This window comes from Siphateles boraxobius, unplaced genomic scaffold (assembly GCF_051911475.1).
Source record: "Siphateles boraxobius isolate OS27281-9 unplaced genomic scaffold, OSU_SipBor_1 12, whole genome shotgun sequence".
Classification (NCBI taxonomy): Eukaryota; Metazoa; Chordata; class Actinopteri; order Cypriniformes; family Leuciscidae; genus Siphateles; species Siphateles boraxobius.
In genome coordinates, this window is record NW_027508722.1 from 26,585,069 (window position 1) to 26,873,426 (window position 288,358).

A 288,358-nucleotide genomic window follows, 5' to 3' on the forward strand; every position below is an offset into this window, starting at 1 on the left:
CGCCAGCCGCGCAACTGAATGACACTTCACATTCAAATCAAAAGCAGTTACTCCAGCTCTCTTTGGCATGATAGTCTTTTGAACAGGAGCAAGAGTAGGGGGAGGAACCTGTGGCTATAACAACATTATCTGAATTAGAATGGCTTTGATCAGTAACAATGGACGGCGAAACACTTGAAATAAAGAGCTTTTGTAAATCCAGTGCCTCAAAACTGGGTATGACTCAACGTAGCGCAATGGCTTTCCTTTGAGTTATACTAACATGTAGCGCTAACAAATGTGTGAACACGAACATTTTAACTTCCGAGCATACGAGCACATATGAATTATTCATTTTTAACACTTTCTGTTTTTTGATCCCTCTTGTCCAAATAATACACACCTGTTTTGTTTTTTTAATCCCTAGTGGCATTCAAAAGGCATATTTGTAAAAAAAAGTTCCCATTGCTTTTTCATGAAGATCCTACCTGCTGCTAATTGTAACTGTAAACACTGCTCATAATTATTCACATTTCATATCCATATTCCCCTTATCGAAATTATATTTGATTACACATATCTTGCAATTGACGAAAGGTCGACTATTTGCACAGGCCAGGGAGTGATTTAAATGGTTCATGATGATTACCAAAGTTATTCGCCTTTTGTCTAAATGACAGAATCTGCAAATATAATTAGCACTGGTGGAAATGCAAGGAGATAGTGGTGTTGGCTGTCATCACGTTCTCCTATTGTTACGGCACTGTGTCCTCCAGCTGAACTTCACTACACAGAGTTTAATTGGTTTCAGGAACTCTGCTTGAGGAAGTCATAACCTTGATCTTCCCCCGGATAAGAGATTTCTCTTTTTTCGCCATCAAATACATGCAAATTTCAGGCTCAGCCTGGGAGAATTGTAAACAGACAAACATTATTTTATTCCATTGTGATTCTGATTAAAGAGAAATAATTAATCACAGTGTTTGAGTGGCCCAGAGACAAGAGTGGCCCAGAGACACTGATCTAGTGGCAGAGACTGACACAATTGTGTCGATCTACTGTAGCTCCTCCATCTGTAATAATCAGAAACGGTTACATAGTGCTAGTAAATAAATACTTTTTATGGCTGTAAGTGGCAATGTTTCATGCTATAGAGATTGAGGGGGCATTTTCACGACACCAATTACACTAAAAACGGAAAACTTTTTATGCGTTTTGGCCGTTCATTTACTAGCAATAGCATTTTGGGGGCCTGAAAAAGTAAACTTTTTGAAAATGATACTATTGTTGATTTGTGTCATGTGCATGCATACATTTTCAGTCTATAGATGCGTAGTGTTTCTTTACAAAGTGACATTGCTAACTACTGGTCTGGCAGGCATAATACAGCGTTTTTAGTCATTTTTTTGGATCCGTGTCAACAGGGATACGTGAAACTTTTCCATTTTTAATACAACGTTATTGTGTGAACGTACCCTAAATTTCATATTATTCAGCAGTGTTACTTTCATTCAACCCAAATAAAACCACTATAAAACCACAATCACCATAAAAGCACAGGTGGTAAAGAGATGACTCAAAGTTCATCAGAAGTTTCCCCCCGACCTAGCAAATTTATGTTTTTTTTTTATTGTAAATTATAAGATTACTTGTTTTTTATCACTTGGGAAAAAATTCTATACATTTAACAGAATTTTACTGTAAAATTACATGTCCGGTTAGATCTTTTAAAGAGTTACTGTTAACCAATTACAGATTTCATTGTAGCATATTACGTATTAATTACAATAAAAAAAAAATTAAAGTGCGGTATCATTTTAAAGTTACATTTTTACAACCACCACTAACACATCACAACCTATTTTTAAAGTTATGTGGTATTATGTACAGTATTTTCATTTGTATTTTATAGATCCAAAAAACAAACAAGGATACAAAAATTTGTTTGCAATAAGTGTAAGTGAATAAACAGTGGACAGGTTACCCAGACACTGAATAGCTATTTCATTCTGCAATCTTGGCACGTCAAACCATTTCTGAGAGCACTTATCTCACTATTCCTCAAAGGTACAGAGATCAAATCCCTGCGTCCTTCACACCTGCCTCTCTTTTCTTTTCTAGTCAATACGAACTGGAAGTCACTCTTGAGAAAAGCTTTAAAAGTTTACATTTCCAAAAAGAGCAATCCAGGAGCAAGACCAATATAAAAGTGTAGAAATAATGGACACTTGCGAAAAAAACATACTCGTTTTCCCACTTTCTCTGAGAAAAACAATCTTTAACAAAAACAGAAAAATCAATAGAAGACAATGGAATTAAAAATGGCAATAAATTATATTTTTGTAATGCCTGTGAAGCTTAAAAATGAAAGCTAAAGAGAGCTAATGAAATCTAAAGGGTTTTGTTGTTGTATATAATTATGATAATAATTGAATGCTGTATTAAAAGCATCAACTCTACAGTAATAAATGCTTTCATTTCATTACAATGCTGTAAAAACGTTGTCAAAATCACTGACATTAATGCACTTCCATTCAACATTTTGGGATCATTATAGTTTTTTACTGTACATTTATTTGATGTACAAGGCTGCATTTATTTGATCAAAAATACAGTAAAAACAGTAATATTGCTAAATATTTGTTACAATTCAAAATAACTATTTTTCATATATTTTAAAATGCCATTACTCCAGTCTCCAATGTCAAGTGATCCTTCAGAAATCATTCTCATTTGACATTTCCAATTATTATCAATGCTGCTAAATATTTTTCTAGAAACCATAATAGCCTACCTTTTTTTTCAGGATCATTTGATAAAATTCAAAAGAACAGCATTTATTTGAAATAGAACATTTTGATTAACTTACCGTTATTCTGAGAGTAAAAATCAACAAACTCTGGGTGAATATACAAATTTATAGTTATAGTTAGTAACGTTTCAATTAATGAACACTTCTTTGTTTTTTTCTGTGAAAACTATTAAAATGAACACAGGAGTCCAAAAAATAACTGCTATCGGCCCCTTGCAGCGTTGCATCCCAGACACTCAAGGTCATTTAAAAGTAATTTTAGTCATTATTGTTGATATCTATTCATGATCTATCTATCCATTCATATTTACTGTGCATATACACGTATTTTTAATTGAAGTTTATACAATGCTATAAAATCCCATTTCATCCAGTAGACGACCCTTTTCCTTTCCTCCCCACAACTGCCAAGCATCTCCCTCTGCGAGTGTGACACACTCCCATGGAATGTATTCAAATATTTTGACATTTTGCCTTTCCTTACTTCCAGAGCAGAAATGATTTGTGACAGATGGAGAATGGTTCTGTCTGATGAGCTCCTCCAACACCACGGGCACCTCTCTCCTCCTCAGTGTGCTCTCCTCCGTTCATTCCTTCTCTATCTCTCTCTCTCGCCTGTCATGTGTGGTGGCCTGTCTCTTTCCACAGCTGCCCCAGGTGCATCCTCCCTCAGTGATAAACACACAAAAGGGAGACTCAATCAAAAAGTTGAGACAAGAACATGTTGCTGTTACCTCGAGTCGTTCTGGTCTGATGGTCCGAGAACACTTACACAGCCTGTGCCAATGGCTTGTGACGGAGGCAGCATGAACACAAAGCTAAATGATGTAAAGTTTGACAGCGGTTTCCACAGTGGTGTTACCTGTCTTACTAAGTGTCCAATTACTATCAGTAAAGGAAACTGATCAAAAAGACGAACGGATGCCACAATGACATGTCTACATGACAGTTGGTACCGTTTTGAGCCTAATTTAGCAATGTTATTTAGATGTGTCTTTCACTAGTAAAAATGAAGCATGGAGGAATAGCTTTAATTGTCACAGTCACTGGGCTGCTTGTCTGTACTAATGCAGAGGCACTGAGAGACGCAGGACATGCGATGTTGACACCAGAGCAGGAGTTTGAATAATGCCTCTCATTAGCCACTGAAGCGGTACTTCTGCCTGTGTCTGTCCCCGGTCATTTTGCGCCAGCGTGATAAAAAAACAAGCCCATCGCATCTGAAAGCTGTCATCAATCAAAGGAGGATGCAGTTTACTGCTATGAAAAGGCGTTAATCTCGGTGTTAGTTTCTTAGGTGCAAACACCATCACTGCTCTGTTCCAAAACCTAGTAAGCTGCCTATGTAGACAGCACTTTGAGTCATCATACACATGAAGGGTGCCTCCTTAAATGGTTTGTTTTGGCCAAATTATACGGCAGCAATGTACTTTCACAGAGAAAGATGGAAAATGAGTCAAAAGAAGAGTTGATAATTAATGATTAATTCAACAACATAGGGTAAGATGGGGGAAGAAGAATGTGGATTTACTTTTAAACTCTAACATAGATATATTTTTAGCATTTGCATGATGATGATGATGCATCAGCCAATGTGTGAAATAAATAGAAACATCTGCTAATATGTTGTTATAGCAAAAAATGTCAAATATTAAAAGAGGGGTAAGTTGGCCTCTACTGGGGTAAGAATCATCTTACCCCCTATATATTTTTGGTAACACTTCATAAGAAGGTTTCATTTTTTTAACATTAGTTTACTAGATTACTATGTACAATTGTCTAACAAAGGTTAATAAATGCTGTAAAAATATACTGCTCAAAGTTAGATAATGTTAATAAATAAGGGTCTTATAGTAAAGTATAACCATTTCATTTCATTAAACACTGAAAAGTATAACAATAATAGTTTTGTATAATTAGAATTTATTAATTTACTCAATATTTGTGTGTACTATGTCTTTTTTGCCTATTAGAGCATTGCGTATTTACTTTATCAACATGCTAACACAAACCTTGCAAAAATCAATTAATAGGCTATATGTATGTAATGTAACAGTAATGAATGAAATATTGTGAAATATTACTACTTTTGAAAAAAGTCTTTTTGAATATATTTTAAAGTGTCTTTAATCCTGTGATGGCAAAGCTGCATTTTCAGCATCATTACTTCTGTCTTCAGTGTCACATGATCCTTCAGAAAACATTTAAATATGTTAATTTGTTGCTCAAGTAACACTTCGGTTCAAAGAATTTATTTGAAACTGAAATCTAGATACTGACTTTTGAACGATAATGTATAGACAGCTAAATAGGTTTTGGAACGATTCTAAAACTCTACAGCCAGGAACAGGAACAGTCAGGATCAGTTTTCTATACAGACACTGTTTCTTGTATAGTGCAAAAATATTTTTAGCAATCAGTCACATTTGGAAAACAAGAACTGTGAATATAATAATTTATGAAGCAATTTCCTTCCAAAAAAGACAGATAAGACAAGCAAAAACTGAGAGAGGGAATCTTGTATGGCAGCATTCATCTGTGCTTTGAGCCGTTGATTGAGTGTATGTCTGGACATACATACTCTCAAGAGCCAATAGGGCAAACCAAACCGCAGCTACACAGCACATCAATCAATAATACACACAGAGTAGAAGACTGAGAGGGAGGCGCAGTCTGAGCACATATGATAACAGGAGATTTCCAGCAAATGAGAACCCGGCAAAGAGCTCTTCATCATCACACAATCTGCACAATCTCCCTCCTCTGCCATCCCTCAACTCTCTCACAACATTTTCGGTGTGTTTGTTCGTGAGGGCTCAGTGGTTTGAACTGAAGCAGATAGACTGAATGTTTTTGACTGAAAGTTCCACTGACACATTTTGTTTTCATTAGGTGTGGGATGTTTTACCCAGGTTGTGCCATCTTAGATGTGGAGGCTGTTTTGGTGGAAATGCTCCATTATTTTATGTTTTATGTCCAGAGAAAATGGGGAAAAAACTGAATACAGACAATGAGTACTTGCCAATGAAGGAGACAAAAGATCCAGCACTAATCTTAATCTAGTTGTAGACTTCATAGACTTTTTCCTTTGACAGACGTCAAGCGAGTAGCTGAAGTTCTGGACTATAATCTTCTAGAGTCATTATCACTGTCTGGGATGACCGAACGCAGCACAGCGCCACAGGATGAAAGAGCTTGTTTACTGAGACAGAATCAGAATAAAGAGCATTAATCACCTTAATGAAGAGCAAATCAAACCATCACAGATGATCCCATGTAACAGAATGTACTGTTCAATTCAAATGGGCAATGTTTCAAAATGACAAATCAGTGAGAGTTGGTGATGTTGATTGATTTCCTCTATGAAACGCTAATAGATTTAGTCCTCACTGGGCAATTGCCACTCATTAACCTTCAAGTAGTTTAATTTGAGAATGTATTGCTGCCATTTTGCAGCACCACACAAAGGCAATTCAGCAGATGATAAATATCCTGACTCTTCAGTGGCAGGTCACATATCAAATGAGCACTTTGGCACTGCAAACTCTGGCTAATAGATAAACACATACAGCCCAACATACACTAATAAAGAGATAAAAGTCTGAACATTCTGGCGTATAGAATTTTGGACGTCTCACAAGGAGGTTTGGGTCCACTCTTATTTTCTTGAGTTCACACTTACATACAGGGCTTGCCATGAACTTTTTTACTCACCAGTCACCGTTTAAAGTGGTTTTCCAAAGTTACTAGTCACATTAATATTATCTCATAATTTGTCAGCAGGTATATTAGGTTGCTGTCACTTTAAGACCTGAGGCACGAATCCATTATACTGTTACACATGCATTTTCTTTCTCAAATGTTTACACTCACTTAAAACATAACTGACTGTGTTTATGTGAATACTCGCCAAGACCGGCATTTTGACATTTTTTAATGTGTATTTGACTGTTTTACTTTTAAGTGCAATAAGCAGCGTAAAAGAACTCAATTTAGTACTGTGAGGGGAGGCTTTATGTGCGTGCACATTGGGTGTGAGCACAAAATATGCGGGAACGAGTAAAATTATGTATGTGCAATGCCACGCCAAAATTCAAGCTATGTAACACCGACAATACTCATCTGGAGGAAATGAAATGGGTAAGTGACAGGATGCAGGTTTGTGTGTAACTTGAAGAGATGAGAGAGTGAGTAATAGCAGCTGGTAGCGTGTATCTGCGGAAAATGAGTATTGGAAGCATTTCAGATATCTCAGTATTGATATGTATCGAAAAATCTATATTTTTGACAACACTACATTGCATTTAAAAGACTACAATTGGAAATGTATATATTATATATAAAACTCAACTTGCTATAGTAATGACGTTACATGCCACTGCTGAAATCCACTCGAATGGGGCGGGTTGTCGGGTGTTAATGTCAAGCCCGGCTTAAAATCAGATATATAGTATAAAATATGCATATTTGGCGTGATGTCTGAGGAGAGGACTCCAAGCTCGAAATTTGGCCCGAACCCCACCCCCATCCCTGGCTAGGATAGGAATAAACTAGTGTGAGCAGTTGGGGTGGAGGAGGGATGCTGGAAAAACTGTTGTGGAACAGTGGAAAGTCGGCTCTATATATATGACTCATCTGGCACTGATTGTGTAGTGCTCTCTTCCTGAACTTTGGTTGATAAAACATAAATTCTATTTTTATTACCAATTTTATTATTGAAAATGTTAATATAATTATGAATGCACATGTTCCCTGCAGCATCACGAAAATCAGCAGAGGTCAGAAAGAATTTAAAGTTTGCATGAAATGAAAATTCCTCGTCTATATGTGCTATAGATCTCACTGTTAGCAATTCAGTATATGTTTTTTTAACCTTGTAATAGCCTATTAATCAAAATTGTCATATCTACATGTTTTCTTTTTCAACAGTGTTAAACACAGATGCATGTCATAATACAGAAAAGATTCGTCACTACTTCCGTTTCATTATGACTTTAAGTGTTGGGTTACAAACTATGATTGAATGGCTGGAACTAATTGAATTTATTGAATTATTGCTTTATTTTTGTCTTACTATGCATTGTAATTTTTTTAACTTGGTATGTTTATGTGGACCTCAGGAAGATTTAACTTTTTCAACATTTAAGGATATTTCTGACCACACTTGTGTCACACTTTGGCTAAAGTTCACCACATTTGCTTTGGTTGGGTTCTAAGTACCAAAGTTTACAAGGACCTCAGGAGAGAGAGAGAGGAATGTTGCCATGGAGACCCTAAAGGTGAGTTCTAGGGGTTTGATCCAGGGCGAAAGAGCGTAACTGAAGCTGCCTGCGCGTTCTCGACTGAGCACTCATGAGCACTCATCTCTGACTCACACCGAAATAGCGTCTTTGAGCCAAGAATTCAATTAGTCACTCAAAACCCAGCAATAGCCCCAGGGGGAGTCAAATCTTCATCATTTAAAATTATGATTACAAATAAACCAATAACATTTTGACTCTCCGGGAATGGACCAGTAGATTAGAAAATTCAGATTAGATCTAAGTGCCTGTAGATTCTCATTAAAACAGCACAAACTACTGAGAAACAATAGGTAATTAGGAGCCTAATGAAGCACAGCACCGTTAGCGCGACTTGACTGTGTGCCTCTCTGCTGGGACCCAGTTTTACTCTACACTTATCCTACAGCAAAGCTTCCAGCCTTTCATTTGGGCAATAAGACATATTTAATTAGATTAATGAACGTTATAAGCTCTCTGAGGAATGGCTTAGTACACAGTGACAATGCAGCAGCTTATATGTGGGGAGGAACACTTGCTGCTTCAGGGCAGACCTTTTAGGTCTCTCAGGACGGAAGTGAGAGAATTGACAGCTACGGTGCAATCTGTCTCTGCGTAACGCCAAGAATAAAGGGCGATGTACAAATCGTTTATTGCAAACTCGTGTTTGGGAATTACAGGAGAGAGTTAGGAGTCTCGAGACACGAAACAGAACAGAAGTGGACTGAGAGAGCTGAGAGGGGTGATTAAAACAGGTTTTTCTTGAGATTTCATAAAATCGGAGTCTGGTAGTTTGTTTGAGAGCTTATTAGTTGTTATTAGTCCTTGAGGAGAAACGAGAAATTGGATTGTGGAATAATGACAGAAAATTCTGACTTGAAGTGCAAAAAGGGCAGCGATTCTAGTTCATAGGCCAAACATCACCACTTTCAAGGAATCAAAACTGATCCTATTTCCTATTTACTTTTTTTTAATGAATAATATAATGTTTCGCTTGGTATACGTCACAGGCTGGAAGTAAAATTAGTTGTAAATGGCAATTCATATGGACTTTTATTACAAAAGGGTATTCACAAAGGCGGAAGACCTCTGAAAATGACACTTGTCATATGCACTATACTGTTATATGTGTATATATATATATATATATATATAGATATATATAATGCATCTTTTTTTTTATTGTATGTATAATGACCTTATTAACATTAACAGGAATTTATACACTGTGACTGACACACAAAACAGTCACTGCTGGAAATGAAATAGTTGGACTTTTGATTATTCAGCTTGTCTAATGTTATAGTGCCCTCTATAGGCTGTAGTGAGAATGTGTTCTGTGGGTCTTACTCTGGAGTGTCAGCTATAGCGGCCCATAGGCCCCGGATAGGTCACCACCACCAATAGCAATAAGAAGCAATAAATCTGTAGTCAGGCACAACAGTATCGTAACTGGAACCAGAAGAAGATATAAAACTGAACCATAAGCTATTTTTTTCCCTGTTTAAGTGAAGCTATTGACTTGTATCCATAAACAGCTGTCCACTTAAGCTCATAAGCAGAACACATATTGTGGCACGTCTGCTGTCGTTGCAGCAGGTCGCCGCTTGAGTACCTGCAACTGCAAAATAAATCTCTTACACTGCACCGCCTTTGGGAAAACTTTCAGTATCAGTGCCCCCCAAAAAAGGCCCACGCCTAACTGATCCAACTGTTCTGTTTGCGCTCGTGTTTGTAAACAGATGAATAATTGAGCCAAGTTCAAATCCGCTGTGGCAGAGGGGTGAGAGAAGAGGAGGGGGATAGACAGATGGCCTAGAGCAGATAGTCTAAAGCGCAGCGCTCCGAGCGCACACACCAAAGAACGCAGGCCGGCATTGTTCCGCCCGCCAGGGCCGTGCTGTCATGCGGCGTACAAGCCATCCCCCCAGAGCCAAGGTCTTAGCGTGTCAGTGTCCCGGGCCCATTGTCTCTGCGTTTTTTAATTTCTGGGACGCAATCGAGTGTGACGCCAAAATGTTTACCTAGCGTGTCTGCCTTAGCCATAAAGTGAGGAAAATAATAAAAGACAGAGAAAGGGAAAAAACATGTCCAAGGGTCTCAGCACAAAATAATCCACCGTAATGCTAGAGAGTTTAAAGAGGCTTTGCCAATATCCCTCTGTTTTCAGGCGGAGAAAAAAGAGGAGGGAGAGATAAAGAGCCAGGAGAAACCATCAGGAGAGAGAGAGAAAGCTACTAAAAAAAACCTCAGCCTCAATGGGATTGCTAATGATTGTTTTTAGAGAACAACAATTGTGGTATTAGGGCATAAGCAGCTGAAGATAACATCCAGGGGAAGAGAAACAGCAGCTTGGGGAAGGAGATAATGAGGGAAAAGTAAAGGATTCTGGGATGGGTCCCCGCTCTGTTGCTCCGATGCCCCTCTCAGTCATGGGGTATCAAAGTGACTCGCCCTTTCTCTTTCTCTCTTTTGAGAAAGTACCTGCTCTAATCCACCAGGATGACGGGGGTTGAAGACGTCCTTGCAGAGCAGATCTTGAAAAGCTGTAGGTCAGAGAACAAGCACCCTTGGAAGCATCAAAAGTGAGAGTGGCTTCTCTGTCCTCATCTATTTGTGAGACAAATGGTCAGACATATGTGGGTCTTTGCAAAGAATATAATCAAGAACATGGCACATTCGCATTCGATTCAAAACAGGAGCTTATCATTTCTGGCTCTGTCCGAGGATGCTTTGAGAAGCGATGTCGGTGGAAAGACCAGCCCACACACATACAAACTACCCCTGGCTCTTGTCCAGCGGGCGAGGGGACTTGTCCAAAACAAACTGCATGCCAAAGAGCAAACAAAGGCATAATTGGTGGAGTAAACAGCGCCACCTGTTGGCTTTGCTGCCCGTTCTTTATGAACCACACCTAAGCCTGGCTGCCAAGACTGAGGGGAGTGAGGTCTTCGGGAGGGCCTAGGGAGTCACCTGGCACATGCAGAGCTGCACTCTGGGCTCATCTGGGCCGTTTATTCCCATCTCTCTGGATCCACAAAACACACACACAAACAGGAAGACAGCGGGGGGCAGATGGAAGGGTCACTATCTCTGCCAGGTGGCCAGGGGGCCTGAGAATGGAGCCAGATATGATTTTTTCTCACATAACACACACACACACACACACACACACACACACACACAGATTGAGAAACAGAAATGTTATACACACTTCAAAGAAATGGGCATAGATTGAAGACATTCTTCAAATTTATGGTTATGGTCTTTGTGCATTTAACTTTATAGGACAGATTGGATGTACAGGGAAATAGAATGGGATCAAGACAGCACAGGCTGGATTCCAGATATCTTGATTCACAGCCTTACAATTCCCTGTTCATTCCAGACGGTGCGAAGGAAGTATGTTCCATATGGATTGTGGAATATGTTTTGACTTTCAGCTGTGTTGGTGACTTTTCCTAGAGTCAGTGTGCAAACAAGTGAGCAGATGACTGAATGAATAAATGAAAGTGTATAGCAGAGAGAGTCTCTGCCATTTTCCTGCATGCTGATTACCCATAAGGCTGTTTGTTATTCTAAACCACTAAACACACGCACGCACGCACGGACACACAGACACACTCTCTCTCTTTTGAAAACAAACTCAGTATCTATCTATCAACCATTTTTAACAACTCAGTAGTTCATAATTCAAATCCAGTATGCCTTCTAATATATTTTGCTGACCAGCCACTGTGGCTAGTGGTTTTCCAAAGTTTCTAGCCACATTTTCACTGGCCACAATTCTGACATCGATACCAATGGGCAATAACTGCTAGATAGATATTTTTAATATTATCTCATAATTTGGCAGCAGGTATATTAGGCTGCTGTCCCTTTAAGACCTGACGCAACTGTTTCACATGCGTTTTTTTCTCAACTACGTTCACTTGTGTTATGTTTTAAGTGCATGTTTACGTTCACTTAAAACATAACTGACTGTGTTTACGTGAATACTCACCAAGACCGACATTAAGTGTGTATTTGACAGTTTAAGCACAATAAGCAGCGAAAACAAACTCAATTTAGTACTGAGATGAGGCTTTATGTGCGCGCACTTTGGGTGTGAGCACAAAATCTGCGAAAATTAGTCAAATTATGTGCAATATGCGCAATCCCATGCCGAAATCCAAGCCATGTAACACCAACTATATTCATCTGGAGGAAATGAAATTAGCAAATGAGGGGGGGGTGGGTTTGTGTGTAATTTGCTGTCGGAGAGATGAGAGAGCGAGCTGGTATCATGTATCTAAAATAATTATTGGAAGCGTTTCAGATATTTCAGTGTCATATGTTTAGAAAAATCTACATTTTTGACAACACTACATTGAAATTTATTATTTGTTTATTATTTCAGACGCCTTTTTAAAAGACTACAATTGAAAAGTATATAGGCTATTATATATAAAATTCAACCCACCAAAGTGGCTAGTGGCTTGCAGGTTGGTGGGTGTTAATGTCAGGCCCTGTATGTAAATTTCTAAAGGATTATGAGACGCTGAAAACTGTACTGAAAATTTAGCTTTGCCATCTCAGGAATTAAATTAGGCCTACATTTAAAACATAAAATATAAAAATATTACATAGGCCTACATAAAAATTTTATATTTTATATGTGATATATCACATATAAAAATATCAATACGTTATTTAGAATTTTAACACTGTTTTTACTGTATTTGTGATTAAAAAAATGCTACCTTGGTGAGCAGATTTTTTTTTTTTTTTACTTCAGACTTTTTTATGTATTTATACGACCCTAGATATTTTATCATAGAGATATTGCTATAGCGTTTATATCGTGGTACTAAATATATTCGCGTCAGATAAAAAGCGGGAATTGCATGATGTTAAAAAAGGTGAATGTGAAAAAAGACACACTCCCTGAACGCGCTGCGCACCAGAAACCACAAGCAATACTGCCCTTGAGAAGTTATATACACACACAATTTCGTCTAATGCGATAGCGTCAACATTCAAATCAACACAATTGGTTATGTCTTAAAATAACGTAAACAGGTTGGCGCTGATAGCTTGTTGTTAGCGCACTGACATTTGCCGCAACTGTGCCTCTGGCTGACCCGGGTTCGAAATTCAAATCCGACTCGAGGTCCTTTGCCGATCCCATTCCTCTCTCTCCACCCAAAATCTTTCCTGTCAATCTCCACTATCCTGTCTGCAAAAAAAATAAATAAATAAATAAATAAATAAATAAATAAAAAAAACCTGATGTGTGTATACACAATCTATGTCTGTTGGTCCATGCATTCGGTCTTAAAGTGACAGCAGCCTAATATACTGCTATCAACAAAAGACTGCTCTTGACTGAATAACTTTTGTATCTTTAAAAATAATCAATTTGTATTTAATTCATAACAGAGAAAAGACATTTAATTATTCAGTTTCTGTACTTCTTAGCCTACTAGCTAAATAAACCTACTGTACACTACCTGAACGTTTATTTAATTTGCATCTTTGATATATTGTATTTTTCCAATTGTTTGTATTATTTGCTTATTTGTTCTTTTTAATAACTAAAATAAAATAACAAAAATAGGTATATCGTGAAATGATTTTTGCTCCAGCGTTCAATTTTTTACTTAATCGTTAAAAATAAAATGTTTTTGGCTCAAAAATTGGAGGGGGCACATTTATATGAGCATGACACTTTGGCTATTAGCAGAAACAAACAGGAGCTTTAAAAGGGATCCGCTCCACGGTTTGAAAGTGGAATGACCTAGTCTCCCTGTCTTGGTGCAGAGTGTGTGCAGGCTGTGCCTCTGCCATCCTCAGTCCAAAGCCACAGATGCTGCAGTGTTTGTGTGTTGACTCGGTGTAATTTGTTTGCACTAATTTGTTTTAGGGTATCTGGGGAGTTCCCTTTTTAATTTGCCTCTCTCTGTTTACCCCTCTTTGTGGAGCACTGATCTGTTAAGCAGCAGTAAGAGCAAGAAAGAGAGAGAGAGAGAGAGAGAGAGAGAGAGAGAGAGAGAGAGAGAGAGAGAGAGAGAGAGAGAGAGAGAGAGAGAGAGAGAGAGAGAGATGGGGTGTAGAAGAGCCTAAATTAATAGTAGGTACTATGCAGATTGTTTTAAGCTCTGGCAGCTCTGTCGGGCCCAAAGGCCTTGCTCGCAGACTGCACCTGCTCCATCCCGCGGGAACCTGGTTCCTGATCCGTGGCCCCTCTCCCTCTCCTGTCTCTCTTCTTTTCTCTATATCTCCCTCTCTCTCTCTCCCCTGCTGTTTCCTCTGCACGCCTCCAGTGCCTGGAAACGCCTTAATCAGCCCTCCTCTGCGCATGAATGGCTGCCACTCATTAGCCTGATTGAAAAGATGGTAGCTCATGCTAAACACACGCATACACACATGCACACACAGGTTGGAAAACATTCACACACTGACTTTTTGAATATTAAAACCTATATTTAAGCAATTTAATGCAAGAGTGTTGTTGTTCCGAATATCAGCATGACAGGTCAAAAACAAAAGTTTAATACTGAGTAACTTACTAACAGTTCAACAAATAAAACATTAATATTATGTAACTTAAATTTTAGGCAGAGTATTGCCAGGTACTTGGTCTATTTTTGCTTCAGCAATGAAAATACTGTTGTCAAAGTAAAATCAAATATCCAAGCAACACACAGTGGTGGTGTTTTGTTTGAGAATGAAGCAGAGTTTTGAATGAATCAATGACTTACTCGTAAAAACAGTGGCTGTATCCTAAATCGCAGTATATGAAAAATAATATATGAATATATATATATACAGGTGCTGGTCATATGTTGTTACGATGTGGTAGAAATGAAGCGGAGAGAGAATCCAAATGCAAGCACTTTAATAAAACAAACAGGTAATCCAATGGACTCAGGACAGGAACACGTAACAGCTACAAGCAACATCAAAACAACGACCGACAAAACACAACAGACAACACACACACGGGCTCGGGAACAGACAACACACACTCGGGCTCGGGAACAGAATACACACACACTGGCTCGGGAACAGACAACACACACACTGGCTCGGGAACAGACAACACACAGAATGGCTCGGGAACAGACAACACACACACTGGCTCAGGAACAGACAACACACACACTGGCTCTGGCTCGGGAACAGACAACACACACACGGGCTCGGGAACAGACAACACACCCTCGGGCTCGGGAACAGACCACACACACACTGGCTCGGGAACAGACAACACACACACTGGCTCGGGAACAGACAACACACACACTGGCTCGGGAACAGACAACACACACACTGGCTCGGGAACAGACAACACACACACTGGCTCAGGAACAGACAACACACACACTGGCTCTGGCTCGGGAACAGACAACACACACACGGGCTCGGGAACAGACAACACACACTCGGGCTCGGGAACAGACCACACACACACTGGCTCGGGAACAGACAACACACACACTGGCTCGGGAACAGACAACACACAGAATGGCTCGGGAACAGACACTGGCTCCGGTTCTGGAACAGACACCAGAACAGAAACAGCCACAAGGACAGACGTAAACACAGAAACAAACATAGAGCGATCAGGTTCAGGCGTGACTTGAACAGTCTCTGAATCGGCAGACGTGACTTGAACAGTCTCTGGATCGGCAGCCGTGACTTGAACAGTCTCTGGATCGGCAGCCGTGACTTGAACAGTCTCTGGATCGGCAGCCGTGACTTGAACAGTCTCTGGATCGGCAGCCGTGACTTGAACAGTCTCTGGATCGGCAGACGTGACTTGAACAGTCTCTGGATCGGCAGACGTGACTTGAACAGTCTCTGGATCGGCAGACGTGACTTGAACAGTCTCTGGATCGGCAGACGTGACTTGAACAGTCTCTGGATCGGCAGACGTGACTTGAACAGTCTCTGGATCGGCAGACGTGACTTGGATCGGCAGACGTGACTTGAACAGTCTCTGGATCGGCAGACGTGACTTGAACAGTCTCTGGATCGGCAGACGTGACTTGAACAGTCTCTGGATCGGAAGGGAGCAGCGGCGAGGACTCTGGGCTGACAGGAAGTACAAGGAGGACTTCCAGGCATTGCTGGACGCGGGAAGTCCTCTTCCTCTTCCGTCTCCGAGAGCGAGAGGGCGCTGGGCTGGACGGAACCAGCGGTGAGGGCGCTGTCCTGGACGGGACCAGCGGTGAGGGCGCTGTGCTGGACGGGACCAGCGGTGAGGGCGCTGTGCTGGACGGGACCAGCGGTGAGGGCGCTGTGCTGGACGGGACCAGCGGTGAGGGCGCTGTGCTGGACGGGACCAGCGGTGAGGGCGCTGTGCTGGACGGGACCAGCGGTGAGGGCGCTGTGCTGGACGGGACCAGCGGTGAGGCCGCTGTGCTGGACGGGACCAGCGGTGAAGGCTCTGTGCTGGACGGGACCAGCGGTGAAGGCTCTGTGCTGGACGGGACCAGCGGTGAAGGCTCTGTGCTGGACGGGACCAGCGGTGAAGGCTCTGTGCTGGACGGGACCAGCGGTGAAGGCTCTGTGCTGGACGGGACCAGCGGTGAAGGCTCTGTGCTGGACGGGACCAGCGGTGAAGGCTCTGGCTGGAAGTGGCTGACGTGAAGCTCTGGCTGGACGTGGCTGACGTGATGCTCTGGCTGGACGTGGCTGACGTGAAGCTCTGGCTGGACGTGGCTGACGTGAAGCTCTGGCCCGACGTGGCTGACGTGAAGCTCTGGCCCGACGTGGCTGACGTGAAGCTCTGGCCGGACGTGGCTGACGTGAAGCTCAGGCATGTCGTGGTGAAGCTCAGGCCGGTAACACATCTTAATCGCCTCATCACCCAGAGAGCAGGAGGCAGCGAGGGGAACAAACCTCCCGGTGTACTGGAACAGATCAAGGCTTTCCAGGGCCAAGGCCGCGATCTGTCCAGCGAACTCCCGGTCTAGCCTGTGTAGATCAGGCGAGATCCGTGCTGCTGGATTCATATTTGTGGTCGGTCGTTTTGTTACGATGTGGTAGAAATGAAGCGGAGAGAGAATCCAAATGCAAGCACTTTAATAAAACAAACAGGTAATCCAATGGACTCAGGACAGGAACACGGAACAGCTACAAGCAACAATCAAAACAACGACCGACAAAACACAACTGAAGCACAGGGGTTTAAATACACAGGCAAACAAGATAACAAGGGGGCGGGGCTAATTAGAAACACCTGGAGAGACTAATAAACAAGAAAAACTACAAAGGACTACAAAACATGGCACAGGACAGGAAATAACAAAAGTCAACACAAGACAAGGAAAACATAAGACAGGAATCGTGACATATGTACTGGTCATATTAGAATATCATCAAAAAGTTGATTTATTTCAGTAATTCCATTCAAAAAGTGAAATTTGGATATTATATTCATTCATTACACACAGACTGATATATTTCAAGTGTTCATTCCTTTTAATTTTGATGATTATAACTGACAACTAATGAAAACCCCAAAATCAGTATCTCAGAAAATTTGAGTATTGTGAAAAGGTTCAATATTGAAGACACCTGGTGCCACACTCTATTCAGCTAATTAACTCAAAACACCTGCAAAGGCCTTTAAATTGTCTCTCAGTCTAGTTATGTTGGCTACACAATCATGGGGAAGACTGCTGACTTGACAGCTGTCCAAAAGACGACCATTGACATCTTGCACAAGGAGGGCAAGACAAAAAAGGTCATTGCTAAAGAGGCTGGCTGTTCACAGAACTCTGTGTCCAAGCACATTAATAGAGAGGCGAAGGGAAGGAAAATATGTGGTAGAAAAAAGTGTACAAGCAATAGGGATAACCGCACCCTGGAGAAGATTGTGAAACAAAACCCATTCAAAAATGTGGGGGAGATTCACAAAGAGTGGACTGCAGCTGGAGTCAGTGCTTCAAGAACCATGACGCACAGACGTATGCAAGACATAGGTTTCAGCTGTCGCATTCCTTGTGTCAAGCCACTCTTGAACAAGACACAGCGTCAGAAGCGTCTCGCCTGGGCTAAAGACAAAAAGGACTGGTCTGCTGCTGAGTGGTCCAACGTTATGTTCTCTGATGAAAGCAAATTTTGCATTTCCTTTGGAAATCAAGGTCCCAGAGTCTGGAGGAAGAGAGGAGAGGCACAGAATCCACGTTGCTTGAAGTCCAGTGTAAAGTTTCCACAGTCAGTGATGGTTTGGGGTGCCATGTCATCTGCTGGTGTTGGTCCACTGTGTTTTCTGAGGTCCAAGGTCAACACAGCCGTCTACCAGGAAGTTTTAGAGCACTTCATGCTTCCTGCTGCAGACCAACTTTATGGAGATGCATGTTTCATTTTCCGACAGGACTTGTCACCTGCACACAGTGCCAAAGCTACCAGTACCTGGTTTAAGGACCATAGTATCCCTGTTCTTAATTGGCCAGCAAACTCGCCTTACCTTAACCCTATAGAAAATCTATGGGGTATTGTGAAGAGGAAGATGCGATACAGCAGACCCAAAAATGCAGAAGAGCTTAAGGCCACTATCAGAGCAACCTGGGCTCTCATAACACCTGAGCAGTGCCACAGACTGATCGACTCCATGCCACGCCCCATTGCTGCAGTAATTCAGGCAAAAGGAGCCCCAACTAAGTATTGAGTGCTGTACATGCTCATACTTTTCATGTTCATACTTTTCAGTTGGCCAATATTTCTAAAAATCCTTTTTTTGTATTGGTCTTAAGTAATATTCAAATTTTCGGAGATACTGAATTTCGGATTTTCATTAGTTGTCAGTTTTAATCATCACAATGAAATGAAATAAACATTTGAAATATATCAGTCTGTGTAATGAATGAATATAATATACAAATTTCACTTTTTGAATGGAATTACTGCAATAAATCAGCTTTTTGATGATATTCTAATTATATGACCGGCACCTGTATATGTCCAAATTCACAGTATTCATAAAACAGTATAGGCAAAAAGTATCTGGATGACTTACTACTTCTGGTGAAATTCTAAAGTGTGCATCTGAAGGACACTACACTACTATACCATGCCATGAGGCCAAGGGAGATGATTTGTGAATGGGTACAGCGAATGATTCAATTTCTCAAAGGGCTCCATTCCGAAATCGCATACCTACTTTATAGTAGGTGAAATACAGTGTGTGACAAAAGAAGTGTTCGAATTCAAAGTACTCCTAAAAGAGAAACAAAAAAAAATCCGAGATGACCGACTTCCGGTGAGATTCTGAAGTGTGCATACGATGGACACTTTACTATCCAATGAGGCCAGAGGAGAGGACTTGTGAATGTCAGTGAAGCGACGCAACTAACCCTGGTAGGTCACATGTAAATGACAGCATGGCGAATTTTGTACGTCCGGATTACATTCATTCTACACACATTTATACAAAACATACTTTTTGCGGTCGTGAAGTTAGAACTTACCTACTCAAATACCTACTCAAGAGAGTATGCAATTTCAGACATAGCCAGAAATTTGTTTTGTTCCTGAATGAATCAGTGTTTTGAATTAACCATTTGAGTAAATGATTCAATGACTCGCTCATAAAAGTCACTCGTTTAATAGCCTACCTGAATGAATCAGTGTTTTTGAATGAATCGCTAAAGTGAATGATTCAATAACTCAATCTTAAAAACAGTCACTTTTTTGTTCCTGAAAGAATCTGTTTTGAACTAATCGGTTAAAACAAACAATGTGACCTGAAGAAAGGACAGAGACAAATGGAGTGATACAAACTAGGGCTGTAGCCTTTTTCCACCTTAGAAACATTACAAAGCTACGTAACATGCTATCTGTTTCTGATGCAGAAAAGTTAGTTCATGCATTCATGACCTCGAGACTAGATTATTGTAATGCTATATTAGCTGGCTGTCCTGCATCCTCAATAAACAAGCTACAGTTAGTGCAAAATGCAGCCGCTAGAGTTCTTACTAGGTCAAGAAAATATGATCATATAACACCAATTTTATCATCTCTACACTGGTTACCTATCAAATTCCGTATCAATTACAAAGTACTATTACTGACCTATAAAGCCCTAAATGGTTTAGCTCCTGTGTATTTAATGGACCTTCTATCGCCCTACAATCCATCGCGTTCTTTAAGATCACTAAATTCGAGGCTTCTGGTCATTCCTAGGATATCTAAGTCCACTAAAGGAGGAAGGGCGTTCTCACATTTAGCTCCAAAACTCTGGAATAGCCTTCCTGATATTGTTCGAGGCTCTGACTCGCTGTCCCAGTTTAAAACTAGATTAAAGACGCATCTCTTTAGCCAAGCATTTACATAATGCTTACCTTTTATACCACTGCTGAATCAGATCAAATGCATTTAATATTATAAAACTTGAAGAGTCTGTAGGTTATTTGTATAGGTTGCATAGTATTTACAGTCATTACGTTCCTGTGTATATTGCGTGAATTGCGTGGTTGGGTAGATATTGTGTTTTGCGGTAGGTGGTAGGCCTATGCCATACGGAACCGTTGCCACTGAACCTGCTTTAACGACGACAGTGGGGCTCGACAGCCTTAGTCAAACGGGTCGGCGCGTATGGTTGGGCTGCAGAGAGATTGTGAGATTGTGGTTGGGTCTCAGCAGCAGGAGGGATGTAGAGGTCAGTAAGCAGGGCTGAGTTGAGTGGGGGACGGAGGGGGGTGACTCTGGGATGCAAGAATCACTGTCTTCATGTTTTTTATCATTTACGCCCGTGTTATGGAAATCATTCTGAACAGCAGCTACGCTAATTATTTTCCCTTTTTGCTTTTCTGCTGTTATCTCGGGACGCGAGTCCCGAGAAAAACGGCGTTCGTCAGCTCCAGTTTGTATCCAGCCTTTCACGGAGACTTCAGATACCCCAATCACAAAGCCTGTGAAGAGACGACTCAACACCAGCGATATGGACCCTCTATGGTGGACGGCACTGATCCTCAACAACTCGTCTCAACACCGGCGTGATTACTTGGACTTCCAAAAGATGGAAATGGAATATTCTAAATGTTCCGATCCAATCTGCCTTGTAATGCTGCCCGAATCATTAATCATGCACTGTTCCTTCATTGGCCAGAGGAGAACTGGCCCTCCGACTGAGTCTGGTTTCTCCCAAGGTTTTTTTCTCCATCCTGTCACCTGATGGAGTTTCTGTTCCTTGCCACTGTTGCCTTGGCTTTTGGCTTGCTTAGTTGGGGACATTTGATATTCAATAATATTATTGATCTGCCTTACTTAAGGTGGACGTTGACTCAATTTTCTTTTAGAAACAAACTCTGTTATATTATTTTCATGTTATCACTGTGAAGCTGCTTTGATACAATCTGTATTGTAAAAAGCGCTATATAAATAAAGGTGACTTCACTTGACTTGACTAGTAGGCCTACTCGAGAAGGTTTTTTATGGTCTCGGATTTGTCTCGGACTCGCTGGAATTCGGACTCGGACTTGTCTCGGACTCGGCCACTGGTCTTGCCAAATATGGCTTTTGGTCTCAACCGAGTCCAGGTGTCTTTATTATGTTCGCAGTAAGCACACATAAAAGCCGCCTATTTGCTCTGGTGTGAGCCGCAATTGCGCCAGAACCAGCCAGTCGTCGAGATAATTCAGCACGCGCACTCCACGGAGTCTCAGGGGCGAAAGCGCCGCGAACATGCACTTCAGAACCTCGTGTAGACGCGCAATATATTTTTAAGCGTAGATGGCGTGACCGCGCTTTTCTGAAGCACAGTACGGGTGCTAGGGACAGACCGAACGGCAGAACGGTGTATTGATAAGCCTGCCCCTCGAGGGCGAGTCTCAAGAATGGCCTGTGATGAGGGGCTATCTGGATCCGTCTTTCAGATCATCATGTCATCATTCTGTTTTCTTTAGATTAGAAGATTATACGATATCAAGGGGAATGTCTATACTTAAAAATCCTGGGTGTTTTGACACTGTTTTTGCTTTTAGATCAACAAATAATAACCCAAAATGATTGATAATGTCTTGATAATGTCATGCATAAGACTTTTTTTTCCTGTCCTGGACTTGATCTTGACTCGAACTCAAACCTTTTTGGGACTCGGTCTTGTCTTGGACTCGAACCTCTTTGTACTTGGTCTTGACTTGGACTCGACTAGTCCTGGTCTTGGACTTTCCTTGGACTCGACAAAGGTGGTCTTGACTACAGCCCTAATACAAACAGTAAAAAGTGCGTGCCACTTGACCTGTCAAATCAAAGACCTGAACTGTTGCATTATAAATAGTGGAAATGTGGAAAACAAAAGTAAAGCGTCAAACCACCAAACAACAACCAGCAACTAATTGCATTCACTGGCTTAAATGGTTTGGAAGAGAAAAACATGGCTCACACACTTTGAAATCACCACAGCTATTTTAATTGATGTTTTGGAGCAATCATTGTCAAACAACCACTCAGTTCAGGATAACTAAGCACTCATGGGAGGATCTCAGTTATGCACATTTTAAATAGTAGAATCTTTGTATACATAGCCTATATTTATAACCATCATTTTGCTTCGATCGACAGAAAATTAACTCTGTAATATGGCTTCAAGATCTAGTAACAGATCTATAGCAAAATGGACTTTATGAGAGCATAATCCAGCTATGTTCTCAACACACAGACACATCTCTAAAAGTCTATTAATAAACATATATCACAGGGTAGAATTAAAATGCATTGGTTAATGAACATTTTTGAATGTGAATTTGGCTCCAACTGTTATAAATCAAAATGACAATTTTTTGTTGTGCATCTCCTTTTGTCAATGAAAAAGCTTAATTTTTTTAGGCTACTTTATATCCAAAAATAATCTGCAAAATCAAGTAATATTAACAAAAAATTAATATGAGACTTGAGTTTACTTTGGATTTATGCAGGGAATAAAGATTTCCACTGGTGCACTTTACACCAGCTCACACAAACACATGCAGGTAAATGATGTATTACATTTAGCTACTGTATATCATACACACACATACAACACATCCCACTGATTGTATATGGACCTTGTTTTAAGTCCTCTCATATTTCCTTCCATACATTGTCCAATAATCTAAAAAGTGCAAAACAACAATATGGAAAGTAAAAAACAGAATTCGGCATAAAAGATCGAACCTTCCAGGGATTTAAATAATTTCATTTAGTACAGGCTTGGGTTTCAAGTAAATTCAACAGAAAGAGGGTGATCTCATCATGCCGCTGTTGATCACAACAATTTCCCCTCAACTAAGGCAAATCTGCACCCATTACACTTTGACACTTGGATAAAGAATCAGAAATCAGACACTTGGATAAAGAAAATGTATAATCCGACTCCACCAAAGCTGACAGCTTAGTTTTCACTAGAGGTTTACTGTTGTTATTAATATTTAGAAATATTCTTTTAAGGCAGAAACTTGGCGATGCCTGCAAAGGCAATACAAGTGGCTGCATAGGACCACCTCAATATGTGAATGGTCACAGTGCCCTCTGGTGGTGACATGCAAGCAGGTCTGTTTAACAGAACTAAAACGGAAAGAGACACATCGGGATGAAGAGAAAAGACTGTCACACACGTACAAATGGTTGCAGTCAGGCACACAGGTATTAAGCACCATTCAGACTGATCAAGAGTCAGCTGACACTGATGACACACACTGGAGCTATAACCAAAACAAATGATTGGAAATTATTCTGTTCTATTGTAGCCTAAATATTTGTGAAGATTGCATTCTCATTTTTTTATTTTGTGTTTAAGCTTTATAAATCTTCATCTGTCCTATTTTTAAGTACTTTAGCTGACCTGGGAGCAGGTGTTATTAGGTTTAAAGACAAATCTTAAATGGAATATTGCAGTATTTATAATAAATCAATAAATTCATGTGCCCTCATAATCTAAATAACTTGCCCTCACTCTTGTAACTTCATCTCTTCTCTGATGACGTTTGCTGCCGCAACGGTGGGACGACCTGTCACTCACATGAGGTCGACCAATAGCAAACCACAACGATCCAGTCAATTCTGACATTTTTACTTGTTTGAGAAGCCGTTTCACTCGGATATACATCACAATAGGGAAGAAAAGACTATCTCAACTTCCGTTTCATGCCGACTTTAAACAGAAGAGAGGCATTCACACAGAAAAAAATTAACTCTCAACCTCACACAAACATCCTAGAATCAAGCAAGCTAATGTTTTTCTACATGATTCTGTTCTGGAGCAAATGTTTGATCAACATTTGAGAGAAATGCCTTGACTGGTCTTACAAATTCAATGAGTGGAATTTCAATTCAGTTGTTTCCTAGAAATGAAAGCCAATTCAAAACCATACTGAAACTGTGGACAAATTAACTGTTGTAATTTAAAACATCTGAGAAAGATGGATGAGATATAATGTTTTTACAAATGTAACTGTCCAAAATGTACAACTGAGAACGGATGGTCTTTTACATGTCTCACAACAGGAACTAAAGCGAGCATCCGACTTTTACTTGTCCATGACTGATGTCAAGTTGTATACACATGTTTTGTTTTTACTTCAGGTCCATCAAAGTATGATTTATCCAGGCATGAATTTCAATATCAGTTTTGTGTGCCAGCGAATAACAACAACCACCTCTATTAGATTTAATCCTTGACCTGCTCCACATCTGAGCCATCTACTTCAATGTCAGAGTCTGAGAGCGAGCATCCAGAGTGGTCTGAGTCTTGAGAGTTTGAGTTACTGTGTGAAGGCAGGCTTAGATCGCTCTCCTCTAAAGTGTCGGTCCTGGAAAAGAGACCAAGGTCCAGCAGGCAGGAGGGCGTCCCGCTGGTGTCATTGTCGCTGTCATAACAGAAGTCCTCTAAGTCCACAAACCATTCGGGCCAGAACTTCCTCCGTATGCGCTCACAGTACATGGCGAGGTTGATCAGTTCTCCTGTGCACAGACAGACATAATTGTTTGTGTAGTTTTCTTGAAATATGTCAGAAAGGGTTAGATGAATGGCGATTAACAACAAAAAAATAAATAACCCGTCAAGCATGAAAGTACTATGCAATCATTTAAGACATTTCTCCTTATATAGAAGCTTTTTGGCATAAATGATTCTTTAAATCTGAGTCAGGAACTCTAGGGTTCTATATAGAAACCCATTGAACTTTTTATCTAAGAGTGTAATTTTATTAAGAATACAGCAAAATATTTCTATACTGCTGAGGTGAATTGGCATTCTGTGTATGTGACTGAACTGGAATGCAAAGCACAAATAAATGCTTATAACGCCATCTAGTGGAAAAAGTGAATAATTACATTCAACCAACTGCCATGCAAGGTGTTTAAAACAGTTTTAAATACCAGTAGATTATCCAAAAAATTAACATTCCAAAACCTTACTCACTTTTCCCAAAACCCGTTTAATTTTCTTTCTTCCGTGGAACACAAAGGATGTTATTCAGAATGTTCATGCTGCTCTTTTTTTGAAACAATTAAAGCTCCAAAAATAACAAATGTACCCCAAAGTACCATAACCAAAACCCAAAAGACTTGTGCACTTTATGTTAAATATATTCTAAAGCCATATGATCACAAACAGACCTTCATTTATGCAATTAGTTGAAAATCTTACTTTTTTTGTCCTCCTTAAAGAACCCATCCCCATTCACTAACATTGTATAGAATAGAACAATTTGAATATTCTGTCTAACATCTCCTTTCTTGTTTCATGGAAGAAAGAAATCCATGCATGTTTGGAGCATCATGAGGTTGAGAAAATGGATAAACTGTTGGACATTATTGGATAAACTGTCCCTTTAAAAACCACAACATCCAAAACACAAGACATGCATGAATCTCCCTTTTGTCCTCCAAATATTACTAATGTTTTAATCGGCCAGGCAATAATTTCTGTGACTGAAGCTAAGCGTTACGTTTCTATTAGGAGTGCAAAACTGCAGTTGTGAGGTCTTGGTCACCTTTAATGAGCTGCTCGGGCCGTGTTCCAGGCAGCGTCCACATGGCTTGTGCAAGGTGACCGAACACTGTGGCATCCACACTGGACAGTTTAGGACCCATGATGTACTTCTTATCCCCTGGAAGTCCAGAAAATAAATATTAACCCCCACCCATAATGTAAGACAAACAACAGACTTCTTTAATATTGTTTCAGAAACACATTACCTTAAAACAGCCATTACAAGAAAATATTTATAACCTTTGGTTTATTCAGTTGGATCAGATGGATATGGATTATATGAAACTACAACTCCATGTGGTGACAAGTATGTAAAATATTGTGTCTTCGTGTTTTGACAAGTGTAGTTTCACACTTTGACACTTGAACTGTATGATATAAACATGCAAAAAAAAAGGCTTATATATTTTTTTTAAACAATTAAAATTACAGTGTTATGGCCAGGAATAAACAATGTTAGACTACCGTTCAAAAGTTTGGGCAAAGTAAGAATTTTTAAAATGTTTTTGAAGTCTCTTATGCTCACCAAGGCTGCATTTATTTTTTCAAAAAATATATATAAACAGTAAGACTGGGAACTATTACAACCAAACAAGTTAAAATAACTTTTCTTGAATATATTTTAAAATATAATTAGTCAGTGTCACGTGATCCTTCTGAAATCATTATAATATGCTAATTTGGTCTTTAGGAAACATTTCTTGTCGATGTTGAAAACTATTGAGGTGTTTAATATTTTTGTTGAATCTGTGATTTTTATATTTTTTCAGGAGTATTTTATGAATATAAAGTAAAAAAAAACAGCATTAATAAAAATGTAGCATTTATTGACGTAGTTGTGTACATACGTCACTCGCCCATGTGTGTCTCATCATATTGGTAAATATAGACATTTATATTTGCTCCGGCTACTTTGATGCATGTATGCTGTGGGAATGGCATACATTAGTTGTCACAATGAGCAGAGGAGAGTCTGTTTGCAAAAAGAGACTGCAACAGGCAGAGCTCGTAATAAAACGATAATCAGCATTGGCTTGGCTTTTCGGGAGATGCCGAGAACTGAGAGGTTTGAAATGAAGTAAAATTGACACGGAGATGGTGTAAATTTGCCATATGTAGCTCTTTAACAGAGTTCATTATAAAGAATTATTATAGGGAAGGGTCATGTCATTATGGGTTGTTCTAGTGCTGTGCTGGAATTTATTTTCAATGAAGTACCATGTCTATCAATGAGTATAGCTACAGAAACATCTTCAGCTGGTCAGCAAGAGATCCTTTCCATCTAAACTAGTTATATCCCTTAAGCCTAGTAGTGAATGTTTTATGAGCAGTAGGAAAATGCCTCTATCTTTTTTTTAGTTCACGGTTCACATCCGCACAGTCATGCAGAGCCGGAGCACAACCAAAACAATGTTCTTCTGCAAAATGCATACAGTTTTGTTTTTTAAATTCACATAGTGTACCTTTAAATATTGTCATCATATCAGAAAAACATGCTACTTTAAAGCTCTATTTCTTGTTCTCCTCACCTAGCAGTGTGGCCAGTGTGCGCATGTCCTTCTCCATGAGGGCGTAAACCTCCTCTTTAGTGAAGCAGCCAATGCCATGACAGTACATCTCCCTCTTTACAATCCCACCAGTCAGCTGACACAGGGTCCATTTGAGCAGGTCACTGAGGGGTCCGGGAAGGTCCAGCATCCTCTGAGTCTCCTGAACATTATCCACCCACTGACAGTATGCAATGGTCCTGTGAGGACAAGAGAGAGAAGAGTGAATTAGAGGTGATTCCCTTCATAAATATGTATAGTAATTTGTACTGTGGGTAAAAAAGTTCATATAATGAAGACAACCTGTTTAATAATAATAATTGGCTTTTATATTGTCATTTTTCTATGAAAATGTATTTGATGAGACTTCACAAAACCATTCGTTTTGATTAAAGATAAAAACCTGAAAGATTTTTTTTTATGGATTTCAATGCAGATTTGACATAGTAAGTGCATTATAACATGAAGTATAACCATAGAATAGAGTGTACGGTAGTTTAGACCAACATATTTTAAAACTTTACTGTATGTAAATATATATATATATATGATGTACTTTATATTTAAATCCATAATACATTTATTTAGCAGCTGCTTCATCCAAAACAACTTACAAATGAGGAAATCTACAAAAAAGAATTGATACAAGCGATTCATCATAACATGGCCTTATTTATAATTCTGAGTTTATTATAACTGAGTGCAGCTTCAATATCACACAGAAAACAAACTCAGTTTGGCCTTTGAGATTAAACTTTGAATTAATTCTCTGCTCTGTGATTATCTGAATCAAATTAATTAAAGCTGTCTTCTAATTAACTTATTTGCACACTAGGCAAAGCGTTAATAAAAGTCATTCATCCAAAATGTCTTCAAGCGCTTTTTGGGTTCATGGCTTTGAACTCACCACTTGGAATTTACAATCAGCCTTTCATCAGGTTTTAATCACATTCAAAGCTTCAGTGTGCAAGTTCTGTGCCAACATAACAATTTTATTCATACATGTTGCATTGACTAACATGGCATTTTAATTTGTAATGACAAATCATCAATTCAATGAAAAATTACTGTATGCTACACACCATTTCTTAATATGATATTACTAGGTATTTTTATTTAAATGGGTCAAGTGTGTTAGGAGGTTAATTTCTTGACCAAAACAAACTAGTGTTATAATCCATTTTTTATGTCAATATCCCAGCATGACATCCATAACTCTTATTCATAGCTCAATAAATGTCCCTGCTCAGAATGCTTTTCAGCTGACATACACAACACCACTCTGAAGTGGACAGATATTTAAACCCATGAATTATTCAATCAATAGCCATGTGGGAGCCTATATATAGCACAGCGTAAAGCGTTTCTGACGATGTGAAGACAGAATGCACAAGAAAAAAAGAAAAGCAAAAAAATAATAATTTCAAGGAAGCTAATAATGCAAAAGCAATGAACAGGAGTAGATTAGGTTGTAAGAAAAGAATGTCTATACCATTGCTCTTCCCCAACCTTGATTTTTCCCCTCAGTATAATGCCTACTCTAATATACCCAATGTTTCAGCACAAGTCATTAATTTGATAAATCTGATGCTTGCACTGAAAATCTTGCCAGCTGTACACTACAGGCTTAACATGCATATTTTTTATTTTAATGGTTTACTATTATGGACTCATACTACTGTTCATTGATTTTATTGTGCAAACAGAAATGGCTATTTTTTAAGGATTGAAATCTTACAAATTGAAATATTCCAATAATTTGGAATAGAACATTTTAAATATTTTTAATTAAAAGAACATTCCCTTTGATTAAGTATTACAAAAATGATGACGATTACTAATCTACTAAGGTCTAGTTAAAATCAGTAATGTGTATGCAAGCTTTATACTTCTGGACAAGTCGTACTAAATAAAATAAGTACCAAGTCTAAAGTTCAGACAAAAAATCATTACTATTTGATAGAATGATATATACACATTTTTAAAGTTAAAAATTAGGGCTGGGAAAAGATTAATCGCATCCAAAATAAAAGTTTGTGTTTACATAATATATGTGTGTGCACTGTGTATTATCATTTTGTATATATAAATACACACACATGCATGTATACATATAAGATTTTTTATTTATTTATATATAAAATATTTATATATAATTTAAATTATAAATAAATATATACAGTATATACATGAAAATATTTCTTAAATATATACATGCATATGTGTATATTTATATATATACAAAATAATTATACACAGTGCACACACATATATTATGTAAACACAAACTTTCATTTTGGATGCGATTAATCGCGATTAATCTTTTCCCAGCCCTATTAAAAATAAATTATATGTATTTCATTTATTTAATTAATTTAAAAAAAAAATTGAAAAATAATTGTATTATTATAAATGTAAATATATTCACCAACCTAAAGGATGAATTTTGCTTTTGGGTAATAATTATTTTTGTATACCATATTTAAGCCCTTGCATCAAAAATACAATTGCATTTTTCTTCAAAGGTTCATTTCCTGACCACAACCCTGCAGTGTTATAATCCAGATTTTCTGTCTATATCCCAGCATGACATCCATATAAACCCCTGCACTAGTCAATAATCAGTAAGTGCATATTTGTAACTCACATTCCAGCAAAGGCTCAGTAGCAGGAGAGTGACTCATTCTGAATGCAAGCACATGACTCACCAGTACAAGTGTTCCTCCACCATGGTGGTGATGGCCCGCGCCACCGCCTGCTCCTGAGTGCTCAGACTCTTGTTCAAGCTCATACCAAGTTTCTCCTCCAGAAAGTCAATTATAAATTCAGTTCCACATACCTGCTCGTAGTTATACTCAACCCAAGGCATCTTGCCCTGGGAAGAGAGGCTTCCGTCAAAGTAATTCTGCAATGAAAGAAACATAATGAGGGTGAAAAGATGTGAATAATAATAATAATGATAATAATAGTCTTTATTCTGGAGCATCTGGATGTGAATAAAATAAAAACAATCCTATTTTCTAAGGGCTTTTATGAATATCATTGACATTTCAACAGCAGATGGTGCCACTTCCAATAACTGCATGTAACCACTGATCAAAAGAAATCCATAATCCATACTGCTCCTTCATGCATACTTGATAGGGCAGATCGACCATGCGCAGATATGTCTCCATTTTCAAGCAGAAAGGTGACAGGCTTGGCACCCCATTTTTTGGCCTGGAGAACTGGTGAAGGATGATGGCGTCTTTAGAATCCAATTCTTGCTCTTTCCTGTAAGGAGGTGATCAAACATAGATTGTAAAATCAGACCAATCTATTCGAGATTTTGATATGAACAAATGTATAGTAAGTCAAAATACTGATGGTTAAATATCAGAGTCAGACATATGCAACAGAACTTCACATGTATTCATTTGCCATTCATTTTTATCTAAAAATGACTTACAGCTTATTTACGGTACGCATTTTATCATTATATCATATTTGTTCCCTGGGAGAATCCATCACCCTGGCATTGCAAAGCGTCATGCTTTACCAGTTGAAGTACAGAGAGAAAATGGTTTTACAGGAACACAATATAGCCTTAAAAGCAGCCATTTAGCCCCCAAAAATCTTGTGGAGTGCAGTGGAAAACAACTTATACTGTAATTATGAGGAAACGGCAGGATGTGTGGGAGGACACACACAGGCAGGTCTTATTTTACAAGCAGCAAATACAAGTCCAAGCCTGAGCTTTCAAAACAACACAACCTAGTCCTATTCTCAAACAACTTTAGAAAAAACAGGCTGCAAAATTCAAATTCTTTAATCTCAATAAATAATGTAAAACAGGACAGGTCTGTCCACATGTAACCATCATTAATAAAAGGCAATCATGATTTCTACACTCTACAAATAATATACAAAAACTGTTTGGAGATTAATTTGCATAATGATTGCATAACATGAGTAGTTACAGCGGATTACACATGTGGGTCTGTAATTAAGCATAATGGTAACAAAAGTTTACCTTATTCATTGCTTTATGGTATGTAATTCTTAGAGTTAAAGGGAAAGTTCACCCAAAAATGAATATTATGTCATTAATTACTCAACCTCATGTCATTCCAAACCTGTAAGACTTTCTTTCATCTTCGGAACACAAATTAAGATCTTTTTGATTAAATCTGAGAGCTTTCTGACCCTCCATTAACAGCTACGCAACTACCACTTTGATTGCACTTTTTCAAAAAGTTCATAAAGAGATTGTAAAACTAATCCATATGAATCAAGCGGTCCAAATTTTCTGAAGAGAAACTATCGCTTTATATAATGAACAGGTTGAATTTCGAATTTTACTCACAAATAAGTTAATCAACTGACACATCAGTTATGATAAACAGGAGGTTTGCATGTTTGCTTGACGTGCAAGTGAGATTCATTCTTGTGTGTTACGCAGCACGTTTGAACGTCCGCAACAAACAATGAGGTTTGTTCTCGCGCATCAAGCAGGTTCAGTAGAGCTTTTTTTTTATGTTCGCTGATCATGAGGGTGAGTAGCCAGAATTAATGACAGAATTTACATTTTTGGGTGAACTATCCCTTTAGCAAACTGCCAGATGTCTTTAACCAGGCCAAAACAACACACTCCAGGACTTATTTTACAAATTAGTCTAAAAAGGCCATTCAGTTTTGTAAGGACTCCACTCACCCTCTAAGCTTTACATTTCAGATGCTTCCATGTGACTAAAATGAACATTCTGATGTACTAACAATGTCTATTTATGTCTAATGTTTGTTTATTGCACACATTAATCTTTTTACGTCAATATCAAAGCCTAATTTCCATTCTGTTGTCAACTGAATAGATAATAAAGCATAAAGCATCAGAATGAATTGAATGCTGCAGAGCTGAGGGCTCCAACATGACGCTGTCCACTGCTTAAGGTGCTGAAATCCCCCAGTGAGGTGTTTAATGAGGATGAGAACGTCTCTTGTCACATTAAAACAGCTGTAAGTCTCTAAGTTAAGACTTCCAACAGCATAGCAGCTCATCTGAATTTATTAGGTAATGGCCGGCAATAAAGGTCGCTTGTACAATACAACTCAAGGACATCGCGATCCAGTGAAGTAAACAGTCACGATCACGTGCCGCATAATATGGCGCGTCATTTTCACAAGAAACGAATTTATTAAGGTGCTGCTGTTGTTCTATGCCAATGTAAACAAGATAAATTCCAGCTGAATACTGATGACAGGGCAGTTTCAAAAGCTCCAGTGCGGCCGAAAACCGTTAGTGCATTTAATCTAGAAAACGTGACTTGACGCGAGCTCAAGCAAAACACTGTAGCCTACACAAAACACAAAACACAGGAACTGGCACTACCATGCGTACGAATATTTACATTTTCCAGGTTCAAATGTATAAAGCATTTATGATGGGATATTATTAACAATAACAGATGGTAATTTCATACATCATGTGACATGACATTCACTGTAGGCCAAATCACTGACCTGATGGAGAGCAGCTCGTGCAGTAGATACGCAGCCGCAGCCAGCAGGGCACCTCCGGTGATGTAAAGCGTCTTCCTCCACCAGGAATCCGATACCAATCCCGACATGATCCCACCGTAATCCTGCACAGGGACGGCAACTATGTCCCCATAAAATAGGTGACGCTCATCAGAGCCACACAACCCGAACGACGGGCACTGTGTCCGGCCGAGATCAACTACGAACGACCGGGAGGAGGCGAAACCAGCAACCCAGTACATTCTCTCTCTCCCCCCGCTTCCTCCAACGAATCCTACGCCACTTCATTTATCCATATACATATGACCAGTTGTTACATGGTTGTGTGCTATGTCGGCCTCATAAGGCAAAAGAAAAGCATTTTAACGGGATTTGGCTCCCGCACGGTGCTCCGCATCCTCCTTTGTTGCTGTGCTGGAGCTGAGTGACGTCACGGCGCATCACACATGGAAACTAAGCAAACAAAACACATTCAGGCTTTTTATAAAACTAAATACGCAGGCCTAAGCATAATGTGAGGGACACAGAGTTACTAATATATATATATATATATATATATATATATATATGTATATATATATATTCAAATTTTAGATGTTTACTAAGATCCTTCTAGAATCCCACAATAATATTTTAAATAAAGAAGCAAGCTTAATATATATAAAATCATCATTTATTGGGTACTTTCAATTGGGAGGTGGCTGTCCCGAACCCTAAACTTCAACTTGTGAAAATGATATTGAAATTTTTTTTTTCAATTTTTTTCCATTGTTGTTTTTAAAAATATCTTTCTGATTTCTTATAAAAAGTAAAGTTAAATAAAACGTTTTGTTTTATATTTTATTTTTAAATCATGAAACTTCATGTAAAAAAATGCGTCCTATGTTCCTCTCTCTCATAGCCTCTCTTTCATTGTAGATAGGTACCATCATTTTGAGGGAAATGTGTTCAAAAGTCTGAAATTCTGTGTATAACTTTAAGGGACGTCACTACCAAACACCTTTTTTCTGCAATTAAGCAAACTATTTTGGGTGCTATTCCATACAATTTATTTTTTATGTGTGTACAACTGTTCAGAACTGTCCTAGGAAACCATGTGCTGGCTATATTCATTGTTGAACTAGGCTCAAAAGTATCTTACATTGTCACTACCAAAATATGTGGTGAAGTTTTGGTTGTGACATCATGTTTTTTTTAGTGTTATTCAATAAAATTTAGTTTTTGTGTACAACTGTTCAGAACTGTGCAAGTTAATCATGTGCTGATCAGCATCTTTGAACTTGGCTCAAAAGTATCTTAAATTGTCACTGCCGAAACGGTCATGGCCGAAACATTTCAGCATTGTTTTGATAGTGACAAAAGGGAACCATTTGGGGGAACTAAACAATTTTAGTACAGTTATGCAAATCATTAGTCTTAGTATGTTTTAGTAGTGTTTAAGTATGCGAGTTAAAATTCTGTAACGAGATGTGGTCACTACCAAAACATTACTGTCAGTACAGAAAATGTGCCTTCACGACCTAAACATGGATGTTTTGTCTAAAATAAAGTAGACTGAATTATCAACTAAGATCGATGTTATTATAGTGTTTGGTTCAATGTATATTCAAACCAATGAACCTTAACTTTGAAATCAGTATGATTAACTTTATGCCTTTTACAAAGAAAGATTGGGTTCAAAATACAACAAATCTTATAAATTACACTTGAAATATTGTTAAAATTGTTATTGATTTACCTGTGAAAACTTTTTTTTAAAAATAGCTAAATATATTTACAAGGTAGATGTAAACAAAATATGAATAGGTCAAAATAAGCCTTCTTATTAAATGATATTATAAATTATAAAATATATATATAATATAAATTAATATTGTGTTTCGGAGTGCCAAATTTGGGGAGAGGAAAAATATTCCAAAACTTTCTGAAAATACAATATGATAATTAACTGCACAATTACTAGAAATGTGTACCTTGGATATTATACAATTTGCATACATAAAAAATGTGTGGAAAAATTAAAAAAAAATTCCCAAGACATTTACAACTCTTTGAACCAATTTTGTAGAATGGCCCATATATATATATATATATATATATATATATATATATATATATATAAAATATGTTGAATTTTTAATCCTTTTACCTTTCAGTTACGTTACGCATTTTGACTTCTTTTTAAATAATATATTATATATTATGTGTGTATGTATACAGTAAATATTTAAATAATATAAATAAAATGATTTATATTATATATGTTAATGCTCTGATAAATCTGATAAATTGTAATAATATATTTTTGTGAATGCTCTGATAAATTAAACAGCTGTTTTCTAGTCTTATATCTAAACATGAAGCTGATCTAGAAGACTTCTTGCTGTTGTATTTCCTGTTTACGAAATATATACAAAATTATCATGATTGTTTGCGACTTAAAGTAAATGTACACAAAATAGAGAATTGATTAGGCTGAATATAACACTCTCTCAATCACACAACTCATCAGATCTATTCTTCATTTTGTTTTCATTTTATTAAGTACTTACACTGAGTGCCATCAAAAATATCATTATATAATTCTCACTGTTTATTTGACCTCTGACATGAACCAGAGATCATCACCACAAAACAAGTCAATTATGGTTAATAATATACATCAAAAAATGAATATTGTGGGGTTGAAAAGGTCAACCTCAAATTCTCATCTTAACAAGAGCTTTAAAGCTTAATAAAAGATGTTTTATGAATCATGCACCTGATAAAATAAGTTTTTTCAAGGAACACAAGGAAAAGAGTTATTACTGGTTCAGCAATGCACAATGCAATATTTTGGAATCACACTCTATACTGGAGCAGGTGATAGGATTTGTTTGATAGCAGTTCCAACATTAAAAATAGCTCAACTGTGACTTGTGGCTCGACCTGGCTCATCCAGATTCTCACTCTCAGCCCAGACCCGGTCAGGCTGGGGCTCTTCTTTGGGTTTGACTGCATGTAAAGCATAGTTGATAGCAGTGCTCTGCTGCCAGCTCCAGGCTCCTGTGAGAGGATTGTACATCATGCCTCTGATAGCCTCCACGTAGAAACCAACTGGGATACAGTAAAAACAGAAAGATAGTAAAAGCAAGTAACAAATGCAACTGTACAATAATCACTTTAGCAGTGGAACATTAGATCATATTGGGCAGTTATGTAATACATACCAGGTTTTTCCAACAAGCTGTTATTAAAACAGCAAAGGAGATCCATGAAAGAAAAGTGGAGGAGTAATACCAAGACACTGATCAATGAATGATAGTGAGAGAGAAATGGAAGTTAGAGATGGCACTCACAAGACTCCAGCAGTCGTTCCAGATCCTCTGGGCTGATGAATTTATCCCAGTCATGAGTGCCACTCGGAACAATCCTTAACAGCTGCTCTGCTGCCACAATCCCAAAAATGTAGGACAAGTTGGTTTTGTTAATAGTGGTGATGAAAAGAGAGCCGCCAGGCTGAAAGACAACACCAGCTCACATTAGTTTTACAAATATAATTGATCTCAGATTTCAATAAAGATTTATTTGAAATTCAATTTTGCTGCCCTTTAGTCATTCATTCCCTATAAACAAATAAGTTTAGGGCATATAAACTGTAAAGGGATATTGACTTAACTTTTGTGTGTGTGTGTGTGTGTGTGTACTATATTTAACTACATTATATATTTCAATATATTAACTGAAAGGTAAAGAAAGCATAACAGAAACAGGCTGACAAAAGTGCCTCTTATTTTAACTGGATGCCACAGCATTAGGGAAGATTATGGGGATTTGGACTAACTCTTTAGGAAGACCGTTTGTCCTCTGACACACTGACCCAGAAGATTAAATCCATCCATTCAGTTCTCCTGGCTGAGAATCTGTTGCTTTGTGCTACTGTCATTGTTTGAGATGTCATTGATGCTGTGACACACCTTCAACACCTGCTGGCAGCAGCTGGCAAAGGCGTCCAGGTCAGCCAGATGTTCCACCACCTCAGATGCAACTACGGCATGAAATCCCTCTATTTTCTCCTCAGCGAGGTCTTCCAGGGTGCAGGCCTTATAGCGAACTCTCTCCCGCAATTCGGGATCGTAGGAGGAGTGCAGCTCTGCGGTCCGCACACTGTCCTCCACTGGGTCAATTCCCAGGACATCTGCTCCAAGCCTTCCTAGTGGCTGAGAAGGGTTAAGGTTACTCGGGGGTTAAAAAAAAAGAAGAGAAAAAAGCCAATTCAAAATATCAATAATGACTATATTACTACTTTAACCGTATATAAATAATGATAAAACAATACATCCATAGGACTGAAACTAAAAATTTTCAATACTGATTTTGGATTAGTATTAATTTTGTATGGAAAACAATTTAAATGGAAAAGAACATTAGGATGTTAGTAAGAAATATATGTTCAGTTTCAATGAAAAAAAAATCATTGTTTACTATTGTACAGCAGAGCAAAAAAAAAATGCACCTTTTTATTTTTCACTGGTCAATATAATAATTATTTACAATAATTTGAACAAGCAGTGAATAAAACAATCAGCAGCACACAAAAAACAAACATCTGCACATTTCCCCCTGCTGGTCATACAGGGCAACTGTCAGTACCTCTGATGTGCCTCAAAGGAGATCTTCCGACATAAGCTTTTGCATGACAGGACACTCAAAAAACATCACACTCACCAAAACACAACAATGACACATCAGGCAGAGAAACGGCCTAGAGAAAGTGTTTATCTCAATGGAGGAAACCACTGGGCGTGAAGCTGTCTGTTTAAATCATGTAGTTCAACTGGCAGGTTTTCAGTTATCATTTGCAGCCAGCTAAAAATAATCATTCATGTTATTGAAACTAACAAAAATGAGACCAGCTTTATTTTTGCCATCGAACCCAGATCTGATCTATCAAGTAAGAAATTATCATACAGTAAACAGTAAAACTGTACTTTCACTAACTAATACAACTGACTACATTTTTATCTGTCTATTCAAGTCATTGTAGTATAATTTTCACAATTAACACTAGTTACCTCACTTAGAACGCCTCCACCACAGCCAACGTCCAGTATTCTGAGCCCAGTCAGAGGTTTGCCCAGCTGCCGGACACCGTGCACATTCAACAAATTATCCCTGAAAATAAGGTCAAAGGTCACAAAATGCGGTTAAGAAGGCATTAGGCTAGAGGACAAGTCAGGCAGAATTTTGAAGTGATGTACATCAGACTGACGCAAAACAGAAAATCTGAAGCTAATCACAACATGCAATTCCACAATGTGCTTCTTGAGTCACAAACACATCTTACTGCTAGTCCCTCTGGCTAGAAACATGCTCAGCAGCCTGAGGTACTCACTGCCAATCCTGTTGACTCAGCCCATCACTGCCAGAAAAAAACCCCGATTCTTTGAAGGAATTCCCTGCCAGATCTCTAGAAAACACACACTCCTCAAGTACAACATAATAACCAGCAACAGCACTGAGGTACCTCATTTAAACAAGCCCCCAGGGCACCGCCATACCCATACACGCTGCATATCCGCTGTATACTCATCACCGAAATAACTGATGCCGTGTTCAGGGAAGGGGAAGAAATTGTGCACTGTATGATTCCAGGAGACGAAGGGAAAACCTTACAATGACAATCGCAGTATATATCCTGACTCTCACGGAAACAGCTGCAAACAGAACCACAGACATGCTGCATAATCTGCATAATCTCCAGCTGCTGTCCTCACCTGTTCACCCTACTCACGAGTCACCATTACCTGGACATGAGACAGACACTTCTGTTTTATATCTGTGGACATTCTACAAGAAATGAATAGATGCTAGAACTGTTGAAATAACAGCCTGACTCTGATTAATAGAGACGATTCAGTTCAGATGATTAATATGAAGAAAACATTTGAAAGAAATTCATATTTTTATTCAGTAAGGATGTATTAAAAAGATCAAAAGTGACGGTAATTAATTTTACATCATTACAAAAGATTACTATTTCAAGTAATTGCTGTTCTATAGAGCGCTTCATTCATCAAAGAATGAAAAAACTAATGTTTCACAGTTTCTGAAATATTAAGCAGCACAAAACAAAACTGTTTTTAACACTGATATTAGTAAGAAATGTTTCTTGAGCAGCAAATCAGCACATTGGAATGATTTCTGAAGGATCGTGTGACACTGAAGACTGAAGTAATGATGCTGAAAATTTAGCTTTTCATCAGAGTAATAAATTCCACTTTAAAATATATTAAAACAGAAACAAATTAAAGTGTAATAAAATTTCACAATTTACTGTTTTTACTGTATTTTCAATTAAATAAATGCTTTTACAAAAAAACATTACAAATCTTACCGACCACAAACTTTTGAACAGTAGTATAGGAAAATATGAAACACTTTTGGGAAGTTGTAGGTGTGGTATTCTATAGTTCATATAAAACTATTTTAAGCTAAGGATGCATATTAAAAAAATCTAGTCACTAAAATTATTTATAGTCATGTTATAACCAAAATAGATGATATTAAAATAAATGTTTTTTTTGCAAATAAATTTACAATGAAGCACTAAAAGTTATTACAGTTATAACATTTTTAGTGTTTTTAGAGATAGTGTTTTCAGATTATATGTCACCTGAATGTAATTGTGGAGGAAAATGAGAATGCACAAATGCATATCTAATAAGACCAATTTTGATCAATTAAAATATTTTTATTTTATTATTGTGCAACTCTATTTAAAACAGTATTTTGTTAATTCATAATTTTTTTAATTAAAAGCTGTAATGCATTCAATTTTTTTTGACCGTCATTTATTAGTACCAAGATAATTTAATGGAGAGCAGATCTTAGGTTAAAATGTTCTTTGTATAATGTATAAGGGAAGTATACATTTTTAAATAATTATCTAAAATCTTGCTGATGGTAAAGAAAAATACTATAGTGATGTCATGGCACTTTTAATAGTAGAAACTACACACCGTATGAAAGGCACTCTCAGGTCATTCATGGAGTGCAAGGCTGCAAATTCTCCCTGCAAGTCCCACCACTTGCTCGCCATGGCCTGAAACTTGCGCACCTCGGTGGGGTCGACGGTACTCTGGGTAACCGTGCGGACATTTAAACGGGTCAATCTGCAGAAGAAAACTAATGTTAAAATCCTCTAAATAAAATGTCGTTATGATTCGCAAGTAAACAAAAACACAACGAACGGGTAAAATAGAAAACCGTCCAATTAAGAAAAAAATGCATACCCAATGCAAAAAATTAAAAAAATGTTTTTCTAAATGCATAAAGTGCATTTAACTGCATACCCGCTTAAGTCGATTAAATCAGTCTCACCCATTTGACAGCTGATTCTTCAGTCGGTGATGCTGACACACCTTCCAGCTGCACAGAGAACGCAATGGTTTCCCTTTAGAGGACACGTTTCGGGTTAGCCGGCATTTGATCTTAGATTCTGCTAAAAGGCCGAAAGCTAATCGTGCAAATTTACTGGAGTACATGACTGCATCTTATTGCGTCTCACATGTATCTTAAATGAGCACTTCAGTCATTAAATCCAATGTGACCGTGGCGTGTTCGCAAAACTTCTGACCGAGCAGAAACTCAAAATGGAATTAAACGTTCCTATCCCACATTGGGATAAACATATGTAGTATCGACTGATTCCCTTACAACTCAATTTATTCACCTGAAAAGGCGGAATACGTTTTAATACTTTATGGTTAATACTACATGTTTTAAATTAAATCAATAACGTTACTGCATAAATCATTCAAGTTTGCTTGACCGCAAAACAACTTGCCATTCCCAATGACAAATATGAAAAATGTGGCTCAAACGAGTCTTAAAATATAATTCAGGAAACGAATGTGGAAGTTCACGTAAAAATAGGAATTCATCATTCTCATGTCAATTCAAACATGTACGACTTTATTTCTATGTAATTTTTTTTTTGAAGGATGTATGTAGTTCACAAAATCAGTCTGAACGATGTGAGTTCACGAATCAGACTGATACAGTTCTCGAGTTCAACTCACTGCCACTGGTTCGTCCGCAATGCTTAACGGTTATCAGTGAAGAACTTAAAAATATGTTTGTTACATAAACGCAGTGAATACTAGTAATGCACGAGATGTCTTTATAGTGCTTTTGGAGGTTGAGATCCCAATCCCCACTTACTTTCTTTTTTATTGAAAATAATGGCAGAACACTTTCACTTTTTGTTAAATAGAGGGAAACAAAGAACACTGAATATGGTTTATAGACAATGCTAACTCATGAAATGAAGATTTTATTGTAAATATGCTCATAATAATTCTACATTGTTGATAATCTGTCTCCACCCAGAACAAGGCATTTCAAACAGCACACAAAATGAGGCAGGCCATGTCAGAAAGAATCATTCTTGTTTTATTGAACAATTTACATTAAATGCGAATTTATTTCCTCTGGTGTTAGGTTCTTAAAATGTTACAGTTTCAAGGTTTTATTGACTACTTGAATGCTTACTCTTGCATAATACAAGGCAAAAAAGAAACTATCATTCAAAATCATCTATTTTGAAGACAACACTTAAAAATACCATATATTTACAAAATGAGGGGAGTGAGGGGATTTGGAGTGGAGAGTTCACCTACAACGTTGCCTCGATAATGAGACAAGCCTGTTAACTCATGGAATTTTAAAAGAAGTGCACAGATAAGAGGCAGAACACCCCTCAACGCTTGCGACGGCTGGGAGATGTGGACCTGCAAGAGAAATCGGAGACAGACCATTAGTGCAATCACTAGAACAGATCACATCCAGAGCTTCATACACACACCTTAAACAGCTGTTGGATCAACACTGAATGAGAAAAAGGGGGAAATTATATCAATCTCAGTAGCACTTGAGAAGCACAGCCCAACCATTTATGGATAACTCAGCTATTATACATTCAACATTATGTGACTGCAAATTTAAATGTACCATGTTAATTTAAAATGAACTTAACCCTAATTTGAATTGCAAGTGTTGACATTCTAAATACTATTTATCATTCACACACAAACAATTAAAGCATTTCAACAATAAAAATAAAAAAAAAAGTAGAAAGAAAATGGATACTACCTTGATCGTGACTTAGACTTGTGTTTGCGGCTTGCCTTCTTACCAGACTTGTGAGATTTTTCCGTTGACCTTGATCGACTACGTTTTGATTTCTTAGACTTTTTTTCTTTGCTAACCTCAGGGGAAGGGGACCTGCTCCTGCTGGACTCTGAATCAGAATACTTCTTGCTAGCTTTGGCGGAGCCTTTCTTGCTAGATTTACTGTCTTGCCGGGAAAACCTCTCATTGTGAGAGTCAGTCCTCTCACTCTCTTTTTTCCGCCTTGATTTGCCATCATTTTCCTCGTCCCTTACTGAACTGCCCTCGCCCTCTTTCTCCTTGCCCTTCTGTTTGTCTTTCCTTTTATCTAATTCCTTCTCTTTTTTCTTCTTCTCCTTGTCGTGGCTCCGGCTTCTCTCTTTCCTCCTGTCTCTGTCCCTGTCCTTGCTGGAGGCTTTCTGTTTCCGCCTGTTGCGGCTCGTACTGCGACTCCGGCTGCGCCTGTGGTCCCTGCTGCGCCTCCTCTCTCTGCTGCGGCTGCGACTGGCTTTGGACCTGCTCCTGCGGCCCCTGCTGGATCTGCGCTGCCGCGATTGGCTGCGCTTCCTGTGACGAGAGGAACGTTCGGTGCTCCTCCTCCTGTCTCTGCCCTTGTCGCGCTCTGAGTGATGCCTGCGAGAGCTGCGACTTCGGCTGCGCCTGCGAGTCCCACGAGAGGCGGAGCGGCTGCGTCGTCTTTTCCTTCTAGGAGAGGAGGAGCGGGAGGAGCTACGAGAGGAGGATGAGGAGGATGAAGAGGACCGGCTGCTGAAAGAGCTAGAGCTGGAAGTGCGGCTACGTCGCTCACTTGGCGAGGGGCTGGCACTTCCTCCGTTACGTCCTGTGTGCTCTTTGCTCGCACGCTTGACCTCACTGACCTCAGGCTCACTACGCGACCTCCGTCGCTCTACTGTTGGCTCTGCCTCCCTTTCCCTAACTTCCTGTTTGTGTTTGGAATCTGTCTGCTCCTCATAACCTGCTCTCTCTCTGCTCACTCTTTCCGATGCCAAATCTTCTGAAAACACAAAGACAACTATTATTCACCCTTGTAAAATGTGTATACAATAACTTTATGTTCTAATAACACAACCAATAACACAAAATAAGCAATTATAAATAAAATAAAAATACAAACACACACTACCGTTAAAAATTTGGGGGCTTTAAAAAATAATATATATATATATATAGCAAAGATGTATTTAATTGACCAAATGTATCAACATTGATAAATGTTTCTTATGCACCTAATCCGCCTACTGGAATGATTTCTCATGGACCATGTGTAGACTGGAGTAATGATGCTGAAAATTCAGCTTTGCAATCACAGGAATACATAAAATTTTAAAATAGAAAACTTATTTTATAATAAAACAATATATATTACAAAATATACTTTATAACATTAAATAATATAGTGTATATATTTTTTACACATACATATACACACTCTGGATGTACCTACCTTTTATAGTCTGTACCTCCAGTGCCAGCCTCTCCTGCAGCTGCTGCTCCTCCCTCTCTTTACGACGGAAGGCATCCTGTTTCTGGCGAATGCGGTGCTGCAGCTCTTCGTCGTCTGTATCAGATGAATCCGACCCTTTCATACTCCGCTCCTCATCCTCACTCTCGTCCGAGCCGTACTCACCCAGCCCTCCTGCGGCAACAAAGCCCCCCTCTTATAACGGACTGCAGGAGAATAGCATTCATAGTCGCAAGCTAACAGTCCCTCCTTTCTCACCTACTCGACTACATAATACTTCACTAAAGCCCACCTTAATAATAGAAGCATGCGTTTTATAATCTTCTATAAAGTGTTGCTGGAAGCTAACCATATTGAGAAGATCTGCTGCTTGAGCTCTTGAGCTTGTAACAAAGTTCATTAGAGAGCTGAGAACCCCCACAACCCCCGTTTACCCCCCCCCCCACCCGCCCCGGAGGACCTAAATGTAAAAGACACTTACCAAGGCCTGTCAGAGAAGCCAGTGCATTTGACTGTGCCAGCTGTTTTGCAGGAGCTTTGATTCACATCAACAACAGGAACAACATGTTAAAACACATACAGCCACCACTTTCGAATAGGCAAGAGTCTCTAGAGATGAGGGTACACATATGCACTATTCACAAGAGCTGCCTTCGGCAAAAAAAAAAAAAAAAAAAGAAAAAAAAAGGATGGAGAGAAGAAAAAGGTTATCACACAAAATCTGTCAAACAGGCAAACAGTGGAGGAGAAAACCAGTCTCTACTAATGCAGTGTCACTTTCAAAATGAGAAGCCATCTGGCAAACACAGAAGTGAGGAAGTACTTGTTTTAAATCTAGGAACGGATTTGACTGGGAACCCTTTGAAAGATTGCATTTAACTGCATCTGTGACCATATCCACCCTCCCTCTGCAGTTTGTTTTCATCTTCTGTTGCATTAGCATAGAATGGCCGATGAAGAAATATACTTTTGCTTATCAAAATATTACCAAGGTGCATCAGTCAGATAAAAAGTCTTCATATATATGTATACATATATATATATATATCAGTCAAAACATAACCATGTCTAATTTCTGTGAAAATGTGGCTCTTCCTCAGAATTAAACGTGAAGGCACAGTTGCACGGACAGAAGAGAACAGGAGCAGACCTTTAGTGGCTCTGCGATGAGTCTCTTTAGCCAGTAGGAAGATCTCTTCATTTGTGACTTCAAGGAGGACTTCGGTGAGAAGAGTTTTAGTCATCACCATCTATAAGAAGCAAATAGAAACGGTGAGGAGCACAAGTCACGAGTGTGGACTGGCGAATGCAAAGACAGAGGATTGTGTGAACTGACCAGCTGAAACTCTTTCTCCTCTTCTGTCATTTCTGGTTCACTTTGGTCTTCTTGAACAGGAGAAGTTCTACCACCAAACTCCAGCCTCCTCCCGGATTCGCCATCCTCGGCGGCACCATCTTCACCATCCTCATCATCACTGTCCTGAATTAAAGAGGAGTAGATGATTGGACCAGAGACCACATGCTTGCGGATGACATTAGCGCCGAGAGGTATTTTTATTGTTAGGGTGCAACAGCTAACAAGCCATGTAACAACCTAAGACTCCATGAAATTTATTGGAAGTGTTGTGGCTCAGTCCTTGTCAGATAGTTTTACGGTCATATATGTGCTAGTTTATGCCTATAAGTTGTAGCAGATATACTCTACTGTTCAAAAGTTTGGGAATGGAAAGTTTTCATTTTTTGAAAGAAAGTCTCTTATGCTCACCATGACTGCAATTATTTGTTCGAAAATATATTAAAATAAGTAATATTCTGAAATATTTTTGGAAATTTATGTAACAGTTTTCAAAATATAGTTTATTTTTGTGGTGCCAAAGCTGAATTTTCATCATCATTACATCATTCTTCAGTGTCACATGATCCTTCAGAACTGAAGTCATTCTAATATGCTGATTTAGTGCTCAAGAAATATTTATTTTGCTATGCTTCTAAATATATTTTTTAGAGACTGTAATACATTTTTTCAGAATTCTTTAATGAATAGGAAGTTCAGAATATTATTTGAAATAGAATTTTCTGGTAACAACGTAAATGTTTTTACTTCCAGTTGATTAATTTAATGCAGCCCTTTCTGAATAAAAGTAGCAATTTCTTTATAACATCTACTAACCTCATACTTTTGAAAAGTAGTGTAAAAACTCAATGTTTCAATGGAAAATACATCAACAAGAGAAATAAAATTGTGCTTGTCGAGCCATTTCATGGGATCTTTGAATTACTAAAATTAATGATCATGTCAATGAACATTTGTGCATGTCAGTGAACCCTGGGACAACAGTTGCCAAAGTAACCTCAGCAGGTTCCTTCGCTGTAAACAGATTCTGAAAAAGATGCTTACAAATTTGCTCTTGCGTGGCAACCGAGGCCCATCACCTTCCTCCTCTACTATATCGCTATCCCTTTCATTAATTGCCATTTCAGCACGCTCTTTCTCCATCCTCTCCTTCTCCAACTTTTTCTGCTTCTCACGGTCCATCTTTTCCAGGCCTTCTCGAATCCATGCCGGCAAGGTCCTCCGTTTAACAGCATCTAGAACAAAGACAGTATTACCATGTGCATCCCTCTATAACAGCAGTTTTTAGGCCGTGACACACCAATTCGACGTCAGAGAACTAACGGCGATGGAAGGTGAAGGTGTTGTTGCCTCATGCCGGCTGCGTCTTAGCCAAAAAGCTGCACTTGAACACACCGCAAAGACTACTGGCGACTGTCAACTATTGTAGCATTTCCCAACAGGGGTGCCGTGTAAAAACTCCAACCATTTAAAATTGCTAAAATGTGTAAAAAAAAAAGTATTATGTACCATTAATCTCCGATGTCTATAATAACAAATAACCCACACATATAATAAAAATGCAAATTGTAATTTTTCGGCATTGAATTGTGGGGGTTGCGCATGATTTCATTCCTGTGCTTCATTCCCAGTGCACATGAAGCGGCCTCTTTTCCATGGCTTGTTGCGCTTACGGTCAAATCACACGAAAATACTGTCACCATGTCCGTCTTGCCGTGTATACACATAAACATATCGGTTATGTCTGTGCTGTCAAATCTAAGAACACAGGTAACTTAAAATTACTCACTGAAAAAAACCCAAAAAACATTGAAGACAGTAGCAGTATTGGTATCGGTGATATCGGCCTTTATTCATAAAAAGATGCCATTAAACAATAATTTAAAATATACTGTCTTTATGTTGTTCCTACATTCATTTGGAGATTAACTGTGAAATTCCTACATTATAAAATATATTTAAAACAAGTTATCTTGTGCAATTATAACCAAATTATCCCAATAATATAAAAACACAAATACACTGAGTGAGCAAACATTTAGATGAGATTTCCAATAGTAATTGAGCAATGTTTATATATGAATAAAAACCTTAATTAAATATGTAATCATAAAAAGTGATCTCTTCAGAAGAAATGACTGATTCCTAGACTTTCAATGGATGGACAATTTTTTTTTAGATAATATTAAAAATATCTATATGACAGTAGGCGGTTCTTCCCTGTGGTATTGAAAATCGATACATTTCAAGGTATGTATCAAAGTAGTATCGTGACAACACTAGTGTAGGGTGCCACAATTTTTTTTACATTTTCAAAGGCTGCCGTGACTGAAAAAAAAGTTGGGAAACACTGAACTAGTGCATGCGTGTAAGGAAATCCATGTCTATAACAGCAACACTTGTTTGCCAATTTGAAGATCAATCATGATGAGGCTCATGTTATGTAAATATGCGAGCACTAGAATGCTCAGGTAAGATTATGTAAATTGTACGGTTAATGTTCATTCCAAGTGATTATCCAAATGGCTCAAACTCCTGGGCATGCTGAAAATCAGTCGTTATTACAAAAATTCATAAATAAATTAGTTACGGCTATTATTTATTGGTAAATTAGCCAAATGATCAATCGACTAATCAGTAAAAGGAAAAAATATTTAGGTGTAAAATTAAAACACTAGATTATTCGATTAATCGGAAAAAAATAATGGATAAAATAGATAAATCAATAGATTAATCGATTGAAAAAATGATTGTTAGTTCCAGCCCGACAGATGATCACCGACGGCCGACCATCGAGTTGGTGTGTTACGGCCCTTATGCATCTACATTAATCAATATTTATATTCACCAAGAGTAGGCATCTCTGGTTTTATTCCCATCTGGTTGGGGGATCTGGGCCGTTCTGGTCTGAAGGTAGGAAGACGGTCTCTTCTGTTCTGCGGTCCATCAGGCCAATAAGGTGCGTGAAACCCGGTGGAGGGTGGTCCATATGCTGCCCCCGTTGGAGCTGCTCCATGCTAAAGTGATGGACAAAAATGTAACTAAAACAGAAGTTAGGAAATAACTTTTGATAAACCCAGACCTAAGCAAGCGTACCTGATAATCAAACTGATTGACACCAACTGGGCCAATAGGGTAAGGCTCAGGCTGACCCCCAAACCCGTGACTGTTTTGAGGAAAGCTCCCATGGTGTGGGTCTCCAGGAAATTCCAAACTATCTTGACTGTTACTGTCTTCTGACGGGTTGACGACATCCATCGGTCCTTGGCCAGGAGGAATCCATGCTTGTTCTGGAGGGGGATGAGGAGGCTGGCTATGCATTGCCCACTCTATAAACAATCCGCAAGTAAGATCATATTTTAAACACTTTTAACATATCAGCGGTGGACTTATGATCAGCACTGGCATGTTTAAGTAGAAAAAGTGTTTAAGTGGGTATTTGAACACGGTATGCCGTTCAGGGTGTTGTGTTATCAGGTGATGAATTAAATCAGTTGTAATAAAGTCTCGATATTTCAGCTGAACAAATTTTCCATATTGCAACACTAGCAGCCTTTTTGGTGACGGTAAAATGCATCTACATTGCTAAAAACGCTTATACAAGTGGTGCGAATGTGACACACTAAAAGGCATCAGAAAAGTGCTAATTAAGCATTACCATTTCAGTAAATGATTTTGGACGAAACTAAAAAATTTCTTTGATGTTTTGGCCGAATATCTTCGGTTTTTGAAATTCCGATGCATCACCATAGTTTATCCTTTTGCAACCCTTTAGCTGCAGCCAATAGGAAAGGGCTACTTCTGCTTTCAATAAAATGATACGCTGGAACGCCAGTGTCTCGTGAACGCACGTACGACAGTTGGCGGAAGTTAGATATTACAGTTTGTAAAGTTTAAATATAAATATTTTTCTTAAACACATCGCTTCAGAAGGCCTTTATTAACCCCCCGGAGCCGTGTGGAGCACTTATACGATGAATAGACTTTTATGGACAGAAACAGCCATTCACTGCCATTATCAAGTTCGGAAGAGCCAGGACATTTAACTCCGATTGTATTAGTCTGAAAGAAGAATGTCATATTCACTTAGGATGACTTGAGGGTGAGTAAGTCATGGGCTAATTTTCATTTTTGGGTGAACTATCCCTTTTAATTACATATGAGCAAACTGAATTATCAAACAATAAAAAAGTAGGAAGGAGACTTGGTTCTATCCATTGGTTGTTGACTGGATGAAAGCAGATCTGAATGAGAACTTATAGTCGATTGTAAGAAATGGGCGGGGTTTATGCAGCCATACAACACCACAGAGAAGTCTGTCGTTTCAAAAGAAAAAGGTCATTTAATTAAACGTATATAAAAACTAAACGTGCTTGAATTTACTATTTACAATAAGATGACAAGATGCATTTATAAAATGTCCATTTCATGGCATGACACAAACAATGCAGTAAGCAATGAGTCTTAAACTGGTCGCATGATTTACTCAATTTTTTTTTTATTTCAAACGCCCATAGTCAAACTGAAGCATTTTTCTCACCTGGTTGCCAACCCCTGCCAAAATTGTGATCGCCTGGAAAGGCACCATGGTTATTATGGGCCGGAGGTTCCATGTTCTGCATCTCCTGGCCATTGGGCTGAATCACTGCTGGCTGGTCGGCAACCGCTCCGGTGGACTCTTTCTGTGCTATCCATGCTTGTGCTAGAGCAGCCCAGTCCACTTGACCTGCAAAACAACCTAGCAGTTTAAACAACTAGAGTACAGGAACATGATCAGTGTATGTTATCTCAGTCAAATAAGAACAACGGCCTAACCTGGATCCTGCTGATGCTGAAACGACTGCATCCACTGCTGCTGTGAGCCCAGAGGCCACTGAGGCCAGGGTTGTCCTCCCTGGTCCCACATCTCTCACTTTGCGATTCCTGTGCCACAAGCCTCTTTGTCAGATATGCAGCAATAATGTTTTAAAACATTTTGTGCAATACACACGTAGATGTGCATGAAACAAACACTTTATTTGCACATAATTAAGAGGGAACAAAGGGTGACAGCAAACAGAGCATTTAAGACTTGTTTTGACTTGCAGTTTCCTTATAAGGACATGAAAAACAAACCCTCCTTTTACATTGCGGATCATTATATTTGTAATGTAACCCGCACAGCTGCAGTTCCGAAGACACACAGCAGAGAAAACACAATCGCGATCAGACTACTGCAAAACCAGACTAGGATGGTACATGCACACGGGCTTTACAAAGTCTTTCTGCGCATTTACCTTTCTGTATTTCCCTGAATATAATTATGACAAGAGTAAAAGTAACACAAGCGTCATCGTCAATCTGGCTATGGCTATGCAAGCATTAGGCCGCGCGTCTACAACATCAACACTCATTAAAAAATATTCAAGGTCTTTTAAATGCACAAAATGTACTAGTTCCCTAATCTCCGCAACTGATCCAAATGAGAAGCGCAGGACTCTGAAGTAGTTCGCTGAAGAATTACAGACACGTTGCGATCCCTTACCTCTCCACTTCTCAACAGTAAAATGGCGATGAAATGATGACCCGGAAACAATGCCAACAACAGTGACCTCACCCCACAGGCCCTCTAGTGGATATACGTAAAGATCATATCAATACAAATAAATCAATAAACACTATTTCTATTCACATTTTTTCATTATTATAATTTTTTAAAATAACAATAATTATCCTCTAAAATCAAATAAGATCTTACTGTATAAACTAAAAAGAATAACTGAAATTGTCTAAACCAAGCAAGGAAAAATGCTTAATAAATTAACCTACCCTTATAAAAATATATAAAGTGTAATGCTTGTTTTATACATACACATTTTTTGCACATTATCAAGTCTATGGATTAATCTAAGTCAGCAGTTCTCAACCTTTTTGACTCAAATGTCCCCAGCTGCCCAAGATATTTTTAGATACTTCAGTAATGACAAAGCTGCTTGTAAAAAAAAATGCTGTAAAATGTTTTAAATTACTTTTTTTAATCAATTTCAATATGCTTAGAGTTGAAATTGTTTTATTTTATGACTAAGACAGGTTTAAAACTCATATTGTTTAACATTTTAAGGCAGTAAGATCTTGATCTTTACTGGGGACACAAAAGGCACCAAATCACAGGAATGACCCAATTATACTTTTAAAATTCCCTCATATACTACGTTTTTTCAGAACTATGTGATTTCTGGTTCTTAAATAAAAATATCTCAGCTTCTTGAATTTTAGTTATTATATAGCATGTTTTGTCTGATAATGAACAACTGATAATGAATCTATATATCAGCTTAAAAAAGTCAGACCAGGACCCCAGCAGAATGGAAACAGTGTGACACCACTGCATATTAGAAATCAAGTTTAAATATTATTAAGCATAAAATTGGTTAATAGGTTTTTAAAATAATTATTATGGAAGCCATTTTTAGGACCTTATAATAATTTAGAGACTACATGGAATTTCTCTTACTACTGGACCATTTAAATGAATCAGTAATGTGAAAATGTGATTCAATTTTTTAGAATAATGCCCAGTTACATTCTCAAAATTACCAGTTCCCATATATTGACAATGAACATATGTCATGTGATGTAATGTAATGTAAGTCTTTCCTTTTAAGGTTGGTTGCAGTTTGTGAATTCTGAATTTAATCTCAAAGACAAGAGCGCAATTCAATACCACACTGTTACTGAAGCTTGTGTGAAATGAAGGAATTTTAAGGACAAACCTTCAACAAACAAATAATGTAAAGCATCCAAGAGTTGAATACACCCTACATTCTAGACAACCTCTCTGGCATCTTCAACACATAATAGCAGATAAATGCACACACTAGGACTGGTTCAATAGTAAGAAATTAGATGGCCGTCACTTAAATAGAGCTCTGATATCCTATCCATCATACAGATTCTAGTATCTAGTGTCCAGCGACAGGCAATATAATTCACACAGCCTCAGAAAAGTGGAACACTGTGCTGCCACCCCAAACAGACAGAGTTGCATTTGCAAGAATGACAGAAGAGGTTACATGATGTCGAGTAAACCAGAAACACAGCTGGGTCAAAAAAGATAACAAGCATCATCTCTAACCACTTGTTATGTCTGCCCTGAAGGTATAAAGAAAAGCAAAAACCCTTTCCCACCCTGACATGTCTTCACATTCAGCAGGTTCTTTTGAAAGCAAAAGCATCTCCACCCGTCTCCCAGATCAGGTTTCTCTGTCAGTTCAGACTGAGGGAACACATCCTATCATTAACTCACATTAAATCACTGGCACAACGTCCCAGAACCAGAGCCCTGCTTTAAAAATAGACACATGCTTCAAAAAGATTGCGCACTCTTGTTGGCGTCTTTACACTCGGTTGTAACTGATAACTGTCTAACAGCTTGATTTGAATGTCACAGAATGAGGAGAGGAGGAAGGCAGGAGGACAGGATCGTTTCGGACGTTGCCCTTTTCTGGATTCCACACCCACCTCCTCTTCACCAGTCAGCGACATGGTCTAAAACAGCATGGCGCTTCACCTGTCACGCCGCATCGCAGCCGTGGACAGAGTGAAAATGGCATCCTGGAATTTGTGGCGACAGTGGAGACTAATGGTCGACAACATAGAGAACTAGATAGATAGAGAGAGAGAGAGAGAGAGAGAGAGAGAGAGAGAGAGAGAGAGAGAGAGAGAGAGAGAGAGAGAGAGAGAGAGAGAGAGAGAGAGAGAGAGAGAGAGAAGACACCCATAGATCACAAAACAATTCAGCCCACTCAAAGGTTTTTGTCAACTAAATGTATTTAAATTATTTTAAACGATTTATACTAGATTAAATTCACAAAATTCAAGCAAAAGAACAGCTTGAGGAACCCTGAAGCCTTGCACACCACACAAATCTATGGTGTTACAATATCTGCTCAGGAAACAGAATAAATAGTATTGAACATGATTCATTTTTTACATACAACTATGTATAATTCTTATCGGTATATACACAAATCGTTCTCTTTATACTCTTATATGAATTTAATACTTCGCTAAAGGCATGCACAAACAATCTCAGCCTTCATAAACTGTAGGCACTGATCTGATGTAGTCGTGTGTGAAAAATAATAATATAAAAAATTGTTTTCTATTCATATTTAGTTAGGCATGAGTTAAAGTCCAGGAATATTATACCAACTCAGTAACCATAAGATATTGAGAAATATGTTACATCTCAGTTGTAAATTCATAAAACCTTACAGGAGGGCCCACTCTGTCTTAAAAAAAAACATGAAAAATTAGTCTTGATCAAGCAAATCAAAGTTAAATGTGCTAACAAAAATAATAAATGAATGAAAATCAACAAATTACAATTTATTATATTGTTGTCAATCAGCCTTGTGAATGTAATATTGTCTCCTAACAAATCATGACATGTTGTTTGTGCAGTGAATAGCTTGTGAGCTCCAGTGCAGTTTAAACGGCTTTGAAAGCAACAGCTGCATATTGTGCTGAGTTTCCCTTTCACAACAAAGGTTATAGACTCTTTTGGCACAATACTCCCTCTCGTATAATATATTGTATACATACTTTTATCCTAAATTACTCTTTGGCAATTTCTCCAGCAAAATGAACACACACACCACACACAAAAATGTTAAGCTCAAATATTAGCTGTAAAATATAAATAAATTTCAGAATATTATTTTACATCTATAATAATGGCTCCCAAATTGAATTCAGATGAGTAATGAATGAGTCAAAAGTCCAAGATTTTAGTAAATAGAATCCTTCCTATGTTAAAATACAAGGATATAGTCATGCAGTAAGTGCTCGTGGTTATCTGAGCTGATATTGCCTGTTGCATTCATCTGGATCGTGTCGCATTCACGCCGCACGGCTCTATAGCAGTTCTTCGTAGAAAAGTAAATAAGCTTGAGAGTTGAGCACTCTGGACTCCGGTACAGTCTGTACGTTGGTGTCGCTAACGTACACCCACTGGCCTTGTGAGGTTGAACTGGCCTCTCTGGAACCTAAAAAACATACAGAGATGTTGGTATTCAGAGGAACACAAAGTGGCTTAACATCAAAAACACATCCAGATTGCGCTACTAATGATCAGTGTTAGCATTAAACAGCGAAACACAACCAAGTGAAGATAAAACATAGGCTGTAAATCATATAAAAAAATAATTAATTGACGTTTTTAAATCGCATTTAAAATAAAAATAATATTTTATTAAATTTTATTTTTTTCTTTGATTTATAGCCATTTAACATTATATTTGAAATCAATCATTTAGTCTTTGCAAATCATGCAAATCATCAGATTACCAATATTTGTTCATCAGTTTTTTACAATCAATCTCATAATAACCTTTAATTTGAATAGACCCAAACAATCATCACCCGAACCCATTCTAATAAAATGTCACATTTCGATCATCTTGATACTTCAGGAGTTATATATACACATCCCAACCGATTTGACCCTCTTTTTTCACTTTTTTCTTTTCTGGTTCTAAAAACGCAAACACAAGAAAGACGACTGGAAAAAAAGCATGGAGACAAAAGGGCAAAATGTATTTCCCCTGCTGCCTTTCGAAGTGTATTGCACTCTCACCTTGTACCCTTATTACAACAATTCAGCATGAATTTGTGCACTACAACAGTTAACTACCGAGGGTACACATTCTTTTCTCTCAGCTCTCCATGGGCTTTTCACTCTATGTGCCAAATGCTGCTGAAAGGCAGGCTCTTTCCTTGAGTAGAGAGTAGACAAGAACGAATCTATATATCGATAACAATAATCAAATTCCGATTGGCCTTTACTGAACAAGCTGCATCTTCAAGGTTGCGGTGAATGGGGGACCAATGCCAGGATAAAATCAACCCTTTGTTTACCCACAGGTTATTCAGGCCTTTCAGATCCAGCTGCGAAGAAAACATATTGATGCACACATGGAAACTATATACTGCCTGGGAGGCATTGTACCTGACTGGTTCCTGCGCTGCTCAGGTTTACGCTGAGGCGCGCGGACCTTCACATAGGCCGCGTAGTGTCCACCTCGCATCGATCCGCTGTGTTCCACAATGCCATACAAGCTGTAAAGCACACGCTCTCCTGACCCGAGGTTCTGCCACACGCATAAATACTAAATTAATACAGCACACTTACACGTTAAAGAACTGCGCAGATTCATAAATCACTGATCTTTATGTAGAACTCTGATCAGTACCTTACAATTGGCAGAGCAGAAAGGAGCCAGGTCCAGCATAAGAGGAAAGTCTACATGTCTATTAACTTTCCTCAGATTCATCCCGGCCTGTGAAAATGAAGACAGCTCAATCAGTGCATCGGCACACAAAGAAGCACATAACATAACCTTGCTCGGAAAAACATGATTATAGATATTTTTTCGAAAGTATGCTCTGTTAATAGAGTCTGAAGATGAAAATTAGCGTATCATCAAATTAAACTTTGTTTGTCTAATAGTGATGATATTGTTGCGGTTGTGTTTAGGTAACAAACTGGCTCAAATGACACAAAAATGTACTTATGCAACACAAATGACGAGTGCAAGTTCTATGAGTGCAATACCTGGTGAAAGCGTTTGAGGTGAAGTGTGACCACCGGAGGAAGCGCAGAGATGAGCATCTGTTTACGGGCACTGGTGTACACTTTCTCAGCCTTCTTATCTGAAACATACATATAAAACAAGTGACAGGCAACAAATGGTGTTAAGGAGAACTACACAAATTTAACAGCCATAAATATATCTTACCACCCATAAAGTGTTAATTCTGAATTTTGACTACACCACAGAAAGCATAAGGAGGGAACAAGGCATTTTTTTGAATGAATGAATAGGCAGAAATGGATGACAGAAATTGCAATGCTCAACACGATGGCAAGCACATAGTTGGGCCAAAAAAAACAACAACTTTATTTCAGTTAAACAGCTAAATTTTAGATCTTGGGCCCTCAATCACAAGCAGAGCCAGTTTCTGAGCAAACTGTATGTAAAATCATTTGTCCATTAATTGCCAGATAGGTCAAACTTTGTCTGCCTCATATTTTATGAATATGGCCAAATATGTGTTTGATATACAATATATTGATATTTTATATATATATATATATATATATATATATATATATATATATATATATATATATATATATATATATATATACACACACAAATATTTTTATTTATTTCATACACTACATTTCAAAAGTTAGAATTTTTTTGTTGTTTAAAAAAAAGTCTCATGCATACCAAGGCTGCATCTATTTGATCAAAAATACAGTAAAACTATAATATTGTGAAATATTACAATTTAAAATAACTTTTCTATTTTATTATATTTTTTAATGTATTCTAATATGCTTTTTTGGTCCTCTAGAAAAATTTCTAATTATTATCAATGTTGAAAACAGTTACTATTGCTATGAGAATAGTTCTGTGAGAATACACACCACTCCTCTTGATCTGTCTCTGCCTCCATTCAGTGCAGTTTTCACAAAGCAGTTTGTTGTTGCCCATGAGCAGCTCAACAGAGGTGAACTGATGCAGACAGGACTGTACCGAGCACTCTTTAGAGCTGGGGGTGTAGCTGTGACAGAGGGCTTGGAAGGCCCCTTGGTAGTGTTGACGGTCTCTCTCCCGGATTTCAGTTGGTTCCTCTTGGCTATGGCTGACAGGTAGAGTGTCGGTGGAAGTGTGCACTAGGCCCAGCTTGGACACAGCACTGACCAGCTGCTCAACAGCGCCGCCCTGCTGAGGTCTAATGGGGGCTAAGGGAGTGTGGCTTGGGCTCAGGTTAGGTTTTAGACTTGGATTGTGTGCCGTTGTGGTTGCAGTCGTGGTGGTTAAGACTTTATCTGATGTGCTACTATGACCGGATACAGTTGGGATTCGAGGAGACCATTCGCTCTCAGAGGCCTCGCTGTCTGCATCATTACTGCTGTCCTGAAGGTTGGAGTCTTTCCCACTGCAGTCTGATTGGCTGCCCATCGTATCCGCCCGGTAACTTGCCAGGCCACGACCAGCCACACAGAGCTCCTCCTCTTGTCGGCTAGAAACCGAGTCTGCGCCTCTCTCATCGTGAGAAGTGGATGAATGGCGACCCTGTAGCTTCTGATCAATTACACACACACACACACACACATATAAAGTCACATTAAAAACAAGAATGCTAGGAAGCACGTAAATTACCATTCAAAAGTTTAGGGTCAGTAAAACATTTTTTAAAGACATGAATATGTTTATTAAGCAAGGATGCATTAAATTGATCAAAAGTGACAGTAAATATTTTTATTTGAAATAAATGCTGTTTATTTGTTATTCATCTAAGAACCCTGAATGTATCAATTTTAACAAAAATATTAAACAGCACAACTGTTTTCAACATTGATAATTATACGAGATGTTTCTTGAGCACCAAATCAGCATATTAGAATGTTTCTGAAGGATAATGTGACACTAAAGACTGCTGAAAATTCTGTTTTACCATCACAGGAATACATTCAATTTAAAAATACATTCAAAAGGGAAACAGTTATTTTAAATATATACAATATTATTTTACAATATTACACATTTTTACTGAAATTTTGATCATATAAATACAGCCTTGGTGAGCATAAGCAAAAAACAAAATCTTACAGACTACAAACATTTGAATGACAGTATATAAGAACTACATAATGCTTCTCTTATAATAATGGATCCACCAACCTGTCCGCTCAACCTCCTGCTGTTTCGATTGGCTTGTGAGTGGGCAGCTGACGAGTCATCATGAGAGTCTTGCTCCCGCCCACTTTTCCCCAGTCTACCAGCGTTTGTGGGCTTAGAGATCTGGGCAAGAAAATAGACAAACCCTCAAGAGAAAGCTCAGGACATTCAACGCAGGGACAGATTATTAAATGGAAGTACAATAAAGAAAGAGAATTGAAAGAAATGATTTACAATTGTGGAATGACAAATTAAGGCTGTTCTCACCCTTTCCTCTATGATGGGAAGGGAAATGTCAATGAAGGCTTCTTTTACTGTGGAAATCTAGGAGTGAAGGATATAAACAATGTTACATTGTGGTATTCAGGGAGACTCTAAAATGTATCCCATATAATGCGTCTTCAAGCAGTCCCTTAATCACTGTATTATTTAAATAAATACTAGATCTATTAATAAATGCTATATATTATATAGTTAAAATAAATATTACAAAATATCATAACACACAATGTATATAAATAACGAACATATACTATATTTTAAATTAATGTATTCATATTTATATAATCTTTGTATCTGGACATTGTACATTACAAATGAGAAATGCTCACATGTTCACACTCTTCACACATTATGGTGCTGGTTAGCTCTCCAACGAATATCCGATCTACAAAATTCATTTTCACTCCTTCCTTTCCATAAGCTGTAGAACATGAAAACAAGCCAAAATTATACACGCACATACATACAAACAACTCAAATATGTATATTAGGCAGAACAGAAATAATAGATCCTTTTAAAATGATAATTTAAATATAAATAGTGCCATTATTTCTAGAAGCTTGTGAATGCAAGCTGTCACTAGATGGCAATATTGTTCTGAGTGATGTAAAAAGCAGGTGACAGAAGCAGAGGTGAAGCACCCTTCACTTGTCGTTTCGTCTCCTCATCAGCTGTCTTCTCCGTGGGGTTGTTAAAGGCTTTGAGGATGCCTGCTTTAATGCGCTGTCAATGTAAACACAATGTGATGCCACTTTGTTAGATAACGAAGCTCAAACAGTTGCTGTCACAAAAAGCTCCTTTTATCATGTTCAAAATAATAGAGGCACAGCAAAGACGTTTGTATCTTTTAATAATGAAAAGTTGACATTTCAATTAAATAAAAAAAAATAAAAACATGTTATTAATGTGTGAAACATTTTCTGTATTTGTCAATTTACAATCGATCAAGTAAGACATGGGCGTTTACCCCTTAGACTTTAAACTGTTCACCCTTGGATGTTTTCTTTTTTTCTCAGGTTTTTGTTGCGGTAAATTAACTAAAGGAATCGCAAGGCCATGAACACGTGCACATGGTGGAAAGTAAATGTGTGCTTCACATTTCACACGGCACATGCATTGTATATCCCAAGTATGTGTGGGCATAAAGACTTTTGAAGGCGAGTGTCGCTGTGCTCTTAATGAGAGGTGACATGATCAGTGACTGTGTTGGTGAGAGAGCTGTTAGAAGACAGTCACAGTAAAGCACCAATCAATAGATAATTGGCCGTGGTGGCGTTGTCTATGGGGCTCGACCAGTATCCCCCCATTGTCCCGTCTCCATGCTCAGGACGGCCTATTTAGGTCAAAAGCCTGGTTAATCCCTTTCCTTCAGCCAGTCAACCCCGCCCAAACCCCCCATCCGCTACAACACACACTAATTAATCACACAAACACACACATACCCTAAAATAAATAGGCCACCACACACTCTTGAGAAGTTGAGCCCACTTAAGGAGCCCCTTTCTTAGCATTTTTATTCAACAGCTAATTGGTGATAATTCATTGATGTTAATTAGCATATTGTGAGCAATGATCCTATTGGCTAATCAACATAAATATTGTGGTGTCCATGTTTAGTGACTGGCTTCAGGGGTCTCAGCACTGTTACACCAGAGCTAAGACATGAAGCAAAGCATTTTGAAACAAAACACTTGTATGAATATTTCACTTTTACATCTTTAGATCAGTAAATAAGTACATAACTATATACAGTACATATAAATAGTTTTTTGTTTTTGAAAGTCGTCACCTAAGCTCACCAGATTATTATCAAAAATACAGTATAAACTTCAATATTATGAAATACTACAACAATTTAATTGTATTCTATTTAAATATATTCTAAAATGTAATTTATGTCTGTGAAGGCAAAGCTGAATTTTCATTATCATTACTCCAGTCTTCCGTGTCACTTCAGAAATCATTCTAATATGCTGATTTGCTGCTCAAGTAACATTTTTTACTATTATCAATGGAAAACGTCGAAAACAGCTTGATATTTTGTGGAAACCGTGCTAATTTATTTTTTTAGGATTCTTTAATGAATAGACAATTAAGTAAGAACAGAACAGCATTTATTTGAAATACAATATGAGTCCTTCATAACTTCAAAGAATTAAATACTGTAATTTTATCAACTTCATGCTTCCTTGCTGAATAAAATTATTAATTTCTTTAAAATAAATCTTACTGACCCTAAACTTTTGAATAGTTAATTTATAAATATTTTGTATTTGTTGTATCCTAAAAGTTATGCATATATATTGAAATACAAGTTGTCTGTAAATTTACTGAAGTACGTGATAACGGGGTATAAGGGCTGAGCGATAAGGATACAAAAATAATCTCAGTCATTTTTGGCTGAATAGCAATATACAATATATATCTTAATATATATCTATATTATACCATTGTAACAACAACTTTACAATTTAAAACAGAATATAATGCTTTTTAAACCAGTTAAAATCACTAGGTTAAAAATGTAAACAAAAACAAAATGTTAACTGGTAAGAAGAACACACATTCTCTCATCTAAGATTAATAATTATATTAGCCTACATTTGATGATTACCACTCTCTTACATAAGGCTCATCCACTCCTGGCAGCAAAATGGAAATATTTGCATGGCCTTCTAACATTTACAGATGGAGAATATACTTGTGAAAGTATATTTTAAAGCCCTTAAAGCGTTAGTTCACCCAAAAATTATAAAGTGTTAGTTCACCCAAAAATTATAAAGTGTTAGTTCACCCAAAAATTATAAAGCGTTAGTTCACCCAAAAATAAAATTTCTGTCATTAATTACTCATGTCATATCCTTCAAAACACATAAGACCTTTGTTCATCTTCGGAAACACAAATTAAGATATTTTTGATGAAATCCAAGTCTGAGAGCTTTCTGATCCCCAATAGACAACAACACAATTACCACTTTCAAGGCCCAGAAAGGTAGTAAAGATGTAGACTACAGTGGTTCAATCTTAACTTTATGAAGCGACGAGAATAATTTGTCTGTGCTTACGGTTTGGAACGATACGAGGGTAAGTAAATAATGACAGAATTTTCCTTTTTAGGTGAACTAACTTTTTAATATCAAGCGTGTCTCATGTTTAGGACAAATTGGATTATGCACTTCCCATACAGCAGCTCACTCTGTGTCCTACACTTTTTTTCAGATGCGCTCGTATTATCAAACTACTGTATATTGATATAAACAATATTGCCATATCCTATTTCGTTTATATATCAATATATTGTACAAACTCGAAATAACGGCCATCACTAATGAGGAACATTTAAACCAGATTGTTTCCTGTGTTCTCCCCCTCTGCAGCCCCAAAATGTGGAGGGAGGGAGGGATGGAGGTGGGGACGGACCTCAATCACAAAGCCTCAACAAGCAGCTGACTGTTTCCCAGGATGCACAATGAGGCCAGTCGCGCCACTTGCAAGGTTCCTAAGTGGCACAACTGTCCACATTCACAAGTCTGAATGGGTCTGGCTGGCCCTGGGGCTCATCGCCCAATGCTGCACCCGCTTTCTTAGGGCAGTTAGGGCCACTGGTGGGGTTGTGTGGGTCTTGGCCCCTGGCATGTCCGTATTAAGAGACCCACAAGCTGTATCAATCTACAAGAAGCACCCTATCAAACTACTATGCATCTGCTTACGAGAGGTCAATGTCCCAACGTCAGTATGCAAAAGTAGCCATTTGCAGTGACTGGTATTGTTTGTGTATGCACTGAGGAGGACTGAGGGCATAACGCTGAGAACAAGACCCCCTATAGACCTGGTATTAACATCGATTTTTAAGCACTCCAATTGAAACAGGACGACAGTTCTAGAACTTGACCACAATGCACCTGTAGTTTAAATGCTCAATCTTTAAACAAAAGCTAGGGACCGCCTACTCACCTATTTTTATATTTAGATCAGCCAATACCAACAAAAAAACTAAATTTAAATATTTTTTGTTTATTTCATTATTATTTATTTTATTTTATTATTATTATTTAATTTTAATGCATTTTTAAAGAATTACACACTCACGACACACACAACACACACACAACACACACAATTTAAAGAATTAATCTGGTAATAGAGCAAGGAAAGGATTTTTAACCTTCACCTCATAATGAAATCACAAATGGTGAACAGAAGATGATGCACATTTCTGCCAGCTCTAAATGGTCTGACATTTTGTGATCGGATCACATTAGACTGATTTTCATACCATGTGTAAGAAGAACTAAATCACACACTCACCTTTGTCTCCTCCACTCTCATAGAGTCCAGGAGGTAGTGCAGCAATTCCTGACTGTCCTGTTGCTGGTAACCCTTAAAGCGAGGGGCCCTGCACGCACACACACACGCACACACGCGCACACACACACGCGCGCGCGCGCGCACACACACACACACACACACACACACACACACACACACACACACACACACACACACACACACACACACACACACACACACACACACACACACACACACACACACACACACACACACACACACACACACACACACACACACACACACACACACACACACACAATGAGAATTCCTGTCACATTCACACAAGTGTATATACATCCAAAGGGACAAAAGGAGTCCAAGCCACGCAAATACCAATTAGCCACACACAAAAAGCAATCAGCAGCATATAGATGAGTAAAAACGAGAGAAGAATGGACATAATCTTCTCTCAAGGCCTTTTCTCTGATGCTACATGAGGTGTCTCGCTGTCTCTCGACAGGTTTCAGGACCTTAGAGGCAGCTGTTATTTTTGCCTGACAACTTTCATTCACTTTTCATTTCATCATTCAACCAGCTGAGGTCGGTCACACACATGCAGCCACACATACTGTATACTTTCATACGCTACCAGGTATATACAAGTATTCATTAACCAGTTCTCTGATTCTACTGAATTTCAATCCGAAGATTGGAATTTGTTGCTTTTTTTACTTCAAAGAACTGCAAATTAAACTAAAAATCTAAAAAGGAAGTCTGTGAGTATTCAATTTCAACATTTCATTTCAACATTCGAAAAAAATCTTATACAGAAAAGTAATTTGTAGGGTATGTGTCATCTTTGCTCACTGTTGTTGATGTGTAATTTTGTTTGATTCTAATAGGCTGGTGTGTTTATTTCACTTAGGTTTACTTTTGTAATTGATATTTCAAACGGTAAAAAAATATTCTCACTAAAATTGAACCGAGAATAGCCAAGTGCTAACCGGAGGGTCGTAGGTTCGATTATCAATACCGACAGGAAACGACTGAGGTGCCCTTGGCCTTGAGCAAGGCACCTAAACACCAATTGCTCCCCGGGTGTCACAGTGAATGGCTTCCCAATGTAATTCTGCATGTAAATGTTGATCAATGTGATGCTGCCTTTAAATAAACCATTTTTAACAAAGATCAACTGAAAACACTTTCTAGAAAAACATCCTCATAAACCAGTATTTGCCATTAGAATTCTTAAATGTAATGTTCAGCCAAGATGTTCCGCCTATTTTCTAAAACCGACAAAAGCAATTTATGGCATTTATGAACAAAAATTTACGGCAGCCTAAATTTCTGTGCATCTCTAAACACTTGTCATAACTTGGTGTCCTTCAAACACATTTAATGCCACATGTTCAAAATTACTGAAATTACAGAACAAAACAGACAAGACCACCCTAAATATGCCAGACTGGAGGACAGTAACAAAGCGGGGATGTTTGTCCTTCCTCCCAGCTAACCCAGAGGTAAATCAAATGGAAAAACATCTCTTTAGACTCTCTACTGGGCAACCCAGGCCAGATGTGGGCCAGCTGTGGAGAACATAAGGGCAGCTGGAGCCGGCCCTGCATCAACCTGTTGAGCAGTGAGGCTGGATAGCTGGTCAAGATGATGGGAAGGCCATTTGGTCTGGTGATGAACCCAAGGATAAAGGGGCAAGTCAAAGTGTTGGATCAGGTTAGGATGCCTGAGGCTATCCAGATGCTCAACGCATTTAGCTATTACCTGCTAAGCTAGCAAGCACTGTGTGCAGACCCGGCGCCAGATACAAATTGCGTGGCGCCGGGACTGTGTGTGTGTGTGTGTGTGTGTGCGTGTTGTGTGTGTTGTGTGTGTTGTGTGTGTTGTGTGTGTGTTGTGTGTGTGTTGTGTGAGGGCAGGCTTGGTAAATGGCAGGACGGGCGGTACGGATGGTCAAGCAGTCTGGAACGCCTCTATCATGGGCTGATGAGGTCTGACGTTCTGTTTGGATCTGACTAGTGTGTTTAAGAACGTCCAGCCACCTGCTTCTAACACAGGTCATGAGCAGGGGGTCTGTAGACACAGCCTTCTTCCTCTTCTTTCTCCATTTCTCTCTGCACCACCATTCTAATATATTACTCAGATAAACTCACTTAAAAAAAAAAACATTTTAGTTCAAAAGTTGGGCGCATTAAATTCATCGGAAGTTACAAAAAATACTTTTACTTTGTTAGAAAAAATTCCATTTCAAATAAATGTCGTGAACTTTCTATTCATCAAAAAATCCTAAAAAAAAAATGCATGTATATGTATATTAGATATTGACTAATGTTACTTTTTTTGACTGATATCAATACAGTTTATTTTTATGTTTAAGTGTTTAAATACGCAAAAGCAATTAAAATGTCTTGAGATATCTGCATCTGACAAACAGTAAGCCGATCATGCTGGTATAGCTCAGCATAAGCAGCAGAACAGAGTGAATGTGTTCTGGAGGAACGCTGACGGGTGAGATGGGCTCCAGTGGGAGAGGTGGGAGAGAGACCGAAAAATGTTCTGGAAGCTCATTCCACTGGAAGAGAAGGCTGAAGGAGCCTGTAGCGGTATGCCCAATATGGCCCTGTCACAGACGGACAGCTGTAACCACTAACACAATTAACAGCGGATGAGTTAGTACCAGACGCCAGGCAGCCCCAGCACAATGCTGCAATGCACACACAAGCATACTACAACAGTCGAATATAAAACACTCTCATCTTACACTGAGCACAAAACATACACGCATGAAACCGATCTGTTCTGATTTTGACAATTGATGAACATAAAATTTACTTCATGAATTCAGGTTTTCCAAGAACATTGGACCCCTGGTTTTTCGAAGAAAAAAAAACAGTTGTTGAGAGTACAAACTAAAATGAGAAATAGCTTGTTTTAGCTTATTTTAAATCATTTTAAGACATCTTGAAGCCCACTTTGACTTTTACAGAAGCCCCCAACCAGCCTCCTGGTTGAGAACCAATTCATTATTTGGTAAACAGACAATAATCTCAATTAGATTATCACCTCTACATCGATCATCAACCTTTCTGGGTTTATTTTGTAATAAAAACTGTCTAACGGTACATTATCCCTCACATTTAGACAAGAATTAAATGCAAGGAACACGAATTCTGTCGTAGATCATCTAGAAATATAACAAACAACAGGGAATAAATTAAAAACATTTGATTTCCTTGCTCTTTTGAAATAGAGCAAAACTAACGGTAATAAAGGTGAAACCGCTTGAGAAAGCAACCTGTAACCGGCTCAGTTTTGAACCCGATAAAATTAGTAACAATGGAGAGAATTTAAGACATGAAGATCAAAAATCGCAGTCAGTGTGACTAGAGTCTATTATTTCAACACTCACAACCAGAACATCATTAAAAGTGCTGTATTTCAAACCAGCACACGTATTCTTGAATCTCTGTACTAAAAGACAAAAAATAAACTACCATTCCACCCCAACATGAAATATGCACATTTTTGAGAGCTGATTATGATACAAAATTCAAATATAGTTACAGAAAACATAAGATAAGGCCATGTTTCAGGCTGGGACCCTCAGTAGCACCAGGAGCAGTGTGTGGTGAGCAGGGAAGGCTGCTCACTGCTCTTTGGACCGCTGCTGGCACTGGTGCTGCCTATCTGTCCAGCTGGCAGTGTGACCTGGCCCTCGACCAACCATGCCAAGAGCACTCAGCTGTGTAACACACAAACTGACACACACACTACTTGTTCTTCACCCATTTAATGGTTGGTGTTCATCCCACCTTCAAAAATACTGTCCTTTAAAGCACAATGTCTCAAAAGATGCCATTCTGCCACATTGTCCAACATAGCAAATGTACAAGATGGTGTTCAAGATGGCGCTTAAGTTCAAGTACCCCATCAGACCAGCAGCCCTGACCCGCAGTTTGCCAGTCAACAAACGCATTAAACAAACAGGATTTTTCCTGTCAAGGACATGTTGGAACGCACAAGCACACAAACATAAACTGTGCAGCACAGAAGGCCTTCACTTGACCCTACGAGCTGCTGCTCTGTAGTGCTGAAAGTGTGCGCATGTGGGTCTGCCGTGCAGAGAGCGAAATTAAAGGTGTATGCGAGAGAATCAGTGTTTTAATGCTTTTACATGTTAGACACCAGACTTGAGTGACTAGAGAGGGTGCCAATTGTGTTTGACTCAACCGTCAGTCTCAACCGAAAAAAAGTGTGGATAAATTCAATATTTGAGCTTTTGAAATAAATCACATCTGCAGAAACCACATGTACTGTTGTTGAGAAATGTTAGCTGTACCTACAATACATAAATATGTAAAAAAAAGGACTAAACTTTCATGGGGTGTACTTACTTTTTCACATACACTACTGTTCAAAAGTTTGGGTTCAGAAAGCAATTAATTATTTTATTTAGCAAGGATTTTAAACAGATTAAATTGATCAAAAGTGACCTGTTGGAGTTTTGGTTCCTTGCCACTGTTGCCTTTTTCGCCTTTTTTCATCTTTGCTGCATTGGCTTTTGACTTGCTTAATTGGGGACATTAAATTTAACATTAAATTTAATATTCAACAATAATATGAATCTGCCTGCATTGACACCTTTATATGAGAACTGAACTGAGCTGGATGATGACATCACGGTTTTCTCCAGAGCGGCTATATATATATATATATATATATATATATATGAACTAAATTAATAACTTTTTAAAATTATTTTAAGACTCATTTTAAATCACAACTCAAAACGCATCTGTTTAAAACTGCCTACCACTTGTGATTTAAATTTTGCTTTTATCTTGTTTTAATGTTCTATTGTTTTGGCTTTGCTGCTTTTAAATATTTTACATTTCTGTACAGTGTCCTTGAGTGCCTAGAAAGGCGTCTCAAATAAAATGTATTATTATTATTATTATTTTTTACAAGAAAATGAAACATCACTGAACTTACTTAAGCTGGAATGTGATGCTATTTTCTACTGGAAACAAACTTTGTTGCATTATTTTCCTGTTATCTCTGTAAAGCTGCTTTGAAACTAATCTGTATTGTAAAATCCGCTAAATAAATAAATGTGACTTGACAGTAAATTCATTTGTAACGTTATAAAAGTTATTTTTAATGTTATAAAAGTCATTTATAATATTACAAATAAATGCTGTTTTATCAACGTTTCCACAAAAAAGTAATGTTTTTCAACATTGATGACCATGAGAAATGTTTCTTCAGCACCAAATCAGAATATTAGAATGATTTCTGAAGGATTATGTGACACTGAAGACTGGAGTAATGATGCAAAATTTACTGGTTTGCCAATGTATAATATACATTTAAAAAGAAAACATTATTTTAAATTTTAACTATTATCAAATTAAAATTAAAAGCAAATGATTTGTTTTTACTGTATTTTTATCAAATAAACACAGCCTTTGAAAACATTTAAAGAAAAACTTACAGAAGCTACATTTTTTAAATAGTAGTGTATGTGAAAAATTAAGTACACCCGAGGAAAGTTTTGTACTTTTTCAACATAATTTAGAATTTGGAGTTCTTTGAGACATCCTGATGCATCTTGTGCTCAGCTCTTGACACAGCCCAGCCAGAACAGATTGTTCTGAAACCATTATTTTTAAATCCATTTATTTTAAGTGCAGTGAAATTTTCAATAGCTAAGAAAAGAATCAATTTCAACAACTGTCCTTCTGAGAACATTGCAAAATGTACAATCCAAGTAGTACTAACATTAGCAAAATGCCAATGTCTATATGTTAAAGAAAAAATACTATTTTTTCATGGGATATACTTACTTTTTTACAGCCTTGCACATGTTTTATGCATTCGTAATGACTGATGTGATGTGATGTGTATATGCTCAAACGAATTGGTGTGCTCAAGGCTGAAATGATGCCAGGTGAGCAGGACACACATGTACACATATGCAAACCCACAGGTCTGATAAAGGCACAGTACCTGAGTTAATATCACAGAAGCACCAGAGAGACACCCAACTGCCTGGCAGGCTCCTGTCTGAGCCACCCAACCATTCAGCACGTTCAAACAACGTTTAAACAACAGCCAGTGAACCGTTTAGCCAGTACACAGCATAAAAATCAACCCCTGAGAGCGGGGAACCAACCAACCATTTAAGCTCAAAACAGGCTTGAAACCGCGTGGCGCACAGTGACGATCAATTAGCCTCATTTAGATTCCCTATTCCACACAGCTTTTTGAGACTTTCATAGAACATTTTTACAAATGGTGTCAGAGTAGACATACTTCTGACAAAGCTGGTTGAAAAGGATCTTGGGTGAGACAGGCCCTTTCCCAGGCTCCTTCATGCTTTGGAGGAACAGAAACATGGCTGAGGTTAGGGGTTCCGGGCTGGGCAACGTCACAGTTAGTGGCCCCTACAAGAAAGCATAGTAATGATATCACATCTAACATACAAACTGTGAGGTTTTCTGTATATTTAAAAGCTAACATTAATGAGATTATGAGAGAGACTGTTCTAGTCCAGTTGTTTAGTTGCAACATACCAAGTTAGTCTCAGCAGAGGGGCAGATCTTCATCTTATGGCCTTTTTCCTTGACGTCTTGAATCAAGTCATTCAGCATGTGGGTCTGGGAGAGATTCTAAACCAAAAGAAACAATGGAAAAAAGTTAGTTATTACACACTCCGCTTATATATTATATGTGTGTGTGTAGACTTCAGATGCAAAAGCCACTAAACGTCAAAAATGAGATTAACGATACAGAGCGAATGCTCAACGCACATAGCATACATTCATCAAATACTTTTGCTTCAAACCTGCAAAATCCCAGCCTCAGCTCATTCAGATATACTGGTTGATTGGCAGAAACCTCTAAAGCTACTTCCTTTTGCCAGCAAAGGCCTCTAAGTTCACAGAACCAATGAGAAGATGCGAATCAAATCACAATTTCAAGATGAATGATGGCATGCGTATGAGCTGGCTTTCAATTATCGAGCTGCAAGTATTTATCCTGTTTAAAGAGAATTTGATGTTTTGATTGAACTAAAGATGTTTCGAAATTGAAACAAAGTTTATAACATCAGTTTATTGTTTACTGACTTAATGCAGTTCTTAATGCACAACTTACTTAATAGTACACTTTGTATAGTTATTTATTATTCTTTTTTATTTATTTGAATACATCATCAATTTATATTTATTTTTATATATATTTAATATTGTATTGGCTATAGGTTATTATATTTTAAATATTATATTAATATATTTGAGCACAGTGGTGTAGTTTATTGTATCAAGTCTTCTATTTGTCTTCTGTTGGTGGTTGTTATCCAACAAAGTGTGCTGTCATTATGGTTATGCTGTCTGAATTATTCTTTTGACTATATTTTTGAGTCTTATACCATATTCAGAAAAGACACTGAAGAGTGAATGGAGAAAGATATGATGTGATCGGGAAACGACCGCAGGTCACATTTGAACCTGGGTACCCTGTGAGCACTCGGACCAGAATACGATATGGACGTGGAGTGGCAGTAGTGATATTGAACATGTTTACTATGTCTTGTCCAAAGAGGTGGACTTAGAGGTTTTTCCAACAAAAAGAAAGCACACTTGGACTTAGCTGGTTTTACAGCAGAAGACAATCAAATTGGTTAAATACCAATGAATTGACTAAAGTGACAATTTTGTAAATAAGGCATTTCAACAACTGACTAATAACCTTTTCATTGCCATTAAAGTGAAATTACTGAATCTAAAGATAGGATCAAAACATAAAAAATGCTAATTTAAAAGAAAAATGTCAGACAGACTTAGAGGTTTTTGCATATGAAGTCTTCAAAATAATTGCAGGAATGCATTAAATTGATCAAAAATCATCCACAAAAACATTAAGGAAAATCACTGTTTTCAACATTAATATAATAATAAGAAATGTGTCTTGAGCTCCAAATCAGTATATTAGAATGATTTCTGAAGGATCATGTGACACAAAGCAATATATTTAAAGCTCCAATCTCATTTTTTATTGGGTTAAAAATTATCACCCAAAATTTTTTGAGCAAGTACACCAGCCAATTTTCAAAACAATCTGCTTGCCTTAGCTCGATTCAAAACGTTAAGCTTGTAAAAATGTTTTTAATTCCAGTGGTACTGGTGGATTTCCGTGGGAAATTCGAGCATGTCTTAGCGCCATTACGTCACATCTGTACACACAAAGAAGGTGTCTCTCGACTAGTAGGCCATATTGCGTGTGAGGATGTTGGAGGTGGAGATTTAAAGCCTTTTCTCACAGCACTTGATGTAATTAAACGTATTAATTTGATGGTGGATCCAGAAAGTTTCAAACTACAATCACCGGTGACAACTGGAGATTCACCCGTTGTAAAAAGCAAAAGACTTTGTTCGGACTTCGGAGTGTCAACAGAAAAAAAGGGACCACAACCGGGCCCATGCGAAAACAAGGTTAACATCGGAAGGGCATTAAATGTAGTCACGCAATGCTGATGTTGTTAACATTAACAATTTGAGAACAAAGTATAATTTGCACGGTTTGACGTGATATGATAAGCGGTTGTTAGATTTAATCACCGCAATTTACTGCAATGATTTTTTCCCTTAGTCGGTCAGAACAAAACTGGATGTTACTTACTTGTTCAGATGACATTTTCCGGTAAAAATTCTTATGTTAGTCATACTTCCAAAAAGTAGAATCTGTGATTCTGAATGACCGTATCCACACCGGCGCGGTGACTGACAGCCGCACATTCTCATCAAAACATTGGATTCATCTGCGCTGTGCCGTGCCGAGGCACAACCCACGTAAAGTTGATAATTAACTGCAATTTCAGACTTCAAACAGAGATGGCGACAAAGAGGAAAAACTACGGACTGCAGCTTTTATAGTTATAGATAACTTTTAATATTATCAAAGCAGCAGAACAGAATTGTACTAATTGAATTATAAATATTATTAAAGAACAACAAAACTACATACTTGACAAATATTTAAGATTTATTAATTTAATATTTGTGGTAATTAATAAAAAAAAATTTGTATCCTTGCTTTTGGTTACAGTGAAGTTTCTTACGTGAACTGTTTGACAAGAAAAATCTGAAGTGTCATTCAATATATTGACTCTTATTTTGACCTAACAAGCAAGGGTCAATTGTTTGTTTAAGGCCACAAGGTTGAAAGGGCAGTTTTTGCATCACTTCCAGATATTTGAATTGTATTTGAACTGCTTTGTGTTAACAGCCCAGATCAGAAACCAACTGACTTAAACTATCCAAAACACACAAAACTGACAAAAACAAAAGTTAAAGTAAAGTGAGTAATGTGATTTCTCAGACAAGACTTTACCTGCATCACAGCATTGAAGAAGCAGGTGTTGCCCAGGTTGTTGATGCCCTTGACCGGGATAAGTGTGCTATTCACTGGACTCTTCCCTCTCTGAGTGTCCACATACTCAGCGGGTTCCTCTCTGAGCTTGATAATTTTTGAGGTTGTTGCTAAAAGACAGGACAGAAATCAAGTTGACGGATCTCTAATCAATACACTAAATAGTAAAGTAGGTTTTCTACTTTCAAAAATGGAGATAGGCAGAAAACTCAGAAAGTAGGTTTTCTACTTTCAAAAATGGAGATAGGCAGAAAACTCAACTTAAACTTTAAGTCAATTTATTTGAGAGAAATGAAAACGGATCTTCTGCTATATGAAGATCGGGGCTACGTTTCTCAAAAGCATTGCATCGTAGAACCACTGGCACCAATAGTCACCACGATCAACTTTGCTCACAATGCTTCTGAGAAACGCAAACCTGGACTGGGCCTGGTCTAAGTGTGCGCTTGATGTTCTGCCGCAGAAATGGGTTAACATTCTGGGTAGCAGCTGGGAGAGGCTGCAGATGACAGCTGGATAAAAGTACGCTGGTTAGGAAGCAGGGAACAAGCACAGCTGCTCCCCGCTACTGCCACGACTCTGCGGGAGCTTCTTGGCCCAGCGAGAGAGAAAGAGAGAGTTTTTCTACACAAAAAAAGCTAAACTCCAGAGAAATGACGGGTGCACTGCCCTAAACACTCAGGAGACATGAAAGCAACCTGCATGATAATTCAGAGCGAGCAGTTGGTCCTGTAAATAGCTCTCACTCCCTCGAAAGAGAGGCTGATGGTGCCTATGGCTTTCAACAATAAGGATACATAAAATGATGTGATTTATTTTATCAATGATTTCTAACCATGGCTACTTTGAGCAAAAATGTATTCAACGACAACAAAAAACTAAAAAGTTAAAGTGGAAATAATATTGTGTTCTAAGACCTATTAAATTCAAATGACAAAGAATACTATACACAATTCAATGACAAGGTCATAAAAATTATTAAATGATTCAGCAACAACTTTATTTATTTATTTATTATAAATAAATAAATTTTATTTTTTTTAATAAAATTTTATTTTTATTAAAATATTAATTTTAATTTAATTTTTTCTGCATTGTGTACCATCTTTAATCATCTAATAAATATATATATTGCACAAAGTCTATTTAAATACTAAAACAAAATAATATCAACGTCATTTAAAGAAGTCTACATTTTGTGAATCTGATGAGTAAATAAATAGTGGGATATCCTGTACACAATTATATGCAAAATACATGGTGAAAATTGTCATAAAACAATTAAAATTCAGAATATAATATTATATGATTGAAAATGAGACAACTACATCCCATTTAACTTTTTTATTTGCTAACTTAAAGCTATTTATCATGGATCTTTGGGGGTAAGGAAGAAATCTCCAAGATGGACCTTGGTGAAATAGGGTTGACGTATATTTGACTCCCATTTTTCAATAATGAACATTATGAAGTACACCCCTTAATTTTGCCTTTATGAGATAACATTACCTTGCATTGATGCATTGACCAATTATCTGAATTTTCAACTGGGCAAAAAAAAACAGTTGGATTGTACAGTGAGACAATAAAACAACAGACATTTTCAGGCAATGTTTGTATTAAAGATACAACTAATTTACATTTGGGAAAAATGCAGTTTATTTGCCAATCACACTGTTTTATGTTTTGATTTGATGGACCATTGACAATCCGGTTGGTGATCTTTTGCAACAAGGCATTGGACAATCCATAACAAAAGGTCGAATTCATGAACAGCTCAGGACACATATTTTTATTTATTTTTTTATTTTATTTTCACTGGCACCATTTGTGAAGGAGAACACAAGTGTTCTGTCAAATTAAGCATTAATGAACAACTGCAAGCACCCAAGGCACTGAGAATGAAAGTGAAAGTCAGCATGGTGCTGCTTGCCACAACTAAATACTATTTACACTTTTTTAAACTATTTTTTATGCAAAAGCACGGCCAATTAAGAAAAATAATATGACCAGCTCAATATTATATTTGCATTTCAGTCCTTTAATATATATATATATATATATATATATATATATAATATATATATATATATATATATATATATATATATATATATATATATATATTTATACTTATAAATATTTAAACTAAATATTTAAATTCTATTTTCCCATTAAATAAACATCAAAATGAGATATACATTTCGTCCCCTTGGAATTATAAGGTTCTATCTGCGTTCTGAGCAGTTTTGAGATATTGAGCTTCAAAGTTTTTGCATTACATATAGGAAAATTTATATGGGGAACAAGTTTCTTTCAAACATGAAAATAACAGGGACCCTAAATGTATTCTAAATGTACAATATCAAAATCCTCTCAAATTTGTAAATGGTTTTTTTTGGAATGGGTCAAACGCAGATAGAACCTTCTAATTCTAAAAAAACACTTTTCGCTTAGAATTATAAGGTTCTATCTGCCAAAACATTATTTGAACATTAAATATAAAATTAATGTTGTAACAATGTCTCAACATGTGTTAGAAAGTAAAATTGTATCCTTTCTATGACATTTATTTCATATTTTTTAGCACTTCCATGTATTTAGGACATTTCAAATTAAGCAAGGTAGGTCTAAATATTTTGTCCAGTGCAGAATCTTAATTTTCGTTACCAATTTGGTGGGTAATTAAACACATTATTGCAGAAATTGTTACTTTAATCTTTCTTTTGTTTAGACAGAAAGCAGCTACTGTAATACATCTGAGCAGGACTTTATTCCAGCTAAAGTGGGCCAGGTGAAATGGCTTTCTCTCTAGACATCAGTATGGCTGAAATAACATGCTAACGTTTATTGTTGTAATTAAGACCCCATCAATGAAATTGTTAACTATTTGACCTTTAAGGCTTAAAATTGTAAAAATTAAGACATTTTAAGACTTTAAAAACTACAAGAAAATCGACATGCTTCAGCAAATTAATTCATAAAGTTAAATAATCATTGAAAAATGATTCACTGACTATATGATCACAAAAAATGTCAGACTATTTTTTTAATCACACACACACACACACACTCTCTCTCACTCACACACACACAGTCACACACTTTCACACACACACACACACACACACACACACACACACACACACACACACACACACACACACACACACACACACACACACACACACACATTCACACACACACACCAACACACTTTCACACACACACACACACACACACACACACACACACACTCGCACACACACTCGCACACACACACACACACACACACACACACACACTCGCACACACACACACACACACACACACACACACACACACACACACACACACACACACACACACACACACACACACACACACACACACACACACACTCGCACACACACACACACACACACACACACACACACACACACACACACACACACACACACACACACACACACTCGCACACACACACACACACACACACTCGCACACACACACTCACACACACACACACACACTCACACACACTCGCACACACACACACACACACACACTCACACACACACTCACACAAACACACACACACACTTTCACACACTCACACACACACACTTTCACACACTCGCGCACACACACACACTTGTATGTTAAATGTTTTTTTTTAAATATTCAATTTACTCACTGCATATTTGTATAATTCAGATAATAATAACTATAATAATAATAGTTATTAATAATAACCTCATTCATAATTAATAATAATAACCAATACACTATAAAGAAAATGGCCAAATTGAAGCCACTTCATAACACTACACAATTTAGTGAATATTTAATTTACTGTAAATGTATAGCATTCTGCCTTTATGAGGTTTCTTTTTGTCTTCAAGGAAAAAGCCGGCGACATGACATATAAAGTTGATTCTGATTGGTCCTCTTCTGTGCATTTGAAGTGCTGATTGGCTCACGCAGATAGAACCTTATAGAGCCAAGTTAGAGTTCGATTTTGTAGATAGAACCTTTTTGTTTTTTCAATAAAAAGTCCCACAATGTACACAACTTAAAAAAACACATCACATAATGTAAATAAGTTGTCACAGAATAAGAATATGTGAATAACTCAATTTTGACAAAAATGTCAGATAGAACCTTATAATTCCAAGGGGACGATTTATAAAATCAAAAAACATTTAATATTAAAAATATGGCAAAATGGGCACCGGGGTTTCAAATAACAGATTGAAAATTCAGACCAAATTGAACTATCGCTCAAATTCTATTTACCATTAATTATTATCTAATGCTGTAAAAAATGTAATGAGACACAAGTGCGTCATATTCATTTAATGTGCCCCAAATAACTTCAAAATGACCTGAAGTAATTCATATCATATAGATGAGTACAGGTTCTGTACATATCTACAGCTTGTTCTTCCCTCAAGTGGAATAATATGCCTTACTCTTGTGCCCCAATTGGTTTATTCTTGCATGAATGATTTCTGTTAAGAAAATTGGATAGAATTAGCAGTGTATGTAGGTATGATGTTTACATGCCTTAGTGTGCATTGATTTCCCCCTACCTCTTCAACACTACCTCCTGTTAGAAAAATACACCTAGTGACACACTGTGAACATTATGGAATATGATGTATTGGAGGTCATCTTTTGGACAAACTACACATAACCAAAGCACTTATAAAAATGTTCTTTTGCATTCGCGTACACCCAAGAGAATTGACACTATTACAAGAAAAAGACTGTTGAATGGCTGTGTAGGAGAGATGTTTGCATGTCTGGTGAGATCACTCAAGACCTGCCCTTGACGAATCTCTGCTTGGACAATACTAGGGGTCTGAAACAGATTAATTTAAAACTGCTTAAGGCTGCAATATATGCTCTTAACCCTGAGATGTTTGAACAACCCTTCAAATTCGGCCAAGCATATGATGGGGTGGAAAAGATAATTTCTGACAACAGGAGTGCAACTAAATGTCTTGCGTTTTCTTTTAAGTTCAGCTAACATTGCTGTGTCCACAGGTTCATCTTGTTTAGTCCCCCGTCCTGAATCCATATTGTCACACTGCCACATCTGAGGGAAAGTCCAAGGACAAACCATGTTCTCCAATTCAGGAAGTAAATTGGTTTTCCTTTGTTCAATAATGCTCTCCGGAGCTGCCCCAAATGTTATGCAGATCCACACAAACTTATTGTACAAACTGCCCCAGTATTAAGCCCTGTTCAGGAAAAATCCAGTAAAATCTGAAGTGGGGAGCTTCTGTGCCCCCATGATTTTCTCACAGGGGTTAATCAGGCATCAAAACAATAGACTGGAGTGCTGCTATTCCTAAGTGAGGCCAAAAGCATCTGGAGCGCTACACGAAAACATCTGGAAGTTTGTCTGTGTCCATACAGCCATTCGAAAGGGAGCCCATATGTCCATGAACACTGTGGTGCAAACAAGTGTAGACTACGGGGACGCACAGCTCATACAATGTGCAAACAGGAGAACAAGCGAGAGTAATGTAAAAAAAGGTACTTTTTGCATTTTGTCGGTCCCATTTTTTTAGTGCACCATGAGAATAAATGGTGCAATGTGGGAATATCTATGGAGTTTGCATCACATCTGGGCCCGCTGATCAAGGTAAACAATGTTCAGAGAGCCATCTGCCAGTGTGGCAGCGAAGGAGATACATAGAGGGGACTTGGGGGGGAAGTGCCCTGAACAAGCATATGGAAAAACAGATTTTTCCTCTCCCTGCAGCAGTTAGCGAAAGCAAATGTCAGCATGCCACACGGCCACGCTTGACTGTCCTGAACTCGGCACCACCACCTGGCTCTCCTTGCTCAGCCACCGAATATGGGCAGGAGTGACACTGTGGAGCATGTCCCCGGGGCAGCCTAAACGATCAGCAATCCACACCCCACTCCCCACCCAGTTCTCTCCCAAATGTACAAGCGCCAAAGTGAACTGTATGTGGTTTTATGATAACTGCATTAAAAGAAGATCTTCCCTAAGAACTTTGAGGCAAAACAAGAGCTGTGAACCACTTTCATTACTCTCCCTCACAAAAAAGGTATTTAGCCGAATGTCTAAGCTGTTCTATTCTATAGGGACGTCCCGCGTGACGTCACGCCATTTGGAGGAGCCATGTTGACGGAATAAAATTGCTATATCGACGGTGATAATACAGCTCGTCGCGAAATATTTCTATCCTGCCCGAGCGATGCTGTGCAGTTGGATGAGATCAGATACGTGATCATACAAAAGGAATATCTTTATACCGTATCCCAAAAGAAACAAAACGGAGAAACAAGTGGTTGGCGGCAATAAACAGGCAAAATGCTGATGGCGGTGTTTGGCTTCCAACTCAACACACGTGGCTTTGCAGTCTTCATTTTGGATCAGGTAAGTTGTCCCCTCGAAGGCTAATGAAGGATTTCTCTGAGATTGGGATCAAATGTTATAAATCCACTGTTGCCATAGAAATCCGCAATGTTTGTGTGGACTACCAAGCATTCAGCATAACATAAGCTTGTCTTAGCCGGACACATCAGGCTCCCAATTTTACGATATATATATATTTTTTTGGCCTTTAAACAGAAAATCATTTGTTAATCAAACGTTTAACTGTCCCCCTTTATGATAGAACTATTGTGCATTTTTCTTCACGGTTCTAACAGTGTATGGGTTGACTACGTTTTTTTTTGTAGCAGTAAAAAAAAAAAAACCAACATTAGCTAGAAACAGTATTAAATTAGTAGTAAAGAGTAGAGAAGAGAGCCGTGGAACTGCTCAGTTAGCTTCAGAGTCACTACTGGTAAATGCATTTACCTAACCCACTTTAGCCCAATGTCAAAACATTTTTTTTGTAATTATATTATTAGTATAATAATATACTAATAATATATATATTACCCACGGCAATGGATCTATTATTAGGGGTGGCCCACCCTTAATAATAGGTCCATTGCCACTGAGTAGCTGACGGATGTATTCCATCAAAATGGATGACACGCGGCTAGGGGTCACGTGACTGGGAGATCCCTATACAATGAAAGCGAACAGTGACCACAGTGGGCCCTGGTCCCCTTCCACAATCCCTGTATATAAAAAAGGTTGTATAGAACACAGTTTAAAAAAGGAGGCATCAATATTAACATTCTAGCAGTGTTATTTCAGCATTACTTATATGTGATTATTGTATTTATTAGGGCCCGAGCACCGATGGTGAGAGGACCCTATTGGTTTTGCTCCGTTTATTATTATTCCGCTTCTTTTTCTTCTCCAAAGTGAATCGCTTTTTAGAGGGCCAAAACATGCTCGAAAACTCATGAAACTTTGCACACGCTTCAGAAGTGGTGAAAATTTACGTGTGATATGGGTTTCAGAATTGTGTGGGGCAAAATGCCTTAATTGCCCCCCCTAAATTATTGCCCCAGCTCTAGGTTTCTCGTACAGGTATGAAATTCAGTACATACATGTAATGACCCAATACCAACAAAAAAAGTCTCTTGGAGCGTAGCCCTAAACACAACAGGAAGTCAGCTATTTTGAACTATTTGAGCAGTTTTTGCCATTTCCAGACATTGTACTTTATCCCTTTCGCACGTACGATCACACCGGTGTGATCAGTCTTGGCTGGTCCCTGGAGCGTACGATCACACCGGTGTGATTAGAACGGTCAGTGCATCACGTGATCAACTGCTAAATTCAAACGTGCTTTCGCGCGTTTGCTGGCGCTGAGCCAGAGAAGGACCCACTCAGTGCTGTCATATATCACAACTATTGAGTGTTTTCAACCACATAATGTTTATTTTAGGTTTCAGACACTTAAATACACATAATTACTAGCAAAACAATGATTTTGAGTTTGTAAAAAACACACTGATGTCTATGGAAGCGGCAATAATTCTTCTTCCTTTCCATTATAATAAGACAACACTTTTATTCATATCAGATACACATTGTGTAAGTAGCTTTACATTTTATCCTATTCTTCTCCCAGTTCACCGGCCACTTACTTTCATGTATTTCGTGAGAAGTGGAGGAATTGACGTGTTGTAAATCCAACAGATCCGATTCTCTGAACTGTGAAACAAACTAACATGGCACCGCCCATCGCGCATACAGCTCAACTAACGCGATCGTTATAAAGGTGTTTAAACAACAAAACACATCCACTTGCACATATTTGACAATCGGAATATCAGTGTTTCATGCTATAGCTAATACATTTGTGTATATTTTTAATAAAAAAGGAAAAATTACATAAAAGCAGATCCTCATTCATTCAGCGCTGTTTTGTAGTTGTGCTGTGCCACGTGACAAGCAATGACGCGTCACCATGGAAACATTAAAGTGACAAGTTCTAAATAACGGTCGCCTTGAAAAACTCACGCTGGGGGGTCATTTAGAATATTTTAAACTTACGTGTGAAAGGGTTAACAAACTCCTCCTACAGCTTTGATCTGATCCTCTTCAAATTTGGTGAGCCTTTGCAACGTTAAATTGCGAAGATCTTGAGATCAAGGGTGTGCCCTTGGCGGCCTGACAAATAGATGTGAAAACCCAATTTCAGCCTCTGGGTGAAATACGCATCATCAGAGAAGTTCTCTGTAAATTTTGCTTGCAGTTCCGATGTTGCTAGGCAACCACAAACAGCCTGCAGTAACTCAGGCATACAATGTCCAATCTGCCCCAAACCAGAGTCCGTCTATGGAGAGTCTTGGCACTTCCAATTAGCCCAGTTGTATATCATCTTGGTTGCAGTTCCATTAGAATTCCACTGGAGGTGATCGCGGGCGAGTGCAGAATGAATGGGAGTCTATGGAGCTAGACGGCTAAATGTATCCCTTTCTCCTGCTTGTCGTTGAATCAACGTAGATTTTATTGTTGATTCCGCAAGTTCAATATAGATTATAGACCAAAAGTCGAATGAACGAGTACTTATGTCCTTTCGATTTCTTACAGGTTAGGTCGTTGTTGGCCGGAACACGCTAGCCTTCTGCTATTATGTGACGTCATCACATTTTTGAACGGATTTTTTGAACAGATAAGTGAACTTAAAAATGCAATTTTCAACTTTCAAATTACTTGACAAAAAATTACATCCTGAGAAAAGTGGATTTCTGGGGGTGAAACCCCATAGACTCCCATTCATTCTGCACTCGCCTGCGAGCGCCCCCCAATGGACAGAGAAGTGTTACTGCAGCCAGTCCAGAAACCGGAAGTAACCAGACAGTGCAAATTCTCCCCTTATTAGACATTCTCTGCCCAAACCTCACATGTTTGATAAGAGTCTTGTCCTGAACACATGACCATGCTCATATTCGGTTATAGCAATAGCGCGACCTGCTGGTAGCAGAAAGTGTGGCCAACACAAATTACTTTAACATAGTCCTCCTATATTTACGTACTGCCCACCGTGCTCTGTTTTCCTAAAGCCGCCGGGTGGTGGTGGCACGGGTGTGAAATTTAAATCTGATATGGGTTCCAGAATTTGGTGGGGCAAAAGGGCAAAAAGTGGGGCAAACAAATATTTCGACTAATTGCCCCTGGCGCTACATTTCACGTACATGGACAAAATTCGGTACATACATGTAATGACCCAATACCTACTAAAAAGTATCTTGGGGCATAGCCCTAAACAACCAGAAGTCTGCCATTTTGAATTTCTTCGATTTTTGAGCAGATTTTGCCATTTTCATGCTTTGTACTTTAACAAACTCCTCCTAAAGTTTTGATATGATCCTCTTCAAATTTGTCCTGTCCTGTCCTGAACACATGACCATGCTCATATTCGGTTATAGTAATAACGCCACCTGCTGGTAGCAAAAAGTGTGGCAAATACAAATTACTTTAACATAGTCCTCCTATATTTACGTACAGCCCACCGTGCTCTGTTTTCCTAAAGCTGCCGGGTGGCTGTGGCACGGGTGCGAGGGCCCTTTTCATCGCTGCATGCAGCTTTAATTAATATTTTGAATCAGCTTTTATCTTTAGATTTTCAGTTTACTATTTAATTTCAAGGTTAGTACTTCAGTGTGCTTTTATCATTTTTATAAGCTTTTGTTTTTTTATATTTCTATTTAGCTTTAATTCTTTATTTCAGTTTTAGTCATTTTCATACATATTCAACCTAAACTAGGAAACACTTCAAATTTTTTTCTTCACTTTTTCATGTTTTTCATATATTATACAGTACCGGTCAAAAGTTTGGAAACATTAAGGTTTTGTAATGTTTTTGAAAGTAGTCTCTTAACATCACCAAGGCAGCATTTATTTGATCAAAAAAACAGTAAAACATTTTTGATGTTAGTAAAATATTATTAATTTAAATTAACTGGTTTCTGTGGTAATACATTTTAAAAAGTAATTTATTTTTTATATGATGTTAAAGCTGAATTTTCAGCAGCCATTACTCCAGTCTTCAGTGTTACATGATCTTTAAAAATATTTTACAGTATTACTGTTTTTACTGTATTTTTATCAAATAAAGGCAGCCTTGGTGAGATTAAGCGACTACTTTCAAAAACATAAAAAAAACCTTAATGTTTCCAAACTTTTGACCGACACTATATATATATATATATATATATATATATATATACACAAATTTTGTTCAGCTTTATTTCAATTAATTAATGAACAATTTTTTATAGTTTTAGTTAAAGCTGCAGTCCGTCGTTTTTCCTCTTTGTCGCCATCTCTGTTTGAAATCTGCAATTGCAGTTATTCGCGGAATTATCAACTTTACATGGGTTGTGCCTCGGCACGGCACAGCGTGGATGAATCTAATGTTTTGATGAGAATGTCCGATATTATCCTTGTTTTCGCATGGGCCCGGTTGTAGTCTCTTTTTTTCTGTAGCCACTCTGAAGTACGAACAAAGTCTTTTGCATTTTACAACGGTTGAATCTCCAGTTGTCACCGGTGATTGTCCTTTGAACCTTTTTGGATCCGGCATCAAATTGATAAGTTTAATTATATCAAGTGCTGTGAGAAAAGGCTATAAATCTCCACCTCCAACATCCTCACACACAATATAGCCTACTAGCCGAGACGCAAAGACATGCTCGAATTTCCCGCAGAAATCCACCAGTACCACTGGAATTAAAAACATTACTAAAAGCTTGTCGTTTTGGCAAGCAGATAGTTTTGAACACTGGCTGGTTATGTACTTGCTCAAATTTATTTTGGATAATTTTTAGCCCAAAAAAGTTACGGAATGCAGCTTTAAAGCTCCCGTCGGCAACAATTTTTTGATCATATTCAGTGAAATCGACACTATAATCCGACAGAACAACATAAATAAAGTGGTTTTAGAAAAAAGACCGAGCTTCTAACTCCACCTGGAGCGTGTTATTTGTTTTGGAAAAATCCACCCGTCCCGGATCATCGGGTCCAATCACCGCAGGGGGGTGTGAGATCTGACTGTCAATCACAGGTCGTGCACACGCCACCCCTCGCGCATGTTACAATCACATGCACACGCCTGAAGTTCGGCCAGTAATGAAGAGTGATGGCGGAAAAGATTCCAATTCCTCGGTTAACCTCAAGAGCTAGGAGGTAAAAAACAACACAGGAAAAGAGAACACCTGCTGAAAATAAAGAAGTAAAGAAAGAAAGTGCGTAAATAAACCAGGATCAACATCGGATCGGCATTTGAAAGGTGGAGAGATTTACGTGATTTAATTGGGTTCAAGCTGAATGCAGAGCTTGCAACATTTCTTCTCCACAGGTAATTGTGCTTTATCAACCAGTTACTTTATTTCTTAGTGTTATAGTAATTCCACAGGTAATTGTGCTTTATCAACCAGTACCTTTATTTCTTAGTGTTATGTTAGTAATGTATGTTTGCCCTAATGTGTTGGTATGGATAGCTAACGTTAGCACTTGTTGGGCAGGTTTGTTTGCACTGAAATCCGTGTGAATGTAACGTTAGGTGGATAAACATGTCCAGATGAAGGGATAAAGTTCGGCTTTTAGGAAGAATCAATGCTACTCTATCTTTCTTACGAGAGTAAGAATAGTAGTAAAGCTACTGTTATTGTATGTGCTATCTTACTAGCTCTGATATAACGTTATAAGCAGTAGAAAAATGTACAATGACCATGTCTGCCACATACAGCAATAATAGCGTTTCAGACAGACGATGGTGTTTATTTACGTTTAATTGGTGGGTAATCCATTTCGTAACAATCTACTCCAAAATGACAAAACAACAATAACAAAATACATCATGGTGTTGATGGATGCTGATGAGACGGGCGCGTTCACAGAAAATCTGGTGCACTGGCACTGACAAGCACGAAGCCAAGAACTCGGTGGGAGGGTATTCGTTGATAGTGGGGGAGGGGCATGAGAGTTGTAAACATTCAAAATTTTGCCTAAGTCCACTCAATCTGCAGACTTGCCGACTGGAGCTTTAACAATAACAACACTGCATTCTGGTCCATAACTGATAGAACAATTCTTTACTATTGTCTGAATAAAAATAAATAAATAAATAAATAAATAAAAACTAAACTCAATCATTGCTAAATGCTACAAGTGAATTTAGGCATTACAACATTTTGTTGTGCATAAAAAAAAAAGATATTTATTTAGAGATTGCCTGAAGATTATATTGATCAGCGCTATTAAACTCTTAGGGTATATTCACACCAGGAAAGTCCACTAGTTCACTTGCTTTGGTCCGGATCAAATAACAAAAATGTTTTTTGTTTAGTGTGGTACGCTTTCACACTGCCCTTTTTTGCAAGTGAACCAAAATTTGTGACAAAAACCGAAATGTGTCCTAAGGTCATCTATTCATTGGACAGAAATTCTCAAGCAGGGAAAAGCAAGAAAGTGCAAAAACAGGCTAATCATGGAGGTCTTTTGAAGTGCAATATTTATTATTTTACTGATTTGGTGTCATCAGCTACTAATGCAATATGAAGAAACTTATGAGCATCATGATCATATGGGGGAATGTAACGTAACTTTGCTTTTCATTTATTACTTAAAGCTTACTTGAAGTTCTTCGATACCACATAAAGAAACTACTAGCCTAACTCATAAAGTTTGAACATTATTAAAAACAAGTGAACGGTCAGTAATAAAATAAGAACAAATACACAAATTACAAGCAGATATTCTAAACAAAGTTACAAAGTTTAACAGTAGTATTCAGGTACAGAAATTAAATATAGTTTCATCTTTATTAAAATTGTATTTTGTTGTTTTATTAACATTAATGACACTTTCACTGTCTGTCACTTTAAGACCGAATGCACGGAGCGAAAAAACTGAAAAACATCTGGTTTCTTTCTCAACTGTCCACTTATGACATAACCGAGAGAATACTTGCCGAAAATACTTTGCATTTAGTATTTTAACATAATTGCATGTGTCCTTTCAAGGGCAAGGAAATTAAAAAGGGGAATCAATTTGGTGTTTGAGCGCTGTCTGAAATGCGCCTCTCTCTCTCTCTCTCTCTCTCTCTCTCTCTCTGCATGTGCACGCTTCGGGTGAAGATAACACGCAAGTCCCGATTTTCGATGGTCGTGAATGGCTGTGGCTTATTGCAATTTAAGCCCCCATTTCGCCATAGAATTCAGATTTTATCTCCTTCAGCAAGTTTCACTTCGCTGACCTCCGGATGAGAAGCCTCGCCGCCGTTGTAAAGCCTTCAACGCAACAAGCACCTGCTAAGCAGTTCTGAGGACGCCGGCATCCTGGTTTTCAACTGGACGCTACCTTCAGCCCGCTGTTCTGCTGTGCCATCCGGCGCACACCCTTTACAAGCAAATAGTGTGTTCGCCGTAGTGACTCACTTTTCTAAAAGAGCAATTTCGAGGGGCTTTTTCAAATGCCTCAAGTCTCCTGTGCCTTGTGCTCTGAGGCCCTCTCTTCGGCGCAGATCGTCACATCCTCTGCGCTCCCTCTCTGGGCCGTAACCACACGGAAGCTGCACTCGTTAAGGGCGGCTGCCCGGAGAGTGATGAAATGGCGCTCTCCATCCTGCGGTCTCGTCTGGCTACCTTCGCACATGACAACCCCGCGCCTCCCGCTCATCCTTTTCCACTGATCGAGCCGCGCAAGAAAAAGAGCCGCCCACAGAGGATGCCAGAGATGAACACGAGCGAGCACACGCCGGCCCAGTCCCCGCGTGCCTCGCTCTCTCCCAGAGAAACACCCTCGCCGGTCCTATTTAGTCAGGCAGACCAGCGCAAGTTGCCGGTCTCATCTCTTTTGGTGGATCAGACGAGGAAGATGAGAAGGATGACAGCGATTCTCTCGCTTCATCCGAATGCAAGGAATGAATGACCCCGCGCCAGCGCGAACGACGTGAGAACCAGCTTTGATGCAGAACTTCTCCGCGTGCTAAAGCCTTCCATCACCTCAACGCTCTCGACCTTCGACAGCGCTGTGGAAAAAGGGTACTAAGCGATTCCTCCTCTCGAAGAGGCGGTGGCCGCACACCTCTGCCCGCCCACCGCTATGGGATCTGAATTGCTAAGGCGACCCACCCATCGAACACTTGCCGCATCACTTCAGCTTTCCCTGGCCAAGCTTACGCCTCCGCTGGCCAAGCTGCATCGGCGTTTCACACCATGGCTGTCCTCCAGGTTTTTCAGACCAAACTTCTCCGCTCAATGGACGAGTCTGGACCTGAACCGGAAGCTTTCAGAGACCTGCGCAGCGCCACACACCTGGCTCTGAGAGCTACCAAATCAACCGCCCATACGATTGGTAGGTGCATGGCGAGCTTGACGGTGCTTGAACATCATCTTTGGTTGAACTTAACAGAGATGAAGGATGCAGATAGGGCAGTTTTTCTCAACTCCCCTATCTCCACCACGAGTCTGTTCCGCCCAGCAGTCAAAGGTTTCGCGGAACGTTACACAGTGGCCCAGAAAGCGTCGCAGGCTATGCGTCACTTCCTCCCTAAACAATCCAGCTCTACTTCGGGCCGCCAGGAGAGGGCGCCGCCTCCTCAGCTAGCGAAGCCAGCGCTGCCGGTCTCCCAGCCCCCCCCAGCGGCTGAAGTCCATCACCGCTCTCGCTCAAAAAAGCGACAGCAGTGTGACGGGGACCCCGACCCAAGATTGTGTTTGATCCGGAGCCTCGAAAGCCTTCCTAGCCACGGTGACAGGAAGGAAAAGAGAGTGTTTGAGTCCCGTCGAGGCCGGACCAACCTCCATAAAGCTTTTCACACATCTCCCAGTCCCCTTTTTAGTTCAGACGTCTGGGAACTTCAACATTGCAGTAAACAAGTCTGTTTTAAAACATGCACACCTGCAAACAAATGCAGTTTTTACGGCAACCAAAATAAAGCACGAAAAGAGGTATTTTCTGTCTGTAATAAATGTAGGCTGTGTGCCCACTATAAAGTACGCACCCCTGCACATAAGCACTGTCCCCACAGTATCAGTTTTCCCTCCGACTCACGCTGGAGATGTAATAAATGTAGATCGTGTGCCCACTATGAAGTATGCACCCCTACACATAAATACTGCTCCCACAATGTCAGTTTTTTCCCCAGCTCACGCTGAAAATGTAATGAATGTAGGTTGTGTGCCCACTATCAATTACACACCCCTGCACGTAACAGCTGGGCGGCCGGGTCCCTATCACAAAGCGGCCCGTCCCTAGACTTCATTCAACCCCTAGCTATGCAGGCCAAGGCCTGGCAAGCCATCCCTGGAACATCAAAATGGGTGTTGAACGTAATAAAACGAGGCTACTCGCAACAGTTTGCGCACAGACCCCCGCGCTTTCTAGCTGTGGTCGAGACATCGGTGAGAAGCGACGCAGCTCACGTCCTTCACACCGAAGTGTCAAAACTAATAGTGAAAGGGGCTGTAGAGCCAGTCCCCTTATCACTAAGCAAGTCAGGCTTTTACAGTCGATATTTCCTCATTCCAAAGAGAGATGGCGGCCCCAGGCCCATCTTAGATCTCAGACACCTGAACAAAGCGCTTATGACGCGCCCGTTGAGAATGCTGACAACCAAACAAATCCTCACGCAGATTCACCCGGGGGATTGGTTTTTCTCAGTGGATTTGAAAGATGCTTACTTTCTCATTCAGATAGCACCCCATCACAGGCCATTCTTGAGATTTGTCTTCGAGGGGCAGGCTTATCATTACACAGTCCTACCATTCGGGTTATCCCTAGCACCTCGTACGTTTACGAAGAACATGGATGCAGCTCTCGCCCCCCTGAGACAACGGGGAGTGCAAGTGTTGAACTACCTCGACGATTGGCTGGTTATAGCCCAATCGGAGGCACAGTTAATAACTCACAGATCCTGGCTCCTCAGCCATCTAGAATGCCAAGGTCTCAGGATCAATGCTTCAAAAAGAGCACTGTCTCCCAGCCAGAGTATATCTTTTCTGGGAACAGTCATAAATTCTATACAGATGAGAGCGCGGCTTAAGTCAGAGCGCTCACTCGCCATTTAGCGTCTAGCGGCATCGTTCAGAGCAGGTGCTTGCGGTCCTCTCAAGAGATTTCAGAGAATGTTAGGCCTCATAGCCTCAGCATCATCAGTACTCCAGTTGGGCCTACAGCATATATATACTGTATATTTCCTATATAAATCGCCAAGGGCGGTCTCAGGTCGAGCAACCTGCACACTATGGCCAAACACCTCTTGCTATGCGGTGTGGATATGCTATCCAGACACAGGCATCTTTATGATCTAAAATGGTCAGTGTTCTCCAGCTGGTGCACAGCGCGGAAACTGGATCCCAACTCATGTGGAGTAACAAGGGTACTTTCCTTTCTACAAGAGCTTTTGGACGCTGGTTCGCACCTCCTCCATGCTCACATGGCTGGGCAATCACTGGGAAGAAATGCCCTAGTCATGGGCTTCCTCAAGGGGGCCAGAAGGCTAAACCCGCCTCAACCCCCCTCTATACCTATTTGGGACCTTTCCACGGTGCTGGAGGCCATGAAAGGTGCCCCTTTCGAGCCACTTCAGTCTGCTGGCCTGCAGCCGCTTTCACTCAAAACTGCCCTCTTGCTAGCACTGGCATCAGTCAAGCGAGTGGGTGATTTGCAAGCACTCTCAGAGAGCGCTTCCTGCCATGAATTCGGCCCAACGACTCCAGAGTTGTCCCGAAGCAAAGGCCTGGGTACGTTCCTAAAGTGCTCTCAGCTCCGTTTAGGGCACAGGATATTTCGCTGTCAGCTCTTCCTTCATCAGAAGACGAAAAAGATGCGAACCTACTCTGCCCTGTGAGGGCTCTCAGAGTCTATTTGGAGTATTCTGCCCCCTTCAGGCAGTCAGAACAGCTCTTCGTGTGCTTCTGGCCTGCACCAGAGGTTGTGCGGTCACGAAGCAGAGACTGTCAAACTGGATAGTTGATGCTATCTCGCTGGCTTATGAGTCTAAGGGCATCTGCTGTCCCATAGGCATCAAAGCTTATTCCATGAGAGGCATGGCCTCATCGTGGGCTTGGTCGAGTGAAATACCAATTGAAGATATTTGTGCGGTGGCAGGCTGGGCCTCACCATCCACATTTATGAGGTTTTATAATATGGAAGTGCCCGCTTTGCAAGCGAGGGTTCTTTCTGTATGAATAAAGTGTTAAAGGATTAGTTCACTTTTTAAAAAAACTTTTGCTGATAATTTACTCACCCCCATGTCATCCAAGATGTCCATGTCTTTCTTTCTTCAGTCGAAAAGAAATTAAGGTTGTTGATGAAAACATTTTAGGATTTTTCTCCATATAATGGACTTCACTGGGTACCAAACGGTCCATAGTCCAAATGACAGTTTCAGTGCAGCTTCAAATGGCTTTAAACGACACCAGACGATGCATAATGCTGCGTTCACACCGGACGTGAATAGCGCGTCAGGCGCGAGTGATTTCAATGTTAAGTCAATGCAAAGACGCGTTACGCGCGTAAAAAATTCCTGCGGCGCGAATGAGGCGTGGAGCGCGGTGCGGTAGACGCGAATACGCCTCATTCGCACGTCAAGTTCGCGCGAATGGCACGAATTGAGCGTCTGGCGCGTTTGGAGCGTTTGGAGCGTTACGCGCGAATGGTGCATTTTGTGCATTCACACGTTTGACGCGATTTCGCGTCTGCCGCCCGAGTTGAAAAATCTGAACTTTGGCGTCAATTCGCGCCGCGTTAACCAATCAGGAGCCTAGCTGCTTGCTGCTGTCACGTGGTGAACTATCTGGATGCTTCAATACATTATTTTGTAATGGTTCTAATGCACAACAAAGCAACTATTTTATCACATAAAACTTGATTTAAATATATAGACATTCATTTTGTATTGAATTCTGTTTATTCCATATCTAGATTATATTAAATATTATTATAATGTGAAGACAAACATACTGCATTATAAGTTCATGTCTGGACAGTGTTGTGTGTGAGAGAGAAAAAAATCACAGGACAGATTAATCACTTTTGGAGGCTGGCTCCATCATCAAAACAAAAATAAATGACAGATTAGGTGGATGAGGGCGAGGGTGATCCTCGCTCCGATGCGGGACAACAGGTCATTAAGCTGGGCGCGGGACAGGCGGAAGTACCGCTGAAAGCGGCCGTCATCCAGGCGCAGCTCCTGGAGCGAGCAAATGGTGAAACTCGCCACACTGGGTCGAAGGGTCAGGTGGACACAAATACGGCGACGATGACCCCTACGCCGCCGTTCTGCTCTCCAGAGCAAATACAGAGCTGTGACTCTCTCGGTGAATGCTCGATCAACATAAAAAAGATGGCCGCCAACGGGTTTCGATTGTGACGCGCGTAAATTTCGCTTCAAACTTTTGTTTTTTTACGCGCGTCAAGAGCGATTCAAGAATGGATTCAAAGTGTTCAAGCGTATAACTAGACGCGGTAGGCGCGAATTTGACGCGCTATTCGCGTCCGGTGTGAACGCAGCATAAGGGTCTTATCTTGCGAAACGATCGGTCATTTCAAAAATAAATTTTAAAGTTTAAGTTTTATAAGCACAAATGCTCGCCTTGCTCTGTTCTGTGATGCACGTTAGTTCGCCTGGGACTCTCCTGTTTGAACTTGTTCATCAAAATGAACAAATCTTTTTGAGTCATTTTGTTCGTTGAATGAACGAAATGACTCGAAAAAAAGATTTGTTCATTTTGATGAACGAGTTCGAACAGGAGAGTCACGAACGTGCTTCACAGAACAGAGCAAGGTGAGCATTTGTGCTTATAAAACTTAAACTTTTTTATTTATTTTTGAAATGACAGATCGTTTCGCGAGATAAGACCCTTATGCATCGTCTGGTGTCGTTTAAAGCCATTTGAAGCTGCACTGAAACTGTCATTTGGACCTTGGACCGTTTGGTACCCAGTGAAGTCCATTATATGGAGAAAGATCCTAGAATGTTTTCAAACATTTCAATGTTTTCATGTCTTCAAAGAAAGACATGGACATCTTGGATGACATGGGGGTGAGTAAATTATCAGCAAAAGTTTTTTAAAAAGTGAACTAATCCTTTAAGCACATTTTCACAATTATAAGGCCCGACGTCTGTCTGGTCTATAAGCGACGCCCATTCTGACGGGGTCTGATGCGCGCATAGCGTCCTGATTGGTTCGCGCATCCTAGGCGACTCGCCATAGGTTTGTGCAGTTGCCACAGCACAGCCAATGAGCAAGTTAAGGGGCTCAGCAGTATGTCTGCTGTGCAGCTACACGGCGTTTTAAAAAAATTGCTTCAATATTCTCGAGAAAAAGAGTTTTCCCATAGCGTAAGCTAACTTATGCAATACTCTTTCCCTACTCTCAGGGAACCTAGGTTACGTCAGTAACCAAGACGTTTGATTCAATCAAACCAAACAAGACAGGTGTGAATACACTCTTAGTTTTAAAAATTCAGTGTTAGATAGTAATCTTTATATGGGAAAAATATGGGAAATGAACATGGCCAATTAAATAACCAATATGCCTCAAAATAAAAATAGTCTCTTATATCATCCTATAACCTATATGGCACGACATTCTGCCAAATATTCTTTTTTTGTGTGTTTCATGCAAGAAAGAGAGTCATACAGGTCTGGAATGACAAGAGGATGGAATTACATTTTCATTTCAGGTGAACCATTTACACTTGGTCACTATCACATTGAGAGAATTCATTTTTTATATCTGCTTTTTGTATACATGACTCCATCGCAGCAGAGGACTTTCCGAGAAGAGTCAAGCACAGATTTATAGAAGTTAATGCACTGAACATGTACATTTTTCAAAATCTTCCCTTGTTTCTCACAAAGTGAAGGACAACTCTCCTCAGGCTGAAGACAGCAAGCAGTCATGAGGAAGGCCGAGCAACACCAAATGTCTTATTAATTTGTTGTGGCCATGGGGCATGAAAACCGTGCTTCATTGCCATCTGAGGCCAAGGGTATCCAACGTCTTGATTCCTTCATGCACACACACGTACACACACACCACACACACACACACACACACACAATGTGCTGTTCGCGTTGGCCCTGGATTGACCTAAATAGAAAGGCATTTTCCCACCCGAGGCTAACCATCCTCGGTAATCAACAAGACCTAGCTGTAAAATCCTCAACATAAATAGATTAAATGTAAAACGATGTTTAAAAACCATCCAAGTGTATATCAAATATAGGCTAATTTGAGATTCGAAAATACAGTGAACAGATAAAGAAAAATAAGAGAGTTGTGAAGGGATTACATCAGAACCCTGAAGAACCCAAAAGAACAAAGATTTTCTATGGGGTTTTACAATGTTTTTTTTTTTTTTTTCAATTTAGGAGTAAAATAAAGCCTGTGGTAAACATAATTTTGACGTTATTTTCAAAAACATAAACTGCACACACTAACGCCCAGACTGTCTTATCTAGTGACTTATTAGAAACATACCTTTAAAAAAAATTGTAAAACATTTTTGGTATGGGAGTGTGTAATTTATGTTGTAGAACAAAACCTCAAAGTATCGTCAAGTTAAGTTTACCACAAGCTTTATTTTTCTCATAAATTGAAAAACCCCATTATCAAACCCCAAAGGAAAATCTCGAAGCAACCATGGGGAAATTAGTCTTCGGAGTTCTGATGTCATCCCTGCACCACTCGATTTAGGAGGCATTTAGTAGATTTGGAAGCAGGAATGCACTGATGTTAAAAATGTTGGCTAATACCAATAATTTGATAATTATTTTTTACGCTATGAAATAATAAGATAATAAAAATTATATACTAATTTTGCCCAAATAAATGAAAAATAAAACTACACACAATTATTTACATTTGAAAATAGATAAATGATAAGTTAATTTGGGCATTACATAATTGTAATGTACAGTATGAAAAATGGATATTCAGTTAGTCTGGGATTAGTTAAGGATAACATTAAAAGGGGAACTCGGCAACTCTAGCCATTTCTTCGCTGATTTTCACTTTTGTTGTCGCATATTGTCTCAACGAGCTCCCCCCACAGATGTGGGGCGTATATTTCACAACACTGTCGTAAAAAAAACTCACTTGCGGCACCCTCCTACCCCTTTCTACCGCTGCTCATGTGCATTTGATATTATCGGAGCCGGCCAACTTTATGATGTGGAGCTATGTCTACAGAGGTGGGTAATACATCATACACAGTATCATATGGCGTGTGTGTTAATGTCGAATTGCCGTAAAGCAGTTTGTGTTTCTCGCTCGTTCTCGCTTCTCACGAGACTTCCTTTTTCTAACTTACCGGAACGTTAGTCACCATGTTGCAAGGTTGGTTTTCTGCCTGGGAACATTGGGCGAAGCGGGGAAAGTCACCATGCTCACCAGAACAGGTTATTTAACCATCCAAATGATTTCTAAACAGGTTTAAGAAGTTGAAATAGTTGCCATGTTCCCCTTTAACAGTGTTATTATATTATTAGTGTTTTAAAAAAAATTGTTTACGGCACTGCAAAAATCGAAAATACGGGAAAAAAGTATGCACAATTAAATCTTAAATATGACACAGATAATTAAAGAAAAACTGCCAATAACCAATATGGTACTGATATATTGTGCATCCCTACTTCGAAATGCTACTTTCCAAGTGCTGAGATACCCCGAGTACTCTAAGTTCTCTGTGTTAATTTTATCATGCAATTGTTTACAACTGTGTTTAAAAAAAAATGAATTTAAACCTGAAATGTAAAGCAAAATAAGTTTGAACCCTCACCTCATGAAATATGAAATGAGATTGAAAATCAATATGAGAAAATAAAGATTCAACTGCTGCATGTGCCAGCTTGTGATGCCTATTGAAGCAAAAACATTTCAATTTCCTCAAACAATGCCTTCCCATCTGTGTTTCAAGCGCAAGCCTGGCTCTCTGAGGTCAAGTCTCTTTCTACCAAGACTCTGGTACTTGAGCTGAAGGCCTTTTTTGGTGAGAGAGCGCAGTTAATAGATTTTCTTTCTTCTCCTTGCTGTTGTTGTGGAAAACTATTATGGGTTCTGGAAAATTCTTGCTGGGGCTCTTTTGTACCATGAGTCTTTGAGAAAAAGCGAACACAACAACAAGCTCTGTCTAAAAAAACCCTGGCCTTCAAATATTGCAGAAACGCAATTTCACCAGCTCATCTATGCCAGCGCCAGTCCATTTCACAGACACAATGACCGCCTGTTTCCTCCTCATTTAGTCAGCCCACCTGGAACAATGAGCATGGAAGAATGGCAACAGGTAATTTAAAGAGTTGGGTAAGAAAGATGTGGGCAGGAGGTGGCCCAACTCTGGCCCAAAACCACAGACCACCACCAGCTACCTTCTGGACCTCACCAGAAAAATAAAAAACACCAAGTGGGCAACTGTTTTCCCTTTTCTGTCTTCAGATTTCTGTCTCTGGGAGTTTATCAGGCTTGACTGGAAAGACATTATAAAAAAATGATGAATGGTGCAAAGATAAGTGAGTCTGTCTGGACTAGAAAGGTTTTCCACTATAAGAAAGAATCAAAGTTTGTTCCCAAACTTAGTTGTGAAATAATAAAAACTGAGTTTTCATTATTATAATTTTATAATGTTTGGAATACAGCTATTTCATAAGCAAAAAATCTCTCACAACATCCGTTGCCTTTCAACAGCTGAGAATGCTCTATATATGAAACAAGCTCCCCTCCAGACGAAAACGAGACCCTCTCCCTGAAGCTCGGAGTGAGCAAAGAGGGATCATGGGAGATGTGGCTGGGCAGGGGGAGGAGCAGAGCTCAGGATCCCATCCCCACACAGCTGCAGCCGTTCTTCAGGGAATCCGACCGGGGAGCACCACTCGAGCGCCTAATGCCATTAATGAGCCCAGCCATGCGGCAGTAACGGAATTGGAGCACAGCTTCTCTAGCAAGAGCCTGGATGCCCTTGGAGTGGCGGGAGACCAGTTAGGCTGGGTTTAACTAAACTTAACTTTGATACACCAGAGCATGAGTCCATGGACAGGGGCAGAAATGGATTCAATTAGTGTTAAGCATCATGCAAGGACAAGGTGGTAGCATATTTCACTGCTATGTGAAATTGTACATTAGATTTTGCTCATCACTGAAAAAAGAAATAAGCCTTTTAACAGACACTGTACCTCGGTTGGAGGTGTTGTCTAATCTTACATACCAGAGAAAAAAAGCTGTCTTTCATGGCACATAGTTGAAACTTGAATAAATAATAATATAAAAACAACAGACAATGTATTTTAAGTTGTTTCTTCGTAATAATGAAGAAACACAACTACATGATCATACTCTGTTATGCTGATCCTCATTATTTCAGCCAGGCTTTACAATATCGATGAATTACATGGGTGAATCTCATGAAACTTGCAAGAACACTTGCACTGTTTTACTGCAAATTTACTAAATAAAAAAACAACAGGAAAAAAAAAAATTTGCCTGAAGAAAATTAAGCCTACATACATATTTAACCGTTCAAAAGTTTGATTGGCAAGTCACTTATGCTCACTAAGGCTTCATTTATTTGACTAAAAATACAGTAAAATAAGTAATCAAATGTTATTACAAAGAAATAACTGGTATTTTTTATATATTTTAAAAGGAAATTTATTCTACTGATGGCCATGGTAAATGTTCGGCAGGCATTGCTCCAGTCTTCAGTGTCACACGATCCTTCAGAAATCATTCTAATATGCTGATTTAATTCTCAAGAAACATTTCTTATTGTGATGCTTAATATTTTTGTGGATTATTCGATGATTGGAAAGTTTAAAAGCACTTATACAGCATGTATTTGCAATAGAAATCTTTTGTAGCATTAAAAATGTAAACTTTGTCCCTTTTAATGAATTTAATGCATCCTTTCTGATTAGAAGTATTAATTTCCTTAAAAAAATAATCTAACCCCAAACTTGTGAGCAGTAGTATACATTGAGACATTATGTTTATGCCAATTAAGCACATTGTTATGAAAATATCACAATGTAAAAAAGGAGAGGAAAAATATCTTTATTATGAATAGAAATGTAATTTATTTCTCTCTAATTATATTTTCTTCAGATTGTGAGGTTACCCACGTGTGTTCTTGATAGATACATTTAAAAAAATGAATGCCAATTGGAAGACATCAAAATGTACATACAGTAAACTTTGTGATGAAGATGATCATGACATGTGCATGGACCTGATGAAAAGTCAAGATTAGCAGGTGGAGAACTCATGGCAAAATCCTAAATATTCAGAGGAGGACTTCTACTGTGCTTTGTGGTTATAAATAAGCAACGGGTTTTAAAATACTACACTATGCATTCCCGGAAGTTGTGTATACTCTTACTATAAGGACAGTTCAACTCAAGCAACCTGGGGTTAAGCCTTCTGCTCAAGGGCATAATGGTGATGATGGTGAGCTCATGAATCCCTCCAACAGATTAAAAACAAAAGTGTAGCAGAGTAACTTTATCATGGGTCCAAGGCATCGCTGCTGCTGGAGCTCTAGGTGGAGCCAGGGAGCTGCTCAATGACAGAAAGCACTCAGCTAATTACAGCTAAGTGATACAGAATTGAATATATCACCTATAGGAGAGAAATCAATGCTAAAATGAGGGTCACTGTAGTTTGCCTTTAGGCAGTTTTAAGTCTTTGCAGTTTCTGTACAGTACCCATCTGCCAAAAGATGCACTTCTTTCTTACAATTATCATTGTATTTTTTTAAATTTTCTAAAATTATTTTTTTCTAACAACGTTATATTCCGCAAAAGGCGGAACTCTGAAGCGCGGAAGTGCAGCGCCCGGACAGTCTGTTGCGTGCGCAACTGCACATAAGCGCATAACAGAGATGCATGATGGCTGAGTGCAAAATCCCAACACAGCCTCTTTGTTAAAAGTAAACGTATGGAAAATAGGCATAATTTCATTGTGGACTATTTTGTATTTTTGTATGAGAGCTGCTTTCTTTATTGTTTAGTTTTCACATCAATATGCTGTAATAGCAGATCTGTTATTCGGACATTATACATTGGTTTACCTGTACTGCCCCTCCAGTCATAGTGTGTATCAGTGCAGCAATGCCAGTCACAAAAAGTTACATTTTGACTGCTCTCTGCAGATGATCATTTACTTTTTTTGTATAAGCTGTTTTTGGATTTTGATTTTGGTCAAGTCATAAGTCTTAGACTCTTTATTATTTATTTGTATATAAGAGCAGCTTTGTATGTTACTAATTATTCAGAATATGCTTAAGTCCACAAGCATTATGTTTGAATGAGAGCTGCTAGTACATCCTTCTATATTTTTTTGTATGAAAGCTGTTTGTGATTTTGCTAAAGCAAAATGTTTTTTTTTTGTCTGAAGGATTATATTGCTCATTGCACAATGCACATAACAGGAGGATGTTGGTTAGAAGTATATTATTAAATGTTAGAGATTCAGAATATGTTGAAGTTTGTATTCATTTACTACAAGTATGCTGCTAGTGCAGTCACACATTTCTTTTCCTGTTGGTTCATTGCAATGTTGGGACATATGCTGGCAAATGTAGCCTTACAGTTGACTTGCCAAATCACTTCCATTTGTTTTATTAATAAAATATATTGGAAGTAAATTCTTTATGGGTCATTACAAATACTTTGCTTTAAAAGTACCAAGTTGTCACACACACAAAAAAAGATGCATCGATAATCGATAAAAGCCCTCTGAATCGAATCGAATCGTGAGGTGCCTAGAGATTCCCGACCCCTAATAAAGATTCTAGATAAGATTATAACTGGCCAAAGTAATTGTGAAACCCTGCTCTGGAGCAGTTAGCACCACTTTTGCATGGTTAATCCCAAATTGCTGTGCTAAAATTGCAAAGTAAGAAATTATTAGAAATTGAACATATTACAATTATATATGCCTCCTATTTTGAGCTTCCTGCAAAACTGAAAAGCTTTGTACTGTAATCTAATAAGTTAGGCTAGTCATTATTTAAATTGGTTATACGCTGTATGTATCCAATCATGGTTGCTGGCGCCACAAATATCCAAATAAAATTGTAAACTCAGGGCTTAGGTATGTACAGTGTGAAATAAAAAATGAGCAGTTTGAAACGTGAGACAACATATCCAAGGATTCTATTTAGAATGGGGTTTAGAATGACTAAGTCTTTAATGTGTGAAAAGCCTCATATATATTTAAAAAAAAAAAAAAGCTATATGCACAAAACTGAATTTTCGTAAATATAGGAGAGGACACTCAAAAAACAGCAGATTTTTTGTCAATGACAAAAAATACAGAAATATACAGTGCTTTCAGGTTGCCTAAAGAGTGTGAATGTCTCCTCATTGTATCTGAAAAACTAAACTGAGTGATCCCAGGGCAAAGGTCAGTGATGACAGTTGTGATAACATGGCATTGCTGTGTACAGAGAAACAATGAGGAGCTTCTAAAAGAGACATTTGAAAGAAAACCCAGCTCTTATTTAAGCTCTAAAAAAACAAGGCAATTTTCAGATTTAATCTGTAAATAAGAGTCAGCTTCTATCAAACATGAATCTTCACAACAGCGTAATGACCTTCACTACTATTAGCAGATGAGAAAATAAGTGTTTTCCTATAATTAAAGATAAAGTCACATTTCTGCATGTTTTTGTGTGGAATAACTACCTGAGACGGCCTTTGCTGAGTGCTTCTGCAGGAAGTCCAGAGTCTGAGCCAGGGCTTTCTTATTGCAGTGAGTGGAGAGCTCTTCTTTACATTCAAAGCACCTATTAAAGGTGAGCAAAACTAATGTCAAAATGCAACCTATTATGCATTTTATGTCTAATACAAAAGAGCGTACACATCTTTGAAAGCTGCATTTATTTGACCACAAATACAGTAATAATGTGAAATATTTAAATTAACTGTTTTGCATTTTAATACACTGTTTTGTAATGTATTCCTGCGATGTCAAAGCTGAGTTTTGGCAGCCATTACTCCAGTCTTCACTATCACAAATAACTTTTTTCATTGATTAATAGAAAGTTCTAAAGAACTGCATTTTTTTTTATAAAAAAATTTAATAAATGTAAATATTAAAATGAAATGCATCCTTAATAATTTCTTTGAAAAAATCTTACTGACACCAAACCTTTGTGTATATGGATAAATGATCAAATAATCATACAATACAGCATAATCAATTGACATTTCCTACCAGGCCTTCCATGTACTGAGGCTGATGGTGATACAGTGAGAGTCAGAACGATGAGCTTGTTGATGTTTTGTGGAATGCTGAGTTTCTGCCTGGTTACAGCCCTGGAAGATAGAGCAACAACAGCAAGGTTTGAAGGTTGGCATATATTTTAAGATCTAGTCAAGTTTTGGTCAATACGTTTTTTTCCCACTGTCAAATCAAGGTCAAAGGTCAAAGTCTCTACCATACTCCCAAATATGCTGAACGGCTTAAATTACCCATTCAAATACTGTGAGTAAAACAGTAGAGTCACTCAATCTACTTTCAAAAATGCTCTGCGACCAGGGTAATAATATGACCTTTTAAGCATAGGCGTAATAAAAATTTATTTCCCCTTGGTTTTGACACTTGCAGTACCCAACAACCACTGCTGCCATTTTTATCACCTCTTTTCACAACACGAACATTCAAAAGTTTTGGGTCAAACTTTTGATACTTTTATTCAAGTACGCAAATTTCTCAAAAGTGACAGTAAAGACTTTTGCATTGTTACAAAAAAAATCTATTTCAAATAAATGCTGTTCTTTTGAACTTTTTATTCATCAAAGAATCCACAAATAATATATAATTTGTATCAACACTGATTACAAAAAAAAGTATTCTTAAGCACCAACCAAATCAGAATATTAGAATGACTTCTGAAGGATCATGTGACTGAAAACTGGATGGCTGTGAACAATTCAGCTTTGCCATCACAGGAATATTTTAAAATTATAATAATGTCACAGTTTTTACAGTATTTGCGCCTTGGTGATTATATGATACTTTTTTAAAAATCATACTGACCCCAAACTTTTAGACAACATATTCACAAAATGCCTTAAAAAAGCATGAATGCTTAAAATGAACTACATAGAGTGAGAAGATCTGACCTGGAACCCACACTTGAGGCACACAAGGATGTCATGTACTCCTGCTGCTTCTCCCTCAAGCACATTCCTCTCCTTAAGACAATCGGAGCACACCGACCACAGGCTGCCCGTCACTGCCTTCTTCACTGAGCTGAGGTCCACAGCCCTGCTCACATGCTGGCACGTCAACCCTAGATGACACAAGAATACACATCTTTATTGAAGAGTTTACAACTCTATCCAAGCTTTGTTAAATCCACAATCTGAATTGGAATGATTAAGGAACTACATGCAGGATACATCCTTGATGTCTGATAAATGCTTTATATGCTTCTCTGTGATTTTGCAACGTACATCAATGAACAATGTACTGGCATGAAAAATGACACCATAACCTTTCCTTACCGCCAACCTCATCGGACGAGTCTTCATCGCGAGGCTTCTTTGGCTTGTTAGACCGCTTGGTCATGTCTGCGGTTTTTAAAGAGAAGGGATCTTTCAACCGCATTTGTATCTGGGGGAAAAATATCACTATGTATGAGAACCAACAGCACAGTTAAAATTGTGTTTCTGAAGCCTAAAATTATCACATAACACATACACATGAGGGCCTCAGCACACTTCTGAGATGGGCACAAAATGACACAATTATTTAAAAGACTTATATAAAAAAAAAATCCATTGTAACTAAAACTATTTATATTAAATTACATATTTTTATTTTAATAATCCATTGTAACTAAAAATGCTTTAAAAACATTTTTAAAAGCATTTAAATAATTTAATGTAACTAAAGGCTAATAACCATTTTTTTAAATAATTATAATAAAACAATCCAAAGTAACTAAAAGCCTATAAACGGCTAAAATACGCACGCACAACATTTAAACTGATATTATATTTCTTCTTATTCTGATTTTTCCCCACAACACTGTTTGTTTTTAGTGAAGAACAAGGTTCTGGAAAGCTCTGGAATCATCTAGCTGCTATTGACACTCCTGCGAATTTTCCCTTTCCATCTCAAATATCTCAGTGGGCAAACACTACAGTAGCAGACTACCCGATCTATCTGAACTCATGAATACTGTAAGATGACAGCAATTGAATACGGTTTAGATAAGTGTCCTGCTAGCAGTTTACCCATTAACTATAACTGACGAATCGGTAAGTGAGGATAATAAAGCAATACGAGAGAATGTGTTATTAGCAAACCAATGTAGAAAAGCAAACAAGAGCACGACACCTGAGACTTGCCAGGTAACTGATACAAGTACTGACAGCAGGTACCGGCTGGTTAAAGGCCTTTGCTTCCCTAGTATTAAGTAAGATATGTTTATAACACACATTTAGAGTAGGTACAACAGTAAAAGGTTGTTGGCTTATAGTAATAAACCCAACTCACCCTGTTTATGTTCCCCTCCTCTCTAGGTTCGCAACCAAGTCAACGTCAGTTGTCAAGTGGACAGGTTGAAGAGCGAAGCTGATAACTTGCATATGCTTCCAAGTTTATAAATACGGAAGAATTTCTGTCGGTAGTTTGGTGTTCGGATCTAAAACTATGACAATCAGGAATCGAGCAATCCCCAGACAGTTTGTATTTTGATTTATAGAGTTTGTCAGCGTATTTGGTGGCATTTGGGGAAGAAGAACAGAAAGCACAAGTATCACATATGTCACGTGGTCACACCTTCAACGACGAGCTACGGATACTTGTTTGGTCAAACTCGTTTGGGTATCCTCTGTAGCTATAATAGAGCTCAGACAAAACATTTTTTAAAGTACTGTAGTGTTTTGTAAAAATGTAAAAACAAAAGAGCTATTTGAGAATTCAATATTATTGCTATATATCAAGTGAAAAATGTCACATTATCACTCTTTTTTGTGTTATTAGAGTAAATGTGTCAAAAAATAAAATAAGAAAAAGGGGAAAAACTCTCTTTTTTATTTTTACTATTTCTTATTTTATTTTTTGCATAATTTAACCAGTTATTCTTTGCTGTGTTATACGTGCGTTATATCCGGCCGATTATTTATTTTATTGTGCATGAACATTCCTCTTGTCTTGGTATTGTTTGTGTTAATATACATATTGCGATAATTTTAATCAAAATTAGGCCTATATTATCAATGTATTATTCAAATGTCAATTAAACCACATTTCTACATTAATTCTACTTATTGTCGAAATATAATATAACACGTTGTTGAACACATATGCAAAAAAATGGCAAAGGGGAAATAATGAAGAAAACATGCAAATAAAAAAGAAAAGGGAAAAAAAGTAAAACTTCAAGTAACTTAAAACTTTTTTTGTGGCTAAAAAAAGAGTAGCATACGTCACTGGTAATACGTGGTAGTTGTGCGCATGCGTACAGGAGTAGTTTATGGTTGCAATTCTGCTACGTAGCTTAGACCTGGCTTAACCTTGCGTCCCATCGTGTTTGGTCAATATTTAGACACAAACCAAGGAAAAAAGTAATATCGCCATCTTGCAGCTTTCCTTACTATAAATTCTAGCATGGCGTTAAATGTCTGTTCACGGCTGACGAGAAGTTTTGTCAGCGTTGTAGCGAGCAGAAGTGTCGTTCTTGTCACAAGACCACTGACGAGTTCATGCTGGACACATTTACGTTGCTTACAGCGTGAGTGTTGAAATATTGCAGTGTGTAAATGTAATACATCGTGATTGACATCTATAGATCTGTAAAATCCCGGCCAATCTTGCATTCGTCTTTACCGCTTTAACATAACTTAGCCTATGTGATTTCTCCCTCTGCGTTTTTTGAAAAAGATTGGGCTGTAATAAGTACTTTAAAAAATCCCAAAACCCAAGCTTGTATAATTTGTTATAAAAGGTGAAATTTTTATTTTTTGAGGTAAAATATCACTCAACATATGTCTGTAGGTAACAGACAACTAACTGTTATACGTCTAGCAAAAGAACGGCCTCTGTCGGTCAAGTGTGTGTGTGTGTGTGTGTGTGTGTGTGTGTTATCTTTCAGATATCCGTGTCATTCGTTATGATGGTGCTTCGTTACTAAATTTCAGCTCTTCTAGCCAGCCTTCTATAGATGTGTCATATGAGCAGCTGAAGAAACTGCTGTTGTCCCGATCCGGTGTGGTTATAGACGTCCGTGAGCCGTGGGAACTCAGGGAATACGGGAACATACAGGGGTCTATTAACGTTCCACGTAAGTCAGTGAATGTCCACATGCATCATGTACTGTATATTTAAAGACTCATTATATAAATTACAATACTGCATGCTCTCATCTGCAGTGGGACAATTGAATGGAGCTCTCCAGCTCAAACCTGATGAATTCAAGGAGAAATACAGAGGAGATATGCCATCACAGTCCCAAAATATAGTGTTCACCTGCCTAGCTGGTGTAAGAAGCAAAACTGCCCTGGAAGCTGCAGTGTCATTAGGATATACCAAGTGAGCAATTATGCTTATTATAGAACTATTATAGTGCTTGTTTCTTTGCCAATTTTTACACAGTTTGAGTTCTGAGCGAAACTTTGAAAAGCATGACTTCTCAGGACTATTATATTTTCAGTCCAGAAGTCAAAGAAAATGACTCTAAATGTAGCATTTACAGCATCTGTTATACCTCAAGGCAGAAGTCTTCAAATGGGGAGTCAGCAATTAGTATTTGAATTGAAAGTAAATTTGTTCAAGAAAAAACATATCAAAATAAGTATTAATAAAAAATGCAATATTAAGCTAAGTTCAACCAAAGCTAAAGTTCAGCTATATGTTTCATTATCCCTCCTACATTAAAATGCATTAAGTTACATTAAATTGTAATGTATGGGATGTATATGATTCTGTATGTCAATAATGATTTTAATGCAGGGGTGCCCAAACATTTTACTATGATGGGCCAAAAAAATTAAACTTGATTGAGTGCCGTATGCAAAAATTAAATGTTGCATTTTATTTTATATGAAGTTAACTTATATTCTCTACATTTAAATGCAAAAATAAAACAAAAGTCAAACAAAAATAAAAATTAGAAAAGAAGTGGTGCTTCAATGGCATGTTTATTTCCTATTTTTCTCCTCCTGGTATGGCATGGCAGGCCAAATCAAAGGTCATCACTGAACCAAATTTGGTTTGGCCACCTCTGTTTTTTTTTTTTTAAATACATCAAAGGTATATAATATGTCTTTTGGCACTCTAGTGGAAGAACATTGTAGCCGGAGCTACTTGTCTATATGTATATGACAAGTCATGCCGGTACTGAGAGTCTAACTTAGTCTGAATATAAACACTTCTTATAGGCATACCATAGTGATTCAAGATAAGACAAAAACACAGTTTGGAAAATGGATTCATGTACATTATATACATTTTAAACAAAAAAAAGTTACAAAGTGTGCCTTTAATGTATGATATACATACATTTATAGGCAGGGCTACTGTGAATTTTATTCTGTTTGTTTTTTCACCTTAGTTGCCTAATTGATTTTTCTCTTCCGGTAGGGTTCAGCATTTTCCAGGCGGATGGCAAGAATGGGCAGAACGTGAATTAATACAAAGCAAAGAGTGATTGTCCCATTGTAGTGTTAACACTGTGATAGAAGTTTGACTTGTTCTGCATGCAATCTCAATTGACACTGAGTCAAAATGTGCCACTAAGACTGTGTAATTTAATGGTATTAACTGGAAGTAAAGGAATGGTGTGATTACATTATAAACTAAGATGCACTAGTATATTACATATTGGGATCAATGCACATTCTACTCTGATATTTCATTTGACATATAGCCTACTGTAGTATAGTTGGAAGTATAGTAAAATTTCTGTTCAAAGAGCTGTTGGCTATTTGTCTAATACGTAAACCTAAATATTTTGAGCAGGCAATCCAAATATCAGGGCAAAAACATTTATCCAATGATTTATGTTCAGTTTGCATAGTACTATAAAGGGGAGTGTTGTTTTTGTATTCTTGAAAGTAAAACTTTAATGTTACATTGTGTGTATTGTGCTTATTTGAAAAGGTATATCTGCATTAGCTCGCATTTGTCATTTTTGATTAAAGCATCTAAAAAATGAAATGTAAATTTAAACAAACCCCTAACCTTAAGTATTAAAATTTAGCGAGTAACTCATCCTTCATTTGAATATCATCGTGTACAGGCTAGAATGGCTCGCATTTTCTTCACAAAACATAAAAATCTGATGTAAACATAATTTATGTGATTTAGTGAGATAAAACTATCAAGACAAAACACTTTAATTGCTGTTTTTTGTGCAATATAGGCCTATATTAATTTAGAAAGAAAATAACCCTTTTATGCTGCAAGGCAGCATTAAATTGATCAAAAAAGACAGTAAAGTCATTCATTATGTTACAAAAGTTTTCTTGAAATAAATGCTGTTCTTTTGAACTTTCTATTCATCAAAGAATCTGGAAAACAGTGGATCACGGTTTTAACAAAGATATTAAGCAGGACAACCATTTTAACAATAATAAGAATTTTTTTGAGAAGCAAATCAGAATATTGAATGATCTCTAAAGGATCATGTGACACTGAAGACGAGTAATAATGCTGAAAATTCTGTTTTTCCGTCACAAACATAAATTGCATTTTAAAGTACAGGTCCTTCTCAAAAAATTAGCATATTGTGGTAAAGTTCATTATTTTCCATAATGTAATGATAAAAATTAAACTTTCATATATTTTAAATTCATTGCACACCAACTGAAATATTTCAGGTCTTTTATTGTTTTAATACTGATGATTTTGGCATACAGCTCAAGAAAACCCAAAATTCCTATCTCAAAAAATTAGCATATTTCATCCGACCAATAAAATAAGTGTTTTTAATACAAAAAAAAAGTCAACCTTCAAATAATTGTGTTCAGTTATGCACTCAATACTTGGTCGGGAATCCTTTTGCAGAAATGACTGCTTCAATGCGGCGTGGCATGGAGGCAATCAGTCTGTGGCACTGCTGAGGTGTTATGGAGGCCCAGGATGCTTCGATAGCGGCCTTAAGCTCATCCAGAGTGTTGGGTCTTGCGTCTCTCAACTTTCTCTTCACAATATCCCACAGATTCTCTATGGGGTTCAGGTCAGAAGAGTTGGCAGGCCAATTGAGCACAGTTATACCATGGTCAGTAAACCATTTACCAGTGGTTTTGGCACTGCGAGCAGGTGCCAGGTCGTGCTGAAAAATTAAATCTTCATCTCCATAAAGCTTTTCAGCAGATAGAAGCATGAAGTGCTCCAAAATCTCCTGATAGCTAGCTGCATTGACCCTGCCCTTGATAAAACACAGTGGACCAACACCAGCAGCTGACATGGCACCCTAGACCATCACTGACTGTGGGTACTTGACACTGGACTTCATTTTGGCATTTCCTTCTCCCCAGTCTTCCTCCAGACTCTGGCACCTTGATTTCCGAATTACATGCAAAATTTGCTTTCATCTGAAAAAAGTACTTTGGACCACTGAGCAACAGTCCAGTGCTGCTTCTCTGTAGCACAGGTCAGGCGCTTCTGCCGCTGTTTCTGGTTCAAAAGTGGCTTGACCTGGGGAATGCGGCACCTGTAGCCCATTTCCTGCATACGCCTGTGCAAGGTGGCTCTGGATGTTTCTACTCCAGACTCAGTCCACTGCTTCCGCAGGTCCCCCAAGGTCTGGAATCGGTCCTTCTCCACAATCTTCCTCAGGGTCCGGTCACCTCTTCTCGTGGTGCAGCGTTTTTTGCCACACTTTTTCCTTCCTACAGACTTCCCACTGAGGTGCCTTGATACAGCACTCTGGGAACAGCCTATTTGTTCAGAAATTTCTTTCTGTGTCTTACCCTCTTGCTTGAGGGTGTCAATGATGGCCTTCTGGACAGCAGTCAGGTCGGCAGTCTTACCCATGATTGCGGTTTTGAGTAATGAAACAGGCTGGGAGTTTTTTAAAGCCTCAGGAATCTTTTGCAGGTGTTTAGAGTTAATTAGTTGATTCAGATGATTAGGTTAATAGCTTGTTTAGAGACCCTTTTCATGATATGCTAATTATTTGAGAGATGAATTTTGGGTTTTCATGAGCTGTATGCCAAAATCATCAGTATTAAAACAATAAAAGACCTGAAATATTTCAGTTGGTGTGCAATGAATCTAAAATATATAAAAGTTTAATTTTCATCATTACATTATGGAAAATAATGAACTTTATCACAATATGCTAATTTTTTGAGAAGATTAAAACAGAAAACAGTTATTTTGAATTCTAATGTTATTTCACAATGTCACTGTTTTACTTTTAACCGAATAAATGCAGTGAGCATAAGAGACTCCTTTCAAAAACATTAAATCTTACCGATTCCAAAAATTTTCCAACCATTTCTACCTTACAAATAAGAAAAGCCTCTTCAGCCATACATAATCTGACTGGCACTTTATAAGACTTTGTTATTGTCTTATACAAGTTGCAATGTCATCTGTGACTTATGACAACAACAGCTATACTGTCATTTTATAATAATTTCAGAATTTCTTACACACTAGCATGTGTCTTTGAGCCATACGTATGTGTCTGATTATAAGAATTATGTGTACCATTGCCATTATTAATGTGGATGTGATAAAGCTGTTTTCACCGATAAATCTGAAAAAAGCAAAACTAAGCAAAGCAGCCTCAACAACAACTGGAAAAGATAATAGTGCCTTATTATTGCCAATAAAGAGGTTAGCCTGTTGTCTTTATCAATGTTGTCATTGTTTTTTTCTGTATATGAGCACTGCTACAGGAATTACTAATGTAATTGAGTGAGATAGCAGGATTAAAATAACGCCTGAGTGATTCAGCTCATTTAGGCACTGTTCACATCTCAGAGAGATGCAGACCCAGCCTTCCTCCCACATGGCTGGCAAATCTTAGATCGTTGGAAAGAATCTTATAAACCACATTCTGTCAGCACAAAAAAAAAACAGCAGCAACATTGTGTAATGAAGAAAATGTTACAGTAGAATTCGGCTGATACTCTATCTGCACCTTTTTTAAGGGAAAATAATTATTTTAGGTTCTTTAGATTATGATTAAAAAGACTGTGAGGACTTCCCACTTAAATCCTTTAGTCATCTCAAGCGTGAATCTCAGACAGGCCATAGAAAAACACTGGGGTTCGTTTCCCTTCGCATTTCTCATTTTTACACATACTTCCATGTAAATAGTGACCAGATTAATGTCATCTCTCACATATCAGTATCCGTTTGCGCACATTGACCCTGTGACACTATTTCTTGCTCTGTCTAGAAGCATGTGTAATTAAAATCCCTACATATCAAAGGACATCAACATCACGACTGCCTCTTAATTTAACCCTCCATTCAACACCTCTCAAGACCCTGACAGATGTTTGAGTGACGGGCCCATTTCTTGATGGTGCAGAGGCTCAACATTCCCAAAGCACTGACTCATGTTTATAGCTGAGTATAAAATGCCTGGACCTCTGGGAGTGTGGATTTGTGAACAGAGCTTGCAAAAGGAAGATCAACAAAGTAAGGCCTTAAAGTTTAGCCACTGATCAATGATGAGTCGCAGCCCAGAAAGGATCTCATCCTATCGCCGGCATTTCGAGGACACCAGCACCTCCTCTTACCAGGTGAGGGTCAGCAGCCCTTCTCCCGTCAGACGGGATGTGGGGAGGTGCCGTTCAGCCAGCTACTCCCGTAACGCCACCGCTGTGAGAAGCAGTATGGCAGTGGGACGGAGGACCATCTCATCCTCACGCAGCCAGCCCCTCATGACTGGGTAAGCATCGCACATGAAGCAAAGGAGCAATACTGAACATCATCATATGCACTACACTTAATGCAATTTGTTAAACCAATTGAGGAAAATAAATTTTTTATCTGCCTAGCAATGGAATTAATGATTTCTGTTATTTATAGGAGGTGCACAGTGTAACTTACAAATGTACATGTGTAAGTTAAATATTTGCTCTCACATATAACATTAATTCACACAAGTACTCTGTGTCTGTCTGTCTGTCTGTCTGTGTGTGTGTGTGTGTGTGTGTGTGTGTGTGTGTGTGTGTGTGTGTGTGTGTGTGTGTGTGTGTGTGTGTGTGTGTGTGTGTGTGTGTGTGTGTGTGTGTGTATTCCATTAACGTTTTTGTATATAGTGTTTTGTATATCATTTTTGTATATTCCTTGTGGCAAATATTTAATAAAATATCAAATTAATAATACAATTACTTTAAATATTTGTGAAACTATATACATGCTTAAAACTCAATTTTCCATTATAGAGTTGTTATTTGTATCCCCATGTTTTCTCTTATTTATATTTTGTCTTATAATAATGATTATTTATACAGATTATAGGCTATATGAGTTAATATATTTGTAATCAACCTCAATACAAAACTAACATAAAAACTGTGTTGCTTGCAAATATAGGTGGCTTTAATATTTTTACTTTACTTTTTTGAGTTTCGTATTTAATTAGCCTACTATTGACTGGTGGCAAATAATTGCTTTGTTAGAACACACTTTCTTTTTCATTTGACTTATTGATCCGTTTCAAATCACACAAAGCCTCTAGCTCTAGGAGACTCGAGCGCTCTGTGTGACCGTGACCTAATAAACCCAAAGTGACAAATAAATGAGTCTTCACAATATCAGTAACACGCAACCTTGCATTCACTTACAGTTGGTCTCGGTGTTGTACCTTGAAATTCAAGTTATGCTAAATCTGAATTGATTGCAGTGTCGGAATGGGAGCCATCTGTCTCAGTGGAGGGGGTCCAGGGTTCGATCTCGACCAGGCTGCTGCAGAAAACCGTGAATTTCTCAGCACACGAACCAGTGAGAAACAAGAAATGATTCTGCTCAACGATCGACTGGCAGCATACATTGAGAAGGCAAGTGCACTTGCACAAAATGAATATGCCCTTGGTGCAATTTGAAACACTATGCTATTAAATCACACACACAAGCTTTGGCAGCACTTTTGTCCACTCTTAAAAACATATCGTTCCATTCAGTGAACTTCTTAATATATATATTTGTTCTTAACACGAAGAACATTTGTATGATCTAAAGAACATTTTTCCACTATGATCACAAATAACCTTTTGTGGAATAAAAAGATTCCATGGATGTGTAGCTAGCTATCAGTTAGCCTATGTCACATTATTTATAACACAATGAGCTACTATAATTGATAGCCTAACAAATATGGTATTTATTTTACATTATTTAACATTGCTCTTGGAGACGAGCCTCATTTTTAGAGCCATCTTTGACAGCATTTGTCTGATTTGGCCACGGTTGAATGCGTTGCGCTCACTGGCAGTGTGGAAATGCCACTGCTGGCTCACGAGATAAAGCGCATTATTCGCACTTCTGTGGGCATACAGATACAGACAGGACACATAACACGCGTACTGTGATTTCTTATTCTGTCGAAACAAAGGTCCGGTCGCTTGAGCAGCAAAACAAATTGTTGGAGACGGAAATCGAGTCCCTGAAGAATCGATTCTTAAAGCCCACCGGCCTCCGCTTGCTGTACGAGGAGCAACTGAGGGAGCTGAAGAGGCTGGCTGACCAGATGACAGTGCAGCGGGTAATCATTTCAACAGATCTTTATAGAATAATAATTAATAAATAAATCAGTTAATTAATATTCAGCTATACAAGTCTATATAGAATTAGCCTATCCATAAAATATTAATAGGATGCATATTTACACAACCCTATTTTAAGACTTCAAAAATGTTGTCCAATGTTGTCTTTGATAAGCAACTCTGGGGCGCTTATTCGCAATGAGGAGAAATAGTCTCTGACTTCGACAAGCCTATGAATTATGATAATAATTTTTCCAATTAATTTTAAAGGACCTTGCTATTGCGGCAAAGGATGCTATGGCGGGTCAGTTGGAGATGATTAAGATTAAATATGAGGAGGCCTTAGAGATGAGGAAGAAAGCAGAGCTTGACATTGAAGCTTTCCGTCCGGTATGATTCCCGTCAAATTGCCTTATAATATTTATCTTTATTAACAAAGAAATGTGATAGAATGAGATCTCTTACGAACATCTTTTATATTCTCAGGACGTGGACGCCGCCACCTCCGCGCGCATTGCTCTGGAGAAGCAGCTAGAAAACCTGGAAGTTGAAATAGAATTCCTTCAGAGAGTGCACAAACAGGTAATTAAATAACAAAAATAAATATACTTGCATTTGATAAATAAAGTCGAATATTTCAAACCGCACGTTTGCAGGAAATCGACGAGCTTCTGAAACAGATATACACAGCTCACGCCACAGCATTAGACGTCTACAGTCTCCCCGACCTCTCAAGCGCTCTCAAGCAGATCCAACACCAGTATGATGACATTGCAGCTAAGAACTTACAGGTGGGTATTTTTAAATGACAAATATTGTTTTAAATGTTTGGTATTGAGGAGGCTGATGAGCATTGAACACACTGTCTGTGAGTAGTTTTTATTAAAAGAAAAACACTGCAGTTTAAACAAATGTTACAACAACACTCCTTAGTCTCCATATTAACAAAACTACTTTTCATTTGTCTACAGGAAATGGATTCTTGGTACAAAAATAAATTTGAAGATCTCAACAACAAAACAACAAAACATGTGGACAAGGTGCGAAGCGTGAGAGAGGAAATTGTCACTGCGAAGAAGGATGTAAGTATTAATGATCTTTCTTTAACATGCTTACATTAGGCAATACATCTTTGATTCTTTGTTGATTTTTACTATAACAGTAGTAAAATAACGTCTAAAATTATTACAGTATTCATTGTTCCCTCTTGTTTTTTAGATTCAAAATAAGGAGCGTGACTTGGACCTTTTGAGAACCAAAAATGAGGCTTTGGAAGCACAGATCCGTGAGACTCAGGAAAAGTACAGAAAAGAACTAGAAAAACTCCAGGTGAGACAAATATAATTTGGCCTACATGCAAAATAAAATCGAAGAAAGAAATTCAAGCATAAATTATATAAACACTTCTGACAGGCAAGAATTGAGGCCTTGCAGCTTGAGCTGAAATCCTCCAAACAGAAGATAGCGATGCTCCTGCGTGAATACCAAGATCTGCTCAATGTGAAGATGTCCCTCGAGATTGAAATTACCACATACAGGTAGCTTTTAGCAACTTAAATATTTGATCACATTAAACAGTTTATACCCAAACAAATCACACAACACTTATCTTTCAGAGTAAAACATACCAGAATATAATCATTTCGAAAAGTGCCATTTTCTTCAATTTTTCCTTCTTAATTGTTGTTCACAGGAAACTCATTGAGGGTGAGGACTCTCGTCTGTCTTCCATGGTCCAGAGCATGCAAACCATGTCCCTTATGAGTAGCAGCATGAGTGTTCACAGTGCTGGAGCCACTGGTGTCGCAGGTGCCCTGGGTGCTGATAGAGCGGGTGGAGGTCTTGCTGGAGGTCTAGGTGGTGGTTCTGCCACAGGTCTTGGAGGAGGCATTGGCGGTGGTGTTGGCGGAGGTCTAGGTGGTGGTCCTGCCACAGGTCTTGGAGGAGGCATTGGCGGTGGTGTTGGCGGAGGTCTAGGTGGTGGTCTTGGCACAGGTCTTGGAGGAAGTCTTGGTGGCGGTCCTGCCACAGGTCTTGGAGGAGGCATTGGCGGTGGTGTTGCTGGAGGTCTTGGTGGTGGTCTTGGCACAGGTCTTGGAGGAGGCATTGATCAAGAGCAGGCTGTGGAGATGACAGAGAGGAAGACTGTGCTTATCAGGTAGCATTACAATAAAGCATTCTCTCAGAACTGTGGTTTTGCGCATGTGCTCATTCTGTGGTGTTTAAACTTGGGTTCAATTCTGGCCATGAATCGAATTCCCATCTCACACCCTGTATCCCTTTCCACAGTATTTCATGTCCTCCCTCAAATATCTCTGCACATAAAAGGTACAAATGCAGTCACTGGGACAGCTTTTGTACCTTTTTTTCTGAGAGTGATGGCAAAAAAAAAAAATCTAAGCATTCTATCAATAAACTTAAATAAACAAAGAAAATGTAACAGATACTGCAGAGCTTTGAGAAAATAAAAAGTGTAGAATTAATATTTTCGAGTTTCATTTTAGCCTTTGATGAATGAATTGCATTGTTTTCTCCCACAGAACAGTTAAAACTGAGGATGACATTCTGGAGAGCAACACACAGGAGAAATCTTATTCCATCTCTGGAGCAGCAGATGATGATGAGTAGTGGTGTTTTCTGCTCACCAGTCATGCCTTCAGATGCGTGTGCCTTATTACTCAAAGATCAGCTTGCGTCTTGCATTGCTTGTCCACAAATGGAAATAAAGCTTTGAGCATCATGTCCTTTTGTGGGTTTTATTTCAACATTGTATGTGCATAAAATCCGCTCTTACACAATATCAACAGGTGTAAGATGCGGGGCACCTTATGACTGTTTATGATGACGAAGGAATAGACAGGAAAACTTCTTAAGGGAGTGTGATTGTGTCACTCAAGGCTCAGTTTATGACCTTGATTCTTTGGCCAAAGGGGAACCCCAAGCTGTACGGTATACTGCCACAACAAGAATCACACTCACTATGGCCCCATTCTATCTAAATCTGCCCTCTTCGTCTGCATCTGATCCATCCTGATCGGTTCACACTGGAACATGCCAAACACTCAAAACTGTCTAGAAGTGTGAGGTAGATGTGCACTGGAGTATTTAAGCATAAAACTACTGTCGGCAAAAGCAGCATAGTTGACACAATTTATTCAATTAAAAATATGCATTTTTATAGACTTTAAATGAAAAACTGATGATTTGATTCAAAACAACTTTCAGAACACGAGCCTGACCCTGAGCACTGACGAGACAACTTTAAACCACTCTGGAGTCAATAGTCTACTACAGAAAACAAAAGATAAATGCTCACAACAAGCACTAAAACGTGTGAGTGTTGCTAGAACTAATCAATTAAGACAAGGAAATTTAAATATTAAAAGTAGAATCCAGTATCTGACAAGAGAGAGAATAATTCAAAGGCCTCAGTGTCGGATTTGTGTGAATTTTAGTGCATGTACAAAGACTGACTGGAGACAATAGAGACAAGTGGTAATTGGTAACACTTTACAATAAGGTCTCATTTGTTAACATTAGTTATTGCCTTAACTAACATGAACTAACAATGAACAATATATTCTTACAGCACTTTTTTAGTTATAAAACGTTTGATCTTAAAAATGTATTAGTAAATGTTGAGATTAGCTTGAGACTAATAAGTATTGTTCATTGATGTTAACTAATGTTAACAAATGGAATTTATTTTATAAATATAATCATATTACTATCAAATACATTACACTAATTTATCATTTTAAAATTCACACATAAACACAACATGTATTATCGTGTAGCTCAAATACACAAACACAATGTAATTAACCTCACTGTTGACTTTTTGTTTTGCATTGTAAATGGGGATTTAAAGTCATGTGATTATTTAGCAGATTTGGGAGAATCACAGGCCCACTGGGATTACAATACTAATTTAATCCAAAGCAAAAGGGATTATACCGGATTAAAATACATTAAAACAGTAATTTAGTCGTTTGTCTAAACAGGATAGTTCGGTGTGACAGCAGTTTTGTGTCATTTGTAGTACTGGGGAAAAAACAATGACAAAATGTATTTGTTTTATTGTTAGGCTATTATTACAATTATTATACTGTAGCCTATATCAGCCTTTTTTTATTTTTATTGACAGCACTGGAAAAATCCAGGGTCTTGAACATATCGGGTTAATCAATACCCCTTCATTACTTAACTATACGGTCATCATTTCCACAAGCTCATCCCACCCGAAACGGAGGCGCAATTAACGGCCAGTACTTGCCTTGCATTGTTTCCCCGCAGAAATGCACTGGACATTATGAAAAACCCAGAAATGTCAATCCTGTCCATTAATGAGGTTTCTACAGACAGTCTTCAGTGATGGTCGCTGATTCACATCATTAGTATGAATTTTGCCAGTCATGTAAAATGCATTCCGAGCTATAGGCATTGTAAAGTCGGTGATATGCATTTCGGCATGATAAAAATGAACTGCCTCATGCATTGCCTGCATGCGTGCATTATCAATATAATTAGCTGCGTTTACGTGAGTGGTTAGTGACCTTTCAAAGACGGGAGCTATCCAGGGTCCTGCCAGGCCACATGAACACTGAGTGCTGCTGAAAAATGATTTAAATATGGTCATTACAGCTTATTAGAATCAATGCTAAGAAGCAATTGCTTTCCTTTAAAGACGATTTATTAATTTAAACATATTTCCATTTATTTTTGTCGAGAGAGGGGAAAAAAAAGAAATGTGATTTCTCATCCAAAATGGTGAAACAGTATTTTTCTATGTTAAATAAACCTTAGGCCTCATACAGGACTAAAAAATCCTCACAAATTATATCCAGAACCACATATGAAAAAACCTGAAGATTATTTTAGAATAGTTTATTTTTCGGATCATCAGAAAATGTCATGCAGACACACAAATTATTCACAATGTTTTCAATCCATGACTGAATTGAAAGAATCTCGTCAATGGAATAACTAATGATCTGTCTGTACATTGCATCACACAAAACTCCCTCAGTCTTTTTTTCCCAGCGTCCACTTAAATGATCTGAGGATTAAAAGGGGGCAAAAGTTGGTGCTCTCTAAAACCTGAGAAATCCTGTCACTTTTTGCATATGGTTTTAGTGCTTTAATCCCAATTAGGCCCGGCTGACACACAGAACTATTCACTGCAAACCTCCCCTGAATACATTTGCCTAAAAATGAACTTCACAAATAGAGCTCGGGGTAAAAACGTTCAACAGCAGAAAGAATCGGATAGACTGAAGGTTCATTCTTACGCGCTCGAGTGAAAAAGGGTATGAATTTATAAGGTACACCGAAACATTTCAATTCAGACAAGTTTACACCCCATTATGCGAGGCCTTTCAACTGGGACAAGAGAGGTAAAGTTGGGGAAATTCGGTTCAAAAGGCAGAGCTAACTTTGTTCAGGCTTTGAATACTGAAACGAAACAGCCCCCTTTCTTTTGAAAGCATTTAGAAATGGGAGCACGCATGAACAGAGTCAAATCAGGAGCCACTTATCTCGCCACTTTCTAATGCGACTTTGAATATTAGTCTGGGTTAAAATCCCAATCATGTCATCTGGTGGGACTCCCATACAAGCATAATTACTATTCAATCGCGTCACTAATGTCCCACCCGCATCCCCTATCTGCGACGCAGCTGGTCCGCCCTTTGTGAGGCTTGCACTTTCCCGCAACAAGAGCGAGTAGGTTAAGCGCGTAAAAACAGGCATGTAAAATTAATATATTTGTAGCCAAACATATTTTCGTTCATGTTAAATAAATAAATTAGTAATCGAAACATATTTTTAAATGTTCTTACCTGTGTTTCTTGCAGCATATTAGCTAAATTATAGCTATTATGTTATTAAGCCATGGAATGTTGACGTAAACAACTAAAGTAAAAAGAAATGCAGCAAATGATTTGTATACAAAACGTTTTCCTTATTTGCACTGAGAATGAAAGAAAAACGATGAGAAAAGAAAGAGCCTATAAAAGGAGTTTGTATGGCAGAGCGTTTATGGTCGGCGTAAAAAAATGTTTTCTATAGAGCTCGGGCATTGTGCATCGTTCAGATAGAGTGGTGAACCCTTGGCACTCAAGCCCAGTTTGGACGCATGAATGAAACCCCTGGTGGGACACTGCAGTTCTTCACACAGTCGCTGTTACCCTACATTCATGCTTCATTATTTGTGAACCTGTTAAATCAAATCCCACATTTAGCTCGAATTGTAACGCTGAGACCATGCGAAAATGCTTTCAACCACTTGACCAACACTTTCTCCGAATCTCACAATCCGACGCGTAAAAAATGTTCTGGAATGCTCTGTTTGGGTCCACAATATTGTTCCGAAATAAAGCTGATGCCGTGTAATTAATGTGCCATTTAAAAAACAGGGGACAATGCGAGCGTTCAAGCTATTTGATTTCATTTAATTTTCCATCCCATTTGCTCTGAACACTGCTTTAGCTTCCAAAATTCCTGCTCCAATGAGCGCTTTGGGATGACTTTCACCCTTTGCTTTTCCCGGTAATAGGACAGAAAAGAAAACGTCCCCGTTTCCGCCTTTGTGCACAATTTATTAGTTGGAGAACTTCGACTTTAAAGACACAAGACGAGAATGAGAATGGGCCCGGCTGGTGTGAGAGCTGTAGAGGCCGGACCCGCTGTTGCAGAGCGGATGGGAACCAGTCACAAATGGCAACATTAATAAATAACGCAGCGCACAGCCGGCCTTTGCATGCGCCTATTCAAAAATTGTTCGCGTGTCGTTCACGCTCTTTGACTCATTAAGGAGCCCAAAGAGAAAACTCTAGAAAGGAGCAGTGGGGTACCTTTTCCTGAAGAAAGAAATCCCACCTCTGCTTCTCCAATTACAGCGTAGTGTCATCGCAGAGTCGCCAGGGCAGAGGTTAGCGGGACATGTTCATGGCTTGAATTTATCGCCCACAAATTCTTGTTTCTTTCCTTCGGCCTCTGTTCAGTCATTGAGGGCCACGATCAAAGAGGTCAAATGAAGTTTTAAAACCAGTGGTCACTTCAAATGACACCCAATGCTCCAGCATGAGTGAAATCAGAGTGGCATGTGTCCTCTTCTTGACACATGTCTATATGATAACATAAAACACTAAATTGTTATTTAACATGATGTTTGAACCCTTTGTAACTTTGTATTCACAGAGCAATGCCTTATAATTGTTACATGGGCAAGTGTATTAATTCGTAGAAGCTAAAATTATCACTTTTCCCTGAATGTTGGGTGAATAAAATGAACTTAGAAAGTACTATTGCTTTCCCCTTGAAACAAGTAAAAGCTGCTAAAAGATTAAAAGTTCGCAAGCAGAAACTATTGTCTTGCACTGGATTTTCTGTTTTGTCGAGTGGTTTTGTCCTGCGTCTTTTGATAAAATCTTTTTTCCCCTCTCCATTAGTTCTAGAGCCCTGCAGGGCGCTTCATCAAAATTGAGTGCGACCATCCTGATACGTGACCTGTTGTCAAAAAGTGTGAAATGATAAGGTGGTGGTTATTTTGAAAGCGGCTCTTATTTTTTTGGCTGGTTCTCCCGTTGAGTACCTGCCCGGTCCCAGCACGGCACACGCCGGGAGTCAATAGAAGTTAACAAGTCTCCCAAACATTCCTGCTCCTTTTGTTGAAACGGCAACAGACAATGCAGCCAGGGAGAGAATAAAGAGCTTTGAAGTACATAAAACCTAAAAGGATGCAGCCAAGTAGATTTAAAGTAGTCACTGATTTCCAAAAACTGGTTTGTATAGGAACAATAAAAGGGGAGAGAATTTATGGAGAAATTATACAGTGGATTTGTCACTTAAAATATCGGAACTGTCTGATGGACAAAGCCACATGCTGAGGATTAATGGTTGCGCCAGACCTTTGATACTGCACTCTCTTTTCTCTGCCCTTGACAAATTGGATTTTGGGGATGGGAAGGTCGCTGGGGCCTATTGTCTCTTGACCGTTTGGAGCGGTTCATTATGCGTGAGGGTGAGGGAAAGTCTCCATGTGACTATTTCGGGGGTTCTACAGCTGCTAAAAGAGCGCAACTCTCTCATAGCGCGCTGCTCGCCCTTGCGCATTAATGTGCCGAGGGGAACCTGACTGCGCCATAAGAAAAGCCGGATCACACACGCCACCGCGTCACTTGGCGGGCGGATATTAGTCCGTCCTCATCTCAGACTTACTGCTCATCTCAATCAGTGGCTGCTTGATCGTCTTGGTTCGGATAGCTCAGCCCCACGCAGAGCCAGCCATGCAAGCGACTCGGACACCCACTATCAGTGTGTTCGCCGACTGCAGCATCCCAGCCGGGCTTCGGATAGGTCCGGTCCCGGGCATCTTCAAACTCGGGAAGTATGTTTCGGACCGCAAGGAACTTGGAGTGAAAAAGAAGGTTAGTTTGATTCATTTCAAACACGCTCTTTAAGAAAGATTAGAATGATGAACATTTTATTATGATTTTTGAACGTTTTTATAAAATGCACACAAAGAGAAATGTAAATTATGCATTCGGGACATTTTAAACAAAATGTGCGGAATATTGTACAATGTAGAATAGATTATACCTGCAAATATGCCTTTTTAATTTGTATTTTATTCTGCAGCTTTTTAATTTAGTTTATTGAATGACACCTACATATAAGTACAAATAAAATACAATAATAATAATAATAATTAGTATTATTACATTTTGATTATATTGTTACTACTACTACTACTACTACTAATAATAATAATAATAATAATAATAATAATAATAATGCTTTAATCTGAAAAAAGAAACCAAATCAAAGAAAACAAAGTATCTTTTAAAAACAGATTTTTTTATACATTTAGAAGTAATTATTTCTGCAGTTTAAAAAAAAGTTAGTGCACTTTACTTTTCAAAGTCTCGATGTTGACCTGTCACTCTTCATAAAGCATCCTCGTATTAATTGGTTTGTGCTGTCAGGTTAGAAATAATTGAGTTATATTAGCAGGACAACATGTCATTCTTTTACTTAACCGCCTTAATAGGATGACCTGAGTTTCTGGGCGAGATTTCATGCCTTCTACCCTATTACATTTCAAAGGCTTGAGGGCTGGTTTTTCCCACGTACCAATTTATTTCGATATAAAGATAACAGTAAATCAGACAATTAACCGATCAGTATATTACATTTAACTGAAACATTATATTAAATATTAGTATAAAATCACAATATGGCCAAAGTATTTTATTAAAAAAAATGTATAATTAGGCTATATGAAATATATGTGTGTGTGTGTGTGTGTGTGTATATAAAAGTGAAATATTCATAAATCAAATGGGTTTAAAAGGCGTTGCATGTAAACGGCTTTTACTTTCCTAAATAAGTTGTAAATAGACCGGAGCTCTTTCCGCTGTCTGCTTCTGTGATTGATGCGCGTAAATGCAACGCCGCGGGCCATGGGCGATCATCAGGTGCAATCTCCGTGTCAAATGTCACGCTTTAATCTTTAATTTGTTTGAACAGAATGGAAATGCTTTGACACTCTTCAAATTCGTTTCTCATATCAACTCAATTATGTGGCCTGTTTCTTGTAAAATTATCACCATTGTCTAATAGACCGAATAAAACGACATTAACGCGCTTTTGTTTGAAATACCTTGGGGTGATATAATTAAAAATGCGTGGTGAGAAAAGAAAAAGAAAAAGACAACAAAGAATATGATGTATATATAATATACACACATTTTTAGTTAAAAATATTTAAAAAAAAAAATTCAACCGCTTCACAGGAGGCAGATATCATGAGCCAATTATTATAATTCAAATTCACTGAATAGACTATTTTAGCTACCTTTCGTTATGAACCAAGTAAACAATATTATCTTATACAATATGTTATTCATGTTGAAATTTGTATTTGTAGATTCGTCTTGTGAGGGGAGAATTCGTGGATGAGTCTGGCAGTGCAGTTCCAGATTGGATCGGGTTAATACGCGCGGCCAGGAACAGTCAAGAACAGAACCTCGAGGCAGTCTCGGATTTACCTGGAGGACAGGTGAGTAAGGAAAAAATAGGCTATAATGAATTTGATCCTATGTAAATTACAGATTATTTTTAATACTTTTCCTTCTTTTCGAAAGATATTCTACCGTGTGATGAGAGAAATACAGACTGGAGAGGAATTGAGCGTTTGGTATTCCAACGTACTGGCGCAATGGTTTGACATTCCTACGACTGCAACTCCAACTCATGACGAAAAAGGTGAGACGTCCGTCATAATTTCGTTTATTTAGAAATGTGCAATAATTAAATATAATTCTTGAAGTAGAGAATACACCCCAGACCCTTTCACTTTACTAGAATATATTTCAGAAATATAAAGTACCCTACAAGCTTTAGATTTGCGATTTTTTTTAAAAATGAAAATGCATAGCATATATCAAAATACCGAATGAAATTCCGGTAATTTTGCAATTATCAAATAAAGCGGCAGTGTATTACAAAATTAGCCAAAATAAGCCCATTATTATATTATATTAGCCTATATTATATTATATTATAGGCCTATTATATTATAGGCTATATTATATATATTGTTAGAACTAATAGTAAATTAGTTTTGATGCGCTATGAACGAATTTTTAAGCAACACGGCCACCAGCACAATCAAAGGCAAATCCTATTCAAATCCGATTTAATAGGCTTATGTGAGAATGTTGTCAGATTATCCCTGTTTAGTTAGTAAATCGAAAGGTCTGGCGTCTGGGGCAGTAACTCATATTGATTGGTTGAGGATTATTGAGCAGAGTATACACTGCAGGCTATGTATTTGCTGTATATTTACATGATTGATGTTGCTCAGCTACGGTCTGTATTAACTCTCTTAATTAGTTGTATTCACTAATAAAGTCCTGGATGTGCTCTCCTGGGCTGATGCGCGTGTTCAGCGAGGGTTAACAAATGTCATCTAGCCATTAATATTCATGTATTCAAAAGCAAATACATTCAAAAAGGTGCTCTACGGTAAATTAGCTGGCTGCATAATGTATTGTTTGCTAGTGAATGCAAACTTTTATGTGGGATGTATATTGCCCTGATTTAGGACGCTGTACTGTGAGCGCTGCTCTCGGGCCAATACACGGTGCGCTCCTTGACATACGCTTCCTATTCTCCAGCGTCAACAGATGGGCCAGCCTCATTGTCTTATGCGACTCGCGATTTCAAGCAACAGCTGCCGTCAATTCCACGGGAAAGCGCGCAGGGAAAGTGCCTATTGAATGTATTGGTTTGTAAGCGCCAGATTGGGCCTACGCTTGCTCTTTTGATGGTGACAATAAACAACGGGGTTTTGAGAATTACAAAATCATTACATCTATATCATTGACCCCAGACTGCCCAACTGGTGTCATGCCAACGTGACCAAGGCGCGGTGATAAAAAAAAAGTCATGAGTGCAGGCTATCATATTCAGCAAAAGGCCATCTTGTCAACAAGAATCATTTACAGTCGTTCTTGATTAGTTGTAATGGTACTCTGGAGATTAAAACATCTTTGACGCGCTATTTGAGTTTTATTCCAAAAAGAGTCTCCAATGAAATCTAATTGTAAAACATTTTCCTCGTTCAATTTAAGAGTGTTATATCTGAAAATAACGTAATTTAATTGCTTTTTCATTTTTGTTTCAGGCGAGGAGCGCTACATTTGTTGGTACTGCTGGAGAATATTCAAATACCCGAACACCCTGAAAGCTCACGTGCATTTTCATTGTGCGTTGAGCAACGGCAGACGTTTGGTTAGCAACGAGCAAGTGAGAGGCACAGACAGCTTCAACAGATCTCCAAAATCAGGGGACATCCCAAATACCTCGTCCTCTCCACGAATCGGCCACAGCACCTTCATGTCAGACGCATTGAAACCGTTCGCCAATAAAGCGGGACTATCCAAAAAACCCAGCGCAGAGGAGCAGGACAGGGCCCTTGACATGAGCGTGACCTCGGCCAGGAACCCAGGACACATCCTGGGCCTAGGCGGGACATCGTCTGTGCTCAACAGCATGGGTTTCCATCCCGGCGTGCGCTCTGCTTTCAAACCAATGGGACTTTCAAAGATCTCCCCGGCTGAGGTCACGAGAGATGAGCCCAATGGGAAACCAAACAGTATTGGGTTTAGTAAACTGCTGGGAAACATCAAGTCAGCGCGCACCCTAAACGAACCTCTACCAAACGTTCATCCCTCAAAATGCGCGCACACCATGGACAGCACACCTCCCGTGATCCCATGTGCAAACACCATCCGTGGCTTTCCTCTACTGCCACATTTTGAGGAGACTTCAGCTTTCAAGCACGTTGACAACCGCATGCACCCTACCCTGTCGCCCTCGCGCTACTCCCAGCTTCCGGCCGGGTTTCACTTCGAGAGGTTCTCCTTGCCACAGTTTGATAGTGGAAAATCCTACAATGGAGACTGCAACATACCCCTCATGCCATTTACGGTTTACAATGGAGAGCTCCTTTATAGCTCCCCATACTACCCTCTGAAATTTCACTTCGGCAACCTGCTGAAATACCCAGACTACTTTGGCGCGCCCGCCCTAAACCCAGATCTAAACGCGATTACGAATATCGACAGGGAGATTGCAATGCACACGCAACAGCTGTCTGAAATCGCAGTAGAGAAGAACCGTTCACGACTGGAGTCTATGCCCGCATCGAACCCAAACTCGGGCAAGCCAAAAAAGGGACATTTGTGTCTTTATTGTGGCAAACTGTACTCTCGAAAATACGGGCTGAAGATTCACATGAGGACTCATACAGGCTACAAACCACTCAAATGTAAAGTGTGTTTTAGGCCTTTTGGCGATCCCAGCAATCTCAACAAACACATCCGACTGCACGCGGAGGGAAACACGCCCTACAGGTGCGAGTTCTGCGGGAAGGTGCTCGTGCGCAGGCGAGATTTGGAGAGGCACGTCAAATCGAGGCATCCTGGTCAAAGCATCAAAAAATCCGACGACAAAGTGGAAGGCATCTTCGAGGACGCCGAGCAAAAAAGCGACAATGACAGCGACGTCGATGTTTGCTTCACAGATGATCAGAGCGACCAGGAATCGAGTAAAAACGATGATTAATGGACCAATTTCTGGACATATTTAAATATACTTTTGCTCTTATGTAGCTAAATTATGCATGTACATAAACTAGTTATGAATTGTTTGTTTATTTTATAAAATTATTGTGAAGAGAAAACCTTACAGACTGCAAATGTTCCCCTAGTAAATTAAATAATTCTGTGAAGGAGGCACTCATGAAGTTAATCTCATAACATGCTTATTGGTATTGAGTAGGCTTCATCTCAGCGCCCTCAATGTAGAGCTGCACTTTATAAAGACGGGATTATGCCACACAAACGATGCGTTTGCGTCATCTTTTCTTTAAAAATGTTCCTGTGCATCTTTTCTTTAAAAATGTCTGACCGTTTCCTTATAGCACAACATTGGAATTACCTGTCAAATCCGCACTTTTTAATTTTATTTTTTATCAACAGCATTTAACTCATTCTGTATAAATGATTTTTGCAGAACAACGGCACCTATCAATAAAAATAAAGTGGTGTTTCAAAGAAATTTTGGTGTTTCTATTCTATTTAGTCGAAAAGCATGTGTCAAACTACAAAAAAGTGAATATTATGAGGCTATTCATTCAGCTGAAGGATGTATCGTTTATTATTATATTATTGTTATTATTATTAATTGATATTTTATTTGACCATATTTTTTAAGAAAAAAATCTGTCCGTTTTTAAATAAAATGGAAAAAGTATAGGTTAAGATTAAATATAAATTAAAATGTGCAAGGTATATTTATAAATGTCACGCTAGACTGCTGCTTACTTTGCTTTATGTGCTGAAACATAAACGTTTGGCTCTAATATTTTTTATCCATAGTATTTAAGAATTCATAAGAGACAATGGGAAAATTACATTTTCCTGGATTTACTGACAGTGCATTGTTCACTTTCTATAGGCAGTCTCACTCAGACATCAGATTAGTTACAGATACTTAGCAGTTAATGCTTTCAGCAACTCAGGTTTCTTATACTGTAAAAAGTGGTTACAGGCAGCTGTTACCTGATATAGATCTTTAAATTACTTTTAATTGTATTACCTAAAAGTCACATTGATTCAGTCATTATTTTTTGGCATGAATAAACGGTTAATTAAGATGTAATAAAGCACATTTTTAGGTGATGCAAAACATTTTTGATGTTTTTATATCAACATACAGCTTCTTTGCTATCTAAATGAATTATTTCCATATATCCCTTCATAACACATATGTGTTATATTTAGGCAAAATGTATAGAGCAAATCAACAACTACATGACTGAATAAATGGAGGTGTACCCAGTTGTGAACCAAAGCAAACAGTCACAATGAAGTTATAGACATTTACCAGTTAAGGTAGGGGGACGAAGTTTTAGTGCACACACACACACACACACACACAAAAACAACAGCGGTCTCTCTCCACACAGTGTTCTATAATTTATTCATTTCTCTGCCCTTCTCCACATTTTGTGTGTCCTTGATGTGCGACTTTCTCTTTCAGAGCCTTGGCTGTTACCAGTCATTGTGTCTTCAAGGTACTGACAACACAAGAACAAACTGTAAGTTATAGCATCAGCACCATGATTGCTTTTATTTATTGTGGAGCAAATGAAAGAGGATATGGGATCCTCATGTGTAATTATTACTTCAGTACAAATTAACGTTTCTTTAACTACAGACAGGGTTTACACTGGAGAGTCTGCACGAATAAAGAACTTTTGAATAAATATTGTGTATTTCTTCACTTGTTCACTTTTCTTTTAATGGTAATATGAAAGATTTTGGATACGGGCCAGAGATAACCCGCTCATGCCCTTCCCCTGGTGCCCCCCACCCCCACCAGCGCTCAAATCAATTAGTGCCGTTGATTAGTCCAGACACCAGAAAGAGGGATTGATAGAGAGACTGTTGGCTTTTCACACAGTCTGGAAGAAGTTTGGCAAAGCTATTACATCTGCAGAGAATTGACCAATACTAAGTAATGATGACCAATAACACAAATCAAATACGGTCTACGGTTCAAATGTTTGGGGTCAGCAAGCCTTTTTAATGTTGTTGTAAGAAGTCTCTTATGCTCACCAATGCTGCATTTATTTGATCCAAAATACACTCATATTTTGAAGTATTATTACTATTTATAAGAACTGCTTTTTATTGGAATATATTTTAAAATGTGATGGCAACGCTGATTTTTCAGCATCATTACTCCAGTCTTCAGTGTCAAATGATCCTTCAGAAATCATTCTAATAAGCTGATTTGCTGCAAAATAAACATTTCTTATTATCAATTTTGAAAACAGTTTTTGCAGATTAATATTTTATAATATTTGGAAACTGACTTTTTTTCAAGATTCTTTGATGAATAGAAAGTTAAAAAAGAACAGTATTATTATTGCAAAACAATACATTCAATATTATTTGAAATATACATCTTTTGTAACATTATACATATCTTTACTGTCACATTTAATCCATCTTAGCACAATATTTTTTATAAAATTTCTTTTACAAGAATCTTCCTGACCCCAAACGTATATACTCACCAGCCACTTTATTAGGTACACCTTACTGTGTTAGTGTACCTCCCTTTGCCTTCAGAACTGACTTAATTCTTCACGGCATAGATTCAACAAGGTACTGGAAACATTCCTTAGAGAATTTGGTCCATATTGACATGATAGCATCACGCAGTTGCTGCAGATTTGAAGGATGCGCATCCATGATCTGGTGACTGTGGAGGCCATTTGAGTACAGTGAACTCATTATCATGTTCAAGAAACCAGTTTGAGATGATTTGAGCTAAGTGACATGGCATGTAACATGGCATAACGTGACATGGAAGTAGCCATCAGTAGATGGGTCCACTGTGGTTATAAAGGGATGGACATGGTCAGCAACAATACTTAATATAATACTCAATTGGTACTAAGGGGCCCCAAGTGGGCCAAGAAAATATCCCCCACACCACAGCTGCACCAGCAGCCTGAACCGTTGATACAAGGAAGGATGGATCCATCCTTTCATGTTGTTTGTGACAAATTCTGACCCTACCATCTGAATGTCGCAGAAGAAATCAAGACTCATCAGACCAGGCAATGTTTTTCCAATCTCCTATTATACAATTTTGGTGAGACTGTGTGAATTGTAGCCTCCGTTTCCTGTTCTTATCTGACAGGAATGGCACTGGTGTGGTCTTCTGCTGCTGTAGCCCATTTGCTTCAAGGTTCGACATCATGAATTGTGCATTCAGAGATGCTCTTCTGTATACCTCGGGTTGTAATGAGTGGTTATTTAAATTACCCATGCCTTTCTATCAACCCGAACCAGTCAGGCCATTCTCCTCTGACCTCTGGTATCAACAAGGCATTTTCGGCCCACAGAACTGCAACTCACTGGATATTTTCTCTGACTATTCTCTGTAAACCCTAGAGATGGTTGTGAGTGAAAAATCCCAGTAGATCAGCAGTTTCTGAAATACTCAGACCAACCTGTCTGGCACAAACAACCATGGCATGTTTAAAGTCACTTAAATCACCTTTATTCCTCATTCTGATGCTCAGTTTGAACTTCAGCAGATCGTCTTGAACATGTCTACATGGTTAAATGTATTGAGTTGATGCCATGTGATTGCTGATTAGATATTTGCTTAAACAAGCAGTTGAGTGTACCTAATAAAGCAGACGAGTGTATATAATGTATACATATCAGTTGCATTAATCAAAATGTTCAAGCTAAGTAAACACTTATCTCAATAATAAAATATGTAGTTATACCAGCCCTGTTTTATGAGAAGTCATAATAATTCACACAAGATGGTAAAATCAGGGAGAAAAATATTTAAAAAGCATTACAAAATCATCCATTTTCATGCAATCCAAGTCATATGATGTCGAACAGTTTTGCCATCTTGTATGAAAGATTACAACTATAAATAATAATAGATAAAATAAATATCTTCACTTCCACTCAACATGACAATCTCAATGCATGCCTGTTTACATGACAGAAGACATTATCGTGAAACGTGAAACAACAGGTCCCCGAAGCACACTGCAGAGTTTACATCAGTTTACAGCGTCCCTCTTCTTCTTCCAATTTTTACGTGAACTAACCCAATAAATACACATGACGTTATTTACACACTTTAAAACAAGGAAAACGCATAATATGCATACAATATGCATACCATGAATGCATTCAAACAGGAAACAAGGTGTATTGCAGTCCTTGACAGCCAGGTCAGGGAACAGGACCGTAGAATGATTCCATTTTCCTTCATCGGTACCTCACCACCCATCCACCACACAACCTATTGGAATTAGGTATTTGTTAAAGGTGCTATACTGTATGTAGTTTTTCTTCTAAAATGAATCCTTTTTTTATATTCTGTGTGTGAAGGGATTGTAATCACACATTACAATGATCCACTTGTCGGGTTTTGCTATTACCTCTGAAGGCCAGTATTCCTATTTCAATGTGAAGGCTCCGGGTCGGATTTACCGCGAATTCCATCGGATGTGACGTGCATGCGCGCTCCTGAGCCTCTCTCCTTTTTATAGTCTTTGCGACGGCACTGCAGCTAACTACATGGAGTCTGATAACACCAAACAACAACCTGCCTCCAGCACAACACACACTCCAACACAAACTCCACATATAACTCCAATATAAAAAACAAAAAAAAGTTTTATCTGCTGAAGCTCGTCAGGACAAACGTGAATCGGATCAACTTCGGACGAAAACACGGATCAACATCGGCAGAGCGTTTGAATTATGGAGAGACCTCCACTTTGTTTTAGGTATAGGTATATATTTAGGTATAAAAACTGACCCGGAGTTGGCTTTCATCCCTATTGTGATGCTTTCTTCTCCGGTGTGTTGAAAGTCTCAGTGTGGCCGGTACCATGAGTGCTCGCTCTGCGTACGCGCACGAGCGCTCTTGTAAAAATTGGTGAAAAAACATCACCGCTAGAGGCCGCTATAAACTACACATAGCCCCTTTAAACACTGGAAAGTATAAAAAATGAGTTGGCAGATGATGGGTTAGAGCGTTAAAGCACAGAAACTAACAAGGAATCTTATCCATCAACCTCTTTGACCCACCATAAGACTAAAATGTCTGTGCAGCAGCCTACATTATAAATAGTATTATACTGGATTATTACAATAAAAAATAATGGATGGTGTAACAAAATACAATGTAGATTCCTAACACAAGGTTTCTGCTCTTTAGTATGAATGCATTCATATGATGTTTAGCTGCGAGTCAGGTTAACCACGTCTCATCTGCATCCCCTGTTGAAACAGTCTGCATTCTGCAACTTCTATTAAACTCGCTCTCATTCCATAATGCTTGCTTCATCAGAGTAAAAACATAATTCTTGAGCACATCAAGAGCAGCAAATAAATACCTTTCATGGCTATTACACTATATCCTTGCAACACAACAAGCCAATGTGCAGCTAGTGCTTGAAGAGTGAGAGGCAGAGGAGTGGAGGGACATAAGCAGGTTAGCTGCATTTACCACATGTATTTGTTTACAAGCACCACACAAGCTGAATGCAGTTGTTGAATTAATGCCATTTAACAAGGCAACAGAAAGCTCTCACAGATGCCGTAAAAGTCATAATAGACATGTTTTGTTTATCAGAGGCAATGCAAGAAGTTTTGATTAACCCTTAAATGCATGAATGTTTCGCCAATCATCATTACATATTCGGGTCTTTAGCGACCCGGATCTATACACTGATGGATCTCTACCTGTCGCAAAAATAAAAAACTCTCCTGATATTAAAGTAATAATTACAGAAGAATAAAATAAATCATTTTTGTTACCTTTTGGAGCTTGGAAGGGTTAAATTTGAGCAGATGTTTTATACCATCATCACTGTCCTTGTCAGAGCTCATTTCATGGTACATTCAGCATCTGGCTCATATTCCCGATCTCAAACATTCTCAAAACTATCATTTCTTACTTCTTCAAAATAAAGTTTTGATCCCTGACAGCTTTTTCACCAGATCCACCATCAAGTTACAGTGACACTAAAATTTTATTGTGTTTAGTACTTGGTCTGCAATAAATCGCTGAGCCATTTCAAGTCTTGCTGATGATACTTCCTACTCTTTTGTTTTCTGCCTGCAGTGAGTGAAACATTGTGTATTTTACATCGCCACCTTGTAGAATAAAGGTGAATTGCGCTAATTCAGTCATCAAAGATTCAATTGTTATGCAGAAAAAATCCCAGGTCACTAAAGACCCGAGGAATGCGTTTAAGGGTTAAATGTAGGTAAAAAAAAAAGTATTCAACAGAGCTGATTTGAAAAATAATGCTGCACTCAAGAGACCATGAGCCTAGACCAAAAAGAGAAAACAACTATGTTTTACAAAAAAATACTTAATTCCAGAAAGTGTGTGTATACTAAACACATGGCATTTTTTGAGTCTGACTGAATGCTGAAAATTAATTAAGGGGAAAAAAACAGGAAGAGACACAGAAGAGCTCCAGAGCATAGAGCCTTGGTCAGGTTTCTGAGGATTTTGTCTGGTCATGTGGCTTTATCTGCAAAAGAGTATGTGTGTAGGAGAAGCATATGTGGGGTTCCAGGCATGCCACAATTTCTGTGTGTGATGTGCTGGGATACTAAAGACAATTCTGGTTTGGGATCAAACGATCCATTCATTTCCAAGGCAACCGAGATGTCAGTGCCTATATCAGGATAAGAATAAGCTCCCTTAAAGGAATAATGAGTAAAGCCGTTCTGTAGAAGTGGGTAAAGAGATGGGAGTTGCAAGGAGATTTTGCGCTGCGGCTAAACTGATGGCAGGGTGACATGAGAGCAGAAAAACTTTACCTCTAATACATCTTGTTTAGCTCATTTCATGTTTCTATACAGCTCCATATACACATTTAGCTGTGTCCAAAACAAAATGCAGCTGCCAAACCGTCAATGACTTTCTAGACGGTGTTTTTTTTTGAAAACTATGGGTTCCCGACAGGCTTCCAACACGCCATATTTAGCCAAATGAAATGTTCTAGAACAAATTCAAGTGAGAGATTATCAGACAACTATTAAACTATTATTAAATATTAATTTTATAATGTAAATTATTTACAATTATAGTTCACCCAAACATGAAAAAACTGTCATCATTTGCTCACCCTCATATTGTTCCAAAACTGTATAACTGACTTTCTTCTGTGAAACACAAAAGATGATTCTTTTTTTTTTTTTTAAAGACCCTGAATAGTCTTCATGCAGAACAAAAAATGCATGTTGAGTTGAGTGAACTTGAGTGAGTAAATGAAAGTATGACAATTTTGGGTAAATAACCACTTTAAAGGTGCAATGTGTAAAAAATTTGAGTATCTATTAACAGAAATGCAATATGACATCCATAACTATGTTTACAGTGGTGTATAAAGAACTTACTTAATAAACCGTAATGTTTTTATTACCTTAGAATGAGACATTTATATCTACATAACCGCGGGAATACCCTTCTATGAAGGTCGACATATTGTGACGTCATGTTTCTACCGTAGCATACAGCGAACAAACAGCGTTACAGAGCGCGTTTCGTCACTACCTTGAAAGAGAAGCAGCAGAAAGCTAGAAGCTAGCCATAAACACCGTGAGTAGGGACTTTTCCCTTGTCAGTGGTGTAAAATATGTAGTTGGATTGTTTCATGTAACTTAGTTCTTCTCCCTCGCTGTGTTATGGCTTTGCTATGTGGGGATAAATGTGCTGCACTTTCGTGAGACAGCTGTTTAGTACTCTTGTCATTGACCGTAAAACAGTAACGTTACAGGAACCACCAACCCGTCGATCTTGGAAGCATTTTAAGTCTATCGCGAAGAGTTTTCAAAATCAGAGAAAAAAAGCCTATTGTGTGTGTGTAGTAAATGGTGTCTAGGGGATGCGGAGGCGCACGCGCTGTACAATCATGCCATTTTTGCCGCGCGCATCTTTGGGCTCATGCGAACGCGTCGAGTTTAAACAAGGCTTTACGCTTTAACCAGCTCAGCCACAGTAACAGCTCATATTGAGCCAGCTAAACTTTTACTTTCCTGATAGAAACAATATATAGTTGCATAGTTTCATGTGGTTCTTCTCCCTCGCTGTATTATTGGTTTGCTATGTGCTGGTTACGTTTGTGAGACAATCAGCTGATTACTATTATTATATTATATATTAAGACCCTTGATCCTCACCTGACTATGGCTTTGTAAACTTTATCCATGATGTGGTTTATAATGGACTGTGGTACAGAAACAGTGACAATGTTACACACTCTTGGCTTACTCTGGCTATTCTCTGCTGTCTCAGACGACGATATGTTTGTCCAATTTCAGGCACCGTAGCTTCTTCGAAAGGGAGGGGTGAGCAGTGGGCTGAGCCCTCAGTGCAACTCGCAGCCGAACCGCTAGATGTCGCTAAAAATCACACACTGCACCTTTAATATTTATATATTTTAGCTTTTATTTTCAATTAATTTTGCATTTTGGTTTAATTTTCGGTTGAATTGTTTAACAGTGGATTTTAGTTTCAGCATAATTTTTTACATGTATTCCTTATAAAACTACTATTGTATGATCAAATCAGATTTACTTAACCCATGCACATCATGAAAAACTGTTATTAGCTGATTTACATGTAGATCAGACTTTTTCTGTCTAACAAAGTGAACGGACCACTGAAACTGGACAGATTCTGCACACTTACTTTTAACAACACTCTCTGTCACAATCAGTCTCTATCATACTCATCCTCAACCTCTTCACGCCTCCAGCTGTATTCTTGCCTGTATCTTTGTCTAGCCATCATAGCTGTGTCTCCTGCAGCTGATTAAAATCACAGCACACAGACACAAGGACATTCATCCAACAGACACACATCCAATGCCACCCAGACGACCTGTCCTGCAAAGCAACTGAACATCCCACTATGTTGCCATTTAATTTTCACTTCACTCACTTCTCTTCATACCTCATCATAAGCTTGTCACCATTTAGCCTGAAATATGTTAAAGCTGACATGGGTCACTTTTGAGCTGATGCATTCAAATACATTTTTTAATTACCCCCCAAAAAAGTGAACACTGTCATTGCATGGCTCTCTTTGTTTAAATGGGTCAAAAAGGAAACAATAGCTCAATGAGTAAAGTGGGTTTCTCATTGAATACACTGTCATACTCAGAAACATGCCACAATTTAAAGTGACATTTTTAAAAAAATAGTTTTTATATTGGCTTTAAGAAGGTAAAACACATCTGCAAACCTGGGTTGGACAAAATTCAGAATTGAAGAAATAGCTATTTTTCAATTCATGATTATGTATTTAATTTCAACTGGCCACACCCCTAAAGGAAGTTAAATTGGAATTTAAACTGGAATTAGAGGAAGAGGACTTTAAAGGGGTGGTAAAACACATTTTTTCGAAGGGTTGATTGTGTTTGTGGGGTAACACGTATTCATGCTTCGTTTTTAAAAAATTGCATTATTTTTCATATATTTTACCTGTATTCTACACTGCTCTATCCCTTCTTGTAAAAACGGTCTGATGGTTTCCGGGTTCTATGAAGCCAGTCCCTCAAAAATACGCAATGGGCTCAGATTGGTTAACTGGCCCAGTTTGTTGTGATTCGCTAACCGCCTAGTGCACGTTTTTCGGAAACGTCACGCACCTTAATTTTACTGGTAGTTTGTGCTTTGGTGTATTATAAACAATGGTGTCAATAAAACCCAGAGAATGTTAGTGAAGATGATCGAGCAGAACCTGTTCAAGAACGGCTGTTAAACGACGTTTCAGAAAGGTTTGTTTTTTGTTGTTCTCTCATTACTTTTTAGATACGCTGTTATTTAATTGTATTAATTATTATAGCATTACAAAAATTAAGCTTCATAAACAAGAATTTCATATAATCGTTCTAACAAATTATACTACAGTCCTCAAAGGGATTTTTTTTGAGTAAAGACTGCGGATCTATAGTGATCGTTACTGACTGTATGGCACCGCTACTTTTGTATTTTTAGAACGATTGTAGCCAAATATCTGTCGCCAGAACTATTAACCCAAAACTAACACTAAACATTGGCTTTACTACAGCCAAATCAAACACAGAACCATGTTTAGCATGCCTGTAGATAAACAAGCGATAAACAATACATAAAAGCTCTAATCAAAGAATAATTTACACTAATTCCAAGTTCACTGTTGAGATTAAAAAAAAGTTTGTAACGTTAGGTGTTTGTCGGATAACGTTAAGTATGATTGAGCATTTAACATACTGGTTTGCAGAGCCAAACAGTGTTGTCATTTGTTTACTTCCTTGCTACAACGTACAATTAACAATACGAACTATTACAGGAAAACACATCGACGAAAAATAAATCATACTTACAGGTTGTGGCCCGTAAACAACAGCTTCTGTTCTTAAAGTTGGAACTGCTCCATCTTTCAGGACAAGCCGAATCGTGCGAATCCTGCATTGAACTCGCGAAGATTGTGGAAGCTTTCCTCCGTAAAATGTGCAGCACAGAGAGCGAGATTTGGGTAATTATGAGGGATCGAGTTAAAAATAAATTTTAACCATTGATCCCTAACTCCCCCGACCCTAGGAGGGCTGAACAAAGTGGACCTGCAATCCGGATGAAAATAACAGCGTTTCCATGGCATTGCGGCAACAACACTCAACTCTTCTCCAAAGCAATATAAAATGGCCTCGCCCCCCTTATTAGGTATTCTTGGAGGAGGGGATTAGGGGTTAGTGATGTCAGCAACCCTGGAGGAATGTTGCAAAGAGTTCCAACTTGTACCACATGACCGTTGATTGAACACAGCGCCAAATTGAACATCACATCTTGTCATCTTGTAATAACAGTAATTATGACATGGTGTGAACATAGCATTCTTTATTTAAAGGTATGTAACTATTTGCCTTGTAGCGGTTAAAAACAAACCGCATGCATTTTGCGGAAGAACATTGTTTTAGTTGTGCTTTAGCTTGGCGTGACTTGTGGATGGTTATGATTATCCTACTGCTCACAAAACATTGATTACTAGACTAAAGAGATATAACCAGTTTGGACAAAAAAGAATCTGACTAGCTGAAGACGTTACTGTAGCTATACCCATTAATAGACACTATTTAATGGTACTTTGTTGAAAATAAATTCCAGTACAGCACTACATACATAATGAAATGACCCTTAAACTGTAGACCCTTATACTGTAGATAATGCTTTACAATAAACTCTGTTAAAAAGCTACATATGGCAAATGATCCGTTCAATAAAATACCTAACTGACCTGTTGAGTAATAAAAACGCCATCTTTTACAACATTTCAAATCTCTCAGTTCTCAGCATCTCTAAAAAGCCAAGCCAATGTTAATTCTCGTTTTATTACGAGCTCTGTCACATTCTTATTTTGCCAGAAGAGACTCCTCAGTTCAGCATGTGTTTAAAATGGGCAATGCCCCGGAGGTTCGAGACTTGCCGTGCTCCATGTCAACCTTTCTCGCTCGTTGTGACAACTAACCTATGCCACACAAAATATAAACACCTAAAGGCTTATCAATCAGGGTAAAATAAAAAGGATTTTTCAAGTTTTGGAAGAAGGATTGATGATGTACTCATTATTATGAAAAAAAAAAGTTTACATAGTGTACCTTTATTTAACAAACCTGATTCAGATAATCAGCTCATGAGGACAGAGCTCCTTAAACAAACAAAATGTGAAGAGCAGTGGGTCCCCAGAACCGGAGCTGAGGCCCATTGATTTTTTACGTGATGAAATATATAAAATAAAAAAACGTTTAGTTAAAAATTTGACTTAATGGTGCAATCCTGAACCTCAATTCAAATTTGACTCCATTCAAATTTCCAGCAAACAAAAACATGTAAAGACCAGAATTAGCAGCCTGAAACAAGAATTCAAGAATAGTTCAGAATAAGATTCCTTAAAAATAATGTAAGTCGAGTGCATCAAAATACCACAATCAGGTTTTCAAAATCAGGTTTGTATAGGGCATGCTTTTGCTAGAACGACCACTCTGTACAATAATGCCTTTAAGAGACTCTGAACCTAATAAAATAAGGGTTTTACATCTTGTTCTTGATCCCACACTCTTCTCAAAACCATTCTAACCTTTCTAGCCAGACCAAAAAGGACTAAATAAAGAGGTTTTTTATTTAATGGTACTGAATGGTTTTGGGAAATTGAGCCAATAACAGGCCAAATGTTCCCTCTCTCCTGACATCTCCCTTGAGCTGAGAGGATTGTTTGTTGTGCGTATGCGCTACTGAAAGTGGCTGTGACAGCACACTGAGGTTGAAGTTGATAGTCTGTGTTCCTGGAGCAGGTAAACCAGAGAAGCAACACAGGTAGAGCACACGCTCAGCTGGTCACAACATTCAAGTGAAGGACAAGGACATGAAGGCTTTAACATAGTCTGGCTACACACACACACACAAAATTAATCTACACATCACTATTTCTGGATGCCTCATTGTGTTTCAGTGGTTGTGGTCAATAACCCACAGATCTTAACCTTCAAGGTCACTGACCTCTTCCTCCCTATTCACACCAATAGAGATGTCCATCACACCCAGTTCAGCAACATCGTTTACGGCGGTCCAGTTTATAATTTTAGCATTAGATATCTGATAACTGGAAAAATAAAACCACCTGTTTAGTTTCACTTGTAATTTAGCATATGTGAGATTTATGTGAGCAGAAAGCCACTGTTCACTTCGGTTTCAAGAGGGTGGCCTTCCATAGAGACCCCAGCTCAACTGCAAAAATGTATTTAATGGCTTGGTTAATGTCTTACAATGCAGACATCATGGTTTCATATCTATCGTGATGTGTCCGTTCAAATTTTTTCACAGCTCCATGCATAATTTCTTAGACTAAACATCCAATCAAACGTTTCTCTTAAAAATGCATTGCTGTCTGATTTGCAAATGAATGTACTTTTGACTTCTCAATTAATCAGTTAAATTGGTTCTTTATTTTTGAAAGAAATTAATACTTTTATTCAGTAAGGATGCATTAAATCGAGCAAATATGACAATAAAGACATTTATAATGTCAAAAAAAGTTTAAATTTTAAATAAATGCTGTACTTTCTGAACTTTCTATTCATCACAGAAACCTGAAAAATTTATCATAGTTCCATAAAAATATTCAGCACTGTTTTCAACACTGATAATAAGAAATGTTTCCTGAGCACTAAATCAGCATATTAGAATGATTTCTGAAGGATCATGTGACACTGAAGACTGAAGTAATGATGCTGAAAATTCATCTTGGCCATAACAGGAATAATTTATATATATATATATATATATATATATATATATATATATATATATATATATATATATATATTTAAAAATAGAATTTGAACCAATACAGTAAATGCAGCCTTGGTGAGCATAAAATACATCTTGGTAAACACAAAATAATCTGACTAACCCCAGAGTTTTTTTTTTCCTTTTTAAATAAATGACATTTTTATAACATCCTAAAACTTTTTCCTGTTGATAGATTCAATTTAAGCCTGATTAATGCATATGCTGATTATAATTGGGTTTTGATTACCTGAATTACGAGTGCAACAGCTTGAACTGAGACACATGAAATTACAATAAAAACGTAAACTAAAATACACAGTCAACAATATGTGCCTATATGACTTCATTTAAATTTGAGCTTGTAAACGCCAAAGAGATGGTAAAAAAAAAAAAAAAATTTTTTTATTTTGAAACCTTCCCACCACTACCACACTGTTCTCAAACCAACTTTTCAGATGGTCTTTCCATCGTATGAGACCCACAGTACCTGCAGGTGAGGGCGCAGTTCACACCAGATGTGTTTTGTTGGTATCTTCTCCATTCTTGGCCCTCCACAAACAAACATATGCTAATCACAGCTCACGCTCACAGACCCAGCTCTCACATTCAGCTGCAAATGAGGTCAGGCTCTGGACCCTGGGCTCCCTGAACCCTTGTTTGATGTGGGTCACAATGAGAGGGTCTTCTCTAGCACAAACATGAAACCCTAGCAGGTATTGTGTGGCGCACATTGCATATAGATTTCACTGTGAAGAGAAATTGCTACAAAGGATGTGATTTCTGAGGTTGATGCTGATTTTTGTTCCACCAGCAGCAACACCAAGGGACCAGAAAAGATAGGAAACATACAAGACTAGAGGTTACAGAGATAACTTCAGATTTATTTTTTATTTTTAGGTGAACTATTTATTCACTCTCATATTGTTCCAAATATGACTGACTGACTTCATTTAGAAAAAAAAGCCATAAAAATATGATTGTATTTTGGTCCAAACAATAACAGTCAAAGCGGTCCAATGTTGTTTTGGACTGCAACGCTTTTCAAAATATTTTCTTTTGTGTTCCACAGAAGAAAGAATGTCAAAGTTTTGGTATTACATACAAGCGAGTAAATTAAACATTTTTAAGAGAAAGTGAACAGTTCATTTTAAGAAATATTCAAATACAGGAAAGCATGATTTTCATAGCGGATATTACAAAGAAGTGAACGATTTATCCATTCTAGCAAAAAGTAACAGGTTTGGTTTCATCGTCAAAGGTTGGCATTAATTTGAGCAGCTAATTGTGATTGGCAGTGTGGTTCTCCTCTACTATACCTCACACACTCAATGCACCATTGTACAGTCTCTTGGTCACCCTAAACCCTTTCTGACTGGTAATTTCCAATGATGTGCTCCAAATACAAAAACCTAATCCTTTTCACTTGCTTCTACTCAGTTTCAGGTCTGACCATGTTCCTCACATACAGGGACTGAGCCAGAGGCATAGTGAGCAGAGTGATTAATGGAAATTTGTTTACTTGTGGCCATGCTTTCTGTCCAAGTACTGCTAAAGCTGGGCTAAATGTGTACCATTGATTTCCTCATTATCTTCAGCCTAGTAAACAGGCAGGCAAACCAGGCTGCTAATGTACCAGCAATTATTCTCCATTTAACTACATCACTACAGCTCTGAATACAGGAAACTGAATAATGACAAATGTTTAGCATGAAACTAAACTAACACACCTATAATTGCAAATTTGAAATTAGGCAGTATGATATACATGACAGAAGAAGTGAAAACATTTCATTTAAAGTTTATTCTATTTGCACCAGTAGTCTCCATGAAGCAACCTAGTGTGTAGTTTTTTGCGATAAGATACAGTGTTAATATAGGGTTCATGGGGTCCAAAACTGTATGACTGACTTTCTTATGTGAAACATACCACATATTAACCAGTCAACCTTTGTGGTTTGCAGAATACGGCCATTCAGGTTTGTAACAACATTAGGGTGAGCAAATGATGACCGAATTTCCATTTTTGTGTGTATATGGTAATGTTGTGATGCCTAAATTCAATAGCATTTAAAATGATTGATTTTAATGGAGGAAAAAATATGTCTATATAACTGGCTTATCAGAATCATCTGGAATATTAATGTCGGTGAATCCTTCTTTTAAAAGGTGCCCACTTTCTCCCAAAGGAGTCAACAGGAGTCATTTCTTTCTCACGATAATTGTCAGTGCTGAATCTTTGTAATTAATGTAATTAATTTAATTTGGTCATTAAGTTTTAGGCTCTAAAAATATTTGACCTCTTGAATAATCTCATTTAAAAATGTAACATTTTGAAGGTTCTCAGACAAGAAAGCATTAGAAACAGTCTGAATCTAAAAACGAGAGCCCACTAAAAAAAAAAAGAAAACGGAGAAATAAAGAGAGGTAGACAGTGAGAGACAGAGTGGTCTATTGGAGTGCAGTGGGCTATGAGACAGGTCCATTCACACAGATCTAAGCTGACCGTCAGGCTGTGCTTGAGCGCACTCACCCGGGCAGCAGCACACAGGCCACAAACACAAAGTTAACCAGTCAACTCCATTACAGTGCAGGGGGGCGTGCCCGGACCTGCCACTCCAAAGAAAGCGGGCAGGCTGACAGAGAATATTAATTACCTTTAAATGAAGTGGAAGTCTCTTTATTGGACGTCTGGTGCTGGGTTTGTTATTGCTGGTTTGAAAAGGCCAATGGCCCTTTGGTCTCACCGCCTTTGAAATCCTGTGGACACTGGTCAGTGGGTCGAATTAGCAGACAGAATGGATTCTCACTTTTCTGAAGAATCCAAGAAAATTTCTGAAGCTTAATTCTTTTCAAATTTAGTTTTTTAGGTTATCAAGAAGCCTTTAACCTTATATTGGATAATAGCACTCTGACAACGGTCAAGTTCAACGGAAAGGGCTTTTCAACCAATTATAGATTAAAAAGTACGAATCTCAACTGAACTTTCCTGTATGAGGCACATGAAGCTCATATATCCTAGAGCGGCTGACAGGGAAGTCTGTAGCCATCAATGTGACCTAAAGAACATATTCTCATAAATCAGAACGATGACACTATAGGCGCCTCACTGCCCATCATCACAAACACACAGATTTAATTCCTCCCATCCTCCTCATGTGAAGAAAGCAAACAAAGCCCCAGAGTCTGATCTTGAGATGAAGACGATGCCTGGGCTTCAGTGTCTGTGAATGAGATTACATATTAATCCTAGCAAGGGAAAAAAGAACATGCTACAGGTAGCCTTTTAAGCTCCTTTTGTAAGAGGGCTTTTTTACACCTCTTTTCTGAACACTGAATAGACTCTTTTCCTCTCCCATTCTCTCTGTCTCATTCTATTGAAGAAATTGTTCCCTAAATACATGCTATTAGAATATGTGTATAGGTGAGTAATAAGTTATTAGTTGCAATTACTGGTCATCTATTAGCGGAGAATAATAGGCTGATTAGCTGCAAAGCCTTTTAACTTCAGAGGAAGTAATTTAAAGACGGCTATCCTTTCACAAAAAGAAGAAAGGAGCTGCTCTATGAATGATACACCCGCCTATTGCACAATAGTGGAGAAAAACCCCATCATAATAGCATAACCACGATACCACAGAAAACTAATACAATCAATAGGAAGAATATCTCTATAATTTTCAGGAAGTTGCAGTGTGTGAGCCAAAAGCTGTGTAGAGCACTTCACAAGCATGGCCAGGAATCAAGTCAACAGAATATGCAACCAACTGTATACAAAATGTACAGAACTAAACTAAGGCATAATATAGCACAATATAATATAATATATAATATAATACTTAAAAACTGATATTTTTGGATGCAATAACTACCAAAAGCACTGAGTTAAATTAAGACACCTTTTATAGAAAAACAATGACAAACACCTTCCTCACATTGTTTCAAAATCTTTCTTTGTACTTCAAGGACATCTATTCACCTAGACTACAATCATTTCAGGCAGTGAGACCAAACATTTCAGCTTACTTTCATATTTTCTTAACCGTAAACAAAAGCACAGACTTTAATTGAGATGCTTTTCTTCTTTATGCTTTTTGCTATTATATTAAAAAGAAAGCGGTGCAACAATGTGCCGAAAATGTTTTCCAAACAAATACGAACGTGCTTCATCGTTCTTGCATTCTTTACAACTGAAAACACTTGTGAGTAGGAGTTGTGGCTTTATACAATGATGCCTATCCGCCGGCTTACAAGGATGAAAGTGCTAGAAAATGGTTTGAAAACTTGTTCATGCTTTCATTCATTTAAACATTTTGGTTTAATTTTATCATATATGGTTACCATCATGATTTCTGAAGAGGGTAAAGAGAAGACAGACTTTGACAAACTAGGGCTGGCAGCAAAAATCTGTTTTCAAGTCAAGTCAAGTCTTTTTTTATTGTCTGAAAAACAGGTGGTTTGAAATGGATTAAAATCAGACTTTTGCCAATGTCTCTCAGTCTGAATGCATCTAAAATCTAATTCCAATTTTCGTCATTCATTGTGCGTAATCTTTACTAATCCATAGTAAACCTACACAAGTTTACATTATATTAGTTGTTACTAACTGTGGACATAGAAAAATGGAACTTGCAGATTAAACAGTCTTATTTGTATAATTATTCATTTGTATAGATATTATATTTGCATAATTATGATTACAGACATGTAATAATAAAAATGTAATGAAATAAAATGATATAATCAAAAAAATATTTTTTTTTAAATCTAAAAATAACTAAAATCAAAATTGGATCATCCCTGCAGTGTAAACAATACCTTACATATCAGCAAAGATATACTTTAAAGAAAGTTTATATATACAGATAGAGCCTGATAAATAAAGCTCTGCTTGGTCCCATGAAGACAAGTCTTAATCAGAATCAGAATCAGAATCAGAAATGAACATGCCCTCTCATTTTATCTTCTTAATCACACTTTCCTTCTATTTTTCCTCTCCATTTCGCTTTTGTTCATCTTAATTGTAGCAGAGGAAACAGCTGAATGTGACAAGGCTAATGTGCACGTCTTCGGGTAATATGACAGCGAGCCCTGCTGGCCTTCATTGTGAGATGGTCTGCAGATGACAGGGCCGCCTGCTGCACCAGCTCCAGAGTGGATCACAAACAGGCACACTGTGCATGCTAAATAAACTATACCACATACCAGCCTTCATACAGAGTACAACATAGTAAGATTTTATAATAATTCTGTACTAATTTACATGACCTTAAAGCCTATGGTTTTTTGAAATCCGCCATTTTATCAGGTGCTGTCAGTTTACCAATTTCCTCTGCGAGTCACTCTGCCAGTGCACTCAATGGCCAAGTACCATCGGCCAGTCCATTCACATGCACGCGACCGTCTGCCGGAGGACTCGCAATTCCCCCGATGGTCCAGTTTTGATCTCACGGCCGGTAATTGCTGTGGGAAAGTGAGCCACTTCAGATGAATAGAAGAGGAACATCGGTGTCCGTGATGTCGGATGCACCACGTTCAGGTAATAGCCTCACTTCTCCAGACCCTGTTGGCCTTTTGCACAGAATGGGGGGATGAAAGTGCTGAGAGAAGGAAAGAAGGAAGGAAGAGGGGGGGGGGTCAATAGGCTCTGCTCCAAGACTGGCAAACCATAATAACCTGTAATTAGACTTTTGTTTTGAAGTATCATGAAGATATTCTTGAAGTCACCCTGGGCTGATTGGACGAAGTGGCACCACACGGGCCTCTAGGACCCTTTTCGATTACGATTTGCGCTTGGCGTAATTACTATTGAAGTCTCACTTTCCTCTCTGAGAAAAAGCCTCCTTCGGCTCCTTCCACAAAGTGCTCCTCCTGAGGTCTGCAATGAAACTCTCCACGCTCAAAAAAAATGCTTTGATATTTCTTAAACAGCCATTTCGCTTAATGCGTTACCTTGACAACTTTCCTGAACTGAGGTTGAGATGAGTGAAAGATCATGATCCATTTCATCTTTGAGATCCGCTTCATAGGAACTTGCCATAACCAGTTGAGGTACCTTATTAAAAGAACTGTAGTAAAATGGCATCCCATGGAATTCCGTTATTCCAGGTAAAGAGATGCCGTCCAGCAGACAGCGTAATGGCTGTGTCCTAATTTGGCAGTGTTATATCAGGAATATCTCCGATGAAGTTCTTGATAAAGAACGCTTTACATTTGCAAATCTGAAGAATAGTGATGGTTAATGCAGATCTGATCTGCAAAACTTAAAACCTTTCAGGGCTGTGCCATTTACAGCTCGATATTGTAAATGAAGAGGCTGACTAAAAGAAATTAATTTAAAGGTTAAACATAGTTAAGTGAATGTCGCTGTTTTTGCAGCCTCATTCAGTATAAAGCAGACTTTTATTTACAGGTAGTTGGTTTTTCTTTTATGTAGTAAAGAAACTACATGAAATCCTTCAACAAAAAGATCTTTATTTTTCAGAATGGTCTATTTAGCAGGATTAGAGTTTTGGTCCTTCATAGCAGCCTCACTACAGTCATCAGCCTTGGTCACATTTAACGTTTTCCATATGTTTTATAAGTCAATCCAAATTTTACAACCATTCCAACACAAATGTGAATGGTTCTTGGTTAGGCAGTCAACAAAAGTACAATAAGGACAATATTACCCATCAACCAGAACCAGAAGAGGCATTCACTAATCACACTAATCACCTTATCAGAATGATTCTTGTTTGTACAGACTCAGAGTCACACATAATCCATGACAATCACCTCATTTCGGTCTCATACCCCACTGGAAATCATGTAGCTAATATCATTTAAAAACTTGTAAGAGTTTTTTTGTAACAGCTTTTAAAAACCGAGGAGCTAGAAGACGACTCAAAATAATAGAAAGATAATTAAAAAGCAGGCCGCTTCTAATTATCTATTAGTGTGCCAAGTTTCTCTGCATTTGAAAATGGCCTAGTTAAACTGATTTTAACTGTAGACTATATTATTTGCTGGATGAATTGTTTGTGTATTTAAAATATAAAGGCAACAAGTTACAATAAGGCTCAATTCATTAACATTGGTGCATTAGTTATTATTAACAAATGAACAATACGTTTACAGCATTTACTAATTTAGGCTAATTTTATATACACTACTGTTCAAATATGTATTTATTTATTTAGAGCAATATAATAGCACATAAGGCAATAAAGAAGCATTTTTGATTAAACAATATGATAATTTAAATTCACCATACTTTAACAACTTAAATCCATCTATTGCTCGAACATGATTTTATGTTTTTGAAAAAAGTATCTTATGCTCAACCAAGGCTGCATTTATTTGACCAAAACAGTAAAAACAGCAATATTATGAAATATTGTGACAATTTAAAATAACTTTTATATTTTGATGTCAAAGCTGATTTTTCAGCATCATTACACCAGTCTTCAGTATCACATAATCCTTCAGAAATCCTTCAATATCCTCTAAAATTGGAAACGGTTTGAAGAATTTATAAAATTACATAATATTTTAAAATTACAAATGTCTTCACTGTCACTTTTGATTAATTTAATACATACTTGCTGAATAATAAAAAAAAAATCTTCCTGACCCTAAACTTTTGAATCATAGTGTATGCTAATGTTAACTCATATTCATTCATAATACATCAACTGATTTTAATTTAATAATGGTCAAGATTAATAAATGCAGTAAAAGTATTGTTCATTGTTAGTTTAATACTGATCACATTAGATAAAATACAAAAAGATTGAAACCTATTGCTAATTGTAAAGTGTTAGCACGTTACTTTTTTATTCCAGTGTCTTATATTTCTGTTGCCACTGTTTTATATTAAAAAAAAATTCTCCTGAGGATGCATGTTTAAGTCAATTTACTACATTTAATGCAGTTACAGAAACTCCGTTAACAACATACCATATAACTGTGGTACAGTCACTTTAATGTACAGCTTGAAGTGTTTTATTGCTTTTATAAATAATGGCTTTAAATCTCAACAGATCTTGATTGGATAATCCAACGGATACATGTAACCAGAACAAGCACATAGCTGAAAAATGTAAATAGTTCATGGCTACACAATCAAACACACTGTTACAGATGCAAACACACACTCTCCCTCCCATGAGACCTTGGATTCCATAAAGAGACTTGAACACAAAATTAAGATATTTTCAGTAGATACGCAAGCAGCCTCATGCATACACCTGATAAAAGAAAAGGAAAAAAAGCGGGAGCTCTACAGAGACTGCAATTGCTTCATGATGGTTGAAACCCACAAAAGAATACAAGTGCAAAGGATGGAAAGCTGTCCTAATTTTTATCAGAATGCAGCACTCTGAAGGGCATTACAGTGGTTAATGAAAAGATGAATAATTTGTAAATGAACCCTTATTGCTTATGCAGGGAGAGTCGGGTCTGTTTGGTCAGGTCTCAGGTGGGCTCTAGAATGAAGGGCTTTATGTCTCTACAGAAGAGGGGTCCTCAAACTCCAACCACTCCTCCTGCACTATAGCATAACATAGATCAGACCAGACATGAGAATTGACCAGAGAGGCAAGTAATGCACCGTTTCTAACTCTCTTTACAAGGCAAGCTGTAACAAGACTCATCCCCCTTGTGTATTGTAGAAAGTTATGGTGAAAAGGCCTTCAAGTAAGAGTGTATATGCGTGTGTGTGCGTGTGTGTGTGTGTGTGACATGTGGGCTGGTTCCCAGTCCCCACTCAGCAGCGGGGTTCATTAGCATTCCTTTGTGCATGCATAAAGGGGCACGGAGAGCCACCTATTCTACGGCTGGACTTTACCAGCTGCCATCCAGGGCTAGTCCTCATTAAGGCCCCGCTGTTCCTCTGAGAACACCGCCACATGTTCCACACGCGCCCGCTCTCACCCACACTCACGCACACACGACTGAACCAAAGGAGAATTTCACACACCAAACGCTCAATCGTGCTCATACACAGGCTCGCACACTCCACCAGAAAAGCGTCTATTGTGATGGCCTATCGCCACCTACATCTCCATATAAACACAAGGTGATCCTGCCTCACAGGAGCCACGCGCTCACCAATACACACCATGAGAAAGTATACACACCGCGCGCAGCTCAGGTTCAAAACCCTGCTTCAGATGGCTCTATTCAGCGTGCGGCCATCGGAGTAATTGCTGTTGGAGGATAATTGTAGAGCAGATAAAGCTGGAGCTCATGGATAGGGAATTTGTTTACATGAGGTATGCAGAAAAGATTATTAAAGGATAAATGTATTCTCAACTCTAGGACACCAGCATGCAGAACCATTCATCTCTTCAATACAATGCACTTCTAATTACCTGCTCACCACACATTCTTTTTGAAAGACATTTGCTTGGATGAGTGGAAGCTTTAATGATTGAAAAATAAGTTGTGTTCCTGTGACCTTTGAATATTTTGCCTCCTATTTTTCGAATGCTTTTCAGGAATGAGCATTCTCATACCATACACATGACCAATTGCTTATACCTCTGTGAAGGTCTGTGAATACAAAATAAATACTACGGTTAATGCAGTTAAAAAAAAAAACTTCCTAGAGTGCTCATAGAATCTAAATAAAATACACCACAGAGTATAAAGTTATAAAAAACACAGAACAGAGCACACCAATGCATTTTAGCCTTGATTTTGATGACCCCCACCACAGATGACTTTCTAAAAGTTCTGGAAGGACCAAAATCATGGTCTTGTCAATAAAATAGGTATGAAAGAAAGACAAGAACATCTCATACAGTTCTTCTATTGATGTGTTAATTCATGGAAGCAGATCAGAGCCAATGGCAAAACATTGCACCTGTAAAGCTCTGAAATTTTCCAAGTCCAAGCGCACTATCAAACACACAGATATTGGATATTCAACTGTGCTCATTTCTATATAGCTCATTTCTTGTATTCCTGTATTTTTGCTTTTGACGTTATCTAACACTCACTTTAAAACACTATAAAGATTACATTTTGTATTATAAAATGATTAATGTACAGCATGAGAAATAGATATTCATTTTGAGATCTGATAATGTTGTGATGCCTGTTGTAGCATTTAAACGACTGATTATCGGTTTTAATGTTTAGTTTATTAGACAATTAGTATAGAACTTCAGCATTGGCTATTTAATATTGTTTTTCCCATAACATGAAACATGGAAGTAATAATCATTTTATTGGCACAGGTGTATACTTAAATTACCCAAATCCTTATAATTAAATTAACCTGTTTAAATTTAAATAATAAAAAAAAAAACTCCTAGAGCACAATCACACCATCCACCTGCGTCGGGATACAAGCACTGACTGGCAGTCCAAAATTGAGCCACTGAGTGCAAACTCAAACGCTTCACCCTCAAGGGCCAATGATTGACAGCACATGTCAGCGACACCCATTTAGAGCGTGTTAGCCTGGTCACAAGAGACAGCGAATTAGATTGAGCAAGGTTGAATCAGTGGAACAAGAGGAAAATTAGGGATGATTATAGCTGAACCACACCCATTGATAAAAGGTGGGCAGGCCCCCATAATCCCCTGCAAGCAGACAATGAACATAAGGAGATTGAGCCCAGTGTTTTAACTTGGCCAGGGAAGAAAAAGCCCTCTTATTCTCTGTATTTACAACATGTGAATGACCAGCCTATTAGCCGAATACTTTTAGGTTGGGCTCACATAGCAAGGAGCTGGCTTTGTTAGCCACGGTCTCCTTTGTGCGACAGACTCTTGCAAACGTGCAATGGGATACACGCAGTTGAAAATTACACTTTCCCACCCCTTTCACTAGTTCTCATTCGTTTGTCTGTTTTCGCAATAATTAGGTCTGATTATTTGTTTCTATGTATATCAATTCCACAGGGCCAGGTTAAGATGTCACATTGTCTTTGGGATATTATTGCACATCTCTCTACTCTTTATCAATGTTTCTATTTACAGATGCACTGTGTGTGTAATTCCCGTTCTGTAAAGCAGGGTTTTTTTTAAGCTCAACTCGTGTAAAAAGATCCGATTTTACCTTTTAAAGCGAAAGTGAATGTTAACCCCAAAAATATTATATTAACCAAATCTGTTTAAAATAATATATCTTAAGAATGAAAATAGAAACAATTAATAAGTAACAAAAACAATACAATCCATTTTTTTGTTGCCTTTACAAAATCAGAGTTAAAATATGTCTGAGTATAAATTAAAAAGTAGAACTTTTACTCAGCTAGGCAGCATTAAATTGATCAAAAATGATGGAAAAGACCATATGCTACAAAATATTTCCACTTCAAACAAATTATGTTCTTTTTCATCAAAAAATCCAGAAAAAAACCTCCACAAAAATATTAAGCAACAAAACAGATTTTAACATTGATAAGAAATGCTAAAAATGAGCTCAAAATCAGCATATTAGGTTGATTTCTGAAAGATCAAATTCAGTTTTGCCATTACAGGCATAAAATACATTTTAAACTATAGATTTATTTAAAAAAAGAAATATTTCACAATATTACTGTTTTTACTGAATTGTTGATCAAATCAATGCAGCTCCGCAAAAGAGACTAGATATTAAAAACTGTAGCCACCCAAAACCTTTGTCTATTTTAGCTCGGTAGGCATCATATTTGGGGGTTCTTGGCATCCAAAAAAAAATTGGTCAAGACACATTTCACTCAGTGACTTGATTACTGACTGTAAAATAATCTGGTGACTGAATTAAAGAAGAAAGATTTATGGATGAGATATTGACAGTTCAGGGGGAAGAATACTTACATCAGTCTGTGAAAAAGATTGCTTTCTTTTCTGTTTTCATAAGAATGTAAGCTTATTTTAAGGAGCCCTTCTTGCTCACTAGCACCACTTCTCTGGAAACCAAACACTTGACAGAACATCTTTATTATGGTTTAATAAGATCATTTTTTAAAAATCAGGCATGGTATTTGGTGGCATTCCAAACAACAGTTCAGTTCAATGTCAAATAATCTTAGAGACTGTAAATCATTAATGAAAATGTCATATTTTTGATCTACATCCAATTAATGAATGCAACCCCTCCTTTGCTGAATTCACTCCTTTATGGTCATAGTACTCTGATAAACGGATTGAAAATTAAAATTATAAATATTTCCCGAGGACAAACTGTCAAATGCAAATGTGGTTACAGTGAGAGAAGCATTTTTGATTAATAATAGCAGCCTTCTTTAAAATACCCAGTTAGTACAAACTCTTGTGAGTGTTACTCATTTGCAAGGACATTATTAATAAGCCACCGAAAAGTGCAGGTGAAACAAGGCAGAGTGACCTGCTAGTCTGCATCAAGGCCAAAGCCTTGAGAGAGGAGAAATGAGAAAAGAAGCTCTGCACATTCAGATTTTTTAAATATTTTTCCTCTTGGAAAACTGGTTCTTGCTCTTTATCTCACAGAAATGCATACAAACAAATAAGCAAGCACAGACTATTTACCATAAATCTAAACAGGAATATAGTAGCTACCCTGTGACAGAAAAAGTTATATGAATAGCATGTGACAAATAGTATGTCAGTTACCTTTGAAGTGATGCTTCATTATTTTTCCGCTCCCACAAAATGATTACACTTAATAATGCGTCTTTTGAAAAGCAAAATAAAAAAATAAATAAATCTGTTCTTGTATCCTGATTTGATGGCACAATTCTCTGGAGGATCTTTTTCTTTAGGATTCATGCAGTGTAGTTTTTCACCTGGAATTTGGCTATTAAATTTGTTTTTATTTATAAATGAAGTTTAAATTACTGATGACTTCAAAAGCATAAACCATCGATTAGTAACCTCAGAGCTCATGGTAGGTCTAAAAGGTTTCTATAGATATAATTTACTTAATGGAATAAAACGAATGGGAACGCAAGGGAATTTAGGACTCTAAAAAAGGACTGACAACTGTATTCTGACAATGACTGAATACGAGGCTCACCATCACCAGGACTTTACCCATTTCCATCATTTCCTTAACAGGTCTAAGAAATGTGATGGGTGCTGTCTGATCTAACAATCATGGCAGTGCTGAATGTTTGGTGAAATAAAAAAAGAAGCTTTTTCTGTCTGTGTAAAAAAATGACAACCCCCACCGTATTATTTTCCTGCAACTACTAGAGCTTGTAGTAATTACTTTAATGATGTCCCAGCATCTCAGCCGCCATCACACGAGCAATAGAAAGCACAAAATAAAAGTTCAATGAAGGCACATGGAAGACACAATCATCTCATTAAACGACACAGAAAATATAGAAGGAAATAAGGCAGTTCCTCATATTCGATTCAAGAAACCTATTAGATGGGTAATATTTTTCAAGACTCTATGTGGCAGGAAAGCATGTCGAATACTTGCAAAGCTGTAAATTACTTGGACATTTTAAAATGTTCCAGGAGAAGGTTTATTTAAGTGATAATGATCTAATTTTGTGTTCTCAATGCCAGATGTATGAGGATGTATCCTATTACGGCCGTCCATTGCAATGAATGCGACAGCTCCAGAAATCGCAGCAGACACGGTCAGTGGAGAATTGCGCGAGGGCATTGATATCCACAGCTGTTCTGTTTCATATCACATAGCAGGGACAGAGATCCAGGGCTCACCCTCGCTGGCTAACCCTTACCTCGGCAAAAAATATGTAATTTGATTTCAATTGGTCCTGAAAGGTAGATGGCAGGCCTTGTTGCAACAACAATGACATCCACACGCTTCACCAGGTTTTCACGTAGAGGGGCACTGCAGTGCTTTTATTATCTATATGTAATTTTTTTTTTCAGAGCAAAGAACTGCCTTTTTTTGTGTGGTGGTGGGGGGGGGGGGGGGGGGGGGCTTGGGGGCTGGTTGGATCCACCCAGGAAAGGCTCCAGGGTGGAGGGGGTGGAGGGTGTGTACAGGCACGTAAGTTTTTCAGCCTATCAGGCCATCATTTACTTACATTTTCCATCTGCATAATAAGCTGGGCAGCTAATCACGGTGCTGGCCGGCCGAAGACAGGGTGGCATGCCTTCAGATTTAATGGGTGTGCAGAAGAAACTTCCAATGCTTTCTGACATCTCTGATAGCAAACTAAATGTGCTCTGGGTCAGGGAGTGTCTATTATGAAAATAAGAGACGAACAAGTCAATTATACTTCGCTGACTGCATTGCCAGGGGTCCTCATTAGAATGATCAGGAAGGTCCGTGGCGCTGCACTCCTCTCCTCTGTGTAGCTCCTGATTAAGCTGTGGAGCAATGACAAGACCCTGTGCTTCCCTTTATCTTATGGAGTGCATCTATAAAAACGTGTTCATGGAGTGGAATCAAATAGACACACAAACAAACCTCATGAGGCTGTACAGGCGCAAGAACGCACTGAGAGGGCAGAATCTCGAAAGCCGGTAAGAAACTGTTGACATACCGAAGGAAAAAAAAAAAGTGCGAGACAAACTCAGAGGTCAGGAAGCTGATAGCGTCATGGATCACAGTGCATCCAGGAAATATTTTTGGCAGTGGATGTATGAAACTGTCATGCACAGACTGGATGCATGGCTTAGGGTGAGAGGGCGGGGCTAGAGAATAGATCCAAACAAAAAGCCTGGGGTTCGTTGGGTGGATTGGTGTTCAATCCTGCCCGCTTGGCTGGGCTGTTTCTCAGAGCGAGGAGCCTGGGATCCACTGACAGTGACAGGATCTGTGGAGACAGGGTGCAGGGAGAATCTGGCTTGTTCTTCCTATTGCTTGTATCCTGTGCAGCACGGCAAAGTCCAGGCACTAATTCATTTATTTGAGCATGTACAAAGACAGCTGTAAATATCATGCCCCTCTACACATAATATATAAATATACTTCTACCAACTGTTCAAAAGTTTGGAGTCTGTTATAATTTTTGTTTATGAAAGACGCCTCTTATGCTCACCAAGGCTGCATTTATTTGATCAAAAATATAGTAAAAAAAAAACTGTAATATCTGTAAATATTAACAGTTTAGAACAACTTTTGTTTTTTAATGATATATTTAAAATGTAATTTATTTATGTGATGGCAGAGCTAAATTTTGAACAGTCTTCAGTGTCCCACGATCCTTCAGAAATCATTCCAATTACCCGAGCTGGTCCTCAAACAATTCTTGTTATTATCAGTGTTGAAAACAGATTTGCTGTTTAACATTTGACACTGGATATTTTTTTCTTCAGGATTCTTTGACGAATAGAAAGGGCAAAAGGACAGCATTTAATTGAAATAACATTTTGTCACAACTGACACTTTTAATCAATTTAATGCAATCTTTCTGAATAAATAAAAAATGATGGAAAAAGTGGAATACAAATGGAATAATCTATTCATAAAAAATATTACTATACATCTATTAAAAAAACAGAAAAAACTTACTGAACGGTAGTTTATAACAATCTAACAGAATATGAATAATAGATTATTTATTTTTGTAGAAATTTGAGTGAAATATTATGTATATTATATACATATTCCACTCAAATTTCTACAAAAATAGATAATCTATTATTCATATTTCTAAGGGGAAAAATTGATATTACAGATACATGCTGTGATAATCCAATCTTTACATATCTATATTTATTTTTTGAATCTAGCTTTGAGAAAAGATGAAAAATAAACATGTTTTATGATCTGACCATTTTTTCTTTACATTTAGTTTCATGAGGTTCTTTTTCCCCCCTTTTCGCATTCCCCTAAAGAAAAAAATCAATGCCAGCTACGATTTTATTTCACTGCATTTTCAGCACAAAGTACAAAAGGTGCTCTCCAACATATTTTTCACTGCCTCCCTTAGCTGCTCTTTGAAACAGATGATTTAATCAATGACATGTTATTTCCTAAATTTGTTCTGGCACCAAATCCACTAATAAACACACTCTAAATCGACATTCCCTGAGGTTTTCAAAAGGCCATGCTCTCGTGTTACCTGAAGGAAAAATTGAGACATAGTGAGCACACCAGAGTACATGCAACATCCAGCGCTCATGTTAAAAGACAAAGCCCTCATCCCCCTTCCTGCTGTTGTGCAGACTTAATATAGCTCAAGGCTACGCAAATTTACGTCTTGACCTCCTTAACTTGCCAAATGCAGAATAAAAAAGCATTTTTTTCTGCTGCTGTCTGTCCTTATGAGAATATTCTTGTTATGATAATTGGAAATTCAGTTATTTGCCTCCAGTGTACTTTTAAAATATGAGCCAGCGTGTGCAACCAAACCAACTTTAACCAGCATTACAACCTGTGTCTCATCACGATAATTGGGTTTTTGAGTTGACTTGACTGGATGACAGCGATGCCTCGAAGATTCATCGTGGCAGTCTTTTTAACCAACAGTGCGACTCAGGAGGAGGCATTTAATTAGGGAACTTAAAACAAGGTCAGTTTTTGGCAAATGTTTGCTTATCTACATGTCCCTCCATAGCTAGCAATCCCATTTGTTTTTAACATCATGGCATTGCCGTTTTCACTGCTTAAATACAGGTTAAAATATAATGGGGAAAAAAAACATACAAGATATTTAAGCAGAATAAAACTGTTTTGAAAGATATTTATAAAAATTGCGCAGAGCCAATTTGCAGACATTTCTTTAAGAGATCAGTTTAGTAAAACGTAACCAAATTCAAAGGAATTTCAGTTTCTGAATCTAGACAAGCAATTATTAATGAGAAGAAATAATGAAATCAAAAATAAATGTTTAAAACCTATAGGGTTACACCGATATAAAAAAAAATTGCCGATACTGGCAAGTCAATTATTTTCATGTAATGGATAATCAATAACTATTGAATGGCCAATATTAAAATGACTACTTAAAAATGACTAATAAATGCTACAAGTGAATTTACGCATCACAACGTGTACAGTTTGAACAATTGTTGTTAATTTTGAGATTAGCTAAAGATTACATTTAAAAGTGTGATTCAGTTTTTGATGTTTTTAAAGACAAATTTTATGAGAGCAATGGGCATTAGTTAATGGCAAAGGTGGTCTAAATGTGAAGATAGGTGAAATGACCATGTAAAATGAAGTATACAACAGTATAGTAGTAATAGTAGTAGTATTGTTGTTACAAATTGTTGATAGGAAATAAGATGATATAAGACAACGATCATTGCATTTATTTGTGCCTCTGGTGACATATGCCTCTCTAGGTCATGACTTATCTAATGATGTTCTTCAGAGACCATATTTTATCCTCCACCTACGCTCACGTTCACAACTCACAAACCAGAAAAGCAACCTGGAGGGGAGTCGTACAGCGTTCATAATTTCACAAGAGTGGAGATGTCACTTTGAGAGGAGAGGGATAAACAATAATCAGTCTAATGCAGAGGATCCACAGCAGCCTAACTATTCTGGAGTCACTCCAGTACCACAGTTCTCTTTGCATCAAAGCACATGATTAGGAAGCAGCCTTTGAAAGAGAGAAGTCGTGCCTGCTGTTTCCCCTGCAGTTATTTACAAACTGTCCATGATCAAGTTAAAAATGTTACTATGTCCTAACATTTACATTTAGAAGTATTTAATCCCTGATATATTAATTTGGTGCTCTATAAGAAAGAGTAAAGATGAATGTACTGTTTTTTAACCTCAGGTAACTCATAAATGGACCTCAAATTTGTAAAGACGAAGTCTGCGATAAGAAGTCAGTTCACTGCTGGCATTTAGCTTTCACCCCTGTGAGGGTTCAGAGTTTAGGAACACGTAAGGCTTTAACCTTGTGAATTTCACTAAAACATGCATTTGAAGTCAACTTTTTTAGCTGCATATTTATTTACTAATAGGAAAGATATCTGACCCAATTTATTTACTGTCTCACAAACGGGTTGGTGTAAACTGGGTTACATAACATTAACTCACATTTTAAAAGTTAAAAAATGTTGGACATCTTTGCAAGATTTTTACATGTTCTGTCATATGCACTACCTAAAAGTATGGGTCCAGTAAGACCAGTACAAATGTATATTGTGAAATTATTCTAATTTAAAATAACCGTTTTCTATTTTAAAATATGAACACATTTCTCATCAAATTTTTTCTCAAACAATTATCTAGGATATTTTTTCTTCTAAACTTTTACTGCATGACTGCAACTGCCACAACTTCTGAGCAATCTAGTGCTGTGACAACTAACTGGTGTTCCCTCCCTCTGTCCCTGACAAGCAAACACTTCAAGCTCTTTACTTTTTGTAATTTCCCTTTCATTGATTCTAGAAATAAATGCAATTTGTAACTCCAATGCCTACCATAAGGTGAATGAACAAAAATGCAGCCTTGCCAGCCATAAAGAATAATGAAAAAGGTACTTGAAAAAGAGCAGAGGCTTAGATTAGTAGCTCTCCTGAACGGTTACTGAATCAGAACAGCTCATAAAATAAACTAGCATCAGCTTTGCTTTTGGCAGCCTTGGGGAGTTTGTTTTTCTCGCTAAGGCTGACAACACAGCCAAAGTCATATCAAAATATACATTTAAATACACACACACACGTGTATATAATTGTCATTTTGGGGTAGATGGTGTACATGACCCATTCATTACACCATTCAACTCCATTTAGCTGCCTAAACTGCAAATGCAAAGGTGTTGAAAAGGTGCTTCCTCATCAACAAACTAATTTACAAACCAAGCCTTTGTTCAAGACTGTATTTACTGCATGACGGAAGTATTTATCAAGCTACGTGGTTCCGGTCGAATGATCCTGTGTGGAAAGCTGTCTGGTCCAGATTCTTTCTAGCCATTTAACTCTGCTAATGGCCTCTCTGCTGCACCAAATGGCCCTTCTCTCCGCTCCGCCACACAGTCGTCAAACTGACATGCCCTAATGTAAATATTTGGACCTGTACCCCCACCCCCTCCAAAGGGCAGAAAAAGAGCTGTTTAATTGATATACTGCACACTCAAACGGGTTTAACTTCTAGGAGAAGAGGTGAGTGTCAGGAGCAGAACAAAAGATCACCCCAGCACAGACCTCTAAAGTACTGGTGTTAGTGACCTTATGTGGGAATATCCATCTTTCTACTCCTCTAGATCACAAGATAATATGACCTGGTTCATCCCTGAATGGTTCAACTCACAGACAGGGCAAAACAAATAAGTGACAGTGAAAGAATGATGGTAGGACGGGAAAAAAGCCTACTTAAAAACATAGACCACCTCTTTATAAGGCACTACTGTCATTTCCACTTTGGAAGCTTAAAAAAATTACATTACTGTTGTAAAAGCTTTGTGAGTTATTCTATAATCCTGTAGAAAGAATGAAACACATACTCTATGAGACGTGCATTTCCAATGTCCATTTGAGGTTTTCCTGTGATGGAATTCAACATGATATTGAACTTGAATTTCTCCTTTATTACTTCATTACTTTTGTGGTCCCAAAAGTTTAGGACAATTTAGGCATTTAAAAATATATAAATTAAAACAAATCAAGCATTAGATATATTGTTCAAAATGAGGACAGGAATTTGAAGAACATTAATAATTGTCTTGCTTAATATAGCTTAAAATGCTTCAAAATATTAAGCAGCACAACTTTTCAAAATTAGCAATAAGAATTGTTTTAGCACATAATCAGCTTATTAGACAGATTTCAGAAGGATCATGTGACACTGAAGACAATTAATGGCTGCTGAAAATTCAGCTTTGCCATTACAGCAATAATTTTTAAATATATCACATTAAAAACATTTTAAGTTGTAATGATATTTTTACAATATTACTATTTCACCGTATTTTTTATCAAATAAACTTTATATATACACAGACACATTGTTACAAACAGTGCACTGATGTAAGGATTGTGGTCATTTTATGAATTGCAGGGTAATCTTTACTAATTCTATGTTAAAATTAAAAAGTGCCATAGCACACACATATAGTTTGCATATTAAACACCCTCTGGGTAATCTAGGTCAAAGTGTCAGGAGTCTGATTGAGGCGTGTGGCTCTGAATTGTCTTCACACCTTCTCTGTGCTCGGGCTAATGGACTATAATTAGCAAATTTACTGGTCAGTAATTCAATTTTGATTGTTTTTTCCTCTCTCTTTGCTCCAGTGAATTTTGGAGCTCTCACCCTGCACTAAGTGTCAAGTCCAATCAACCTGGTGCGAGACGAGACCCAATTAGCACTGTGGGGCAATCCCTCAAAAAAAAGGAGCCTAAAGGGGACATGTCCCAGGGACATAATTGAATGGGACACCAGCTTTCATTTGAGTCTATACATTGGGAAAACTGGACAGCACATAGTCCTAAATTGTTGTTTTTGATTGTTTCTAACAAAATAGATTAAAATGTTTATCACTTATCCAACAGACACTTATCCAATTCAACAGACAGTACACCAGTCATATTAATGATTGAGCGACTTGTAGGGATAAACTACCTTGTCTAGTGCTGGATTGCAGTATTAAGTAGAAATAAATAAAATGGCCTACTCACGCTTAATGAGACAGAACATACAAACAAAAAAGCTATGTTTACTTAAAAAAGTTCCACCATCGTACCATGTATATTCTCCTTTACCTGCTCTGAGCAAAGTGTTACAGGCATTGAGGCAATTATCTCCTCTCTTCAGTCTATTATTTTTACAGTCTTCATTGTAGTGTTGAGTGACTATACAGGGAAGACTTTCAGATCCTATTACCTCAGAACATTCCACAATGAAAGCCTGAACTTCTAACCTTTTATGATTCTCCCAGTTAGGATTAATAGGACACCAGAGTTCCAACCCGCATCCAACCAGCCCAGTGTATTAGCACCATTCAGACCCAATAACTTGCAGTCTCTGTAGCTGGGTCTATCACATGGACTTTACTTAAATGTGAGCTGGCACTGCTGGGCCAAAGACCTGCCTCAGTTTACCAGTGCCTCTGGTCATGGCCTGTGATATCTCTGTCCAGTCCTGTTGCCCCGGGTCATCTTTAGCTGGACGACCCAGAAACGAGCAACCAACCGCTCTATCACACATCACCCTCGGGAAAAGCTGGTGGGAGTCACCAAGGGCGTTTGCGAATTAACTCCTCAGAGGAGCAAGAAAGAACTTTGTGGTCTGCTACAAAAGAAAAGACTATATAGTGCACGTATACTCTTATTTATTGGAAACACCAATAAATGATTGTTAAATCATTTAATGCAGCTAAAGAATATTACACCAACTAAAAAGAAAGGCAATATTATCATATCATGAGATATCAATATAATATTGTACGACCAAGTCCCTGCTGACAGAACTAGATTTATCTAAATGGATTACTTTTATTACCATACATTTTTTTCCTTTTCATCCTCTTATCTTGGATTTCAGCCTTTACTCCTCTAAGGTGATGGTTGAAGGCGTGTGGTGCCAAAGCTTGTGCTATTCAGTGACCTGGAACTGTAGCAAACAGATAAGAACATCATGTTCAATAAAAACTCAGCTAGTATACATGCCTCTCTTAAAATTGCTGGGTAACATCTCAACACCATTAAAACACTGTTTCAGAGAAACCACAATCACACACACACACACACGTATTCTCCACCAATAGGCCTCTGCAATTTTGATATTATGCACCTATACAAGCCTATTATTGTTATGACACCCTGGTGATCCCAGGGGCCTTTTTCAATTAAGCCGCTGGCTGTTTACAGGTATTGTGCTGGACTTGTTGTACCCATACAGCCGGCGCTCTTGGCTATTGTGCCAGGCCACAATGGTTAATGAGCTATCTACCCATGAGGACCAAGCAGAACAAATAGACAATGTGCTCTTCCCTCCTACAAAACTCATACACACAGACAATACACTCCACCTCAGCCACCGAACACACCAATCCAAGACCGACTACTGTATATATATAGGCCACTGCGAGTTTTCTCCTTTGATCTCTGTTTGCATTTCAACATCAAATGAGCTGACCTAACCTTCTCCTTGGGCCATTTAAATGATAATGTGTAGCAGGGACTGGTTTGGACAGCCATTCATTTCAAGGTCAAGAGGGCGATCAGACGTGCTCTCTCTGGGTTAGCACAAGACAACAAATGTGTTTTTAACCAACCAAATGCACACTGGAGTTCCGTTTTGCCACTGTTTGATTGCATATGATACTTTGGCCGAAACTGGTCAACGAATGAAATGACTGATGTGATGAACTAAAGCTTAACTTAGGTTTCAATCACATTAGAGTAGAAATAATAATTCCCAATAACAATTGTGCAATTGCATACATCATAACTTACATCATGCATTTAAACACGATTCAAAACAATTTATACTTTACGGGAACGGACAAGCATTTGTACGGAATACTTAAAGTCGCTTTGCGTTTGCTCGCAAAATCTTTATGTTCCCCCGAAAAACTTTGCGTTCCCCCAAGAAACTTTGCATTTGCTCCCAGAACCTTTTGAGCTCTTGGAGAGCGAACGCAAAAGAAATTGCGCGAGAACGCAAAAGCATTGACAAAGTCGAAATATAGAGAAATAAAATTGCAACTGATATGTAGTCACATTGTGAGAAACAAAGCCAAAATTGTGAGACAAAAACACAACTGCAAGATATGTATAAGAGAAAAAAAGTCGAAATTAGAAGAAACAGTAGAAATGACGAGAAAGTAAAAATTGAGAGACATCACCCTGCCTGATATAAATATGCAATTGCAAAATATATAGTGATAAGACAAAATTAAAAGTAAGATATACCACACTGCCTGATATAAATACACAATTGCTAGAAATACAAGTCATATGAGAAAGGTCACATTGGAAGATTTTATTTATTTATATAACACAGAATTGCACTTAATTTCTCTTAATTGCGAAAAATAAATAAAGTATTTTATGGGCAGAAGCAGGCTTTCGTAGAAACAAGCTAGACCAGCAGTACTACAAGCCCTTGGGAAATAGAACATTACCAACGTTAAAATTCATGTTTAACTGAATGTCAAACACAGACAGGCAGTATTATCAAATGAACAGAGAAGCAAATGCACACAGATTAACATTCTTTTGTGAGTTCGGGTAGATGACATCTTATGACTCACGCTAGAACAGAGAGCATATACAGGAAGCCAGAGCAAATCTAGTTGCCCCTTGAGCAGCAGGTAAGGAGATAAAATGCTGGCTAGATTTACATGCCACAAGTGATGCAGAGAAAGAGCCACCTCGCTCCACACTGCCACATCAAAGCTGGCCAGGTTATTAACAGGGCATGAAGAGCACTGGAGACCTCACTCATATCACACACATCACATCTCAGCACGATGGAATCAAAATGGACTACACACACACACACAATATTTTAAATGTCTAATTCTGACATTAATGTGAGGCCCTGATCATTGTCAATGCCCCTTACAATTCATTAAGCATCTTATTGGGCAAAAGATTAAAAATGCATGTTAATTTAATGGGGTTTCTGGTTAGGGGAAATTATATTAAAAAAGCTTTGATGTTCACAAAACTTGGCAGTCAATCATTTTGCACTGAATTTCAGCTTTAATGAAGAATGGAGAAAACAATGAGGGATGCTATTGTTTCTAACACATGCATGTTAATGGCCTTTATTAGAATGCATGTAATCGTTTCAAAAACCATTAAAGCGGCCCGGCTCGTGTTCGGTACAGGTGATTTCTGCGCCCTTTGTCTTTTAATCTGCTTCTAAGGTTAATTTGTGATCATGTACATCCTAAACTGTTACAAAGCTAGATCAGTCCAATATAACGGAGATAACTATAACGATAACTACATTAGCATCCACCCCAATGCACGAAAACGTTCTATTTATTATAAGCACACACTGCAGTTAGGTCGTCTACTGCTTTAAATGCTCAAGCTCTTTAAAGCAGGATGGAATATGATTGTTTTTTTGATCGTCACCTCGAACACAATCGTTCTGAAAATGATTCTAGCAATATTGTTCCTATGTGCTATTATCGTTATAGTTGTGGTGTGGACTCTGCTGTTCTCTTACATTAAGAATGTTTTTTTATTATTCTAAAAGTCTTTATTATTATAGTTATCATCCTGGGTGTGAATGGGCCTTTACCCAAAAAACACTCCACCTGTAAACAACTTCATTAGACTAAAAGGCATTAAACTTAACTATACCAGGCAAGTATGCCCATGGCAAAAGCATTTCGACAAGATACGTGACAACAGGTTAAAACAATGCCCACGCACGCTGATTCAATTAACATGCAAACAAACTCTGATGGGGCTGTTAAAACGACTTATGAGATGACAACATGATTACATTTTTCTCACTGAGTCTGAGAGTGGAAGCACGCTGACATTTATACAGGCAAACTGAAATGATAGATTGAGGTCAGATGGAGAACTGCGTCTTAGTTTGTCGCATTTTCAGCATGTGTTGATCCATCTGGAGTTGTGGAGGCTGTATAATCAGCACAAGTCACACAAGCATGTGCCGAGGTTGTGGGAGCAGGAAAATGTGCAATGTGCACCATGCTTTTGCATAGTCAAATAACTCAGTCGAATAAACATTTTTGGTCCACTAAACATCACGGTTACCTCACACAAACTGAGAGGAGTTCTTACGAGGAAGAAACAGGCTTGGAGCCCTATATCTTCATGATATGTTTTGCACTAAATCAATATGAAAATAAAAAGGCATATAATTAATACTTATAATCATCCTTAAAAATATCTCTTGGAGGGATACTTCACCCCAAAATTCAAAATCATTCATTATTTACTCACCCTGATGTCGTTCCAAATCTGTATGACTGGCATCGTTCAATGGAACATAAAAGGATATTTTGAGAAATGTCTCACTGTTTGTGTGTGTATTTCCTTTGTGTTCCACAAAAATAAAAGGTCATACAGGTTTGTAACAACATGAGAGAGGGTAAATGATGACAATATTTTCATTTTTGGGTAAACTATCCCTTTAAGATTTAAAGGGTTAGATCACCCAAAATTTAAAATAATTTTATCATTTACTCACCCTCATGTTGTTCCAAAACATAAGACGTTTGTTTATCTTTAAAACACAAATGAAGATATTTTTAATAAAATCTGAGTGATTTCTGTCCCCCCATTGACAGCTACTCAACTACAAATTTGAGCTTCAAAAAGTTCATTAAGAGATCGTAAAACTAATCCATATGAATTGAGTGGTTTAGTCCAAATTTTCTGAAGAGACACAGTGGCTTTATGATGAACAGATTAAATTTAGGCATTTATTCACATTAATTCACACAAAACTTAATTAACAGACACATCAGTTATGATAAACGGAAGCTCAAGCATGTTTGCTTGATGTGGGAGAACCAATGAGGTTCATTCTCGTGTCTTTGAGACAATATGAAGAGTATTAATAAATAAAAACTAAAAGGGATTCTTAAAAAAATAGTCTAGGCCCCTGCTCAGCGTTTATTGTGATATATTGTCAATTACTTACAATACTTTTTTATTTGGTGTTAATTTGCAATTTATTGGTTAATTTACAGTATTGTTAAAATACCCTAAAAAATCAATTACAGTGGGAAATAATGAAAATATGCCCAGTGGGAAATATGCCCCTTAAAAACCGTTTTAGGAGTTAGGGACTATGGTAAAGTAGCTACTCTTAATTTGGATGGACACCCAAGATAAATAAACTGGTCACTTACCTCAGCTAGATGTCCAGTGTTTCAGCTGAGGCTGTGTGCAGAGGCACTTCCACACAGTTTTTAGGCCTACAGTGTGGAAGCATACACCGAAATGCAACAATAAGTTCAAATCTCTTGGTCAAATTGACCATATTTATGTTTTTCTCTATACCTGTGAGACAGGCAGTCTCACATTGATTCCACAAACACAAAGGCACCTCGGCCAAGCTGAAGAAATAGGCTACTGCAGTTGCGAGTTATTTCGTCAATTACAACTTGAAATGCATCACTAAACGAGCACAGAGCGGCTTCCAGCTTCCAATGGAGAAAGAAAAATTAATTAAACGCGACTGTACTTCGTGCTCACACTTGTCATTTTGTATCTCAGGCTTTTCAGCACCCTCGCTGCATACATAGCGAGAAGCCTGTTCCAATTAACAAAGAAGTTGTCAGGCCTTTGATTCGCGCTTGGTTTCTGCGCGTGGTACCCGCCCGCGAAACAACAGGCTGTCGGGAAAACCTGCGCGCACCATTGCCTCACAGGCGAAAACCTGTGCTTATCTCCTCACAGGTTTCACAATGTACAGACACGTCCGGGAATATTAATCTTACATAAATACGATGAAATAACCGGGGTCATTTGTCAGAGTGCGAATTTGTCAGTGCCAAATTGTTTTACCTCTTTAACGACTGGTGTTAAATTCAATCGTGGAAATGTATCTGAATAAGTGTATGATCAAGAATTATGTCTTGGTTATTATTATTATTATTTTAAATTAACAAGCATAAGTCAAAAGCTCTTCTAATTAAGTACCGTTACAGAATAATTTCTTTAAATCTGCCAGTGTCAACATAATATTCGCATTTAAGAAAGATATGCACACAGTCTGGCACTTGACGCAACACCAAAGGATCCGGAAATTGAAGCTGCAAGTCCTATTTTGAAATAATCATGGTTTGTTGTATTTACCTCGTTTGCGAATATCACGATCAAATTTTAATAAATACACGAACATAAAATATGAAGTTATTTTATATTATTTTAAATTATCTTAATTCCCAATTTATTTTGTTTACTCTGATCAAGTATTCCAGGTAATCGTGTCATTTGTAATTAAATGTTTATAGGCCAAAAATAGTGCATAAATGTGAAAAAAGTGCATACATGTGCACAGAGAGACATATGACTTGATCTTGCATACATTAGACTTAGGCCTAGGACTATAGGCGAGGCAAAATATATAAACATGCTGAACTGATTCACAGAATTTTGCGTAGGCCTATTTTGCCTCGTTTGTAAAAAAGCATCTGCAAACTCTAAACTGGAAAAATTGTCAGCACATGCCCTCTACTGGTTAAGAATTCAACTACTTTTGGGGTATATTGTATGTCCATCTGATGTTTTTGAGATGGGGGTGTATGTAGGCTATAGAAATATATGGCATTTTCTGTTTTACAGTTACATACAAAGGAAATGTGTTTCACTTGTCATCTGTACACTTCCACTACTGCAATACAAAATGTTCTACTAATCTACTTCTAACAATCATATAATTTATACAGGTGCTGGTCATATAATTAGAATATCATCAAAAAGTTGATTTATTTCAGTAATTCCATTCAAAAAGTGAAATTTGGATATTATATTCATTCATTACACACAGACTGATCAATTTCAAATGTTTATTTCATTTAATTGTGATGATTAAAACTGACAACTAATGAAAATCCCAAATTCAGTATCTCCGAAAATTTGAATATTACTTAAGACCAATACAAAAAAAAGATTTTTAGAAATGTTGGCCAACTGAAAAGTATGAACATGAAAAGTATGAGCATGTACAGGACTCAATACTTAGTTGGGGCTCCTTTTGCCTGAATTACTGCAGCAATGCGGCGTGGCATGGAGACAGTCTCCATGCCAGTCTGTGCCACTGACAAAACTGACAAAAGGTCATTGCTAAAGAGGCTGGCTGTTCACAGAGCTCTGTGTCCAAGCACATTAATAGAGAGGCGAAGGGAAGGAAAGGATGTGGTAGAAAAAAGTGTACAAGCAATATGGATAACCGCACCCTGGAGAGGATTGTGAAACAAAACCCATTCAAAAATGTGGGGGAGATTCACAAAGAGTGGACTGCAGCTGGAGTCAGTGCTTCAAGAACCACCATGCACAGACGTATGCAAGACATGGGTTTCAGCTGTCACATTCCTTGCGTCAAGCCAGTCTTGAACAAGACACAGCGTCAGAAGCATCTAAAGATGAAAGTAAATTTTGCATTTCCTTTGGAAGTCAAGGTCCCAGAGTCTGGAGGAAGAGAGGAGAGACACAGAATCCACGTTGCTTGAAATCCAGTGTAAAGTTTCCATAGTCAGTGATGGTTTGGGGAGCCATGTCATCTGCTGGTGTTGGTCCATTGTGTTTTCTGAGGTCCAAGGTCAATGCAGCCATCTACCAGGAAGTTTTAGAGCACTTCATGCTTCCTGCTGCAGACCAACTTTATGGAGATGCATGTTTCATTTTCCAACAGGACTTAGCACCTGCACACAGTGCCAAAGCTACCAGTACCTGGTTTAAGGACCATGGTATCCCTGTTCTTAATTGGCCAGCAAACTCGCCTGATCTTAACCCTATAGAAAATCTATGGGGTATTGTGAAGAGGAAGATGCGATACGCCAGACCAAACAATGCAGAAGAGCTGAAGGCCACTATCAGAGCAACCTGGGCTCTCATAACACCTGAGCAGTGCCACAGACTGATCGACTCCATGCTACGCCGCATTGCTGCAGTAATTCAGGCAAAAGGAGCCCCAACTATTGAGTGCTGTACATGCTCATACTTTTCATGTTCATACTTTTCAGTGGGCCAACATTCCTAAAAATCCTTTTTTTGTATTGGTCTTAAGTAATATTCTAATTTTCGGAGATACTGAATTTGGGATTTTCATTAGTTGTTAGTTTTAATAATCACAATTAAATGAAATAAACATTTGAAATATATCAGTCTGTGTGTAATAAATTAATATAATATCCAAATTTCACTTTTTGAATGGAATTACTGAAATAAATCAACTTTTTGATGTTATTCTAATTATATGACCAGCACCTGTAATTGCCACAAATAAATACTTGAGGGAAAATTGACTGTGCAATAAAAATGTTAACAAATTAAAATAAAATACTGGTGATACCAGACATATTAATAACTCATACAATTAATGATCTGTCAAAATAAAATAACAGATGTAAAAACAAAAGCTTTGTTGTGAAAAACGACATAAACTGGCAGCCAAACTGTTGAGGTGTAAGTAACAAGGTCAGTGCCATATGAAGCAAGTCACAAACAAGGTCAAACAATGTCAGATTAGCAGCAGTAGTCAGTCACCACGCTCAGAGACCAGGAGGATAATTCAAAGTTTTAGAAAGGGAAAAATGATGTGATGCAGAAAATACAGGGCGAAGACTTTGTATAATGTGCTTTAACAGAGATAGAAACAAAGAAGGTAAAAGTAGCTACCTGGCAGAATCTCTATTGCTGCACTGGAATCACTGACAAAGCCAATAGCACAACAGTTTGTGACTTATATTATTGTATTGAATAGTAATATTGTAATGTATGGTCTCAATAAGCTATGTTGACACTGAAACACTAATATTGACAAGTATTTGAACACATATTTTGCCTCTGGCTGGTTTACTAGGCCATAGAAGGTATAAGTGAGAGACACAGAGTTTCCAGCCATTGCCGCCAGGCATGCTTTAGGTCAGTCGTGGTCCCTGTCTGTCTCTGGTCTGGTTGGAGAATTGATTCCACTCTGGGAACTGGGCTGCAAACGGATCCCTGCATCTCTGCCTGTCTGGTCAGTGACCTCACTCTTTAGAGCTGCCAGCCACTTCATTATGATGTCCAGTTTACACACCAGACAAGACTAAAAAAAAAAATGATATGTTGGCTTTAATTAATTTTATTTCGTCAACAGTAGTAGTAGTTTAAGTAGTCTCAAAGTGAATTTTTAAAGGCTTCCTGACATGATTCATGTATTTTATATATTCATTCATCCATTAATATTTCATTTATTTTAGTGAGACATAATTGAATTGATAGAATATAGCTAGCTATTTGCTAGCAGTAGCACATATTAGCATCTTAAATGCTAAGATTTACATGTTCCTTCAACCAAAGCAGTAGAAAATAATTAAATCAGTCCACAGCCAAACAAAATGCTCCACTCTTCTCCACAATGCTAACCCACTGTAATTTAAATGGTTATGATAATTCCAATGTAATTAAACATTAAACACAATTACACGCTATCAAGTCTTCCTCTTTTCTCATTATTTCCAAAAAACATAAAAAACAATTTTAATTCATCCATATGCAAAGCATGCTGGGAACTAACAAGCACCGCCCAGTTTCAGTTAATGCAACACAAATCAATCATGTAATCCAACACAAACGGATTAAGTAAACTTAAATTTTACATATATTTAAGCAGATTGAACACAATCAAATTAAGTTAGGGCAAAATGGGAGTTGGCGTCGCACTATACTGCCACCCTCTGGATGTAAGAGTTTTTTACTTAACATAAATGGTTTGTGTTTAGACAACGCGTTAGGATTTTGTACTGTTAAGTTGAGACATAATTACGTGGACCTTAATAGAAAAAAAACATTTCAAGTCAAAAAACACAATTATTATAAGTAAACTAAATATATTATGTAAAGTGCACAGCCTTCCTCATTCATTTTTTGAGTGAATCCTAAATGCCCTTAAAGGATTTCTGCACAACAGCATATACATAATAATAATTTCACAATTTTCAACCATTTTTTTAAGTCAGTTCAAATTACTTACACTGTTGATTACACTTAAAAATTTAAGGCAGAAACTTTTTACAGTATAATGCACTCACACAAGATGAATGAAAACATGTTCACGTGCCTTATTCACAAGATGAAAAAATATAAAAATTTTAAAAAGTCACATACCGTACAATCAAGGTTAAAACCTGAAAACAGAGCCATATTATATAGTAAAAGACCACAATGAGGTATGCTTTATGCCCTAAACAGTTATTATAATTATCATTTTCATATTTTTTTTACATTTTCTCCAGAGATGAGGACTTTGGACCACAATTTAATGCAATCTGCAAATGCCCAAACCGCCCCTTTAATCAAAGGCATGGTTGTGCAGAATTCAGAATATCTTTTCTCTGTATCAACTGCAGAATTCAAATTCAAATGAGAATGTAAGGACATTTAAAAAGAAATAAAAAAAGGAAAATGTAACATATAAATGTAGCATATGACTCATTTTAAGTAGAAGAGTGAAATTTGTCAAGACAAACTTTGAATGTTGGCTTGTTAAAGATTTTTTAAAGTTTTGAAGATAGTTTGAAGGTTAATAGGCCTGATTGGATGGATAGATGGATGGATGAATGGATGGATGGATGCATGGATGGATCGGACGATGGATGGATGGATGGATGGATGTGTTGAAACAACCCAGCATTTTTTGTAATGGAAGAATGGATACTTGAGCTTAACAACTTAAGCCGAAGAGTGAATTACTACAACTAAACAGGAGAGGGAGCCAAGACACCACTAAAAATAATAAATAACAGCACATACACAACATAGGTCTATAAAGGCGCAAGACAAGCATACATGCACATATCAAACACCCCATGCCTCCTATATGAAATCCCTCCAGTCCCAACAATTAAAATCTAAGAAAAGAAAACAAATAGAAACGTTTCCCCAACATGCTTTGCATAAAACCAACAAAGGCGTAACCTGTTTACAGTGCTACTTTAGTTTCAGTGTGAATTCAGCTTAAAAACTGGAGCGGGGGGCCTGGATCTCCCGTTCCACACTTGGTATGCTGGGTATATCCCGACAGACCAGCCTGTGGCGGAAGTGTCCGCTAAGGAGAATGTAGATGAAGGGGTTTATGCTGCTGGCGGCGTAGCTCAGGCACACGGACATGTAGTAGCAGGTGTGGTACACTAAAGAGGGCCGAGGTACGCTCAGGTTAACCAGCTGCAAGATGTGGTACGGCCCAACACTGACCAGAAACACCGCTACCAGAACCAGGACCATTTTAGTGAGGCGGACCACACGCTCCCGTGGTAGGCTGGTGTTATACCTGAGAGAAAGCGGAGAATGCATGTTTGGGTCATACAGTATTTAGCCAAACCCTAAATCCAGGTTTATGGTAGTTACATGTTCTAATCTAAAATCCTAAACATGGTAATTACAGTTAAAAGAAGTAGTCCACTGAATATAAAAATTCTGTCATCATTTACTCACACCCATGTCATACCAAACCTGTATGACTTTTATTCGCATTGACTTCAATTGTTTGAACAAAAATCTGTTTGGTTATCAACATTTTTCAAATTCACTTCTTTGTGTTCAGCAGAAAAAAAGAAATGCATACAGATTTGGAATGCCATGAGGGTGATTATGTGCTGACAGAATTTTCAATTTTGGGTGGACTATCCCTTTAATATCTCTTTAAAGGGAATTTTACAGTTTCTGCTTTTAAATCCACCAAAAACTGTCTGCATTTACGTCCACTCTCGTCCATTCCCAGCTAACAAAAATAAGTTGTCGGAACATTTAGCTAACATTCCCATTAAGTTATTTTTAATATTTTTTAAACATTGAAAACATTTTTTTTGAATGTATTAAGAACATTTTTTTTCTTGGTTAATGTGAACGTTAAAGGAACATTCCATTCACTCATTTTGAAAATGTTATTAAAACGTTATTTCTGAATGATTTTTAAACGTTAAAAACGTATCTGTGCTGAATGTCTTTGAACTCTGGCTGCTCTGTTTCTATTTGTGTTTATATGAATTTTTACAGCCACGGGTTTGGATTCAAAAGTAACAGGATTTTCAACTGTTTTGACACATTTTTCCAGAGTGTTTACATTTTTCCAGAGTAGGCTATAAAAGTTATTTGAGTACATTAAATATTTAAATTACAAAAATAACAGATGAGACTTTACTTTAAGATTCACATTTTACTGTAGTAGTACACTACATTTTTTAAGAGTCTCATGGAAGTACACAGGTCAGAACATAGAATCATAAAGAGCAAAGATTACATTTTCTAAACCAAAAACACAACCCCAGGGAATGTTTCCATAACTTTCATTAACGTTATGTAAAAGTTCTGTAAATGTTAGTAAAAAACTTTCCTGCAATTCTTCTGACATTCTTATAATGTTTATATAGTTAAAATACATTCTCATAACGTTGAGAGAAATGTTTTTAGAATGTCCTTGTGATGTTATTTGTTCTTGACTGATGTTCTCATAATGTTGAGCGAAAACATTTTTATAACAACGTTCATGGAACGTCCTTGTGATGTTTTTTGTACTTGACTTATGTTCTCATAATGTTGAGTGAAAACGTGCTGATAACAATGTTCTGTCATGAAGGTAAGAGGACCAGACAGCAGATGTGGAGAAATAATGTCACATTAATAGAGAGCTTGCCAGAGAGTTCAATAATCAACAGAAAAGGTTTCACAAAGGGAAACTTGGCACTATTAATAGCAGTATAAAGTTCAAACAAAGTCTTGGCTTGTAGGATAACAAAAACAGCTGTCAGCCCAGAAGAAACGATATACTCAGAAGAAAGCTTCGTATGACAGGGAAGTGGAGCGGGCTGGCGTTTCCCGAAGGAGAGTAGAGGCAAGCGGCGATTCTCCGGCACAGTTGTGATCTCTTTAAATAAGTCAGCTCCCAACACGACCGGACTAGGACACGACAGGAGACACAAGGGTTAGATGGCTCTTAATACACATTAGAGAATGTAATACTCAGGCACAGACAGGTGGAAAGAGAGGAGAAGAAATAGGAACGTTAATCAGAAGAAAAGGGTTCAGGTGAAGATGGGGAGAGAGCTCTGACGCGTGAACGAGAGACAGCTGAGGGGGAGACAAGGATAATGAGGAGGTGTGTGCGAAAATGGGAAAACAGCGTAATGTGTGAGTGTGAGAAAGAAACAGGATCATGACACGTTCATGGAACGTATGATGTAATATATATTAAACTTTATTTCTGAATGTTTTCTGAACGTTCAAAACATCCGTTTTTTTTAAAGTATTAAGAACGTTTTTTTCTTTGCTTATGTAAACGTTAGAGGAACATTCCATTCTATAATTTTGGAAATGTTTTGAAAACGTTATTTCTGAATGTTTTCTGAACGTTCCAAATATATAAAATGACAATGTTTTATACTCCAAATGAAACGATTCATTTACACAGAACAGAATTTTTGTGTTGTTGTGTTGATTTCCACATGTCTTGTTAGATTTGACTGACTTTTGTGCTGTCTAGTTGTATGTTTGAGTTGGTGTTCTTTTTTACCTTGTGGTGGGGTCCCAGCTAACAAAAATAAGTTGTCAGAACGTTTTGCTAACATTCCCGTTTGGCTATTTTTTTGGGAACCAAATAAGAACGTTCTCTATAGGTTCATTTTAGGTTTTACTTTATAAAGACAACGTTCCCAGAACATTTCCTGCAGGTTAGCTTTAGGTTTAATTTTATAACCTAAAGAGAACCTTCCCAGAACTTAGTAAGGGAACGAGCTTAGCTATACGCTATGGGAAAACTCCTTTTCTCGAGAATATTGAAGCCTTCATTTTAAAACGCAGTGCAGCTGCACAGCCAGCACAGCACAGAGCTGACTAGCTCGCTGACTGGCTGGGCTGCGGGAACTGTACAAACCTATGGCGAAGCAGCGAGGACGCGCGATCCTATCAGGATGCTTGTCATCTCGCGCACCAGAATGGGCGTGGCTACTGACTATATAAGCGGCCCATTTCGCCATTGGAATCTGGTTAAATCGACTGAAGCGACAGTACCCGAAAATGAAGCATAATAGCACGGCTGGCTATGCAATACTCGTTCTTACTCTCAGGGAACCGGGGTTACATTAGTAACCGAGTACATTCCCTTTTGAGAACGTTCACTTCGTATTGCATAGCTATACGCTATGGGAACCCATTTTGAAACATCGTGCTGTCAGCTAACGACTTCGCTCTGAGCTATCGCCTAGGGCTGAGCAGTCCAAGGCTTAGAGTATAACTAAACTCAGAGCCCTAAAGGGACCAGACAATGTTGAAGCCCGGGGAGGGATATCTAGAGGTTTGGGCCCTTCAGGGGCCAAGACCTCTTATCAAATAGAAAGAACTCGTGCCTGGAGTGCCGGCACTTCTAGATTATAAAATCTTACAAATGTGGACGGCGAAGACCAGCTGGCTGCCGCACAAATGTCTTCAATTGGTACACCACTGGACCAAGCCCATGAAGAGGCCATACCCCTTGTGAAATGAGCACTGACGCCTATAGAACATTGAAGGCCCATAGAAGCGTAGGCTAGAGATATAGCGTCCACTATCCATCGTGATAATCTCTGCTTCGGGACTGGAAGCCCTCTGGTAGACCACCGAAGCATACAAAGAGCTGTTCCGACTACCTGAATGGGGCAGAACACTCCAGATGGTTTCTAAGAGCCCTAACAGGGCAGCTAGCAGACCTAATTCTCTATCATCTTCCAATAGGGGAAGCGCCGATATCGAAATGACCTGGGCTCTGAACAGAGTAGAGAGCACCTTGGGTACATAACCATGTCTTGGTCTGAGGATGACTTTGGAGTCGCTGGGCCCGAACTCGAGACATGCATTCGTAGAGAGCGCTTGTATTTTTGCCCACTCACTTGGCCGATACTAAGGCTAGCAGGAGTGCAGTCTTGAGCGAAAGAGGCTTTAAGTCAGCCGGCTGAAGCGGCTTAAACGGGGCTCCCTTAAGGGCCCTGAGGACCGTGGACAGGTCCCAGGCAGCTATAGAGGGAGGTCGAGGCGGGTTAAGCCTCCTGGACCCTTTAAGAAAGCGCACGGCTACTAGAAGATTTACAACTGGCAGACAGGTTGCTCACATAACATCTACGTCGTCAAGCTCAGTTTGAGCCTGTGCAGTATGCTCAGCCATCAGGAAGTGAGTGTTTCTAATGGGCTTCACGCTTCTCTGTTGAAATCAAGGGGGTCGCTGTGTCCATTTCTGTTACTGTCTATGGGTACGACCCAGGTCCAGCAGCTCTTAAAGAGAAGCAATGCAGTAGACCTAGCTGGAGTACTGATTATGCTGAGGCCATAAGGCCCAGTGCCCTTTGAAACGTTCTGTGGGGTCTGAGAGAGCCCACTCTGAATGAAGCAGCTAGCTGCTGGATGGAGAGAGGGCGGTCTGGCGTGAGCCAAGCTCTCATCTGGAGTCGATAACTGTTCCCAGGAAGGTTATATGCTGGCTGGGGGACAGTACACTCTTGGAAAAATTGATCCTGAGCCCAATGCATTCTAGATGACTGAGGAGCCAGGATCTGTGGGTTTGTAACTCTGCCTTCGATTGGGACAGAATGAGCCTATCGTTGAGGTAATTCAGAATGCGCTTCCCCCGCTGCTTCAAGGGGGAGAGTGCTGCATCTATGCATTTCGTAAACGTACGAGGTGCCAGTGACAGCCCGAATGGTAGGACTGTGTACTGATAAGTCTGCCTCTCGAAGGCGAATCTCAAGAATGGCCTGTGATGGGGAGGTATCTGGATATGAAAGTAAGCATCTTTCAGATCCACTGATAAAATCCAATCCTCTGGGCGAATTTGCGCGAGGATTTGTTTGGTTGTTAGCATCCTGAATGGCCGTCTCATGAGGGCCTTGTTCAGGAGTCTGAGATCTAGAATGGGCCTGAGGCCGCCATCCTTTTTCGGGACAAGAAAGTAACGGCTGTAAAAGCCTGACTCGCTTAATAACGGGGGAACTATCTCGACAGCTCCCTTTGCTATAAATTTTGACACTACGGTGTGGAGGACGTGAGCCACATTGCTCCTTACGATATCTCGACCATGGCCTGAAAGCACGGAGGTTTGTGAGCGAATTGGAGCGAGTAACCTCGTTTTATTATATTCAGCACCCATTTTGACACATCGGGGATGGTTTCCCAGGCCTTGGCCCGAGTGGTCTGGCCGCAGCGGGAATTAACCCTTCTTTTTTCCTTCCTGTCGTCTGACTAGGAAGGCTTCCAAGACTCAGGTTCCAACACAATCTTGGGTCGGGGAGCCTTGCATTCCGGGAGCGGGTAGCGCTTGGCTGGCTGAGGGTGCCGATTGGTTTCAGCCGCTGGGCGGGGCTGGGAAACCGGTGGCGTGGGCCTAGCTGGCTGAGAGGATGGCGTTTTCTTGGGGCGGCCCAAAGCCGAACTGGAGCGTTTTGGCAAGAAGTGTTGCATGGCCTGCAAAGACTTCTGTGCTTCGGTGAAGTGCTCAGAGAAGCCCTTTACCGTGGGACCGAAGAAGCCAGTGTTGGAGATTGGAGAGTCCAGGAAAGCAGTCCTGTCTGCATCCTTAATCTTTGTCAGGTTGAGCCAGAGGTGCCGCTCTAACACAACTAGACTGGCCATACTCCAGCCAATCGCCTGGGCGGTGATCTTAGTGTCACGTAGAGCTAGATCGGTGACGCTGCACAGGTCCCTGAAGGCCTCGGGTTTCGGTCCAGACTCGTCCATTGAGCAGAGGAGTTTTGCCTGGAACACCTGGAGGACCGCCATGGTGTGCAGGGCCGATGCAGCTTGGCCAGCGGAGGTTTAAGCTCTTCAGGAGAAGACCACTCGAGGCCGAGATCTTCAACGGCCGTCTTGAGGATGCAGAGGAGCTCAGCATCCAAGTTCGCTCTGGCGCTGCCTCCGCTGGACTGAGATAGGGGGGCGGGGTCAACGACTGAGCCCGACCACTCCTCGCCCTTGGATGCAGCTAAAGAAAGGCTGTCATCGCCTTCCTCCTCCGAATGAGGGGTCTCTTGTGGGGAGAGAGAGGCATGCGGGGGTGGGGTCGGCTCGCTTGTCTCAACTCGTTCAGGTATCCTCTGGCCCCGCCGTTTCTTCCTCCGCAGTTTGAGGAGGGCGGGAAACGGGAGTGCGCGAGGGGTGGGGCCGCCCTCTGAGAAGAAGGCCAGCTGCGAGCGCAGGGTAGAGAGCGGCATACTCTCACAGTGAGAGCAGCCGCCCTTGGTGAGTGCAGCTTCCGCATGGCCGGCTCCCAGGCACGAAACATACTCACTGTGTCCATCCGTGTCATAAAGAGGGGCTATGCATGAATCACAGTTTGGACGCAGCATTTGGAACAACGGCGTTGAAATTTGCACAGAGTTTTAACAGAGTGTCTCAGCGGTGAGCAAGTTTAAAGGATATATAGGCTTTTCGCCGGATGGCCGCAGGAGAATGGCGAATCAGAAGAGGTGGCATCAAGTCGAGGAGCTTCGAACAGGAGGCCGCCGTCCGCTGAACTACTATTTAGAGTCGCTCGTTCCGCAGCTCGGGCTTGTCGGCGGAAATAGGCTTCAGCAGGAGAATCAGGAAATTAAATCAGATTCCTATGTCGAAATGGGCCGCTTATATAGTCAGTAGCCACGCCCATTCTGGCGCAAGGCGCACGCGAGGTGGTAAGCATCCTGATAGGATCGCGCATCCTCGCTGCTTTGCCATAAGTTCGTGCAGTTCCCGCTGCCCAGCCAATCAGCGAGCTAGTCAGCTCTGTACTGTGCTGGCTCTGCAGCTGCACTGCTTTTTAAAATAAAGGCTTCAACATTCTCGAGGAAAGGAGTTTTCCCATAGCGTATAGCAATACGAAGTGAACGTTTTTGAAAGGGAAATGAAAGCTTTAGCATAAAGTTTTGCCAGGAAGACTTAATTACTTCGTCACTTACTACCTTCACATCTATCCAATCACGTCCTTATACTCTCTGTATAAAAGATTGGTACTTACACACGTTTGAGTTCGCAGATGCTGTCGCGACAACTACCTCCATCCTCCCCACCACAACCAGGACGGTCCTGTCCATACCTCCCAGGTGGGTCGGCTGTGCCCCTGCCTTCGTCTTCAGGCAGGAAATGCAAATACACTACCCTCGGATTATGAACTATGGACAGGGTCTATGCCAAAGAACTTTATAAATAATTGCTTGCTGGGCAGTCTATAAATTAATGCTTTGTTACATCATTACATCTCTTAAGTCTACCAGAGTCTTTCTGGTAGAACTGGATGTTTTGAATGTTAAAAACATTCGGAAATAACGTTTTCATAACTTTTCCAAAATGATAGCATGGAATGTTCCTCTAACATTCACATAAAAAAAAGAAAAAAACTTAAATTTTTTGAACGTTCAGAAACATTCAGAACTAAAGTTTAATATATATTACATCAGAAGAATGTTCCATGAACGCTGTTCTAAGAACGTTTTTGCTCAACATTATGAGAATATCACAAGGACGTTCTATGAACGTTGTTATAAAAACGTTTTCACTCAACATTATAAGAACATCAGTCAAGAACAAATAACATCACAAGGACGTTCTAAAAACTTTGTTCTAAGAGCGTTTTCACTCAACGTTAAGAGAACATCACAAGGACGTTCCATGAACGTTGTTATAAGAACGTTTTCACTCAACATTATGAGAACATCAAGGACGTTCCATGAACGTTGTTATAAGAACATTTTTACTCAACATTATGAGAACATCAAGGACGTTCCATGAACGTTGTTATAAGAACGTTTTTACTCAACATTATGAGAACATCAGTCAAGAACAAAAAGCATCACAAGGACGTTCTAAAAACTTAGTTCTATGAATGTTTTCAATCGCATCACAAGGATGTTTAATAAACGTTGTTATAAGAATGTTTTCACTCAACATTATGAGAACATCAGTCAAGAACAAATAACATCACTAGGACGTTCTAAAAACTTTGTTTTTAGAAACATTATTTCAGGAACCTTTTGTACTAACATTAACAGAACATTTACATAACGTTAGTGAAAGTTATGGGAACGTTCCCTGTTAGCTTGGTTATTATTATTATTTTTTTAAAGAAAACATTGTATTGAACCTAGGATATTTTTAATAGAAAATTCTTACAGTATAAATAATGGTTTAGCCATAAAATCAGTATGTGCTGTCAATCTAAAATGAAAACATTTCCATGAGCAGGATAATTCTCAAAGGGGACAACCTGCTACATCTGACAACCTCACACAAGAAAAAGGAACTCATATTTGCAGAAGATATTCTCTTTATGGATGGCGAATTAAATATTAATGAATGGAATCAGTGTAGACCTAGTTAGAACAGCCACTGAATGGCTTCAAAAGCAATTACATTTGTAAATTCGACAGTTTGATATCACACACTGGCTGTAATGAATTTAAATTCACCTGTGAGCCTTTTTGTTCTTGCGATACATTCTCCAGGAGTAGCAGAGAATCAGTATGTAGCAGATGAGAATCAGAGGTAATGGAAGGAAGAAGGAGCTCACAGTCTGGTAGAGTGTGTACCTGTAGATATATGAGGACACATGATGTCAGTCGTTTGAGAAAAGCTATAAAGCCTTTATACACCTCTCTTAGTTTAATTCACTTAGTTTAATTAAACAAGACGGATGGATTCCTCTGAGCATCCACCTTCTGCAAACGCAAATTTCTGGTTGTGGAAAATATACTGACTGAAAAGACAGAAAGGGTTTTGTGTTGCTTTTGAGTGTCTATGAACCTATGTGCCATTATGTTGAATGACAGCTTTCACAGCAGATAACAGAAAATAACTTCCAAAATATATATATACAGGTCCTTCTCAAAAAAATAGCATATTGTGATAAAGTTAATTATTTTCCATAATGTAATGATAAAAATTAAACTTTCATATATTTTCGATTCATTGCACACCAACTGAAATATTTCAGGTCTTTTATTGTTTTAATACTGATGATTTTGGCATACAGCTCATGAAAACCCAAAATTTCTATCTAAAAAAATTGCATATTTCATCCGACCAATAAAATAAGTGTTTTTAATACAAAAAAAGTCAACCTTCAAATAATTGTGTTCAGTTATGCACTCAATACTTGGTCGGGAATCCTTTTGCAGAAATGACTGCTTCAATGCGGCGTGGCATGGAGGCAATCAGCCTGTGGCACTGCTGAGGTGTTATGGAGGCCCAGGATGCTTCGATAGCGGCCTTAAGCTCATCCAGAGTGTTGGGTCTTGCGTCTCTCAACTTTCTCTTCACATTATCCCACAGATTCTCTATGGGATTCAGGTCAGAAGAGTTGGCAGGCCAATTGAGCACAGTTATACCATGGTCAGTAAACCATTTACCATTGGTTTTGGCACTGCGAGCAGGTGCCAGGTCGTGCTGAAAAATTAAATCTTCATCCCCATAAAGCTTTTCAGCAGATGGAAGCATGAAGTGCTCCAAAATCTCCTGATAGCTAGCTGCATTGACCCTGCCCTTGATAAAACACAGTGGACCAACACCAGCAGCTGACATGGCACCCCAGACCATCACTGACTGTGGGTACTTGACACTGGACTTCAGGCATTTTGGCATTTCCTTCTCCCCAGTCTTCCTCCAGACTCTGGCACCTTGATTTCCGAATTACATGAAAACATTTTTCTCCCGAAAAAAGTACTTTGGACCACTGAGCAACAGTCCAGTGCTGCTTCTCTGTAGCACAGGTCAGGCGCTTCTGCCGCTGTTTCTGGTTCAAAAGTGGCTTGACCTGGGGAATGCGGCACCTGTAGCCCATTTCCTGAACACGCCTGTGCACGGTGGCTCTGGATGTTTCTACTCCAGACTCAGTCCACTGCTTCCGCAGGTCCCCCAAGGTCTGGAATCGGTCCTTCTCCACAATCTTCCTCAGGGTCCGGTCACCTCTTCTCGTTGTGCAGCGTTTTTTGCCACACTTTTTCCTTCCCACAGACTTCCCACTGAGGTGCCTTGATACAGCACTCTGGGAACAGCCTATTTGTTCAGAAATTTCTTTCTGTGTCTTACCCTCTTGCTTGAGGGTGTCAATGATGGCCTTCTGGACAGCAGTCAGGTCGGCAGTCTTACCCATGATTGCGGTTTTGAGTAATGAAACAGGCTGGGAGTTTTTAAAAGCCTCAGGAATCTTTTGCAGGTGTTTAGAGTTAATTAGTTGATTCAGATGATTAGGTTAATAGCTCGTTTAGAGAACCTTTTCATGATATGCTAATTTTTTGAGATAGGAATTTTGGGTTTTCATGAGCTGTATGCCAAAATCATCAGTATTAAAACAATAAAAGACCTGAAATATTTCAGTTGGGGTGCAATGAATCTAAAATATATGAAAGTTTAATTTTTATCATTACATTATGTAAAATAATGAACTTTTATCACAATATGCTAATTTTTTGAGAATGACCTGTATATATATATATATATATATATCCACCTTATTCCTGACGAGCTTACTGCGTTTTGAATTATGGGTGGCACTTCCGGTTTGGGTAACTCCCATTCAAAAAGACTGAAACCAATCATTTCAAATCATAAGGTTGCCCTACAAATAAAGCTGATCCGTCAGTTTGACTTAATGAGCTATCAGTTTTCTTTCATGTTTTATCTAAGAATAACATCAGAATAACGTAACACTTGGTATTTTAACGTGACATGTTATAACAAGAATATCTATAGTAAGAGCTCTGCATTCTTTTCCTCATGATTATTTTCTTTTTTACTTTTGAATTTCGCTGTAATAGTATGATAAAGGTCAACATATACTGCACATTTGTGGTCTGTTCTCCCGATTTAATTTACGATGTAGCCTATACCAATTCACTGGAATACTCCCCAAATCCTGCACGTCTCTTTCCAGGTTTGGTTTCACAGGTAAATTTACAATTTATTATCTGTCAAAATGACTGAAATCACTTTAAAATAGTATCACGCAATGCTGAAGTAAAGCATTTTTTTTATTATTAAGGCAACGTATGTTACATAATACAGATTACCGCCGATTTTGCTGTGGAAAGATACTTTTTCATAGATTATTCATGGTCTGTTGAAAGTACCTTGTTTACGCTTTTACACTTTGAAAATGTCCTTTTAATGTTCAATGGTTGAAGGGTAAGTAGAATAATGTAATGTCATCGTACACGGTTTAAAAATATATTATTGCGTCCAGAGCTAGTCTTTCACTGATTGTTTACAGCTTAACACGTTACACCCATAATTCGCGCAAAGCGTCATGGGGCGCAGGAATACTGTGGATATGTATTTCTGGAAAATAAATTCTTTGTTGAAGAACAAATATGTTGAAGAACCCATATTTATCGGTGCATTTGTCCCTTAGCACTTTTCAATAGAAGATTTTACGACAATAGAGTGACAGAAGAACAAAATTCAGAAGTCAAAGCAGAACTATGACAATAAAAATAAAGGGTTATGAGAGAGGGAATACTCAGACCTGTGCAGAAGGCTATACACAAGTACACAAGTAGAAGCATTTACCAGAGCAACTCTTTATGAGAGACCAGATTAAGGGTACAGCTCTCCAGCCCATCTCTGAAGCGGATCACTTTGGCATGAGCCCAGGCTGGCAGAACCATGATGAAGGAGGCCACCCACACAAACAGGTTAATACGGATCGTCCTGGATCTGGTCCTGAGACTCAACAGGCGAAAAGGATGAACAAGGGCCAGGTATCTGGAGCACATAAATGAATAAATAATAAAGATGTTGACACTATGAAAATGTGTCATTTTATCATTTAATCAGTTGGCTGACATTTATGAGAGGCAAAAATTTTAAATGTTTCCCTTTCACCATTAGCTACTCTGCTGGTGAAGACACGACCTGTAATTTATAGTTAAGGACAGACAATCTTGTTGCTGAAAGAAAAAGCAGCTGGGAATGAGCTTGGTGTTAAATTATCTTGTGCCGAGATGTGCTTTGGCTTTAATTAAATAATCTATATTATTTTCTCAAACCCCGAAATAAACCTCTTTAAAACAAAAAAGGAAAAAGAGTCTATACTGAAGATGCTGCATTGCGGGAAATGAGGATCTACTGGTCTAGTAAGTTCTTCCTCAAAATTACACGTTATAATTCTGAGTGGGTTTCAATAAATGAATGAATAAATGAATAAAATAATAAATGAGGGTTTTAATAATAAAAAAAGTTCATATAACAAGAGAACATCCTTGAGCAAGAAAAGCACAAAATTAGGCAAGACCTTTATTATACTGCATATCATCATATAGTTTTTAAACATAGACAGTTTATAAACAGTCAACAACTTAAAGTCCTATTTTTAATCATTTTGAAACAGTTTGAGGCTGCTCTGATGTTTTTTGTTTTGTTTTGTTTTTTGCGACTGATTGAAATTACTAATGCATCTCAGGTTATAATTTACTGTTGTCAATTGTTCATGTTGATATTTCGCTTTAGGTCAAACAATTGTTCTCAAATGTGCGACACAAATGAATACCGGTGTTGTGCCGAATTTTGACCCCCGCCAAATTACTACCCCCCTAGCATTGGTAGGTTTAGGATTAGTTGTGGGGGAGGGGTTAGGATTATGGGTGGGGTTAGGATTAGGCAATCAGGTACTGACTTCAACGAGGGGGGTAATAATTTGGCAGGGGGTCGAAATTCGGCACAACACCTGTTAAGATTTTACTTGCCTGGCCTGCTCTATAATTTTGTTAAGAGTGGCATCTAGTGGTGATGTTACAGTATAGCAGCTCTAAATGAAACACTAATGCACGTATGTGCTACATAAAAACATTACTGTACGACCAGCCATAGTTCAAAAACTGTATGCTATTCCCAATGGAGAAGCTTAATCAAAACCTTTGATTATTTAGCATCGCCCCAGCCTAAGGAGTTAGACCTTTTTTTGTATGTGATGGCCATTCAAAAAAATAGAGTTGTCCGTTGTTTAAAATGTGTTGTTGTGGGTGATAGGGATGGCCTGGAAGAGTGAGAGATGCCTGAATTTGTGTCCCAGTACAGCCCAGGGTCTATGAATGCACTTTTGGCTTCACGTGCATCAATGCAATTGAGACAATAAAAGCATTCTGATTAGGATAAAAAAAAAAATCCAAAGTAAAATGTGTAGTAGAGGAACAATTGTGCATTGTTATATTTGATAAATAAAAACACGTAATGTTAATTTTAATAAAGCTAGTTATCTGTAAATAATAATATTTCCTTTCAAACATTATTTCACTGATCACGTACCTGTCAAGACTCATAGCAGTCATGACTGCAGCACACGCCACCTGGTTGCAGTTATCAAGAGAGGTGATGATCGTGCAGAGGGTGCTGCCGAACACCCAGTGTCCCCCACGAGCCCACTGGTGAATGAGGAACGGCATGACCGTCACGTGGACCAGGTCGGCCACAGCCAAGTTTCCCATATATACATCTGGTACTGTCTTTTTGGCTGACCTACAAAAATATACAAGAAAGAACTTGTTGTGATCCCTTGGTGAGAAACTGCCAAAGAAACAACCAGGAAATGTTAGGGAAACATGACAAGTTGCAAGCAGAAATAAACAGGGTTATATAACCTCCAGTGAGTGAGAGGAGTCTGAGGATGGGTCATGGCAAAGTCCTGAGAGAATCCATACAAAAACAGTGAAAATTATCTGAGGAATTCCTCTAGCAAATCAGAATCGAGTATTCAGGCAGACCATGGTATAAGTACATAAAGATTATGTTTTTTTGCGAATTAAATCATTGAAACAATTTCATTGATCTAATGTAAAAGAACTGTGGCAAACTAAATGTAACATTTCTTTAATCAGATATTATGAAAATGAAATGACTCAAATGAAATGATCTATTCTTGCCATATAAAATTAATTGCATGAAAAATGATCCAGATGTTAAATGTAGGATAAAGTGGCAAATTCCCATTTAGTGCTTATTTTAATAAAGCTATATCCAATTATTAAAGTTATAAAATTATAAAATTATCAAATCCAATTAGGCTACATCCTTTCAATAATGATTTTTTAAAAACCTCTAAATTCTTAAGCCTTCATAAATATGCTTTAGTATAAATTATAATCACATTACTTTTTATTCCGTAAGGAAATTTTATTTTCTAACTACCTTTACACGGGCATTCATGTAGAAGGAGAAAACCATAGGCTATACACCATCCAAGGTTATTGTGAAATTATGCCTGCAGAATTTCAGGGAAGGGGTTATGTAGCCTATTCCATAGGCAAAAACATATTTAACATGCCATGAAGTAAATGTATTTAAAATATAAACAAATGCAAAATAACTTAATTAAAAATAGAAGCAAAATAGTAAGGCTTCCCTATCAACCTGTAAACCCACCTTAAAATAGTGACCAAAACCAGAACATTTCCAACAAGCCCGGTGGAGCACAGAAATCCAATAAATGCAGGAAGGATTTTGGTTTCCGTGACGTGAACAATATTATAATAGTCATCGGCTGGATATCCTGCTGCTGTCTCATTAGCGCGCGTGCCGTTGTCTAATTCGATCGTAAAGTTCCAAACAACAGGTTCCAACTCCACCATGGCGTTCATCATTCGCGTTTCATTCTGATCGACGATCAGAATGTGCTGAAATACAGTAACATCAACCTTACAGTAGTTGTTCGTCCATGGAAGGTCCTCGTGGGCTTCAGCATCCTCATCATACCAGACAATGCGCACATGGTGTCTCCACTCGTACAAGCGCGCGCACGCAGACACCTTGTGAACATCAGAGGGAAACATACTGTATCAAAAGACATTCGAAAGAGATGTCATCAATATTTATAAAGAGATAATCATTTATATTTTACGTTTTTAATCAATTCAAATTTGCTCTTCTTAGCATTTTTAGCAATTTAGCATTTTAGCATTTCATACATTCCCTGACAATGGAATCCATGACCTTGGTAATTCTGCAATTCTGATTGAACTTAAAAAAAAAAAAAAAAAAAAAAATTGAGATGAGAAAAAAACGATTTAATCATATTCCTTTGCATGGTTCTACTGCCTATTTAAATTAAAGAGCAATCATGAAAAGTGCTTCACTAAGGCCTATTGTTACCTTGGTTACACTTAAAAGGAAGACTCTGATGAGAAATACTTTGGAGGGGGAGGGGGGGGGGGGGGGGTTGGGGGAGGGGGTTATCTTTTATCGTCTTGCGATTTTAAATGCAACAAACTTTCGGTCAAGGTTGCTAATTTTCATAAGCAAGTCTTGGAGGCCTGTAAGCTTGCCTTTTGCCACAATTTTCCCCCTCATAGTATTACAACCCCAAATCAGAAAAAGTTGGGACATTTTGTAAAATGCATTAAAATCAAGAATCGGTGATTTGTTAATTCTATTTAAACTTTTTTTAGCTGACAAAAGTACAAAGAAAAGTTTTCCAATGTTTTCACTGACCAACATAATTGTATTTTGTAAATATGAACACATTTTGATTTTGATGGCTGCAACACACCCCAAAAAAGTTGGGACAGAGGCATGTTTACCACTGTGTCACTTCACCTTTCCTTTTAATTACACTTTTTAATCATTTGGGAGTTGAGAATACTAATTGTTGGAGTTTTGCTAGTGGAATATATGCCCAATCTTGTCTGATACAAGACAGCCGCTCAACAGTCTGTGGTCATCATTGCCTGATTCTCCTTTTCATGATGGGACATACATTTTCCATAAGAGACATATTTGGACTGCAGTAAACAAGCAGGCACATCCCTTCTATGGTGCAGAGTGTCTAGAAACCACTCAGTTGTAGCACGTGCAGAATGAGGCCTGGCATTGTCTTGCTTCCCAGGAAAGATGTCATCTTGATGGCAGTTTATGTCTCTGTACAATCCAAATACATGCCTCCATGTAAATGGTACCTTCACAATAATTCAAGTTACCCATACCGTCTGCAATGATGCGCCTCAATATCAGCACAGATGTTTGCTTTTGCACCTGTCGCTGGTGAAAGTCTGGTTAGTCCATTTCGTCTTTGGGACTGAGAACTCTGTGTCCATTTTTTTCCAAAAAAAAAAGCTGAAACATGGACTCATCTGACCACAGCAGACATTCCCCTGTCTTCTAGACCATCTGAGATGAGCTCAGGCCCAGAGAACTCGCCGGCATCTCCACATAGAACTAATGTACAGCTTTCTCCTTGCGTAGAGATTCAAGTGGCATTTCTTGATGCAGAGTCAGACTGTGTTCAGTGAAAATGGTTTTCCAAATTACTCCTGAGCAAATGTGGCTGTATTTAACAGATTAGCATGATAGTATCTTGTGCAATGCCATCTGAGGGCTCAAAGGTCACGCACATTCAACAGAGGTCTACTGCCTTGCCATACATAGACTGAGATTTCTCTGGATTCCCTGAATCTTGTGACAATTATGTATGGAAGACGATGAAAGACATAAATTCTTTGCAATCTTGCATTGAGAAATGTGATTTTTTAACTTGTTTGACAATTCTCTCATGATATTTGGCACAAAGTGATGAGCCATGACCCATCTTTGCTTAAAAAGACTGAGAAGCACTTTTACACCCAAACATAATACCCTCAACTATTACCAATTCACCTGCTCATTGTGGACTGTTTCAAATTAGTTGGATAATCTAATTTGGACAATCATTTCACTTTTATTTTGTCTCTGTCCCAACTTTTTTGGGGTGTGTTGCAGCCATCAAAATCAAAATTTGTTCATATTTACAAAATACAATTATGTTGGTCAGTGAAAACATTGGAAAACTTTTCTTTGTACTTTTGTCAGTTAAAAAAAGTTTTAAAAGAATGAACAAATCACAGATTCTTGATTTTAATGCATTTTACAAAATGTCCCAACTGTTTCTGATTTGTTGTATATAGGGTTGTATATAGAACAATCAGAATGTGCTGCATTGGAAAAAAATCTATCTTTATTAAGAATTGGGTTGACAAATGTGTAATTTTTGTTTTGGGTTTGTTAAAGAAGGATGGCAGCTTATATTCCTATACTGAATTTACTGACATTTTTGGAGTGGATTCCAATCCTCACCTAAAGTTTATGACTGGGTTGTTAATTCTATTTCACCTAAACTTTTGCATATGGTTAGGTCATACTGTAGTTACAGAGTATCAGTCTGTGAAATGCCCAAATTATCCATTGGAGGATTGGGGCTTTCCAATGTCAAATGTAACAATTTTTTAATTAGAAGATTCCTCATTAGGAAAATCAGCTGTCACCCAAAAGCTTTTTAAAATGGAAATTAAATTATCCTTCTCTTTCTACTATTAATATGTGGACTGGCATTAATAAGTTTCTGCTACCTAACAGGTGGAAAGAGCTTCACTTTAAAAATCTACATAATTACTATCCATATAACTCTCTTCTTTCTTAAGTTAGACATCTCTTCACAGTGCACATTCTGTAACTATAATCTTGAAACAATACCACATTTGTTTTTTGAATGTGATTATGCAAAGGAGTTCTGGAAAGAAGTATAGCCTGGCTTATTTTCTCTGCTTATAAAAAACTTTTTATTTTTTACTATTGTAGTGTTTTTGATTTGGGACTCCGGGTAAAGAGATGGATGACAGATTAAAACTGCTAACTCTATGTGGCCAGTTTCATCTCCATAAATGTAAAGTCACTGATTCTAAGCCCAATTTTAGGCTTTTTGTGTGTTGATTTGCAGTTATTTTATGACTCTCTTTGTTTATCAGCTAACAATAAAGCAGCTAAAACTGCTCTGTTGTTTAATAAAAATTATGGTTTCATTATAAGTTATTTAGAATTTCTGAAGATGACCCTTTTTTTATTAAATTTTTTCTTTCCCATTTTATTTATTTCTATTTATTTTATCTATTAATTTTTATTGCTTTCAATGTTTTATAATTTTTTTTAGCAGACTATCTCTTACTGTATGTACGTTACTGCCTTGCGTTACCTTGCGTTTTTTATTTGTGTGTGATACATCATACATGTATCCGCTGTGATCTTTGATTAATTTTTTTTTTTAACTTGGTTACACTGGTGTGGTGCAACATCAGTGCGCCATAAACTATACAAACAGTACAGTGAAGCTCATAAAAAAGACAACAACTCTCCTCAAAGAAGAAATACATCTTTTAACATTTGCTTTGAAAAATAAGTATTCTAGATTATAATAATGTAAGAAATAACTGCTCCTGCCTATAGATCATATGAAATGACAGGCAGAGTTAGACAACTTATTTTTAGAATATAAAAAAATGAATCAAAGCCTTTTATATTAGAATCCTAAGAGGGCTGTAGACTTCTTTAATGTAAGTTCCTTATCTTTATTTAGATTCCTTTTAACATGTATTTGCTTCTCAGGAAGCTTTTTATTAAACATGATCAACATGCCATGGGAATCCCATGGGAATGATGTACAGCGAGAGAATGCAGCCTTGAATTATAATTATGATGCATCAGAAATCCACAATTTTATACTCTCAAAGGAACAGCATGTTCCAGCAGCACAGATCTCAGCACTTGGCAAAATGTGCAACAAATTGCAAAAGTGAGATATAAGCTGTGACCGAAATCGCATACCTCCCTACTATATAGTAGACGAAAAACAGTGTGACAAAAGCCATACGTCCAAAATCACAGTAGCTACTGATAAAAGAGTATATAGGCAAAAGAAGTACCTGGATGACCTATTAGCGAGATATGGTGTGCATTTGATTATATAGAAAATACTTTTTTAGCAGCCCTGAAGCAATTACTCAAATTCAAAATAAGTACATAGCCTACTCAAGAGAGTATGCGATTTCGGACGCAGCCATAGTGTTATATGTCAGTTTGTTTCTGGACTCCATTTTGTGTTTCTTTTGTTCTGTTTCCCGCCACTCATTTGTTTCCATGGTCACTGTCATCATTAGTTCTTTTGGTTCAGCTGTGTCTTCAATTATCTTGTTAATCAGTTCATCCATGTCACCCTATTCCCTGTGATCTCTGTCTTTGTCGGTTCTCCTTTGTATTTGGTTTGAGTTGTCTTGTTCTCTGTTATTTCTCCAAGTTATCAGTAAATATTTGTCATTCGTCGTGCGGTTTCCTTACCACACCAGACCTTACACTGTAAAAAATTATTTTATGGCAAAGTAAATAAAACAGGAAAAATCATGTATCTTTGCTAAGAATGATTTTGTAAAAATGAAACCTTTAGAATATTAAGTAAATCCTTATATACTAAATTTTTACTTGTAAATATTATACATCCAACAGACAAGTAAATTTGACTTCTGACTCTCTGGGATATTTACACGCATTAATTAAGTACTTGAAGCAAATTTAAAAAAAAATCAAGTAAAATTTACGTCATTGAAGAAAGGAATCTGCACATGCGCGGAAAGAAAACCCGTGATCATTGAGGGATTTTTTTGGATTTCCAATCTCCACTCCATCTGCTCTTAGGTAAGCAACAGTTAAAAACTGCAGTTTATTACGGCTTTTTAGATGTAATTTATTCAGTAAATGTAACTACGATCAACCATTGTGCTTTCATCACTTAATTCTATAGATTTGAAAAGTATAATGTTCTTTATGACAAGTTAGCTTTCGACGCGTTAGCCATAGGCCTATTTTTTCCTCAGTTTTAAACTTTACGTTTTACACAAGTAAATTACGCCTAAAAAACACGAATATGTTACTTAAATCATGATCTTTTTGTTTAATATTTGTTATTTTGAGTGCAATTTTCTTTATAGATGACAAATATTGTGGCTATGAATTAACAATAGGCCTAACGGTGTGTTCACACCGAATGCGAATTTAATTATTTGCGCGAGTAGATTAAATACAAAGTCAATGCAAAGACGCGAATAGACGCATCATTCGCGCCGGGCATCGCGAATTGGGCGACGCGTTTGCCGCGAACGTGTTCCGCGCAAGTTGAAAATTTTTAACTCGAGCGAATGTTCAACCGTCTAACTAGACACGTATTTGACGCTCTATTCGCGTTCGGTGTGAACACATCATAAAAGTGAGCAGGTTTTCGTTCCCTCATCGTGCACAATATAATTCATTCCCTCATTCATTTACTAAATCGTGCATACTATCTTTTAAATGATCCCTGTTTTTACTAAATGGTGACCATGTTGTAAATAACAATAATTAGTTGCCCTATTTAAATCAAGACGAGTGAAAAATTAGTAACTTAGGCATTGAGGGGTTTCACCGACGTCACGTTCTGGGCGGTAACCCGGATGCGCGGCCATTATGGAGGTACTCGGTGTAAACAATTTAATGGAGTATTGTGCGCTTTGGATACTTTAAGTGAATTTTTGCCATGTCTAAACAGAAAAGCTCATCAAAACGCGTCAAAGATGCAAAGGCATATAGGGAAGGACTTGGGCCATGAGAAAAGGCGCGTTATTTTGAGAAATTACGATTTATTGGCGGTGCAGATCCCTCCGAGTTAGCTCCCTCTTCTTGGATCCATGACGACTCGGTGATTCTTCCTTCAGTTGCATATCCTGATATAGTCAACTACCTGGTTTTCTCGCCGAGCTCATACACAGCAGAAGACCTTAAATCCTACAAAGGTTTGGAGGCCTATAACCAGATGGTGTGTGGATGGGTGAGGGAGACGCAGTACCGAGTTATCAACGACTGTTGTGTTGTGAATGCCAAAGTAAGTAATGCAATAACGTTTTTAATTAACCTAATCTTACCTGTATAATATCATTGCGATACTCAAAGTGTAGCCAAGTGGCTCTCAATATATATATTTTTTCATTTCATAGATCCCCAGTTTTTTACTTCTACTCCTTACATTTTAAAAATAGCCTCGTTATTCCCATTTCAGTGTGCGCGAGAGAGCGCGTGTGTGCGCGAGAGAGCGCGTGTGTGTGCGAGAGAGCGCGTGTGTGTGTGCGAGAGAGCGCGTGTGTGTGTGCGAGAGAGAGCGCGTGTGTGTGTGCGAGAGAGAGCGCGTGTGTGTGTGCGAGAGAGCGCGTGTGTGTGTGCGAGAGAGCGCGTGTGTGTGTGCGAGAGAGCGCGTGTGTGTGCGAGAGAGAGCGCGTGTGTGTGCGCGAGAGAGCGCGTGTGTGTGCGCGAGAGAGCGCGTGTGTGTGAGAGAGTGAGTGTGTGTGAGTGTGTGTGTGTGAGTGTGTGTGTGTGAGTGTGTGTGAGTGTGTGTGTGTGTGTGTGTGTGTGTGCGAGAGTGTGTGTGTGTGTGTGCGAGAGTGTGTGTGTGTGTGAGCGAGAGTGTGTGTGTGTGCGCGAGAGAGTGTGTGTGTGCGCGAGAGAGTGTGTGTGTGTGTGCGAGAGAGTGTGTGTGTGTGTGCGAGAGAGTGTGTGTGTGTGTGCGAGAGAGTGTGCGAGAGAGTGTGTGTGTGTGTGTGCGAGAGAGTGTGTGTGTGTGTGTGCGAGAGAGTGTGTGTGTGTGCGAGAGAGTGTGTGTGTGTGCGAGAGAGTGTGTGTGTGTGTGTGCGAGAGAGTGTGTGTGTGTGTGTGCGAGAGAGTGTGTGTGTCTGTGTGTGCGAGAGTGTGTGTGTGCGAGAGTGTGTGTGTGCGAGAGTGTGTGTGTGCGAGAGTGTTTGTGTGCGAGAGTGTGTGTGTGCGCGCGAGAGAGTGTGTGCACGCGAGAGAGTGTGTGTTTGTGTGCGCGCGAGAGTGTGTGTGCGAGAGTGTGTGCGCGCGAGAGAGTGTGTGTGCGAGAGTGTGTGCGCGAGAGAGTGTGTGTGTGTGCGCGAGAGAGTGTGTGTGTGTGCGCGCGAGAGTGTGTGTGCGTGTGCGCGCGAGAGAGTGTGTGTGTGTGTGTGCGCGCGAGAGAGTGTGTGTGTGTGCGCGCGAGAGAGTGTGTGTGTGTGTGCGCGAGAGAGTGTGTGTGTGTGTGTGTGTGTGTGTGCGTGCGCGCGAGAGAGTGTGTGTGTGTGTGAGAGAGAGAGAGACCCTACCAGGGCTCGAATTTCGGTGCGGGATTGCGGGTATTGCGCATCATTTTAATCATTCCCGCAGGTCTTGCGTTTATAATGCGGGAAATTCCCGCAACCATTCATTCAATCTAGCATGTAGGCCTATGAGTAAATTTAACCTAACAGATAATAAGATCAAATCAGTCATTTTAAAACTTTCTGCGAGACGCAATTTCACAAACAGTGTGAGTGACTCTGCCAATGCCGCGTCTTCTCTGTCTCTTAAAGCGGCACTATGCAGGATTTCTGTTTTTGTCAAACAGCGATCCCTAGAGTCGCTGTAGAGTACTTGTATTTAACGTTACTGTCGTTAACGCCACTCACGCAGTGCGTATGTGCACTCACGCAGTGCGTATGTGCACTCACGGCCTCTGCACTTCATAATAATAAAGTAGCCTACCGCGTTAGGCTTACCTGAGCCTAAATGCCAGATGACACCAATAAAGTGTATCATGTACGTCGCATTATTTCGCAGGGCTCTCAAGGTTTGAAGACAGGCAAGAGTGACATCCAGCCGACAGATACATTTTTATCATTGGTTGTTGCGTTAAATCTTACCCAGATACAATAGTGTTATTTTCTGATTGGCTATTGTGTAGCTCGACGAACAACACCAGAGGAGACGAGCGGCGCTGCCAGAGTTTTGGCATTTTAAATATATTACAAATAGTTTTTCAGTGTGAGAAATACAATGTGTGGCGGGAGAGCGTGACAAAAGACCGAAATGAGTGACTGTCACGCTCAATGCGTGACACTTGAGAGCCCTGATTTCGTAACAATATCCGTTATGATGTTGTTAGACATGATTATTGCAATTTATCATAATAGTTTGCAATTTGCGCTCATTTACACTATTTACAACATGTAGGCTTATTTATGTCCTGATAATTATGTGAGATATTGACAACTGTTCTCATGATAATCGCAGGAATCAACTTTAACAGTGAAAGCCTGAGCGAGTGGGACTCTTGTCCGGTTTCTCGTGCTGTCAGATTCTCGTTACTTTTTTCTAGACTCTTCCGACCGCGCTTTCTTCGTTTTTTTTCACCATTCTGAAAACGCAGGTCCGATGTTTACTCGTGTCTGACTCCTCGCTTGGTCAGTCTGCCATTTCCTCTTTCTCTGTTCCTCCGACAATGCTTTTCTAGCTTTCTGCTTCTTATATGCCAGCTTTGCCATGGGACGATAGTAGTTCTTATAGCTAGCCGTATCCTGGATGGGGGCGTGTATGCGGCGGCCCGCCGGCCCAAAGTTGCAAGGGTGGTTTTGCGGCTCACAGGCACCAGGGGGGTGCGAGACGACCACCATTCAACACGAAATCAGTAATATAAACATTACAATGACTCCAAAGCTGTTCGGTTAAGGTAAAAAAGTTACTTAGTTCTGCTTTAAAATAGGTTACACAAGGCAAGCCGATTCTAGACTCTCGCGTTTCAGGAGTCGGGACATTTGATGGAAATGTTACTTGCACAATAAGGCCATTGCACAGTCACTATTGTTTATAATTTGTGCGTCTTTTTAAGTCTTACCTATTTAAACATTCAAGCGATTTTAACCCGCATAACAAACAGCTCGTGAGTAACAAAACTGAGTTATTTTTCTTGAATTATAGCGCTTTAACGGTCAAAAGCACACAACATTGTCTAAATTCCAGTCTTGGGGAGTATCCTCTCAAACACAATCGGTTATGTCTTAAAAAAATAATACAAAAAGAAAATGCATGTGACACTATAATGAAAACAGTATGGGCCGTTCACGTTATGTCTTTTGCGCGTTCATCCTTTGCTGAAACGTCTTCGTCTTCATGGAGAACGTGGCTCATGATTGCTTAGCAACAGGGAGCCCTTTTTAAAAGAGGAGAAAGTGGCGCGGACTGCGCTATACACGCAACATGTGAACGTGGATCCGTGCACTAGCTCTTAAAGTGAGAGTAGCCTAAAATGTGTCGGTCATTATTGTTTAGAAAACAACAAAAGATAGCATTAATTGTAAGGAATCAGGATTAATAGCCTATGTATTCAAATTATACAGGACTAAAAGACTATTCCGTGTTATTTTACATTTGATTACTTTTTTCCATTTCTAGCATTTCTGAATACTAGTGTTAGACCTAAACTTTTCTCTTTATTTCATGTATTTATTTGTGCTACTTGTTTCAATTTAATTCAAAGATTGAAATCAAGCTTCCTTTTGTTGTGTAAACTAGAAAAAATGACCCCATTGTAAAAAAACACAAATACAATGAGTAAGCAAACATTTAGCTAAACGTATTTTTTTTAAATTGTCTAAAAAAAACCTCTCCCCTCAAATTAAAAATTCTCCCCCATAAGAATGACCTAAAGGGGGATTTCCCCCCTATTTTCCAAAACGAAATTCAGGCCCTGCCCTACATTATAGGATCAAAATGTCCCCTCAAAGATGGCAATATCCGAAATCCTTGTCGGGAATTTTGTTTTGTTTTTGAAAACGGCTTATAAATCAGACTAAGTGATGTTTTTTAAAAATACTGAAAGATATTTGTGATAGGGTTAGTGTAGGGGGGTAGAATACACAGTTTGTACAGTATAAAAAACATTATGTCTATGGAAAGTCCCCTTAAAAAATGAAAATATTTCATTTCTTGGTCTGTTGAAATGAGAGACCAGTTTGATCAAGTTGAAACCTTGTCATCCCAGTCTCATCAGCTGGACTGAAAGAAGTTTCAGTGCACTTAGGACGCTGAAAACATGTCTCAGAGCAATGGTCACAAGTGACACTTGATAGTATTGCTGTGTGTCGTGTCCAACTGGACAAACTTGACAGTATTGATGCAAAACATATATGCCAACAGTTAATTTCTGTTAAAGGGATAGTTCACTTAAAAATGTAAACAGTTGATGGTAGCCATTGACTTCCATAGTATTTTTTTTTCCTACAATGGAAGTCAATGGCTACAATCAACTGTTTGGTTATCGACATTCTTCAAAATATATTCTTTTGTGTTCAGCAGAAGAAAGTGGTTTGAAACAACTTGAGAGTGAGTAGCCTAAATGATTTTCGTTTTTGGGTGAACTATATCCTTTTAATGAAAGATGCAGACATGTGTTTGGCTTCTTCAAAAAGCAATGAACAAGACTGCATTGCACTATGAACGGAGTAAAGTTAAGTCTCTGTTAAACTGCCTCCTTGTCTTTATTAGTTACCTGTAACATTACAGAATTAATGAATTAACGTATTGTTAAGGTCAATATAGACTAAAAACCTTAATACATTATCCTATTAATTTCCTGATTCCTCCGCTTCTGTGGATGTCCCCAGTCCCCACCAATCTCAAAATCAAACCTACGCCCTTAAAGAGAAGTATAAACGATGATAACATGCCTCTGAAGTTTGACTTTTTGCACCATTACAATACTTCTAGGCAACTAGTCATCATATCTTCCTCTCCATGAAACACATGTTAATGCTCAGTAGCACACACAAATGGTTCTTTATTGTATTTACATTTTACTAAAATGGAAATTGGACAAATTCATTTTCTATGGGCATATATGCGGCTGAAACAGGTAGTGCATCCCAAATTTTCCAACATTAACATTTTAATATAACGTTATAGTCATGGGCTTTAGAAAAATGTTTTTTTGAGGAGGTGTGGTAATGCACTATAGGCTCCTGTGGCGCGGCCTAAGCTTTTGTCCTTAATGGCATTTTTTCCTTGAATTACTTTTACTTTTATACTTTTAGTAGTTTTGAAACCAGTACTTTTACACTTTTACTTGAGTAAAAAGCTTGAGTTGATACTTCAACTTCTACAGAAGTCTTTTTAAACCCTAGTATCTATACTTCTACTTGAGTAACGAATGTGAATACTTTTGACACCTCTATGCTTACCCTTCAGTTAAAGACGCCTGGGGCCTCAATTGACCTTTCGCCGGCCCCTCCCCCAAAACGGCCATTGACCAATCACACATCAAAGCAACCGTTGCTATGTGAGCAGGTCCGTCAAACATTGACTCCAAGCAAGATGGTGAAGCGGTGCCCAAGGCGTTTGTAAATCGGACACTAGATACCCCGAGAGATTGTCTGGAGGAGTTGTGTTCTATCCGTTTCCAAAGCCGAATACACAACGTGAGCGTTGCCTACAATGGATAAAAACAGTGTGGACGGCCCCACTCCCAGTTACATGTGTTGAACATGGTTAACTCGCGTGCAGCGTGCGTGAGACTGACACTGAGATTAGTCAAAGAAAGAAAGCAGATCAAGAGGATCCACAAAGGAATTACGTTTTCTAAAGGTTTGTTGTTAACATGATATTTTAGGGGGGAAATGAGCAACAGTCACTAGCAGTGCAGCACCTGTAGGCTAACGTTACAGTTTAGAGGAGTGCAGGTTCGCAACGGGGAAAGCATGAAGCTTGCTTGACAACATCAGTTCATATATCAATATCGTAACGAATAGAAATAACCTTAAATAATGTATGATTATCTGCATCTTTCTGTCTCTTATGTATAGTTACTTTTAGGGCTGCAACTAACGATTATTTTGATAATCGATTAATCGGACGATTATTTTTTCGATTAATCGATTAATCGGATAGAAATTAAATTAGATTTTTTTTTTATTATAACTAAATAAAACCGTAAATCAGAGTATTTATGTGTAAAAGTGTACTTTAAAAAGTGCAAAAGCCACACATTGAGTTTTACTAATATCAATATTTGCATTGTTTTTAATGATAATTGCTGATGGCAAGTTGACAAACATGATTATTGTTAAAAAAATGATATCCAACATATTATGTTTTAACACAATTTTTGGTAAAACAAATTTACACAGACATGTTGTTCAGATGTGAATATCTGAACTAAAAACAAACTAAAAACATCTAAAATATATAATTCATTTAATTTTTATTTAAAATTAATTATATATAAGGAAAAAGAATATAATATATATTATATATATAATATATAAAAGAATATAATATAAGGATAAATTGATTAAATAAATAAAGACTGAAAACAATTGTGTGAATGTAGAGCCGCAGTAGATCGCGTTTGAAAAACAATTAAAACTTAGTAGACAAATGCTATAAAAAGAGAACGGAATGGAGGTAACGTTACCCAGCAAGCTAACAGGCTTGAGTAAAGGACAGGAGAAATTATGCATTAGTGCACAAGCATTCGCTGAAAACCATTGAGTACAGTGACTAAAAAACAATATTTTACTGCTGCTGTTATTAACTGCCTTTGTATTTAATGCTTCACTTTGTAAACACCGTTTTAATTTAACCTATTTCTGCGGTAGCGCTATTTTAATCCATCACTTACGTTGCGAGCGAACTGATTGCACAACCTGATGCTCGAGACAAAATACAGACATCCCGGAAGTCCCGGGAGTCTCCCGCATATTGATTGCGGCTCCCTGATGCCCGCGAATTAGTTCAAACTCCCGAAATCTAGAGCGCGCAAGCAAGAGCGCGCATGCGAGACAGAAGAGACTGCTCCAAACCGTGTAGCGCGCGCGCTCTGTAGAGCGCCTGAGGGAGAGAGACCTTGCGTGTGTGTGCGTACCAGTAAACGCTCCCCGTGACGTAAGCAGACCAACTAATCGATAATGACATTCGTTGACAACGATTTTCATAATCGATTATAATCGATTTTATCGATTAGTTGTTGCAGCCCTAGTTACTTTATAAACACGAATACACGAATACGAATACTTTAGAAACACCCCTCGAACCCTGGATAATCGATGATAAGTCTGGTCGTATACTTGGAGCCCACTGCACATGTATGGCTGGCCTCGGAGAGACATGCACACATGTTGCTGCATTATTGTTTCTCATTGAAGAATCAGTGAAGTTGAGGGACTCAAAAACAGTGACGCAAGAAAAGGCATATTGGCTGTTGCCTACTGCACTGTCAAAGATGGAATACAGAGAATGCCAGAAGATTGACTTCACTGTAAAAAAGAGATCTCAAGTAAGAGTTGGCAAGATGAATAATGCTGCTTATGGACAGTCACTTGAGGAACAAAGTGCTAGTGATTTTTCTAACGATACAGTTAAGAAAACACAACCCCCAACCAGTGATGAACTGTCATCATTGTTCAGTGCTCTTAGCGCAACTGGATCAAAGTCTGCTATTTTGTCCCTGATTGAACCTTACTCTGACAGTTTTGTCCCCAAAGTGATTGGAGAAAACTTCCCTCCTGTGTTAACTGAATTACGAAAGGATGAAGCAGTTCACGTGGACTATAGTGATCTATTGTCCATGTGCAAAGATGTTGACATTTCAGTATCAGAGGAGCAAGCAAAGGCAGTTGAGGCTGCTACAAGGGATCAAGCTTCCTCTAAACTGGTTTCGATTTCGTGCGGGTCGAATTACAGCATCTAAAATGAAAACTGCATGTTGCACTGATCCAAAACAACCATCACAAAGCTTCATCAAAAGTGTGTGCTATCCTGAGTCATACAAATTCACATCAAAAGCCACTACCTGGGGATGTAATCATGAGAAATTTGCATGTGACATGTTTATAGATGTACAGTACACAAGGAATCTCATGAAAATGTGAAAGTACATGACACAGGTTTCTTCATAAATCCAAGTGTGGCATTCTTGGGTGCTTCTCCCGATGGCTTTGTTTCCTGTGATTGTTGTGGTGTCAGTGTAATTGAAGTGAAATGTCCATTCTGTGTGAAAAGTGCCAAGATAGAGAGAGTATCTTACTTGAAGGACAGTGAAGGGAAACTGACACTTAACCGAAACCACCAGTATTTCTGCCAGGTGCAAACTTGAATCTGCTTGTTTTGTTGTTTGGACAGAAAAGGATTTGCATGTTGAGCAAATTTTATTCGATGAAGAGTTCTGGGGTATGATATGCAAGAAAATCAAGAACTTTTTTGACACCACCATTATGCCAGAGTTAGTTGGCAAGTTTTACACAAGGCTTTCATCTGCAATGACCACTGTGTCCTCACAACCTGCAATATTTGCCTCAGCTGAATCACATGGCTCTGATTGTGCTGCAAGTGCCAGTGACCAAGAAAAAAACTGGTGTTTTTGTGGCCAGGTTGAGTTTGGAAAGATGATTCTATGTGATAATGCATAATGTCATATTAAGTGGTTTCACTACTCGTGCGTGCATTAATGTTAAGATTGCACCAAAGGGAAAATGGTATTGCCCACAGTGCCAAAGCTACCCCAGTCTCTGCCAAAAAAAAAGGAAAGAAACCTCCAAAGTAATAAAACAAAAAAATAAAACTTTTTTTAGTTGGCTCCTGTGAAGTTTTGCACTTCAGGCACTTTGTTTTAATGTAGGTTGAATTATATTTAATTCATTTGGAATTGTGCACCTTTTTTGAAAATGTGATATGTTCTTTAAATATTTTTGGCATTTGATTTCAATTTGCAGAGATTTTTGTAAAGCTACAATAACTCAAGATAGATACAAAATTGTGTTTACAGTTAGTGTTTTGCACTATATTACAATGTATAATTTATAGTAGTGTAAAGTTTATAAGTGTGCTGATAAAAGTGTTTTTTCTTTAATACATCTGTGTTTTGATGATCGTGATATGCTGTGTGTTGTCATCCACAACAAAACAATAACAATGACTTGACAAATGTAAATTAACAATCATTTATAGATCATTTTAGGCTTAATAGAAAAGTCCAGACATGGATTCATTTATATTTTTATTGGCAAAGTGCATATAAAAATATACTTTAGTCAAAATCAACTACTGATGGACAAAAGTTCCCCATAGCACAACAGACAAGTCCAATCTTATCTATGGTACAATACCCATCACTATCTTTGTACATCAATAAATCAATCGGCAATATTCCCCCCAAAATAGTATATTTCTGGCGTACACAACCAATCACACGCTCAACATGAATCCTGACGTGGGCAATTTTCCTTGTGGTTTCTAAGTCAACAGGAGCTAAATGTGACTTTCCACGAGTGAAGGCTGGAATTTGTACATGAGCCATTCTACAACCTAAAGTGGCCTGAATATTAAAGCCACGGTCAGCAAGAACTAGTTCACCAGGAAGTATGTTGTCCAAAAAGCCACAGTTTTCAGTTATGTATTTGTCACTTACTCTTCCTCCCCATGCATTTGAAATGTAGGAGACTGTGCCCTGGGGTGTAATACCAATCAAGAATTTAACTGTGTTATGGTGCTTGTAGGAAGACCATGTTTCTGCTCTGGCTATAAGGTTAGATGGACGTTCTATAAAAACCTCAAAACAGTCAATAATAACAGCACATTTTTTCCCAAAATGTTTCCTGAATTGCATTGGCATGGCTTTTTGCAATTTATCTCTTTCTGGCCATATGATAAGTGGCTTCATGCGAATAAACATGACATCAGTGACTATCCTTGAAGCAGTGGCTTTTGACACGTTGAATGCATATGACAGGAAGGTTGTGGAAACATTAAGCCTAAGACGCATCAATGTCAGCATCAACTGCTTAAACTTATCAAGTGACTTCCTCACAGGGAGGTGGGGACTAAGGAATGTGAAGAGTACTAACAGTATCTGGTATGTATCCTTGTCAACAAAGGCACTTTGGTCATAGGAAGTGGACACATGAGCAACATCAGAGCTCAACTGAATGTTTTCAGTTCTAAGATTTTGAAGTTCAGTGGTCATAGCCTTTATGACATCACCAGTCCATTCAGTTTGAGTCCCTGTGCAGCAAAAATTGTCGCTGACATAATCACTTGTGGTGGGGTCATCATCAGTCTCAGCAGCAGCAGTTGCAGCACTAGAGGCAGTAGCAGCTTCAGCCTTCAGCCTCTGCTGGGTTGAATTCATGCGACGCTTGTAGCGTGAGTTCCGGACCTGTCAGTCCAACAGATGGCACCCAATCTGGGTCATCCTTTTGGTAAAGGTCAGACTTTTTACCTGGAATATAATGAGAAATACAGCACATTTTAGCTCTACATTTTGAGAACGATAAGAATAACATATTAAGTCATTAATGCCACATGCGCTAGCTTGATATGAATTATTTTATGTCAATGTCAGCTTTATTTATATAGAAAATGTAAAATAGACAGTGTCCTAACGTTACCAAAGTGCTTTACAGTAAAATAAGCACACAGAATTACTATTTGCTATTCAAAATATTAATATCATTACTCTAGAAAATGTGTTTTGAGCCACTGCAATTAACATTCACAATACCTGACAAGAAATGTGCCGAACAAATCCGGATATTGTCCAGATTTTTTCCTCCTAGATCTTGGTTGAGCTTTGCCAACCAAAAGCGCCTCCTTTCCTCTGATAACTTCTGGCATTCCTCTCCCTGGTTTTTAATAACTTTAGGAAGTCGATAATATTCCAAATGTTTTTCTCGGTTATTCCTATTGGTACAACCTTAAACACGGCAATAATTAACCATTTTCCTTGACGACGTTCGGGATATACCTGAGTGCCTGTGCTTTGTTGTGATGCGGAGTACCTCCAAAATGGCCGACTTCCGGATTGATGACGTGTCGTGAAACCCCTCTATAAGTTACTCTCAAATTCCTAATTCGTAGACATGATAAATAAATGTATCTGCATGCTGTGTGCATTAATGTGAAGAAATGGCTAGGAGAGTAAGGTCATGCAGGATGTTTTTAATGTTTTTGATATGATTTGTCATGAGTGAAATGAATAAATGTGAATTATTGTTTATTTTTTCTCTTTTCTTAATTTCAGGATATTTCTCAAATGCATTCAGTCCTTTGTGCCTTCGTTGCTGTAAACCAGTTGAGAGGGACAAAGAGAAAGACCGAACAAGCTGAATTGTGTGCCCAAAGTGATCTTTTCTGTAGATGCTTAATTCTAAATAAATTACTCTTAAACTGCACATTGTCACTGTATTACTTTGTCACATTATAAGAGTAACATTTAATTTAAAATAAATACCAGCACTGCATAAAACAATTAAAATGTATTTAAAATATCAAATGGTTTTACTTAATTATATTATTTACATCAGATTTGTAAGTAAAAATTCCTCAATATAATTTAACCGGCCAAGTTATATGTACTTTTTCACTTTGTTAATTTTACTCGGCTTAGTTAAGTAGATTTACTTAATTTCCATAAATGTGAAATTTACTTCAATATCAGTGCAAAAACTTGCCTTATAAAAATTGAGTAAATTCTACTTATTGTTTTTCTCAGTCACATACAGTGATTATATGTGGAGATGACATAGTCCCAGTGAAGGTAAACGCAGGGAAATGATCTGATTCCCTTATTAAACACTCAGTGGCCTGCACTGCACAGATGCTTTCAAATGATACATTTAGCATGGGTTTTACAAAATAAAAGTGTGTATCTGTATTATCTGGCCAATCTGCAGTGGTGTATAACAAAGGGAGTGTTTACATAGTAAACTTACAAACTATTTTTAGCGCCTTCTCTACTTTACTCAATAGCTGCTATTCATCAAAGAGCCTGTTTAACTTTTAACTGTAAATGTTCTTCTGTCTATATAAGTTAATAAAGTAAACAAACAAAAAACTTGTAATTAAGACCGTAACATTGAGTTACCTGTCGAGGAGAAAGCAGGACTTCAGCGTCTCTTTTGTATTCTTTCTCATGCATTAGCTCTTTCCACCGGGAAAAAGCAATCCCGACATTCACTCTAGTTTTTTTGTATCCTCCGGTCACGTTTCCTTTTACGATCATTTTTGGTTTGTTTTGGCGAAGAGGATTTCTTATCCAATGGCTCGGCATAGGTATGGTCCGCCATTAAAAATAAAAGTGACAAGCGCCTCTCACTGATCTGCTCCTCCGTTTCTGCTGCTTTCAGTTACGTCACGCTGACACTGAACGAAACGCGTTGAGGAAACGCGTTGCCGCACTTTTTGTCCCTCCGTGGACTTACCCGTCCCATGTTTATAAAGATAATAAATTCTTCGTTTACGAGGATAAATCAGATAATTGGCAGAGGTATTTGTACACCATTGGGGACATATTTATGAATAAAAATATTGATTTTAGATTATAGGCTAAATTACCTAAAAATTAACTTATAGTCCCTTTAAATTTAGCCTAGTTTTTAAAGGCACTTTGGGTTTTGTCCAAATATTCTTCAGGTTTAAATGTCAACATTTTATATATATATATATATATATATATATATATATATATATATATATATATATATATATATATATATATATATATATATATATATAATTCAGACAAATTTGTTTCTTTACATCATCAGCAGTGAAACATAAAAAAATGGCGTAACAGAATCCTCAATAAAGCACTCAGCTGGCAGTCATGACGGCTCATCAAGTCCTGTTTTTAAGATAAACAACTACTACAGGATTTGCTCAAGATGAGTCATTTCCAGTGGAAATATCTAATTCATTATGGTGTTAAAATAATATGTATGAGAAAAAAAGTCTTTATAAATCTATTGCCAGAATATCTCTTTTATTGAAGATAATGACTCATTAGGATAGTATTTTAAAGGTGAAAGGTGCTTGAGAATTAATGGCTTTATAAGGCACAGTCCTTTTTATAGCCCAACATGAACAGTTCATATAATGATCGTGCCATGCTGTAGGCATATGTTCTTTCATGCATCCTAAAGGACAAACTTATGGACAATGGTAAATCGTAAAGAATTCCATACAGTGTAATAAATAACATACTCTCACAAAATTACAATAAATGACATTTTATTAAGGCTATTTTTGGTTTACAGTACTGTTTGCAGATAATCATTATAATTCTGTCAAAAAATCACATTTAAAACAGAAATGTCATCTTATAAATCTCATTCTGGTCTGTGTGTCTTGGGTGGTCACAGTTTGCACGTTTGGACGTTCATGGCATTCTCAGGCCAGCCGTACGAGTCCACCGCAAACTCGTCGTAGTCTGTGCTGTAGATGAGCGAACGAACAAAAGCCTCTTTATCATGCGGCTCCGGGTGCAGTGTTGCCATTTTGTGTTTATAGGCGTACTCCACAATCTGTCATGATGCACATAAAAATTATTCGAATTTGTAAATGGCGACATGCATGAATCACGGCTGTGGCTTGAGATGTTATTGAGTCAAGCCCACCTTAACAGCCAGCTTGAAGGAAACCTCCTGGATGCTTTTGAGAGGAGGATACAGACGCCCCTCAGCAAGATCCTTCTCAGTCACCAGTTCTGCTATAGTCTTTAAACACAGCACAAACTGGTGATTATTATGGACTTAACATGTGGATAATTATGTCTAATTACACCGTTTCTATACACTGACAAACAGTATGAACCTAATTCTTCTTCTGTTGTTTGTTTTTCTGATAGACCTGCATCAAATATTCATCCCACCTTTCCCACTGCTTACATACCCGGATTGTGTAGGCAGTAATAAGTGTTTTTTTCTTGCCTGAGATCAGCCAGATCCATACCCCCAAAACAAACAAACAAGAGACTAAAATAATACCTAACACATTTATTTTGGCTAGATTTTTTTTCAGCCTCTGGCCTGTGTTGTTAACTAAAAATAAGACTAACATTTAAAACTAAAAAAAATCTCAGTAATTTAAATAAAGCTAAAATAAAATATAAATATTACATAAGAAGATCAGTAAAATGTGTTACTAAAAAATGTAAAAAGCGAATTCAAAATATGAATAAATTCTATTATATAAATACTACTAAAACAATGCTGTGTGATGCAGAATAACAAGTCTCTTTTGAACAAATAACTAGAAGGTTTAGGTCTTGCAGCTTTAATTAAACTAAAACCAAAGCACAGTCATGGTGCCAAGTTGTGCTGCCCTCAAGATAATTTCTTTCTTTGAAAATACCTCTAGAGCCCAAACAAACCTTTTGGCTCTGTTTGGCTCTAATTAGAGTTACTACAACCTTGACCACTAATAACAACACAGAATAATTATCACAATTAGCTTTTGTCATTTTCCAATTTAGAACGACACAAGACAACTAAATTCTTTAGCTACCATCAGCTGCAGTCTCTCATTGTTCTGGTTGCTCATTATCTTAGTTGCTTTATTTACATCAATTTCCTGTATCTCCCTCTAATGCTCTCGGATGGTTTGTTTTGTTCACCACTTCCCCACTTATCATTTCAGGTCACATTGGGTTGCTGCAGTTAGTGACTGATTATAGACCTTCCTGAGACTCTGATAGCACAGAACCATAACTTACTGAAATATACAAAAGCCTAGTACCACCAGCGGGGATAGAGATATTAAGCATTCCCCCTGCTGCTGGATGCTGTTTGAAGTTCAGATATCCAGACAGCAGATTCACTGGAGCTATCCACTGACTGCAGGAGAAGTGATCCCGCTCATAGTCTTAGTAGATCATTCTACTTTGAGCTTCTCTAAAAAGATAAATCTCCCTCATTGGCACATGCTGATTTAACAGTGGTTCATTGACATTCAAAACAAGTTTTGTTTAAACAGTCTGATGCAACCATTCACAATACCTGACTAAAACACTGTCTGGCTGATGTCAGGTAAAGCACAGAGGACAGCTTGACCGATAAGTTCAGTAAAATACAAGATGACATTGCTTCCAGCAATAAAATGGGAGATGTTCGCATATTGAAATGGGATTTTATGGTTTATTACGAGCATATAAATACAGAGAGACAGAAAAAGTAGGGCTGAGAAAAAAAAAGTTATTTTCTGATTATGAATGCAAGGATGGATATACATATGCACACTATATTGATTGTGTTATATTGGTTGTGGTATTTTATTTTCTTGAAACCTAAGCATCAATATTCATGATATATTTTTCACCCTTAAAATGTCTTTTGGATGCAATTAAAACATTTCTTTAATTTTAATTTTATTTTTTAACGTCACGCCAGCTCCTATGGCTATATTTAGTGGAAGTTTTTAATTTACAACACAATTCAGCAGTTTTTGCCATTCATTTACACGACAATGCTATTTTGGGGGCCTGAAAACGAAAACTTATAAACGGGATTCAAAGTGCAAGTTTTTGAATAGGATACCGTTATCGTCTCAGTGTAAATTACAAAAACGCAAATATAAAGGTTTGCATTTAACGTAGTTACGTATTATTGCGTAGTGTTTCTTTACAAATTAAAATCGCCAACTATTGGCCTGGCATGCATAATGACGTGTTTTTAGTCGTTTTCGCGGATCAGTGTGAATGGGGATTGTTTTGACAATGGTATCATCTGTTCGTGAAAAACACAAAAGAAAAACTTTTCTGTTTTTAGTAATAGTCAAGTCAAGTCAAGTCAAATATATTTATATAGCGCTTTTCACAATACAGATTGTATCAAAGCTGCTTCACAGTATCAATCAAAACAACTTAATGTTTGTTTATTACTGGAAAAAAGACATCCAAGTTTGGTAGAGCTGATCAATGGTATGATTGGTTAATTAATTTGAATATCCCCAACTGAGCAAGCCAAAGGCAACAGTGGCAAGGAACCGAAAAACTCCATCCAGTGACCTAATGGTGTCCTAACACCCCATCAGGTGACCCAATGGAGAAAAAAAAACCTTGGGAGAACCCAGGCTCAGTCGGGGGCCAGTTCTCCTCTGGCGTTTATGAACTAGAGGCCGAATTTACAGTAACTGTAAGATAAAAAATTTATATGAATGCCTGGCTAAATAGATGCGTCTTCAGTCTAGTTTTAAACTGGGAGAGCGAGTCTGAGCAACGAACAATATCAGGAAGGCTATTCCAGAGCTTCGGAGCTAAATGTGAAAATGCTCTGCCTCCTTTGGTGGATCTGGATATCCTAGGAATGACCAGAAACCTCGAATCTAGTGATCTTAAAGAGCGCGATGGATTGTAAGGCGATAGAAGATCCGTTAAATAGACTGGAGCTAAACCATTTAGAGCTTTATAAGTCAAAAGCAATACCTTGTAATTAATACGGAACTTTATAGGTAACCAATGAAGTGATGATAAAATCGGTGTTATATGATCATATTTTCTTAATCTAGTAAGAACTCTAGCGGCTGCATTTTGGACTAACTGTAGCTTGTTTATTGAAGATGCAGGACAACCAGCTAATAAAGCATTACAGTAATCTAGTCTCGAGGTCATGAATGCATGAACTAACTTTTCTGCATCAGAGACTGATAGCATATTACGTAGCTTAGCAATGTTTCTAAGGTGGAAAAAGGCTGTTTTTGTAACATATGAAATATGCTTTTCAAAAGACAGGTTGCAGTCTAATGTAACACCCAGGTCTTTTACTGTAGCGGATAGAGTAACAGGGCATCCTACTATGTTAAAGTCTTGCTGTGAAAGGTTTTGTGGACGGTTTTTAGAACCGATAAGTATTACCTCTGTCTTGTCTGGATTTAATAAAAGAAAATTATGCGTCATCCAATCTTTTATATCTTTAACACAATCTGTCAATTTGGATAATTTAGCGTATTCATCTGGCCGTGAGGAAATATATATTTGAGTGTCATCAGCATAACAATGGAAACTAATTCCATGTTTCCTTAGAATATTACCAAGTGGCAGCATATATATTGAGAATAATAAAGGGCCTAACACAGATCCCTGCGGCACTCCATAGTTTGCCGAAGTTATAATCGATTTTTCTCCATTTAAGTAGACGAAATGGTAGCGGTCAGATAAGTATGACCTGAACCAGCTTAATGCTTGTCCTTGAACACCAGTGTAATTTTGTAGTCGATCTAAGAGTATTGTGTGATCTATAGTATCGAACGCAGCACTAAGATCAAGTAAAACTAGTACTGAGATACAGCCTTGGTCCGAAGCTAAAAGTAAATCATTTGTGATTCTAACAAGCGCAGTTTCAGTGCTATGATGTGGCCTGAATCCAGACTGAAACTTTTCATAGATGTCGTTTTCTTGCAAGAAAGAGCCGAGTTGAGCGGACACAACTTTTTCTAATATTTTTGACATAAATGGAAGATTCGAAATGGGTCTGTAATTTGCTAGGTTATTTGGATCTAATTGTGGTTTCTTAATAAGAGGTTTTATAACTGCCAGCTTGAACGTTCTTGGAACATGACCTAAAGATAAAGATGAGTTAATAATATTGAGAAGAGGCTCTTCCACTACAGGTAACACTTCTTTCAGTAGTTCAGTTGGTATAGGATCTAATAAACATGTTGTTGTTTTAGATGAAGTGATAAGTTTATTTAACTCTTTTTGTTCTATGGTTGTAAAGCATTGTAATTGTTCTTGCGGGGTGATAATTGCGGCCGAATTATAAGGCGCGAGCAAAGATCGAACGTTTACGATTTTGATTCTGATGCTTTCAATTTTCTCGGTGAAGAAGTTCATGAAATCATTACTACTAAACTGTAACGAGGTATTTTGTTCAGACGACGTCTGTTTATTTGTTAGTCTAGCCACGGTATTAAATAAAAACCTTGGATTATTTCGGTTGTTTTCTATTAATTTGCTGAGGTGCTCAGCCCTGGCCGTTTTAAGTGCCTTTTTATAAAGTGACATACTGTCTTTCCACGCGATTCTAAAGACCTCTAAATTAGTTTTTTTCCATTTACGCTCTAAATTACGGGTTTCTCTCTTTAAAACATACGTAGTATTATTGTACCATGGTGCTATACTTTTTTCTCTGACCTTTTTTAATCTAATGGGTGCAACAATATCCAATGTTCTAGAGAGAATGTTGCTCATAGTGCTAGTTAGTTCGTCTAATTCATCTGTTTGTTTGGGTTCAGGCAGCAGCTGAGACAGATCAGATAAGCTATTTGAGAAATGATCTATGGTGGATGGACGAATTGTTCTACCTGGTCGATAACGTGGCGCAGCATGACATATTACAGCAGTGCGTAATATGCAAGTTACCAAGTAGTGGTCAGTGACATCATCACTTTGTGGAATGATATCTATATCGGTTGGATCGGTTCCATATGATATAATTAAATCGAGTGTATGATTAAGACGATGAGTTGGTCCGGTGACGTTTTGCTTGACCCCGAAGGAGTTTAATAAATCTGTAAACGCAGCCCCTAACGCATCATTTAAATTATCTACGTGTATGTTAAAATCTCCAACAATTAATGCTTTATCGACGTTGACCAAAAGATCTGATAGAAAGTCAGCAAACTCTTTTAGGAAATTGGCGTAAGGCCCTGGAGGTCTATATACGGTAGCCAATGCTAGAGATAATAGGGATTTTTTTCTTACATCTAAGAGCGTAACATTTAGCACAAGCACTTCAAACGAATTAAACCTATGACGAGTTTTCTGAGTAACATTAAGGATATCTCTGTAGATTGTTGCAACACCGCCGCCACGACCGATCAGACGGGGCTCATGCTTATAACAGTATCCTGGCGGAGTAGACTCATTTAGACCGAAATAATCATTTGGTTTAAGCCAGGTTTCAGTAAGGCACAGAACATCGAAATTATTATCTGTGACCATTTCATTTACAATAACCGCCTTAGGTGTGAGCGATCTAATGTTTAGAAGACCTAGCTTTAGAAATTGTTTTTGTTCACTAATAGCGAGATTTTTTGTTTTAATAACAATTAGATTTTTTCTAGATCCTGCAGTAGATTTATTATTTGATCTTAGTAAACGAGGAATAGACACAGTTTCTATGCAATGTTCTACACTAGTATTAATATCAATTAAATTGGTGCAGTAGAGACTGTGATTTGGATTTTTGGTTACTAGTCAAATGGTATTTAACATCTTGGAGATGTTATCCGACAGAAGATCTGCCCCGATTCTACTTGGGTGTAAGCCATCAGCGCGGAAGAGCCTTGGTCGCTCCCAAAACAGATTCCAATTATTTACAAAAATCAATTTCTGCTCATTGCACCATGACAATAACCATTCATTTAGCGCGAATAATCTACTGAACTTTTCATGCCCTCGTCGGTACGTAGGAAGCGGTCCAGACACAATAATCGATGTTTCAGGCGATGTGCTGCGTACCGTATCGATAAGGCTCCTGAAGTCTTTCTTCAGAACCTCCGTCTGTCGCAGCCTAGTGTCGTTAGCTCCCGCATGCAGCACAACAGCTCCGACGCGCTCGTCACCGTTCAAGATCTCAGTTACCCGCGCAGTGATATCGAGAACACGAGCACCAGGAAAGCAGTGACTGTGCACCTTACTTTTACCTAACGTAGCGTGGACGTGTCGGACGGTGGAATCGCCGATGATCACAGCATCGCGTTCCGTTTCGCGAAGAGGGGAGAAGCGGTTCTGAGTGGAGATCTCGAAAACCGGGAGGGGCGAAAAGATTCTTGTCCTGGCTCGCGGCTTCCGCGGAACCACCCAGGCTTCGTGGTGGTGTGTTGGAGCCGGAGTGAATGTAATCATGGCTGATCGTGACCTGGACGCTCGGGACCAATGCTGAGAAACGCACGGAGTAGACGAGGTCAGCGTCAGCGGGTTACTAACGTTAATCACTGATCCGTGTGCATCAGCGCGTGATGTTACATCGTTGTCAGGTGAACGTACCCTTATGTGCATCCAAAATTTCAGGGCATGCAAGCCTTTTCCTATCACTAGACATATGGGGAAAAAAACAAAATAAAAATCTTATATTGTACATAGATAAATTTGTTCCAAACGTGTTAAAAATTGTCATCTGGCTGGTGACTTTTTGTGTAACATTTTATTGAGTTGTGACAGATAATATGCAAGTTTTTACCGACCAAAACTGTTATGATAAATTTCAGACTGTCAGCTACTATTTTGTGCCGTTTTTACCCATATTTAGTGAAAGTTCGCTACTATTTAATTGTTTTAAACAAACAAAATCATAGGTTGATCCCTGTTAATATTAATATTTTTGCAATGTACAGTTAGAGGTTCATTGTATAATTTTAAATAGTTTAGAGATTATAGTTAATCTATATTGAATCGAATCAGGAACAATTTATTAATAGCAAGCCCTAAGAAAAAGAGAGTGAAAGATAGAGACAACAGATGACAATTAAAAAAAAATGATTAGAGTGAAAGTTTCCAGAAACAGTTAACTTTGTAAAAACAGATTTAGGACAGAAAAGAGCAAGGGAGATTTGATCACCTCAGCCGTAATGAGGAAAATATCCTCAGAGATGTGTCTCATAGCACAAGCAGTGACCCCCAGACCCACTCCAGGGAACACATAAGCGTTGTTGCCCTGACCGGGGTAAAACTTCCGGCCATCGGGAAGAATTACCGGATCAAAGGGACTCCCGCTTGCAAAGATCCCCCTTCCCTGCAATATTAAACAAGCAAAAATTAAACCAAATTTTTTATTTTCTGACATAAATGTACACATGCGACTCCTTCAAAAGCACCTCAGTGAGTGTGTAGCACTGCTCAGCGGTGCACTCCGCCTTGCTGGTGGGATTGCTTAGAGCGAAGATAATAGGTCTCTTATTGAAGGAAGCCATTGCCTTGATTATCTCCTCTGTGAAAGCACCAGTGATAGCTGCCACCCCTGTGGAGATGATGAGAAGTATTTGAGTCCAATAGTTCTCATAGGGAGTGCTGGGGCAACAGCAGTGTATATATATATATATATATTTATTTATAGTACATGTATACCAATTAAAGCAGTGGGTTTCAGCTCCTTCACAACATCCTCAAGCTTCTTCATTTGTGCATGCTCATGTGCAAACCTCACTTTCTCATGGGTGAGGTGATCCCTACCCTTAATGGGGGACAGAGAGATGACAATTGACAGATAAAAAGACAATTAAATTAGAAATTCGAAAATTAAAGCGTATCAGGAAAATACGATAGCAGAACTCACCGCACTTCATAATGAACACAGATTCTCTACACAGATAACAAAATGTGTATGATCTGCCAGATGGGCAATAAAAACATTGCTCAGTGTCTAAAATATACACACTTAAAAATGTCACACTTTAAAAAAGTATGAATGTCATTGAATTAGATACAGTATAAAATTTTTAAAAATTGTATCTGTATATCTGCCATTAATTTTAATGAAGAAAGTTGGTTCGATTTTTAATGATTAGGCAATATATATACCATTTCTGGCTGTCAAATGTTAGTGGAACTCATCCATATTTAATGTGATGAACTACATCTACACCTTAGTGAAAGGAACTGACTTACACATCTACTAATACAAAATAATCACAGAAATGCCTCAGAAAAGTGGCAAGTTAGCACTGACAAAAGGTCCAGCATCAAACGGTCTAGAACATGGCATTTGGTTTGATATATTATTATTTAATAAGATGAAATTCAAATTTTTAGATTTGGCTTATTTGTCGGACACACACACACACAAAAGGACACACTAGTATTAATTTAAAGCAATAAAAAGAGACAATCCCATGTTCTTTGGATAAGAAACTATTATGTCAGATAAATTATAACCTAACATAAAACTAGCTAAAATAAAAATATATTTTTTTCTTCATATATTTATACACATATATTTATATAATCTGTTAATGGAAAGTATTTTCCTTTATTTCATGCTTAACGGCATCTAATCCGAATGGTGACAGCGTTCCCTTTTAGGATCTTAGCCATTAAGTGATACAGCCCCAGGCTTCAGAGAAGCGGAAAGGAGCAAGGCATGAGAAAACTGCTGAGATCACAAAGCTCCTCCATCACCATCCTGCCCTTGAGAAAGATTATTACTCCAAGGAGTTGGACAGCAACTGGTGTGTACCACAGGTCACTTGAATGAAAGTGGTATTATCACAACCTCCCTGACCTCTTTGTCTTTATTAATCTAACATGGCCAAACAATCTGTTAAGCTAGAAATAACAAAATCATCTATTGAATTCTACCATCTTTTCTGACTAAGACCTAATCTTCATGGACAATCAATGAACATGACTGAATGAGAAGAGTGTAAATTCCAATTCAAATCACATGGTGTGTTTGAACGTCAACACTGATGTAAATATATCTTGTCATCCTCACCTTGACGATAAGTCCTTTAGAGTCCACCATCCAGATTTTCTTTATACACTGCTCACGAGGAAGACCCTCCTTCTCCATTGCCATAATGATCAGCTCAGCTATGCCCATTGCAGCCTGAAAACATAAAAATGCTGTTAAAACAAAATAGATATACAGATCTAAAAAAGGCCAACTCAGCTTGACAATAATTCAATAAAAATGTCACAGCTTGACTTTCATACATTTTAATAAAATAATTTCATACATTTTTAAATAGTTTTATTGACAGACAAGATGAACCACCATATGAATCAAAATGGGTTAGCCATCATCAAAACACTGTCTGGAACAACTGGCATTGAAAACGGTTATATGCGGATCTGTGCAGCCGACACACACACCTCCCCTGCACCCTGAAACACGATGGTATGGTTGGACATTTTGCTCATGGTAATGCGAAGGGCAGCCAGCAGTCCCGCCACAGCCACAGAAGCAGTACCTACGGAACAGGAAACACAAATATCTTTTACTGAATTTATCTAATCTCTGTGGTAAGATTAAAAACTGGACATAAAAGTTTTCATAAAAGGCTCGAGACTCAACTCTAGAAACTCAATTCTAGACACCAAGGTGGAGTTTATATGGAGGTGAATTTCTGGAGGAATTGTCAAAGGAGTGAGATAAGCAGCTGTTATAGGCCTGTCACGATAACAAATTTTGCTGGACGATAAATTGTCCAAGAAATTATTGCGATAAACGATAATATTGATAATAAACGATAATATTGTCGTTCTGAGACCATTTTAATCTAAAATAATGATAATTGCATAATAATGCAGGTACACCTTTTAAAAAAATCAATAAAGTTTTATTGCTAAAGACTATTTAACACTGAAAACGGAAAACATTTTAAATATCCACAATAAATGAACAAAACAACCAAAAATAATAAAAGCAATGGACTCTCATTCTCTGTTAACAAATAATGCACTTACCGATGTGTGACTTACGTTCACACTGAGAATCATATGCATCATGTACTGTGTGAGCATGCGTCTCATATGAGTAGACCTATGTGCGCTAGTTTGTGTGTGCTCGCGTCTCATATGAGTATGTGCTCGCGTCTCATTGAGTTTGTGCGCGAGTTTGTGTGTGTGTGTGCTCGCGTCTCATATGAGTATGTGCGCGCGCGCGTCTCATATGAGCTATGTGCGCGAAACTCGTGTGTGTAGAGTTTGCGTGTATGTGCGTGAGCGACTTTAGGAGTGTCTTTGTGCATTTCATATGTATTTGTTTGAGCATTCAGCAGTATACATGTATGTTTGACTACTTAGTATAAGTGTATGCAAGTGTTTCATATATGTGTGCGTGAATGACGTTTGATTTAAGCCCTAGACGGCACCTCATATGAGGGAGAGAGAGGGACGAGCGAGAGGTAGTGCTGCGCGAATGTGCTACGGCGCTCTGCAATCATATACAATCAAAAACAATAATAATAATAAAAAAAAACATTCGAAAATCAATGTGTGGCGGTCAGCGTTGATATTGTGGCGGGCCGCCACAAATAAATGAAGGCATGGGAAACCCTGCCATGTGACTGACAAGCGCCGCAGCACACAAAAGACCTTGCAACTGACAAGAGGGTTCACCGAGAGTTGTCATCCAGTCTCTTTGGGAGAGAGAGAGACGAGGAAAACAAACAAGCATGCAAATGGAAATGATCGCGGCCAGAAAAATGATCGAGCTTATTTTTTTATCGTGCGATTAATTGATTTATTGAATATCGCAACAGGCCTATTAATAGATTCTCACCCTGTCTAAGAAGAAATCCACTCAAAACTTTAGAGAACTGTGATTTGGGGATGAGTCTGTTAAATGTACAGCAGTATGGCTGTCTTCATTGAAGTCTATCTTGCTTTCAATGCACGGTCAATAAAATAATTACATACATCCATGATAACAGTTGGAGAATTCTAAACTTTATTTCTGAATGGCCTATATATAAATTAATAAATCAAATATTATGTTGTATTATGTTGGACAATGGGGAACCTTCAAGTAAAAAAGTATGAGAACCACTGGCCTGGACACGTTGAAAATGTGCAAACTGTATTTGAAATATAAAAGTATTCCAATTAACTACAATGTCAACAGCTCCCATTTAGAATAAATTGGATACGGCCGATCAGCTATACTCCAGTGGACACATATGGTTAACTATGGTTAATCTCAATTTCAAACAATAAGATTGTGTTGTAGTTGATGATTGGAATGTGTCTGCAATGATAATGTAAAAAAAGGATAGAGTTAGAGAGGTAGATGGTAGAAACTCAAGATTTACTGAATCATAAACATAAGAGGGATTTAAGCAAAAGTATGAAGGAAAATCTGAGTGAGAGATGTGTTCTGAATGAGTAACTTACAATCATTGATTTTAGCATTCACTCAAATTGACTGCACTACAGACTAGGAACAAGCTAAAGCATAACATTATGACATTTTAATTGACCTAAATCATAACTTTTACTGTATGTGTTGTCTGTGCTTTCATTTAGTGCAAGAGCGACTAAAAAAAAGTGTGTAACTCAAATTCCTTTTAGTGCCCATACCTTGGATGTCATCATTGAACGTGAGGTACTTGTTGCGGTATTTACTCAATAGTCGGAAGGCGTTGGTGTTGGCAAAATCCTCAAACTGGATAAGGCAGTTCACCCCATACCTGTGCATAACAGAAAAATCAATATATATTTCTTCAGAACTCAAGAAACGCAACAATATGAAGACAAGTATAAAGAATCCTTACAAAATGGAAATTAAAATGGTCCAAATCATCACAGGCTAAAAATGTAAAGAACTCTTTTGTATTTCAAATAAAGCTGCTAGCTAATGCACTCCACTTCAGCCTGCAGAGGGGGCCATCCAACTGCTCCTCAAGCCCATCATAGATGGGGTGGTTCAATCCCGAAGGGTTTTTTCCTTCTCAGTGTGGGCCTGAGACTGTTATTGTTTCTTCGTAGTTGTTTCCACAGCCAAACACAACTCTCAAAGATCAGAAAAGAAAATAACAACCCTTGTATCCCTTGTAAACCCTTGTAAATAACAACCAATCTCTGTTACCTTAAATTATATGTTTATCTCTGTAAAGCTGCTTTGAAACAATCTACATTGTTAAAAGCGCTATATAAATGAGGATGACTTGTATGATCAGTTAGCTAAAGATGTGGTAAAACCGTGGCCTCTAATTCTCCCAATGAAATACTAAGAAAATATTCAAACATGGCTATTCAAAATCAATAGCCAATGAACTGCACAACCACAATCGTGTCTCTTCAGAACAACAACTTTGAGAAAAAAAAAGGACTTTTGAATGGACTACAGTGGCAATTTAGTTGTTTCTCATGTTATACATCCAGTCAGCAAAACAATTGAAAGAACAGTATAGAGCAACCAACTAAATCCCAAATGAAAAAAAAGAGGGCAGAGATCCCCATCATATTTTGATGCAATATTAGAGGTCCCAGACACCCAAGCATTGGAAACAGGATGGGTAATCCCTGCAGTGTGGCACTGTAGAGAGCCAGCCTGTCACTCAACCCAATGTAAGAAGAACAGAGATCTGCATTGCTGCCTAGTGCTGGCATGCACACATATCATTCAAACACACGAAGGGATTTGCTCACGGTTTTCACAATGATAGCTGTCTCTTGAAGCATCCATCCCTTTCTATATTTTTGTCAACAACATCATGACTAGAAAAGACAAAATGAAATATCTGAGGGGTTTTGCAAACTAGATCAGTTGATTCACTGAGAGTATTTGACTCAAATGATTCGTTCACAAATCGGCCAGGAAAGCTAGGGTGGATGTCAAAAATGTCTGTGAATACATCTCACACAAAACCGTCATAAGACTTCATAATGCTTGGAATAAAGCATTTAAAACATTTTTATGATACTTAAATAGTGCTTCTACTGCATGTCATTTTGTAACTCAATTTCCTTATGTGGAGAAGAGTGTCCATGGTATTCTTCAAAAATTTAATTGCAAGTCATACAGGTTTAGAAAAACATGAGGGTGAGTAAATGCAGAGAAATATCATTATTTGTGAACAAATCCTTTATATGATACAAAATGGTCAGTATTGTGTGGTCAGACATGCTGCAAAAACAGAAAAACGCCATAAAGTTTTCATTGTCCCCAGAGACTTTCCAGCACCAAAGGACTCTAGGTAAACAATGTTTAATGAGCTCTGAAACCCTTTTAAAGTTGTCAAGAAACCTCCGATCTGGGGACACGTCTCAGGACAGTCTTTCTAATCAAACTGCAGTCTAAACTCTTACATATCTACAGGACGAGGCAGGAAAGCAGTCCAAAGGGACTGACAGAGTAATTGCTCATGGATTTGGAGAACTTTGGCAGATATAAATAGGATGCATAGAAAGTGAGTCATAATCCCAAAATGCTCTCTGATCTGCTGTAGCGCATCAGCTGAGGATGAAGATGAAAAATTAGATCATAACCTCCTGATCTACCTCAACAGGTCAAAAAATACATTAAGATTATCATTAGAACAAGAAAATCTCTCCCAACTTAATACCATTAATATTTGAGATAATACAGAGTTTCTGTAAGAATAGTTCTCCCGGTTGTTTCTTTTGGGTAAATGTGCATGAGAAAGAGACAGAATGAGGCAGAAACAACTAGCCGACAAAACAAACACCCATTCGGTGCATTGAGCTCTCATTCTCACCAAAGCTTGTTGTCTTTTTCTGGCGCCTCGTTCAATCAGATCCATAATGCACCTCTGCTGCTGTTGTAAAACTTAAACAAAGAGCTGGCTGAGAATCAGCTCCACTAGTCCTCTCCACCAAAAATCAGACCAGACAATGGCAGACACACCCAAGCACATTGATAGCTACAGGATCTCAGCCTCCTCTCATCTGCCTTTACCTCCAGACAGGAGAAGAAAACATTGGGGTGTTGAGAGGAGCCAATATTAAATCTCTCTCTGGGACAGCTATGCCATACTTTCAGGAAGAGAAAAAGCATGAAAAAGAATGTATTTTGCAAACAGGCAACTTGCTTTGGTTCTGTCCTAAAAGTTCTCTCAGTCAACAGATCAGCATCTGTGAATGAGAAAACTTTCTAGGCTGCTTTTAGAAATAATTTTCTCCACAAGCATTCTGGTTACTGCACTCCCGTTAACCTTTTGGTGCTCTGTGCTTGGAAAATGGCACACACAAGTGACAAACACATACTTGTGAGACTGTTGCAGGTTGAGTCAAGTAAGAACTGCAAAGTCTATTTTTATGGATCTAACATGTGTTATGTTTTTTTGTTCCCTATGACCTAGTTTCTGAGTTTGTTTGAGAAGTAATTCTGTTCACCTGTTGTCTAATTAATTATCTCATTCCCTTTGTTTGTTCCATACATTTAAACCCTGATTTTTCCTTCATTTTCTGTCCGTTCTCATTAGTGTTACGTCCATGTTAAAGGGATAGTTCACCCAAAAATGAAAATTCTGTCAGTAATCACTCACCCACTCATGTTGGGTCACTATTGGCCGACGCTGGTCATGTGTGTGATGCGTGTGACGTACAACACAGAAAAACTACGCTGTTAAACTATGTGAACTGACTTGAGGCCCACAGAGAAGGAAATTAATAGATAAAATAAAATCGTAATTTTTTGTTTTTTTTGCACACAAAAAGTATTCTCGTCACTTGATAAACTTAAGATTGAGCCATTGTAGTCACTTGGACTATTTAACGATGTCCAAGTAACGATAAACTAACTTTTCGGGGCTGGCAAGTGTCAATCCCTTAGAAGCCTATGGAGGAGTGATCCAGCTCTCAGATTTAATCAAAAATATCTTAATTTGTGTTCCGAAGATGAACGAAGGTCTTACGGGGTTGGAACAACATGAGAGTGAGTAATTACTGACAGAATTTTCATTTTTGGGTGAACTATCCCTTTAAGATGGTTGTGATTCAGTTTCCCTGAGAATTTCTTGGGTTTTGAATTAAAGACTATTTTTGTTATTTTCTCGTCTTCGTGAGCTTCTTGCACAACTGTACCGTGACAATGGATTCTTTGTAGATTATTAAAACAGACACTTTTTTTAATAAATTACATATAATACATATTTCCGTATTATGGTATTATTTGTTATACTGCCTTTATGCTGACTAAAAACGTTATGTATCAAGGTAATTGCTGTAATTTAATTTAAAAAAAAAATCTATATATAATCTAATGTGAATTAAGCAAATACAAAAGTACTTTAAGTAAAATGATAATACTATAAGTATTTCTGCATTCCATTAAGACATTATTTGCTATGTTTATTAATCCATTTTCCTTATGGGGACTTTCTCACACTGTATTCCTGATACTTGATCTCAGGTTTTACTGTTTTAACCAGGACATTTGGTCACATCTCACAATTCCCAAATCAATTTATCAGGCATATGGAAGCTGGAGACTGTAGCCATTAAATTCTATACAAACCATAATACACTTCAGTCTCATTCTAAATGATCTTAGGACGGAAGCTTGGCTCCATCACTCCTAAAGTGGAATGCAGTAAGTGAGCTCGGAGCCCATGAGAGACTGTTGAACCCATCTCTACACCATCGCTAAAACATTTCACCAAGAAAAAAGTTTATTTTGATAAAGCACTGAGATTTGAAGCTAGATCTCACTGCAGCACTTCAGCTTTTGTACACTAACAGGAACACAAAATGTCTGTTGGGGATTAAGCATTTCTCATAAAGTGGTTTGCTCAGACATAACAACATTCTTAGAGTTGAGAAAAGAGAGATGAAAAACACAGCCAATAGGTTTAGGTTTAGCATAATCCTGCTGGCCACTTACTGACCACACATACTGGGGACGCTTGCTAAGATTGGGTCTAAGGATTCTGGTGGAGCTGACACGCTTTCAAAGATTTTCTTTTCGCCGCATGCCTACCGCGCAACCCATATTAAAGGGGCCTTCGTATTAAAGGTCATGGTAAAAAATCTTGTCCAAACACAGCTGTTCAACCAAAGATTTAAATCAGTGCACACACACAATACCAACACATTATCTGCAGTCAAATTCCAGACAGGTTTGCACACATTATCATGTGTAAAGTCAAACTGAGAAACTCCCACATCTTCTTCATATGCCAAGGGTGAATATCTCAAACGAACACCCAGGACCTCATTAATAACATTTTACAAAGATTTCATCCTTAAAGTATGTGCATGCACAAAGTTCACTTTACAAAAACTTTATAAATCCAAGTTAATGAAAGAGTGTTTATTCACCCAAATAACGACATATGGAGCTGATAATGTCTTTTAAATGTGCATGACCTCATTTGAATTTAATTTTCATATACATTTTTTATGTTTTTGAAGTCTCTAATGCTCGCCAATTGCATTCACTTGATCAAAAACAGTAATATTGTAAGAAAAAATTACAACTTAAAATAACAGTTTTCTATCTTAATATACAGAATTTTAAAAGCATCCTTACTCCAGTCTTCAAATGATCTCCAGAAATCATTCTTAAATGCTCATTTGGAGCTCAAAAACAACATTTCTTCTTATTATCAAAGTTGAAAACTGCTTAATATTTTTGAGGAAACTTTTGTTTGACATCAGAAAGTAACTGAAAGATCATTTTTAAAAACAAAGCTTGCAAAACTTACTGTTTCATTTAAACATTACACTAAGCATTTCTGAAACTAAATGTGTTAGGAAGGCCCTATATGGGGTTATCATTATCAGGTCAGGGTTTAATGGGACAGGCAGGCAATACATTCACTCATGGTGAGCATGCGGCTCTGAATTCGGTGCTCCTCTCCAGCACACACCGGCTCCCACGGGGCCCACAGGGCTTCGCAGGCTGCTTTTTCTATTAAAACACTCCTTAAATTCCCATTCCTCAATTCCCATCTTCATAGAAAAATCAAGTAACATTCCCATCCATCACTTTTCCTAACATGGCTTCGTAACGGTGCCCTAAGATGGCCCGTGTTACCATAGCGATAGCTGGAATACCGTCACCACTAGAGCTCTGTGTGAAGCTCTAATGAAATGATTTGACATGGGAATTGTGCCGGTGCACACAGAGGGGCTAAAGAAAACAGATACTTTTCAGTCTGTTCTGGGAGCGGGTGGGAAAACAAAGTCAACCCCCACAAACTACTTCAGCACCACAACACAAAGCCTTAGAAGCAACAAAGCAACAACAACAACAACAAAAAAATTATATTCTTGAATTAGCTACATCATAAAAGAAGCATAACAACCCCCCGCAAAAATACTCCCGGCATCCTTAAATGCAGCTTTTTTTCTGGATGTTTCTATATATGTTTTTTTTACACTCCTTAAACAAAATAGAGACCTCAAAGAGCATTTATGCCCACTATCTGCTCTAGTTCCTCTTCTTAAAGCCATTGTGGCACAGAAAAGTGGCTTGATAGGGATTGGTGTCATTAATCTTAATCAATCTCACAAAAAGGCTTGATAGGAAACCGAGCACATGCAGGCTGTTAAACTTATGGTCTGAAATAATATACAGTGCATTTAATGATTTTACTTTGTCTTATCTATACATTTTATTTCAAACTGCCATAGTTATTTTTGCCATAGTTATCAAATGTATTGAAATAAAGACAGATTTTTTTTAACTGGAAAAACGTCTCGGGTTATGACTATAACCCTTGTTCCCTGAGAAGGGAACGAGACACTGCGTCGAGAATCGACACTTTGGGGACGCTCCCTTAGCGTGCGCCTCTGAAGTAAGAATGAAACTAATCCAATCCTGATTGGTGTTGCGTCGTGATGTAACATGTGACAGCATAACCGGATGCATAAAAGTGACGCTGACACACACACACATCAGCTCCACGATGAAGCAAGACGCTCTAAGGCCTCGAGGGGCGTGGCAGGACAACGCAGTGTCTCGTTCCCTTCTCAGGGAACAAGGGTTATAGTCATAACCCGAGACGTTCCCTTTCGAGGGAACTCAACACTTTGGGGAACGAATGCCCACTAAGCCACGCACCGAAAACAGGCCTGCCCCGGAGTGAAACTGATTCAGGCACTCAGCTAGGACGAGAGCACGTGTGCGCCAAGCGTACTAGGGAGGTGCAGACTATAGAACCTAACAAAAGTGTGTGGGGTAGCCCAACCGGCTGCCTCACAGATCTCCTTGATGGGAACTCCCGAAAGGAGGGCCCTAGAGGACGCCATGCCTCTAGTAGAATGAGCCCTAACGGCCAAAGGTGAAGGGAAATTCCGCACCTTGTAGGCCTACTTATGGTTTGTATAGCCGGGAGCCCCTAATAGGTGATCCAAAACACACTACAGTAGGTCCGACCTCCTCCATGAAGAGGACCTCTCAAGGTAATACTCGGAACTCTGACTGGCAGAGCAAGGAACCTCTCCTTTTCTGCCGACACATGAGGTGGAGGATGAAATACTTGCAGGACCATGGACCTAGCCATGATAAATTGCACTTAAGGCACATAGCTGGGTCTCGGATGCAGGATGGCCTTAACTCCGCCGGGGGCACACCCCAAGCAAACTGGCGATAATGCCAGGGCTTGGAGATCTCCCAGTCTCTTTAAAGAAATAGCTAAGAGAAAGGCTATCTTGAACGTGAGGTCCTAGGCGAAGCCGACTGGAGGTATTCGAAGGGAGCCAGGGATAGCCCTTCGAGAACCACCGCCAGGTCCCAGGAAGGAACCCTGGACCTGACTGTCGGTCTCATCCTCCAATACCATGGAGAAATAGTATGACCAGTTGGTGCCTCCCTAAAGGCCCAACATTTAGTGGTGCATGGAACGCCGCAATGGCAGCCACGTACACCCTACGTGTGGAAGGGGAGAGATTCGCAGAGAAACAATCTTGAAGAAACTCCAGAACTGAAGCCATTGGGCAGTTAACTGGGTCTAACTCAAGTTCTCTACACCAAGTAGAAAAATATTTCACTTGAGGCCATATAATCTCCTAGTAGACGGAGCCCTAGAGATAAGTATGGTTTCGACCACCCCAGATGATAGACCAGCATCTAGGTACTGAGCCCCCTCAGAGGCCAGACCCACAATTTCCACAGCTCTGGATGAGGATGGAATATAGTGCCCTCCGCCTGAGACAACAGACCCCTCCTCAGAGGAATCTGCCATGGCGGAGCTATCAGGGGTGAAATTAAGTCTGAAAACCATACTCGGGCTGGCCAAAACAGGGCTATCAGAAGAAGACTGATGCCCTCCTGACGGACCCTCTCCAGGACCCCCGGGAGCAGAGCGATCGGGGGGAAAAGCGTACAGGCGAAGCCTCGGCCAGGCCTGTACCATGGCATCCAACCCCAGCGGGGCTGGATGAGTGAGGGAGAACCAAAGTGGACAGTGGGATGGACGTCCCTCGAGACACAAACAGATCCACTTCCACTGGTCCAAACCTCTGCCATATGAACTCCACCACCTCTGGATGGAGTCTCCATTCCCCGGGCGTCAGCCCCTGCCTCGACAGGATGTCCGCTCCCTGATTCAGATCCCCCGGGACATATATTGCTCTTATAGATAATATTTTCCCTTGGGGCCATAAAATGATCTGATGCGCCAATCTGGATAGAGGGCGCGATCTGAGTGTCCTTTGTCGGTTTAGATAAGCTACCACTGAGACGTGGTAACCTTTGATGTCTGTGAGGAAGCTCCTCAGAGCCCTGAACACAGCCAACATCTCTAGGCAATTTATATGCCAAGAATGATGATGGTCCTGCCACAGACCCCTGGCAAAGCGGCCGTCCGAGACCGCGCCCCAGCCAGCGAGGGAAGCGTCTGTCGAAACAGTTTCCCGGCGACATGACGCCCATACCACTAGCCCTTGGGACAAGAACCAAGGTTTCTTCCATATTAATAGGAAACGAAGGCATCTGCGCGTAACCTTTATTATATGGAACGGATTCCCCTTGGGGAAAAAACCCTTGGCTTTGAGCCACCACTGAAGGGGCCTCATGTGAAACAGGCCCAAAGGAATTATGTTGGATGCCGCTGTTATGAGGCCCAGCAGTCTTTGAAATTGCTTTACAGTGATGGCCTGGCCTAGCTTTATCCCGGACACCATGGCCAGGATGGATTCGATACGAGCGGGAGACATACGTGCCCGCATCGTAACCGAATTCTATACCACGCCCAGAAGAGTAGTCTTCTGAGCTGGGTCCAACACATTTTTCTTAGTGTTGAGCCTCAACCCCCGGTTCTGAATGTGGCCAAGGACGGCATCTCGATGCCGAACTGCCATTTCTCGAGACTGGGCCAATATGAGCCAGTCGCCGATGTAATTCAGTATACGGATGCCCTGAAGCCTCAGTGGAGCCAGAGCCGCATCCATACACTTTGTGAACGTGCGGGGAGAGAGTGCTTGGCCGAACGGAAGAACCCGATATTGGTATGCTTCGCCCCCGAAAGCAACCTCAGGAACCTCCTGTGACATGGAAGGATGGAGACATGAAATAAGAGTCTTTTAGATCCATCGTGACAAACCAGTCCTCGGATCTGATATGGCTCACGATAATGGGAATAGTAAGCCTTTTGAACCTGAATCTCCTCAAAGAACGATTTAAAAGCCCTAGATCTAAAATTGGCCTCAGTCCGCCATCCTTCTTTGGAACTATAAAGTAGCGGCTGTAAAACCCGGACTCCCTGTCTGGTAGGGGAACACATTCTATGGCCCCTTAATTCCAGTAGAGTCTGTACCTCTTGTTCCATAACCCGAGCCTGTTCTGGAATCACTGCAGTCGGTACCACCCCAGCAAACTAGGGAGGTCGGGCACCGAACTGCAATCTGTACCCATAGAGATATATTCGGAAGGCGTTGCCATTCTTCTACAAAGAGGTCCTACAATTAGGACCTCTTCGCCTGAAGGACGGCCCTCAGGTCACCCTTCTGGCTGGAGGACTTCGGTTGAGAGTGCTTCCTCTGTTTGCCAAACTCCCGCAGGAGGGCCTCTAGAGGCAACGCTCTCTTTTCTTTTTTTTTTTTTTGCTTCCTGAAACCTGTCAACGACAGTAGTGACAGTGTTGGTAAACAGGCCAGAAGGAGATAGCGGAGCGGCCAACAGGAAATATTTGCCTCACTTAGATCTTTAAGAAGATCGGCCTGGTACGCCTGCAAAATCGTCCTAGAGTGCAGGCATGCACTAGCCTTCTTTTCTAAATATTTTACCAAAGGAACCAGGCTCTCGAGCCTGGCTTCGGGTATTAATCGGGATTCGTTCTCGACCCCCTGAAGCGGGTTTCCGGAAGGGCTGGACCGAAAAAGATTCTCGATTGGCGAACGCGAATGCTGCCTGGCCGCAAAAATGTGGGGCGGACAGTGCAGCCTGCGTTCGCTGGAAACCGATGTGTCCCGAAACGTTTTTAACGGCGGAAGAGCAACATCGATTTCCTGCACCATATAAGCCCAGCCAACCAGTGCAGAGGTGTCCCTGCACGGTTTGTTGGGCAGCGCCGGGGCTTAAAGTGAAGATGCCGGATCAGGAGAAAGATAGCACGCTAAAGCTTCCTCCATCTGCGGCAACTTGCCATAACCCGACTCTCTCGCACCCACCACATTCGAATAAAAATATAATGAATGTGGTGAGATACCTAAAGAATGGGGTTTTTCCCAGGATCTACACATATATATTTATATTTTTATAAAGATCTGGGAAAAACAGTAAGCCCCGGCTCTGAGGTTGTGAACGGTGCTGCAGGAATCTCTCGTCTAGATCATTTTGACGGGGATCATCCTGCTTATTTTGTGGCCAGCTCATATATTTTATATATATAAATATATTTATTTATATATTTATTTAGTCTGGCCACCGCACGCATCACAACCTCCACGAGCTCTACAATAGCAGAAACATAAGCCGGCGAGTGTGACTCATGTTGCTCGTTCCCGATGCTGAGCACATCTACTTCCTTATAAACAGATAGCTCGAGCACTGGGCACTCGTCACGGGCAGAAGAAGCCGCATCGCGGGCTTCTGCGTCGTGAACGAGTGTCATAGAATCTGCGGATGATGAGAGAAAAGGTGCCTCAGCAGTCTCGTTCTCATCCGCGAGATCCTTCTGCGATCTCCACGATCTAAGCCGTCACGCCGCCTCAATGGACGCGGGACCCGAACCGCGGGGATCGTGAGCCTGGCCATCATCAGGAAATAATATAGCCAAGCGGGAGCGCAGCACTCAGATAGGAAGTGCTTCACAGTGTGCACAGGCAGCCCTCTTGAGAGCTGACAGTGCGTGCTGCGCCCCTAAACAATACACACACACACAGCTGATGCGTGTCCCCACCCGTGGCATATATATTATCTTGGGCAGGGGTGCACACTTAGTGTATTGTTCACTCGCCATAATACAGAGCTTTGCACAGACAAACAACACCAAATAAGACAGACAGTTTCACAGAGAGCGCTTGCTGAAGAGCTAAAGCTGATGTGTGTGTGTGTCAGCGTCACTTTTATGCATCCGGTTATGCCGTCACGTTACATCACGACGCAACACCAATCAGGATTGGATTAGTTTCATTCTTACTTCAGAGGCGCACGCTAAGGGAGCGTCCCCAAAGTGTCGATTCTCGACGCAGTGTTGAGTTCCCTCGAAAGGGAACAACAACAACTGGATTGCAGTCCACCAATATACGTTTTTAAACTTTAAAACAGAGAGAAGTTTAGAACTTTTCATGTCACTGAAAGAGAATGGACATGAGTTCAATTCCCAGTAAAAGTACAAATTCATGGCCTAAAAAACAAAGGCCCTTTATTGCAATGTAAATTGATTTGGCTAAATGTAAATGTAAATGTAAATTTAACACTTATCCAGCAACCTTTTCAGGATTTTCCTGAGGCATTTAGTCTCTGATTTTTAAAATTATAAAGGAGTTTATTAAAAATCCCCAGGACTGTAATCATTTGTCAGTTGGCAACATATAATCACTATATTCATTTTCCACCAACTCTGCACTTTTAGGGAAAAGTGATGCTTTTCCCTGTAGTTTCATGTCCACCCCATTATTATAGAATCATGGCTATATTCTTCCAGCTGGAGGGAAATCATACACTGGGGTTTTTGTGTTCTCCTTTAAATACAGCCATGTGTGGCAATACGTTCTTATGACATCCTCCATCAAACTAGGCCACACCAGAGCCTAAAGCAACAGAGAGACCTTTGACAAAGACACTGGTTCTTAAATGTTAATGGTGTTAACCAGTGCAAAACTTGCTGCCATGTTCTAGATAGTTGCTATGGCATTGCTAGTTGGTTGCTATGACCAAAAACTTGCGCGGTCATATTTTTCCTTAAAATAACTAGTCAATAATATGAATAAAGGGAGCAATTTGATTATACTATTTTAGATAGCCCGTCGGGCAGGCCGGTTATGCATTTTGGTAGCCCAACTGGAAAACACAATAGCCCCGGGACGTCGGGCTAGCGATTTTGCGCGCCCTGAGTAAGAGTTCAAGTTAATAGTAATGCTTGCTTAAATTTGACTAATAAAGTCTTAAAGGGGTCCTATTATGCCCTTTTATGGAGTCTTGATTTAGTTTTTGGGGTGTACTAGAATATGCTTTCATGCTTGGTTGTTCAAAAACACATTATTTTTCACATATTTTACATTATTACAGCACCTCGCTCCCCAGTCTGGCCCGAACACATCGTTTAGTCCCGGTTTCAATGAAGCCCCTCCTTCCGAAATACGAAATGTGCTGTGATTGGTTAGCTGGCCCATGTGTTGTGATTGGCACCGCTTAGCACGTGTTACCATATGTCAAGCCCCTTACCATAACCGCGAGCTCTACTCAGATGTAAATATTGAGGATAGCGTCAATTTCAAACCAATTCAAGCCTGATTCAGACTTAGGACTGTTAACAAACAAAAGGATTGTTCAAAACTGATTTCATGCATGGACTTTTCAAGCACTGATTTTACAGGACGTTTCAGAGTGGTATGTTTTTTTTTTTTTGTAATTTTCTTCTACATTTTAGATACAAATGTTATACACCTTTTAATCATGATATTTATCGGAGAACTATGGTAATACAAACAGTGATCGATCACAAAACCAAGGTTCATTTTCCTAAGGGGCGTTGAACAGCCTTACAGAAGCGAGAGCTTACAAAAGCAACAGTAAACACTACAGTATATCAACTGTAATGTTGGCTAGCAGGCGAGCGGAAGCAAAGCTTTGCCCTTCGTTTACATCGTAGCAACTACATAAAACTTATAATTGGAACTTTTAATAGAAAATGCAACTACAAATAATAAGACATAGTACAAGTTGTGATCCATAAACAACAGATTGTCTCGACAATTTTGAAAACTATCCATTTCAGGAGAAGCTTTTGTGCATAGTGGTTCTGGAAGCTGTTTTCCGTCAAATGTGCAGCACACAGATAAAAGTTGGGATTATAATGCTCAGGAACAGTGTATAAATTAATTCAAACCGCTCTGGGTTTTAAAATGGAGTGGGAAAAACAGCGTCTCTTTGACATAGCGACAACACTGTCTCCTCTAATGCAGCTCAACTAGGCCTTCCACCTTTTTTTTGCGTATTCCGTGGGCGGGATTATTTAAATGAGTAAAATTGTGACTTCACAAAACCCAGACGTTGTAGTCCAAACGAGTTATTTGATGGAGTTCTTGGAAAGTGAGTTCTGTTGAATAAAATATCTCCATTTAGAGTGGACTTTAAGCTTTGTAACCTTGCAGATCTTTTTTATGCTCAAATAGCAACATTACACACTAACTAAAGTTGAAAAAGTAAAAAAAAAAGCATAATATTGCCCCTTTAAGAACACAAAGTTTAATTTTCCATGATATATATGATATCTAACAATGCTCTCTCTCCCATTAGCTGTCGAAAAAGTAAATGACAATGACTCAAATAACCCAAACTGCCATTTTGAAGACTATCAAAGAGAATGGCACAAGACCGTGAACAATTCTAAGTATCATGGAGCCCGAAGAGCCATCAACCAGCCAGTGGGGGCTGGTTATGGGCCAAATTACATCACCGCATGGCTCTATATAGAGCAGGATATGTGGGGAGAGAACTGATGAGGCGTGCAGTCAGTGATCCGGTTCGGGTCTCTGCCACTGGAGTCTTCGCTCAGAGCCCACAAACCTAGAAGCATGCGCTTTACCCCACATTCCTGCAACGCAATGGCTCAGCTATGCTCTCCAGGCATTTCCATGAGCGGCCTGTGGAAGGAAGTAGGGATGTGCACGAATATTCGAACTTTCGAATATTTGATCTGTAATTATTATTCGAAAAATGAAATACCATAAATTTTTTTCGCAGTTATAATTAAATGCACTGGGTGGCTGTGGAGCGTGTTTAACAAGTGGATTGTATTTGATCGCATAATGTCGTCGTCTGCCTCGCGAAGTTTGGAATTACTTAGATTAAAATAGGATATATTCTGGTAGCAAAATGATTTTGAGACATATGGTTCCTTTAAGTTTCGTTCGAGGGAGACAGGTTTAAGAACATAATGCAAAGTGCTGTTAGTAACTTCACTTTGCACACTGTGTCTCTGCAACGTCTGTCAGCGCAGCACGTCTTCTCACTCGAGCATGTGAATATTATTGTTTTTCTCAACATGAAAGTGAAACAATATAAGCACGATAATGCTGACTCGAGTGCATGGCTCGAGAGTCTGTACGATAACTGCGCAGTCTGCTTTGTTAGTGTTTTTTTTTTTCCATTTGCGCTGCTTGAGCTTAAATGCTTTTATTCTTTATATTTTTTGTTTACACATATTGTTAAATGTTTTCAACTAAAAGAAAACCTTGAGATATATAGTAAGCTTGTGTATATTGCCTAATTTAAACTTGTTCAGAAATGGTGACAAAAACGTAAAAAAAAAAAAAAAAAAAAAACTTCTTTCTCGTCAAAGACATTTAAACAAACGAATATTCGGTTTTTATGAACCTGAATATTCGAGTACAATATTTTTGAAAAATACTCATCCCTAGAAAGAAGCATGTGCTGTGAGGGAAGGGTACAGGGGATTTACTATACCTGTCTGTGATGGCCTTCATAAACTCCTCCAGCAGCTCATCATAAGCCTGTCCACGTACTCTTTGATGCCTCAGACCAATGTACAGAGGGTCCTTCAGGAGTTCCTGCGACAGGGAAAGAGAGAAATAAAAAAAATTTAACCACACTTTTTAGAATCCCAGGCATCAAGTAGAAACAATTGCATGACATAACAATTCATCATACTCTAACCAGTGGAAAAAATGAGAACCAAAAATAAAATGCTATCAAAACTCAACAAGTGAATGTTTGTGTATACAGCTCTTTTTTTTTATTTTTTACTTTTTTATTCATTTATTTGACGCTTTTTTATCCAAAGCGACTTACAATTGCTATATATGTCAGAGGTCGCACGCCTCTGGAGCAAGTAGGGGTTAAGGGTCTTGCTCAGGGACACATTGGTGTCTCACAGTGTATTCGAACCCGGGTCTCTCACACCAAAGGCATGTGTCTTATCCACTGCGCCATCACCACCCCAATTAATTAAAGCTAAACTAATTAAAGCTCCTCTTTAATTAGTTTACATATGGTAATCTAATCTGGTTACCCCGCAGCTGGATAAACCTCTCACAGTTAATTGTGCCTGTGTGTGCTTAAGGAAATACAGACCGAGAACAAGAGAAAGTGAAATGCATAAATTCGTAAAAAGAGACAGAAAGAGGACATGTGTGGAAAAAGAAAAACACTGCATTTTCAATTTGAAAGTCTAGCAGCTGTCGCTCTAGTTCAGATCTGCAGACATCACACTGTGAGCCATAAACGCTATGGGAAAAACAGAAAAGAAGTTGAGAGAGAACGCAAGCGTCATAAAATAATTCTGTGCGCCCCATCACTGTCAGCATGCCAATCAACTGAAAAGAAAATCACTCTCAGCAGTTCTGATATGTGGTGCACACTTAACATCGTATGGCAACAACTTTGGAGCTTTTTCCATGTTTTGATCACAGTGAAAGAGGAAGTGCTTTCATCAGAACTCATTCCCACATGGCACACAAAATTTCAGTCATAATCAGTTCTGACGATCTGTCCTCAGTATAAAACCATTTTTTTTTATCTGATAGGACTAGTGAAAAAGAAAAAAAAGTTGTTTGGGACTGAAAAAGTAATATCTCTTAAAATTTCTATTAGACTGTTTTTTTAAGATCAACATGTAGTTAGAAAATGGTTTGATTTTTCATTTCATCTTATTGATCTTATTTATCAGGTTTTTTTACATCATAATTCTTGATCATCGTAATTCATAATTCAATTCTCCAGTGAATGACAGACTTGTCTCTGGTTACACATGGCAGGCTTCTCCAATCTTTAAAGATCTGTTGCTTCTTCCGTTTCACAATGCAAGATCAATTTCATTATCCATGAGAAACTTTTCGGAACTGTGCTGACATGCTAGCTGAAGAAAAAAAAATCATGCAGGAAGGCTGAGATTGAACTAAGGGGATATTTTTCCCAAACATACTTTGGATTTCTCCTTAGGAGTTTTACACAGCAATTGCGTTCATAAAGGTGCCCTTAAAAGGGAGGACTGTCTGGTTTCTGGCGGTAGGTGAATTAATCAGTTTGGGAGAGGAAACAGAGAGTGCAGTCTGAGATATGAGATGGTGACTGTAGGCAGATTTATTGTGTGCTCATAATGCACTTCTAAGTGCACACTCAGTGGGATGGGATATACTTCCAGAAGGTCTGGTTTGTTGTGATTGTTTTTTAATCTCTAGACAGTCGCTATAAAAGTAGTTTCTCTGAACCTCACAGTCAGGAACCAAAACAAACATCAAACTGCCACTCCTCTTCAGAAGTGACATGTTTTGCCAGCTATCCCATAAATGGGGCGGAGACAAAATAAGGCCTTCCCACGCTGCATTTGTTGGATAAACGTAGACTGCACCAGGACAAAACCAAAAACTGTATTATTTGTCATGACCAGGATTTTGCCAAGCAGGATGTCTTGTGTTGGTCCTGGAACCTTCTTTCAAACAAACAATTCATGACCCTATCGCTAACTTTAACCATAAACTACACCACATTTAGAAAATTTGGGGTCAGTAAGATTTATTTTTTGGTAGGAAATGAATGTTGTTGTTTTTTAGCAAACAACACCAAATAAGACTGACAAGTCACACAGAATGCTTTCTGAAGAGCAGAAGCTAACACTGTTGTGTGCCGGCATCCCTTTGTAGCTTCTGTGTACACCGTCACATTACGTCATGACGCAACACCAATCGAGACTGGACTAGTTCCACACGTGCTTCAGACACCATCACGCTGGAGCCTTTCCCCAAAGTGCCGTCTTCGACATAGCGCGGATTTCCTTGAAAGGGAACCACCTGAGATAATTCTGGACAAAATTGGATCCTAGATCAGCTACTCAGAGTACTGATTGGTCAGTGGGTGATGAGAGAAAGCTCTTTTCTCTTCGGGATTATCTGGGTTTTGATGAACCATGCTTTGTGTGTGTAAACTGTATGTGTATGTAGTCTTTCAGGTGAGATTAAGGCACAGGAACAGTAAGGGTCTGTTAGACACAGTCAGAGAAGAATGAGAAAATGAGTGTCAGAGAGAGAGAGATCCTTTTGCCTAGGCCACCCACGAACTAAACAGACAGCACTTTGTTTGCGATGACATCATTTGGTTTCCATTCAGTATGTGAATGTATGCGTGTGGATGAGGTCACATGAGGTGATAGCAATTTAGACAGAGTATCCCAGCTGTCAATCAGCAGGAGCCTCTAAAGTTCAATGATGATGTGTAAGAGATGTCATCAGAGATCATATTCCCCTTTTACACCAGATCATAGTCTGTTGTCTGGAGGTCTGTGTAATACAGGAGCTCAGAAATTTCCATGAAATAGAGCACTGTTTAGACAAGGCACAATACTCCAGAAAAACTGAAAGGAGGTGTTTACACAAATAGTGTTTATATGGGTTTGATTGCAAACAGCTTTGGCTGTTTGTGTGTGTACAATCTGGATCTACACTGCAGCTGCAAAATTTACTGAACCTGTCCTCGGCTAACAGAGTGACTACTTGAAACAAGGTGTAACTAGTGAAAGTGCAGCTATCCGTAGCGAAATTTTAATCCTAGATTATGATATTTTCAGATCCTGCCTGATTATCTCCCAATCTATAATTAAATTAATTCAAATTACTTAAAATTACTTAAATACTTAAAATACATATAAATACTTAAATTAAAAAAAATTGTTTTAAACTAATATATATATACACACATTTCAAAATGTATCTCATAGTAACACACACACGTAATCTCAAAAACCTCATAAGTCAAATATAATATGTTCTTAATAAACAGTTTTAATGATACTGTATTCTTATACTATTTATTACTGAACAAATAAATCAATAAAAATATATAAATTCCTCAAAAACCTCATAAGATTTAAATATAATAATAATAATAATGTTCAAAATAAATTTGACTAATGTGTTGTTCTTATACTATTTTAGAATTACTGTAATGTATATGCTTGAAAATTTGGATGTTAAAATTTTCAATATTTTATAATAATAATATATATTATTTTATATTTAAAACAATAATTTAGTAGTATTTCAGTATAAATACTATAATATAATCTAAATACTATACAAAAATAATATGTATAAAATCCTAAATATAATAGGATAGCATATGTAATAGTGTATATATTTTCACTGGAGTGCAAATAACAACTGCAATTACAAGGAGCAAATAGTATCTGACAGGAATCCAGTTTGCTGACATGAACAATTAGAGCACTTAAGCTATCCATAAAAAACCTGCGCAAAGCCACTCCATGTTATTTGCACATCTTGAACTTTCTCTAGCAGCCAGACCACAGACAGCGTTCTTTACGGATTAGTTTAACCAGAGCGTATAGGGCCTGGATCAAGCAAACATAAATGATGCTGATCCTGGATCAGATTCCTTACTGTCTAAATTGATGTTAGTGGCTGTGTTTGGAAAGTCATAACTGACCCAGGTGCAGTTGTCAAGCTCCCTCTGAGAGGCAGAAAGAAAGGAGTCAGCCTGACCCCAGTCAGTAGGCGTCTTGCTCCTTTAGAAATAACAGTAGACTTAATCCTTTAATAACACTAATTTTATCATCTGACTGCACAATCCTATAAAATGCATACACACACACAGCTGTGGGGGTATAAGCAGTGAGTTCATCAATCAGATCTGTCATCTCCTCAGAATAACCTGAAAACTAGGTCTTAATTACCTCAGACTTCATGCAAAGTCGGCCAAATGGTGCAGCAGAAGAAGTCTTACAATTTTAGACTTTTAGAGGGACAGAAGACTCTTTATCATGAACACATGCATGCAATATTAACCCACACAGTGCAAAATAAACAAATAAATAAAGTTAAACCAAAATAAATGATAAATTAATTAATTGAAATTGAAAAGAAAAAGAAAAAACCTCCAGCTGAATACACTTGGATGCAGACAGAGACAGGGGCCCAAAATTTAGAGTCAACTCATTAAAGTGTTTTGATGCCCGAGGATACGTTGAATCGCTGACTGGCCACTCTGGATTTAGCATTGCAGCAGAAGACACATGTGGAGCTGGCCTACACAATACTGAAGCTGGACCGAATGGGAAAACTGACTCAGAGCAGTTACACAACAGTGTTAATGTGCTTTTAGCCTCTTACTCATTTATGAGCTTTTGTACTAAACCAAAACGAGTGTGAAGCTGTCAAATGAGTTAAGGAACTTCAAATTTTAGTGTAAAAGCAAGAATTGTTGACATGACATATGACCTCATATTAACTGAGATATACATAAATGCATACCTTGAATTTAAATCAAAATGCTTTGGGTACGATAGTTGATTTTTTTTTGTGTGTGAGAAATCTCTTATGCCGAGTACACACTGCACGATTTTATCCCTGATTTTTACTTGATGACAGTTTTGTGTAAATCACTGACAACTGCCTGAAATCTGAGGCAAATCAGTCCTCGCTCACGTGAGTGACAATCGTGTAGTGTGAATGAGCAAAGACGCGATCTAAGAGATGCGCCGATGCCCATGAAATATTTAGCATGCTTAATATTTGGACCTGTCTGTGACTCAAAGTCATGTGTTTTGATTGGAAATTACATCGGAAAAGAATTACAGCCAGTGAGAGAGCTAAGATACAGGGCAAGGGAAGCAACAGGACATCAGCAAGCATGTCTTCTGATGGCTTCTTTTTTATTCTTTGCTACAAATTGGCGCAGACAACTTGGACCACAATCTTCTTGGGTAATCATTTTAAAAGAAGAAATCCAGTCTCGGGCGAGAACTCCTCTCACATGTGATTTTACATTATTTCCTGTATCAGTTCTCATGTGTGTTTGGTTTGTAGACCAGACAGAGTTGTCTGCGATTCTTCCTAATGAAATGTTCTCTTACGAGAGGTGCTCTCGTATTGCGTAAGTTTAGCTTACGCTAAGGGAAAGAGTAGTCGAACAGCGAACAGCCAGCTTAGGACAGCGCTGAGGAAGCCGGCCGTCTTCGCCACCTTCAGCCATCCGTGCGAGCTACGCTATCCGGCGACGTATCCTTTTGCCTTGCTATATATATTCCAAAAGAGCAGCGAGCGTCTTCGAGTCTCGCACTTCCTGCGGCTCGTGTAGAGCCCCGCTCAGCGCCGGAGACCACCACCTGATCTGCGCTCTCTGCCTGGGCCTGGAACACGCAGAGCTCGCTCTCGCGACCGGGGGCTGCGAGCTCTGTGAGGAGCTTCCGCTGTCGACCCTGCGGGCTCGACTCGAGGCCTTCAACTCTTCAACAGAGGTCTGGACCCACGGACATGCGGGGTGGCGCATCTGCTCACCTTCCTACAAGAGCTGTTGGATAAGGGGAGGTCCCCATCCAAGCTCAAAGTATACGTGGCGGCCGTGGCAGCGTTCGCAGAATCGACGCACGGCCAGTCACTGGGAAGGCATGAGTTGGTCATACGCTTCCTTAGAGGAGCTAGAAGGATGAACCCACCGCGCCCCCCGTCGGTTCCTATGTGGGATCTTTCATTGGTCCTCGAGGCCCTGAAAGCCTTTCCATTTGAACCACTAGACTCCGTGGGGTTGAAATATCTATCACTGAAAACCGTCTTTCTGACTGCACTGTCGTCAGTAAAACGTGTGGGGGACCTGCATGCGCTGTCTGTCAGCGCGTCGTATCTTGAGTTCGGGCCGAATGACTCTAAAGTCATCCTCAGACCTAGACATGGCTATGTTCCTAAAGTGATGGGCACTCCATTCAGAGCGCAAGTTATTTCCCTGTCAGCTCTGCCAGCATCTGACAGTGAAGGTGAGGTGAATCTCCTCTGCCCTGTCAGGGCGCTGAGATTTTACATTACGCGCTACGCCTCCTTCAGGCGTTCAGAACAGCTTTTTGTTTCGTTTGGTGGGCGCACCAAGGGTCTCGCCTCCTCGAAATTGAGACTGTCCAGATGGATAGTGGACGCTATAGCAACTGCTTACGCGTCAAAAGGTCTGCAATGCCCTCTGGGCAACAGGGCTCATTCCACGAGAGGCGTGGCCTCGTCGTGGGCGTGGTCCAGTGGGATTTCTATCCATGACATATGTGTAGCAGCGGGCTGGAGCTTTCCGTCTACCTTTTTCAGGTTTTATAACCTAGAAGTTCCTGCCTTGCAGGCTAAACTTTTGTCAGTTTGAAGGAGAGGTGTATTCTGCCCAGATCTTCCTGCTCAGATCACTCTCACGTGACTCAGCTCTCCTGGTTGAGCTGCACTAGTAGGGTATGTGCCATGTGTCTATACAGACCGGCGCGCTGCTCTGTATTCCCTATGTGTGCTTATGTACAAGTGATGGCCCGCGTGGCTGGCCACCTTATTTTTTCCACTTATGGGGTTCCCCTTAAAGTTTGGGGTCTCATGGTGGATGCTTGGCGCGCACGGCGTTGACAAAGTGTTCCCGTAGCGTAAGCTAAACTTACGCAATACGAGAGAACCTCTCGTAAGAGAACGATTCTCGGTTACTAACGTAACCTCGGTTCTCTCTAGAGAGTGAACGAGTATTGCGTAACCGGCCGTGCTCGCGCCACGAGCGACTTCACTTCAGTCGGCGAAAAACCAGGGAATTCAGCCTACAGCCCCTACTTTTATACGCTAAGCCACGCCCATTCTGGCGGGCTATGACGCTATGAAGGCGCGGGCGCCCTTCATTGGGCGTGACGTCATGCCGGGCTCACTGGTAGGTTGCAGCAGTTGCCCGCAGGGCAGCCAATGAGCACGCGAGATGGCCTGCTCTAGGTCTGCTAGCTGCGAGGTTACGTTAGTAACCGAGTATCGTTTTTGCCGATCCGTCGTGTAATTTGCACACAAAAGCAATTAAATGGTACCCCAGACAGTAGTGCAGTGTGAGAAGAACAGAAATCTGACGACTTTGAAATTGTGCAGCGTGTAATCAGTATTATGTTCACCAAAGCTGATCAAAAATACAATAAAAACTATTATTACAATTAACTATTATTTTTAGTAGCCATTACCTCCAGGTCTTAAGTGTCACATTATCCTTCAGAAATCTGCTGCTGAAAATTTAGCTTTTTTGATCTTTTAAATTGTAATAATATTACTGTTTTTACTGGTTTTTGATTAAGTAAATACAGCCTTAGTGACCATAAGAGAGAAAAATCTTATTTATTCCAAACTTTTGACTGGAAAAAATTTCCCGCTGTATTTGTAGCCAATGAGCTTGCTGGTCAATTTTCAAATGATTGCCTATTGTTTGCCATAGCAGTTTGCAACGTGCTTTCACAAACCCTCCTTCTTCTCCAGCTTCACCATTATAGATCTGCTAAAGGGGTGATTCATGAATGTTTGCAGCATGTCTTGCTTGCTCATTGCAGCATGTCGTGTGTATAAGCAGTGGCAAATTCCGTACTTGCTCTGCAAAAGCAGCAAAAAAAGCAGCAGCAGTAGCAGCGTAGCAGATTTATTCTGTCAAGAAAAATGTAATATCTGTCAAATATATATTTTTTGACCTAGGCCCAGCAATTTTCCTCCATTACTTTGTCTATAAAAAATCAGATTAAATAATCCACTAAATTGAAATTAATGTCATTTTGAGACCTATAGTTGTACTGTATACATAAGCTACTGTATAACTTCAACAAAAATACAAGTGTCTCTAAAACAAAACGCTTGAAAGTCATACACTCTTTCTTAGTCTCTTATTTTCTCACTCTACTCTGTCTTTCTCCCTCCATCTGAGATTCGGCATCTATGATGGCATGGCTTAGCCACTGCTCTGGCACAGAAGGGGAGTGCCAGGTGGACACTGGCACAAAGCCTTGGTAAATGAGGCAGTGGTTTTCTATTTCTGCAGTTCCACACCCTTAGCCCTGTTGAGAATGACACTGACTTTATGCTCACTATATTTACCTATTCATAACTAACTATTAATAACCTACAGCTACTGCAGCAGTAACCTACGTCCTTCTGCTACAACACTGCAACGTTGCGACAGTTGAAAACAAACAAGTTGGTGGATTAAAGTCATGAGAGAGGATGTGGTTGCTATGAATAGTTATGTCTTTGATTATGTCAATGAGAGCGTGATGGCAAGCGGGTGTCAGCAGTCACGGTCTGGATGGCTGTGGTGCCACATGTCTGCCTACCTCATTGTCTGTCCCCACATCCAGCATAACAGGCAGGCACTGCTGAGGCGGCATTCCACCACAGGCGGTGTAGAGGGCCAGTTTACCCACTGGGATGCCCATGCCATAGCAGCCCAAATCCCCCAGGCCCAGTATCCTCTCTCCATCTGTCACTACTACAGCCTAGCAAAAAATACAACCAAATTATTGAGACAGTCAGCAAATTCCGAAAGAGACTGCATGAACAGCCAAATCATTTGTTAAATATTAGGTGAACAAATTTTTTTTTTTTGAGCAATGCATGCATTACAGGGAGCCACGATTTTGGTAATATTTTAATAACATGCGCGCACACACACACACACACACACACACACACACACACACACACACACACACACACACACACACACACACACACACACACACACACACACACACACACACACACACACACACACGGTTTTGCTCTCTTTGTGAGGAATCTCCATAGGCGTAATGATTTTTACTGTCACAGTTATGTTCAGTTAGTTTCTGTTTTCATGGACCTTTAGTTTGTTATTTTCAGTCACATGTGTTCCTTTGTTTAGTTTCCTGCCACTCTTTTGTTGTCATGGTAATAATTTAATCAGCACAGGTGTTTATCATTATTTCATTCATTTGGCTTACTTAAGTTTCTCCTTTTCCTCTGTTTGATATCTGGTCACGTTTGTGTTTAGTGTGTTTGCTGCCATCGTTTGGACCATTTTAGTGTGGATTATTATTAAAGCATTGTGCGGAACTTTATTGATCAGTTTTGTCTTCTGTCTGTGCAAACACCTGTGACATTTATACATTGATAATAATAAGAAATGCTTCTTGATCACTAAATCAGCATATTAGAATTATTTCTGATGGATCTTATGACACTGAAGACTGGAGGAATAATGCTGAAAACTCAGCTTTAACATCACAGGGTATTTTTTACTGTATTTTTGATCAAATGAATGTAGCCTTGGTGAGGCTTCTTTTAAAAACATTAATAAAATGTTACTGACCCCAATTTTTTGAATGGAACTGTGTATATCTTGTTTTAGACACAATAGCAGCCCGCACTTTTAATTCACCCTACATAGCTTTCTGATCTAATTTAAGCATTTTATTATCAAATCACTTTCTTCATTGAATTTGTATGTTTTTGCCCTGGATTAAACATATGCATTTATAACTGGATATGTGATAGGCTAGTTTGGCTTGTAAGTCTGCCCTCCAGTAACAACAGATTTTCTGCTTTTATAATCACATTTTCACATATTCACAATAAACGACCAAATTCAAAATAACAGGATAAGCAGTGTAATTCAATCCAATTACTGAACACAATTGATCCCAAAGCAAGAACAACGTGTTTTTTCCCGTTAACATTGTGATGCAAATGCAGTAGGTGTTTAACCTTTTTACTGCTTTATTTCATGCAACCCCGCATTGTTCCTCAACACGCCAAAGCCCTACAGGGTGCGACATCATTACCTTAATAACTTTTAAATGCTTAACGAGCAGATTAATATGACTTTATGGCATCGTTTTCACGGTACAAGTCATATAAATTTTGGAATCAATGTCTTTGGAATTGGTGAAACCCTGGAGAGTTTTAATTTGTGTCAGACAGTGAACGAATTTGTGTCAGACAGTTCTGGTACATTGTGTAATAGTACAGGGTGGTGTAGATGTAAGTGGGCTGAACTCACACGAATGTCCTTCTCTGGCCAGCTCTGAAGTAGTGTGGAGATGTGGGAGCGGTCATGAATTGTAATAAATAAGCCCCTGGTAGAGAGAAAAACAAAACATGGACAATTGAATTGAGCTGTCCGTGTCGGCAAGTGTTTACTTTCCATTCATTTTATGTATGGAATCAGATTACTAAAACATTTAAACAAACCATCTAAAATGATGAGGTAGAGTATGTTTTATTATGTCCAGTGTAGATTCATTTTCCAGTTCCATTTGGAGCAATTCATGTACCACCTTTAGGTAAATGTAATGATAGGCGCATAGCTCACAGATTTTTTTTGTTCACTTTTAATGATTGATTTCGGCATAGTCTCCCCTGGCATGTGACTCACAACCCTGTGTTACCCTTACATTTACTGTCAGATTCAGTGTTGTTTAGAAAACTAAAAATATAAAAAATATATAAACATGAGATTAGAAAACAAACTTTAAAAATCTAACAAAAATAAGAAGTCGCTTTGACAACTAAGGGACCGTTCGGTATTTATGGAAGGGGCCACCGGAGGAAAATAGGGGAGGGTCATGCCTTTTTTTTCTTTGTTGAGGGGAGGGTCATCCAACTTTTTTTTAGTCTAGGGGGAGGGTCACTCAATTTTTGTATTCATGAAAACAGCAACATTTCAAAGTGGCTTGTTCGGTGCATATTTCCAATGTAGCTCCATGTAGCTCCCTCAGTCCCCCCTCTCCATCGCTAGCAGATGGTCTGAGCCTCGCGCTGTGGGTTTCGAGTGGTGAGACTGCGCGCGACCATCGGGTGAGTCGCGAGCATTAAAAAATGGGTCGCCAGTGATTTAAGAAAAAAATACAATAATTTAATCTGTTTTCATATTAATATTATTGATGATATCAACTTTGAGTAAAATTACACTGAAAAATCTTTCAAATACATGTAAAATAAATACTCCACATGTCACATGACCCACGTACAATCAATCAGTGGTCGCTCTAGAAAAAAGTTTGAAATCCATTGAGAGAGGGCACTAGCAGCAAAGAGCGAATGTGATTTCTGGCGCCAATACGTAGGCAACTCTTCAAATATCCTTTCGGTCCCGGTGATTTGAAATTGTGCAAACAAAAGCTTTTTCGTCTGAGAAATGGAGTTTTGGATAATGTTCAGCTTCGGCAGCTTAAAGGTCATACCTATATGCTAAAATATATAATGACTGAGGAAGCCTAGTGACGAGTCCATAGCAACCAGTAAATGTGTTTAATTTGTTATAACGTTACCCACTGTCACTGTGCTTTGTTGAATGGTCTCATTGTTATATTTCATGTGAATAACGTTACTAGTTAACGTTAATGTTAGATGAGTAATATGCAGGAAGTGTTGCTTATTGTGTTGCCACAACAATGTGAGTAAAATCTACTGAAATGGCCACCATAAACGTGGAGTGTGATGTGTAACGTACGCAGAGGTTTGTCGTTTGTCATAGTTGTAAAAAAAACAATGCCTTCTGAACATCTTTACCAAGCGCAAACGAATACAGAACTCAATAAATTATCGGGGAGGGTCATGCATTTTTTCACAATCATTTTGGAGGGTCATAGAAAAATTATTGCTGGCGAAGAGAGGGTCAAGTCTTTTTTGACAACAGATCTCAAAACTCCTCCGGTGGCCCCTTAAATAAATAACGAACGGTCCCTAACTGAAATACTAAAACTACTAAAACTGAAATAAAAATGATGAACTGAGAAAACAAATTTTCCTTGAGCTTTTGACGTACAGGAGGTCTTCATACTATAAGAATATCCAAGGGGGTAATCCATCAGCCGGAAGTTGAAGCCTCACGGGAAATTTTTCAACAACGTTTTTGGGGAATTGGAAATAATTCGATATGTGGCAAGTGAATACATATCAGAATCAGAATCAATTTTACTGCCAAGTAGTGTTGTGCACATACAAGGAATTTGCTTTGGTAATAAGGTGTTACCAAGGCTGCTATATTCAGCGCCAAGCCAACTTGAGAAAAAATACAGCATGACATGAGGAGAGGTGAGGAGAAAAAAGGCAACCCCCAGACTATGCTCCTGTAAGGAGTACAGTCTGGGAACAGGAAAAAACACCTCAGCAACATTAGCACATAAACAGTACACTCTACAAACAAGACATTGCAAACATGGTTGGGAGTGGGGGATGGAGCAGTCCAGCCCAGGCAAGCAGCATCCGGTCCTGCAGCCATTATGGCGCTTGTTACAGACCCGCCTGTCAAGACTGGGGGTACGAAGCGGCGAAGGCGTGGGATGGGGTGAGTCGGGGAAGGAACGCAAGAGCGGCTCACTGCAGTGCTCTTCCGGAATTTCTTGGTTTTGGAGAGCAGTGTAGCGAGAGTCTCTCAAAGTACAAGACAGTAGACGTGACCGCCTTCGTTGAGAGCCAAGAGGGAATATGAAGTGACATTTATCCACGAACTTTAATCATTTATCTACTTCATTAAACAATCAAGTATGGGTAACGGCCGGTATATTGACTGGTGATGGAGAAATTATCAGGAAATTATACAGGCAATGTAAGAAAAGAAAAAAATCTCAATGCCAATCGTGTAGATGTGTAGATAAAAGTTAACGCCATTTTGTGGTTAACGTTATATTCGGCGCTATTAACGTTATACAACATTATGTGCATCAAGTTACAATCATGTTAATAATAAATTATGTGACCAGCAAGCATATTTACCAATGCCCAATTTCCCAGTGCTTAAATTATATTTAAAATATTCGATCACTGGGCGGTTAAATATCTATTGGGTATGAATTCATATCACACGTTCTTGAACATCATTTTACATCAAGAACTCTTTGAACTCTTTGCTCAAGTTCCCCGTCTCTGCAAGATTAACGTTGGCAATTTTCACGCACAGCTACTAGAAGATTTACGTCTGTCAGACCGGTTGCTCTCGTCATCAAGCTTAGTTTGAGTCGGTTTGAGTCTGCGCGTCAGGAACGGAAGTGCTCAAAAATCACTAAAAATGGGCTTCAACTGTCTCAACTAAGTTCCAATGAGATGGCTCTCTCCACTTCTTATACTGTCTATGAGAATATCCTGTAAGTTTCAGAACTGAAAACTTCCTTGTTAGTCCAATAAAAGTTTTTATTGACACCATGCTCAGCGAACGACAGGTTTTTCAAAGTGGGGATCTATGACGTCAAAGAGGATAAAACCCCTCCACTGCAAAAGAAGATCAACGCCTACTTCAACACGGCCTGTTTAGCATCGCCCACCGACTCGCGCATTACATGCTATAACATAGGCCTACGACGAGGTAATTTTGCTAAACTGGATTGAGCTACCAAACAATAAACGTTTACAAAATATTGTGCAGTACCTGGTTGTGGAAGAAGACAGTTGCTGCATAAGCTTCCTTCGGATGCCAATATTAGGAGTGCGTGGTTAAGCTTTATTAAATCAACAGAAAATCAGTCACAATTTCCAACACAGGCTCAGCAAACAGACTTTTACGACACGGCAACGCCACAAACATGTAAGGAACCATGTTTATTTGCCTGATCTGTGAGCAGTGATTTCTGATGTGTATAATTATTCAAGTTCAGTATTATCTTTCTCTCAAAATCATTCAATACTGTTTATGCATCAGTGACTAAACAATCAATTTCACATCGTTTCTCTTAAGATGAAATACTATTAAAACTGTGATTAAGTTATAGAAAGAACGCGACCAAAGAACGCTCCCTTTCCAATCGCCCAAGCTGTCAGTCAATCAATCACACAGCGCGCAAATCTCGTTATGAAATCAATGACGCTGTTACACTGCACAACGAAGCAAAAGTGTGCAAAAACTGCGTTGCAATAATGAGATCTTTATTCACGCGATCACCAGATTGTATGTCATCTGCTCAGCTCATCACTGCAACCTTTCATGTGATGGAATAGATTTAAATATAATGCTTTAAACAATACATTTAAAGATTTGTTAATCTTCTCGATAGCTGTAATAGTAAAAACGTAGTAGTTTCCGAGAGTTTCACATGTAATACTAGCTATTTTATATGCAAACATGTCAGCCAATCACAGCAGTGGGCGTTTACACTAAAGTCTCACAGCAGACACGCCCCTTCAAACAGAGCGTTCAAATCAGAGGCTAAAATCAGGCTAGGAAAAATGCCTTTATTTCTTAATTATGACAATGTTTGATGTAAAAATCAAACTAACATAATAAGGGCACCCCAGGCAACATTATAAAATAATAAAATAATCCAGTTACTGACCCCTTTAATAAATAATTTAATAGTATGTAAATAATAATAAAATAATAATGGTCGCATTGGGCTTCCTCTAAAACTTCTGAAACTATCTGCTACTGTTGCTGACCTACTATAAAAAAGTTGATTATATGTTATTTAATCCCATATTTCAGTGTGCTTGCTTTGCTTTATTTCTGTACTCTCCATTATTTTTGCTTCCAAATCAAATCCATCAACCTCCCAGTGGAAGGTTCTATCACTCCCACATGTTAACAATGAATGCTATATTTTAGGCACCCCTTCCACCCATATCCTTCTTCAAATAATTAAATCATCAGCTTCAATCCTCGGCTACTTCAACAAGAAACCTGTTTCTCAAAAAAGCTTCTCAAATGCACCTCCTGTTACCACTAGTGATTGAAGTTCAAGGGGAGGCTTAGGCTACTGATTTTGTGTTTCAACAGACAGACTATGCTGTTTGAGCTAGTTAAACCACCCTGGATCAGTCTGGAAAGTCATGCTTGTTGAAAGGCTATACTTGACTGATCAATGCTTATAAAACAGATGAACAAACGCACACTTTTGCACAAACTCAGGGCATTTTCACAAGATTGTTTGTTTTGTTTCGAAACAGGGACTTGATTTGTTACAATGTTGCATTTTCTTCTTGTATCGATTCGCTTCCACAAGGCAACCTTTCAAAGCGTACCAAAATGTGTTCACGCAAGTCACATGCAAGTACAACTGTACTCTTCTTGGTCAGTTTCCTCTGCGTCATTCATCAAGATGAGTGACAAGTTCGCTCCATGACCTTATTGTGGCTTTATTTGTAACTGTCGAGACACACTCAAACACTATACAAATGTAGCCGTCATTCCCACTTTTAAATTATATACTAAATTCTTACTACATGTTAATACTACAGCAAATTCATGGATCAAATTTAAACTCCTAGCGCTGTCTAGATGTTAACAGTTTCAAGACACAGTACGAAACACTATACAAATTTTATAATGCAGCTAGAGCAGGAATCAAGGCTTCATTGGGACAGAATTCTCGCATGAAGAAGCGCAATTACACAACATTTTAAGATGAAGAGGTGCTCTATTGGTTTTCAACTGTGAAAAATAATGTTCTCACTCACAGAATCAGACACTACTGCTATTTTTATAGCAAATTTCCGGTTAGGAACCTCTAGCGAACCGCCCCACAGTTTTTTTGCAATAGGGCCAAGACCACCTCGTTCAGGTGGTCTCGGACCGATTGTTTTGGTGCGGATCCAAGCAAGATTGCCTTGTTCATATGTGTCGAAACGAACCAAACCAAGGAAGAAAACACACCAGGTTCCGAAACAAATGCTCAGGTGTGAAAGCACCCTCAGATATTCTGATCCATACATAGGCTACTTGCGTAAGAGTTACTCAGGGCCTATTTACACCTGGTCACTACTAATCAGATAGCTATCTGATTTATCAGAAAGATTCCATTTACACTTGGTCACATAAATGTGTCTCCGCAAAACGGATATAAATCCAATCTTCAATTCCAGCGCTATATGCAGATTTAGGCTAATGGAGTTTACGTCCCCGACAGCAACAGATATGAGCTGCATTTTACTGATCAACAGCTAATTACAAAATCAAAGACCGCAACAGAAGAGAGTGCGGCAACAGCACTGGTAAGATCATTTAATGAATGTACTTTTAATGATGATGACTCTGTATTGAGCGTCTGCGACTTATTTTCACTTTCATTTGCGGCAGTTTGCTGAAGAGATACTCTGCTCATATGCGGCGATACGTGCTGCAGTAGCGCTGTCATATCTGACTATAACATGACATATAGCCTATAACACACTCTCACCCGTTTATTTTTTAGCGTTGTTGGGAGGAGTAAAATTTACATATGTGACTTCAACAACAAGAGGCATTTACACTTGTTCAGTTTTGACAGGAATCAGTCTCAGACCACCTCCTGAAGTGGTTTGAGTGATTTTAATCCATCTCAAATGCGTTTCTGAGGTCATTTACACCTGGTCTTTTCACAATCGGAAAGCTATTTGATCTGTGAAAACGCATGAAGTGACAAGGTGTAAACAGGCCCTAAGATGTGGCACATGTTTGACCAGTTTTATTTGTGTTCTATGAGTGGTGTATGATCTTGGTGTGTGGTGTGTCTTAGTTGCTAATGGTTTTAGGGCAAAGAGGCTTAACAGGATAAACAGCTGTCAATCATGCGAAAAAATTATATGACAAACAACCTAGGCATGACTTTGCTCAGTTCCTTTTACTGTACATACACAGTTCTGGCAGGTCACGTCAGTAAAGCTTGCATCAGCTGACTCTCGTGGATCAGCTATCACAGCATCCCTATATAAGGTCCATTCAGAATTATCAACAGCCTTATCGCATTGCTCAGGAGATAATTACCCTCCTCCATCCCCAGCTCCTTCTTTTATCCACAGTCAAGACTCAGCCTTCTAATATTCCTCTTCAAATAAGACTGTCATTTATCTTGATTTATGTTGTTAGATTAAATCATTGTCATTAAGAATTAATGATATCTGCAATACATTTATGTTGGTTATGTTATGTTAAGGGGGTTATCACTGCGCTCCCTGCTCTTATCCATATGGATGGGCAGCGAGTTATTGCCCAGAACAGAACCATACTGCCAATACAAACTGTATGCTAATTGTCAATCATCTTTGACGATAGTGGTCCTGCCAAAAATACAGTTGGAGATGATGCAGTAGATACAAACAAATGTACTTCAAACAGTGGACTTTGACATTTTCCGAGGTGTATATATAAAGGTTGTGAAATAATTGCCTTATATGTTGTTAACATTACTTTAGTGCTGCAAGGTTATTGCACAGCACCAAGATCTTCTCATCTAAGCGGTTTTTCACCGTTCGTCAATGTCAAAATATTTGAGATGACCAATCAAATCAAAGTAGGCGGGCTTTATGTTCACAGAAGCAGCTGAGCGCAAATTCCAGCACAGCTCGATGCTTCAGTAAACGGTCAAAAAGTCTGAAATAATATTTAAGTAGCTAAACTAAACATTTCATACTGTATTTTTCAGTTCTTTTAGGATATAAATGTTAAATGAACGACAAAAATAATCGGGCAAACTAATAAACCTTTGAATAATTTCGACATTTTGAATTGAAAATAGCCTAAGTCTATTTAATTTACATGATTCATGTAATGTAATAAGTAACTTTCAATGTGACGGGACAAGAAACATTAACGAAGCCATTCCAATCATGGTAACACTTAATAATAACTGCACACTTTTAATCATTAGTTAAGCACTAGTAAACAGTTAATTCATCATTTATAAAGCATTAATATACATTAATAAGCAGATTATAAATGTTGCTTTTAATGGTTTATTCTTGATTTATAAGCAGATCTATAATGTGTTTAATATCTTACACGCCAGGCCTACGAGCAGTACTGGCAGGACCTCAGTTAGAAGGTAGAATGGTGTGCAAGTACTGGGGACATACGCGGCATGTATAGCGGCATCAATGAGGCTCTGGGTCCTACAGCCAAAAAAACAGCATCTTTGCAAGCCACTGATGGCTCCGTTGTCAACGACCTCCCAGGCCAGCTTGGTAGATGGGTTGAGCATTACAGCTTGCTGTATGGCACTCCTGTGGACGCCGTTTCTGCTGCTGTACCACAACTACCTGTCCTCAACGAGCTGGATACGGAGATCTCAGCAATGGAAATAGAGCACGCGATTGCAGCTCTTAAGAACAACAAGTCACAGGGCATCGATGGAATTCCAGCGGAGCTGCTGAAGTGTGGTGGGCCAGTGCTGGTCACGCGGCTTCACTGCCTCTTTCGATGCTGTTGGCAGAACAAATGCATCCCTAGTGAACTCAAGAATGCCAACGTGTTCATTCTTTATAAAAATAAGGGCGACAGGCAGGACTGCAACACCTACCGAGGTATTTCGCTCCTTAGGCTTCCGGGAAAATGCCTTGCCCGCGTAATCCTTCCAAGGCTGCAGCGCGTTGCTGACCAGGTGCTGCCGGAGAGTTAATGCGGTTTCCGTGCTGGTCGTTCGACCTTGGAGATGATTTTCTCGGTAGGCCAGCTTCAGGAAAAGTGTGCGGAACAGCAACGTCCATTGTACATGGTGTTTGTCAATCTGACTAAGGCTTTCGATTATGTGAGTCGCTCTGGTCTCTTCCATGTTCTGCAGCGACTCGGTTGTCCGGCAACTCTTTTGGCAATACTCCAAGGCTTCCATGATGGGATGCGGGCAACCGTACAGTTCAACGGTGCCCGCTCAAATGAGTTTGATGTCAGCTGTGGAGTAAAGCAGGGGTGTGTCCTCGCTCCCACCTTGTTTGGCATCTATTTCTCGGCCGTGCTGCGACGGGCGTTTCCTGATTCAGTTGGGGTTCTGCTGCACACTAGGTATGATGGCAACTTCTTCAGCTTGGCTCGTCTGAGGGCCAGAACCAGGGTGAAATGCGTCCTTGTGCGCGAGTTGCTTTACGCAGATGACGCTGCCTTCGTGGCTCACACTGAACAAGAAATTCAGGAGATGTGCAATTCTTTTGCTTCTGCCTGCACAGAGTTCGGCCTTACCATAAGCCTCAAGAAGACAGTGCTGATGGCTCAGAACGTTCCTGCTTCCCCTCACGTCACCATAAATGGCACAGTGCTGTCGGCTGTCGAGAAATTAATCTACCTTGGCTCAACCTTGACAGCAAAAAACACCGTTGATGCTGAACTGAATACCAGGATCGGTCGTGCCTCAACAACCTTTGGGCGGATTCAGTCTCGCGTCTGGAACAACAGCCACATTTCTCTCAAAATAAAGGTGCGCGTATATGAGTCCTGTGTGCTCTCGGTTCTGCTATATGGAAGCGAAACGTGGCCTACATACCAGCGGCAGGAGCACAAGCTTAAAGCTTTTCACTTCCGTTGCCTACGACAGATCCTTGGCCAGTCATGGCAGGATCGGGTCCCGAACACCACCTTGCTGAAGCTCACTAAAAGCATGACATGTACACCATGTTCTGGAGGAGGCGACTCAGATGGATCGGCCATGTACGTCGTATGCCAGATGAACGTCTCCCAAAGTCCATCTTCCATGGGGAGTTAGCTGTGGGACACCGCCCTCGTGGCCGACCCAAGAAGCTCCTCTTTAAGGATGTCGTCAAGCGGAGAATGAATGTCTTTAACATCAACCCTGACCAATGGCATCACCTTGCGGAAGACCTGGCAGCTTGGCGGTCCGCGCTGACTGAAGGCACGACTCTGTCCTGCCATGCTTACACCAGCTTTTGCACAGAAAGACGGCATGCTAGACACTTTTTGTGAGCTCATCTAAAGTGAGGACTATTTATGCCTTGTAAAGCATTTACAATTTAAAGGTACAATTTAAAGATTTAAAGGCTCAGTTATCTTCTAAACAGAAAAAGAAAACAAACACAACACAGTGATATAGAACATATAAATATTTTAGATGTATGAATGTACATTTAAATAGATTATTAATTATTTTTCATACACCTTCAAAGTGATCATATGAACCACTGACAACTCCTAAGTAACTGGTTTGTAAATAATGCAATACTTCATTTAGAAATCATAAATTGATCATTAATAAAGTATGAAAATAAAATTATTAAACATTATAGATGCTTATAAATCAAGAATAAAGCATTTTTAACTGTATTTATAAACTGCTTATTAATGTATGTTAATGCTTTATAAATGATGCATTTACTAATGCTTAACTAAAGATTAATAGTGTGCCATTATTATAAAGTGTTACCAACTTGGGTAAGAAAATGATTAATAAAACACATTTAGGCTAAAGTCCCATGTTTACTCTCTTCACTGACACAGACAAACTAAAAGCCTTAGAGAGGGAAGAGACAGGGCAAGATAAGGAAACAGACAGAGTGATGGAAATGAGGAGAGAGCAGGTATTGACAAATAATCTACTGCCCACTGACATGGTACTGACATGGTTTTAAAGCTATTTCTTATCCATTTTTTGGCCTTCAAACTTTTTGAAATGCACAGGTAGTTCAGAGAAATAAAAGTTTTATAGGGGGAGCCTGGCCCCCAACCCCCCTAACTATAGCTATAGCTATAGCTTGGTGATTATAAAACCCTTCCTGCGGCCCTGCTTGCAAAGATACTCTCTGTAGCTCAATCTCTCTCTCTCTCTCTCTCTCGACTGCTCTTTTTCGCTTTTAAGTTTTTATTTTCTGGTCTCATGAGATCCATTGAAAGTAGCTGGATGAGCAGGGCCCCTGGGACATCTTTCACATAGACCTCAAAAAATATCAGTTCATACACCTACTGTAGACCTTTCTTCCTTCCACCTACGGCTTAATGGAAAATGTCCAATCTCTCAGTCAGCCTGAGTTCACAGAATCCATAAAAAAAGATCATTCTTACATCTGGAAGAATCTTGAAATTAGACTTCACCAGGTGGACTTGATCCAATTCCAAGAAGCCTACAAATTGAGGCCATCTTGTGACAAAATCTAAAGATGGGTATATAACAAATTATATGACTCCAGGGTTACAGTTTAGACATCCTTTTATCCGTCAACAAGATGTTGCTAAATTCCATTGCAGCAGAAAAGGTGCATAAGAGCTCTTCCTCAGTAGCTGAACTTGAGTCAAATGAAAATCACACGCCTGGGAGCAGGGATCAGGCTCGAAACACAAACATAATTCAGACTGCATGCTCCTCTGAAACAGACCTCTTTAAAAGTCATTCATCAGAAGCACCATGGAAAAATAACCTCTGCAGCTTCAGTAAAAAATCTTAAAAATGTAATAAATGAAATGGATAATACAAATTTCAAGTACTGCAGTATTGTGAAAACCTCACTCGGAAGTGTCAGTTGGAAGCCTCACAACTTTCAGGTTGACTCTACAGTAGCTACAACTCCAGTCAAGCCGACTTAAGGCTCCAGACCACCGGCCATTAATACCTACTACCCATCACACCCAGGGCTCTAATCAAACATTAGCAAAAGGATTTTTTTAATACTTCCCTGTCACTGAATACATATATTGATGTTTTACTTTTTTTAAATCAATTATTTTTTATATTTTGTGAATCAATGATGATGTGGGCTTATTTGGAATACATGCAGGCTTAAATGGTGCCAAAGTACCAATTAAGCCCATGCCAGACTTCTGACTTTATTGCTAAATTATCTTAATTTTATATTCTAAAATGTACATCAACTAATGAATACATTTTCAAATGATAGATAAATCTTAATTTTTAACAAATGATTTTTCTTATAAACTATGTCAATATCTATGAAAAAAAGCCAGACTTAGATTTTGGTGGGCTTAAGAGGTACATTTACTGTAATGGTCATGAGCTGGAGTGCCCTTTAGAGTTGCCAGAGGGCACTCCAATTCAGTTTTTTGTTTTTCCCTCACAACTACATTTCCCATAACTCACTGCCCGGACTCATCATCACTGATCACATTCACCTGTTTGTCATTACCTTGTTTAGCTAACCCCTTATAAGCCTGGTTTTCACATTCAATCACTGCATAGTTTTGTGTGTTGTTGCACTGCATCTCTGAGCATTTCTTTTGATCCCTGTATTTCGGTCACTTGGTGGCGACTCAAAGATGTTTAAGTTAGTCAGCGCCGCATCAACTCAGTAATGCACAAAATGCTGTTTTTGTTCATCGAGAGCTCGTTGCATTGCCAGCTCATTGCAGTTTTGCACACTACTGGATATTTTCATAACCAACAACTAATAGACCCGCCACTATGTAATGTGTTTCTTTGTTCCTCATTGTATTACAGTTTTTCTGAACTGCTAAAACACTAAATCCCATTTTCTGAACCAAATTCTCAATAGCCTCGAGAGTCTTAGCCATTTTTTAATTTAAATCGCAATCATCCTCATCAACAATTAATTACTGATTAAAAGGCCAGGAATTAGTTCAGCAATCTCTTTTTATTTAAAAATTATATTAAGAACTTCCAAAATTAATTAATGAAAAGTATGATTCAACTATCCCACAGACAGAATAATCCCATGGAGATCCTCTGGGTTAAAAAAAAATACAGAAAAAGAAACGTGTGATGAAAAAGGACAGCAATAAGAATAAGACTTTAGATTAAATTGTGTGGCTAAATTTGACCAATTCCTGGCACCAAAAAACACTGACAATACAATTCTTTCAGAATGTGGTTACTGATTTCTTGACACAGACTCCTTCCTAATCCTGATCTATGAGTTAATAACAGGATAGAAAGTTCATGTGAGTGGAAAGAAATGGAGGAGAGGAGAGGAGAGGAGAGGAGAGGAGAGTAGAGACAACAATCTCAGCTGATTTCTATGCACAGCAATGGGCACCCGGTATTATAAAAAAAAGGGAATGGCAGATTTATTTTCCACCTTTATAAACCGCCTGTGATATTTACAGAGTTGGCAAATGGAAATTTGCCCAGAGCAAGCGGTATAAAATTAAAGTTCTGTAGACATCAACTTGCTTCAAACGTCATTGTGGGGACATGATCCACTAACAATAAAACAAGAGAGCCTAAATCTGTGAGAGCACTGCGTGGGAGTGTGCAAGGGCGTGCGTTTGCTCTGAGGGATGGAAAAGTGCTTGGCTTGAACGAAATGGAGGGACTCAGATGAAAAACTAAGAATCAGCTGGACAAATACACCAACTGTTCTTTCCAATTCCCTCTCCTTGGCTCTGTGCGGGCCACTAGCAGCAACAATAGACTCCTCTCCACCCAGCTGCCGATGGCAGACAAACTTTCCTCTATTCCAGTAAGAGGAGCGCATTGCATGAGAGGTTAATTTTTTTGAACCCACCACCCTTTTCCATACCGCCTTTGCAATGTGCAAAGCCATTTCAGATCCTAAAATCTGAGATTTATAATCCCAGACCATCATCTTCAGACCCCGAATGCCAGGCTGAGGTTTGCGTCACCCTCATTATGATCAGTCCAGACATGGCTGAGCGCTCTTAGATGAAAAATTACAGTTAGAAAAGAATAAAAACAATGATTGAAGTTGGTGTAGATGGTACTAGCCTTCCTCCTTCAATAAAGTATGGTGCAAATCATCTGCATTTGAATGTCTGTGGGTCAGAGTGGGCTGACCGTCTGTATTTGTCGGAGTCATAGACAGTTCCTCTACTCGGCATTCAGACTGCCAGAAGAGTCAAATTACCCAAGCTTACATAACAGTCACACACACACACACACACACACACACACACACACACACACACACACACACACACACACACACACACACACACAGCTAATGGAACAAGGCAACAAGCCCTCTGCAGTCAGAGAAAAACCGACAAATAAATTACAACCATGCTCCATTTTTCCATCAATTACTTTCCAGTAATTGTTGCGTTTTTGTGTGACGTTGGCTATTAAACAAATGACATGCTTAAAACGCTAAATAAAATAGAGCATATGGCTCATTGTGCTAAATACTGACTGCTACTCTACAGCAAAAGCCAAAACTGCACTAACATCCCATATGAAAATAGTATTAGTTGTGTCTGACCACACAGAGACTCTTTTAAGGAAAGTTAATTCAGAGAGCCTTGGAAATGAAATAAAAGGCAAAGTTATAGCATTATTAAATGTTGCTTGTGTGACTATGATTTATGGATTGTTCAGATTTGGGATATTTTATAGATGACTGTGGATTGCATTTTATACAAGCATGTAAAATATAAGAATGTACACAAATCACTGTTAATGCAATCCGCGTGTCTCCTCGGACCCCATTTCAACAGAAGATTAATGTAAGTTTCATGTACAGCAGTAAAATAAGCATGATTTGATGATTTAGTGGAAAAAATACACCACACTTAAAACAGCTGGAGGCTGAATTAAGATTCTCTTATCCCTGATTAAAGATACTAAAATAAATAAACAAATTAATAACGTATCATGATGATGAAGAACAGCCATAAAAAAACCCAGTTTTTTAACTCAGTTGACAAAACATACTTTACCATCATCACCATTTATATCACCTACCCCGCAGAGCTCAAAGTTCCTGTAAACTTGTGAGGTGCAAGCAAATGTATTGAATGACATCCAATATTCCATAAAAGCTGTGACCAATGAAAAGAAACATCACCATCCCTTAGTCACATGAGTGGATAAATCCTTAAATTAAAAAGGGAAATTTGATGAAAAAAGCCTGAATTGTTCATGACATATTTACTTAAAGCTTTTTCCCCAAACAAATAATACAACAATATATTCCAAAGCCTCCTCTGTTGACTGTGGGTGTGCTGCATCCACGGTGCCCATTGAATCTCTGCTATAGCTACGATTACTGCCAATTTTCCCCTCATCCAAATCATCTTGAACAGCTGCATCTCTTTTTATGTGTCTAATGAGAACGAATACTCAAAGAAAAGGTCTATTCAAAAAGCATACCATGGGCAAGGTGCACTGCAAATAGAAAGGATTTCATAATCACAGTAAAGCAGCACAAAAATCTTCTTAAAAACCATTTTAAACATCAACCATATGCATAATATGCCATATGCAGGCAAATTATCCAGTTAGTCTGGACTTTGCTAGCATGGCATGCCCAGGAAAGAGCTGTGGTCCATGACGTTTGTTAACTTTCACATCTCTTCAAAATGTTGACGCTATGTAGATGCGAGCAAAAAATAAGTCTGACACCAAAGTTTGAATGATGATAAACTCCCACATATCAGAATTATCATTATTATTGTCACACAATTTCAGTTTTGCTGCAATGCCTGTCAGGCTTTGTGAGTCCTCATTAAATATGATTAACATCCTGAGATATGGTAGTGTATTCAGAGCTTTTGCACACTCTTTCTAAAGTAATGGAGAGATGTGCAACTTTTTGATGTAATAAAACCCCAAGAAGTGGACTAAGTGCACATTCAGGAAACATAAATACTCATAAAATGTAACATGTCTCATAAAATGTAACATGTTTTTAAGGCCACAAGTCCTATGTGGAGTTCAAGTCTACAAACAGTTTTGAATTCTATCCAGATTGGTCATAAAATAAATTGAGATTTGAATTTAAAATGTCCTGTTACACATAATTATTTATAATGACTATGCATTCGAAACCAAACATCAATAGTTCTGCTAAATAGAAAATGAGCAACTTTCCCATAGTTTTAAGGAGGACAAAATTACCCACAGGCTTATTTATTTAACTAAATCACATTTAAAGTCTCTTCAGGCTGAGATTCGGTTTTCCCCACAGGAGTTGTTGCACTTATTGCAGCTGATAAAATAATAAGGCACTAAAATTAAATGTAGAAGCGTCAGCGCCGTGACCTGTTGGACGGGGCCGTTTTTAAATATGACACCACAATAGTGTTTGACACTGCAATAGAGCATGCAAAAAAAGAAAAAGTTCTTTCCTCCCCTTGAGAAAATCACAGCATGCTGCATAGTGTTTCACAAGCCCTTATTAAACACACTCTGGCATCTTCAATTCATTCCCAAACTATTAAAAGCTTTCTTTACGGCCAGGCCAAAGATTTTGTGCTGTGACTTCCCTACTTCACTTCATTTCAGTGAAACAGTACAGGCAGGACAAAGTCTGGTGCTTGACTTAGTATTTAATTTAATCTCAAGAGAGTTTCTTTTGCTTGTTAGGTTTAAAGAGAAATGTATTAATTATTGTATGACTTTCTTACGTTGAACACAAAAGGAGACATTTTTAATAAAATACTGGTTGGTTTTTTCCTCCATGTATGGACACTAAAATTATCATAAAAGCATACCATCCAACAAGTGCACCTAAGTGTCACGCAGTGAATGCAACAAAAATGAAAATAAAGGCTGGATCCATTCCAAGCAGTTTCTTTAAAGTGAAGTTTTTTGGCTTTTAGTATGAATAGCCTATGCAAAATCAACTCAAAGTCCAACTCAAACTAAACTCAAACACAGATCAAACGTGACACTGAGACTTAAAGAAGCAAAGAACTACTTCCTATTTTAATATAACATGTTTTTAAGGTACTTCAACATTAGGTTGAGTAAATCAGAACGGAAATGTACATTTTTGGGGGAAATCTGTCTTTAAATTCTTCCAGCCATAAATTCAGAACATTTGTGTTAACAACTTTCAAATTGACCATTTTCATTAAATTAAACTGTGCAAGTGTGCTTTTTATAAGCTGTTCCAATCAAAACAAAACAATAATTGCATAATGACACTGTATCCAAGCCTTATGCATCCCTAAATAATCTTAAAAATGTCTTATCTTTACAAAACAGGTAAAATGATTTCACAACACATGGCCTAATTACCTTTAACAAACGTGTGTGATGTTCAATTTGATATTATTCCAGATTTATCTATTTTTATGTCAAATGTGTTGTTAAACACGGCTTGAATTCATTACACTACATTCAAATGAGGAATGAAAATCATGAAAAGAAAATGTTTTAATCAACCCAACTACTGAGCACAAGCTTCTTTCCAAGGTGACTGGAAATTAAAACATCCTCCAAAAGCAAATAAATGGCACGGACCCAGACTAACACATCTGGATCAACAGCTAACCTAAAATAAAACATCTGGATGGAGAATTTGTTGGCCTCTGGCCACCACCAAGGAGGAGTCAATACCATGGCTTGGCATGTGTGGGACTGATGACCACAGGTTTAAGAGGAAATAAAAATGCAGATAGTTATTACAACATTGTTTGAGTGTACAACACCTGTTTTTTTCTGAGTCTGATATACTTTATTGCTCCCTTTATATGAACTGACACTAAAATCTAGTAAATGTGCATTGTTAACCTTGAGGTCAGAACCGTGTATTTGTACAATATGTGAGAGACACTGTGGCAGTTGCCTTGACGCTCCCTTGAGTGGGATATTCCTGAAATCCTTTTAGGCTTATATTGGGATGTTTAGCTCAAATACATCTTCAAAATGGCTGGTGTCACATTGAGAGCTGCATTAAACACCAAACTAAAATTTATATATATTTTTTCCCCTGGAAAAATAATTCCTTTATGAATCATTTGACCATTCTTTTTTCTTCTCTTTTTTTTAATATTGGCCTTTTTCAGGAACAGGTCTAAGGACAGGAACAGGTCTGAGAACATGGACAGTCCTTTGGGCAGGAACAGAAGGGGAAACAGGAATTGGCGTGGCGGCGGCCATCCTGGCTGAGGGCTTAGGCGGCAGCCATCTTGTCTGAGGGCTCAAGCGGCGAGGCGCCAGCCATCTTGGCTGAGGGCTCAGGCTGGGCAGGCATGACGTGAAGCCTTGGATCTGGCTGTGTTCCGGATCGAGGCATGACGCTCTCCAGACACCGAATGAAGGTCTCCCTCCAGTCCAGTCCGGTGGTGTCTGGGAAGTTGATTTGATGGTTGAATGTGGTCCCAATCCGGAGCAAGCTGCTTAGGCTCACGTCATCAAGGGTGCTGGTGACGGTAAGGCAGGAAAATGATGAGCCATGATGATCATTCTCACCCTATCGTCCAATTTTGGCGGACCGATCTTCTGTCACGGTGTGGTGCAGGCAGAAGAAGACGAGGGAGAATAAAAAGTTCTAATGCTAACTTTTACTAAAAATATAATACAAACAGGTACAGACAGGCAGAAGGTTCACACACACTTACTAGGACGGAGATCGGACAATGAAGGCAACACACAGGGCTTAAATACGTATGGAAACAGATCAGGGAAACGAGACACAGCTGACAAGACTAACAAGGTAACAGGTAAGACAGAAGAACTAATCAGGGTTGCCATGGAAACAAGTGAGTGGCGGGAAAGTAGAACAAAGGAAGACAAACAAACACTGAGCTGTGACAACCGCGCTAAGCAAGGCGTTTTCAGAAGAGCACTGGCCAGGTTTTCAGATGGCTAAAAACACTTTAGTGGACTGGACACATGGGCCATGGCCTTATTCATTTCATGCTAAATTAATTCATCATGTCCAAATTGAATATATCCTGCAGCCTCAATTTAAATTTCTGGTACAAGAACCACAGGATTGCAAACCCTATAACACATGGGATTGTAAACATGCAGCACATTTAAATAAATCTCTATACATTTGTAAAAAATAAATAAATACAAATAAAATAAAAACAACTATTGTCACATTCACCTCCTTCTTCGTCTGTCTTCACTACACCTCCCAGAATCCCTCTTGTCTCCACACCTGATCTCACTCCCTCATTTCCTCGTCATCATCTGTCTCACCTGTTTGCACATCATTAGTGTTCATTGGTTTGTGTATTTAGTTCCCTCTGTCCAGTCATTCCTTGTCGGACTTTGTTTATACGTCACCTTTGTGTGTATGCTTTGTGTCTGCCTTAACCTTAACCTGATCCTGGAAATGGAATAAATCTATGTTTAAATTGGAACCTGTCGACCATCGTCTTCTTCAACCCGCACACACCCGTGACAACTATATAGTCAACACTGCAGAATGGTACAATTTCAGCTGCTCAAAACACATAGCGCTCTACAAGGAAACACCTATTTTCATCACCAAAGTTCTATAAACTGCCTTAAAGAAGCTTTTTTGTCTTCTGATTAGTATATCATCATAAAAAGACAGCCATGCCACACAGACAACTCTGACTTCTACTGGGGATAAAGCAAAAAATCTGAATGTGCCAATATATCACTGTGGTTGGAAAATGAGGTTTCTGAGTAACTGGAGGGTATTTACATCCATCACAGAATGGTAAACCATTCAACATTACCACTAGGAAATAAGTTCTTCTTAAATAAGTCCTGTGATATTCAGTGCTTCACATTCTGTACAGCAAATCAACTATAGTAGATTTAAATTCACAGGATAGGAAGATGCTTTGGGGCCTCCAACACAAATGGATTTTTAAATTATTCTGGAATCTGCAGTGTACTAGAACTTAACTTAATAAAATTATTTCATATTATTACCTCACACTGTTCCATTGCTGGATACTTGCATGTGGAAATAACATCATAAAAAAAACACCCCATCATTAACAAGTACATCAACTGAAACTGCCAATGCTACGCCTTATTTCTCTCATCAGCCTCTCGCTTCAGGGTAAGGGTCCACAATTTTACTGGGAGGAAAGGAATTTTGACAATTCTGCCAATTTCAATGATTTGTTACAGAGAAACATTGGCCTGGAATTGGGTAACATTGAATATTGCACAGATTATTAACATAATCTGCATTGGCCCCAAACCACAACGTGTTGTAATCATCCAAAAGTCAGAGTACATCCTTGTAGCTAGTACCAGGGGAATAAGTCAAAAGTATACTATGTAGCCTCCACAAATTGCAATGTACACTGCAGTCCGATTCTAATTGCATCAAAAAGACCCGAGAGTCACAAATTTCATATATCTCCAAGGTGTGTAGGGATTGAAGACAACACTGTGACAAGTCCCTGAATGACCCACCTAGCTCTGGGCAAAACTTTGAGCGTGACATTAACATTTTACATTAAGAAGTGTAAAAATCCTGACTGGAGCATCCCTATAAACTATTCTACATGGTAAAAAGAAGGCTTCAAATAGATCAGTATTGGTGATCGGTATTGGTAGATATTGCATCCTGTTACAGGCTATCGGTGATCGGTTCCAAAAATCCTGATCAGAGCACCCTTAAAGAAGTGAGAAGAGAGACAAATGAAACATTCCACAACCTACAACTGTGTGTTTACTCTTGATGTAATTTTTATACCCCACAAAGCCTATACTACATGAGCTCCAAATTGTTTCACAAGACCCACAAAATCAGCTAAAGGATTAATCCCAAATGTTATACCACATTATTTGCGAAATCTTTGTAATTCCAAACTTTATTTTATGTAAGAATAAATCTTAAACTGATGGTTTTCTAAAGGCTCAGTAAATACATTCAAACACTCAATGCGAGACCAACGGCTCTCTTGAAACGAGGATAGTGATTGAAAAGGGAGTTTCTAAGTCCTAGACGCTCATCGATGCGATCCTAGTGTGGGCCAAATGAAAGAATTCAAGTCTTAAACCTCTTTATAGGGGCCACAAAGTTTAAACATGTTCAACATAACTCAAGTAAGCAAATTCTCTGTCATTATCTCAGGAATAATGACAAGGAAAAAGCTCCAACCACACTGTTAATCCATGTTGCACATCTAAAACAGGTCAATAAGCTAATAGCCGATTCAATATAAATATATATATAAATTCAAAATAATATTTTGTGGAAGGAAGGTCACCCTCAGAATATTATAAATTGCCCAGTTTGTTCTCTGGCATCTGGAAGAACTGTCTAAACCATCACTGAAAAAAGGTCATCTCACACTGGGCCATTATTTGGGGTTCAAAGATCTTATAAACCCTGCTGAACAAGGACAAGAAAGGTGACATGGTCAATTACAACATGCTGTTTTTAAGTCTGGTGATACTAAGTGATAAGAAGCTTGTTTATTATGCAGTATGTTGCCTTTTAAAAAAAGAATCTTAAAACGTAAATTTATTTTGGCACGCTTCATATATACAGTGCCTTGCAAAAGTATTCTTTTTTTTTCAAAATTTTTAAATGTATTTTTTTACCACATCAGTGTTGACTCCATACATCATAATGACAAAGCAAAACACAGTTTGATAACTTTGCAAATTATTAAAAATTAAAAAATGAAATAATTACATTGCACAAGTATTTGTACCCTTTTCTGGGACACATGAAATTTAGCTCAGGAGCATTCCAATTTCGCTTGGATCATCTTTAAGAAATGTTACTACAATGTTTTTCAGTGGCAGGGACTGGGGGACTCAACACAGCAAAGTATAAGGATACTGTAGCTTTAATGAGAACCTAATCCTGAGCATCCACAACATCGGACTGGGCAGAAGTTTCACCTTCCAACAGGACTATGACCCTAAACGCACAGCTAAAACAATGCAAAAGTGCTTATCGCCAACTCTGCGAATGTCCACTAACCCAGCCAGAGCCAAGACTTAAACCCAATCGAACATCTCTGGAGAAACCTGAAAATGGCAATCCACCGACAGTCCCCTTCCAACAAGACGGAGCTTGAGAGGATCTGAGGAGAAGAATGCAGAATGCAAAATGCTTCGTTTATGAATGAATCCGCGTTTTGGGAGAATCAATCGGGTGAACCAATGATTCAATGGCCCATTCATAAAGAGAGCCATTTACTTCATTCTTGAATGCCATTTGAGCGAATCGAATGAATGAATTACTCAATGACTTACTCATTTAGACATTTACCACCACCTACTGGCAGTTTCAGTTTCTTATTTAATGTATTCTTTCCTTAAAAAAAATAATTTCATATTTCCATAATAATAAAAAACCATAACAGATATACAGTAAATCAATGTCATCATTTACTCACCCTCATGGCCATTGAAGCCTAAAAGTGTATGTGTAATAAAATAACATGTTGAATCAAATAAATTATTTTTTTTAAAGCTACTTTTTGTAACGTCAATTTGATGTTTTCCTCATTTAACAGAATGACTTTATATTATCTTTTGGGGGTAATTTCTCAGCCAAATTTAATGCGCGATTAATTGGCGATAAATTAGATTAATGAATTGCCACCTCGTGTAATTAATTAATAGATAAATAGATTTTTTAAAAATCGCTTTACAGCCCTAATAATATGTATATACTTCACTCAGGAATACACTGCTGTTTTGTCTGTGTGTGAGAGATTCAAGGCAACAATACCAAGCAGCACCTCACACTGCGTATTTCACGTTGTTGTGATTAGCGCTCTAATCTGAGACTTTTACTCCACCCCTGTGGTCCGTTTGACACATTTAACACCCATGAGGAAGTCTTTGTGTGAGTGTAAATACAAAAAAGAGATTTGCTTCAAAGAGAAAAAAAAATTGTTCTTGTTGTTTTTTGAGTCAATGTGAGCAATCTTTAAAATTGGGGATGCAAGATATACAAGCACCATAACAGATTCTTCTTAATAAAAAAATATATAGGCCTATTATATTATATATATTCTATTTTCATTTATCAGCCATAATGACTAAAAATAATGTAATAAATAAATACAAAAATATTGAATTACTAGCCAGAACATGAATATCAAAATATGCATCCATACTTCAAATCATACATTTTTAAAATGACTACAAACTGCTTATGCTCAATAATATGCAAAATTATTTAGTAAATGCACAAACAACAGAAGAAGTTTAATTAACCAGGTTAAAAGGCATAGTTTCATTTATCATTCACTGACACTCATGTCATTCCAAACCTGTATGACTTTCCTCCTTCTGTGGAAAACAAAATAAGACATTGTTGAAAAAAAAAAGATTCTTTGTGTTCCACAGATGTAAGTAATAAAGGTTTGAACAACACAAGGGTGAGTAAATCAGAATGTTAATTATTGGTGAACTAGCCCTTTAAAAATTTAATAATAATATTATCAATATGACCAAGAGCACCAAAATTAGGGCTGTGACGGTATGGGATTTTTTCATACCGCAGTGAAGAAGCAACAAATCTCACGGTTTGGAAATGAATAATTATAAAGCAGTATTCTTTATTAACAAATAAACAAATTAACATTTGTATTAAATTGTAAATATTAATAATGAACTATGAATTATGCTAAACTTAAACAACCTTAAACAAGGTTTAAACAACCTTAAACAACCTTAAACCACCTTAAACAAACTGCTATCATTATAAAGCAGTTTTCTTTATTATTAACAGCAAATGTATATTAAATTGTAAATAAAAAAATTAACTATTAATTAGGCTAAACATAAACAACCTTTTTTTAAAAGTGCAAAATAAAAGGGCAATAGTCTGAACAAGTATTCGGCTGTTGGCCCGCTAAAGTGAATCGTCAAGTCCTGCTGCTTTATTTTTCGGTCTTCAGGTTTCGTGACAGGAAAACCACAACAAACCACAAGGAAAACTACAACTACATTTGGATTATCAGACAATGTCGAAATAAAGTGACTCTGCAGAGTTTTGCATTCAAAGGCATGTAAAGGGAACCATTGACACGGAGAAGAAAGAGTTAACTCTTCACGTGTGCTCGTGCTCATGACCGCTACTGAACATCTGAACACAAACAACGATCAAATGCACATCGACGGATCTTCTTCTGTCTGTTCTCCAAAATGTAATCAAATGTGTATTTCTGTAAGCATGTTTAAACTGGTTAACTGACAATGTCTAAGGCAGGCAGGGCCGGCCCGAGGCATATGCGAACTAAGTGGCTGCTTAGGGCCCCTTGGCCACCAGGGGGCCCCCCAATCGAGTCGAAAAATCGATTAATATGTAATTAATATGAATGAATTGTAGGGTCTGGACCAATCAGACACACACTAATTATTCATATTCACTATATTTAATGAATATAAAGGTCTATGAAACTCTCCCCCAAAACTAACCTCACAAATGAAGTTACTTTGTCAGCCGGGTGTCCGGTTACAGAACACTTTAAGACTGATAACAGACTTTACGACCTCAAAGGAATGTGGCCACATGCGCCACATGCTTAAGAGAGAGAGACCATCTTTAATTAAATAAACTTTGCGGTGTTACTCTGATCTATGAAGGAACATGCCTCACAGAAACTGTGATGATTTACTGTCTCGTGTACTATTAGGTATAACAACATGGTATGTTTGATTGGGGTGTATGTGGTTGAACAACCACCCAACGGTCAATATAACCTCACCTGTATCATGCTTCCTAGCAAATTAATCCTCATTTAATGACACACACTTTGATGTACATCACCTTCTCTTAGAATGCAATGTGAATTTGTTATGTCTATTTGAGCTTGAATGAACAGTCTAAGCATGCTGGGGACAAAGACCATAAATCAACTAAGAGCCGCTTCCCCTCTCGGACATGTCACCTTACTCATAGGTCCATTCAAACCTTAGGGGTTGGTTCTTTCTCAGGGTATATCAGAGGCAGGCAACAGTGACCGCCCTCTCTTAGTTTTTCATCCAGCCGCAACACTGTTCTGGTGAGACTGGGGAGCCCCCTCCCCCTCCACGGGGGCCCCAGGGCCCAGCAGGCCTCGATTCCAACCAGATCCGGCCTCATGGAAAAGAGAGAAGACTCTCTCACAAAGAACCAAGGACAATCTCAGGAGTTTTGGAACAAAGACTCCAACCAACAAAGACTCCAACCAACAACGACTCCAATCACCCATCCTTCCGACTTCCTCACTTCTCCTGGGTGCTCGGCGTGGCCTCAACAGAGTCCCAGGCCTTCACCAAACCAGTCATGCGTTCCTGGAGAAAGAGAACGCTCAACCAACTTCCACTTGACACTGCCGGAACCATCAACGACTCCAATTTTCAACAACTTCAAGAATTGTTTCCATTACAAATGCAAGTATTCAATTCAATGAAATGTGAAAATGAAATTCTGATGGTTCTTCTCATAGACCCTCTTCCGGTTTCCAATTTCATCCTATCACTAACCTATTTATGTATTCATGTGTGTATGTTGTTTAGTTTATTTATATTCATATAAATATCTATATTTAGTTAATAAAACTTGTACATAATATGTATTTGGTTCTGTTTTGTTTGCAATACAAGTCACTTTACGATCACGGTTTTTGCTACTGGCTCAAAGTACTGTACAGGCGAAGAAATAATTATTCTTCGGTGGCCATGGAAGATACCCTTTATTAGAATAAATTAATAATCAAAATAGTTCGTTGGAAGAACTGATTAATTGATTGTAATATTAATTCAGCCACATCAAGTTAATCCAATTAACTGACCCAAATATTTATAATTAATAATAACAAGATATTATTGATTATTAATATTTCCAAAAAGCTGAGTTCCTTACAGAATGAATGAATAATTAAAGACAAGAAAATTCTGATTTCATGATCAATATACCTGCCTACAACTGCTGCTGTGTCTGCCAGCGTTTAAGTCATGCGTATAATCTAGACACCTCGCGCGTGCATGGACAATTCGTGAGCGCATAGGCACCGTAATGTTAAGCCATGTCAAAAAAAAGGACGCATCCCTCTGGTGCCGAAAATAGAAAGAAGAAAATGACAGAGGAGGAGAAAAAAGAGCAAGATAAAAGTATGTTTGCATAATTATTTATGGTATGTTTTGTGCAGCAATTGACCCATTCCTATCTACGGCAAGCCCCGAGGGGAAAAATACATTGCATACACACATATACAGCGAGCGCCAGTACATCATTACCGGTATTATAGTAACAGACTTTGTTGGATTCTGTCATGTACAATCCAACAAAGTCTGTTACAATAATAATAAAAAAAAAATGTTGAGGACAATTACACTGTATTGAGACAGTTGAGAAATAATAATATTTTTACAGTCTTCAACAATAATTGTCATTGTTGAACCCTTGCTCTTATTATGTTTCTGATTTCTCAGTTTTGTCATTATTTTAGCAAATCATGTATTTGATATGTTTTGAGACAGTTTGTTTTAAGAAGTTTCAGAGAGTTAGTAAAAGAGTAAAGTAAAAGTTAAAACTTTTTTATTGAAGTAGGCTATCTATTTTTTATTAAGTATTTATATTGTATTAATACATAACCTCACTGTATTCATTTATAATGTATCATTATTGCGTGATATTTGTGTCAATAATCGTCAAGCACAGGTGACTTCGCATAGTGGGACGGGGCCCCCAAATCAAATTCTGCTTAGGGCCCCCAAAAAGCTCGGGCCGGCTCTGAAGGCAGTCAAAGGCATTTTTCAAGTCGAGTTCGCACGCCACTGCGCAATATAATACACACACATTACCGCGGGTGGGGTTCATTTCATAAACTGTGGACAAGCTTATTTTAATGTAGCCTATAAATTAATGTCCAAAAAACGGATAATGTTATACTTTGTAGTAGCGCTATCGTCGCGTAATAATCAGTTTGGTTGTAAAAATGTATTACCTGAATGAAATGAAATCGATTGTCTCGTCCGGTGGAATCATTCATTCACAGACAGCTTACGAAGATGTTCAACTAATAAAGATCTTCATCGTTGGCAAAAATATGATGCATTTGCAGATTTGCTTTCACTAGACTATAAGTCCACGGCCACTTCATCCAACACTCTTGATGTTTTTAAATCTTCCTGTTACGACTCCGAGTCGAGTGTGAATTGAAAGCGCTTCAGATATTCAGTGCGTGCAGGAAACTGAACAGATCAGTCAAACTGATTCGCGAACCGATTTAGACAGATCAGCCAGCTTGTTTGATGAAGTCTTTAAACAGAATCGACTCAAAAGAGTGATTCATTTGTGAATTGAGCATCGCTCCTGCCCATAAAAAAGATACAGCGCGCTTGGAATAAACATGTATTGCATTAAAATAAAGTAACGAGAGGAACATCGCCCAACATAACGAAGAGGTACAGAAAACTTTCAGCAGAAAAAAAAAAAGTGTGGTGATGACCTCACACGCGGTAGGCATCTCATGCACGCGATATTGCGGTGATGCAGTTATCGTCACACCCCTAACCGTAGTTTGATTGGATGTACAGTCTCTAACCTCATCAACAAAATATATGGAAACTTTTCTCTTTAATTTTATTCCTTTAATTTATCTTGCTATCTTAACGATGTACAATTATACGGTTAGTTGGGTTGCATTTTTGGGTTGGAACCCACCAGTTCAGAACCAGTCCTATATCATAACATCAGAGGTAATGAGTCTGCTAGGCATTCTTTCCAAATACTTTGCATTTAGTGAGATTGCGGAAGGCTCTCATGAAACGTTGAGGTTGTGGAATGCTCTAAAATTTCCCCTCATTTGAGAATCCTTGGAAATCCCTCAAAATGAATCACTGAAAACAATGAGAAGACTTGAAAAGCATTCTTATATTTGATCATGTCCAGACCACAAAGTACAGCGGTGAGGGGGAAAAAAGCAAAAAAAGAGGCATAATTTGAGAGATAAAATGGGTGATAATGGCTGCTAATCACATTGAACCAAGACAGGAAGCAAAGAGTGATAACCATCTCACAACATATGCCAAACTCGTCAATGAACTAAAGGTTATGCTTATTTAAACTGGCACATACTTCAAGGAGTCAAAAAATCTGACAGCATAGTCTCCAAATTTCACCATACAATACAATTTCTGTTACGACAGGATATTCAACTTTCCAGACAGATGTTTCAACTTTCCTAGAGGCGTTCAGTTTCATTTTCCTTGAGGCAAGATATTTGATGATTTGTAGAACAATTCAAAAGCAGAGTGACTATGCCAGAAGCTAAAAGATAAGCTGCCAGTTGGATGGATGTGTTTGCTAAATGAACGTGTTGAAGGAGAAAGAGCTTAACTATAAAAACAAATTAAATTATGTTCAGCAGTCTTCTTACCTAGGTCTCCTGAAGGTAAGGCCATATTGCTGGCACGCTAGGCCGACAGTAGGCGTGTACACAATGGGCATGAATCTCTCTACGTCTGAGATCAAGACCCGGTAGAACAGCTTCTCGTTACGGTCCTGAAGGCCCATCAGAAATACGTATCTGTAAGAAAGTGGAACATAAATACAACAACATGCAATAAAGGAATACTCATAACAATATTCAGCAGATACTTAAGTAAAGGAAAATGAGAATGGAGCTAAGGCTAGAAAGCAGGACAGACACAGGGTATGGTGAGTAGCTTCAGGATATTTAAGGGAGGATTACACAAACCACCTACCCAAACACTTAAAGCTGGCGTAACAGCTTTAGATTTTATTTTGGTCATTTTGATGTTAAAGTTTCCTGCCAAAATGGAGCTTCTCAAAACAGTGACAGGGAATCGTAGTAAAATGTTAGACATATTTGTTTAATCGTTCAGCCCTCTTCAATTCTTAATCTATCTATGACAGAAAATGACAAGATTTCAGCAACAACAGTCAGTAAGTGTGACATCCCGACCTATTTTTGAGTCGTTCTGATTCAGCTAGTGTGACACCAGGAACAGACAAGCCCACATCCACTAGTGAATTAGAGGGTGACTGGGGAGAAAATACTGAGGAAATCTCTCTGATTGGATGAATAGAAGTGCACTTAAAATGTAGCTTCATAAATGTTTTAAAAGTAGTGTATTCAATGTATATAATGATCATGTTTTATTTACAGACTTTTAAGTTAAACAATAAAAGAAGTCCTATTTTTTTTTTTTTTTTACATTTTAGTTTGTAATGTTGCTGTTCGAGCATGAAAAAGGTCTACAAAGTCCACTTCTAGAGTTATTCTCTAATAATCTACGCTCTGAACTGATTGTAGTCTCGAGTTTTGCTCTGGGAATGTACACTTAAGAATATCTCTCATTTAAATAATTCCACCCAAGTTATACACAAAAAAAGTGGGAGAGGCCTGATTGAGTTGCCTCAGTAGTGTGTTGAAACTCTTGGGTGTGGTTAGGGATTTAACATTTCCAAAACACGCATGAAGCAATTGACCAATCACAAAACACTGGTCCAGCCAACCAGAGCACATTGCGCTTTTTGGAAGGAGGGGCTTCAAAAAGACTGGGAATAAATAGTGTTACAGACAGACTGGGAAGAGAGGTGCTGCAATAATGTAAAATATGTGGAAAATAATGTGTGTGTTTTTTTAACATTCAAGCATGAAAAACATAATAAAGTCTTTGAAAAAGGGCATAATAGGGATTTTCACTTTTGTTATTGCATGTTTTTTCAACGAGCTCCCTTTATGTGGCATATATTTCACAACACTGTCGTGAAAAAAACTCACTTGCGGCACCCTCCTCCCCCTTTCTACCGCTGCTCATGTGCACTTGTTATTATCGGAGCCGGCCAACTTTAACGGTTGGTTCTATGTCTACCGACGTGTGTAATACATCATACACATTGAGGGCGGCGTGTGTGTTTATGTCGAATTGCCGTAAAGCAGTTTGTGTTTCTTGCTCGTTCTCGCTTCTCACGAGACTTTCTATTTCCAACCTATTTAGGTAGCTTCCTCTGTCTTTAATGAAACATCCCAGATCGTTTGTTTTTACTTTGGTTTTCATGGTGGATTTTAAAACACCATAAAAACTTAAGTTTGAAATATCACCTATGATATAATATAATACTTAATATAAATATGTATTTAAAATGTAAAAATCATAATATATTAATATATGTTGATGTATTATATTTTATTTACATTTTTATTACAAATTATATTATATTGTTTCTCTTACCAGAGTGAAAGTGAGAGATTTCTTAATTATTTTGAGGCAAGAAACGTACTTAAATTGTATTGTAAAGTTGGTTTACAGCATAGGGAGATGGACACATACTATATCAGAGGACAGAAATGACATGAAAATGCCAACAAAAGTAGTACATAGATGTTCAGACTGTCACATTAAAAAGTCTTGACCATGTGCTGCTGCTTGAAACAAAGTTCAAGAATAATTGGGGGTTTTCCCAGCTTATGTCAAAATGTTAGGAAAAATATGCAAAAATGCCCCCAGAGATCTTAGACACACGTTCCTTGTTATAGAAATACGTTCAAGAGAAATACATTCAAGTTCTACATCTGACCCAAATTAACAAGACCACGTCGCATTCCCCATCAGTGCGAGCAAGCTTTCCATCAACGCAAGAGCATAATATCTCTCGTTTGGCTCAGGAAAAGTGTGCCCACCTTCCTCAGGCAGAAGGAAACTACCAGATGTTTACAAGGTGGTGCACAAGGTGGGAAGAGGAAAAAATCTAACTCTACCTTAAAGTGTCAGCTCTATCATGACAGTCACAACTAATTTAGACCACAGTGCTCTGACAGTGTTTGTGATGGTGAAATGTGTGAGTGATATTTTGGCAACTTGTTACCTAACTAAATCTCAGGAGAGTCAACCAAATGTCATTCTTGTGACTCGGCTCAGCTAGAATCTGGCTGGATTGTCCGTCTTCTATTTTGGCAAAGCCAACTGCTGTACAGCTGTATGTATTCCCAATAAACTGATGGGAGTAATGGCTTTCACAGAGTTTATACTGTTCCTACTATATGCGATAGCATTGTGTAGGGGAAGGCAGAACTTCAAAATGAGGTGCTTAGACTGTTAACAAGCATGATAATTCTGGACCTTAGATTAGGGAACAATTTCTTTGCATCATTTTTATTTAGATATGCAGCTTCTTTATTAATGCATCTTTCTTTCTTTTTCATCTTTCATTTTCAATATATTCCTTCCTAGTTTTCCTATATATATATATATAAATATAAAATTTCAATTTTATATATGTAAAAACTGAAAATGATATAACCAAGATACGTTTTCTGTTCTTTTGGCACTAAATCATCAACAGTAACTGCGGGTGCGGACTGAATCCTCCTCTCAAGACTCCTCTATGAGAGTGTCATGATGGCTCGTTAATCATCTCGAATACATCATCAGATCACCTAAACTCATCATTCAGCTGCAAGCCATTGCGATGTATGCAAATCATGATTTGTACAATTTGCAATATGGATATATGGATATATAGTGTGCACCCCTACCAGTGTGTCAGCGTTTGTCCTGTTTGTACTTATTGTAGCAAAAAAAAAAAAAAAATCAACATCAATAGTATTCTGTATGCATTTCTGTATGAGAAAAACTGTTTCTCCAAAACTTGTGAAATTACTTTATGAAAATAATGGCTGATGTTTAGAACCACACAACAATGCTGCGCAAAGAGCTTTTATTTGCTAAATCATTTAAATGCCAAATTATATTTATAATCTATAGGCTATTTATATATATTTCAAGTCTTAGGCCCTATGCCAAATGGCACACTTCATATGCACTTTCGGTTTTGTGGACTTACAATGGCTGCTCTGTTAAGTCCATGAGACCCTAGAGTGTCCCATTTGTCATTTCAGGTTTCAGAAGGGTCCTCGCGAGCGTCCCCTTTGCGGTCAATATGCGCCCTCAATGCACACTTTTGCCAAGTACGCACTGAAGCGAGCTCCGCCGCAGACTTCTTCCCGACAGTCAAAGCGACGTTACGTCACTAAAGTGACTCGTAGGAAGACCGTGAGGGTTTAGGGTGCCATTTGGGAAAGGGCCTTAAAGTAGTCCACACTGCGTGACAATAATCAAACAAATGAAACTATTTGCATTATGTGATGAATTAGCTCTAAGAGCTCTATTCCTTCCCTCTTGTTGTATGTTGTGGAATGTTTAGTCACTATCGCTCCTCAGTCATGCTTACAGTCTGAACCCAGCATTTAACCCATTAACCACTGGTTATGGCAGAGACTGGTTTCAGAGGGCTGTGCTGCACTTTGTCAGAAGATTGTCAAAATTTGTTCTGTAGTCTCCCTGCCTAATCCAAGCAAATGCATGTTTTTACTCTCTTTTGTTTTTACTTTGACTTTTTTTTTTTGACCAAACACCCTTCAAATATTTTTGTTAAAAATGTTGGCGGGCTGCCTGTCCCTATACAAAATTCAGGCAGCAAAACATCAAAATAACTTTGATAATCTGGGAAAGACTCCCTCATTGCTCAAGCAGTCAGTAATATGCATGCCGAGGTCAGGGTCATTTGTCTGAAAGCGGCCCATCCAGAAATAAACCTTGTCCACTGTCTGCGAGGACAAACCAAAGACTATAACGTGACCAGTAGCCTTGAGATATGACGGAAACATCATTTCCAAAAACTACAGGCATGCAAAACATGGGCTGCAAAACAGATCCCCTGCAGGAACTAATGAATTCTGGGAAAATGCAAACTAACATGATAGTTAAAGACCTATTGATGTTATTTTGATGACACTTTGATTATGCTTTTTATGTCTTGTCAGCTTTTGATGTTTCTTTGCTTTGCAGTTCAGAGAAATGGGGAAAGCAAAAAAGAGAAGAAAATGAAAATAATTCTTGCTGTAACAAAGAATCTACTTATATTGTGCAAATGGCGGCAACAACACTATAATGTTTCTACATAACACTATTTCTGTGACCTGATGGTGTGAAATTTAGTCACAGAAAACAACTCATTGATCTGAGAGAGTAATTCTAATGAAGCAGGACTGAGAACAACAGGATGGACGTCACTACTCCATTTCCTCACCTGTCCAAGTCATCCTTTTTCAGCTCGTAGTTTCTGAGGACCCGCAAAACTTGTACATCCTGGCTGAGGAAGCAGGGAGGCAACAGGCCATGAATGCCCAGCTGCAAGCGCTCTTCCAGGGAGAAGGCCATCCCCTGCAGAGAGGACACAGAACAGTCAATTATTAACAATTATAATCAGGAGTTACTGAGCATTGAGAACTGACGTGAACTGCTAAGTTTAAAATGAAAGAGATTTGAAGTTTGCAACCTCCATAAAGTGCCTTTTTTGGAGTGAAACCGGGTACACTGTATGTATATATGTACACACACACACACACACACACACACACACACACACACACACACACACACACACACACACACACACACACACACACACACACACACACACACATATATAAGTGTATATAACAGATATTAAAAGTCCTCAGATGTTCCTTAATTATACTTGTATGCCATGGAAATATGTAAAGTCTCTACATGGGCTACTATTGTAATAACATATGTACTTTGCATTCATTTCAATAATTAATCTTTACCCAGCTAAGGTTCAGCAGCTGTATTATTAAAAGATTGTTTAGAAAAGCTTAAATAAATCCCCATATTCCCCTTATATGTGTCTCAGATGACATAAAAGGCATTTTGTCGCTGTTGACAGAGTTCTCCTCCAGTCTCACTGTTTGTTATGGTGGGGAGTCTGTAATGCAAGGAAAGCCTAAGAAAGGTCACAGGGGTCACAGTTGGATCACATCTCAGTGTGATGTACAGCTAAAAGGGCAAGACTGCTGCTTTGCTGCTGCGACCCCTCGACATTTACCCTGACCTCTACAATATAAATGCTACAGCCAGGGGGCCCTGAGTTCATATTACCAGACTCCACATGAATATCTGTCAAGACCAAAAGCTGTGGCATTTGAAGCTAGCCTGTCTTTTCCTTAATGACAGACTTGCATCATCATTGCCACACCTCTGGCTGCTCCTTCAGAGGAACCACTAAGGAAGGCCCAAAACCCTGAAAGGCTGTGCTAGTTCTGCTTTTTAAACAAGTATATGCAAGCTTGGCTTTTCAACCCTTTTTCATCTGGTTATGTTAAGTGGTATGTTTGTAAAAATGATTTTGACCTTGTAAACAAAGACTACTCTGCGCACATGTAATAAGATGTGGTGTTATTGACGCAATTGAGACCCAGAGGAACTCGCCTTGTAAAAATTTGGAGGATTTTGCTGCTGCTTCATGAGATGTAAATCAAATGCAATATTTCTGAATTATCTGCAATGTAATTTAAATCTGAGTGTGATCAGTCTATATGGAAACTTTGATCTAAACCATAAAAGCAGACAGACGAAAATATATTAATGCATATATATATATATATATATATATATATATATATATATATATATATATATATATATATATATATATTAATGCATATAGTATAAGTAGATCCATTTCAATATGCATATTTAAAAATATATATTTTAAATAAATATAAACATATTAATATACGTATAAAGTTTATTAATATACAATTAAATAGTTTTGTTTTACTATTTATTGAAACGTAAAAATAATCAGACTTCCTCAGACAAAACTCCTTTGTAACAGGACACCTACATATACAATAGCATGTAACAGCACTTTTTGGCTTCTAAAAAGATTCTGTGGCAAAAATACAGACTGATTTTTATAGCTTCTATCACGTCTGTCATCTTCTGAAGCTAACTGTGCAGTGCGCCACTGATGGTCTTTATTTAAGAGCCTCGAAAAGTCACCGCCATCTTGCCAGGTCTGAATTGCAACCCTTGTGATTAAAAACGGACATTCTATTTTCTCTATTCTGGTTTATGCAAGACTATCCCTAGACACTTATAATTACATATTCAAGACAACTTTGATGTAAATAAGCATTTCATTGACCTTTACTGACCCCAAAGTGCTTGCTATTCTTGTAACCAGTGATTTGAGAAGACTGAAGATTACTCGAAAGAAACAGCAACAGGGATTCTCAATGAGAACACCTAATCAAATATAATTACTCAAACAGCTCTAAAAACATTGAATGGTTCCTTGTGTCATGTGTAATGGAGACATCTGTGGAACCGGGCCCAAGCGGCAAATTAACGTCTCTGACAATGGAGCTGCAGGTGGAACTCTGGAGGGCACGTCCACAGGCCCCAGGACTGGCATTCTAATCGTGGCCATGGATGGCTGGACTGGGGAAAGTGGTCTGTTTGATGGCACGCATGGATGGCAAGATTAGAGCAATGAGTCCCGGAGCTCCTGGCGAGGCTGGCGTGGGAACTGGTGAGGTACTTGGCGCTGGTTAAGAGCGACTCTGCTTTGACGCTAAGTGGAGTGGGAGACTTACAGCGCTGCTATCTAGATAAAAAGGGTTGCAAAATATTTATTTAGTTAAAATCACAGTTTTTGCGATTTGATGATCGCACTTAGCCATATTGCGATTTTAATTTTATTTTGATTAATCGTGCAGCCCTATAAACCTTTATGATTTTTATTCTGTGGAACACAAAAAAAGATATTTTTAAAAGTCAATGGCATCCAAACAACACAGGAGTATCACACCATCTTTTTTTGTAGAGAATTTCACAGAATAAAGAAAATCGTCTCGGTTACGTATGTAACCCTAGTTCCCTGATAGGGAACGAGGTGCTGCGTCAAACGCTGTGGGAACGCCCCTGCTTTGTGCGTCATGAAGCACGTATGGAATCAGCCCAATGGAGAGATGGAACGTCATAGGCGGGTGACGTCATCGACCAGGAAACTATAAAGCACCCCATAAACACAAGCGCAACAGCTTCTGATAGGCCTGAAGGAAGCGCTAGCGGGAATGCGGGGAGTATGGTGGAATGACGCAGCGTCTCATTCCCTATCAGGGAACTAGGGTTACATACGTAACCGAGACGTTCCCTTTCAAGGGAACTCGAGCTGCGTCAAACGCTGTGGGAACGCTAATACCCACGTCGCCATAGGACCAAGTGACCGCCATGTGAGAACTAGCGCACAGAGGACGAGAGCACCAGTGCCCCAGGGGTAGAACTTAAGTCTAGGTCGTAGAACTTAATGAAAGTATGCGGTGAGGACCATCCAGCCGCATCACAAACGTCACTGAGGGAAACTCCTGACAGTAAGGCTTTAGAAGCCGCCATAATCCTGGTAGAGTGGGCTCGTACAGCCAAAGGTGAAGGCTGACCAGCCGACTCATAGGCAAGTGAGATAGCCTCGACCACCCACTTGCTCATTCTCTGTTTAGACGCGGGACACCCCTTCTTGGGTGGCCCAAAGCACACAAATAGTTGTTCTGACTTCCTCCACAGGGCAGTTCTGTGGACATATGCGTCTAACGCCCTAACAGGGCAGAGTAAATTAAGTTTCTCCTGGTCAGACGACAGAAATGGAGGACGACAAAAGGCCTGCAGAACTGTAGGTCTAACAACATTAGTAGGGACCTTGGGAACGTAACCTTGTCTAGGATGCAGAAAAGCCTTAACCATGCCAGGCGAAAATTCCAGGCACGAGGGTGAAACCGACAGAGCCTGCAAATCTCTGATTCTCTGTAGTGAGGAGATAGCAAGAAGAAAGATAGTCTTAAACGTGAGAAACTTCTCAGGAACTTCTTCAATAGGTTAAAGAGGAGCTAGGGAAAGACCTTCTAATACGAAGGCCAGATCCCAGGCCGGCACCCTCGTACGAACTGCTGGCCTCAGCCTCAGTGTGCCACGAAGGAAACGAGTTATAAGTGAGTGTCTCCCAAGAGAAACTCCACTGAAAGGGACGTGGTAAGCAGCCAGTGCCGCCACATACACCTTTAGTGTGGAGGGGGATAGCCCTGTGGAGAAGCGCTCCTGCAGGAATTCCAGCACTGCACCCACTGGGCAGTTAACTGGGTCCTGCAGGTGCTCTCCACACCAAGAAGTGAAGAGTTTCCACTTCAAGGCATAAAGCTTCCTCGTGGATGGAGCTCTGGAGTGAAGAATGGTCTCAACAACCTCGGTTGAGAGACCAGAGTTCATGAGCTGTGCCCCCTCAGAGGCCAAGCCCTGAAAACTGGGCGGGGGTGAAATATCATGCTGCCCGCCTGAGATAGTAGATCCCTCCTGACCGGGAGCTCCAAGGGAGAGCCGTCCAGGAGAAAAATCAGGTCCGCAAACCATACTCGGGCCGGCCAGAACGGGGCTACTAATAGTAGGCTGACCCCGTCCCGGCGAACCCTCTCCAGATCTCCAGGCAGCAGAGCAATCGGGGGAAAGGCGAACAGACGTGACCTCGGCCACGGCTGCACCATAGCGTCCAACCCCAGAAGGGCTGGATGGCTGATGGAAAACCACAGATAACAATGCGTGGTCTCTTTGGAAGCGAATAGGTCCACCTCGGCGAGACCGAAACTCAACCAAAGGAGCTCCACCACCTCGGGATGGAGTCTCCAATCCCCCGGCCTCGGCCCCTGTCTCGACAGGGAGTCTGCTACCACATTCAAATACCCAGGAAGATACATTGCTCTCAGAAATAGTAACCTCCCTTGGGACACAGGAGGATCTGACGGGCCAACTTGTAAAGCCGGCACACCCGCAGGCCCCCCTGATGATTTATATAAGAGACCACCGACGTGTTGTCTGACTGAACTAACACATGATGACCTCTCAGGTCTGCTAGGAAGTGTTTCAGAGCCTGGAACACCACCAACATCTCTAGACAATTTATAAGCCTTGATAGATGATAGTCCTGCGACAGCCCTTGGGCTGGACGACCACTCGTGACCGCCCCCCACCCTGTGAGGGAAGCATCCGTCATTAGCGTTACGCGACGACAAAGAGCCCCCAACACAGGCCCTTTGAACAGGAACCAAGTTTCTTTCCACATGACCAGAGCAGGAAGGCAGCGCCGCATGACTTTGATCGTGCAGAGCGGATTTCCCCTCGGGGAGAATCCCTTGGTCCTGAGCCACCACTATAGCGATCTCATGTACAACAGGCCGCCAGGTATAACGTCGGACGCTGCTGCCATCAGACCCGACAGTCTCTAAAACTGTTTTACAGTAAGTAGCTGGCCTAGCTTTACTTGTTTCACAGCTGAGAGAATCGAAACGATGCGGGTCGGAGCGAGTCGCGGCTGCATCGAAACCGAAACCCAAACGAAACCCAGAAAAGTGGTCTTCTGAGGAGATAATACACTTTTCTTTGCGTTCAGCCTCAACCCCAACTTCCTGATATGAACGAGAACGACATCTCAATGTCGAACCGCCATCTGCTCTGTCTGAGCTAAAATCAACCAATCGTTGATGTAATTGAGGACACGAACACCCTGAAGCCTCAGGGGCACTAGTGCTGCGTCCATGCATTTCGTGAAAGTGCGGGGAGATAAAGCTAGGCCAAGGGGAAGAACCCTGTGCTGGTACACCTCGCCCCCGAAGGCGAACCTCAGGAACTTCCTGTGTTGTGGAAGGATGGAAATGTGGAAGTACGCGTCCCTTAGATCTATCGTGACAGACCAGTCCTCGGATCTGATTTGTGACACGATCTGCTTGATAGTGAGCATCTTGAATTTTGGCTTCCCTACCGAGCGATTCAATAGGCGCAGGTCTAAAATTGGACGCAACCCCCCATCCTATTTTGGAACGATGAAATATCGGCTGTAACAGCCTGACTCCACACTGGGAGGAGGAACCCGTTCTATAGCCTCCTTTTGAATGAGTGCTTTCACCTCTTGTTCCATAACCAGAGCCTGCTCGGGGCCCACCACTGTAGGCAGAACCCCTCTGAATCTTGGTGGACGAAACCTGAATTGGATAGCATAATCCCTTTCTATTGTCTGCAGGACCCAATGAGATATTTTTGGAAGGCTTTTCCACTCTGCCAGAAATTCTACTAAGGGTACCAGTCTCTCAAGACTGGCCTCTGGTGTAACTTGAGCAGCAAATGCAGCACCCTGTAACGGCACACCGGCAGGGAACAACTGGTCTAACCGCTCTGAAACCCTCTTCAGAGGGAGCGAGCATCCCTCGGGAAATCGCTCGCTGGGACCGTCTGCGCCCCGGCATGAAGGCGGGGTTGGCAGAACGGGCCCCTGAGGGCACCGAGGAAGAATGGGCACCGTAGAAAGAGGTGAACACCTTTCCGCCTCGGTGGGGACCACCCTCAGTGTCCTGCGCGCCGTGGCGCCAGGACTTCTTCTTAGCCGAAGCCTTCTTAGCTAATATAACTGTCCTCAGATCAGTTCTATTACTGGGAGATTTGGGCTGAGAGTGCCGCGGCTGAGCCCACTGTCCAGCAGGGGGAGCACGAGACGCGACACTCTGGTTCAGCGCCCTATATGATGAGCTCGCAGACGGCCGGGGCTGCTCCCGCCCAGCAGCCCCAGGGACATGACTTTTTTAAAGGGAGAAATTTCTTAAAAGCTGTTGTTTGCTTTTTCTTCTCCTGGAATTTATCGATGACAGAATTTACAGCATCGTACACTCCAGAGAGGAGTGTCTAAAAGGCAAGCTTTTTCTTTTATATTTGTCTGATTTAACCACAGATGTCTTTCTGCGGCCACCAGAGCTGCCATAGATCGAACCACTAGCTTGGCCGACTCTCTGGTTGCGCGCAGGGATAAATCAGCAGCCTGACGCAGTTCGCGAACTCACTCTCACTCACGTCCCTCAGCAGGTCAGCCTGGTATGCCTGCATAATAGACATAGTATGCAGACATGACGCAGCTTGACCTGCCGCCGAATACGCTTTACCCACAAAAACCTAAATATTTCTAAGAGTCTTGGTGGGTAATGCCGGTGCCTTAACAGATGACGCAGCCTCGAGGGAGAGAAAACTCGCAAGCGTCTCTTCCATACGAGGCATTGCCGAATAACCATATGATTTTGCCCCCACAATATTAGAATATGTTGAAGTCTGGGGACTAAACACTCTATATGACACCGGTTTTTTCCACGATTTCGACACCTCAGTGTGGAGATCGGGAAAAAACGGCAAGCACCGGCGTGGAGGTTGCACTCGTGATGGCAAAAATCTCTCATCTAATTTTGATTTAGAAACAGATTCCTGTCTAGTCACTGGCCATACAATGCTGAGTTTTTCTACAGCTCTTGTTAATACCTCCACTAGCTCATCACTTTCGGGAGTGTAAGGTGACGAATCCTCCACATCTCCCTCATTTATAACTGTTGCCTCAGCCCGAGCGGAAGAAACCGAAGAAACCGAACACGGGACTGAGGCACTGGATCTCACAGGTGAAGGGAGAGATAAGGCAGAGCCCATATCTAACCCCGCTGAGAGATCCATCTGCGATCCCCACGATACGCGTCGTCGCTCTGCCTCGGCAAGAGCGGGACCCGAACCGCGGGGAGCTCGCACCGAACCACTCTCCCCGGCGGGAGCGGAGCGTCCTTAATGGCAGACGCTCGCAATGCTCACAATCAGCTCCCTCGAGAGCTGACTTGGCATGCTGCACTCCCAAACAAACAACACAAAGAACATCTGTATCCCCACTCGTAAAATAACGCGAGCAGGGAGGGACACACTTCCTAAACTGCTGTTCGTTCGCCATATCTCTCTTAATATATATATATATATATATATATAAATTGTTTGTGTGGTGCAGAGTATGTAAAAACAGACAATATTCACAGAGGGACAGATTCACATATAGCGCGACTGAAGGCACAAAAAGCTGTTGCGCTTGTGTTTATGGGGTGCTTTATAGTTTCCTGGTCGATGACGTCACCCGCCTATGACGTTCCATCTCTCCATTTGGCTGATTCCATACGTGCTTCATGACGCACAACGCAGGGGCGTTCCCACAGCGTTTGACGCAGCTCGAGTTCCCTTGAAAGGGAACATTCAGCGTTGGAACAACACGATGATGAGTAAATGATGAACTAAACTATATCAGAGCCCCTGCCATGTTTATTGGCTCAGGTTGTTACAGTTTTGCTTTTTGTAGCAATAAAGGGACAGGCAGGGCAGAAATGTGTGAACGCTTCCACATGCGCAACAACCACATTAAAGACGCCAATGTGTTGTGTGCCAACATGTGTTATGCCCACACAAGCTCAAGCAAGGAGAGCTGCTGTGCATGCCAACCTGTAATCTCAACATCAATTCCACCACCCCTTTATTTTGGCCATGACAAGTACCACCCCAAACACACAGCACTAAGTACTTTGTGGCAAACATTAAAGCCTTGCTTTTGACTGATAAGAGCCAGTCTACAGCTTTCAAAAGCTCTTCAAGACTTCAAGTAAGAGGTTACACTGAAGAAGAAGGTGGGGATTCCAATTCAAACAACTCAATCTGAATCCTGAAATTCCCAGTACTTGTACGTGGAAAAAAGTTGCAGCTGCTTCATAGAGTGCCAAAAAAGCACCAAGGCAAAAAAAAAAGGCAGAAAGGCAGCAAAACTGTTCTTCAATGGAACTTCACAGTGGGAGGGATGTTTCTTGATCCTGTAATGGAGAATACATGAGAGTCCATGAAGCACAAAAGTGTCAGTGGCAATACAATGAGCCGCTTTGGATGAAGTATTGCATTTTGTGATCTCACTGATGTGAATGTGAGCTGAGCCATTGCATAACCTTAATCGAAATTTTCAACTAATAAACAACTAATTTTTTTAGTTGTTTATTTTAATAGGTTTTTTCGACGATTCCCCCACAATTCTGAATATACTACTAAACAAAATAACATGTAATTTAGAGGTTCTTTGACAAAATGTTAATTGTTGCTGTATATTTATAAAATAATTTGAATTAATTATTTTTTAAAAATTGGTTTGAATGAATAATTAAATGAGACATTAAACTGTTTAATTTCCTCCTCATAATATACATTTGCACATCACCACATTTTCAATGATTCTCAAACGACTCGTCAGATGAATCAATCTGTCTAAATCCCTCCTTTCCGAGAGCTACTCTGCTCTGATTGGCCAGACAGCTCAGTCTGTTGTGATTGGTTAACCGCGTACAGCGCACGCATCGAAAACAAAAAACGCCAATTGCCATAACAAAATCAGCTCTGCATGTCCTGAGGTTTCCTACACCATAAACTAAACACAGTAATAATGAACAATGACGTTGATTTTACCATATCAATGCGAGCGTGATGATAAAACATTGGAAGAACTAGTTATTCAACCTGAACCTCCATCACAAGGACGACTCGAGCAGGACATTTCTCAGTGATACACTACTGAGTTTGAGGTAAATTATGAGATGTTGCAACTGTAATTCCTCAGCATCAGCATTAACAAGTGCATGTCCATCAACAAACTGATGTAACATAAACGTTGGTAAAACAAATCTTACTTCATGCTTAATCTTTCAGTTTTAGGTAATAGTGGCCCACAACTGATTAGCAGAAGTATTTCAGTAAGACAGTAATAATGTGATTTAGCCAGTTAGCTGGAGACCTACACAATATAAAACTCAAAACTAAGTATTTTGAACACCATCTTTCAAGAGTAAGCGGTTTGTGAATCCTGGATTAAACCCCGAGATTTGAGCAGTCGTCAGTAAAATAAAGGGAACACAGCAAAAGTTTAGGATTATACTGCTGTGGTATTGTGGTAAAGGTGAATTTTAACCATGATTCTTCACATGCTCATCCTTGGGCAGTGAAAAAAACTGGCTTTACCTTCACATTGTAGAGCACAGCATCTTCTTGACATGATGCTATCTAGTATCCATAGGAATCAGCTGCAGGTTTGAGGGGGTTTCAAGTTTCCCTGGTGTCTGCGCTCGCAATAAGTGGGCGGGCAATATGCTAACTTTTCGTCTTGACGTCACAAAGAAACGGCTTATGACTCGTTTGAAAAACGATTCATTTCATTGACTCAGAGTCGACTCTTAGTTTTGAAAGACAATAACTTTATATACAGTGCCCTTTCAGATTTAAAACTTTGCAGGATGTTTTCATTCACTTAGAGCTATGGTACTACATGAAAGGTCATTTTCAAAAATCCATAATAGGGGCCCTTTAACAGTAATATTTGCCCCCTACTGGCATAACGGTGCAATTGATACAATCTTTATTTGAAGCATCAAGTTTCTTTGAAAAGGTAATTTATTCTATTTTGATTGCTAACATAAACATCTTTGTTTATATCCAAACTATAAACTTTTATCCCAGTACTTATGTGATAATTTCAAAACATGGCAACTGCTCTGTCTGTTTCAGTGACAGTGTCAACACAGATTTTAATGTTCCGCTGTGATCATACTTAGATTTAATAGACATAGCAGAATCGTTGTCATTAGGAATAAGGTTGCGTGGGTGTTTGAATCGAGATAACAATCTTTTAACGATAAATCGTGCAGCTCTACCTTTAACCATAGTCAATTTTACCAACACAAACGTATGTTTTAAAGCATCCAGGAACGGTAGACATCTACTGTACTACCCAAACCCAATGTATTTGGATTCGGCCATTTCAAATGAGTCACAGACAGCTGGGAAAAAAATCCTCTGTCATCAACAATGTCAGAGCAATCTCACATACAGCTCCCACTCTCTGATCCTTTGTTTGTTCTGGAGGTGGATCATGTGATGGGTACATTTCATTGACATAAGGGAGCTGTGTCTGATCACTAGCATGGCTATTGCATTAGGTCAAAGCATTCTCTTAACAGAAAACTTTTTAGTGTTTTCACTTACAGTAGATGAAGGTCGCCACTTGGACATAAGAGAAATGTGAGAAGCACATTTCAGAATCAGAACAAAAACTTGGCCTATGATCTCTTTCTCAGAAATGGAGCCAGTGTGTATATTAGACTGACTTGGACGATTTCCTTTCTCACGTCCCTTTCTCATTTTGAGAATCTAAAATGGACCAAGTAGTGAACCCTGCTTCACACCATGATTTCCGTTTGGATCAAGATTTGGAGTTATGTTTGGTGTGTGAATGTTGGTCTACTTGTATGTGTGAGTGTGTGTAGAAATGCATAGTTGGGCGTTTCTTCAACTATAGGGACTTTTGGCCCAGTGGAATTTTTCGAAAATAAATGATCTGAAGTATATGCTAACAACTCCACAAGGGATTCAATGATAAGATTCATTTTAAGAGATATCACTATCAAAAACTATTTGTGAAGTGTTTGTTCATGTATGAAGGAGAAAACAAGACAAAAATAGATGAGATAAGGACATTGATGGCTTTTGTTCTCAGTTCTCTGATCTGCTCTGAATCAAAGATGTCCTGAGCTCCAGGTCCTTTGATCCTGAACACCAGACTATCTTTCTTTTGACTGCTACTTAAAGTTCAACGATATATATATATATATATATATATATATATATATATATATATATATATTCTAAGTTTGAGAAAGAAGAAAACACCACCTATCTGCACTGAATCAGAGAGGCTGCAGACTTTTTTCTTTCTTTTTTACCAAAATAGCAGCCATATGTCTGGACAAAAAAAATTGTATTCTACTCAAAAACACTTATTTAAATATATTTTCAGCAGACCAACCAAGAGATTGACAAGTTGGCACTGCCTGAGAGTAGCATTTTTATTGCAACAAATGAATTGTCACCAAGCCCGTACCACCATGGTGTAAGCTGGGGTGCTTCTCAATATCCCTCCTCGTCTCCTCGTTCCTCTGTCCTCCATCCTATGACCCGGAAACCGATCGAGCTCAGCCATCTTGAAGGACATCTCAATTCTCTAATTGCACCGCGAGGAGGCGAGGATCGAGGAGTGAGGAGGCTTCCAGAGGGGTCATGAGCGAGGATACACAGGTGTATCCTATGCAGAAGAGTTTTATCGACTAAACGTGACGCGCGTATACATTCTCCTCCCCCTTCACATCGATCACAATCTGTTTTAATGTATACTTTACCTTTGCAGTTTATATAAACCACACATTAGACATATTTCAACAGGGTATCTTGCTTTATTATTATTTATTATGAATTTCTTAAATAAACAAACTTCAACAACATAAGGGCAGATCCTTTGAGCGCTGCTGATGACGCTATGAAGTGACGCTCGAGTGATCAAGTATTCCAATGTATAAAAAAAGCTTTCATTCGATTCCTCCGTCCTCATTTTCTTTCCTTGCGTCCTTCCCTCAAAACCTACAGGGGGTGGAGCTTAGACGCTAGGAAAGGAAGCGAGGAAAGGAAACGAGGATGCAGAAATAAGAAATGAGAAGCACCCATGGTCTTTTCAGCAAGGCCAAGCCATTGTGGTGAGATTGAAAATATGCTGTCAACAGCATTGTTTTCTTTTATCACGCTTATTTTTATCTACTTATTTATCTAAAATGTCAAAAATTCTTTTACTTAGTCTTTACATAAAAACTAATTTTTTTTCAAAACTAACACAAAAACAAAAGGGTAGACACACCTGTACAAATAAGATTTATCTTTATGAATCATTTTTGCAGCTGACAATGTGGGTATGTTAATCTTAAAGAACACCTGCACAATGCAGCCTTGTTTAAGATTTTGCCAATATGCTTCTAATCTAAATCACTATTCATATCTGCAAATCCACAATCCAGCAGAGCAACAGAGCAGCAAATTTAGTAAAAACAACAATCCAAAACCATCTACCTCCTTTAATTGCTAAAAGTTACACTCTGACTGTTTTGAACCTGCCATGTTAAGTAAGATGATTGTTAAGAAGGGTTGCCGTGGGACACAAACAGATCACGTCCCAGTGAAATTCCCCTTCCTCTGCATGCAATTCTATTTTCAAAATGCTCACCATGTTGTCCACAAAGGTAACAATGTCTTAAGAGTTGTAAAAGGGGGCATTTTTCAATGCTTTCTGGTAAGGTAGTAAAATGTTCTTTCAGTCCAGCAGGGTCTCAGATTGCTTGTGGACATTAATAGTCCCGTTGTAAACAGCAAGCAAAATCTTTACAGGCCTGGACTGCAGGTGTAGGACTTGCACTGAAAAAAGCTGCATTGAATTCAGTCACGACCTCTAACAATGGCACAAAAGCACAGTCTAATGCATCAACTTAAGTGTAAATTCTGTTAAATGAATGTCGCTATTTGTGTTACGGTCAAAGTGACAAGGAGATTATTCATATTGAAGATAACTTTTATCACTTGCTGCTTTTATTGCTTCTAGCTTTAGTTGTTGTGCCTTTTATTATATAAGGGCTCATTCTCTGTTTTTTTTGTTTGTTTGTTTTTAAATCAGATTAGTTAATTCACAGCCATAAACCATGATTTTGATTGGACAAAAATGTGTAGCACAGGGAGATTTTTATTAAAATGTTTGCTATATTTTCCTAGAAGATAAAAACTGTAAATTTATATTTTCTATCTGCTAAAAGTCAATTTTGCAAATGTTTAGTAGTGCACTAACCTATAGATGACTTTAAAGCACATGAGACTAAAAGCCACAAAACTTGGGTCTCGAAATAAAGGTAAGAGAGTGGAAATAAGATGCCATAGGTCAAACTTGAACCTCAGTTCCCATGAGTCAACACCCCCCTAACCGGGGTTATTTTATTTAAATTAGGAGACATCCATCTTTTATTAAATTATATAGACTCTGAAGAACCAATTGTATAATGGATGTTAAATAAAATTCCGAGACTTCATGGCCAAGAGCGAGTCAAGGCCGGGTAAATATGCATTCAATCCCTCCGGGCACTCAGTCCGTGGTCAGGCTCATAACCAGTTCTCAAGTATATCAACCCTGACTGTGTTTTTTTATTCTTCTTTAATGTGCACCACTTTTCCTTTATCATTCCCAAAATGGTCTGTCATCATCTCTTTGTACCAAAAAACAAGTCTCTCCAGCTGTATCTTTTCATCAGAGAACTGAGGATCAGGATCAGAACAACCAGACAAAACACAAAATAGGAAACCACAAAGGAGACAGGTTAAAAGTAACAGAGAGAATGGCATAGGTGACAAGGCTAGTTGAAACAAAGTGGTCCGTGTATTATAGAAGAAAAAAAACTACTTTGTAAAATGAGACTGTTGTTACCAACTATACAGAAACTCAGAAAATGGACAGGAACGAATACTCAAGTGACTAGAAAGCTTACAATTAAATCCACTCTGATCAAAAGAAATAGACAGAACAACTGCAGAAAGTATGTGTTGGGCTCTTTAGATGTGCTAAAGTCACAAGAATGTTACTGAAATATTACATTTCATCACAGAACCTACTTTGGCACTTCTCAGTGTGCCAAATGTAGCAATTAGCTTTTACTAATATTAACTTTGTGTAGCACTCAAAAAGGAAACTTAACATTTTAATAGAAAAGTTCATTGTAGTGTTGTTAATAGTAACTTAATACAAGACATTTTTGGTACTCCAAGTGCTTTCGTTCACTAGTATTTGTTGTAAATTGTCATTACCTGCAATGAGTTCTTCACAAGCTGCATGTGCTGGTGTCGAACTAAGACATTTTTCATCGCTGTCAAACTATACATTAGTATTTATTTGATTTAAACAGATTGAAGGTTAGGTCGTTTGAATCGACACCTTAACAGGCAATCTAGGTTGACTGTAGGAATGGGAATCAGGTTTTTCACAATTTTGAGTCCTTCACATCTTAACAATCCCTGGATTCGGACTGCACACTGGTCGACCTGTACTAATTTACTAATTTACTTGAATTGACTTAATTTACTCGTTGTACACTCGTTGTTGCAGTGCATTTTGGAATTTGAATGAGGGCACTCGATAACATCTACTATAGTTTCAGACACCACTACAAATAGATGTCCCTTCAAATAGTGCCCTATTTAAGGGTATGGGGCAATTTCCGAAACAGCCTTGGTTCAAAAGAAACATTCGTCTAAGAATGGAACTGCACTGTTTGTCATGTGTGTTTCTGATTCACTTAAAATAATTTGCTTGAATGGTTAAATTGTTTGTGAACTGGACTACACTCGTGTTTTGTACTGTATGTTTTGATTCATTAAAAGAACGGTCTAATAAGAGTCTTTCGTCCGGGAATCAGACTGCACCCAATAATCAGGTTGTGTTTTATTCATTCTCTCAAAATAACCATTTCTTGCTGTAATAAGAACCAGTTCTCCATTCAGTTGACCGTCCCGAGAACAATACAACCTGACAGCTAGCTCATGAATTTGACGTTAATGACCAAAGAGTCAAAGGAAAAATGCACACATAAATTTTTTTCCAAATGGAACCAATTTCATTGTCTGGAAGAATAATTAAATTTCAGCACTTAAATTAGTTATATAAGAGAGTTCAGAATTCATATGTGGAAAAGATCCAATTAAAACTCACAAAAGATTATGGTAACACTTTACAATTAGGACCTACCTGTTAACATTAGTAAATGCATTAGCTATCAAGACCTAACAATGAGCAATATATTTTTGAGCATTTATTAATCTTTGTTAATGTAAAAATATAGTTCACTGTTTGTTCTTGTTAGTTCACAGTGCATTGTCTATGTTAACAGACAGCATTTTGACTTTTAAAAATGTATTGTTGAAATTAACATTGACTGATATAAATAAATTCTTAAATACTTCAGTATCATTCATTGTTAATTCATGGTAACTAGTTAGCTGTTAACAAATTAAACCTTATTATAAAGTGTTACCAAGATTAAAAACTGCTGCTCCGCTTATTCCCATGACACCTTTTTATTTATAATAGTTACCATTACAAACCTTAGTCTAATGCTGAATCTCATGCTCAGGGATTACAGTAACGTGAAGTTGTGAAATTAATTACTGTTTTTCAGATTTTATAAAAACAATTTAATGCAAATGTCCACAAATGTGCATAACATCATATCTGTCACTACAATCTGCTTTGGTACAATATGTTTTGGTACAATAATTGCCCTTTTTCTCACATGAGAGTCACAACATTGTTTTTTAACCTTGGAAAGCTTTTATAGACTTCCTTAGGTTACCAGCATCTTTCATCTTTCTATTTTTAGTTTGGTTTCATGCTCACGTCTTGTCAATTTTTAGTATTTTTGTTTCATTTTTTATGCTTTTCTTTTGTTCTTCCATGTTATTTGTAAATATTCTGTATTATTATTATTCACTAAATATACTATTTGGGTTCAAAGATTTTATCTTGTCCAGTTTTATTTCAGTTTTATTCATATTTTAATGAATAAAGACATAATCCCTCCAGCGTGTCCTAGGTCTTCCCCGGGTACTCCTTCCAGTGGGACGCGCCCAGAACACCTTCCCCGGAAGGCGTCCAGGAGGCATCCGGAACAGATGCCCGAGCCACCTCAGCTGGCCCATCTCGATATGGAGGAGCAGCAGCTCTACTATGGGTTCCTACCGAGTGACCGAGCTCCTCACCCTATCTCTAAGGGATCGCCCAGCCACCCTGCGGAGAAAACTCATTCCGGACGCCTGTATCCGGGATCTTGTCCTTTCGGTCATGACCAACAGCTAGACTGACCGGTAAATCGAGAGCTTCGCCTTGCAGCTCAGCTCCTTCTTCACCACGACAGACCGGTACATCGACCGCATTACTGCTGATTCTGCACCGATCCGTCTGTCATTCTGCCGTTCCATCCTTCCCTCACTCGTGAACAAGACTCCAAGATACTTAAACTCCTCCACTTGAGGCAGGAACTCTCCTCCAAACTGAAGTGAGCAAGCCACTCATTTCCGACTGAGAACCATGGCCTCAGATTAGGAGGTGCTCATTCTCATTCCTGCCGCTTCATACTCGGCTGCAAACCGTCCCAGTGCATGTTGAAGGTCCTGGTCTGTTGGGGCCAGCACAACAACATCATCCGCAAAAAGCAGAGACAAAATCGTGTGGTACCCAAACCAGACACCCTCCGGCCCTTGGCTATGTCTAGAAATTCTGTCTATAAAATTTATGAAAAGAACCGGTGACAAAGGGCAGCCCTGCCGGAGTCCAACATGCACCGGGAACAAGTCTGACTTACTGCCGGCAATGCGAACCAAGCTCCTGCTCCGGTCGTACAAGGACCGG

At 38.8% G+C, this 288,358-nt stretch overlaps 9 protein-coding genes and 1 long non-coding RNA gene across 13 annotated transcripts in view; 3 read left to right on the top strand and 7 right to left on the bottom strand.

The window, feature by feature from the left end:
• Positions 1 to 22,451: 22,451 nt before the first annotated feature.
• On the bottom strand, positions 22,452 to 33,525 carry faxcb (failed axon connections homolog, metaxin like GST domain containing b). Its single transcript, XM_077216788.1, has 6 exons — positions 33,082 to 33,525; positions 30,720 to 30,855; positions 30,291 to 30,487; positions 27,565 to 27,782; positions 26,037 to 26,153; positions 22,452 to 25,002 (listed from the first exon to the last, which is right to left on the bottom strand). Exons 1-6 carry the CDS (start codon positions 33,339 to 33,341, stop codon positions 24,710 to 24,712), a joined length of 1,221 nt encoding a protein of 406 aa, XP_077072903.1. The 5' UTR covers positions 33,342 to 33,525; the 3' UTR covers positions 22,452 to 24,709.
• Positions 33,526 to 35,623: 2,098 nt separating this feature from the next.
• coq3 (coenzyme Q3 methyltransferase) lies at positions 35,624 to 40,723 on the bottom strand. The gene is made up of 6 exons (XM_077216801.1): positions 40,462 to 40,723; positions 40,101 to 40,253; positions 38,154 to 38,253; positions 37,056 to 37,298; positions 36,438 to 36,597; positions 35,624 to 36,195 (listed from the first exon to the last, which is right to left on the bottom strand). Exons 1-6 carry the CDS (start codon positions 40,623 to 40,625, stop codon positions 36,005 to 36,007), a joined length of 1,011 nt encoding a protein of 336 aa, XP_077072916.1. The 5' UTR covers positions 40,626 to 40,723; the 3' UTR covers positions 35,624 to 36,004.
• A 791-nt stretch (positions 40,724 to 41,514) lies between these two features.
• On the bottom strand, positions 41,515 to 50,677 carry pnisr (PNN-interacting serine/arginine-rich protein). 3 transcript variants are annotated; one of them, XM_077216829.1, is made up of 12 exons: positions 50,614 to 50,677; positions 49,905 to 50,012; positions 49,630 to 49,815; positions 48,186 to 48,418; positions 47,938 to 48,106; positions 46,134 to 46,324; positions 45,072 to 45,215; positions 44,886 to 44,985; positions 44,217 to 44,270; positions 43,718 to 43,909; positions 42,235 to 43,264; positions 41,515 to 41,873 (listed from the first exon to the last, which is right to left on the bottom strand). In XM_077216829.1, exons 2-12 carry the CDS (start codon positions 49,993 to 49,995, stop codon positions 41,843 to 41,845), a joined length of 2,421 nt encoding a protein of 806 aa, XP_077072944.1. In that variant the 5' UTR covers positions 49,996 to 50,012; positions 50,614 to 50,677; the 3' UTR covers positions 41,515 to 41,842. The 3 variants fall into 3 exon arrangements, with proteins under 3 accessions (XP_077072944.1, XP_077072931.1, XP_077072938.1); XM_077216816.1 differs by having other exon boundaries at positions 42,235 to 43,267; XM_077216823.1 differs by having other exon boundaries at positions 42,235 to 43,267; positions 50,366 to 50,614.
• A 2,203-nt stretch (positions 50,678 to 52,880) lies between these two features.
• Positions 52,881 to 102,085, bottom strand: usp45 (ubiquitin specific peptidase 45). Its single transcript, XM_077217081.1, has 18 exons — positions 101,763 to 102,085; positions 100,766 to 100,874; positions 100,382 to 100,551; positions 99,471 to 99,571; positions 98,939 to 99,039; positions 71,811 to 71,959; positions 68,993 to 69,088; positions 68,733 to 68,863; positions 62,418 to 62,505; positions 58,751 to 58,832; positions 58,438 to 58,529; positions 58,094 to 58,150; positions 57,830 to 57,949; positions 56,569 to 57,229; positions 55,687 to 55,784; positions 55,325 to 55,411; positions 55,081 to 55,222; positions 52,881 to 54,118 (listed from the first exon to the last, which is right to left on the bottom strand). The coding sequence occupies exons 2-18, from the start codon at positions 100,866 to 100,868 to the stop codon at positions 53,988 to 53,990; spliced, it is 2,409 nt and encodes an 802-aa protein (XP_077073196.1). The 5' UTR covers positions 100,869 to 100,874; positions 101,763 to 102,085; the 3' UTR covers positions 52,881 to 53,987.
• A 632-nt stretch (positions 102,086 to 102,717) lies between these two features.
• Positions 102,718 to 105,339, top strand: tstd3 (thiosulfate sulfurtransferase like domain containing 3). The gene is made up of 4 exons (XM_077217184.1): positions 102,718 to 103,002; positions 103,363 to 103,551; positions 103,640 to 103,799; positions 104,850 to 105,339. Exons 1-4 carry the CDS (start codon positions 102,879 to 102,881, stop codon positions 104,914 to 104,916), a joined length of 540 nt encoding a protein of 179 aa, XP_077073299.1. The 5' UTR covers positions 102,718 to 102,878; the 3' UTR covers positions 104,917 to 105,339.
• Positions 105,340 to 108,830: 3,491 nt separating this feature from the next.
• LOC143714154 (desmin) lies at positions 108,831 to 113,681 on the top strand. The gene is made up of 11 exons (XM_077205194.1): positions 108,831 to 109,122; positions 110,083 to 110,236; positions 110,791 to 110,940; positions 111,212 to 111,331; positions 111,428 to 111,523; positions 111,598 to 111,732; positions 111,913 to 112,023; positions 112,160 to 112,270; positions 112,355 to 112,479; positions 112,635 to 113,099; positions 113,482 to 113,681. Exons 1-11 carry the CDS (start codon positions 108,899 to 108,901, stop codon positions 113,567 to 113,569), a joined length of 1,779 nt encoding a protein of 592 aa, XP_077061309.1. The 5' UTR covers positions 108,831 to 108,898; the 3' UTR covers positions 113,570 to 113,681.
• LOC143714161 (uncharacterized) lies at positions 112,831 to 163,742 on the bottom strand. The gene is made up of 3 exons (XR_013195411.1): positions 163,201 to 163,742; positions 163,050 to 163,115; positions 112,831 to 113,062 (listed from the first exon to the last, which is right to left on the bottom strand). It is a non-coding gene; the product is annotated as an uncharacterized LOC143714161 (long non-coding RNA).
• Positions 119,024 to 124,484, top strand: prdm13 (PR domain containing 13). The gene is made up of 4 exons (XM_077205180.1): positions 119,024 to 119,370; positions 120,873 to 121,004; positions 121,090 to 121,210; positions 122,634 to 124,484. Exons 1-4 carry the CDS (start codon positions 119,230 to 119,232, stop codon positions 124,073 to 124,075), a joined length of 1,836 nt encoding a protein of 611 aa, XP_077061295.1. The 5' UTR covers positions 119,024 to 119,229; the 3' UTR covers positions 124,076 to 124,484.
• Positions 163,743 to 166,974: 3,232 nt separating the features above from the next.
• On the bottom strand, positions 166,975 to 183,598 carry mchr2a (melanin concentrating hormone receptor 2a). Its single transcript, XM_077205218.1, has 5 exons — positions 183,250 to 183,598; positions 182,137 to 182,346; positions 180,403 to 180,597; positions 177,306 to 177,425; positions 166,975 to 169,177 (listed from the first exon to the last, which is right to left on the bottom strand). Exons 1-5 carry the CDS (start codon positions 183,465 to 183,467, stop codon positions 168,865 to 168,867), a joined length of 1,056 nt encoding a protein of 351 aa, XP_077061333.1. The 5' UTR covers positions 183,468 to 183,598; the 3' UTR covers positions 166,975 to 168,864.
• An 18,897-nt stretch (positions 183,599 to 202,495) lies between these two features.
• Positions 202,496 to 288,358, bottom strand: part of me1 (malic enzyme 1, NADP(+)-dependent, cytosolic) — a 107,944-nt gene continuing 22,081 nt past the window's right edge. For both annotated transcript variants that reach the window (XM_077217094.1, XM_077217103.1), the window contains exons 2-14: positions 271,409 to 271,542; positions 266,730 to 266,879; positions 239,112 to 239,187; positions 237,406 to 237,567; positions 228,759 to 228,862; positions 214,298 to 214,407; positions 212,090 to 212,187; positions 211,710 to 211,823; positions 210,344 to 210,449; positions 210,094 to 210,236; positions 209,838 to 210,011; positions 202,899 to 202,997; positions 202,496 to 202,805 (exon numbers count right to left, since the gene is read on the bottom strand). In XM_077217094.1, coding sequence (XP_077073209.1) covers positions 202,638 to 202,805; positions 202,899 to 202,997; positions 209,838 to 210,011; positions 210,094 to 210,236; positions 210,344 to 210,449; positions 211,710 to 211,823; positions 212,090 to 212,187; positions 214,298 to 214,407; positions 228,759 to 228,862; positions 237,406 to 237,567; positions 239,112 to 239,187; positions 266,730 to 266,879; positions 271,409 to 271,542 — 1,638 coding nt within the window. In that variant the 3' untranslated portion in view covers positions 202,496 to 202,637. The remainder of the gene's footprint in view (positions 202,806 to 202,898; positions 202,998 to 209,837; positions 210,012 to 210,093; positions 210,237 to 210,343; positions 210,450 to 211,709; positions 211,824 to 212,089; positions 212,188 to 214,297; positions 214,408 to 228,758; positions 228,863 to 237,405; positions 237,568 to 239,111; positions 239,188 to 266,729; positions 266,880 to 271,408; positions 271,543 to 288,358) is intronic.

Bases quoted from the DNA above. Each gene is read 5' to 3' on its own strand.
- faxcb (XM_077216788.1), bottom strand. From the start codon at position 33,341: ATGTACTGGGTTGCTGGTTTCGCCTCCTCCCGGTCGTTCGTAGTTGAT. The intron at 30,856-33,081 runs GTCAGTGATTTG...ACCTCCTTACAG, and splicing joins CACGAGCTGCTCTCCATCAG to GAAAGAGCAAGAATTGGATT. The intron at 26,154-27,564 runs GTGAGGAGAACA...CTGGACTTCCAG, and splicing joins CACACTGGCCACACTGCTAG to GGGATAAGAAGTACATCATG.
- coq3 (XM_077216801.1), bottom strand. From the start codon at position 40,625: ATGTACTCCAGTAAATTTGCACGATTAGCTTTCGGCCTTTTAGCAGAA. The intron at 38,254-40,100 runs GTGTGTAGTTTC...CCTTATTTTCAG, and splicing joins CTGAGAGTGCCTTTCATACG to GGATAATTTGTTGAATGTGC. The intron at 36,598-37,055 runs GTGTGTCACAGC...GTTGTCTTTCAG, and splicing joins GCTGCCAGCAGGTGTTGAAG to CCTGGCGGCTCTCTTTTCAT.
- pnisr (XM_077216816.1), bottom strand. From the start codon at position 49,995: ATGTGGGACCAGGGAGGACAACCCTGGCCTCAGTGGCCTCTGGGCTCA. The intron at 46,325-47,937 runs GTGAATATAAAT...TCTTTGTTCTAG, and splicing joins ACCAGAGATGCCTACTCTTG to ATGCTGTTAAACGGAGGACC. The intron at 44,271-44,885 runs GTCTGCTCCTGT...TGTGAATCAAAG, and splicing joins TCATCGCAGAGCCACTAAAG to CTCCTGCAAAACAGCTGGCA.
- usp45 (XM_077217081.1), bottom strand. From the start codon at position 100,868: ATGCGGTTGAAAGATCCCTTCTCTTTAAAAACCGCAGACATGACCAAG. The intron at 68,864-68,992 runs GTATGTTGCAAC...GCTTTCTTGTAG, and splicing joins CCTCTGCTGAGACTAACTTG to GGGCCACTAACTGTGACGTT. The intron at 62,506-68,732 runs GTATGTCTACTC...GTGTGCGTGCAG, and splicing joins TTCAACCAGCTTTGTCAGAA to GGCCCCTCGCTTTAAGGGTT.
- tstd3 (XM_077217184.1), top strand. From the start codon at position 102,879: ATGGCGTTAAATGTCTGTTCACGGCTGACGAGAAGTTTTGTCAGCGTT. The intron at 103,003-103,362 runs GTGAGTGTTGAA...GTTATCTTTCAG, and splicing joins ACATTTACGTTGCTTACAGC to ATATCCGTGTCATTCGTTAT. The intron at 103,552-103,639 runs GTAAGTCAGTGA...TCTCATCTGCAG, and splicing joins GGGGTCTATTAACGTTCCAC to TGGGACAATTGAATGGAGCT.
- LOC143714154 (XM_077205194.1), top strand. From the start codon at position 108,899: ATGATGAGTCGCAGCCCAGAAAGGATCTCATCCTATCGCCGGCATTTC. The intron at 110,237-110,790 runs GCAAGTGCACTT...GTCGAAACAAAG, and splicing joins TGGCAGCATACATTGAGAAG to GTCCGGTCGCTTGAGCAGCA. The intron at 112,024-112,159 runs GTAAGTATTAAT...CTTGTTTTTTAG, and splicing joins TTGTCACTGCGAAGAAGGAT to ATTCAAAATAAGGAGCGTGA.
- prdm13 (XM_077205180.1), top strand. From the start codon at position 119,230: ATGCAAGCGACTCGGACACCCACTATCAGTGTGTTCGCCGACTGCAGC. The intron at 119,371-120,872 runs GTTAGTTTGATT...TTGTATTTGTAG, and splicing joins AACTTGGAGTGAAAAAGAAG to ATTCGTCTTGTGAGGGGAGA. The intron at 121,211-122,633 runs GTGAGACGTCCG...TTTTTGTTTCAG, and splicing joins TCCAACTCATGACGAAAAAG to GCGAGGAGCGCTACATTTGT.
- mchr2a (XM_077205218.1), bottom strand. From the start codon at position 183,467: ATGATGAACGCCATGGTGGAGTTGGAACCTGTTGTTTGGAACTTTACG. The intron at 177,426-180,402 runs GTAAATGCTTCT...ATATATCTACAG, and splicing joins TCTCATAAAGAGTTGCTCTG to GTACACACTCTACCAGACTG. The intron at 169,178-177,305 runs GTGAATTTAAAT...GCTTTCTCTCAG, and splicing joins AAGAACAAAAAGGCTCACAG to GTATAACACCAGCCTACCAC.